The 261,303-nt window shown below is 44.0% G+C and overlaps 14 protein-coding genes across 25 annotated transcripts; 9 read left to right on the top strand and 5 right to left on the bottom strand.

Annotated features, from left to right (window-relative positions):
* Positions 1–8,258: 8,258 nt before the first annotated feature.
* On the top strand, positions 8,259–14,073 carry LOC120028878 (polynucleotide kinase 3'-phosphatase). Of its 3 annotated transcripts, none has more exons than XM_038974127.1 (18): positions 8,259–8,348; positions 8,661–8,784; positions 9,103–9,149; positions 9,270–9,557; positions 9,747–10,007; positions 10,273–10,352; positions 10,482–10,539; positions 10,675–10,782; positions 10,912–10,983; positions 11,407–11,455; positions 11,627–11,697; positions 12,021–12,113; positions 12,241–12,337; positions 12,418–12,479; positions 12,564–12,673; positions 12,857–12,944; positions 13,221–13,288; positions 13,584–14,073. In XM_038974127.1, the coding sequence occupies exons 2-18, from the start codon at positions 8,661–8,663 to the stop codon at positions 13,702–13,704; spliced, it is 1,797 nt and encodes a 598-aa protein (XP_038830055.1). In that variant the 5' UTR covers positions 8,259–8,348; the 3' UTR covers positions 13,705–14,073. The 3 variants fall into 3 exon arrangements, with proteins under 3 accessions (XP_038830055.1, XP_038830056.1, XP_038830057.1); XM_038974128.1 differs by lacking the exon at positions 13,584–14,073 and adding an exon at positions 13,482–13,534; XM_038974129.1 differs by lacking the exons at positions 11,407–11,455; positions 11,627–11,697.
* A 9,663-nt stretch (positions 14,074–23,736) lies between these two features.
* Positions 23,737–28,801, top strand: LOC120029170 (membrane frizzled-related protein-like). Its single transcript, XM_038974470.1, has 10 exons — positions 23,737–23,740; positions 23,845–24,043; positions 24,373–24,521; positions 24,623–24,748; positions 24,961–25,037; positions 25,179–25,327; positions 27,336–27,445; positions 27,748–27,882; positions 28,024–28,136; positions 28,577–28,801. The coding sequence occupies exons 1-10, from the start codon at positions 23,737–23,739 to the stop codon at positions 28,799–28,801; spliced, it is 1,287 nt and encodes a 428-aa protein (XP_038830398.1).
* A 269-nt stretch (positions 28,802–29,070) lies between these two features.
* Positions 29,071–32,418, bottom strand: LOC120028761. The gene is made up of 5 exons (XM_038973994.1): positions 32,294–32,418; positions 30,597–31,478; positions 30,269–30,401; positions 29,982–30,059; positions 29,071–29,888 (listed from the first exon to the last, which is right to left on the bottom strand). Exons 2-5 carry the CDS (start codon positions 31,475–31,477, stop codon positions 29,703–29,705), a joined length of 1,278 nt encoding a protein of 425 aa, XP_038829922.1. The 5' UTR covers position 31,478; positions 32,294–32,418; the 3' UTR covers positions 29,071–29,702.
* Positions 32,419–43,317: 10,899 nt separating this feature from the next.
* Positions 43,318–49,749, top strand: LOC120029169. Its single transcript, XM_038974469.1, has 7 exons — positions 43,318–43,326; positions 43,739–43,972; positions 45,295–45,414; positions 45,820–46,141; positions 48,797–48,892; positions 49,029–49,169; positions 49,322–49,749. Exons 1-7 carry the CDS (start codon positions 43,318–43,320, stop codon positions 49,747–49,749), a joined length of 1,350 nt encoding a protein of 449 aa, XP_038830397.1.
* An 8,677-nt stretch (positions 49,750–58,426) lies between these two features.
* LOC120029168 (complement C1q-like protein 4) lies at positions 58,427–59,582 on the top strand. Its single transcript, XM_038974468.1, has 4 exons — positions 58,427–58,529; positions 58,720–58,899; positions 59,007–59,138; positions 59,278–59,582. The coding sequence occupies exons 1-4, from the start codon at positions 58,427–58,429 to the stop codon at positions 59,580–59,582; spliced, it is 720 nt and encodes a 239-aa protein (XP_038830396.1).
* Positions 59,583–69,856: 10,274 nt separating this feature from the next.
* Positions 69,857–75,862, top strand: LOC120028921 (transgelin-like). Of its 2 annotated transcripts, XM_038974189.1 has the most exons (6): positions 69,857–70,003; positions 73,038–73,075; positions 74,175–74,369; positions 74,670–74,841; positions 75,009–75,111; positions 75,250–75,862. In XM_038974189.1, the coding sequence occupies exons 2-6, from the start codon at positions 73,064–73,066 to the stop codon at positions 75,386–75,388; spliced, it is 621 nt and encodes a 206-aa protein (XP_038830117.1). In that variant the 5' UTR covers positions 69,857–70,003; positions 73,038–73,063; the 3' UTR covers positions 75,389–75,862. The 2 variants fall into 2 exon arrangements, with proteins under 2 accessions (XP_038830117.1, XP_038830118.1); XM_038974190.1 differs by lacking the exon at positions 73,038–73,075 and having other exon boundaries at positions 69,858–70,003.
* A 4,520-nt stretch (positions 75,863–80,382) lies between these two features.
* LOC120028920 (proprotein convertase subtilisin/kexin type 7-like) lies at positions 80,383–106,546 on the bottom strand. Its single transcript, XM_038974188.1, has 16 exons — positions 106,441–106,546; positions 103,519–103,992; positions 99,732–99,866; positions 99,151–99,316; positions 92,425–92,515; positions 92,149–92,203; positions 90,256–90,394; positions 90,073–90,173; positions 87,005–87,172; positions 83,878–83,982; positions 83,595–83,697; positions 81,468–81,624; positions 81,160–81,260; positions 80,926–81,019; positions 80,645–80,762; positions 80,383–80,555 (listed from the first exon to the last, which is right to left on the bottom strand). Exons 2-16 carry the CDS (start codon positions 103,930–103,932, stop codon positions 80,412–80,414), a joined length of 2,091 nt encoding a protein of 696 aa, XP_038830116.1. The 5' UTR covers positions 103,933–103,992; positions 106,441–106,546; the 3' UTR covers positions 80,383–80,411.
* Positions 106,547–107,458: 912 nt separating this feature from the next.
* LOC120029050 (beta-secretase 1-like) lies at positions 107,459–123,745 on the bottom strand. The gene is made up of 9 exons (XM_038974341.1): positions 122,815–123,745; positions 113,313–113,401; positions 112,826–113,042; positions 112,357–112,494; positions 111,968–112,102; positions 111,545–111,646; positions 111,144–111,293; positions 110,754–110,925; positions 107,459–108,731 (listed from the first exon to the last, which is right to left on the bottom strand). Exons 1-9 carry the CDS (start codon positions 123,127–123,129, stop codon positions 108,487–108,489), a joined length of 1,563 nt encoding a protein of 520 aa, XP_038830269.1. The 5' UTR covers positions 123,130–123,745; the 3' UTR covers positions 107,459–108,486.
* Positions 123,746–132,476: 8,731 nt separating this feature from the next.
* Positions 132,477–133,871, bottom strand: LOC120028919 (apolipoprotein A-I). The gene is made up of 3 exons (XM_038974187.1): positions 133,820–133,871; positions 133,544–133,688; positions 132,477–133,432 (listed from the first exon to the last, which is right to left on the bottom strand). Exons 1-3 carry the CDS (start codon positions 133,860–133,862, stop codon positions 132,832–132,834), a joined length of 789 nt encoding a protein of 262 aa, XP_038830115.1. The 5' UTR covers positions 133,863–133,871; the 3' UTR covers positions 132,477–132,831.
* A 9,101-nt stretch (positions 133,872–142,972) lies between these two features.
* LOC120028333 (centrosomal protein of 164 kDa-like) lies at positions 142,973–159,165 on the top strand. The gene is made up of 28 exons (XM_038973546.1): positions 142,973–143,121; positions 143,741–143,830; positions 144,104–144,215; positions 144,737–144,968; positions 146,209–146,343; positions 146,488–146,604; positions 146,732–146,809; positions 147,008–147,112; positions 151,101–151,157; positions 151,297–151,374; positions 151,613–151,686; positions 152,001–152,426; positions 152,608–152,739; positions 153,047–153,242; positions 153,432–153,515; positions 153,686–153,808; positions 153,984–154,127; positions 154,209–154,292; positions 154,432–154,500; positions 154,574–154,833; positions 155,164–155,352; positions 155,474–155,672; positions 155,858–155,965; positions 157,053–157,167; positions 157,410–157,709; positions 157,875–157,947; positions 158,059–158,177; positions 158,258–159,165. Exons 2-28 carry the CDS (start codon positions 143,746–143,748, stop codon positions 158,332–158,334), a joined length of 3,771 nt encoding a protein of 1,256 aa, XP_038829474.1. The 5' UTR covers positions 142,973–143,121; positions 143,741–143,745; the 3' UTR covers positions 158,335–159,165.
* Positions 158,823–192,987, bottom strand: LOC120028334 (SID1 transmembrane family member 2-like). 6 transcript variants are annotated; one of them, XM_038973547.1, is made up of 27 exons: positions 192,271–192,987; positions 181,481–181,605; positions 176,977–177,141; positions 176,575–176,620; positions 176,026–176,127; positions 173,265–173,348; positions 172,933–173,098; positions 172,556–172,649; positions 172,389–172,447; positions 172,133–172,144; positions 171,389–171,436; positions 170,803–170,877; positions 170,542–170,604; positions 169,995–170,113; positions 169,579–169,652; positions 169,288–169,354; positions 168,910–168,983; positions 168,684–168,807; positions 167,253–167,370; positions 166,851–166,987; positions 165,323–165,431; positions 164,636–164,712; positions 164,007–164,053; positions 163,271–163,376; positions 162,259–162,369; positions 161,766–161,879; positions 158,824–160,156 (listed from the first exon to the last, which is right to left on the bottom strand). In XM_038973547.1, the coding sequence occupies exons 1-27, from the start codon at positions 192,490–192,492 to the stop codon at positions 160,094–160,096; spliced, it is 2,601 nt and encodes an 866-aa protein (XP_038829475.1). In that variant the 5' UTR covers positions 192,493–192,987; the 3' UTR covers positions 158,824–160,093. The 6 variants fall into 6 exon arrangements, with proteins under 6 accessions (XP_038829476.1, XP_038829477.1, XP_038829475.1 ...); XM_038973548.1 differs by lacking the exon at positions 172,133–172,144 and having other exon boundaries at positions 158,823–160,156; XM_038973550.1 differs by lacking the exon at positions 170,542–170,604 and having other exon boundaries at positions 158,826–160,156.
* Positions 192,988–201,618: 8,631 nt separating this feature from the next.
* LOC120029135 (serine/threonine-protein kinase SIK3 homolog) lies at positions 201,619–243,821 on the top strand. Of its 4 annotated transcripts, none has more exons than XM_038974442.1 (25): positions 201,619–201,920; positions 224,467–224,583; positions 224,807–224,870; positions 225,140–225,301; positions 225,480–225,604; positions 225,910–226,033; positions 226,150–226,268; positions 226,409–226,519; positions 226,642–226,776; positions 228,339–228,416; positions 229,083–229,192; positions 229,474–229,630; positions 229,745–229,894; positions 230,509–230,582; positions 231,050–231,184; positions 232,392–232,533; positions 235,929–236,048; positions 236,349–236,407; positions 236,664–236,767; positions 236,950–237,247; positions 238,821–239,521; positions 239,716–239,882; positions 240,146–240,275; positions 240,806–240,932; positions 241,723–243,821. In XM_038974442.1, the coding sequence occupies exons 1-24, from the start codon at positions 201,630–201,632 to the stop codon at positions 240,925–240,927; spliced, it is 3,795 nt and encodes a 1,264-aa protein (XP_038830370.1). In that variant the 5' UTR covers positions 201,619–201,629; the 3' UTR covers positions 240,928–240,932; positions 241,723–243,821. The 4 variants fall into 4 exon arrangements, with proteins under 4 accessions (XP_038830370.1, XP_038830369.1, XP_038830372.1 ...); XM_038974441.1 differs by having other exon boundaries at positions 235,920–236,048; XM_038974444.1 differs by lacking the exon at positions 231,050–231,184.
* Positions 243,822–245,042: 1,221 nt separating this feature from the next.
* LOC120029038 (transmembrane protein 25-like) lies at positions 245,043–251,706 on the top strand. The gene is made up of 9 exons (XM_038974330.1): positions 245,043–245,077; positions 246,304–246,414; positions 246,607–246,957; positions 247,245–247,544; positions 247,751–247,885; positions 247,992–248,025; positions 250,199–250,302; positions 250,502–250,576; positions 250,821–251,706. Exons 2-9 carry the CDS (start codon positions 246,333–246,335, stop codon positions 250,892–250,894), a joined length of 1,155 nt encoding a protein of 384 aa, XP_038830258.1. The 5' UTR covers positions 245,043–245,077; positions 246,304–246,332; the 3' UTR covers positions 250,895–251,706.
* Positions 251,707–252,786: 1,080 nt separating this feature from the next.
* Positions 252,787–257,796, top strand: LOC120028935 (T-cell surface glycoprotein CD3 delta chain-like). Its single transcript, XM_038974208.1, has 7 exons — positions 252,787–252,880; positions 253,223–253,299; positions 253,529–253,549; positions 256,419–256,625; positions 256,773–256,913; positions 257,151–257,218; positions 257,321–257,796. Exons 2-7 carry the CDS (start codon positions 253,248–253,250, stop codon positions 257,378–257,380), a joined length of 549 nt encoding a protein of 182 aa, XP_038830136.1. The 5' UTR covers positions 252,787–252,880; positions 253,223–253,247; the 3' UTR covers positions 257,381–257,796.
* Positions 257,797–261,303: the final 3,507 nt, after the last annotated feature.

The raw sequence follows: 261,303 nt of genomic DNA, 5'->3' as shown, positions 1-261,303 counted from the left end.
AAATCTAAATATTACAGAATTGACTTTTTTTTAAATGTTATTAGAAGAAAGAAAAAGGGACAGACTTGGGTATATGATTCTAGATAAACAATCAGTCTTGGACAAAATAATGCAACCCAAAATTGAGATATCACGTTGCAGCCACTGACTTAATGAAACTCTTATGGAATTAATCCTATTATCGTTGTTTAAAGATTCTCTATCTGAAACGTTTGGCATAGACATGGGCTAGTAACTTATAGCCAGTTGCCAACAACGTAATTGGTGTCCAGGTAAAGAGAGTCCTGCTTTGGTTTGGGAATAAGAACTATTAGTCCCTGTCTCAAAGAAGGTGGTAAGATAGCATTAGCAATACCCTCTTTGTATACCGAAAGCAATAACTCTAATATCAAGCCAGAAATGTCAATAGAATTCAGGAGTCAAGCCATCCGGTGCAGGAGATTTACCTATAGGATTTGTTTAATGGCTTGGTCCAACTCAGTCATATCTATATCAGAATCACAGAGTTTCTTAAACCTTGATTCTATAGGCTTAACAGAGTTATTAACTGAAACCATAAAAAGGAATCGAAGTCGCCTTCCGAAAGATGAGATTGATACAGCGTACTGTAGAAAGAGTGTATTTTCTTATTAATCACTTCAAGATCATCAGATAGTGTCATTTACATAAATGGATGAAATACTATTCCTAGCCTGCGTTTTCTTCACCTTTCTCAATCCATTTGCCCTTTGAGCGGATGAAGGCACCTTGTGCCTTATCGTTGTATATGTCGTACATAAATGGATGAAATACTATTCCTAGCCTGCGTTTTCTTCACCTTTCGCAATCCATTTGCCCTTTGAGCGGATGAAGGCACCTTGTGCCTTATCGTTGTATATGTCGTCCAGTTCACATTGGCATTTAGCAACCTTGGCATTTTCATTTAAATCAAGTTTATTGCTCAGCCTGTTAATATCAACAATAATAATATCTGCTTGGAGAATCTGACTGTATGTTATAACCATACATATTTACCAATATGTAACGTGACCCTTTATATTCGAAAACAATAGATATCCAGTGACCCTCATCATCACACCTGCTTTCTAAAACTGTACCTGGAAAACGTCTGAAAAGTATTGCCACACCAGCAGAATGAGATGAGCCATGGCTAAAAATGATCTTGTCACCACATTTTTTAAGTCAGCATCTGAGGAATGTGTCTCTAGAAATAAAAAAAACAATTGGCCTTTAATGAACTTTCCAAAAACTAAAAATAGCCTTGCGTTTTATATTGTTACGTAAACCCTTGGTGTTCAAGGATAAAAAGGAAAGATAAATATTGAAGAGTATCCTAGAAAAAAAGTTGTCTAAAATAAACAGGGGCCTGAATAATATAAAAGTAACATACGCCCATCAAAATTAACTTGACGAACAGTAACGACCATACACAGGAAAATAAATGGATAGATCGTGTAATAACACATCTTATATTAATAGTTTACATCTTCAATTGAACTCTCATACTTAAAATAAATACATCTCTGAAGGCTAATCAAGCCATATTGAAAATAAATGGAGATGTACTTACATAATATCGATCTTGAAACAAAATGACGAACAAAAACCACATTTAGTATTCTTACGTTCTTTAATGCTCACATCCAAAACTCGGCACTACAAACAAACATTACCGCCCTATGCAATATCACCTATATGCCGTGTTCAGATAAACGATTGCATGAATAAACTCACCAGTTGAAAAAGTATATGGCTTCAACTCGTAAAGCGTGAATCAGTCAGTCACGTGCCTCCACCCTGCGGCGGTCAATGACAGCAAACCCCTGGCGAAAGAATGCTTTGACCACCTGCGTCTTGCCACATCGACTTGTGGCCACAGCTTCGCACGGGCATCCCTGTCGCGCTTGCTCAATTCTTCTGCAAAGCGAATGCCTTTCTCCCTGCAGATCGGCGCCAGCTTCGCAGCTCTCCAAACCTCGTCTCTCACGTTCCTCAACCGCTCAACGCAAACATAATGATGACCTGTCTGTCTGTTCTTCTCCTTTCTCTTGTCTCCGAGACTGTGTACAACATATACCGCGATGTTCAGGGTAGCAGTGATATGGAACAAACTTCCCAATAATGACAAGCACAATCCCTCTGATATTCTCACCATCAGTTTCAGGCAACCCGTTCAGTCTCAGGCCCCATCGGCGCTTGTATCGGTCCTGTTCAGCACTGGCTTGTGCGCAGCTTTTCTTTTTTCAGGGCATCAATGTCATTTTTCAACAGTGGTGATACCCTTAATTAATGCCTGCTACATTCAAATCTGTCGTTTTGGAAGCGTCTGCAATCTAGAGGGTCTTTTTATGAATCCTCTCATTAAAGCCATTCAACCGAATAGCTTGTTCGTCAAATTTCCTGTTTAAACCCTGGATTGCCTTCATTGGTGATAGGCTGGGGTGGTTGAGTCTGCCCGGCGTCACTTTCTCGTAATCTCTTCAGGTTGGGGGGTTTCGAAGGGGATTTATTGGACACCTGTACCGAAAACGAATTTACTCCGACGTCGGTACCGTTACTTCTGGAGGAGTGTCAAAATCTTCCAAATAGTTGACAGTATCCACCTCGGTTACGACAGCTCCCTCCACATTTTGCTAGCTTCCAGCTAATGTTACTAGCTAGCTAACACTGATTTATTGTTAGCTAGTCTTCGCTGAACTTGCTTGAAGTATAACAAAGTGGAAAAGTGATGTTCGGTAAACCACCAAACTAATTGAAATAGGGGGAAAAATACAGTAAGAAACGTAACTTTAACTGTGACGGTCGTCAAACTCAAATTAGGGCTTGAATTCAATTTAAAGTTCAAGAGCTCAGTATATGGCTCACACATCAACACCATTATCCCAGAAAACCTAGACCCACTCCAATTTGCATACCTGCCCAACAGATCCACAGATGACGCAATCTCTATTGCACTCCACACTGCCCTTTCACACCTGGGCAAAAGGAACACCTATGTGAGAATGCTATTCATTGACTACAGCTCAGCATTCAACACCATAGTGCCCTCAAAGCTCATAACTAAGCTAAGAACCCTGGGACTAAACACCTCCCTCTGCAACTGGATCCTGGGCCACCCCAGGTGGTAAGGGTGGACTACGGGAAAAGGAGGACTGAGCATGCCCCCATTCTCATCGACGGGGCTGTAGTGGTGCAGGTTGAGAGCTTCAAGTTCTTTGGTGTCCACATCACCAACAAACTAACATGGTCCAAGCACACCAAGACAGTCGTGAAAAGGGCACGACAAAACCTATTCCCCCTCAGGAGACTAAAAAGATTTGGCATGGGTCCTCAGATCCTCAAAAGGTTCTATAGCTGCACCACCGAGAGCATCCTGACTGGCTGCATCACTGTCTGGTATGGCAACTGCTCGGCCTCTGACCGCAAGGCGCTACAGAGGGAAGTGCGTACAGCCCAGTACATCACTGGGGCCAAGCTTCCTGCCATCCAGGACCTCTATATCAGGCGGTGTCAGAGGAAGGACCTAAAAATTGTCAAAGACTCCAGCCACCCTAGTCATAGACTGTTCTCTCTGCTACCGCACGGCAAGCGGTCCCGGGACGCCAAGTCTAGGTCCAAGAGGCTTCTAAACAGCTTCTACCACCAAGACATAAGACTACTGAACATCTAATCAAATGGCTACCCAGACTATTTGCATTGTCCCCCCCTTTTACACAGATGCTACTCTATTATTACCTATGCATAAGTCCCTTTAATAACCCTACCTACATGTATATATTACCTCAATTACCTCGACTAACTGGTGCCCCCGCACATTGACTCGTTACCGGTACCCCCATTTATAGCCTCGCTATTGTTATTTTACTGCTGCTCTGTAATTATTTGTAACTTTTATTTTTTTAGGTATTTTTCTTAAAACTGCATTGTTGGTAAAGGGCTTGTAAGTAAGCCTTTCACTGCTGTTGTTGTATTCGGTGCATGTAACAAATAACATTTTATTTTAATGGGACCACTCACTCCGCCATTCTGTCCCACCCCCCAGAAGGGTTGCCTATGTAACAGTTTAACTTTACGTCCGTCCCCTCGCCCCGGGCGCGAACCAGGGACCCTCTGCACACATCAACGACTGACACCCACGAAGCATCTTTACCCATCGCTCCACAAAAGCCGCGTCCCTTGCAGAGCAAGGGGAACCACTACTTCAAGGTCTCAGAGCAAGTGACGTCACCGACTGAAAGGCTGCTAGCGCACACCACCGCTAACTAGCTAGCCATTTCACATCGGTTACACCTAATACATCAATCAAACTGGGCAATTCGGGTGGGTATAATTTGTGGAACATTCCAACAGGAATCTGTTCCAGAAGCTTCGTAAATAACAAGGTTACCAACAACAACGCAAACAAAGTTAGGGAGTGGGCTATTTCATTACGTTTGTCACTCACCACGTTTATTCCGAAAAATGTCTGTCTTCACTCTGGAGCCTATGGACAAACATTAAGAATAAGCTACGTGGTGGGTTGATGCCTATTCAGCAGCTAGTTAGCTAGGTGAATTGATCATGCTACTTTGTATGCGTTGTTTGTTAGCAACCTTGTACTTTACGACGTTTTTGGAACATATTCCTGTTGGAACGTTCCACAAATTATACCCACCCTTTCAAGACTAAATTTCATGAAAAAAAATACCTGATGTTTTAGGCTTAGTTATAGTCGAACACATCAATTCTGGTCTTTTTGACAGTTCTTGCAAAGGTGATATTTATTATAGTAGTAAATCTAGCACATCTTGCCCCTAGCTGTTCAACTCTACCATTGAAATCGTGATTCCCACCTCATCTCACAGATGGGCGCATAGACTAGACGTAACATAGTAAACGTGAATCCGGGATACTCAAATGAAGTAAGTTGCTTTAGGCAATAACAAAAGGAGGGTGGGCGAACAACTACATAGCATGTTAGCAAACCCTTCCCCTAAACTTTCGAACTACATAGCATGTTAACTAACCCTTCTCCTAAATGTAACCCTTTTAGCGAACTCTTCCCCTAAACCAACTCATTGTGCTGAGGGATTAACCTAAATGTTGCTTATTTTTACGTTTTTAAACAACTAATTGACTGACGTCAGTTAAATTATTTGAATTTAATGTCGTTCCTTTCTGTGAGCTCAATGCGCACATTGCGCTACAGTTTGTGCAAAAATAGATCAGATCATGCCCGAACTGTGCAATGTAATAGGGAGTTGTAGTTTCCAAAAGGCCAATGTTCTAAATAGTGCAGAAAACATGATTATTAACTACAATGACCATAATCGATTGCGTGGTTACTTGTCTGGTCTGATTCTTTTACGCCTGCTATGTAAGAGAGAATAATGCGAGATCAATAGGGGATACGTACTGTAGAGAGCAGTTGCTTTGCGAGGTATTGATATTCAGCAGTGGTGTAAAAATACTTGAAAGTACTACTTAAGTAGTTTTTGGGGGGTATCTGTACTTTACTCTTTATATTTTTGACAACTTTTACTTCACTACATTCCCAAAGAAAATTATGTACTTTTTTTTCATACATTTTCCCTGACAACCTAAAGTACTTATTACATTTTGAATGCTTAGCAGGACAATACATTTTTTTATTTCACACACTTATCAAAAGAACATCCCTGGTCATCCCTACAGCCTCTTATCTGGTGGACTCACGAAACATATGCTTTGTTTGTAAATTATGTCTGAGTGTTGGAGAGTGCCCCTGGCTATCCATAAATAAATAAAAATTAAACAATAAAATTATGCCGTCTGGGTTGCTTAATATAAGGACTTTGAACTGATTTTATATTTTTACTTTTGATACTTAAGTACATTTTATCAATTACATTTACTTTTAATACTTAAGTATATTTTAAGCCAAATAATTTTAGACTTTTACTCAAGTAGTATTTTACTGGGTGACTTTCACTTTTACATTTTCTATTAAGGTATTACTTTTACTCAAGTATGACAATTGGGTACTTTTTCCACCACTGGAATTCAGCAGTCATAAAAGTATGCCTTATTTACTTTGAATAACTACTAAAATAGTGATTGTAGTGATTTGCCTAAAATAGTGATTTGCCTCATGATGTGCCAACCCTTGCACAATTAATCTGTGCTTCAGCTGCAGGTAGCCTAGAGAAGCCTATGCACTCTGATCCCCTCTGGCCGGGTGAAACGAAGCAGTAAAGTCATGTATTTATAGCCTAAAATAGGCCTGTATTTGTTTTAAGAGAATGTGAATGTGATCAAACTTTGGGTGGCTAGGCTACCTAGACCTTATCAATCCAAAATTATTGACTGGAATTAATCAATCAACACAATAGTGATGACATACTGTGTGAGTAACTTTTTAATTACAGATGCAACGGCCTACACAATGCAACTCTGCATAAAGAAAACTCAGCCCTGTTAGTTCTATTGTCCAATCAGTTGTTGTCTATTTAAAAAAAAACATATGACCTGTTTAGAAAAAATATGGTCCCATCATAGCCTATATAAAACAGTTTTACAGCTGATGTATTACTATGTCATACCCTCCAACTAGTTTTACCTGGTTAGCCCAGTGGTTCTCCTCAGGGACCTCAGACATTTAATAATTTTGTTTTAGCCCTGAACTAGTTCACCTGATCCACCTAATCAAGGGTTAGTTGACAAATTTAATCAGGTGTGCTAGTTCTGTAATAGATCAAATACATGAACCGGCTGGGGGTCCACAACGAGAGGTTTGAGAACAACTGGGTTAGCCTATCCCCCATCACATCTTGGACCTGTGGTGCTACCACTGAAATCACACAATGTTACAAATGAAGAAACATATCCTTTAAATATGCTCTACTATGTCAAGGAGGATGAGGATTATACGTCTATAGTCGTTGCTACATCCATTTTAACAAGAAATAGTTGTATTTGTTTCCCAAATGCTATGACTGGTGGTGCAGTCTGCTAAAACAATTGTGAGTTCTAATCCCACATGGGGCAGATATCTTTTTATGTTCTTTTAAAAAATCCTTTATTTCTATATTAATCCCATGCCCACACACTTCTAATTCTAAAAAGTAAAAGCATACCTGTGAGAGGGTCGCCCTGGTTGTAGTTGTAGGTTTTTATACAGTAACCAAGTCCCAATCTGTGAGTTAATTTGACCATTGGAAAAAGAGCTACTGCGTAAATACTGCAATGCGGGTTGGATTGAATTGAGCCCTTAATCTTAAATTTCTATGTGATGCTTGCACTTTTCTTCCCAACACAATCGAGCTCGACACCTTTAGTCCTAAACCCGGAATAAATTACCTCAGGTTCGTTCAGCAAACCCCATGGGGAAATTGAATGGGGAAAGAATAGGGTTTTTGAATAAATGCTGAAAATAAGGTCTGAGGGTAACACAGGTTTAGGAGATCATATAAGTTTTGTCCTATGAGATAATAGCAGTCAATTAACATGACCTTAATGAATTATGAGCCTTTGTGCTTTTTTTTTTTTACAACATACATTCTTGAAAATTCACAAAAAGTGACATTAGCTGATGATTATCTCATAGAACAAAACGTATACAATCTAAGCCTGTGTTTCCCACAGAATGTATTTTAGGAGTTTATACAAAACCCCTAAATAAATGGCATTCATTTTCTCCAGACCATGGCAGAGTTAGTGCCTAGAGAAATAGTAATGATGTCTTTCTGTAACACAATACCTCAATTTTAAGTGGAAAATTTTAAAAGTATGAAACATGGAGATATGGCCTTGTGGGAACACTAACACTATTAAGGAGTGTAGTAATTTAACCTTTTGTTTTTTGGAAATAATTTATTGCTGATGTGAAAGATAACTTCCTTATGTTCCAAAACCGTACTGCAAGCGATGCATTTTAACATTCAGAACGAGCGTCGGGGATCTTAACAAAACACCCCCGACCAGAGGATAATATGTCAATATGTGCTAAAGCATTCCCGACCAGAAGATTATATGTCAATATGCAGTTAGCGTCTATGAATGAGGTAAACCTCGGCTAGTCAGATGTCTGTTTTGACAAACCGTTTTTTCGGCAGGCAGGGTATTCTAATAGCCCTTCTGAGACTGACTCCACCAGTGTGAACAGTCCTGTTGGGAAAACGAATAGTTCACTGTAGGGTAAGATGACAAAACATGGGGAAAGAGCAGCCCAGACTAGGGTCGGAATCAAATATGAGATGGATGTTTCTAAACGAAAGTGTTTTTGTGACGGACCAATGAAAGTTGGAACGTGCTACCTTTAAAGTGTTCCGCCTATTTCTCGGCAATATTCCATTCCTCCTCTTGTCTGGTTGTGATTGTGAACTGAAAACGTTGAGTACACTTTTGAATGACTGATGTGGATGTGTTCACCATGCAAAGCTTGGCTTTGGCTTTTAACCATGGATGATTTAGAAGAGAAGAATCCTCTTACTCATACATGGCTAGCCAGTAGCTAGCTTTTTAACTTATAAAGCTAGCTATAATCGTTCAACACTTCGTAAAGTTACGTTTAGAATTGCTGCTCGGCTCTTAAGAAACATTTGACATGCCTAATTAATGTTACACCCATTGTAAACCGATATGTTATGGACACCGTACGTTATTTGTTTTTCCCTACATCCTACTGTCTCTTGTCTTTGCAGATGCAGCAGTGCACATTACTCAGTGCATCCGGCGCTCGTGTCCCACTAGCCGATGGCCGAGCCGTGATCCTAGGTCGTGGTCCAGAGACTGGAGTTATTGACAAGAAGTGCTCCCGACACCAGGGTATGAGGACTAGCTAGCTAACGTTAGATACGTACCAATGGCCATGTTCTAATTATTTATCTTACCTCCCAAAGTGTGCACTTGTTCACTTTCCTTCATGGATTTAAAAATAAATTAATGGTATATGGAAACTCTATCTTGCCCATGCGTACACCAATTCAATGTGTTTAAATGTGTGAAAAGTAGTGAATGAGTGTAAACTTCAGGAGAAAGGAGAGATTATTGGGATGCTGCTTTTTAAATGCGGTGTCCGGTGGGATTACTCCAGCCAGCTATCTAAACTACACAACTATCTAAAATGTGTCATATTCCTTCTAGTGAAGCTGGTGGCCTGTTATGCAGACAAGGAGGTACTTGTAACACAGGTATGAAATTATTACATTGTGCCTGTTGTTGAGGCCAACGCTCTCTTATCTTAGTTTTACACTCAACACTACTGCTTAACCTGTCTGTAACTGCTGTCAAAGTATAGTTTTCCTCTTCAGCTTGGTCCCAACCCCTCATCCTTGGGCAGTGAGAGTCTTGGTAGAGGCCAGTCTGGCCGACTGACCCATGACAGCACCCTCTACCTGGTTAACCAGAGCCACCCCTTCAGAGTGCAGTTCTCTGCTTCCAACGAAACCTCCTCATCCTCTGCCCAGAAGGGGAAGGTTGTAGAAAGGTTGAAAGCATTGGATAAGACAAAAGGAGGAAAGAATGACAGAGAGAGGGAGGTTCAAAGCACAGGTCCCAAACGCAGCATCCAAGACTTTTTTGCTTCCTCTCCCAAGAAGGTATGAGAACACGTTCATCTTAACTGAGAAAATGGCATGCATTTTAATTTGTCTAGCAATATTTAGAGTAACCGAAAGGACCTAACGTATCACTTCAACTGTTCAAAATACACCATGTTTTCTCAATGCCAACCTCCAATTTATGTGAAGTTTAGTTTGACCATGGTTGCATTTTTCTTTTTCACGCAGGCATCCAAGAGGTCACACAGTTCTGAGGAGGACCCGCAGGAGAAGCGCAGGAGGACTACAGGCTCCGACAGTGGGGACGAGGCTGAGAAGCTTGCTGAGGAGAAGCTCCGACACCTCCAGGAAATGTCAGAGAGGGCTTCAGGGGCTAGCAGAGACTGTGTCCAGCAGCAGGCATCAGTCTCAGCCTGTTCTCGAAGCCACTGGCAGCAGATTGGAAACCTCATGCTCTACACTGCTGTTGGCGTCACTGGAAGCACCAAGGTAAGAGCTAACTAGGTAATTCTGTAAAACTCCACATTTGATTTAAGCCAATGAGTCTGTGTGTTGTTTGAATGAGATGCTGAATATGATTTGACTTTGTCCATCCAAGGATGAAAATGTTTTAGGCCTACATTTGAGCGCTTTGGACATATTGTTTCCACCAACAATCTAATTGTCTCGAAGTCCACTTTCAACCAAGCAGTACAAACACAATTACTTTTAGTAACATAATTTTAAAGCCGACCCATCTTTCTTTCTGGCCCAGATTGCTGGGTTCGACATTGATGGGTGTATCATCACCACCAATTCTGGAAAAGTGTTTCCCACCAGCCCAGATGACTGGAGGTCAGTCAGTCTGCTGTTCTGTCAAGTTGCGGCTTTGCGTATGGCCTCCTCTCACTTTGCTTGCTCTCTCCTCATCCCTTGACTTGAGTCATTTCCTTGCCTATATTTGTTCTCTTATCTCCTTTACAGGATTCTCTTTCCTGAGATCCAACCCAAACTGGCCAGCTTATTAAAGAAAGGCTACAAGGTAGAAGCAAACATAAATGTATTGTCAAGCATGGACACGGCAAAGCTGTTCTACGAGAAATATTTCTTATCCGTCCTTTTAATGGTAATATGTGGCTAGATGAATAGCTCATGATGTCTCTGTTGCCCCTCCCAGGTTGTGTTTTTCACCAATCAGATGGGTATATCTAGGGGGAAACTGAAGCCTGAGGATTTCAAGTCTAAAGTGGAGAACATTCTGAAGACATTACAGCTCCCCATACAGGTTAGTCAAGAAACATTTAAACACAAAGATGGCGCTTGAAAGCAGATTCACTATTGTATCTATGTGTTTGTCAGTGTTTTATTGTGTGTAATTCAGATGTGGACACCTTTAACTGTGTGTGTGTCTCAGGTCTTTGTGGCGTCTGGTCCTGGGATCTACAGGAAGCCAGTGATGGGGATGTGGGAGCACCTGTGTGAGAAGGTGAGACCATAAGGCACGCATCATATCAGACATTGTGAATAGGGATTACATGTAGACGATGATTGTGTCCTACAAACCACCTCAACACAGGTGTGTCGCAAAAGGTTCACAAAGCCAGCTCCATTTAGCATTGTCTAGTTGTTTGTCATCCACTCAGACCACATTACCCTGGTGAGTCATGACATAGACCAGTCACTGCTTCAACATTTACATTACATTTAAGTCATTTAGCAGACACTCTTATCCAGAGCAACTTACAGTAGTGAGTGTTTCCATTTTCATACTTCAACAAGGGCATGGTGTGGGAAATAAATAGAATGGGAATAGAAATTTGTCCATCTGCTTCCAGCTAGAAATGTATTTTTCCCTGCTCCCAACCCCCCCAAACTACAAACATGGTCCAACATGTTTTTCCTCTCTCAGGATAATGGCGGTGTGGCTGTAGACAAAAGCCAGAGTCTCTATGTGGGAGGTGAGTCAACAACAACAGAACAACCCATAGCAACATAACGTCTTCCTCTTACTTAGCCTATTCTTATCCTGACTCTTGTAAGTGATGTGCTGCTTATGGTCATGTTTGATGAACTTGTACTCGCCCTCCAGCAGCTGAGAGCCTGAGACCTTTCTCTCTCCTCTGTCACAGATGCAGCGGGACGGCCTGTTAACTGGGCTCCTGGCAAGAAGAAGAAGGACTTTTCCTGCAGTGACCGACTGGTGAGAGGACCTGTACTAACCTCTAGACCAGTCTGTTCACTTGTCGACAAGTCTGTCCTGACCTCTAGTTCCAGTGCATCTTCATACACACCAAACAGAAAAATGACCCAAATAGTGGGCTGAAATGAGGAATTTCAATATGCTAAAACTCAGTAGAGACAAATCAGCAGAGAATAATGTTCTGTGTCTACTGACTGTATGAAAGGTCATTCTTGCTATGGTGTAGATACAGTTTATGACCAGGTGTTGTACCATGCAGGCATTGCATATCTTAATAATGCCTGACACTGATTTTTCTCTCTCTCTCCCTCTCTCTCGACTAGTTTGCTCTGAACCTTGGACTACAGTTCCACACTCCAGAGGAGTTCTTCCTGGGCTGGAAGACCGCCCCCTTCAGTCTTCCTCCATTTGACCCTGTGAGTAACCGGGTGGATATCTGTGGTATTCTGTCTGCACAGAATACGTGTGTGAAGCTTTTGAAGCCTCTATGTATGTGTGTGCACTTGCACATCTGACTGTGTGTGTGTGTGTGTCTCTCTCCAGAGGAAATGTGACTCTAACGCCCGTCTATATGACCCGCCCAGTGCCTCCCTCACCTCCACCAAGCAGGAAGTAATCATTGCCGTGGGTTTCCCTGCTTGTAAGTGGACGTGCATTCCTTATTTTTCTGCCATCCTCCCTCTCTTTACTGACAACCCTCCCTTCTTTTTTTTTATCCAGCCGGGAAATCATCCTTTTTCCACACACACATCGTCCCCAAAGGTTACGTGTACGTGAACAGGGTGAGTGGATCAGTGTGCTGTTGGCTCTCTTAACATCCACACACACACGCATATACACACACTGACCTGACCTGTGTTTGTCAGGACACCCTGGGCTCGTGGCAGAGCTGTGTTTCGGCCTGTGAGCGGGCTCTGAAGGAGGGGCGCAGCGTGGCGGTGGATAACACCAACCCAGACCCTGAGTCTCGCAAACGGTACCCGTCTCTGTGCTCCTACTAGTGTGTGGAGCACTTTTGGTTTGCAGTTCATGAACAACCTAAACCACTTACATATCAGAGAGTGGTAAATCTGCTACATGCATGAACCAAACCAGAGATATTTGATTGAGTGTGTTTGTAGGGAATAGCATGTAACTTCTATACGTTGTCCCCCTCCAGGTATGTTGACGTCAGCCAGAGTTTGGGCGTGTCCTGTCGGTGCTTCAACTTCTCTGCCTCCCTGGAGCAGGCCAAGCACAACAACAGAGTAGGTCTCCTCTCTCCCGCTACTGAACTGTATATACCAGACTACACATGATTAATTATTCAGCAGTTCAGAGTAGAGGGTGACATGAACTTGCGACCTGATCGTACACACAGAATAGCCCAACCTGGGACTTAAACGACAACCATCTGGTTCAATGTACACTTCTTAAACCTTATAATGTACAGGCCATGGGATACACCCAGTTCAATATAGGCTCTGAGGTACTGCCCTGATGCATAGTGTTGTTCATTATTGGGCTCTTCCTGTGCTGTACAGTTCCGTGAGATGGCCCCCTCCACCACCAAGCACCTCAAAGTCAATGACATGATCTTCCACAGTTACAAGTAAGTGACATTCACAGCATCACATTCTCAACGTAGGGATTCACTGGCCTCTACAATGGGTTGAAAGGATCAGAGCACACTAATATAACAAATATGTCTTTATGGCTGTGTTTACAGAGCCAGCCTAATTCTGATCTTTTGGCAAAAGAGCTGATCTGATTGATCTTTTTCCACTAATTGGTCTTTTGGCCAGAATTGGGTTGCCTGTATAAACGCAGCATATACGTATGTCATATAAAATAAATGCATGTCTGAATATATTTGCCCACTCTGAACAGACTTTCTCTCCACACAGGAAGAAGTTTGTGGTGCCCAGTCTCTCGGAAGGCTTTTCAGAAATCCTGCAAATTCATTTTGTCCCAACCTTTACAGACAGCCAATCAGAGGCCCTCTTCAGGCAGTTCTCTGAAGGCTGATTGGGTGGCTGGTATTCTAACCTAAGATTCATCAGATTGTTATTGGTGGAAAATAATCTGGCAGTCGTACCAGTCCAACATTTTTCTATGCTGTGGCTGTATGTAGACAAACTATTTAGTTACCTGCTGCTAATCAACAAATCATTGCTATTACGCTACATACATTTTGAAGGTGCAGATGTTTTAACTAAATGTAACCACAGCAGACAGCACACATCAGTATTTTTGTTTGATTGGCTTGAGTTTCATATTTTCGTATCATGTTTTCTGGTCAGATATACAGTACTTGTTTCCAGAAAGCCTAAAAAGTAAAAAACCATGAGCAATGTTTTATTAATTGTATATTTTAATAAATTGTTATTAATTTCATTTGTTTTACAATGGATCTTATTCTGTAAAGTAGGGAAACTGAATGCATGTTTTTCTGCTAGTGTGCCACCGTAAAGCAATATTTGTAGCTTTGCATGACAATCCTAGTTGAAACTCAGCTGTCCACATATAGGTAGAAACTCCAACTCCTTCCCCAGGTGCTGTTTTACCCATGGCACTAATGTGGAAGTCCCTTGCATCAGGAGGGGCCTGTCACTTCTGTCTTGGGCTTCGCACACATTCTTGGTGTCCCAGCTCACTACTCCAGCCTGCAGGAAAGATCGAATAGAACTGCGGGTGTGGATTAATTCCAATAATGCCTGGTCATTGAATAGAGTCATACAAAAAGTAGACTTAGCTTTGCATAATGGAACCAAACACCAGATACCGGTAGATTGTTATTGTTCTGTATGCTTATGGAGAAGATTTAGTGGAAGGGGAGTTCCTCACTTGAAAATACCGCAGTCTGTTAAGAAGGAACAGAGCGCCTTCAGAGTCACCTGTTGGGAAAAGTTGGATCATATCATGCATGAGAATAATTATAAAGGTTTATCATATTATTTGTATATGAATGAATGTATGTATGTGTTCCGAGTTGTGTAATGTGACTTCCCATGCTGTGTATTCCTACAAACATACCTTTGCACGTTACAGCATCTATATGATTGGCAGATCCGCCCGAACAGAGAAACCTGTCTGGCACGTATTCATTCAGAGTTGCATCGTGAGGAATTAGAAGTGTGTTCTCAGCCTGTTTAACACAGTCAGGCCTCCTCTGCAAATAGGAACATCAAACAATGGGGCTGCTAATTAACACTCCACCCTTCACAAACATGCACATCAATTAGACATCATTTACAGGCATACCGTACATGAAGACAAACAAAACTTATTCACACTGAACATTTGTACCACTGTTCACTCTTCATATACAAATAGTGGTAAATGTAGAGCCAACGATAGAGATTACACTGTAGAAGGCCTGTTAGATTTGACCTATGACCTTTGTGAATGTGTGTTTGGTTGTTGAGCACCGCTAACCTTACTCCCTGTATGAATGTGTGTTTGCTTGCATTTTGCATCCCTGACTGTAGACCCATTGTTGATGAAGTAGGCTCCGGTCTCCTCCAGGCATAGCAGGGTTCTCTCTGCAGACACACACACATTAACCAGTTATCATACACTCGGCAGGTTATTTATTCAACCACTCACATCAACGAGCTGTTTCGCCCACAGGACTGCCGCTGACTGGATGTTTTTGGTTTGGTACTGGAAAGATCACCCCGCGCTCAAAGTCGCTTAGGTCACTTTGCCCATTCTAACGTTCAATCGAACAGTAACTGAATGCCTCGATGCCAGTCTGCCTGCTTTATATAGCAAGCAACGGCCATGTCACTCACTGAGCGATCCATTTTCATGAACGTGGTGGTGGGTGTATATACTAGACATAGAACTTAAGTCAAGCCTAGACATGATCTGATTCATGGGTGGATGACACCTGTCATGTCCAGCAGTACTCTGATTGTTTTCGCTCTATCAGGAACGAGTTCAGCTTGGATAACTAGTTGAGTTGGGCTTGTCAAGCTAAAAAAGTTATTGCACTCCGTCTACTTGTTGAGGAGGAGGAGCAATCATCTTACCGTGTTGTTCACAGAGTTGGAACTCATCTTCATGGCTCGGCTGGTGTGCTTGGTACACGTCAAGAAGATGGGCCTGTAGAGAACACATACCAGATTAACAACACAGGGAGGTACAGGAAGTCATGTAGTTACACAAGAATAGAGTGCAATAAAGTACTCATGTTAATATTGTAACAGTGCGTAACAATGTCATTGCTGGTGAATGATTTGGCCAAGTAGATGGAATTGTGGTGGTTTGGAATGAGAGTGATTCATAAGGGAATTATTTCATGAGCTAGTGTTGCTGCTCAACCCACCTTGCTGTCCATGACAGCTTGATTGTTTCAACCTTAACCAGAGCAATGTCGTAGTCATAGAAGTCTTTCACGTTTTTGTCGCTGAGTCCATCAATGTTGTACTGTGGGTGCAGGATTACAGACAACACCTTCGCTACCACCTTTCCTTCATAACCTGGGGGACATTGGCATGAGTTTGATACTTACTAGTAAGCATTACTTATGGATGAAAGGCAGAATAGACATCACCTTTTTAATAATCTGAATAATCAGTAGTCTTATCTAAATAATCAGTTGTCTGTTATCTATAATCTGTGTTCTAGATTGGTATTTCTAAATGGGCAGACACATTGCCAAATGACCCATAAACATTTTGAGGTCAATGCAGAGACCAATGTGCAATTAGGTAGGGTACTGACCATGCTTCACAGTCACTTTCTCTTGGTCCACGTTCTCCTAAATTCTGATGGCAGAAAAGCAGTGAGCTGTGGTCAGGATCCAGTTCTGGGTCACGATGGAGCCTTGGCAGGTCTACCTGAGAGTAGAGGGATGAATGGAGGATTTCATTTTACTGTAGATTCATCGGTACTGTATTTAGGTATGTCTATGATAGTGTTTATTGTGTACAGTCTTCCATGTTATGTTAAATAAGGCTTACAGTGATGACGTTCACATGCCACAGCCTGGTATAGCCTTTCTTGGTGGATCCAAACACGTGGTCACACTTTTATGTGTCATCACTACTACATTTTTGACTTCATTCTACCTGGTTCAGCCATTCTATTGCTAAATATACCACATACAAAGACTTTAAAACAGAATTTGTTTTAAAGAAAAATGATAAAAATGCACTTGTCACTGAAATACAGGAATCTCACTGAAATACAGTCACATATTACTGAAATACAGACACATTACTTAAATACAGTCACATTACTGAAATACAGTCACATATTACTGAAATACAGACACATTACTTAAATACAGTCACATTACTGAAATACAGTCACTTTGATATTTTTAGTAGAAATTGTGCACCGATATTGCATTGTAAAAGCCTGTTATATTAAATAAAGTGCCCTTTACTATAGACCACATCGGGAATTCAATAAATCCATTTTTTTAAATGAATAAAGACTTGCTAATGTGCCAAAATTCTGTCCCTCATGAATCATTTGCGTCTGTCCCTCATTTTAAGGTCAACCCTGTGACGTGAACTGAACTCTTGTTTTTATATGGTGAAAGCTTCCTTTAACAATGTTTTTTTCTAAAGAAACATTGAACATCTAATAGTCAAATCATGTAAAAGCAGGTGAGCTGGTTCTGCTCTTCTTGGCTATTTTCTGGTGTTTAGTGTCAGAAAACTGAGTGGATCGAGCATAACAGGTCTACCCTGTTATCCATAGATAGGCAGGCTAGAAATCGTTAAATTGCCACTCCCTGTTGCACACAACAAGCTCCCTTTCCCCCTGTCACAAGGGGATTCATGACTGATTTAAGATGAAATCATTCATCTTGTTACGGTCAACCCTGTTACGGTCAACCCTGTTACTTTATTTTGCACTTTTAACAGGTCCTTACTATTGTCATTTTTTTATTTAACATCTTCAGATGGGAAAACTTGTTTTTTATGAAGTTGAACATGTGCTCTTTATGACAAAATGTTATAATACTAGTCAAAAGTTTGGACACATCTACTCATTCAAGGGTTTTTCTTTATTTTTACTATTTTCTACATTGTAGCATAATAGTGAAGATATCAAAAATATGAAATAACACATATGGAATCATGTAGTAACCAAAAAAGTGTTAAACAAATCAAAATATATTTTATATTTTATATTCTTCAAAGTAGCCACCCTTTGCCTTGATGACAGCTTTGCACACTCTTGGAATTCTCTCAACCAACTTCATGAGGTAATCACCTGGAATGCATTTCAAATAACAGGTGTGCCTTGTTAAAAGTTAATTTGTGGAATTTCTTTCCTTCTTAATGCGTTTGAGCCAATCAGTTGCGTTGTGTCAATGTATTTTATTTTATTTAACCTTTATTTAACTAGGCAAGTCAGTTAAGAACAAATTCTTATTTACAATGATGGCCTACCAAAAGGCAAAAGACCTCCTGCGGGGACGGGGGATAAAAATAAATAAATATATATATACAGTTGAAGTCGGAAGTTTACATACACTTTAGCCAAATACATTTAAACTCAGTTTTTCACAATTCCTGACATTTAATCCTAGTAAAAATTCCCTGTCTTAGGTCAGTTAGGATCACCACTTTACTTTAATAATGTGAAATGTCAGAATAATAGTAGAGAGAATGATTTATTTCAGCTTTTATTTCTTTCATCACATTCCCAGTGGGTCAGAGTTTACATACACTCAATTAGTATTTGGTAGCATTGCCTTTAAATTGTTTAACTTGGGTCAAACGTTTTGGGTAGCCTTCCACAAGCTTCCCACAATAAGTAGGGTGAATTTTGGCCCATTCCTCCTGACAGAGCTGGTGTAACTGAGTCAGGTTTGTAGGCCTCCTTGCTCGCACACGCTTTTTCAGTTCTGCCCGCAAATTTTCTATAGGATTGAGGTCAGGGCTTTGTGATGGCCACTCCAATACCTTGACTTTGCTGTCCTTAAGCCATTTTGCCGCAACTTTGGAAGTGTGCTTGGGGTCATTGTCCATTTGGAAGACCCATTTGCGACCAAGCTTTAACTTCCTGACTGATGTCTTGAGATGTTGCTTCAATATATCCACATACTTTTCCTCCCTCATGATGCCATCTATTTTGTGAAGTTCACCAGTCCCGCCTGCAACAAAGCACCCCCACAACATGATGCTGCCACCCCCGTGCTTCACGGTTGGGATGGTGTTCTTCGGTTTGCAAGCCTCCCCCCTTTTCCGTCATTATGGTAAAACAGTTCTATTTCTGTTTCATCAGACCAGAGGACATTTCTCCAAAAAGTACAATCTTCCTTGCTGAGCGGCCATTCAGGTTATGTCAATATAGGACTCATTTTACTGTGGATATAGATACTTTTGTACCTGTTTCCTCCAGCATCTTCACAAGGTCCTTTGCTGTTGTTCTGGGATTGATATGCACTTTTTGCAGCAAAGTACGTTCATTTCTAGGAGACAAAATGCGTCTCCTTCCTGTGCGATATGACGGCTGTGTGGTCCCATGGTGTTTATATTTGCGGACTATTGTTTGTACAGATGAATGTGGTACCTTCAGGCGTTTGGAAATTGCTCCCAAGGATGAACCAGACTTTTGGAGGTCTACAATTCTTTTTCTGAGGTCTTGGCTGATTTCTTTTGATTTTCCCATGATGTCAAGCAAAAAGGCACTGAGTTTGAAGGGAGGCCTTGAAATACATCCACAGGTACAACTCCAATTGACTCAAATTATGTAAATGAGCCTATCAGAAGCTTCTAAAGCCATGGCATAATTTTCTGGAATTTTCCAAGCCGTTTAAAGGCACAGTCAACTTAGTGTATGTACACTTCTGACCCACTGGAATTGTGATACAGTGAATGATAAGTGAAATAATCTGTCTGTAAACAATTGTTGGAAAAATTACTTGTGTCATGCACAAAGCAGATGTCCTAACCGACTTGCCAAAACTATAGTTTGTTAACAAGAAATTTGTGGAGTGGTTGAAAAAACAGTTTTAATGACTCCAACCCAAGTGTATGTAAACTTCCGACTTCAACTGTATATATAAATATAGGACAAAACACACATCACGACAAGAGAGACAACAAAACTACATAAAGAGAGACCTAAGACAACAACATAGCAAGGCAGCAACACATGACAATCTAGAAGAAAAAACTTTAAAATAAAACTTTAAAATAAAGGAGAGCCGCACACACTAGGAGCTCAGATGCAAAAAATATTTAATTTACCAACGTTTCGACAGGCAAGCTGTCTTCATCAGGGTACAAAACACAGCATGGTAGCAACACAAAATGACAACAACATGGTAGCAACACAACATGGTAGCAGCACAAAACATTGTACTAACATTATTGGGCACAGACAACAGCACAAAGGGCAAGAAGGTAGAGACAACAATACATCACGCAAAGCAGTTACAAATGTCAGTAAGAGTGTTCACGACTGAGTCTTTGAATGAAGAGATTGAGATAAAACTGTCCAGTTTGAGTGTTTGTTGCAGCTCGTTCCAGTCGCTAGCTGCAGCGAACTGAAAAGAGGAGCAACCCAGGGATGTCTGTGCTTTATGGGACCTTTAACAGAATGTGACTGGCAGACTGGTAGTGGTGGTATACAGAAAATAGCCCTATTTGGTAAAAGACCAAGCCAATATTATGGCAAGAACAGCTCAAATAAGCAAAGAGAATCGACAGTCCTTCATTACTTTAAGACATGAAGGTCATTCAATACGTAAAATTTCAAGAACTTTGAACGTTTCTTAAAGTGCAGTCACAAAAACCATCAAGGAATATGATGAAACTGGCTCTCAATAAGGAACGCCACAGGAAAGGAAGACCCAGAGTTACCTCTGCTGCAGAGGATAAGTTCATTACAGTTACCAGCCTCAGAAATTGCAGCCCAAATAAATGCTTCACAGAGTTCAAGTAACAGACACATCTCAACATCAACTGTTCAGAGGAGACTGTGTGAACCAGGCCTTCATGGTCGAATTGCTGCAAAGAAACCACTACTAAAGGACACCATAAGAAGAGACTTGCTTGGGCCAAGAAGCATGAGCAATGGACATTAGACCGGTGGAAATCTGTCCTTTGGTCTGATGAGTCCAAATATGATATTTTTGGCTCCAACCGCCGTGTCTTTGTGAGATGCCGAGTTGGTGAACTGATGATCTCCGCATGTGTGGTTCCCACAGTGAAGCATAGAGGAGGAGGTGTGGGGGTGTTTTGCTGGTGCCATTGTCAGTGATTTATTTAGAATTCAAGGCACACTTAACCAGTATGGCTATCACAGCAATGCTCGTTGCTCGTGGCCCAAGCAAGTCTCTTCTTATTATTGGTGTCCTTTAGTAGTGGTTTCTTTGCAGCAATTCGACCATGAAGGCCTGATTCACACAGTCTCCACTGAACAGTTGATATTGAGATGTGTCTGTTACTTGAATTCTGTGAAGCATTTATTTATACTGCAATCTGAGGTACAGTTAACTCTAATGAACTTATCCTATGCAGCAGAGGTAACTCTGGGTCTTCCTTTCCTGTGGCTGTCCTCATGAGAGCCAGTTTCATGATATTGCTTGATGGTTTTTGCGACTGCAATTAAAGAAACTTTCAAAGTTCTTGAAATTTTCTGGATTGACTGACCTTCATCTCTTAAATTAATGATGGACTGCTGTTCCTCTTTGCTTATTTGAGCTGTTCTTGCCATAATATGGACTTGGTCTTTTACTATCTTCTGTATACCAACCCTACCTTGTCACAACACAACTGATTGGCTCAAACGAATTAAGAATTTTTTTTTTTTAACAAATACACTTTTTACAAGGCACACCTGTTAATTGAAATGCATTCCAGGTGACTACCTCATGAAGCTGGTTGAGAGAATGCCAAGAGTGTGCAAAGCTGTCATCAAGGCAAAGGGTGGCTACTTTGAAGAATCTAAAATCTAAAATATGTTTTGATTTGTTTAACACTTTTTTCCATATGTGTTATTTCATATTTTTGATGTCTTCACTATTATTCTACAATGTAGAAAATTGTAAAAATAAATAAAAATCCTGGAATGAGTAGGTGTGTCCAAATTTTTGACTGGTACTGTATATACAGTGCCTTCGGAAATTATTCAGACCTCTTGATTTTTTCCACATTTCTTAGGTCACAGCCTTATTCTAAAATTAATTTAATCGTTTTTTCCACTCATCAATGTAAACACAATACCCCATAATGACAAAGCAAAAAGCAGGTTTTTAGAAATGTTTGCTAATATATTAAAAATAAAAATCTGCAATATCACACAGTATTCAGACCCTTTACTCAGTACTTTGCTGAAGCACCTTTGGCAGCGATTACAGCCTTGAGTCTTCTTGGGTATGATGCTACAAGCTTGGCATACCTGTATTTGGGGAGTTTCTCCCATTCTTCTTTGCAGATCCTCTCAAGCTCTGTCAGGTTGGATGGGGAGCATTGCTTCACAGCTATTTTCAGGTCTCTCCAGAGATGTTCGATCGGGTTCAAGTCCGGGCTCTGGCTGGGTTCATTCAGAGACTTGTCCCGAAGCCACTCGTATGTTGTCTTGGCTGTGTGCTTAGGGTTATCCCCACAGCATGATGCTGCCACCACCATGCTTCACCGTAGGGATGGTGCTAGGCTTCCTCCAGACATGCCGCTTGGCATTCAGGCCAAAGAGTTCAATCTTGGTTTCATCAGACCAGAGAATTGTGTTTCTCATGGTCTGAGAGTCTTTAAGTGCCTTTTGACAAACACCAAGCGGGCTGCCATGTGCCTTTTACAAATGCCTGATTGGTGGAGTGCTGCAGAGATGGTTGTCCTTCTGGAAAGTTCTCCCATCTCCACAGAGGACTCTAAAGCTCTGTCAGAGTGACCATCAGGTTATTGGACACCTGCCTGACCAAGGCCCTTCTCCCACCATTGCTCAGTTTGGCCATTTAAGAATGATCCAATCTATATGGCACAGCTGTACATTTTTTGGTCCTTAAATGAAACTGGTATCTTTTTTTATTTATCACAATTTTCTTTAACCAATTTTGGTCTTTAATGCAGGGCCAACAGACAAGTTCCTTACTTTTTCCCCCTTCCACTTGCCTCTTCCATTTTTGCGGTACAACTTAGTTTCCTCAACCACCCATGTCTTTCCTCCCATCTTCCTCCCTGTGTGTGTGTGTGTGTGTGTGTGTGTGTGTGTGTGTGTGTGTGTGTGTGTGTGTGTGTGTGTGTGTGTGTGTGTGTGCACGTGTTGGTTTGAGTGTGTGTGTGTGTATGTGTGTGTGTGTGCACGTGTTGGTTTGAGTGTGTGTGTGTGCATGTGTACGTGTCCCAGTCCGAGGTGTGTTCAGTGTGTGTGTGATGCGTCTGCGGGGTCCGTGGTGTAGCTGGGGGAACGTGGTGGTCTCTGTTGCAGCTGTGCTCCTGGTAGCAGCCCTTGGCCTCATCTTCACACGTGAGTGAGTGACAGAGGGAGGGGGGGGGGGGGTGGTGGGGGGAGTGGGACCACACATATACTAACAATCCATGTAATTCTATGGGTGGAACAGTGGGGCCTCTGATCCTCAACAGGAAGTGTTCACTGAGCATGGTGTACATACATTTCACTCATCTCTCAAAAAAGCTGGAAGAACCCTAATGAAAAAAATCTCAATCTCATAGACACCTACATAATTATGGACACAATGTCCTTATTTAAACTAGCATTGCCAATTCATACACTATATGGTCCCTTGAGCATGGAATAGCAGTGCAGTACTTGTGCACATCACAAGCTTGTGTCATTCACTAATGTCCTCTTATTCTATCTCTCACTGGGTTCTTCACCCCACAGAGCTAAAGGGGCAGAGTGTGGATGGGGAAGTGGTGTCGACCAATCCCCTGGACTTGTTGACTGGAGATGGACTGCCTCGTGGTCTACCCACAACCCCCACCAACCACAGTCAGAGGGACAGTACAGTGGCCCCACAGCCAGCCAGATACCCTACCCCTGAAACTAGTGAGTATTTTTCTACTACAGTTGTATCCATAGAAATAGAATAAGTAGTTATATTCCAATGATTGTACCTTACAGATGTGTACTTACCAACAGATACATACAATACAATAATAATACAGTAATACACTACCCTGTACTTTTCTCACTGTTTGTCTGTCTCAGGATGTGGGGGCGTATTGACAGACTCAGAGGGCAGCTTTAGCTCCCCCAACCACCCTGGATCGTATCCCCCGGACTCGCTGTGTGTCTGGGTGATCCGGGCGCGCCCTCCATCCCTGGTCCAGATCCATGTGTCCTCTCTGACCATAGAAGGACCATCCCCTTGCCTCTTTGACTGGCTGGAGGTTCAGGAGGAGACGGAGCAACCTTCTGTTGTCACCAGGTGGGTCAAACGTACTGTATCTAAACTTGTTCGAGGTGGAAGATGCCTCTAATCACAGATCCAGGATCAGATTAACATAAGTGACTACGGGCATGTTTTACACACTTCTGAATCTAATGCATGACAGCCTCTTGAAAAATCATACTCTTCATGACACACTGTGGCAACTAGGTGGCATACAAGTTCTGTATAGATGGCAACTCTGCCTACTTTCTGGCCCTGAATTCTTTGCGGTTCTGCTGTTATGGGTTTTTAAGTGAAGAATAAAGATGAATTATGATTGCCTTTTGGGGCTGACATTTTAAAAGTTAACGTTATCTCCACCCTAGGTTCTGTGGCAACGTGGCACCCCCTACTGTGAACACCAACAGCAGCACTGTGTGGGTGACCTTCCGCTCTGACGGGAGCATCGGAGGCAATGGCTTCATCGCCCAGTACCACGCCATCACACTTGAACAGAGTGAGTACTGGGTCAGAGGTAGAATCAACAGACACACTGAACTGATCTTTGCTTCAGGAAACATGTATTTTCACAGTACATTAACATATACCATCAGAAATGTGTGTGTCTGTTCTCAGAGAGCTGCTCCAGGGAGGAGTTTATGTGTGACCGCGGGCGCTGCATCCTGCCTGTGTCAGTGTGTGACGGCCAGCCCAACTGTCATGACCACTCTGATGAGGCCAACTGCAGCCACAAGCACAAAGGTAAGAACAGGGTGTACAGCACAGTACACACTCAGCATCATAGTGACTTATCTGCATACATACAGCAGCTCCAAGTAAAATAATGCAAAATGGTAGTCTCCTAAGTCTCGCTCATCACAAAGAAGCCTGGTAATCAATTCTAGTAAAAGGGCAATCGTTTGCTTATCTATGCGAAACTAAACATCACCGTTTTTTTCTATGTTGTTGAACAGAGTGTGGGGGCCAAAAGACTGGACTCTACGGCTACCTGGCGAGTCCAAACCACCCAAAGCCTTACCCTCAACAACAGGTACCTACCTACACCTGATCTAGTAAACTATCACCAACATGCATCGTATCTAATAGACATACCCAGCCATATACCCAGAATAGACTTCATGAAATCCTACCATGGTAAAGTATGTTTAATCTACTCTTATTTCTCCGTCAGTTGTGCACATGGCAGATCTCTGTTGAGGAGGGTCATGTGATCAGGCTGAGTTTCCGTAACTTCAGTCTGGAGACTCAGGACGTGTGTGAGTTTGACTATGTAGAGGTGCATGACAGTGCAGATACCGGGGCCGGCAGAGTACTCGGACGGTAAGACCTATCATAATAGCTTCCCAATGTTTTTATTTCATACACTACCAACGAATTAGTTCAGAAGGGTTGAAAAAGGAATGCTCAAAGCAAGTACATCCAGTCAAATGAAATGTTCTAAAATCAAGCATAGGTGTTGTATGACAGTATATGACATTAATACATGTCACGCTCGTCGTCCTCTTCATCTGAGGAGGAGTAGTTGGAAGGATCGGAGGACAAATATGCAGCATGGTAAGTGTTCATCTTGATATTTATTTAAAAAGAGAACACTGAACGAACTATACAAAAATAACAAACAACGAACGTGAAGCTATCGAATAATAGTGCTGACACAAAACACTACACATAGACAATCACCCACAACCCAAAATGACAAAACAGGCTACCTAAATATGGTTCCCAATCAGAGACAACGACTAACACCTGCCTCTGATTGAGAACCATATCAGGCCAAACACAGAAACAGACAAACTAGACATACAACATAGAATGCCCACTCAGATCACACCCTGACCAAACAAAACATAGAAACATACCAGGCAAACTATGGTCAGGGCGTGACAATACAGAACCAGTCCAAAGTTTGGACACACCTAGTCATTCAAGGGGTCATCAAAACTATGAAATAACATGCAGGATCATATATTAACCAAAAAAGTATTAAACAAATCAAAATATATTTTATATTTGAGATTCTTCAAAGTAGCCACTCTTTGCCTTGATGACAGCTTTGCACACTCTTGGCATTCTCTCAACCAGCTTCATGAGGTAGTCTCCTGGAATGCATTTCAACTAACAGGTGTGCCTTGTTAAAAGTTAATTTGTGGAATGTATTTCCTTCTCAATGCGTTTGAGCCAATTAGTTGTGTTGTGACAAGGTAGGGGTGGTATACAGAAGATAGCCCTATTTGATAGCCCTATAAGACCAAGTCCATATTATGGCAAGAACAGCTCAAATAAGCAAAGAGAAACGACAGTCCATCATTAATTTAAGACATGAAGGTCAGTTAATAAGGAAAATTTCAAGAACTTTTAAAGTTTCTTCAAGTGCAGTCGCAAAAACCATCAAGCCTTATGATGAAACTTGCTCTCATGAGGACCGCCACAGAAAAGGAGGACGCAGAGTTACCTCTGCTGCAGAGGATAAGTTCATTCGAGTTACCAGCCTCAGAAATTACAGCCCAAATAAATTTTTCACAGAGTTCAAGTAACAGACACATCTCAACATCAACTGTTCAGAGGAGACTGAGTCAGGCCTTCATGGTCGAATTGCTGCAAAGAAACCATTCCTAAAGGACACCAAAAATAAGAAGAGAGTAATGGACGAGCAATGGACATTAGACCGGTGGAAATCTGTCCTTTGGTCTGAGTCCAAATTTGAGATTTATGGTTCCAACAACCGTGTATTTGTGAGATGCAGAGTAGGTGTACGGATGATCTCTGCATGTGTGGTTCCCACCATGAAGCATGGAGGAGGAGGTGTGATGGTGTGGGGGTGCTTTCCTGTTGACACTGTCAGTGATTTATTTAGAATTCAAGGCACACTTAACCAGCATGGCTACCACAGCATTCTGCAGCGATGCGCTTAGTGGGACTATCATTTGTTTTTCAACAGGACAATATATTTTGATTTGTTTAACACTTTGTTGGCTACTACATGTCATATGTGTTATTTCATAGTTTTGATGTCTTCATTATTATTCTATAATGCAGAAAATAGTAAAAATAAAGAAAAACCCTTGAATGTGTAGGTGTGGCTATCTTTTGACTGGTACTGTATGTGTACCATAAAACATTCACAACAGTAACAGCACTCTTCCTTGATAAGACAGTGCCTGTAGTAACCTAGCCTGTGGTGGGGATTCCTATGGTTGCAAAACAGAACATGGTCACAAACAGATCTGGGACCAGGCTAATTGTACCCTACTGTACAACAGCCTGTAACGCAGTACTACTGTTACTGTACCACAGCCAGCTCTAGTGTTCCTTCTCTATCCTGTCGCAGGTACTGTGGAACCAGCCTGCCTCCTGAGCTGACCTCCTCTGGGCCTCAGATAACCATGGTATTTGTGGCTGACGAGGGTGTGGCAGACAGTGGCTTCTCCCTCTCCGAGAGTGAGTCCCCCCCCCCCCACACACACATCGGTATTGTTCAGTAGGACAGACCGTAGCAAAACGTTTAGCAGCAATAAACAAAACTTGGACAATTTCAGGTAGGACCATCCTCGTTTCACTCTGTTTCAAAACGTTTCCTCCTTACTGAACATCACCCAAATCGGTCTCCCTGTATCTAGTCTGTTATGCTCTTGTAAATGTAGAAAATAAGCCAATTTATTAAAACATCTAAAAGTGGTTTAGTTAAAGGAATTACACTGGAAATATGAGGAGTGGATCACCTGTTTCCTTGTTTGTGACAGGAACATGCAGTCCTACTCAGTTTACCTGCAGCAGTGGGGAGTGCCTGCACCAGGAGTGGCTGTGTGATGGCTGGACTGACTGTGCAGACGGGACAGATGAGCACGACTGTGACAACTCGACCTATCCCACTTTCAGTGAGCCAACAATACACAACACACACATCATATTTGTTTGATTCCTACAGCAATAACACAACTGCTAACCTTTCAAGTAGAATGACTCCATTATGACAGATTAGTAACCTTTTCTGTATTTGTATCATACCTCTCCCCCAGGCTTGTCCTGTGAGCCCATCGAGGTGGAGATGTGTCAGGGCCTGAGCTACAACCACACCTCCTTCCCCAACATTTGGCTGTCCATCGCTGACCAGAGGCAGCCACGCTGCTCCGTCAGTACATGGTGAGAACGCACACCTGGCCTGTCAACACACAACCACACAGAACAATATAGATTTTTCTTTCATGTGTTTTTAGTTAACTTGAACATTGTTTGTAACATAATATACTGTAGGTGCATAGCAGTGGAGGCTGCTGAGGGGAGGACGACTCATAATAATGGCCAGAATGGAATCAAACACATGGTGTTCATGTGTTTCATACCATTCCATTCAAGCCATTCCACTCCATTCCAGACATTATTATGAGCCGCCCTCCCGTCAGCAGCCTCCACTGGTGCATAGCAATATGTTGTTTCATCCACGATAAACCAACTACACACTGAAAGACCATAAAAGGGATGTGCAGACCTTTAGGTGTTTGATTCTGATGGAGGTAGATACTGTACAGCCGCTCTATAACTCTCTCCCCTGTGGTTTGTGGTTATTACCAGGTGCTGATGGAGCTGGCGTGTTTCCAGCCCCTGCGCAGGCTGGTGTGTGGGATGTTCATGCCCCACTGCAGCCCTCAGGGAGGGGTGCTGCAGCCCTGCCGGTCAGTGTGCTCCTGGGCAGCGCAGCAGTGTAGTCAGGCCCTGAACGTCTTCACCTTCAGCTGGCCCTTCAACTGCCACCTGCTGCCTGACTCCCAAGACCCTATGGAGTGCTCCAGCCCTTGAAGTATAGCACCTGCCCCATTCATTTGCTACAGTACAACCATAGTTATGAGATGAATCCATCACAGGACTATAAGAACTCTTAAGAATACCATCAAAGCTCCAATCTTTTCAAGGAATCTTGGGAGTCTTGCAGTCTCGCTTGGACACTGAACATCATCATCAAAGGACCTTTACATACAAAAAGAATCACAATGTTGCATTTCTGCAGACTCTATATGGTTCTAGCCTTGTACAGCATAATACAGATGTATGGAACAGAACCGGTTGGAGTTAACGTGGGAATAGAAAATGAATGTACATATTAATTAAAACAATGCTGATTTTGACATACTGTAGCTTGATGTTTTACAAATGTGTGTGATTGAACCATACATTTTTTGTGTAATGAATTTGACAGAGACAATACCTGTATGTTCTACATCAAATGCTATTTTTTTGCACTATATTTATTTCTGTCTGCATGTCATATAAAATAATGATTGGTCCTGTCCAGAAACCTAAGGAAATAAAATTTCAAAAAAGGATAGAATCGTAAATGGTGGTGCCTTACCTTCATAAGGTTAGTGAATGAATGAACTGTAAAGATTTGACCTTTCCAGGGAGAACCTCAGATTTTTATGTCAGTATGACAAAATATAGTGACATTACAATCCAAAGTGGCTTTGACATGGAAGTTGATTGTTCCTTACATGACCCTACCTGATATCTCATTTATTCAATATATCACTTCTGACATGTATGCTTACAGTATATGGGATACACTGATTATAAGAAGTCCTCAATTGATACATAAGCCCCAATGATCAATTTCACATATGAAACAAATAATCAAATTATTCCGTAATCACACATACACTATACTTTACAAAAAAACAGTAGTGATGGCTGCAATGATTGGTTGTCATGGCGGCGCGATGAGTTTGAGCGTGTGTTCGAGGGCCACGGCAGTGAGGCCCCACACGCGGTGCTTCCCGTTGCGGAACACGGGCAGGGTGTATCCGTAGCGCTCACCGGTACGGAAGTGGGTGTATCCCTGATTCTGGGGACTGCATACGTGGGAGAGCGACAGGGTGAAAATCTCTTCTACCTGAGAGAGAATGAGGAATGTCATTTTAACTCCATGTTAGTTGGTATTCGTGTTAGTTCAGCCCAAAGGCAAACAAAGTTCTTGTAACTGTACCTCGGCAGGATTTGGCTTGAACGACAGCGCCTCCAGGGGGCCGAGGTTGGCCAGTACAGGGGCTATCATCATTCCCGACTGAGAGAAAATGTGCAATGATTAGGAAAAGCGGCAGATCAACAACTTACATAATGAAGACATACTCATATTAAGAAATGTTTCACTGAAAGAATACTACCCCATCTCAACTGATCTAGCACAGAGGGGAGCTACTAGCTGTCTGTCAGTGCGTCACATAGAGATGAATGGGGATCATGAAGCATTATGGGTAGGGTTAAGGTCCTCACCATATCCCGGATTGGTTTCAGCACGCCCCACACTTGGTTTGTTGCCACAGTGATGCCCAGTTCCTCACAAGCTTCTCTCAGGGCGGTGTCCACAACGTCCTTGTCCGAGGGGTCACGCTTGCCTCCTGCAAAACTGGACATTCACACAGCACTTTGTCAATTTCCAGCCTTCTATACAACTTCATACATTCATTTATATGACAATGTTTTTCTCAAAACACACGAACAAAGTTGTCATTTTCAGAGTTGTTAAGTTATGTCATGACATCATATGTCAAACATTAAATAGCCCAAAAGCAGTGGGAATGGTGCAGGAGTCTGTGGTTACCTGACGTCGCCCTTGTGTCTGCCCTTCAGTGCTGTGGATCTGAGGGTGAACAGGAAGGCGGGCTCTCCCTCCACAGAGCAAAGAGAGACCAGCACAGACGCCCACTTCCCCTGGGCCTCACTGGGCCCCCTTTCCCCCCGGACGTCTTTCTCATAGAGAGCCACATTAGGCTCCAGGCTCTGCCGGCAGCGCGCCTCGTTCACCAGCGAAAGGCACTCCCTCAGGGCACCCTCAGGGCCGGAGGCAGCAGACTGGTGTAGGCCGTGGCTCTGGAGTGAAAGGAGTCGCTGGGGATCCACAGTCCACTGTTTGGGTGTGGACACAAGCAGTCTGTGAAAAATGTCCTTGTGAATCTTGCCACTTTTAACACTGAATGTGATGTTGACCTTCACCTCAGCAGACAAACATTGGCTACCATTGCCAGTTTGCCTCCTTTGTAGAAGGCACTTACGGTCGCTAGAACATTCGATGGCTTTGGAATTGTCCAAATGTTCCAATGAAGTGGTTTTCCAAGGGTCACATGCTACTATCACCAGCAGTCGTGGTGTATGTTTCAAAGAGACAAAGCTAGAGTCCTGAGACAATTGAGGTCGGTTGGGAGGGGTGGCTTTTTGTAAGGGGTGTTGAGGTGCGGTGTTTAGGAGACAGCTTTCACAACCGGAGGTGCTTCTGCTAACAAGGTGTGAAGAGATGGCTGAAGAGAGGGGCACTGCCTCCTCCCCTCCACCATTCCCCTGACAGAGACTTCTCCCTGCTTTGGGTCCATTCCACCTATGACAGGCGTGTTCAGGTAGGGCAGGCACGCGGGGGTCTCTGACAGACAGCAGCAGCAGGGTTCTGACAGGGCATGTCAAGGCCATAATTTGTGGACTCCTGAACATTCTTGAAAATAGAGATGAGACAAAATAATAATTTCCTTTGCTCCACTAAACAAGGCTCAATGGTTAACTTATGTCAATAAAAAAAAGTAAGCCTATTTTGACATGAGTGCAGTACAAATAAATAGGTTGTCCTCACTCTTCCCTGCAGCAGTGATTCTCAAACCTCTCCTCTGGGACCTCCCGCAGTTCCATGCATTTCCAAAGCTAGTACACCTGATTAAACTTGCCAATTAATCAAGCCCTTAATTAACTTAAGTGAATCTGGTGTGCTAACGTTACTTCAGTACAACACAATTTTGACACGTCTAGTGGTCCCCGAGGTGAGGTTTGAGAACAGCTATTTTAGACTACTGCAAAAAAAAAAAAATATATATATATATATATATATATATATATATAAAATAAGTGTAACATGGGTCATTTTCCTGATTGCACAGTCTGTAATCTGTAGCTAACATTGTGCAACAACGCTGCAAATTCAAATTGCTGTCAGCAAGCAAGCTAACGTTAGCTGCCAGCCCAATGCATACTCAATCTGGCAAATGGCTAGCTAGTTTTACAACCAACACTATTCAACGTTACGTTTCTTAGAATTCAGATACTTAAAAAAAAATTTGAAGTTAACATGAGCTATTACCAAGTTGTCAAACAAATCCGATTCTCGTCATTGGTGGCTAGCTAGCTAGCTATAGCTAACCTTGTAGCTAGCTGGTTAGGCAATGTTCCCTAGCTGTCAAACACATTTTGCTAGCCGGTTAGCAAATGCTATCAAGTTTTTTTAGCATGCAACTAGTACGAAAAAATAAAGTTAATCACATCTCAAAAGGATCCCAATCTTATTCCAGGTCCAGTAAGAAACTGAGGTTAATGAAACCCCCGGTGCACCTCCCAACAACCTCTCTAAACAACAATATAAATATTGCATAGCGGTAGACGCCTCCCCTTGAACATCTATAGTAGCTAGCTACTGCGCCAGTACCAAATATGTCCCTGAAAACGCTTTCTGCCATCACTTGCCCTCACGAGGTGAAACGATATCAACCATTTACAGATGCCATACCACAAATAATATAAGGCCTGTCAAACCATTAATTAAATATGATACATTTATGTGAAGTTATTATTTACAAAAGAAAATAGCTAGGAGTTTACTCATTTCTTATTTGAAGCAGGGCAATTCCACGGTGACAGAATTTCTATGAGACTCATATTTTTCACAAAAAATGTATACCAAACAAAAACCATAGATTTGTATATGTTTAACAAACCACACAGCTCTAATCACAATGACATCTTTGAACAATTTACACTGAATATTTTACAAAACAACATTTACTGGAAGAACTGGGCAGATGCAAAGTTTGATAACAGACTTTCTGTAAACTCTCTCTCAGTTTTTTACATTTATGTGACCACGTTTTACAAAAACTCTTAACTCATTTGTTCCCAACTTTTCCCAGACTTGCCACTATGCAAATCTTATGCCACAAGTATGCCATAATCCTATCATGTAATTCATATTCTTTTTATATATGTGTGTGTATACACAAAAGTTAGTGGATTTGGCTATTTCAGTCACACCCTTTGCTGACATGTGTATACAATTGCGCATACAGCTATGCATTCTCCATAGACAAACATTGGCAGTAGAATGGCCTTACTGAAGAGCTCAGTGACTTTCAACGTCATATGATGACACTTTTCCAAGTCAGTTTGTCAGATCTTGCCCTGCTAGAGCTGCCCCGGTCAACTGTAACTGCTGTTATTGTGAAGTGGAAACCTCTAGGAGCATTAATGGCTCAGCAGCGAAGTGGTAGGCCACACAAGCTCACAGAACGGGACCGCCTGTCCTCTGTTTAAACACTCACTACAGAGTTACAAACTGCCTCTAGAAGCAACATAAGCACAATAACTGTTCGCCAGGAGAACCCTACCTGCCCAAATGCATAGTGCCAACTGTAAAGTTTGGTGGATGAGGAATAATGGTCTGGGGCTGTTTTTCATGGTTTGGTCTAGGCCCCTTAGTTCCTGTGAAGGGAAATCTTAACACTACAGCATACAATGACATTCATAATTTCTTTGATCATTCAGCAAGTTTCCTCTATCAGCCCAAAATCCTATCCAGCCCAAAATCATTGTGAATAGGCTTGGAAGTTCTTTCAAAAAGATGACCCGCTGAAATAAAATGGTGATTCAATCAAATGTATTTATAAAGCCATTTTTACATCAGAAGATGTCAAAGTGCTTATACAGTAACCCAGCCTAAAACCCCAAAGAGCAAGCAATGCAGATGTAGAAATACACTGGTTAGGGAAAAACTCCCTATAAATGCCAGAACCTAGGAAGAAACCTAGAGAGGAACCAGGCTCTGAGGTGGCCAGTACTCTTCTGGCAGTGCTGGGTGGAGATTATAGGATTACGTGGCCATTAAGGCATCTTTAAGATGTTCAAATGTTCATAGATGACCAGCAGGGTCAAATAATAACCACAGTGGTTGTAAAGGGGGCAACAGGTTAGCACCTCAGGAGTAAATGTCAATTGGCTTTTCAAAGCCAAGCATTCCGAGGTCAGGACAGCAGGTGCGAGAGAGATGGAAAGGGAGCAAGAGAGAGGGTTGAAAACAGCAGGTCCAGGACAGGATGGCACGTCTGGTGAACAGGTCAGGGTTCCATAGCCGCAGGGAGAACTGTTGAAACTGGAGTAGCAGCATGAACAGGTGGACTGGGGACAAGGACAGCCAGGCGTCGTCAGGCCAGGTGGTCCTAGGCATGATGGGTAGGAGCAAGTCCATGTAATGCTTTGTAGGTTAACAGCAAAACCTTGAAATCAGCCCTAGCCTTAACAGGAAGCCAATGTAAAGATTAGCACTGGAGTAATATTATCCATTTTTGGGTGTTCGTCAAGATTCATGCAGCCGTATTTAGCGTAAACTGAAGTTTTATTAAGTGTTTATCTGGGTAGCTGGAGAGTAGAACATTGTAGGAGTCTAATCTAGAAGTAACAAAAGCATGGATGAGCTTTTCTGCATAATTTTTGGACAAAAAGTTTGATTTTTGCAATGTTACAAAGATGGAAAAAAGCTGCCCTTTCTTGATATGTTTGTCAAAAGAGGGATCAGGGTCCAGAGTAATGCAGAGATCCTTCAGTTTTATTTGAGACAGCTGTACAACCATAAAATTTATTGTCAAATCAAACAGCAGATGTCTTTGTTCCTTGGGACCTAGAACTAGTATCTTTGTTTTGTCCGAGTTTAAAAGTAAAACATTTACCACCATCCACTTCCTTATGTCTGAAACACACAGGCTTCCAGGTTAGTCAATTTTGGGGTTTCATCGAAATGTACAGCTGTGTGTCGTCTGCATAGCAGTGAAAGTTGGAAATGTGTTTCCCAATGACATCACCAAGATGTAGAATATATAGGGAAAACAATAGTGCTCCTAAAACGGAACCTTGAGGAACACAAACATCCTTGCTTTGTCAGAGGACAAACCATCCACAGAGACAAACTATCTTTCCGACAGATAAGATCTAAACCAGGCAAGAACTTGTCCGTGTAGACCAGTTAGGGTTTCCAATCTCCACAAAAGGATGGGGTGACCGATGGTGTTAAAAGTGGCACTAAGGTCTAGGAGCACGAGGACAGATGCAGAGCCTTGGTCTGACGCCATTAAAAGGCAATTTACCACCTTCACAAGTGCGGTCTCAGTACTATGATGTGGTCTAAAACGAGACTAGCGCATTTCGCATACATTATTTCTCTTCAGGAAGATAGTGAGTTGCTGCTTTAAAAAAAATGGAATGGGAGGAAATTCGAAATAGGCATATTCAAAAAGGAGTCTGTAATTTGCTTTCTAATGATCTTTTTGTCAAAAAAGTTCATGAATTCATCACTGCTGAAGTGAAGGCCATCCTCACTTGGGGAATGCTGCTTTTTAGTTAGCTGTGCAACAGTATCAAAAATAAATTGGGGATTGTTTTTGGAAAAGTAGCTTGGAAAAGTAGGCTAATCGAGCACCAGTAAGGACGCTTTGATATTTCAAGGTACTGTGAAATATTTTTATAACTAAACCAAGATAGACCACAGCCCGTCGTTTCAAATGGGAACAAATTAGTCATAATGGGCAAAACAAGCATGGAGGTGGGCAGAGCTAAGCATGAGCTAGCAAGATCCTATTGGTGCGTTCTATCATGCATGCGCATTTTTCCATTAGGGAACACCTACTCTGTGAAGTGCACGTGTGCAATAACTAAATCTGCCTTTGCACTCCTTCTAAACAACGCAATTTTTGAAACTTTGGCAAAGAGTAAAGTTTACAAAACTTAGTCCACTCTGTTCGTAACATATTCTAATTTTGGGAACAGAAAATAGTATTGAGATCCCAAGTATAGTATTGAGAAAATGTGCAGAATGTCAGCCAAAATCCATCTCATTCCATCTTCTCCCACTGCCGCAACTGGGCTTCCTCTCAATACCATAAGTTTTGGTATTGAGTGGAAACGCCAAGCCGATGCTTCACATTTATACATCTGGTGAAATATCTGTCTCATTGTTCTGTCTGTGGTCTTTCCAAGCTAGTCGGAATACTTACAGTTTGTTGGCACGCCATTTCCGTTCCAATTTTCTGGAAGCTTGCTTCAGGGCTCGGGTATTTTCTGTATACCAGGGAGCTCATTTCTTGTGACAAATGTTTTTTTGTTTTTAGAGGTGCAACTGCATCTAGGGTATCACGCAAGGTCAAGTTTGTTGATAAGTCTATGTTGATAGATAAGATGCATCCTCCAGCTTGGATGGAGTCCGTCACTCCTCAGCAGGCCAGGCTTGGTCCTGTTTGTGTGGGGATCCAAGAGAGGGACAGTTATCTACAAATTCTATCTTTTGGCAGGGGCAGAAAACAGTTTTGTTTTCAACCAGCGATTGAGTTGTGCGAGTCTGCTGTAGAGCTCATCACCCCCCCCCCCCCCCTAACTGGGAGGGGGCCAGAGACAATTACTCGATGCCAACACATCTTTCTTATCTAAGTTACACTCTGAAGTTATGTTGCACTTGGTGGCATCTGACAGTTTCATTCTAACATCGTTGGTGCAGACGTGGATAACAATACCCCTACACTAGCTACACTTGCCAGTTTTAGCCTCAGCCAGCACCAATTTCAGATTAGCCTTTAAGTCGGTAGCCCTGCCCACTGGTAAATAATGTATGATAGCTGGATGATTATTTTTAATTATAAACTGGGTGGTTCGAGCTCGGAATGCTGATTGGCTGACAGCTGTGGTATATCACACACCACGAGTATGAAAAAACATTTATTTTTACTGCTCTAATTATGTTGGTAACCAGTTTATAATAGCAATAAGGCACCTCTGGGTTTGTGGTATATGGCCAATATACCACTCGATGCGTTGTGCCTAAGAACAGTTTCTTAGCCGTGGTATATTGACCATATACCACACTGCCTCGTGCCTAATTGCTTAAGTCTAATATTGCGGGTAATGGAGTCACCAATGACTAGGATTTTCAATTTGTCAGAGCTAATGGTGGGAGGCTTTGGCGGCTCAGACCCCATAACGGGTGGAGAGACCTGAGAAGGCTTGTGCTCTGACTCCGACTCGTTGCTTAGTGGGGAAAACCAGTTTAAAGAGCAACACCGGTTGAGCATGCCAACAGCATTCTTTCCAGAAGCAATGAGAAAATTGTACGGCTGAAGGGACTGTGCGGGGGGATTAACACAACCTGTATTTACACAGACGCTGTATCCTTTCCTCCACTTAAATTTCACTTGCCTAACGATTGCGCCTGAAGCCGAGCATGCAACTCGGCTATCCTCACCATAAGGCGATAGTTCTTCTGTAGAGCGACTGCAATGAGAAGGCATAATGTTATGTCCGGGGTAGCAAAAGTGAAAAAAAAAAAATTTGAGGACAAAACTAAGACGTTGGTAAACTTGTTAGATACAGAGTTCGATTAAATAGTTAAGAGTAAAAAACTAAAGGTTTGTCAGGTAGCCAAGTACGGAGACAATGCGGAAGTGCTTTGCGGCACCAGTCATGTGAACAATGCCACTTAATATAATGTTTACATACCCTACATTACTCATCTCATATGTATATACTGTACTCGATACCATCTACTGCATCTTGCCTATGCTGTTCTGTACCATCACTCATTCATATATCTTTATGTACATATTCTTCATCCCTTTACACTTGTGTGTATAAGGTAGCTGTTGTGAAATTGTTAGGTTAGATTACTCTTTGGTTATTACTGCATTGTCGGAACTAGAAGCACAAGCATTTCGCCACACTCGCATTAACATCTGCTAACCATGTGTATGTGACAAACAAAATTTTATTAAATGTATCAAATATGGATTTTTTTTCCCGTAATGAGGCCAGTGTCTGAATTAATTGGTTGTGGCCGAGAGGTGAAAGTAGAACCCTTCAGGGATTTGACAGTTTTTTGACAGTGTAATGGGTTCCCATTACAATCCGAAAGAGCGGTTACATAATAATCCACAAAAGTATTGAAGACATCTGCAAAAAGGCTCAAAGCTAAATCAGGTCCAGGGATAGCTGAAATGCAATTAAGGTCACTAAATTGTGTTAGTTTGTTTGCGTTTTGTGTAACTTATTTAACTTATTGTTTACATAATGTTGCTGCTACTGTCTCTTATGACCGAAAATAACTTCTGGACATCAGAACAGCGATTACTCATCACGGACTGGAAGAAACTTTTTCCTTTAACGAGTCCGACGAGAAGGATATACTGCTTTCACTGGAACAGGCCCAGATCCCCGCCTTTTGCGTAAAGAGCAGGGAAAGGGGCCGCAGATCGGGCAGCCTTCTGAGAATCCGTAGGCGAGCGAGTAAACTCCCACTGCCATCTGTTCTTCTTGCTAACGTGCAATCATTGTAAAATAAAATTGATGACCTACGATTAAGATTATCCTACCGACGGGACATTAAAAACTGTAATATCTTATGTTTCACCGAGACGTGGCTGAATGCCGATATGGACAATATAGAGTTAGCGGGATTTTCCATGCACCGTCTGGGAAAACAAGGGATAACTGCTGGTGCGCGATGTCTAATATTAAAGAAGTAAGATAAGCTGTAGACCACACTATCTAATGAGAGTTCTCATCTATATTATTCGTAGCTGTCTATTTACCACCACAGAACGAAGCTGGCACTAAGACCGCTCTCAACCAACTCTAAAAGGCCATAAGCAAAGAAGAAAATGCTCAACCTCAACCAGAAGCGGCGCTCCTAGTGGCCGGAGACTTTAATGCAGGCACACTTAAATCAGTTTTACCAAATTTTTACCAGCATGTAACATGAACAACCAGAGGAGAAAAAAATCCTAGACCACCTTTACTCCACTCACTGAGATGCATACAAAGCTCTCCCCCGCCCTCTATTTGGCAAATCTGACAATTTTCTATCCTCCTGATTCCTGCTTACAAGCAAAAACTAAAGCAGGAAGTGCCAGTGACTCACTCAATACGGAAGTGGTCAGACAACACGGATGCTACACTACAGGACTGTTTTGCTAGCACAGACTGGAATATGTTCCGGGATTCATCCAATGGCATTGAGGAGTACATCACCTCAGCCATCGGCTTCATCAATAAGTGCATTGACGACCTCGTCCCCACAGTGACTGTACGTACATATCCCAACCAGAAGTCATGGATTACAGGCAACATCCGCATCGAGCTAAAGGCTAGAGCTGCCGCTTTCAAGGAGCGGGAGACTAATCCGGATGCTTATAAGAAATCCCGCTATGCCCTCAGACGAGCCATCAAACAAGCAAAGCGTCAATCCCTGTACCTTTTGCAGAATATCAGTCTGTCCCTGATGTTTTTCCTTGAGAGAAGTGGCTTCTTTGCTGCCCTTCTTGACACCAGGCCATCCTCCAAAAGTCTTCACCTCACTGTGCGTGCAGATGCACTCACACCTGCCTGCTGCCATTCCAGAGCAAGCTCTGTACTGGTGGTGCCTCGATCCCGCAGCTGAATCAACTTTAGGAGACGGTCCTGGCGCTTGCTGGACTTTCTTGGGCGCCCTGAAGCCTTCTTCACAACAATTGAACCGCTCTCCTTGAAGTTCTTGATGATCCAATAAATGGTTGATTTAGGTGCAATCTTACTGGCAGCAATAGCCTTGCCTGTGAAGCCCTTTTTGTGCAAAGCAATGATGACGGCACATGTTTCCTTGCAGGTAACCATGGCTGACAGAGGAAGAACAATGATGCCAAGCACCACTATCCTTTTGAAGCTTCCAGTCTGTTATTCAAACTCAATCAGCATGACAGAGTGATCTCCAGCCTTGTCCTCGTCAACGCTCACACCTGTGTTAACAAGAGAATCACTGACATGATGTCAGCTGGTACTTTTGTGGCAGGGCTGAAATGCAGTGGAAATGTTTTGGGGGGATTCAGTTCATTTGCATGGCAAAGAGGGACTTTGCAATTAATCTGATCACTCTTCATAACATTCTGGAGTATATGCAAATTGCCATCATACAAACTGAGGCAGCAGACTTCGTGAAAATTAATATTTTTGTAATTCTCAAAACTTTTGGCCATGACTGTAGGCTTAGTCACCAGCGGGGTTAGGTTTAGATCATTTCACATGTCTGTTAGATTGTCTGAAGCGTGCATTTCCCATTCATAAATTAGGTCACCCAGGATAATAACTTCTGATTTTAATAAAAGACTACAAACTAGTTAACTCCTATAACAGTCATGTATACATTTTTCCCCAGACAAAGGCTTAAATATATTAGCAAAAAAAAAAGTCAACGGAAATGGATTTCAGTTAAGAGAGCGTTCCAGAGAACGCGTTTCCACTGCTCCAGAGTCCAATGGTGGCGAGCTTTACACCATTCCAGCCGATGCTTGGCTTTGCGCATGGTAATCTTAGGCTTGCCACCTAAGATGGTTTCCATGGTTTCTGCTTGGCCATGGAAACCCTTTTCATGAAGCTTCCGACAAACAGGTATTTTGCTGACGTTGCTTCGAGGCATTTTGGAACTTGGTAGTGAGTGTTGTAACCAAGGACAGATTAATTTTACGCTCTACGCGCTTCAGCACTTGGCGGTCTCATACTGTGAGCTTGTGTGGCCTACCACTTCGCGGCTGTTTCCACTTAACAGCACTTACAGTTGACCGGGGCAGCTCTAGCAGGCAGAAATATGATGAACTGACTTGGTGGCATCCTATGAAGGTGTTCCATTGAAAGTCGTTGAGCTCTTCAGTAAGGCCATTCTATTGCCAATGTTTGTCTATGGAAATTGCATGGCTGTGTGCTCGATTTTATAAACCTGTCAGCAACTAGTGTGTCTGAAATACCCAAATCCACTAATTTGAGGGGGTGTCCACATACTTTTGTGTGTATATACTGTAGGTTGGCGAGGAATCCACTAAAAGTCAATCCACACAGTGTGATGGTCAGTTAGATTTGAATCAGAGTTTGTAGGATCACCACAGTTATAGGCAGCAAACCAGAACCCAACCACAGACTAGAAAACAGCCAGCACTAGGACCCACAATAAACACAATCAAGGCACACAACTCGCCATCATAACAGCAAGGAGAGAGCGGTGACTCACTTAATGTGATTAAATGCTGTGGCCCATCAAAACAGCAATGCAGCGGAGGCCGTGTTGCCAGTATGATAGCCAGGAGAGAAGCACCTCGAAGGGGCTGTAGTTTCCGTTGGAAGCCGGGAGGGAGGCAAGCGCTACACGGTGGCCGCGGGACAGTCAAAAAAAGTAGGCTAAACCAAGTGGAGTTCAAGTTTCGCAGTAGTCCAGAAGCATCCAAGGCACAATGTCAAGTGGAAGGATAAAAGCAGCAGTAGGCAGGTGTCTGCTCAGATAATGCCCCAGTGCAGAGTAGGGTGCCCAGGTAGGCCTCAAATGTTTCAGCAGACCTGTTTTGTATGTCTCCTTAAAAACTCGATGCAATATTGCACTATTGTCCAATGTGTTCACAGCCAGATGAAAAGATTTTCAGCTACAAACACTGATCAGAAAAAAATACATGCTTGCAAACCATCTTGAAAAGTGGGTGTTTTAATTGTAAGTCAAGGGCAGAGGTCATCTCCTCACAAACAATCTCTTATATAGTAGTGGCAAGCTCTTTCTGTTGCCTGGTGACAGCCGCCATGTTCCCACAGTTGAATTGTGGATGGAGAAATTGTAGCTGCTGGAGTGTAATGTGTATAAATGCCTTAATTTCTCAAGAAGATGGACTCTTACCTTTCATTTGACACCAAATTTGACATTTGGTGCTCATGAGTCCTTTTTACATGGAAATGACCAGCAGCTTACACAGTATAGCCATTTCTGTATCCATTGTATTGTTTATCATTGTTGACACAACCACATTACTGTGGACAGTGTTTATTTCAACATTTGTACAATAACTATGCTTTTTATAGCCACAGAGAAGGTGAAAAATGTGGTTGTATCAACAATGATAAACAATACAATGGATACGGCAGAAATGGCTATACTGTGTAAGCTGCTGGTCATTTCCATGTAAAAGGACCCATGAGCACCAATGTGAAAATGGGGAGGGGGGGTTAAAAAGTGTACAGTGTATATATGCCTTAATTTCTCCAGAATATAGACTCTTAGTTTTCATTTGACACCAAATTTAGCATGCTCCTATTAACTTCACATGTTGGAGGTCATGTGTCCTTTTACATGGACGATCAGTTTACACAGTATAGCCATTGTATTGTTTAACATTGTGAGGTACAACCTTATTATTGTGGACACACAGTGTGTGTGTATTTTTAACAATAACTAGGCTATTTATATCCACAAAGAAGGTAAAAACGTGGTTCCTTCTTGGAGAAGGTGAAAAACCTGTCGGTCTACCACTTTGAGATTATTTAAAAATCTAGACCACTGACAACCTGCAGTGCTTCTGCCTCATCCATGTGACTGTGACATCAGTCAGAATGTTTTGGAAACTCCTCACTGGTCTTATCTGTTTTTCCTGCCTCGCCCAAGGCCAGCCCATTTAGGTTTTAACCAGCATGCTATGACATTTCGGAAGCATTGGCAGTCTTACTTACAAAGTTGACCACAATCTCCAGGACCTACATTTCCCAGCTCCATGGCCGCTGCCGCATGGCCTGAGGAGGAGTTTGTGTGCTCTGTCTGTCTGGAGACGCTACGTGACCCCACCACGCTGCCCTGTGGTCACACCTACTGCCTGTCCTGCATCCAGAGGCACTGGGACCAGAATGAGGCCAAGGGTCAGTTTAACTGCCCCCAAGGGGGGATGTTCCCCCAACTGCCCGTCGTCAGCCCCAGGCTTTGCCCTCAACACCAGCGGCCCCTAGAGCTCTACTGCCATGATGATAAGGAGTGTTTGTGTGACGAGTGTTGTCGTGATGGACACAAGGGCCACCGTGTGGTTAAGCCGCAAGAGGAGTGGAAGGAGAGATGGGTAAAGAACTGACTGTTGTTTTGTCTGTTGCCACAGCTATTTTATTTGAATATAGCAGCTTTATTTGAATTTTAGAAAATACTGGGTGCCTGAGAGAATCCTGTGTTTCTGTATACTGTGTCCCTTTGTGCAGAGGGAGCTAGTTCCAATGCAGGCCGAGACACAGAGGAGGATCCAAGAGATGGAGAAGGAGCTCAAGGAGTTCCCATAAACTGCCCAGCTCCACAAAGTAAGGAAACCCCTCATCAATGTAAAATATGTTGTGGTTACATAATTTGTTTTCAGTGTGTTGTGGAAATTCTTACACAGGGACACCCATAGTCAATCTTAAATGAATCATTGTTTATTGTCAGAGGGGTTCCAACAAACTCAATGCACCAAGTACACATGTCGATGAGGAGCTCTAACGGGGCAGTCCCGTTTAGTTCCCTTTTTATGCTGGTTACAGACATGTTACATAGGCATAGTTTATAGGAGACGGTGCCAGACACATGCCGGAACCAACCCTATCTTAACTTATAGAACAGATTCTTGGTGTTCTGCCAAATAGTCTAAAGGAGGAGGTCATGACGGCCCTCCCTCATATCTTTACCAGGCACAGGCAGGAACAAAGGATTGTTTGACACCAAAGACAAGATTCACAAAGTAAAATTTCCATCACAAGAGCCTAGTAGTTAGTCACTGTTTCATAACACTCTGCCCCCTCTTTCACTTCCTCCTTGTCTCTCCACCTCTATCCATCCCTCCATTTTTGCTTTGCTTCTCTCCATGTCTGTGTCCTCTCTCTTCTCAGAGCTCAGTCCAGGCCCTACAGAAGGAGGGTGTGGAGCTCTTCTCTGAGCTGGTGAAGAGTGTGGAGCTGATGGGTACCCAGGTCGGGGAGTTGCTTTGTGCCCATGAGGCCTCCATGGGCAGCCGGACCAAGGGCCACATCCACAAGCTGGAGCAGGAGCTGGCCCAGCTCAGCAGGAAAGACCAGGAACTCAGCCGACTGGCCAGCATGCAGGACCACATCTGCTTCTTAAAGGTACAAGGAAAAAAGATAATGGGATTGAGATGACCATCCTCACCACTAGGCGTTATTGTCTTCATCTATCATCCTCTACAGAATATCTTCACCCTGGAGCTCCTCACACATAATGGGGATAGGGCTGGGTGAGGAGGCCCTTGTGTCTGAGATTCAAACTGTGATGGAAGAGCTAAGAGATGGACTACAGGATCTCTGTAAATCCAGCATGGCCAAGATCTTCAGAACTGGTGAGTCCATGGGCATTTTCAATGGCCTAAAACGTATACAGGGAGATTAGGACCTGTTTTACTATTTTCCCTTTTTATTTTGCTGGTTCTGTTGAGAATGCTCAATGGTTGAGCAGTATATATGGTTATTAATATTACTGAGACTGTTTTCTTGCTTGTAGTGAATGATGCCAGTCTTGGTCCGTCTCAATTGTTCAATGGTCAAGCTGCAGGGAACGGAGCATCTACTGACAACAATCAGGTGGCTTCACAAAATGCAGGTAAGCATCTACAAGACATGTTAAATGAAAACTAAAAAACTAAGTTGCAGTTGCCATTTTCTATCAGAATGTTAATCTTTTTTTCTCATTACTCTCTGTAGCATCCGAAGTGCAATCAAACCCTCAACTGAACACAGGTACATGTTTAATTCAGTCTTTGTATGAGATGATCAAGATGCTTTCCCCTGTTGCATTTTAGTATGTGAAATAACATCAAACCCTTCACCTCTACCTAGCTGATTAAACTCAACTCCACGATTTACGATGGATTTGCGCAGTGACTAGCTGTAAAAACAGCTTTCTTATTTTCTCACCTCTATTGCTTTTCTTTCGTGAATGAGGTGACATCAACAAACATTCTACCTCAACCTCCATTACCTACAACTGTACCTCAAGGTAAATATATGAACAGCGGTCTGAGGATTCTTCAGTGTAGTTCCAAAGTTGGCATTATAATGCAAATAAAATGTTGTCAATAAGAATTGTTTATTTTCTCTCACAACTTTTAGTGAATCAGGTGACCACTGTTGGTTTGGAAAACCCAGAGCTGAAAACCAGAAAAGAAATGCTCAAATGTGAGTAGCCCTTTTACTGCTTTTCACCCTTTTAAAGAGTTATAGAAATGTAGTCATAAGCAGCATTGAAGCGTCTTCAGATCTTCAGACAATTGGACGCTTGAACAAAAAAGTGAGTGTGGACTACAAAGGATGACAATAGCATCACCAGTCTTTCCTGTCTTTCTCCATGTAGTTCGCTTTAATCTGACATTTGACCCCAACACTGCTTACCGCCACCTGAAACTGGCTGATGGGGACCGTAAGCCACTCTGAAGGCAGAGAAGCAGAACCAGCCGGAGCACCCCGACCGTTTCATCTACTGGAGACAGATACTGTGCAGGGAGCCCCTGACTGGGAGCCCCTATTACTGGGAGACAGAGTGGACGGGCCAGAAGGTGGGTTATTACTGCCATAGAAATAGAATTACTAGAAGGGACAAAGCTTCTCAGGCTACGACCACATTTGACTGGAACACTCATGGGTACACACCAGAGGAGGCTGCTGAGGTGAGGATGGCTCCTAATAATGGCTTGAATGGAGTTGATGGAATGGTATCAAACTTGTTTGATATCATTCCATTGGCTCCATTCCAGCCATTATTAGGAGCCGTCCTTCCCTCAGCAGCCTTCACTGGTACACACTTAATATAATTTATATGGTTGCTCCCTCATCATTAAGATTACGTCAACTTATGTTATGTACTTGAGAGATGCCCTTGATTTGAATCTGTCATCAATTGACTAGTATTCACTATTTTGGCTTTGAGTTATTTTACTTAGTTTTTATTATTTGTCACTCAGATCACTATCGGCGTGGCCTACAGAGACCTGGACAGAAAGGAGGCTGACGACAGCAGCAGGCTGGGCTACAACGAGCACTCTTGGAGCCTGAACTGGTCTGGGACGGGCTTCTCAATGTGGCACGCTGGGAAGGAGACCCAGCTAAGCTCAACCAAGGCTCGCAGGCTAGGGGTGTACCTGGACCAACATGAAGGAGTACTGGCCTTCTACAGGATCTCCAACAACCAGGCCCATCTCATCCATTCCCTCCAGACAGACTTTACTGGCCCTCTCTATCCTGGGTTCTGCTTCTGGTCAGGGGTTGGGGCATCTGTGACTCTAAGTCAACTGGACTAGTTTATACAACTGATAGGAAAGTTCCAGTATTAGATGCTGATTTGCTGATAGCTTGTTCCAGCCATATCTTAGCTGCTGTCCTATTGTCATGTGCCCTTTTGGTTTGTAAGAATTATATTCAAATGCACGATTGATAAAAAAATTTTTTTTAGCATAAACAAAGTTGCTTGAAGTGAATTTGAGTTGTTTTCAAAATACCAGTAGAAACGTATCTTCTGTTTGAAATTAGGCCATTTTCAGTTTAACACAAATGAGTTTCCTGAATAAGATGATATGTTATATAAATCCAGGGGCGCAACATTTGTTATAGAGGTGGGGGGGACATATATATACAGTACCAGTCAAAAGTTTGGACACACCTACTCATTCACAGGTTTTTATTTATTTGTACTATTTTTTCCATTGTAGAATAACAGTGAAGACATCAAAACTATGAAATAGCATATATGGAATCATGTAGTAACCAAAAAGGGTCAAACAAATCAAAATATATTTTAGGTTCTTCAAAGTAGCCACCCTTTGCCTTGACAGCTTTGCACACTCTTGGCATTCTCTCAACCAGCTTCATGAGGAATGCTTTTCCAACAGTCTTGAAGGAGTTATGCGCATCACCGCATAACACGGTGCCTGACCGGTCACACGCTCCCCACGGTAAGCCCGGGGAGTTGGCTCAGGTCTAAACCCTGACTCCGCCAATCACCCCGTGTGCCCCCCCAAAAAAATTGGGGAGCTGCCTCTCGGGCTTCCGTTGTCTCAACTCCTCATAGTGTCGCCGTTCCTCTCTCGCTACCTCCGCCTGCTTCCATGGCAGGGTCTTGTCCCCTGCCATTACCTCCTCCCAGGTCCAGGATGTCCTCCACTCCCTTTTCTCCCGGGCCCAGGATCCCTGCTCCTCCTGGCCACGCTGCTTGGTCCTTTAGTGGTGGGATGTTCTGTAACGGCTATCGTCGGAATGAGACCAAAGCGCAGCGTGGAAAGTGTCCATGATTTAATGTTCAAAGAACACTCAAACAAAATGACAAAAGGTGAAAACGAAAGCGCACAGTTCTCAGGAAAAAACACTAAACAGAAAACAACATCCCACAAAACCCAAACGGAAAATTACAACTTATATATGATCCCCAATCAGAGACAACGATAGACAGCTGCCTCTGATTGGGAACCACACTAACATAGAAATAGAATGCCCACCCTAGTCACACCCTGACCTAACCAAAATAGAGAATAAAAACCTCTCTATGGCCAGGGCGTGACCGCATGGTCCTAAAGCACAACGTTGCCTCGTTTTGTATCACATTCTAATGATAAAACTGGGGTTGACAAAAATGCTATTTCAAAATGTGGGGTAGACCTGTCCCCAGTGAAAGTTGCGCCCCTGTATAAATCTGTCCACTTAGCTTGCTTAAATAAGTTGCTGATATATCTAGATTTTTTTTAAATATATTTTTTAAATATATATTTTTAAATTTGTTTACTTCAGTTTATTTAGTAAATACTTTCTTAACACTGATTTTATCTTAACTGCATTGTTGGTTAAGGCCTTGTAAGTAAACATTTCACTATAAGGTTGTATTCGGTGCATATGACAAATAAAAATTGATTTGATTTGATTGGCACTTGCCTCCTTATATAATAAGATGAACAGTTTATGACAGGAAACTCCTTAATCTCCACATCATAATTGCTGACCTTGCTCCACTCGTTCTGCCTCAGTCTATTCTCTTTAACAGCGTCATCTGCATTATTCCCCATTGCTTTCCATATAGGAAGATCAACACTGTTCTTATACAGAAACACCCTGACAATCTACTCCCCTTGCCTTCTGCGCTCCCCTCCCAACATGCTATGCTGGGAATGAGTTCACTGTTTTTCACCTCTCGCCCATTGCATCAGGAAAGGGTCCCCTGCCGACTACCTGACACTCTCTCCATCGCCCATTAACATACACAATGAGCAGGTGGAAGCTGCCTGACACCTGAAAACACAGGTAAAGTGTCATTGCAGTTCAATGGGAACTCCATGGTCCGGGTGACAGACAATACCTGTCCCACATATGCAGGACACAAAGCCTGCCACTGCCCAGCCCACAGAGGACAGACAGTGGGAGGTGGCATTTACTCAGGGTTTATAGACCGAGTTCATCTCCTGGTGACAGTCTATCCATCCCATCCGACTGTCTGTGAACATCGACTGCCATCTCCAAGCTGCAAAATGAGAGGTGGGCATCTCTATGGTTTCCTATATGACAGGGAAGCATAACTGCAGATGTAGGCTCCAGAGTGGTTGAATGAGGACAGAGGAGTTAAGCTTTTGGTCTAGAGTAGCCAAGGGGGTGCACAACTCCTGTCCTGGAGGGCAGCAGTCCTGCTGCTTTTTGTACGGGGAAATGGGCTCCGCAAGGGTACAGTTATAAATATTACTGGAACATGCTGCTAGATCAGGTAGTCTAGGAAAGATTGAAGTTACATGTTTATACTTTCCCTATTCAAATACAGTCTGTTCGGTTATGAGTAGTGTTGATTCTCTCTGCATGCACCATTTGTCTAAGATGGTGTGTGACGCTGCAGGTGTGTGTACAGTATATGGAAGAGTGCATACTGTGGTGTAACTGTGTGCTTTATTCTGCTCTCTCCTCCTACAGCTATCGTACTGCTGTGCTTGCTGGGGGCCGCTCTGGCCAATGAATACAGCTGGAATAGCCCTGGAGAGACAACAAAGGACTCCAAAACAGAGAACTGTAAGGGATAGAGAGAGTAGGAAGGGGAGAAAGGGAGACACTAAACACACTGAGGATGGCAAACAGCGAGGAGTGTTGAGAACCACTGTCTAATCCTTTGTCCTGTCTGTCTGTCTGTGTGTCTGTGTCCACACAGTGTGTCTGGCGGACCAGGCCTCCTGCGGCTGCTGCCTGATGCAGAAGCAGATGTGGAGGATGGAGCAGTTTTTCAACATGAGTCTGAACGAGCTGCAGAAGGGCCTGGAGAAGGCAAAGGCCGTGGTCAACAACGTCCGCGGTGAGACCACCTGACCGCAACCACTATCTCCACTACCACATCAACACTGGCCAATGTGTTACATTTTGACTGGTAACCAAATGGCTTGCTGTTATTTTGTCTCATTGTATATTCATTTCACTATCTTTCCCTCTCTCTCTTTCCATCTACAGCTAGCCGAAGTGCCTTCTCCGTGGCCCTGACCAACACACGCCGTTGCGAGGGCCCCTTCCGTGAAGCTAAGACCATTGTCTACCAGCACATCTTCGTCAACCTGGGCGAGGGCTACAACAACCGCACCGGCATCTTCACTGTGCCCCGCTCCGGTGTCTACAGCCTGGCCCTGACCGTGTACAGCGACTCGGGCGCCCCCGGCGCCAACCTGGCCGCTTGCGCCAGCCTGATGGTGAACGGGCGCCAGGTGGCGGGCTGCAGCGAGCAGAACCAGCAGGACCAGGAGGACAGCACCACCACGGTGATGGCCGTCCAGCTGCAGGCCGGGGACAAGTTGTCCGTCACCCTGCCCATCGGATGCTTCCTGTGCGACGAACAGAGCCACTACAACACCTTTTCCGGCTTCCTGCTCTACGCCACCGACTAAGTCTAAGCTGAGGCTGCTGAGGTTACCACACCCCACCACCTTCGCCCTGTCTTTAACTCCTTTGCCCAGTCCTGCTTCTGGAAGGGAACTTGGAGCTGGTCTTGAGGCTCTGTGATGAGTGTTTGATCAGAGGCCAGCTCCTCCAGTGAATGTCAATCAGAACCCCATTCATCTTTCTAGGACCAGAACTAGCCCCCCCCCCCCCCCCCCCCCCCTCGTCTTGACCATCCCCCCAACAACTTTGGGTAACAACTTCTTACCCAATCAAGTTAACTGGTGATGTATACAGTGATGGGAAAAAAGCTGTTTGCATGTGTTAGATTTTTTTTGAAAATAAACCATGATTATACAACAAGTACTTGGTCTGTGTTCTTTTATCTCTCTCTGAATACAGTAGTGCAATAACACTTACTAATACTAACATTACTTAATGATCCTAAGGGTCCACAAATAGAGACAAACGTTTAATGTACTGGGATGAGTGAGGTAGAAGTACAGCCTCTGCGCAATGAAGATAAATGCCAAATGAGCATTTGAGATTTTTTTTTAAATGTTTCCATTTATTTTGGGGAGTCGACCGTAGAGGGTTATATTGACCCTATCTCGTTAACCTTTTCCTTGAATGAATCAAATGTGTCACAAAAGTGACAAACTCAACTCACCTCAACTCAACTCACCTTTGTATCTCTAAGAATTAACATCAAGACCAAATGTTCACACATTAAAAGAATACATTGTCCTCTTGAGTGAAATGGATTCATTTGACACCACTTTACGTAATCTGATAATATTTTTCAACTTGTTATCTGACCTCCGTACCATACATCTATGCTCAACACGTTGTCAGGGATGTACAGGCTAGGGGTGTACAGAGCAGTAAAGTTTAGCCATAAGCATTAATACTGTGGTCAGGTGCCACAAAGAGGGACTTAGGAAAATTACAAATGGCCCAGAACAGGGCAGCACAGCTGGCACTTAAATGTACACGGAGAGCTAATATTAATAATATGCATGTTAATATCTCCTGGCTTAAAGTAGAGGAGAGACTGACTTCATCACTACTTGTATTTGTGAGAAGTATTGACATGTTGAATGCACGGAGCTGTCTGTTTAAACTACTGGCACACAGCTCAGACACCCATGCATACCCCACAAGACATGCCACCAGAGGTCTCTTCACAGTCCCCAAGTCCAGAACAGACTATGGGAGGCACACGGTACTACAGTACATAGAGCCATGACTACATGGAACTCTATTCCAATTCAGGTAACTGATGCAAGCAGTAGAATCCGATAAAAAACAGATAAAAATACACCTTATGGGATTGTGGGGACTGTAAAGACACATACACACACACATGCTAACATACTAACAGTGGTGTAAAGTTCTTAAGTAAAAATACTTTAAACTAGTACTTAAGTCGTTTTTTGTGGTGTCTGTACTTTACTTTACTATCTATATTTTTTACAACTTTTACTTTTACATTCCTAACTAAAATAATGTACTTTTTACTCCATACATTTTCCCTGACAGCCAAGAGTACTCGTTACATTTTGAATGTTTAGCAGGATAGGAAAATGGTCAAATTCACGTACTTATCAAGAGAACATCCCTGGTCATCCTTACTGCCTCTGATCTGGAGGACTCACTTAAAACAAATGCTTCGTTTGTAAATTATGTTGTAGTCTGGCTAAACAAAATTTAAAGTGCTGTCTGGTGTGCTTAATATAAACAATTTGAAATGATTTATACTTGTACTTTTGATACTTAAGTATATTTAAAACGAATTACTTTTAGACTTTAAGTCAAGTAGTATTTTACTGGGTGACTTTCACATTTTCTATTAAGGTATCTTTACTTTTACTCAAGTATGACAATTGGGTACTTTTTCCACCACTACTTACTATACACACGTCCACATGGATTTTGTGTTGTAGATATGTGGTAGTAGAGTAGTGGTCTGAGGGGACGCACTTAATGTGTTGTGAAATGTATTGTAATGTTTTTAAAGTTATAAAAACGGGTTATAACGGCTTTAATTTTGCTGGACCCTAGAAAGAGAGGATCCATAACAAATACAAATGCTGTATCTATCTCTATTGCCATCAGACTCCACACTTTACAGATTTAACCTCAATGACCTCAGTGAATCAGAGATAATGTGACTGAAAATCCAATGAGGAGTCTGTTATGGACTAGAGTATAATTTGCATGAATCTGAACTATAGAGGTGAACAAGTACAATACAATGTGTATTTGGCTCAACAATATTGGTGTTCCTCTGACATATGAATATCTTCACAGCTTTCCTTATGTCACATTCAGCAGCACATTACTTAAATGCTATGAACTAGCTACATACAGTATGTAGCACAACCAGTTCTCGGGACTCCAACTATTATGTATATATCATATAGCATACACATTCAACGTACAGACAGGATGGGGAGTATGTAAGGGATAAGGATAAGAGCAGTGGAGTAGTCTACGGCGATACGGATATCACTTTTTTTTTTTTTCATTTTTAAATACATTTTTATTCATAATACAACAATCAACAACTTACATTGCTACATCAAACATGTCTAACAATACAAAACACAAGTATTAACAATAAAATACTAAAACATACAAAAATATAAATAAAATAATTTAAAAAAATAAACAATTCTAATGCAATTGTATTCACTCTGAAAAAATCTCATTATAATGATTCAGGAAGATGATATTCTTGTTGTTATTCACTAGGGATAATGTCTTATTAACAAGATAATTAAATTCAATCAAAAATATGTGTAACTTGGTATATAATTCTGGAATTCTATTTTGTGTATAAAGTATTTACAAACAAGAATTTAAAAAATCACAATAACTTCAATGGTCTTGTTATCATTGCAATAGTAACATATTATATCCTTCATGTCAAAAACATGGGTAGTGTTCATAATGGTAAATAAGTATTCTGCAAGGTTTTCCCCAAATTCTGACACAAATTTACATTCAAAGAACAAGTGAATCAGATTATCTTCTTTTTCACAGAAAACGCAGACATCATCAATAGCCACAAATTTGGACAATATAGAATTTAATGGATATATCTTATGTAGAATTTTAAAGTGCACTTCCTTAAATTAGTTTGGTATACAATATTTGTAAGGCTTTAACCAAGGTTTTTTAGAGACAATGTCAGGAATAGGGACGGCAGGTAACCTAGTGGTTAGAGCGTTGGACTAGTAACCGAAAGGTTACAAGATCGAATCGCCGAGCTGACAAGGTAAAAATCTGTCGTTCTGCCCCTGAACAGGCAGTTAACCCACTGTTCCTAGGCCGTCATTGTAAATAAGAATTTGTTCTTAACTGACTTGCCTAGTTAAATAAAGGTAAAAAATAAGCATGTTCCTCTAGGCGTAAATTGGTTCTGTGAATGAAAAATGTGTCTTATATATTTATTACAACAAGATTTCTCAAGTAAGTCCACGCCTTCCAAACTGATTTCTGGATAAACTTTGTGATCATCACCAAAGCTAAGATGACTTTTCATTAGTGTAGTTAGACCACTGGGAACGACTTTGATCACAGATATAAACTCTCTGAAAGGTATTGGAAACTCATTCAATGTTATAAATTGTTCATATGTAAGAATATTACCCCTGTTGTCAAAAACATCAAGAACAAAGTCAATATTCCTCTCATGCCAGCTGGGGTAGAACAATGACTTATTCCTTACAGTTATGTCTGAATTATTCCACAAAATAGCTTTATGTGGGGAAAAAATGTGCAGAAAACATTTTCCAGGACATTAAAACTTGTTGGTGAAACCTAGCCAATTTAGCGGGTAATCTTTCAGGAATATAATTACATTTCAGTAAAAATGTAAGACCCCCCAATTTATTAAACAAATTATTTGGAATGAAATACCATATTGCATCAGTATTGATCAAACATCTTTTCAACAAGTTGATCTTGAAAGTGTTATTTATGTCAACAAAATCCAACACTTCCAGACCTCCTTCAGCTCTTTTATTAGAAAGGACTGACTTTTTTAGTTTGTGAGACTTATTTTTCCAGATGAAGTCAAGAAAGGTCTTATTGATCTCTTTACAGGTAGAGGGATTTACAAATAAAGATAATGAGGGGTACACAAAGCGAGACAGTCCCTCTGCCTTGGACAGAAGTACTCTCCCAAGTATAGAAAGATCCCTTTGTAGCCAATTATTCAATATATTTTTGGTTTTCTTAATTTTAGGAGAGAAATTAATATGTTGTCTGTTTTTTTATGACAGATGTATTTCGAAATATTTAACACAGTCCTTTACAGGAATATTTTCTATTTCTTTATCATCGGATTCATATAAACAAAAGATTTCACATTTAGAAACATTTCGTTTTAATCCTGATGCAATAGAGAATACAGTGATAGTATTAAGGGCATGGGCGACCTGGTCTTTGTCTCTTAAAAAGAGATCGACGTGGTACATCGACTTGGGAAACAAAGATCTGATGTACCCCCTCGCAATGTCATCTTGCTCTTAAAAAATTGAAATACTCGTGGAAAATGGCCAAGGGGAACAAGTTTCTGAACGAGAGAAGCTCCGCATCAAAGATGCTCTGATACCGCAGGATCAGACTGCCAGGGAGAAACTGTGGCCGCTTATACAGAACGCACGACAAGAGGGAAAGAAGGCGGGGTTCAAGGGCACACACGCATTTATCGAAGGAAGAATGATTACTGGGTAACTCTGTTGACATGAACCATACTGGAACTGTGAGTACTACCATGAGTACATTTAATGTACTGCCACGAGTTAATGTACAGTGTGAACTACAATTTATGAACACTTGCCAACTCAAAAAAGGAGGAAAAAAAGAGATTTGTTATACTGTTAACCAACGCTACCTCAGCTGAGGGTAGTTTTCAGTCAGAGTAATCCTCTCAAGGTCCACTGTTTGTTTTATTGTTCACATTACTACTTCTGTTATCTAGTTTGTGTTCTATCTTTTTTTAAATTCAACTCACTCAATATCGTTAGTCTGAATGCTCGGGGTTTGGGAGATCTTACAGAAAGGAAAGCCTTATTTTTATATTGTAAACGCAGTAACGCAGATGTCCTTCTTCAGGATATCACTCATTATTGATATCTACATAGCGCATTGATGTGAATCACACTGCTGCTTTCTCATTTAGCTATTTGCGCCTCATAGATTGTGGTTGTTGTGGATGGCTGTTCACAAATCTAAATGTGTATCTGAACCCAATAATGGTTGCATTCAAGAAGTTTAAGCTGCCTATCAATCATTGTTTTTGAAATCAGTGAACAGCCTGTGAAAAATGCCTACTGGGGATTTTATTGCTCAATCTAATTCATGCTGATAAAAAAATAAATCCATAGGCCTAATGGACACACGCTCAAAGTTGCACACTTTTTAAATACTTAAAGGGACATTCTGTAGTTGCTACATCAATTTTTGGACTTGACAGCCAATTTTTCTTCTGAGGTCTTGGCTGATTTCTTTTGATTTTCCCATGATGTTAAGCAAAGAGGCACTGAGTTTGAAGGTAGGTCTTGAAATACATCCACAGGTACACCTCTGATTGACTCAAATTATGTAAATTAGCCTATCAGAAGCTTCTAAAGCCATGACATGATTTTCTGGAATTTTCCAAGCTGTTTAAAGGCACAGTCAACTTAGTGTATGTAAACTTCTGACCCACTGGAATTGTGATACAGTGAATGATAAGTGAAATAATCTGTCTGTAAACAATTGTTGGAAAAATTACTTGTGTCATGCACAAAGTAGATGTCCTGACCGACTTGCCAAAACTATAGTTTGTTAACAAGACATTTGTGGAGTGGTTGAAAAACGACTTTTAATGACTCCAACCTAAGTGTATATATACAGTTCCAACTTCAACTGTATATATATATATATATATATTCTTGAAGAATATTGAAGAATATTCTTGAAGAATATAAGTTATAAATCCTTCATGAGCTTAGTTCAACTGTCACACTCCATGAGAACCCAAAGTATTAGTTTGTTTTACTCCAATGTTTGTAAACATTGTAAATGTAAACAAACACTGTACAGCCTCATAACATGGTTCAAACAATAATTGTTATATCATGGATGGTCAGTCCTTGCATCCATAGCTCTGTCAGAGGCGGGGCATCCGTTTTGGTAATGTTTCATCTGTAGATTTGCCCTTTGAACAGCTGCATATTATCAAGATATCAAAGTGTCACCAACACAAAGGTAAACAATAGTTTTACAGCAAATGCAGCAGATGGCATTCATTTTTTCACATGTAAATAGCACTTTCAGTAGTGGTCAAAGCATCAAATTCTATGAGCGCAGCATTTGTTTTTCAACACAAATCAATTGCCGGCAGGTAGCCTAGTGGTTAGAGCATTGGGGCAGTAACCAAAATGGTTGCTAGATTGAATCCCCGAGCTGCCAAGGTAAAAAATCTGTTGTTCTGCCCCTGAACAAGGCAGTTAACCCACTGTTCCTAGGCCGTCATTGTAAATAAGAATTTGTTCTCAACTGACTTGCATGGTTAAATAAAAATTAGGGCTGGCTAATAAGTCTTCAGTTTTGGGGTTATGCTCAGATAAAACATTTTGTCTAATCTATACTTTATATTTCCAAGTCCTATTCTTGAAGATCAAGGGGTATAACATTTATTGGAATGACTGGAATTCTGATAGACTTTGGTTTTTAATGTAAAGACATAATTTAATCGTATTATTATATGTAGTAGAAAGCGATGGGTTAGAAGAAGCCTACATAACCAACCCATAAAGTAAAATGTAACATCTGTATATGGCCAGCTATGTAAACTTTAACATTGATTTATCCTGCAATAGATGTCGTTCAATTGGTAACATACATTTTTGTCTTCTATCTTCTAATGCCTCTTAAGGGGAAAGTAATCTAAAAGTAACGGAACGTAATCAGATTACGTTACTGAGTTTGGGTAATCCAAAAGTTACGTTACTGATTACAATTTTGGACAGGTAACTAGTAACTATAACGGATTACATTTAGAATGTAACCTACCCAATTCTGCATACAGACAGACATACAATGCAACATTTATATAAACCTATACTGTATGTATGTGCATTTAAAAAAAGTAATTGGTAATCATCAGCAGCAGCAGCACTACTGTAAAATAGACCCTATGACCTCCCTGTTATTCTCCGTCTAGGGTCGCAGTTGGATGATGTTATCGAATGACATAAACCAACCCAATACTTTGACCTCCATTCTCTGATTCGCCTCAAAGGAAATGGATAGCATCTGAAGAACCGGGTCGCTCAACAGGGGACATGTGACAGTCAGCAACGCTGACAAAACAACAATCAATACTGTATATGATGGTCAACAATAAGTGGAGAACAGGAACTCTCTCCACCACCTCCGCCCACACCCAGGTGTGAGAACCAGGTGACACTATATCTGGGTCTCCTGATCCACTGATAATGCCTCTCAATGAGACAGCAATAAACCCACGTATATTTGGGAAACGCCATTCAAAATCCTCCATAACAATCTATTCAATAGTAGCACGAAACACTGTGTCCACTGGGAGTTTTAGGGAAACCAGACACCGGTGTCCTTTTAAAAACCTACCATTTTCACACAACGGCAAAGATGAGCTGGCTTCTTACAGGACCTCTCATTCACACCCAAGGAAGAAACACTGACATGGCATTGTCTTTAACTTGTCACATGGGAGACTATTGAATGTGTTCTAGGTGTCCTCCGTTAGGAACCCTACTTCAGCCTGTGTTTTTGGGGTTGGGGTTTGTGTACATGGAATGGCCGTGGAGCTTTTCTCATCCATCTGCGGAAGGGTGGGTCCTCAGACAGGGAACCAATAGCACGGCAGCACCACCCCGCCTGCATTAAACTCCTACATAGTCTTAGAAGGATTCCCAAGTCTGCTCACCTACTGTAAGAACAAGGAAACAAGACGTGGGCTTCTTACAACGATACAGTAAGTACTGCCTTTCCTCCCTTCACCCTCAGACTGTCTGGAGGCTCTCAGGTCTGGTGAGATAGGAGCTATGCAATGCTTATGGAATATACATAAAGCAATACGCTAATGATACTGAAGTTCTATATTGTCCATTTTGATGAGTGACCGCTTTGGATAAGCAAAAAGGCACTGTGTTGATAATATTTTATTTGAAATGTAAAAACCAATCCGATGGGAAAAGAACTGTAGATGAAAAAAAGTTTTAGAATGGGTGTAGGCTGCTTTAGCAAAATGCTTTATACGCAGAAAATAACATCTGGGTACTGAGATCAACTATTGTTTACATGTTTTTATCAAAGATGGTGGAATGACCTATGAATATCAACCATTTTGCAGTTGACTAAACCAGTCAGGAAATGAAGGAGGTTGATGTAACTTTAGAGCACCATCTTGACGAGGCATTCTCAAAAAACTAACTAAAACTTCAGAGTCCTGAACGGGTTGAGTAGACTGTGAATGTTAGTCATCATGACCAGTGCGTGAACTACAAATATATTATGTTTCATGCAGCTGGTTCTCAGCAGAGAGCATAGCCATGCGATGCTTATAAACATTTTCAAAAGTCTCTTTTCATTGTAATTTGAAGGTATGCTGTAGGACCAACAGTAACTATCTATGTATTACAGATAATGAAGTTTGTTGCAGTGTCTGCTCTGTGCCTGTGGGGGGTGCTGTGCCTCTGTGCCAGTGTGAAGGCCATGGGGACTTTTGAGCTGATGCGAGATGCAGCAGGTAACAGAAAACCTCATGACGCCTCAGTTTTTTCTCTTTTCTTTTTGTATGTTATCCACCCCAAACATATCTTAACAATCAAATGTAATGTCAAACTATTGGTCCTGCTTTGACAACTTTTGACCCCTACTCTCTGCCTCCCTCTACCTCCCCTCCCACCTTCCTCCCCTATCCTCCCCACTGTCCCCAGTGGGCTGGACTGGTGCCCTGCCCTGTGGGACGTGGGACTGTGAGTGTGCTTTCAACAGCCAGCGGGGCTGCTGCTGTGTGGCCAATGAGATGAGTATGCTGGAGGACCACACCTTCATGCGCATGGTGGACATGTGGGAGCAGCTCACCCGATTGGACAACGACATCAAGGAAGTCACAGGTACTGGAAAATACATCTGTTTCCTAGTTTGATTAAGTCAAATCCCTAATGTTCAAGTCCCAGGCTTCTAACTTCTTCTGTTCTCCTTCCCTCGTTCTGTGACTCAGGCAACAATAAGATTGCGTTCACCGCGGCGATGAGATCTAGAAGCGACTGCTTCGGGCCCTTCACTAGCAACGTGCCAATCCGCTACTACGCCATCTCTCTCAACCAGGGCAATGGATACAATGACGCTCTGGGTAGGAAGCCACACTGCGTTGTCGCATCATTTCCCCACATACTTACTGGATAAATAACATAATACAAAATAAAACACACATACACACACTCACCCATTCACACTCCCTCTCCATCTCCCTGTGTGTGTCCTCTATCCAGGTACCTTCACCTCCCCCCGCGCTGGCCTCTACTCCTTCTCCTTCACGGCCTACTCCAACGTGGGCGTGGACGGCGAGCGTCTTTACCACAAGGTGCAGCTAATAAAGAACAACGAGGTGGTGGCCTCTGTGTGGGAGGACAACCGGGAGGACACGGAGGACAGCGCCACCCATTCGGTGCTGGTGTCTCTGCGCCAGGGCGACCAGGTGTACGTGGAGCTGCTCTCCGGCAGGAGTCTGTGTGGCAACACCAAGGAGTACAACAGGTTCAGCGGATACCTGGTCTACCCCTTCACACAGGAGTAGAGGACAGAGTTACACACACATGCCAAAACAAACATGAAAACACACATACATGCATGAATGCACACAAATATATACTGATATGGCACTCACACACACATAATGTTCCAGGTGTGTGTATTGTGTGTGTGTGTGTGTGTGTGTGTGTGTGTGTGTGTGTGTGTGTGTGTCTCTGCACCATTGTAACCAATGATATTCCATGTGCAGTTAAATTCAGACAGTCTGCCTGTGAAATAGTATTGCTTTGAACAAAATAAAAGCTGATTTGTTACATGAAGCAGGACATGTGTCATCTTGTGCTGTTTATAGTTTTTTTTAATGGTCCTCCACAGGTGTAGTCTCATAGAGTCTAAATTAATGAATCTCTAAATGAATGCTGAGTTAATGAATAATAATGGTACGTATCACCAAATAGGCATACAAGTGGATGATAATGATTCTTAGGCTAGCTAACCTACGTGTTATTAACATTGGCTTGTACTACAACATTTTGTTGTAGTTAGCATTATTATTTTGAATTTAATCAGGGTTCCCACAAGTCAGGGATTTTCTGTAATATCATGGCATGTTTAAATGTGCATTTCGGACTGGAAAAGTAATGCGATTTAATAGAATAATTGCAAAATAATTGGGAATTGTAGGTCTACATACGGATCACCGTTTGGAAATGAAATAAGCCTATCTTGTATTTGCTGTTGTTTTATCACACTGCAATGCCCATTGTACTTTTGGTCTTTGTCTTAAAAATTCTTATTTGTAAACGCAAGTCAATTATTTTTTTTATGTATGAATGGGAAACCTGTTTAATAAAGGACACCAGTCCGTTTATTTAATACAAAAAAGTGAGATCAAATTTAGATGAGACCGTAAGCGTTCAGCTGCTTGGGAATTTTGGTCAAAAACCACGCCCGCACATTTACTTTGACGATAGACGCATAACGCTTTGATTGGACAGCAAAATGATTGTGGCGCGCGAAAGTCAGATCAGAGCAGGCTTCCTCAGGCAAGGGCTGCAGTCGAAACACGTTATTTTTACCCCCTCAGTCCTTGCACTATCCACTTTCCCTCGGGGGAATCCCCGTCGAAACCAGATGCAGTTTGATTGCCATCTTAAGTGGAGGTCCAATTCACAAACGTTACCCCCTCTTTGGTCACTTGCGATGTTGATATGACCCACAATTCAATGCAAATTGTAGTCACATGTCAAACTCTGGTGGCTGTGAAGTGTCAAATGTAATCGACAAGGCTTCATTTTCAGCATGTCAGAAAAAAGTATGAAGCTAGCTTGCTATATATATATATATATACATAGATTTTAGCGCTGGCAAATTGGCTTAGTATCGTAGTGAGGAGCCTATAAAACTTTGCTAGATTCATAAACATTTTTTTTGCAATTCTGAAATGTATTGGAATAAATTACCAAACTATAAAACTAGCAAGCCAGCTATGGGTAACTGTAGCTAGCTACCTGACAGGAGTGCTGGCTAGATACGTTAGCTTACTAGGTACATTAATACTTGTGAAGGATGGTTTTGTTCTCTTTTTAACAAAAATATATGCCTTATAGAAATAGGACATGTTAATGTTGATAATTCGTTTTACTTGAGACAGGAGAACAAGAGGAGACATATGACAAGGTGTATAATTGTATAATAAGGCCGGTTTATTCAAGTGTAAAGATATTAGGCAAAGCGTGCGGCACGGCTCTTTCTGTCTGATTTGTATGAAATCGTCCGGAAAGAGGCCCTCTACACAGTACATACAGATTATATAGGCAACAAGCAAAGTAGGTTGATCTTGTCGTCTGGCCTTCCGATTTGTCGATCTGGGTCTTGGGTAGTCCTGATCAGGCCTGATGTCGACATTCCATTGGCTCTTCCCACAGTCCTTTGTCTTGTGCTCCAACCTTGAGTTGTGTGTGTCTATAATTGTCATGGGGGAGGGGAGTTGTGTGTGTCGGTGGTTGTCGTCTAATGAGATCAGCATATGTCCAAGAGAAAGAGGGGTTGTGTGCATGTTGTGTCAACTATAGCTAATGTTGAGAAGTTGTTAAAACAAGTTACCAATATCTAATACAATTTCTTACATTAATCACAAAACATAGTGTGTTGCTAACCCAGCTATTATAGTGTTGCACAAACATAGCGGGAATGCAGTAAAGCTGTTGTTAATCTAGGGTGTCGACTGTGCAAACCAGAAGGTAGAGACAAGATGGAAAATTACTGAATAACAAGAAAACAGGAACTGAGCAATGTAGCAACCGACAACTCAGCTCAATCTTCACAACAAACACTTCTGGATCCTGTGTGCTGTGAGGCTGGGACCAGCCTGGGCACCACCGATAGGCTAGCAAGTTTAAACCACGCTAAGCCTCTACTGTGACAGGCCAACTCTAAAGTTGGAACTACCTCTGTCACAGTATAAAAGAAGATGTCTGTACTATTTCAGTCAGTTCTCTGCTTTAACCTGCGTGGTGATACAGTGAACCCGTATATACGAAAATTGCATTTACCATTTATCGCTTGTGTTAAATAAAAATACTTAAAGTATATTCGGTGACTCTGAATCACATGTTATCCTGATACCAGATTTGATTGACGCAACCCTTTACATACTGTAGCTAGCTACCTGACAGGAGTGCTAGCTAGATACGTTAGCTTACTAGGTACATTAATAGCTTTAGATTGGTTGTTTTTAAGCTCAACTTCAAGATTTCCTCCAAGGATGTTGCCTCTCCGATCATCACTCTCCCTCACTTGGGCAAGGGACATTTAAGGTACACTCGGATGTGACTATGTAAAACGTCATTCAATGGCTGAGGGTTTAGGGCCGAGGGCTGTCTACTTTGAGTTTGAAACGCAGCCAAGGTGTCTTTGCTGCAAGTTTTGATCAAAACGGTAGGATAATGATTGTAGTCAATAACTTAAGTTTGCAAGTTAAGCATGTAACAAGACACGTGTTGTAGGCCGACATTTGAATTAGGTAAATAGGATTTACATGGGGGAAAGGTGGCAAAGCTCTTGGGAAAAGCGCAGGTCTCGCTCTAAAAAATACTTGTTGTACTCCTCCATCTTCGCCTTCATCAGAATGAGATCAAACAGAGAAATGGAAAATATATTTACGTTGGCTACAATAACAATGACATTGGTATCAACCAACTGTGTGAGTGTGTTACAGTTCGACATGTCAATTCATTGGTGAACAGTGCCATGGTGCTGCTGAAATGGTTTGAGCCCCTTTGAGATTGGCAGTAGCCTACTTCAGTAAAGAATATGTCTTTATCTGCCTAACCTCGTCCCCCAGGTTCTTGCGCGAGAGACAATTATATACAATTATATTCATAGAACTCACTCTCTGCTCAGATCAAAGCAAGTGGGACACATTGTGATGCTTCATAGTTGCCATTGTAGCATTGTTGCGTCATGCTTAGTACACTGTGGAAAGCAGATAAATTGTGAATTCTGATTTCAATTCTCACTGGGCACGCTAATATTGGGAGGACTTTTCAGTCTCTCTGGTGGATTATTACCTGAATGAATTATGTTCTTTCAATTTCAACATCATTGGACAGTTTGAGCCTGTGATCTTCACCATTGGCACAGGTAAGAGTGAAGGTGGGTATGATTGTTATGTTGTTGCTTCTCCCATTTCTCTGGAGGAGTTTTACAAATGTGTTTTTGATTCCACCACAGTGATTACAAACATCAAATCATGTAAACTAGTCTACATAACAACAACTTGATTGGAAGGCCTGTTATAATCCCCCCCAAAAGGGTTAAAACCTCTACAGGATCGGTGTGTCCCCCCCGCGGGACGGTTGAGCTAACGTAGGCTAATGTGATTAGCATGAGGTTGTAAGTAACAAGAACATTTCCCAGGACATAGACATATCTGATATGGGCAGAAAGCTTAAATTCCTGTTAATCTAACTGCACTGTCCAATTTACAGTAGCTATTACAGTGAAATAATACCATGCTATTGTTTGAGGAGAGTGCACAATTATGAACTTGAAAATGTATTAATAAACCAATTAGGCACATTTGGGCAGTCTTGATACAACATTTTGAATAGAAATGCAATGGGTCAAAGGATGTCAGACAGAAATCAGCTTTGATTGAATAGGCCCCACTGTAATTTTACCAGCCACCGCAGATACATAATACACTTACTGTGTACTGTTTAACTGTTGACTCGTTTTGACCACTAGAGGGCACATGAAACCCCAAATATGATTTTTCCTGAAATTGAAAAAGAGCAATGAGAGATGTTGAGCTAGAGAGATTATGGGGGATATTGGATGACATACTGTACATGTCCTCTGATGTCATTGTGTAACCCTGTTGTCTCTCACTGCTTATCCGAATGTATTATAAACCAGTGAGTGCCTGGATGTAAGCAAACTCCTCCACTCTTGTAAACTCCCTCTAACCCTACACACACGTATGCACGCACGCACGCATACACAAATGCCAAACTTCCACACACATGCTCGCTCCCCACACATGCACAGGCGCACGCACATACACACCATTTTAAAGTCTCAAGAGAGTGTGGGGGTTTAAACAGACATGGCAATTATTCCAGCGGACTGGGATTTAAAGTGAATGAGAGGATGCTGCTTTGGCATGATAATAATGATACGGTTACAGATCCGTCTTGTTTCAATAAATGTATTGATGATTATTGAATGGTAATAGATACAATACGTAGCAGTATGTCGAGTTTACCTGTATTCGCGCGGGGACATTGTGAGGCGGGAGCACTGGGACGAAGAAGTAAGCTTGTACAACAGCATTCGTGCTCAAATATATTCCGTTGCGGCACTGAGTAAGAGAGTGGAGAGGTCATGCGTCTCGTGCTTTTTTTGTGAAGGATCAGAGGTCAATGCCACATTTTAAGGTTCTATAGGACTTTTCACAATGCAATAACCAGGTATTTATATGTAACTATCAGTGGCCGTGTGGTTACTTACCACCCTGGAAGATTGGGGGTTCGATCCCTGGTCGAGTCATATCAAAGACTCTAAAAATGGGACCTGCTTGGCAATCAACATTAAGGAGATGTATTGGGGGTAAGGCCCTGATACAGACTAACATCCTTTCCAGGAGTTGTACTTGTACATTAAAACTGCCTCACACAGCAAACAGTAGGCTACTGCCCAATGGGCTATTCTTGCACGGACAAAGCTTACTTGTAGGAGGGGCGCGTCATGTCGTGCCAGGCTTTTTTCGCTATGCTCGACTTCAGCGGGTTGATCTTCCTGTCTGGTTTTGCGCCTCTTCTGGTTCGTGTGGTGGAGATCTTCATGGGCTATACTCAGCCTTGTAATCGGGTAGTAAGTTGGTGGTCTGTTGATATCCCTCTAGTGGTGTGGGGGCTGTGATTTGACCAAGGGGGTGGGGTTATATCCTGCCTGGATGGCCCTGTCCAGGGGTATCGTAGGATGTGGCCACAGTGTCCTCTGACCCCATCTCAGTCTCCAGTATCTATGCTGCAATAGTCTATGTGCCGGGGGCTAGGGTCAGTCTGTTATATCTGGGGAAATTCTCCTGTCTTATCTGGTGTCCTGTGTGATCTTAAGCATGCTCCCTCTAATTCTCCCATCTCTCTCTCTCTCTCTCTCTCTCTCTCTCTCTCTCTCTCTCTCTCAATTCAATTCAATTCAATTCAAGGGGCTTTATTGGCATGGGAAACATGTGTTAACATTGCCAAAGCAAGTGAGGTAGATATTATACAAAAGTGAAATAAACAATACAAATTAACAGTAAACATTACACATACAGAAGTTTCAAAACAATAAAGACATTACAAATGTTATATTATATATACACAGTGTTGTAACAATGTACAAATGGTTAAAGCACACAAGTTAAAATAAATAAGCATAAATATGGGTTGTATTTACAATGCTGTTTGTTCTTCACTGGTTGCCCTTTTCTTGTGGCAACAGGTCACAAATCTTGCTGCTGTGATGGCACACTGTGGAATTTCTCCCAGTAGATATGGGAGTTTATCAAAATTGGATTTGTTTTCAAATTCTTTGTGGATCTGTGTAATCTGAGGGAAATATGTCTCTCTAATATGGTCATACATTGGGCAGGAGGTTAGGAAGTGCAGCTCAGTTTCCACCTCATTTTGTGGGCAGTGTGCACATAGCCTGTCTTCTCTTGAGAGCCATGTCTGCCTACGGCGGCCTTTCTCAATAGCAAGGCTATGCTCACTGAGTCTGTACATAGTCAAAGCTTTCCTTAAGTTTGGGTCAGTCACAGTGGTCAGGTATTCTGCCACTGTGTACTCTCTGTTTAGGGCCAAATAGCATTCTAGTTTGCTCTGTTTTTTTGTTAATTCTTTCCAATGTGTCAAGTAATTATCTTTTTGTTTTCTCATGATTTGGTTGGGTCTAATTGTGCTGTTGTCCTGGGGCTCTGTGGTTTGTGTTTGTGAACAGAGCCCTAGGACCAGCTTGCTTAGGGGACTCTTCTCCAGGTTCATCTCTCTGTAGGTGATGGCTTTGTTATGGAAGGTTTGGGAATCGCTTCCTTTTAGGTGGTTGTAGAATTTAACGGCTCTTTTCTGGATTTTGATAATTAGTGGGTATCGGCCTAATTCTGCTCTGCATGCATTATTTGGTGTTCTACATTGTACACGGAGGATATTTTTGCAGAATTCTGCATGCAGAGTCTCAATTTGGTGTTTGTCCCATTTTGTGAAATCTTGGTTGGTGAGCGGACCCCAGACCTCACAACCATAAAGGGCAATGGGCTCTATGACTGATTCAAGTATTTTTAGCCAGATCCTAATTGGTATGTTGAAATTTATGTTCCTTTTGATGGCATAGAAGGCCCTTCTTGCCTTGTCTCTCAGATCGTTCACAGCTTTGTGGAAGTTACCTGTGGTGCTGATGTTGGTGCTGATCTCTCTCTCTCTCTCTCTCTCTCTCTCTCTCTCTCTCTCTCTCTCTCTCTCTCTCTCTCTCTCTCTCTCTCTCTCTCTCTCTCTCTCTCTCTCTCTCTCTCTCTCTCTCTCTCTCTCTCTCTCTCTCTCTCTCTCTCTCTCTCTCTCTCTCTCTCTCTCTCTCTCTCTCTCTCTCTCTCTCTCTCTCTCTATGTGTCCCCTCCCAGAGGACCTGAGCCCTAGGACCATGCCTACCTGGCCTGATGACTCCTGGCTGTCCCCAGTCCACCTGGTTGTGTTGCTGATCCAGTTTTCAACCGTTCTGCCTGGGGCTATGGATCCCTGACCTGTTCACCACACGTGCTACCTTGTCCCGGACCTCTTTTATACTCTCTCTCTCTCCTCTCTCTGGCAGGAGGTTAGGAAGTGCAGCTCAGATTCCACTTGCCTACGGCAACCTTTCTCAATAGCAAGGCTATGCTATTCTCTTTCTCCCTCTCCCTCTACTGCAACTGCTGTCTAGATCTCTGAATGCTTGGCTATGAAAAGCCAACTGACATTTACTCCTGAGGTGCTGACCTGTTGCACCCTCTACAACCACTCTGATTATTAACGTGACCCTGCTGGTCATCTATGAACGTTTGAACATTTTGATGAACGATCTGGCATTAATGGACATGTACTCCTATAATCTCTACCCGGCACAGCCAGAAGAGGACTGGCCACCACTCAGAGCCTGGTTCCTTTCTAGGTTTCTTCTTAGGTTCCTGCCTTTTTAGGGAGTTTTTCTTAGCCACAGTGCTTCTACACCTGCATTGCTTGCTGTTTGGGGTTTTAGGCTGGGTTTCTGTATAAGCACTTTGTGACATCTGCTGATGTAAAAGCGCTTTATATATAAATACAAAATGTGAATTTGTCCAAAGCTTACTTACATATCTGAAGGCCTTTGTGTTTTACTAAGTCTGGTTACTGAGGCTGCTGGTCTTTCTTGAACTATTCCACTGATCTTAAAAGATATAGCCTACACATGCCAGGTATGTGTTCCCTAGAAATTCAGGTGCACGGTATCTTTTCATATGAAAAAACACTTGGAGCGGAAAAAGCAACGAGGGAAAAGTCTAATTCCTAAATGTTTAATAATGACAAAGGATTCAATTATAATTTCAGTTTGAGTAGATGCAACAAAATAACTGATTATTCTATGGTAATAACTGTATAAGGAAGTGCTACGACCAATTAAGCCCTACTTCCACATGTCCTCAACATGGAATCCCCTGTCTGTGACATCAGCATGCCTGAGAGGGTCAGGGCAGCCCAATGACATCAGTGATACCTTGGTGACACATTGAGACAAAAGCCTTGTTTACACCTTGCGCTAACATGTGAGTTTCTCGATCTGATAAATATGATTCAATCACTATCTGATCAAGGTTTGTCACGTCTACACATTGCATTTTAAAATGTGTCTCTTATCTGTCTAGTGTGTCCACATTGTAACCAGATTAGCTGATGCTTCCGTGTATTCAAATCATTTGATAGATATTCTTTCAAAATAATATGGACTTATTTATTTTTAAGAGAATTACTGATGCCATAAGTCAATGGTGCTACCTGTCAATGATTTTATATGATGATGTATAATGATTATTTAAATGGTTTGACCATCCAGGTACGTTTAGGGTTGATTGATTTCCAGATTCCAGACACAATGCATGTCTGACTACCTCCCGAAGTAGTCCGGAAGATCCGATCACAATGTGTCGTTTAATCTTCTACACCACTCAAAAAATGTGGGCACATTCAGAATGTGGACAATATCAGAACAAAGGGCACATGTTAGCACCAGGTTTAAACGGGCTAGTGATACCTTGGTGAGATGGGAGGAGACACAGTGAGACAGAAACCCCAACAACTGACTTAATGTAGGAAACAATGGTTGGCATTGGGTGTGAGGCAAAGTGAGTTTACACTACTGGAGTCTGGCAAGAGAAGGAGTGATGGTAATAAGAAGGGAATGTGTTACTAACTATGACGTCCACACATCCTCTCTTCCCCACACCCATTTCTCTCTCACCACACACACACACACACACACACACACGTTTGCCCAAACACAACTCAGCAGGCCAGTTGAGGAGCATCCTGGACATAAAAGGTCTGCTGTGCTCTGATGGTGAGATGACTCTTGTCTTCACTCATTTATCTCTCTCAACCTCAGATTCCCATTCCTCCTCCCTTTCCTCCTCCTCTCGCACGGCCCTCCCATCTCTGTGGTCACACATTCCCCCTCCTCTCTCTCGCTCCCTCAGCAAATTTCTGAAGTCAATAACAGACTTTCTGAAATATGAAGGAGGAAAGAACAGATGTGGTGCTAACATGATGTATTAGGGCCAAATGGACAAAGTCTGTTGTAACAGTCTGTGCCACTATCCACGTGCCTGATATCCTGATGGGCCCTTAACGACACCACCTATTCATCACCTCCTCTAGCGCAAGCCTCTCTTTTTCTCAATCTCTCCATCCTTCTCTTTTTCTCTCTTCCCAGGCAGAGCCTCTCTCTCTCTTTCCTCTCTCTCCCTCTCTCTCTCCACTCTGCTGATGGAGTGATGTGGTGAAGTATTTGGAGTATTCCTGCTGACCAATCCAGAGCCTCCTGGCAGAGCTCCCCTCGCACTGAACAGGCCTTCCCAAATAAGGATGCACTTTTTTAACGGACAACAAAAAAGAGAAAAACAAGAAAGAGGGGAGGAGAGAGGGAAAGTAATAGACGAAAGGAGGGAGGGATGGAAGGAGAGTAGACAGAAAGCCCATGCCCTTTTAAGGAGGTGGTTTCCTTTTTACTCTCTCCCTCTCTCCTTCTTAGCTAAAGCCCTGTTTATAAATGGTGCTAACATGCGCCTTGAGTTCTGATCTAGTCCATATTCTGATTGTGCACGATTTTTAGATACGTGTAGAATAAAAGACACATTGTGATCTGATAGTGATCAGATCTTCCTGACCACCTCTGGAGGTAGTCAGACACGCATTGTGTCTGGATATCAATCATGTGTAAACAGATCTGGATGGTCAAACAATTTAAATAATCCTTATAACGTCCTTTAAAATCATCGACAGGTAGCACCATTGACATATGGCTTCCGTAAATACATACAAATAATTTTGAAAGAATATCTGTCAAATAATTTGCATATTGGGAGGCACCAGTTAATTTGGTCACAATGAGGACACAGTGGACGGATAGGAGACACATTTTAATACAATGTGTAGACGCAACAAACCTTGATCAAATAGTGGTTGGGTCATATTGATGAGATCATGAAACTCACATGTTAGCACAAGGTGTATACGAGGCTTAAGAGAAGTGAAGTCATTTCAGCTTGTCTGGTCCTTTTAAGCCTTCACTTTTCCGAGGGAGGACTTTGCTGGCGCTAGAAGTATACAAACAGTCAGTCACACACACACGGACACACACACCTCCTGACCCAGCGCTTGTACAGAGGAAAGACTCTTCGCTACATACTTTAACACAGTGAGTATATCTCTTTACTGTCGCTGCTTTTAGGTTCCAGTCAGAAGAACACTGTGCTGAGACGGTTGTCTGTCAGCCCTACGATGGAAGCCTTATCCTGAGTGTACAGAGCCAGAAGACGCATATGGCTGTCTGTCAGCTATGTCATCGATTTTGAGAAAAGTAACATTGTCAGAGCACTGTGTTCTCTAACCATGTTTTCATTGTTTCTCTAATACTCCATACTGTATGTCTGTGTGTCTCATACTCCATCCTGTGTGTGACTGTGTGACTGTGTGTGTGAATAGACACACATAGTTAAACTAATAATCTATGTGGGTTGATGTCTTGGTCAATGGGGTACCGGGTGCTAGAGCATACCTTTTGAGAGGGATGGGATATGTAGTTCTGAGAGGGATGGGATATGTAGTTCTGATATGAGATGGGGTGTTTCTACTGTAGAATAACCATCCGAATCAGTCACAAAGATGTAAAGGTACTAGAGAAACAGTTTGACCAGTTTGGTCCTGGGGAGAGATCTGGGATAGGCAGCACAGCAGCTCCTCTTGTAACAGACACAATTGCATAGCTCAGTTTTCACTTGCAAATGACTGACTGCCATACATGGGCTTCGGCTAGGAATTCAATAGCCAACAAAAGTTCACGGCAGACACACAAAAGACACGCACACACACAGACAGACAAAGATGCAAACAAATAACACAGAAACACAGCAGCTTTCATTGATTATATGCGATTAATCAATACGGTTTCTCAGCCTAATGTTTGCTGGGAGTGGACAGAAGTGTTTTTGTGAGCGACAGAGAGATAACACTGGAGAACTACAGCAGCAGCTTCAGTAGCTGTGGAGTTATCTACGGTACAGTAGGCCTAGCAGTAGCAGGAGTAAAGTCCCAGAGGCTGACCAGCAGCAGCTTCAGTAGCTGTGGAGTTATCTACGCTACAGTAGGTCTAGCAGTAGCAGGAGTAAAGTCCCAGAGGCTAGCTGACCAGCAGCAGCTTCAGTAGCTGTGGAGTTATCTACGGTACAGTAGGCCTAGCAGTAGCAGGAGTAAAGTCCCAGAGGCTAGCTGACCAGCAGCAGCTTCAGTAGCTGTGGAGTTATCTACGGTACAGTAGGCCTAGCAGTAGCAGGAGTAAAGTCCCAGAGGCTGACCAGCAGCAGTAGGAGATAAGATTACCTTGAGCTCCGTTTCAGTGGCACTGAGGCGCCGCTGGCATTACGTCATGGCTTTAGCCACAGTTCACAGACCACAGCTTTCAAACTGCTTCATGGCGAGACAGCCAGCTGTGTTACCATGGCGAGACAGAAACACAGAAGTAAAACAGACATGAAAGGAGCGACAGATGGTGATGTCATATTTTCATTAGGATAAGTGGACACGGTTTCATACTGTAGTACCAGTAGTTGAGAAGCAACATGTAGTTCAGAGGCTGAATGACAATACTCCAAACACATAGTCTACATGTCCTACCAAATGTAGAACTCACTATAATCAGGTCAACATAGAAACATAGCTACGTAATTAACACACACACACACACACACACACACACACACACACACACACACACACACACACACACACACACACACACACACACACACACACACACACACACACACACACACACACACACACACACACACACACACAGAGAGACAACCCACAAGCAAGCCTGACATACTGTTCTGGAGATATCAGAGACAGGGCCTGATGCCAAACCCAACAGTACAGTAGGTTCCTAAGCACACATACATACCATAATGGAACCAGGGTCCCGTCCCATGTGAACTGACATCTCAGACCATCCATATCCCCTCTGTGGAGGGCAGTGACGTGTACTGGCATCTTATCTCTGATGGTCAAAATGCTTGTTTATGAAGCATAGGTCTAGACCAACTGGAGGGAGAAGTAATGACATGGCTAGCAGCCCGACCTTCCTCACATTCCTCTGTAATGTTTCTATAATGATGCACTGTGCGAGGGTTTGACTGAGTGTGTGTTACGGTGAGGTTGGGAGCTTATCGTGGTCTGAGGAGGAGGAGGAGGATGTGGGGAATATTAGGCACTTTTATTGTCTTTATGGTTATGAGTTCATGGTTAAGGTACCATGAAACAACTGAGCAGCTTGAAACTCTAAAAAACCTGTCAAGTTTCTGTATTTTGAAGGCTTCATAATCATGTGACTGGATTGTTGGCAGATAGTGTCTAGAAGGACTGGGCCTTGGTCTACTTCTTTGGATGGTGGAGTAGCAGTAATGTGTGACTGGGCCCAGTGCCAGACAGTCCAGGGCTGTGTGTTGATGGCTCCCAATCAAAAACAATGCGGTGACACAGATACATGCTCTTAATGCCAATGTTCAACGCATGTCTGCTGGCTCAGAAAACTAGGTTAATGGCAGCTGATCGATACGTTTTCTCTTAAGTGTTGTCTGACTTAAACTGAAGAGTCAGTATGGGAATGAGGAAGTGGAGGCGCATAACGTGTGTTTTTTGAGCTTATCGTTCAAATACTATGCATGGAAGGGTCCACGCTGACCTTGTGGTGGAGTGTGAGTAGTTGGGTGGAGCGAGAGATCTGTTTCGGCATCATCTCCAACTGTGAAAATACACACTTAGAAAAAAAGGTGTTATCTGGAATCTAAAGGGGTTCTTCGGCTGTAACTATAGGAGAACCCTTTGAAAAACCCGTTCTGGTTGCAGGTTAAAAACCTTGCGGTTACAAGTAGAACCCTTTTGGGTTCAATGTAGAACGCTTTCCACAGAGCGTTCTACATGGAACCCAAAAAGGTTCTTCCTGTAATCAAAAAGTGTTCTCCTATGGGGACAGCCGAAGAACCCTAACTCTTTTGTGTAGATAAGGGAACTGTCTCCTTATGAGACATAGATGAAGTGACCAGATCTTACATTACTGTTGCCATTGGCTACCCCATCCAACAGCAATCTGGGGAAGGACCCCGCATGACGTCCAATCAGGATGAAGGTGAATTCCAGGTGGTAACATTTAACATTTGACCTTTAACCCCCAGGCACGTTGTGGTATCCTGACATCAAGATGGCAAACAAGGTGACAAGAGTGCACTGATATGGGCTTTGCACTTGGCAGCTTGGCCCAAAAGCAACAGTTTTGCAAGCAATGGTGTTGGTGACGCCTAGTGTGTTTAAGAGAGAGGCAGAGATACAAAAAGAGAGAGAGATTCTGCTGATTCTAGGGCTCCCATTGTACAGCAATTTGGCTCCTGATATTTAGTTCTGTAATTAATGCAGAGGGGCTGAACTGGTGTGCATTCGGAGACAATCATCTTTGGGAGGGAGCGGCTCAATTACACGCCTTTATAAATGCATGACATCTATATGTGTGTGTGTGTGTGTAAGTGTTCGCAGGCATATTTGTTTGTGAGTGAATCTGCCATTTGTCCAATGTCTTCATGTGTGCATGTGTCCGCATGCGAATCTGCCTATATATCCACAGAGCTGTTGGAAATGGCTTGACTTGCAACTAAGGTAATATCTGTTCCAGCCAAAGGCCAATGGAAAAAGGAGTCCCTTTGTATTAGTTATGATAGCAGATCATAGCACAAGTGACATGCAAATGAGTGTACATACAGGCACAACTGATATGGAAACTCATACATTAGACATAGTCAATGTGACAATGTCATCTGAACCAGGGAATACTTTCACGTCTAATACCAGATCAAGGTGATCTCAGACATCATAGAACAGGGATCATCAACTAGATTCTGCCGCAGGATGATTTTTTCTTCAGCGGATGGTCAGGGGACCGGAACATAATTACAAATAATTTGTAAACTGCAAATTGACCGCAAGAAGCCCAACTGGGTATAATATTTGACTAAAATATAATAATTTCAAACCTCGCTTACATTTGTTTACAATTACATACTGTATATCGCTCTATTATGCGTGGGAATACTTTGAAACAAATTTTCAAAATTCAAATCACTTGGCTGGTGTTTTTAGTATTTTATGTCCAACAATAAACACATTTTAAAAAAATCTCAGAAAATTTGGGGGGCCAAATAAAATCCACTAATTGGGGGAACCCTATCACAGAGCAACTCCCTTCACTCACATAAATATCAATATTTCCTCTATTTAATATCTGTACTACTCCACTCTGTCTCTCCCTCTCGGTGGGAAAGGGTCCCCAGGTAGGCATGGCCAACAAAGGTCCATCTTATGGCATGAGCCGTGTGGTGCAGGACAAGATTGACAAGAAGTACGACACTGAGGTGGAGGAGCTTTTGGTGCAGTGGATTGTGGCCCAGTGTGGATCTGGAGTTGGGAAGCCCGAATCTGGCAAACTGGGCTTCCAGGACTGGCTTAAGGATGGATGTGTGAGTACCAACCCAATGCCCCTCAGAATGAAACATACATTTCAACTTAATGGCATTCAGAATTCATATTAGCCATTTATTTGAACCACCTTTATTCAGTCTAAAGATTTGTGTCATCAGCAAAGAGAATGGAGAAACAAACCCTTTGGAAATCAGATTATGATCATGTACCTGTACATTTAAAAACAACAATGTGCCAAGTATCGAACCTTAGGGGACCCCACAAGAGTATATGACGGTACAGATGGTTATTTTCTGCCAACATACTCTTACTCTTGTCTTTATGTTCCTATTCCCCAGGTCCTGTGTGAGCTCATTAACAGCCTGCATAAGGACAACAAGCCCATCAAGAAGATAGCCAGCTCAAGCATGGCCTTCAAACAGATGGAGCAGATCTCACAGTTCCTAACTGCTGCCGAGAGCTACGGTGTCATCAAGACCGACATGTTCCAGACCGTGGACCTCTGGGAAGGTTCGCAAAGCATGCCCATCTCATCAAACAATCACAACAATGACAACACAGGGCATTACATATGCCACAGATAACAGCGGATGTGGTGTGGGGAACATACAACAGTGTGGTGTACTGTAGCTACGGTGTGTGGACTTAAAGACCCTGCTGTGATTTTGTGGTGACAGGGAAGGATTTGGCTGCAGTCCAGAGGACACTCATGTCCCTCGGCAGTGTGGCTGTCACCAAGGATGACGGCAATTACCGCGGCGACTCCAACTGGTTCTTCAAGTGAGTTTAGAAAAATGTGAAGAGTGATGGTGTTGCATTGCTGGTGTATTCAGTCAGTGCTGGGGCTGTTTAGAGCTGGGGTGTGTATTGTGCTGTGCCAGTGTGTGTTTTGAGTTCATTGTCCATGTACCCTTGCAGGAAAGCCCAGGAGAACCGGAGGGAGTTCACAGATGACCAGTTGAAGGCGGGGAAGGGTGTGATTGGCCTGCAGATGGGTTCCAACAAAGGGGCGAGCCAGACTGGCATGTCGTACGGGGCCACCCGACAGATCCAATAATAACAACCAAACCACTGACCCTTGTCCTTTCCCCTCCCTTTTCCACCACACCCTGCACTGCCCTCCTCCCCCCTTCGCCCTCTCACTTCAGCTACGACAGGCCCCATAGATGAAGTCTTAATGCCTCAAATCAACTTCATCCCAGTGTGGTAGGAACAGTCTCACTAGTATCACACAACACTATGACCAGCCCAATATTACAACCCAAATCTACACTGCAAATACCATATGTGAAATGTGAGTCTTAAGGTGAAAGGGGCAACATGCATATACAGCTGACAATCACTCATCGTCAATTGCAATTCTCATGTTTACATGAGACTGATATCTGATTCATAGAGAAGGCACTGAAGCGACCAAACTACGCCTTCTTAGTACAAGGACATTCTATCCAAATGTAGAAACATTGAGAGATTGCTCGAGAGGTCATTTGAAAAATGCCAAATAAAAGGAAGGAAATGAGGTTGAAGTTCATTGCGTCTCCAGTGTTATGGATGAGTTATTCAAGTTAACACTGTATGTACCAATCCCTGCCAACTGCTATGACCTCTAACAGCCACATATTTTTTGTAGTCTTATTAGCTCCATTTGTCCTAGGCCTCCCACAGTGAAAAAGCAGAAATTCATTACTTTCATTCATCTGCTTGCTCTGCACTCATATTTAGCCTCACATTGAAGTGTTTAACCCGTGTCTTTTCAGGACAACCAGGGCTACAAGTAGAAAAAAAAAACAATGACAAACAGTGGCATTCATGAGGTTTATTGACAAATGTCAATACACAAATAAGGTCTGCTAAGCAAAAACCAGATTTTTTCAAATAAGAATCCTGTAAGTACAGCAAATGTTTGCTCAGTGGGAAATGAATATCCAATTAGTCAGTGACAACTGTGTGGAGTTGAGTTTGACAGCAACTATGTGAGCTTATTACAGTATTATAGACACAGTCCTGGGATTTCCTATGATCTTCTATGTAGAAGAAGCGCGTACCTTCTCACGACTTATGTCAGCTTTTTACAGATGGTCATAATACCTTGTAGCTCAAACCGTTCTGACTTTACACACGTTTTTGTGAGAATAACCATTTTTGTGATCTGCCCTTGTCTCAAACACCGCTCTGGCTCTGCCCCCGTTAAAAAACAGACACAGTTTAAACAGGGGTTAGAAGTCCAAAATGCGCCGGCGATAGTGGGACTCAAGAATGATATTGAAACTTTTTTTGCGCTAAATTCCCATAGTTTGATTAAGGGAAATTATGGGAATGATCCAGCCTGAAACTCCATCAACAATCTTTATTCATTTTACTCAGTCAAGTGGTGACTTGCACAGCAAAACACAGGCTTCCAGTTCAGTAAATAAAAATAAAATCTTTAATATGTTTCAGTTCATAAAAATCATCAAACTCTGATATATAGATGTACAACACACACGTGTATATATTACAGTTGATTAAAAAAAACATTCAACCCCACACTCAGATCCCAAATCAAGTGTATATAAAAATGTATATAGTCTGCACAAAATAACATTCCAAACGGGAGGTCTGTTTACAAAATAATTAACTTAAAAGATGCACAGAAACCGCTCCATCATTTCCTGGTTGCTAAAATTAGAATAGTTTGTGTAATTTCAGTTTGTGACAAAACAAGCAGTCATTGTGTAGAGAACCACTGTACCATCTAAACCGCTTTGAAATATATTTTACATAATCAAAAAGATTGTATATTCAGCTGTTTGAAGTTTAGTGTACAAAACTGAAAGTAAAATAAGCAAAAACAAAACTTTAGAACGGGAAGCATAGATAGCACACATAGAACAAATCTACCGCTTCTTAGACTTGCTTTCAACAGGAATGAATGATCTCACATTTCTATATGAATTTGGTCCGGTCGCCCAAAGAGTTACATATTGTAGCTTTAAAGCTGCTACACATAGGATTTCTTTGAATATTTGCAATGTAATTTCAGAAAATGTCCATAATATATCTGCCGCTAATAGTGGAATGACAGTGTTTCACAGTGTTTCACTGTATCACTTAGCCGCTAGTGTTGGGATTGGCTGTGATATTCGCCTACTGATTTCTCCCACCGGAACGTAATCTGTTGTCAAAATGGGAAAACTGTTCTGACTTCGTGGCTGTGTTATCTAGTGGAAATGATTAATTTCCTAGTTGCAAAAATTCTACACTTCGCTCAATTTCAGTTTGCGAGAAAACAAGCACTGAATAGTGTCGGGAATCATTGTACCATCTAAAATCGTCGCAAAATATAGATATATATATATTTTTTACAGCTGTTTGAAGCTGGTGGACCAAAACCAAAAGCAACTTGGTCTACCATCCAAAGGTCATCCAGTCAAATAGAAAATTGTGGGAATCATTGGAGTCAACATGGAGCATTATCCCTGTGGAACACTTGACACCTTGTAGAGTCCATGCCCTGACAAATCGAGACTGTTCTGAGGGAAACTCAATATTAGGAAGGTGTTTCATGTTTTGTACACAGTGTATTAGACATTTTCTGAAATTACAATGCAAACATTTAAAAAAATCCTATTAATAAAATAAATAATTTAAAAAGCAGCCATAATCTCAAGAGCACTCCATCACTCACACACCGTCACACATCCTCAAAACCAAACACATTTACATTTTAAAACACATTCACACGCACAGCATTGTAATGCCTTCCCATGGTGCACACCTAATACACTTTGGAAGACTGACTTAAACTTCAAGGGCCGGTTACGGACACAGACTATAACCTAATCCTGGGCTAAAAAGCATTTCCAACGGATATTCGTAATTGATCTTGCTTTTTAGTCCAGGATAGTCATTGTCCAGGAAACCACCCCAGGAGTGCTGCTCTGTCTGGTTGTCCAGCATGCCATCTAATCCCACACTAAAAGACCCAGGTAAGGGACTGAACCAAACTAGTGATACATACTTCAACCCAAAGACCAGGCCAAACTACCACCTCTATAGCACTGCTAGGTGAGACCGGAGGGTCCTGAGAGATCCAGAGGGTTTAGGTTGCTCCCCCGCAGTACATTTACTCACATACGCTTGGGGCTCTGCAACGCTGATAAAAGGCCACAGGCTTGGGGCACTGCAACGCTGATAAAAGGCCACAGGCTTGGGGCACTGCAACGCTGATAAAAGGCCACAGGCTTGGGGCGCTGCAACGCTGATAAAAGGCCACAGGCTTGGGGCTCTGCAACGCTGATAAAAGGCCACAGGCTTGGGGCACTGCAACGCTGATAAAAGGCCACAGGCTTGGGGCACTGCAACGCTGATAAAAGGCCACAGGCTTGGGGCTCTGCAACGCTGATAAAAGGCCACAGGCTTGGGGCACTGCAACGCTGATAAAAGGCCACAGGCTTGGGGAACTGCAACGCTGATAAAAGGCCACAGGCTTGGGGTGCTGCAACGCTGATAAAAGGCCACAGGCTTGGGGCTCTGCAACGCTGATAAAAGGCCACAGGCTTGGGGCGCTGCAACGCTGATAAAAGGCCACAGGCTTGGGGCTCTGCAACGCTGATAAAAGGCCACAGGCTTGGGGAACTGCAACGCTGATAAAAGGCCACAGGCTTGGGGTGCTGCAACGCTGATAAAAGGCCACAGGCTTGGGGCTCTGCAACGCTGATAAAAGGCCACAGGCTTGGGGCGCTGCAACGCTGATAAAAGGCCACAGGCTTGGGGCTCTGCAACGCTGATAAAAGGCCACAGGCTTGGGGCTCTGCAACGCTGATAAAAGGCCACAGGCTTGGGGCACTGCAACGCTGATAAAAGGCCACAGGCTTGGGGCGCTGCAACGCTGATAAAAGGCCACAGGCTTGGGGCACTGCAACGCTGATAAAAGGCCACAGGCTTGGGGCACTGCAACGCTGATAAAAGGCCACAGGCTTGGGGCTCTGCAACGCTGATAAAAGGCCACAGGCTTGGGGTGCTGCAACGCTGATAAAAGGCCACAGGCTTGGGGCTCTGCAACGCTGATAAAAGGCCACAGGCTTGGGGCTCTGCAACGCTGATAAAAGGCCACAGGCTTGGGGCGCTGCAACGCTGATAAAAGGCCACAGGCTTGGGGTGCTGCAACGCTGATAAAAGGCCACAGGCTTGGGGCGCTGCAACGCTGATAAAAGGCCACAGGCTTGGGGCACTGCAACGCTGATAAAAGGCCACAGGCTTGGGGCACTGCAACGCTGATAAAAGGCCACAGGCTTGGGGCTCTGCAACGCTGATAAAAGGCCACAGGCTTGGGGCTCTGCAACGCTGATAAAAGGCCACAGGCTTGGGGCGCTGCAACGCTGATAAAAGGCCACAGGCTTGGGGCACTGCAACGCTGATAAAAGGCCACAGGCTTGGGGCGCTGCAACGCTGATAAAAGGCCACAGGCTTGGGGCTCTGCAACGCTGATAAAAGGCCACAGGCTTGGGGCACTGCAACGCTGATAAAAGGCCACAGGCTTGGGGCGCTGCAATGCTGATAAAAGGCCACAGGCTTGGGGTACTGCAACGCTGATAAAAGGCCACAGGCTTGGGGTACTGCAACGCTGATAAAAGGCCACAGGCTTGGGGCACTGCAACGCTGATAAAAGGCCACAGGCTTGGGGCGCTGCAATGCTGATAAAAGGCCACAGGCTTGGGGTACTGCAACGCTGATAAAAGGCCACAGGCTTGGGGCACTGCAATGCTGATAAAAGGCCACAGGCTTGGGGCTCTGCAACGCTGATAAAAGGCCACAGGCTTGGGGCACTGCAATGCTGATAAAAGGCCACAGGCTTGGGGCGCTGCAATGCTGATAAAAGGCCACAAACTTGGGGAGCAATGGGTGGGCCAGTGAGATCACAGTTCCAGCCCACATAGTTCAGTCTCCAGTCCAGTTCAGTTTGCCCCACAGGGTTCACAGCAGGCCTAGACTGATGAATGGCGGGTGGGAGGTCGTAGAGGGAAGAGGACAGAGGTTTTCTCCAGTGTTATGTGGCAGCGTCTCCAGTGATGAGTCCAACACACACTGTTTTCTCCAGCTCAGAGCATCTCTAGCCCCCTGTGGGAGCCCCGCGTCCCCCTGTCCCACCAACACAGCCCTCTAAAGTCCAGGTTGGCCAGGGTCACCTCCAGGGTGTAGTACAGGGACCAGAAGAGAGCAAAGCAGCCCAGCAGTAGCAGAGACTACACAGAGACATGGTGATGGGAGAGGAAGTTACAAAATGAGGCATATATATTGTGTGTGTGTGTGTGTGTGTGTGTGTGTAACATACCTTGAGGCTGCTGGATGTGAACGGGCTGACCGTCTCAGGGGGGATGTCCATGCCTGCAGGACAGGGCAGGGAGAAACTGCTGTCCAGATACTGCCCCCCCATAGCCTCCTCCACCACACTGTCAATCAAAACACACAACCAATCAATGCTCACATCCACTAAGGGAGCACCAATGACAAAACATCCCTTCCCTTTAAAAATACAGGATCCAGAAACAAATAATATATGTTCTATTTATATAACCCAGGCTGCTGTTTTAACAGTGTTGTGTGTCTCCTGACCTCTGTCTCTCCTTGACCTCTTCGAAGGACAGAGAGGAGCCGTACAGAGTGAGCTTCCAGTGCTTCAGAGAGCCCAGGGGCAACGCAGGCTCTTCTAAAAGAAAGAAAGAGACAAAAGGACAAAGAGAGAAGGACAGAAGCACAGAGAGGGATGAATGAGCAGGAGAGAGCTCAGTGTAGATATGGTCTTGTAGTGGTCAGTGGCAGGCAAGTGAATGACAGACAGAGACTTACCCTTACTGTGGTCAGAGACTTGCAGCCTGTACTGGCCCTCGGCTCCCTCTCCCCAGCAGCGCACAGTGGAGAACGTCCAGTCTGAGTAACCCGAGGTATCCCTGGAGTAACACGCAACAGGACAGAGGCAAGGATGCCAAAACAATGGCTGTTATATGTTATGCAAAGTTTAAGAGTAAAACTAAAACAAGCGTGTACATATCCGTGTGTGTACATCTGTTATTACTGCACTGTTGTAGCTAGAAACAAGCATTTTGACCAATACACTTTGATTTGATTTATGTGCGTGCGTGCGTGCGCAAACTCACGTGTCCAGAGCACGGCGCGCCCCGATGAGCGAGGTCATTCCACTGGGGCAGAGCAGCACGATCTCCACGCTGCCACGACGAGTATGGACCAGCGTCAAGGTGACAGACACGTGCTCCAAGGTCTGCATCCCTGACTGCCTGAGGTCAGCTGCAGTGACTGGGGTGAGAGGAGCACAGAGATCCTAATACATGACTATATGTCCTTCTATAGGAATGGCAGAGTGAAGGGGGGAGCAGATGAGCCAATGAAAACTATAATAGTGAAGGGTCTGATGTGGACACGCGTGATTGACCTTTACTCTGGTAGCCCATAGGTCCAATCTTGTTTTCGCCTCTGTTCAATCTTGTTCCCCCCCAAAGCCTTCAACAGTTTCACTACACCATCCAAAGTGCAATGGCTCTCTTGCCTGATATTCTACAGCTAATTATTGTGAGGACTTCTGGTACTCACAAGTACAGTAAAACGTCCACCCACCCACCCCAGAGGAACACAGTATGTCTCAGTCCTAGAATATGCACAAAGAGCAGACAGTTGTAGTCCCTCACAGTGGAGTCACCCTCTTCCCTTTCTCTCTGGATTCCTGACCTGCAGCAGCAGCGTACTGTAATTCACTGGCATTTCCTCAGCCCCTGTTTGCTAATGGGCCTTAATGATCCACTACCATGTAGGGAAAAACACTTCCCGGGGCCAAGGAAGGAGATGAAGAGGGAGGGATATACAAAGGTGTGGAGGGAGAGAGACTGGTGGTGAAGGGGGGTAGAGTGTATAGGGGTAGAGCAGGATGTTGGGAGGGGGAAAAGGACTTCTTGGATTCCAGCCATCTTCTTCCAAACATACAGGACTGGACTCGTAAGAGTTCCTCAGAAACCCTCCCACACAGACAGTGACCTGTCATGAGAATCTCACTCGTGATTTTGGCTGCATCCCATTGAGACACACGTTACCATACATATTTGCATGACTTTTGATCAGAGCGCTATGAGCCCAGTAGGGCACAATAAGAAAAGAGTGCCATTTGGGACACACAGTTTGAAATGGCAGAGGTTTTAATCAACGCTGGCCTGGCATGCACCCCATACATTCCTCTCCTGACATTTAGAGCAAACATCTCAGACATTTGAAACCTTTTTGAACTTTTAATGACTATTTTTCTTTTCAGTAACAACACGTCCCTATCTTTCGGGAATCTAACGTTTGGGACTGAACATTGGAACTCTAGTCTTCCGTTTTCTCATGGGAAGGAACGAGTGCTCATACTAACCGCTGGACCTTAAGCTAACGGACCGGCCAAAACACATAGCAACAAGGACAACAAATAGCCTAGCGATAGAGTAGTTTAACATAACAACCTGCTTCATGTATCTTTGGGAATAACCAAAACTAGCTTACTTTTCAATGAATGGAAAAATGATTTCCATGTATAAATGCAAAGTCGATTTGCATCTCGAATTTCATTAATTCAAAACAGATGTTTCACTTGGACTAAAACATTTAACCTTTGTCAGCAACTCTTCCTCTGCTTTGTCCTTAGAAACCCTAGTCACGTGAGACTGCACACACACACACACACACACACACACACACACACACACACACACACACACACACACACACACACACACACACACACACACACACACACACACACACACACACACACAGCTGTGCTGTAGCAGTGAAACACACTGCTCCTGACCTCAGATCAGGCAACACACAGGCTGCATACGCTGGGCCAGGAGGCCACAGGGAGGCTAGAAAAGAGGGAAGAAGAGAGAGGGAGGGAGGAGGAAGGAAGGAATACAGATATCTCTGCTGTGATGTCACTGTGTGTGTCAGAGAGGGAGAGGAAGAGAGAGAGATACAGAGAAAGAGAGGGAAGGGGTGTTCTCTCCTCCATAGTTTAGTCAGTGTGCCCAGTGACAGAGAGACTCTGAAGAACATTGCCTAATAAGGGCAGACTGCTGATTGCCTGTTGGGAGGGTCTCTCTGGAGAGCACTGACAGAGAGAAGAGAAACAGCAAATACTCAGACTTGCATTTTACGAGACTCGCTTGGTTGATCACTCTTTCTCTCTCACACACACACACACACACACACACACACACACACACACAAACTCTACCAACCGTTCCAGGTTAGGTTGAGTTGCTCCGGATAGGCTGGGACAAGAGCCTCCTCCTTCAGCACTGGGCTCTGATAGGACACTAGGAATGGCACCATCTCCCACACCTGATTAATAAACACACACAAAAAACACACTTTCCACATGTATACCTTCAGTCTTTTTTAAATGAGCAGAATATTGACTTAGCTGAAATAAAATCCCAACCAATACTGTATCAGTAGTGTAGTTGGTTAAGCTTGACATTAGTGTGCTGCTGAGACATCAGGAAGTGAGTGAGGTGGTACCTTGGCAGCGTTGACCAGCCGCCAGGCGTTGAGCAGGCCGAAGCCGTGCTGGTGACTGTGGTGGAAGCCCGCTCCATTGATTTTCCAGTCCCCTTGCACATCATACTACAGAAACACACACACTCTCAATTAGGAACTGTATGTGCCTGCGTAGCAGTGATTAATGATACAGTACAACAAGGTGAGTCATACAGTGAGGTCCAAAAGTAATGGGACAGTGACAGTTTTTTTTTTAAATTTCTCTTTGTACTCCAGCACCATGAGGTTAAAGTGCAGACTGTTCATTTTAACAGCACTTTTTGGTACATAGAGGACCATTTTAGAGGACCAAAAGTATTGGGACAAATATCATACCCCCCAAAATTTCTAACCTCCCGTTATTGTAATGGTGAGAGGTTAGCATGTCTTGGGGTTATGATATTTGTGCCTCTGTAGCTTTCGCACTCGTCATTATCCACGATTCATTCAGGATTATCCGTAATCATGGTAGCATCCATATTAATGTAGAAGTATTCTTATTTACAATAAAAGTGACTCCAAAATGACACAATACATTATTTACCATTCATTTCTATTGGGCACAAAATAAACTGAAACAACCAAAGCAAACAGCAAATGCATCCTACAAGTTTGTAGAGTCACAAGCTTCATTACGTGCTATGAATATGCGACCAAATACTAAACTTTTGACTACTTTAATAAACATATACACTGAGTATACCAAACATTAGGAACACCTTCCTAATATTGAGTTGCACCCCCCCTATTCCCTGAGAACAGCCTCAATTCGTCGGAGCATGGCCTCTACAAGGTGTCGAAAGCGTTCCACATGGATGCCGGCCCATGTTGACTCCACAGTTGTGTGAAGTTGGCTGGATGTCCTTTGGGTGGTGGACCATTCTTGAGATACACAGGAAACTGTTGTGTGTGAAAAACCCAGCAGCGTCGCAGTTCTTGACACAAACCGGTGCGCCTGGCACCTACTACCATACCCCGTTCAAAGGCACTTAAATCTTTAGTCTTGCCCATTCACCCTCTGAATGGCACTCACACACACAATCCATGTCTCAATAGTCTCAAGGCTTAAAAATCCTTCTTTAACCCGTCTCCTCCCCTTCATCTACACTGATTGAAGTGGACTTAACAGGTGATATCAATAAGTGATTATAGCTTTCACCTGGATTCACCTGGTCAGTCTGTCATGGAAAGAGCAGGTGTTCTTAATGTTTTATACACTCAGTGTAAATTAATTTGTCCCTATAAAATGGGGGGACTATGTTGGAAAAGTACAGCAATTTCTAAATGGTTCACCTGATTTGGACGAAAATACCCTCAAATTAAAGCACTTTAACACAGTCATTGTATCATTCCAAATCCAAAGTGCTGGCGTACAGAGCCAAAACAACAAAAGTTGTGTCACTGTCCCAATACTTTTGGACCTCACTGTATGTCTGAAGTGTGCTTCAGAGGGCATGTAGGTGACGATGTCACGTTGTAGTCATGTACAGTACCAGTCAAAAGTTTGGACACACCTACTCATTCCAGGGTTTTTCTTTATTCTACAATATAGAAAATAGTCAAACTAATAGTGATGACATAAAAACTATGAAATAACACATATGGAATCATGTAGTAACCAAAATATTGTTAAACAATTTTAAAATAATTATATTTGACATTCTTCAAAGTAGCCACCCTTTGCCTTGATGACAGCTTTGCACACTCCTGGCATTCTCTCAACCAGCTTCATGAGGCAGTCACTTGGAATGCCTTTCAATTAACAGGTGTGCCTTGTTAAAAGTTCATTTGAGGAATTTCTTTCCTTCTTAATGCGTTTGAGCCATTCAGTTGTGTTGTGACAAGGTAGGGGTGGTATACAGAAAATAGCCCTATTTGGTAAAAGACCAAGTCCATATTATGGCAAGAACAGCTCAAATAAGCAAAGATAAATAACAGTCCATCATTACTTCAAGACATGAATGTCAGTCAATTTAGAACATTTCAAGAACTTTCTTCAAGTGCAGTCGCAAAAACCATCAAGCGCTATGATAAAACTGGCTCTCATGAGGACCGCCACAGACCCAGAGTTACCTCTGCTGCAAAGGATAAGTTGATTAGAGTTACCAGCCTCAGAAATTGCAGCCCAAATAAATGCTTCAGAGTTCAAGTAGCAGACACATCTCAACATCAACTGTTCAGAGACTGTGTGAATCAGGCCTTGATGGTCGAATTGTTGCAAAGAAACCACTACTAAAGGACACCAATAATAAGAAGAGACATGCTTGGGCCAAGAAACATGAGCAATGGACATTAGAGCGGTGGAAATCTGTCCTTTGGTCTGATGAGCCCAAATTTCAGATTTCTGGTTCCAACTGCTGTGTCTTTGTGAGATGCAGAGTAGGTGAACAGATGATCTCCGCATGTGTAGTTCCCACCGTGAAGCATGGAGATGGTGTGGGGGGCTTTGCTGGTGACAATGTCAGTGATTTATTTAGAATTCAAGGCACAATTAACCATCATGGCTACCACAGCATTCTGCAGCGATACGCCATCCCATATGATTTGCGCTTAGTGGGACTATCATTTGTTTTTCCAACAGGACAATGACCCAACACACCTCCAGGCTGTGTAAGGGCTATTTGGCCAAGAAGGAGAGTGATGGAGTGCTGCATCAGATGATCTGGCCTCCACAATCACCCAACCTCAACCCAATTGAGATGATTTGGGATGTTGGACCACAGAGTGAAGGAAAAGCAGCCGACAAGTGCTCAGCATATCTGGGAACTCCTGCAAGACTGTTGGAAAAGCATTCCAGGTGAAGCTGGTTGAGAGAACGCCAAGAGTGTGCAAAGCTGTCATCAAATATAAAATATAACTTGATTGAGACTTTTTTGGTTACTACATGATTCCATATGTGTTTTGATGTCTTCACTATTATTCTACAATGTAGAAAATAGTAAAAATAAAGAAAAACCCTTGAATGAATAGATGTGTCCAAACTTTTGACTGGTACTGTACATTGTACCTTTGTGGCTGTGTAGGTATTGATGTCACTCTGTTGTCATGTATATTGTACCTGTGTGGCTGTGTAGGTGATGATGTCACTCTGTTGTCATGTATATTGTACCTGTGTGGCTGTGTAGGTGATGATGTGCTGCACGTCTCTCCAGGTGAGACACGGCCGGACCTGCAGCATCAGAGCCACCATGCCAGCCGCCAGGGGTGCCGCCGCCGAGGTGCCCGTGTGTCCGTCAGTACAGCCCGTGCCCTGCTGCAGTGACCAGTCTGACGTCACCTACACAGTACACACAGAGAAGAGTCATAAACATGTATACGAATCTCACACGCTATTACAAACAGTCAGTGGTAAGGAGCTATGCGACGACAAGGGAGGAAGAGGGAAAAGCCAGAAAAGATGGAGAGTTGGAGGGGCTGAACGAGGAGAAAAAGTAGAGAGAAGTGCTAAAACAGACAGGAAGTGGTGAAAGAGGGAGAAAGATTGATAGGAATACAGGGACAGAGAGAAAAGGGCTGCTGATGGATTCACTGGTAAACATGATCTCTGACATGCTTCATACCTGCATACCAACATAGATCCCACAGCCCTTCCCAATTGAGAGAAATTACTATGGTTTTGTCCCATTTGACAGCCTATTCCCTATAGGACTTCAGTGGAAAATACCCTGGATAGTCCATGGGTTCAATATTTGACGTAAACAAAGAGAGAATAACGTACAAGCTCTGTGATGCGTGTAGAGTTTTGGGTTAGCGTATAGCGTGGATTGTTGCATATGTAGTAGCTTATGAGCATAACATGCATGACAGTGGTATATACTGAAGTGTGCAGCATTCAAATATGGTCCCAAATGGCGCCCTATTCCCTATATAGGTTTATATATGAACGCAGCTTCCACTGTATTGAAGCCATCGGACGCTGTATATCATAGCGCCTTGTGCTTTATTACGGGTGATGGGTTCCGTACACATCATTGCATTTTGTTTCAGAATGTGGGCTGGCTCTCCTTGAAGTCTCGTAGATCGATGCATTGCGCTTTTTTTTGTCTATAAAGCCCTCTTGCATAAACTTCTGCCATACCTTACCTCATTGTGAACCTATAGATGTACGGGCTACCGGACCCGGTGCTCAGGTATGGCGGACTCTGGAGATCCCTTCCAGCTCCACTGTGTTGGGCAGATCTGCTTTTAGGTTTATTTGCACCTTACATGTGGAATGATCTACAATACACTTTCAAAATCGGAGGAATTGGTGCCTCTAGGGCATTTCAGACAGTTGTTAGGGGATCTTTGTACTGGAAAATGTCCGTTTTTTTATGATTGTGTTTTGCTTTTCGTGTATTGTTGTGCATGATAATCTGTATTTTAATGTGTGTATATGAATGTGTAGTTTGATGTGTATTGTGGTGCTATACAGGACTCATCTGGAAAAGAGACCGTGGTCTCAGCGTCGACTCCCTGTCAAAATAATGGTTAAATAATATGAAATATATAATGCACTATAAAAGGAAATGGGGAGCCATTTGTGACGCAACCATGCAGTACAGATCCAGACCATGCAGACAGTGCTGTCTAAACAGCTCGTCTCCTAGAGGAGTAAGGGACCTCTCTGGAGCACTGGTCCCAGACACATAGCTAGGGGGTGTTTGATCCTAGGTGACGACAGGCCTGGTCGGACACAGAGAGGAGAAACAGTCTGACAGGAACACTACAGGCTCTCTGCTGTGGCGGGAAAGGGACGGAGGAAGAATCCACAGACATATGTCAACTAGAATGCCTGCTCTCATTTAAAGCAGCTGTCAAAGCCATGAAAGCACAGAGCGGAGGAGAGAGCTCAGACTTCAGCACTGCTCAACATCAAATGGGACCCGTGTGTTGGGAATGTAATGAGGGAAATGGTGCATAGCAGTGGTGGCAGTGCAGCATAGCACATGGTAGCTAGAAGTGGTTGTGCTGGTGGGTGGATACAGTGGCGGTATCCCAAACGCCACCCTGTTCCGTGTATAGTGCACTACTGATCAAAAGCAGTGCTCTATATAGGGAATAGTGTGCCATGTGGGATACAAACAGTATGTGCAGAGCACTTGTGCGACAGGGTAGAAAAACCACTTGGCCTGTGTATTTGGCTTTTCAGGAAGTCCCGGATGCCGGTTGAGGGTTTTGGCACAGGGCTTACATCACCCGGCCAAACCATGTCACCCAGGAGATGGCAACAAACAGCAGCAAACAGAGAGCTTTGCCTTACAGCTCTCCTCTCTAGCTTCCCATCTCCTTTGCCCTCGCTCAAAACACACCATCATTGAACACAAAATGCATCATACCGGCTGTATTTCTGTATTTTGAAAGTTAAGCAATCTTGAAAACTTGATTGCGGACATGCAAAACATTCTGGGACTATATCAACAATGGACTAATGAAACAAACACCAAAATATATTTTTTGGGGTGGTTTTCCTTTAACTCGCTAGCCATCAATGTGTCCTCTCTACCTCACTCAAAGATGTCTGATTGGCACAGTACAGTATCATCTGTCATCATCCGACTGTCCAACTTTCTCAATCTATGTCTTAAGGGCCTAGGCACAACAAGTCTTTGTAAGGGGGATTCCATTGGTACCGTGGTGCAGTTCACTGCAGGTGAGAATGCAGGACCAAACACAGGAAAAGCACCAGAGGTGCGCAGTATTATTGTCTGTTTGACAGAGCATTTGATGAAATGCACGCAGTATAACTTGGTATCTCTGAGACATTCTGTAAGTAGCAGCACATTTATGAGCACATCCGATGCATGTTAGGGGAGAGGGGGGCTGGGATATAGGCTATGGAAAATTGCCTATTCACGTCAGAGTTAGAGTGGCTATTGCGCTGTTTACCCCTGCATGTTGTTGGAAAACCAAAGCGAAAGCAATATGAAGTTTGGTACACACAAGTTATGCTTCTTGATAATCATAGATAGAAAAATGCTTGCATTAAATCCCCGATAAACCATGGAATTGCATGAACACGTGGTAGTTTAGGCATTTTAGTTTGTTTGACATTTGGCAATGTGAACCCAAACGGACCAAATGGAGAAAAAAAATACAATGTAACAAATAACCGAACTTGGATTCAAACTATAGCTCAGAACCATGTGTGAAAACTCCCTCGAAATGGTGTGTGTGTTACTAGCAGTACAGACTCACAATACTACGCAGCGTTCTGCCCCCACTGCTGAAGGTGACAGCCAGCATGGAGGCACACTCCTCAGCATAGAAGGGCATCTTCCCTTCCTCATTTACTGCTCCTACAAGAGACACACACACACACGGTTAGAAACATTCAACACACAGACACAGAGACAGACAACATTGCTCCTATTCACTGACCAATGGTAACAGTGTAGATTGAGTTAGCATAGCCATCGTAGTTGCAGTTGTCCTCGTACTGGCCCCCGTTGCCACTGGCGACGACAAAGATACTGCCAAAGCCCCGTCTGCCAGCAATCACTCCGTGCTGCAGCGCCGCCTACAGGCCAAACAAGGAAACATTTGCTTCAGTTAGTCACGCCTAGTAACTTCTTGCAGACTAATACAGCCAACCAGAGTACATAGCAGCAATCACAGGCCTAGTCATACCTGAATATTCAATATTGAGTATACAAAACATTTTCCATGACATATACTGACCAGGTGAATCCAGGTGAAAGCTATGATCCCTTATTGAGGTCACCTGTTAAATCCACTTCAAATCAGTGTAGATAAAGGGGAGGAGACGGGTTAAAGAAGGATTTGAAAGCCGTGAGGCATGGATTGTGTATGTGTGCCATTCAGGGGTGAAGGGGAAAGACAAAAGATGTAAGTGCCTTTGAACGGGGTATGGTAGTAGGTGCCAGGCGCACCGTTTTGTGTCAAGAACTGCAACGCAGCTGGGTTTTTCATGCCCAACAAATTCCCATGTGTATCAAGAATGGTCCACCACCCAAAAGATATCCAGCCAACTTGACACAACTGTGGGAAGCATTGGAGTCAACGTGGGCCAGCATCCCTGTTGAACGCTTGACACATTGTAGGGTCCATGGAAGGTGTTTCTAATGTTTGGTATAGTCAGCGTATGTCATTATAATCCTATCCTGTGTGTATACCGCCATTCTTAGGCTTGTGAAAAGCTGGAAGCCGCAGCTAGCACAAATTTCTATTAGACCATGAGGACTGGCTGAGGGGATTTGGTGGTTCTGATTCATTTCCACAGTGCCTGCCAACGCCATTCAGGGAGTGAGGCACACCTAGGAAACGAACATGACCAGAAAAAGCCAGACACTTTGTCTCAAGTCAGAGTGTGTGTGTATATGTGCATGTACGTGTGTAAGGGATGTGTTTTCTTTTTTTTTTTGTCTCATAAGACACTCACACAAACCGTGCCCTTTAGAGAGCAACAGTATACTGCCCTCTGCTGGTACCGAAGAGTGGTGCAGAAATGCATTTCTATAAGGAGACTAGGGCTGCGTTTCAAACTCATCAAAGACACACCCTCCTCCACTTACCCTCGCCGTCACCATCTTGGACGTCAGTCCAAACAAGGGAAGTTCGCAAAGTAAGCCCCTCAGCCCTCATTTTTGATCGCGTTTGCGAGTGTACAATTATGTTCACTTCAGGGCCTGAAACGCCCCATAATTCAATTCGCGATGAATGTAAATCCACTAAGACTTAATAACTCAACGTCAATATGGAGAAGTCAACATACAAGTGTAAGTAAAAACAAATGTAAATAAGTTAGAAATTGTGCTACTAATGCACATGACGGCACAAACACGTCTCGCAAAAGTAATGTTTTTGTTTGGTTAGCTTTTGGAAATTGTAGAAATAAAACATTTTCCTTCTTCAGAAGTTCCAGCTAGGCAGGCTAACGTTAGTTAGGTCATTAATTTGCTAGCTATCATACAGTAGACATATATTAAGAATTATATAGTTAATATAAGTAGACATGCAATCATAATTGACTGTAGCGCATATAAACACCCACAAGCTACCGGTGGATGAAAAAAAACAATCATCGCGGGATGAACGAGTGACAAATTTCTGGGCAAGGGTGGTCCATTTAAAAATCATTCCTTCCTCCCTCGCACCTTGACCTGCAAGTGTAAACTCGTCAGATGTCATCAGAAGTGTCCACTTAATTTGAGGGCTGAGGGTGTGTCTTAAGTGTTTGGAATGCAGCCTAGGACTGGCAAAACGTGTTAGAAATGGGTTGTGTGTAGTAACGTATGTTGTATCCACGCTAACCTTGCCCAAGGGGTGTGGTCCATCGACAGTGCGGCCATCATCGTCAGGACCCCAACTGAGGAGGAAAGGGAAGAGAGCATAGTTGATTCAGACACATTTTTCCTACAGCCATTAAAGAGCAGCGGAGGAAAAATCTAGAGAGAGGCATTTTTTTTATAACCACGCTTAGAGCTGTGGTTGGCTGTATATTCCGGTTAATATTTTGCTTTATGCTGAGATTACAAGCAAACCAAGCATGTTCAGAGTCCTGTGAGGCTGAGCTGCTCGCTGTTGTACCTGCAGCTGTAGACGTCGTTGATCTGGTAGTGCTTGTTGAAAGCCACCGCCTCCATACTGTCTGTGAGCGGACCATCCAGGACTCTGATACCTGAACAGACAAAACATGACGTGAAGAAAGGACTTCAAAACATACGAATCTGATAGCAACAAACTACACCAAACTAGGGCCATGACAGTTTGCTCAGCACCTAACCAGACCAGGGTTGTATTCACTAGGGTTGATTTAAGCATTTCTCAGTATTTGGTATTCAGCCGTACCTTATGCAGGTGCGCAGCGAGCTCTTTGGGAGTGGCTCCTTTACACGCACTGAATACAATTAATTAAACTGATGAAAACCCTCCCACTTGCTGGCCAACAGATTTCCTCATGGAATTTTTATACTATGGGGTTTTCAGCACATTTATCTAAAGCCATCCCTTTAAATACGGTGTACCTTTAATTAGAATTTTTTTCGACAGACAATATAATATACCCGTATAGAGAACGGGTTCAGAATATTAGGGATCAATAAAATAAAGACATTTATATATATGCTTATTTGTCTCCGTTTCAGCAACAAATTTGTAGATTTTAAAACACTCTGATCTTGTAGATAATTTAGGGTTATGAAAGTATTTATGAATCATTAAAAATAGGTTTGGAGAGCCTTTACGCACAAAATATATTGAAAATATTGGAAGGTGAGAAAAGTGTACAATAGGGGTTGAACAATAGCTCTAGAAATCTACCCTACTAATAATGGAACTGTATGACAACGATCCAGTTGTCGTGAACCGTGCACCAGGCTCACACTGATAAGTGTGGTATGAGTTCCATAAATGATTCAAATAGGCCAGGATTTCCCAAACTCAGTCCTCGGGACCCCAAGGGGTGCAACGTTTTGATTTTTGCCCTAGCACTACACAGCTGATTCAAATAATCAAATAATCATCAAGCGTTGATCATTTGAGTCAGCTGTGTAGTGTTAAGGCAAAAAACTAAACGTGCACCCCTTGATGTCCGGTGAACCGAGTTTGGGAAACCCTGAAATAGACTACCATGTCCCAAACTATTGCACAGCGTTAGCCTAAAATGTTCCACTATTGCTAGCAATCCTCAGGAACAACTACACAGACATGACAGAGGAAAGAAAGGTAAGCAGAACGGAATGACGCAAAATGTAGACCACAAATTGAAGGAAACTAACACTAAAAAGTTAGTTATAAATGTATGTGGGAATTACTGACAGTGGCTACCGATAGTGGCTAATATTTAGAATGATACAAAAAAAAATGTAATGGAAAAAAGCCTGGACATATAATTAAAACATTCTAGAGGGCATAAATAAACTCAGTAGGTTTGATGCTACAGAGGGCAAATAGCTTGGGTGTATAGGACATCCGTTAATCAAAATGTATTGTCACAGCGATTTATAGCCTACATCACAGTGCAAAAGAGGCCGAAATACATGTCACGTTGATATTATTTTCAGTTTGCTTCCATGACTGGTTTCACATTCGTCTCTAGCGATCATAAGGAAAACTAAGCTAAAATCAAATACAATTTTATTGGTCACATACACATATTTAGCAGATGGTATTGCGGGTGTAGCGAAATGCTTGCTAAACAATTGCCATTTGTAATTAAAATCCCCTTTTCCAAACGAATACTCATTTAACTAAAGTTGATGTCGGAAGTTTACATATACCTTAGCCAAATACATTAAACTCAGTTTCACAATTCCTGACATTTAATCCTTGTAAAAATTCCCTGTCTTAGGTCAGTTAGGATCACCACTATTTTAAGAATGTGAAATGTCAGAATAATAGTTGAGAGAATGATTCATTTCAGCTTTCATTTCTTTCATCACATTCCCAGTGGGTCAGAAGTTTACATACACTCAATTAGTATTTGGTAGCATTGCCTTTAAAATTGTTTAACTTGGGTCAAACGTTTTGGGTAGCCTTCCACAAGCTTCCCACAATAAGTTGGGTGAATTTTGGCCCATTCCTCCTGACAGAGCTGGTGTAACTGAGTCAGGTTTGTAGGACTCCTTGCTCTCACACCCTTTTTCAGTTCTGCCCACAAATGTTCTATAGGATTGAGGTCAGGGCTTTGTGATGGCCACTCCAATACCTTGACTTTGTTGTCCTTAAGCCTTAAACTAATTTGCAACCAAGCTTTAACTTCCTGATGTCTTGAGGTGTTGCTTCAATATATCCACAATTTTCTTTCCTCATGATGCCATGCAAATTTCTTTTGAGCTTCTAGTCATGAAATCTATGCAGCCTACTCAATCACTTTTTATAGCTACTGTTTACAGGCCTCCTGGGCCATATACAGCGTTCCTCACTGAGTTCCCTGAATTCCTATCGGACCTTGTAGTCATAGCAGATAATATTCAAATTTTTGGTGATTTTAATATTCACATGGAAAAGTCCACAGACCCACTCCAAAAGGCTTTCGGAGCCATCATCGACTCAGTGGGTTTTGTCCAACATGTCTCTGGACCTACTCACTGCCACAGTCATACTCTGGACCTAGTTTTGTCACATGGAATAAATGTTGTAGATCTTAATGTTTTTCCTCATAATCCTGGACTATCGGACCACCATTTTATTACGTTTGCAATCGCAACAAATAATCTGCTCAGACCCCAACCAAGGAGCAGCAAAAGTCGTGCTCTAAATTCTCAGACAACACAAAGATTCCTTGATGCGCTTCCAGACTCCCTCTGCCTACGCAAGGACGTCAGAGGACAAAAATCAGTTACCCACCTAACTGAGGAACTCAATTTAACCTTGCGCAATACCCTAGATGCAGTTGCACCCCTAAAAACTAAAAACATTTGTCATAAGAAACTAGCTCCCTGGTATACAGAAAATACCCGAGCTCTGAAGCAAGCTTCCAGAAAATTGGAACGGAAATGGCGCCACACCAAACTGGAAGTCTTCCGACTAGCTTGGAAAGACAGTACCGTGCAGTATCGAAGAGCCCTCACTGCTGCTCGATCATCCTATTTTTCCAACTTAATTGAGGAAAATAAGAACAATCTGAAATTTGTTTTTGATACTGTCGCAAAGCTAACTAAAAAACAGCATTCCCCAAGTGAGGATGGCTTTCACTTCAGCAGTAATAAATTCATGAACTTCTTTGAGGAAAAGATCATGATCATTAGAAAGCAAATTACGGACTCCTCTTTAAATCTGCGTATTCCTCCAAAGCTCAGCTGTCCTGAGTCTGCACAACTCTGCCAGGACCTAGGATCAAGAGAGACACTCAAGTGTTTTAGTACTATATCTCTTGACACAATGATGAAAATAATCATGGCCTCTAAACCTTCAAGCTGCATACTGGACCCTATTCCAACTAAACTACTGAAAGAGCTGCTTCCTGTGCTTGGCCCTCCTATGTTGAACATAATAAACGGCTCTCTATCCACCGGATGTGTACCAAACTCACTAAAAGTGGCAGTAATAAAGCCTCTCTTGAAAAAGCCAAACCTTGACCCAGAAAATATAAAAAACTATCGGCCTATATTGAATCTTCCATTCCTCTCAACATTTTTAGAAATGTGAATGGTCTGTGAATGGTTTGTCCTCTGACAAATCAACTGTACATTTCGGTGTTCCTCAAGGTTCCGTTTTAGGACCACTATTGTTTTCACTATATATTTTACCTCTTGGGGATGTCATTCGAAAACATAATGTTAACTTTCACTGCTATGCGGATGACACACAGCTGTACATTTCAATGAAACATGGTGAAGCCCCAAAATTGCCCTCACTAGAAGCCTGTGTTTCAGACATAAGGAAGTGGATGGCTGAAAACGTTCTACTTTTAAACTCGGACAAAACAGAGATGCTTGTTCTAGGTCCCAAGAAACAAAGAGATCTTCTGTTGAATCTGACAATTAATCTTGATGGTTGTTAAGTCGTCTCAAATAAAACTGTGAAGGACCTCAGCGTTACTCTGGACCCTGATCTCTCTTTTGACGAACATATCAAGACTGTTTCAAGGACAGCTTTGTTTCATCTAAGTAACATTGCAAAAATCAGAAACTTTCAGTCCAAAAATGATGCAGAAACATTTCTCCATGATTTTATTACTTCTAGGTTAGACTACTGCAATGCTCTACTTTCCGGCTACCTGGATAAAGCACAAACTAAACTTCAGTTAGTGCTAAATACGGCTGCTAGAATCCTGACTAGAACCAAAAAAAAAAATCATATTACTCCAGTGCTAGCCTCCCTACACTGGCTTCCTGTTAAGGCAAGGGCTGATTTCAAGGTTTTACTGCTAACCTACAAAGCATTACATGGGCTTGCTCCTACCTATCTTTCCGATATGGTTCTGCCGTACATACCTACACGTACACTACGGTCTAAAGACGCAGGCCTCCTAATTGTCCCTAGAAGACTCATCTCTTCAGTGGGTCATATGATTGAGTGTAGTCTGGCCCAGGAGTGTGAAGGTGAACGGAAAGGCTCTGGAGCAACGAACCGCCCTTGCTGTCTCTGCCTGGCCGGTTCCCCTCTCTCCACTGGGATTCTCTGCCTCTAACCCTATTACAGGGGCTGAGTCACTGGCTTACTGGTGCTCTTTCATGCCGTCCCTAGGAGGGGTGCGTCACTTGAGTGGGTTGAGTCACTGACGTGATCTTCCTGTCTGGGTTGGCGCCCCCCCTTGGGTTGTGCCGTGGCGGAGATCTTTGTGGGCTATACTCGGCCTTGTCTCAGGATGGTAAGTTGGTGGTTGAAGATATCTCTCTAGTGGTGTGGGGGCTGTGCTTTGGCAAAGTGGGTGGGGTTATATCCTTCCTGTTTGGCCCTGTCCGGGAGTATCATCGGATGGGGCCACAGTGTCTCCTGACCCCCCCTGTCTCAGCCTCCAGTATTTATGCTGCAGTAGTTTATGTGTCGGGGGGCTAGGGTCAGTTTGTTATATCTGGAGTACTTCTCCTGTCTTATCCGGTGTCCTGTGTGAATTTAAGTATGCTCTCTCTAATTCTCTCCTTCTCTCTTTCTTTCTCTCTCTCGGAGGACCTGACACCTAGGACCATGCCTCAGGACTACCTGGCATGATGACTCCTTGCTGTCCCCAGTCCACCTGGCCGTGCTGCTGCTCCAGTTTCAACTGTTCTGCCTGCGGCTATGGAACCCTGACCTGTTCACCAGATGTGCTACCTGTCCCAGACCTGCTGTTTTCAACTCTCTAGAGACCGCAGGAGTGGTAGAGATACTCTTAATGATCGGCTATGAAAAGCCAACTGACATTTACTCCTGAGGTGCTGACTTGCTGCACCCTCGACAACTCCTGTGATTATTATTATTTGACCATGCTGGTCATTTATGAACATTTGAACATCTTGGCAATGTTCTGTTATAATCTCCACCCGGCACAGCCAGAAGAGGACTGGCCACCCCTCATAGCCTGGTTCCTCTCTAGGTTTCTTCCTAGGTTTTGGCCTTTCTAGGGAGTTTTTCCTAGCCACCGTGCTTCTACACCTGCATTGCTTGCTGTTTGGGGTTTTAGGCTGTGTTTCTGTACAGCACTTTGAGATATCAGCTGATGTACGAAGGGCTATATAAATACATTTGATTTGATTTGATCTAGTTTGTGAAGTGCACCAGTCCCTCCTGCAGCAAAGCACCCCCACAACATGATGCTGCCACCCCGCGCTTCACGGTTGGGATGGTGTTCTTCGGCTTGCAAGCCTCCCCCTTGTTCCTCCAAACATAACGATGGTCATTATGGCCAAACAGTTCTATTTTCGTTTCACCAGACCAGAGGACATTTCTTCTAAAGTACAACCTTTGTCCCCATGTGCAGTTGCAAACCGTAGTCTGGCTTTTTTATGGCGGTTTTGGGGCAGTGGCTTCTTCCTTGCTGAGCGGCCTTTCAGATTATGTCGATATAGGACTCGTTTTACTGTGGATACAGATACTTTTGTACCCGTTTCTTCCAGCATCTTCACAAGGTCCTTTGCTGTTGTTCTGGGATTGATTTGCACTTTTCGCACCAAAGTACGTTCATCTCTAGGAGAGAACGCGTCTCCTTCCTGAGCGGTATGACGGCTGCGTTGTCCCATGGTGTTTATACTTGCGTACTATTGTTTGTACAGATGAACGTGGTACCTTCAGGCGTTTGGAAATTGCTCCCAAGGATGAACCAGACTTGTGAAGGTCTACAAAAAAAAAATCTGAGGTCTTTGCTGATTTCTTTTGATTTTCCAATGATGTCAAGCAAAGAGGCACCGAGTTTGAAGGTAGGCCTTGAAATACATCCACAGGTACACCGTCAATTAGCCTATCAGAAGCCTCTAAAGCCATGACATTATTTTCTGGAAGTTTCCAAGCTGTTTAAAGGCATAGTCAACTTAGTGTATGTAAACTTCTGATCCACTGGAATTGTGATACAGTGAATGATAAGTGAAATAATCTGTCTGTAAACAATTGTTGGAAAAATTACTTGTGTCATGCACAAAGTAGATGTCCTAACCGACTTGCCAAAACTATAGTTTGTTAACAAGAAATTTGTGGAGTGGTTGAAAAACGAGTTTTAATGACTCCAACCTAAGTGTATGTAAACTTCCGACTTCAACTGTAGCCCTTATCAATTATACATTACCATGCATGGAGAATGGTGTCATTACTATTGGAAATAGATGTTTTTCTACTTGGAACCGACAGGTGCTCGACATTAGTCATGGTATAACCATGCTTTCCAAACACACAATGTACCTGCCACTTTACTGCCATAGGCCACGCCCACAGCGCAGAAGCTGTTGTTGGAGACAGCGGCGATCTCCCCGGCGCAGCGCGTGCCGTGATGGTTGTCACTGCGGGCGTCCGGGTGGGGCATGGGGTCCGGGTCATTGGAGTTCAAGTCATAACTGCCCTCTGGACTCTAAAGGGACAGAACAAAGCACGAGAACATTTGTATTTGTCAAGAATAAAGCATGTGAGAATATGAATTTGGAAAAGAACATACTACATGAAGACATCAGCAAAAAGATTTAAAAAGAAACAAAGTCACTAATTATGCTCCCAAAAATGTTATGGCACACTGTGCCTTCTTCGGTGCACTGAACCCTAACCCTGAAGAAGTGTGCCGGAACGTTGGTTGCGATACCCATAAAATATTTGGGAGCATAATTAGAGTCTGTGACCTACTTTCTTTTTATAGTTTACTCTCCGTAAATCAGAACCTCTACAAAAGACTTTGGGGTGTGCGTCAGCTTACCCATTTTAATGGGTAATGGGTAAATGGGTAAAAAGCTTCAAAAGGAAATAGGCCTAGATGTGGCCAGGATGAAACTCACATAGTTTGGCTGAATGTCCTGGAGGGTGTGCTGAACCCCATCGTCCACAACCACCACTGTCACCCCTGTCCCTGTGATGTTGTGCTCCCATACACCAGTCACATTGATGTCCATGCCCACCCTGACATCGTTGTGCTGCGGGTGGGTGGAGAGGAGGAGAAGAGCAGGGAAGTGACAAAGGTTACAGAGTTGAAGATATTGTTTGCAAATGAGGAATGAAAATAAACGTGTCATATAACCGACAGTTTAAAAAGTACTGTGCATTCTTACAGATCTGAATATTCTATAGGCTATAAGTGTGCAGTAAGTAGATCTGAATATTATATAGGCTATAAGTGTGCAGTAAGTAGATTTGAATATTCTATAAGTGTGTAGTAAGTAGATTTGAATATTCTATAGGCTATATGTGTGCAGTAAGTAGATTTGAATATTCTATAAGTGTGTAGTAAGTAGAGGTCGACCGATTAATCGGGGCCGATTTCAAGTTTTCATAACAATCGGAAATCGGTATTTTTGGGCGCCGTTTTTTAATTAAAAAAAATTAAAAAAATACCTTTATTTAATCTTTATTTAACTAGGCAAGTCAGTTAAGAACACATTCTTATTTTCAATGACGGCAGGAGGCAGAACGACAGATTTTTAACCTTGTCAGCTCGGGGGGTCCAATCTTGCAACCTTACAGTTAACTAGTCCAATGCTCTAACACCTGATTACATTGCACTCCACGAGGAGCCTGCCTGTTAGCGAATGCAGTAAGCTAAGGTAAGTTGCTAGCTAGCATTAAACTTATCTTATAAAAAACAATCAATCAATGACTGTCATTGCTCCAATGTGTACTTAACCATAAACATCAATGCCTTTCTTAAAATCAATACACAAGTATATATTTTTAAACCTGCATATTTAGCTAAAAGAAATCCAGGTTAGCAGGCAATATTAACCAGGTGAAATTGTGTCATTTCTCTTGCGTTCATTGCACGCAGTCAGGGTATACGCAACGGTTTGGGCCGCCTGGCTCTTTGCGAACTAATTTGCCAGAATTTTACGTAATTATGACAACATTGAAGGTTGTGCAATGTAACAGGAATATTTAGACTCATGGATGCCACCCGTTAGATAAAATACGGAACGGAATAAACGTTTTGTTTTCGAGGTGATAGTTTCCGGATTAGTCAAAGGTATATGGTTTAGAGAGAAATAGTCGACACATTATAATTCCTGTAATAACTTGCGGCTGAATTTGAAAGGGGTTCCTTCGTTATTTTACCGTTCATGTCTTCCATAGAGAATGTCTTGATCTACTTCAAATAAGGTCTGTGTTTGGTGCAGGCTTAAACCGCCTCGACGTTTTGATACCCGTGTAAATCTCACTAGGATAAGGTAACGTTTGTCAACATATTTTCATAAATCCACTCTACAATTTTTTTTATCTTCGCTTATATTTAGCCAATATTGATCAGAGTTACCTTGTCCTATGGATATCTACACAGTTATAAAATTGGCACGGTGATGTAAGCCTACACGAAACACAGACCTTATTTTAAGTGAATCTAAAAATATCCTATGGAATAAATGAAGGAACCGCTTTTCAGATTTTGCTAGAAGGTGTCATGGGAATTATGACTCGCACTTTGGTTGTCAATTCTTACCATGCCCATTATTAAAATAGGATTTCCTGCATATAGAAAGTTTTTGTTTTCAACATTCATCACAGGTAACTTAAACTCTATTTTTATTTAAACAGTTGAGAGTATTTGTCTCCTAAGTAGACTCTTCAGTATCATTGTCACTTCAGAGCTGTGAGCGTGTGTGTGTATGTATGTATTATATTAAGGTAAAATAAAAGTGTTCATTGTTTATTCAGTATTGTTGCAATTGTCATTTTTACAAAAATGTGTGTGTGTGTGAATGATATATACACTGCTCAAAAAAATAAAGGGAACACTAAAATAACACATCCTAGATCTGAATGAATGAAATATTCTTATTAAATACTTTTTTCTTTACATAGTTGAATGTGCTGACAACAAAATCACACAAAAATTATCAATGGAAATCAAATTTATCAACCCATTTGGAGTCACACTCAAAATTAAAGTGGAAAACCACACTACAGGCTGATCCAACTTTGATGTAATGTCCTTAAAACAAGTCAAAATGAGGCTCAGTAGTGTGTGTGGCCTCCACGTGCCTGTATGACCTCCCTACAACGCCTGGGCATGCTCCTGATGAGGTGGCGGATGGTCTCCTGAGGGATCTTCTCCCAGACCTGGACTAAAGCATCCGCCAACTCCTGGACAGTCTGTGGTGCAACGTGGCGTTGGTGGATGGAGCGAGACATGATGTCCCAGATGTGCTCAATTGGATTCAGGTCTGGGGAACGGGCGGGCTAGTCCATAGCATCAATGCCTTCCTCTTGCAGGAACTGCTGACACACTCCAGCCACATGAGGTCTAGCATTGTCTTGCATTAGGAGGAACCCAGGGCCAACCGCACCAGCATATGGTCTCACAAGGGGTCTGAGGATCTCATATCGGTACCTAATGGCAGTCAGGCTACCTCTGGCGAGCACATGGAGGGCTGTGCGGCCCCCCAAAGAAATACCACCCCACACCATGACTGACCCACCGCCAAACCGGTCATGCTGGAGGATGTTGCAGGCAGCAGAACGTTCTCCGCGGCGTCTCCAGACTCTGTCACATGTGCGTGTGAACCTGCTTTCATCTGTGAAGAGCACAGGGCGCCAGTGGCGAATTTGCCAATCTTGGTGTTCTCTGGCAAATGCCAAACGCCCTGCATGGTGTTGGGCTGTAAGCACAACCCCCCACCTGTGGACGTCGGGCCCTCATACCACCCTCATGGAGTCTGTTTCTGACCGTTTGAGCAGACACATGCACATTTGTGGCCTGCTGGAGGTCATTTTGCAGGGCTCTGGCAGTGCTCCTCCTTGCACAAAGGCGGAGGTAGCGGTCCTGCTGCTGGGTTGTTGCCCTCCTACGGCCTCCTCCACGTCTCCTGAATGTACTGGCCTGTCTCCTGGTAGCGCCTCCATGCTCTGGACACTACGCTGACAGACACAGCAAACCTTCTTGCCACAGCTCGCATTGATGTGCCATCCTGGATGAGCTGCACTACCTGAGCCACTTGTGTGGGTTGTAGACTCCGTCTCATGCTACCACTAGAGTGAAAGCACCGCCAGCATTCAAAAGTGACCAAAACCTCAGCCAGGAAGCATAGGAACTGAGAAGTGGTCTGTGGTCACCACCTGCAGAACCACTCCTTTATTGGGGGTGTCTTGCTAATTGCCTATAATTTCCACCTGTTGTCTATTCCATTTGCACAACAGCATGTGAAATTTATTGTCAATCAGTGTTGCTTCCTAAGTGGACAGTTTGATTTCACAGAAGTGTGATTGACTTGGAGTTACATTGTGTTGTTTAAGTGTTCCCTTTATTTTTTTGAGCAGTGTATATATTATTATTATTATATATTTTTTTTAATATAAAATCGGCCGATTAATCAGTATCGGCTTTTTTTGTCCTCCAATAATCGGTATCGGTATTGAAAAATCATAATCGGTCGACCTCTAGTAGTAAGAAGATTTTAATATTCAATAGGCTGTGTGCAGTAAGTAATTTTTAATATTCTATAGGCTATATGTGTGCAGTAAGTAGATTTGAATATTCTATAGACTATAGGTGTGCAGTAAGTAGATCTGAATATTGCTTAGCTATGAAACAGTTCTGAAGAAAAATAAAGAAGAAGACAGATTAGGCCTAATTCTCACCAGGTGCCACTGTAATGGGTATCTGGGGTCATTGAAGGCTATTGCCCTCTTGGAGCGGCTGAGGACCTGCTCCTGGGAGTGCCAGAGCACATGAGGGTGGGCTGCCAGCACGTCCCCCGGCCTGCCCTCCTCCTCAGGCCCGGCACAGAGCAGGTAGTGGCCCTCCAGCTGCCCTATCTGGCCCCTGTTCTCCAGGCCAGCCTGCTCAGCCACCCTGCTGGCCAGCTCGTGAAGGGTGGAGCCTTCAGCCTCCAGCAGCTCTGAGTCTGTGTGCAGCCGGACGGCCCAGGACTGGCCCGGCCCACAGGAGGGAGGAGGAGCCGGGGGAGGGGCAGACGTGTGGAAGGTATGAACAGTCAGGCGGAGCATAGGGGTCAGGCCCAGGAGGAGCAGGAACAAGGGGGGTGACCCCATGGCAACACAGGCACGTGCTCAACGCAAGTTCTGCTCCGCCTCCACATTAGGACCTGCAGCCTGAGGAGACAGGGTGGTGAGGAGGAGTAGAGAAAGTAGCTGGACACACAGAAGAGGGAGAGATGGCTCCACTGCAGTGTGGCATTCAAAAGGCAGTAGCGAGATTTCACAACAACAGACCAGTTCTCATATTCAACAGCCCTCAAAGTAATGCACTGGTACACACCCTCCATTGGCACACTGTTCATATCAGAACTCCAGCCAATCACGGCACCAGGCCTATATAACATTGTGCTGTTACTGACACTGGAGAAGCGGACGGTACGTGTTTTACCATATTCATGTGACACTATGATCCTGCTAATGATAGGCTAGTCTAACCACAGAATACAAGGACAACTCCATGTAGCATATGAATCAACTCAAGTTCTACAAAATGCCAAAGCCATTGTGACCAATGCATATTTTGCCGAGTATTGACATGCCCCTTTTCTCTGTTAGGAAAGAATAGGACTATAACCCGACTAAGAGAACCATGCGTGTTATTCATATTACAGCGCACACAGACTTGTCATGACACGAATTCACACAAATTGTGTTGTTTCTGACAGTGTGGACAGAGGCCACTTGAACCCACATTTTGTGAAGCTTGTAAATTAAGATAGGAGAATCTAGCGAAAAGCAGAATAAGCTAGACTACATCAACAAAGGGAAAGACTCAGATTGTCATTTATGGGTGGTTCGACCAGTTCAACATGTTATTCCGAGGACATCAACACTAGGGCAGGGATAGCCCATGCATAACTACCTTTGGTGCTTATTTGTTAAAGTGTTGTCACTGAAAAATACTGTGCTAAAACCGCTTAAAAACAGCGTAAAGTAAGTGTATATTTTGCATTTGTGAAATGATTGTGTTATTAAAGGGCTTTATGTTTCAAGAACCGTACCGCAATTGAGAATCGATTCACTTTTAGATGGGAGCATTTGGCAGTTTTGGCTGCCAGAGCCAATTTGCCTCCAAACAGAACACGTAAGGTCCTTGGACTATTAGGCTCTTTTAGTCCAGGGTTTCCCCAACCCTCGCTTCCTCCCCCCTATACGTTTTACATTTTTGTTTTAACCATAGATTATAGATGTACAGACAATATACATGTATCTCCACCCTAACAATGGGCGTTGTTGTCCACAAAGCAGCATAGCAGGGTGTCTAGCTCCCGCCTATCCTTTCTTTGGATTGAAGGATCACATTACTGTAGTCCTATTTTTTACCATTCGATGAGGGTTGTTGACATTAACCGCCTGAATTCAATGGAGAGTGGCTATGCTACTAGTCTCATTCCATGAATATGCATAGCCATTTTAAGACAACTTGCCGGGATGTCACATGTCCTACTTATCAGTACACGCTTAACTCCAGCATTACAAAACCTCTGATTAAAAATAAACCTCATGTAGCAAATAAGCCATACATTTTATTTGTTGACCATATTCAACACTCATTGACCTCCATACAAAAACACCACTTGCTGGTGGGAGACAGATTTTCCGTAGAGTTGTGCCTCTCTTTCGTCTTTGATTTAACTCTAAAGTGCCACACCTGATTCAATTAGTCAACTAATCATCACGGCTTTGACTAATTGAATCTGGTGTGCCAATGTAGGGTTAAAACTAAAATGTGAAACATCTGTGTGGGCCAAGGAGAGGGTTGGGAAACCCTGCTTTTGTCCATTATTGTGCTAGGACAGGCTTTCCCAAACTTTTCCCCTGGGTGCACATTTTGGTTTTTTCCCGAGCACTACACAGCTGATTCAAATAACCAACTCATCATCAAGCTTTGATTATTTGAATCAGCTGTGTAGTGTTAGGGCAAAAACCAAAACATGTATCCAGGGCGGGCCGAGTTTAATAACACTGTCCCTGCGCAGGGTTTCCCAATCAGTACAGTAGTCGGGGAAAACGTAGTATGGATATCAATGTTGATAGATTCAGAAATTAACAAAGACATGTTTGTTAGCTACGTTAACTATGTGAAGTTGTGTGTTAGGCCTACTTCTACTAAACTAACCCCCAACTTCAGATGTAATTAACTTGACATATCTAACGTTTGTTAGCTAACGTTAGATGCATTAATATAAAACCCCACTCTTGTTTCGGGCGTGTAAGTTGGCTCGCTGTACAGTAATGTAAGCTAGCTAACTACCAACGTTATAGGAGCTAGTTAGTTACAGCAGTTTGGAAGGTAATTTTATAACACGACTGCGACAAACGAAATAGCGAAACACATTGCTAACTATATATTTTTATTCGACAGCTAGATATGTAAATAGCCAGAACTTCTTAGTTCATCTGATAGCTTGCTAATTAGCTACGCTCGCTATAAACGGACAGTATGGCTGACAAACAGCAAGCCAGCTAACGACGTGAAATAGCCATTGTCAGCTAGTCCTCAACACGCAAGCAAATACTATAGTCACATGGCTAAATGTCATACTGATTTATGTATTTTACCTTTTCGTCGACGTCTTTATTCTGCCGTTTATTTGTGGACTACAATTTCATCTACGATAGTTGAGACTGTAGTTTCCGTAATGTCGTCACTTCCGTAACAACTTATTTTTAATTTTTATTATCCACTTGGATGAGTTAAACCGTCATTACACTCCTTGCCAAACATTTTTGGCATATGACAGGGAGTGGAATGTTTGTTAGCCTGAGTACCAGTCTGTTAATCTAAGGGAGACCCAGGTAGACTAACAGGTGAGGTGAAATATAATACAAGTTTACAGATCTCTCACAGCAATATTTTGACTTTTAAATGAATGATACACTGATTATACTAAACGTTAGGAACCACCTTCCTAATATTGAGTTGCACCCCCCCTCCCCTTTTGCCCTCAGAACAGGCTCATTTTGTCAGGGTATGGAATTAATTAAAAATATATAAATGGACTCTACAAGGTGTCAAAAGTGTTCTACGGGGATGCTGACCCATGTTGTCTCCAATGCTTCTCACAGTTGTGTCAAGTTGGCTGGATGTCCTTTGGGTGGTGGACCATTCTTGATAGACTCAGGAAACTTTTGAGGTTCCGTTCAAAAGCCCTTCAATATTTTGTCTTGCCCATTCACCCCCTGAATGGCGCACACACAATCCATGTCTCAAGGTTTACAAATCCTTCTTTAACCTGTCTTCTCCCCTTCATCTACACTGATTGAACTTTATTTAACAAATGACATCAATAAGTGATCACCTGGTCAGTCTATGTCATAGAAAGAGCAGGTGTTCATAATGTTTTGTTAACTCAGTGTATATTCCCATTGATTCTTGAAAAATACTACTTATTGGTCTTCTAATCATGATACTGCAGTATTTGGTCCATTACTTGGAGACCTTGACTATTTTCAACCTACATGAAATGCGGCAATACAAGATGCAGGATTCATTTAAACAACAGTGACACAAGTTCAGATGTCTGTGTCCCACTCATCAGGGAAGGGGAATTAAAGTCAGGACACAGATTCTGTTATATTTGTTACTTTATTTATTCGCAGTCTGTGGTCAGTGCATCTGACACATATACATTTCAGATTTATTTACAGCAGGTCGATGAAAGTAGAATCTGTCCCTCATTGGGACATTTTAATATTTTGTTAATTTATTTAAAATAACACAACTATTTATATTCAAGCGCACCATAGGGATAGTGCAGTTGACTGTGGTTACATGAATATGTGTGTTACTGTCTGTGTCGGTGAGTTTTTGTATAAAGCTGTTGAGGGGTTGACTGAGATGTTCAAGCTGTTTGGAGGTTTTGAAGACATCTGTATGTGTGGGAGAATCATTGCGTGTGTGTGTGTCCGTGCTTTTCTTTTTGTGTGAATTAGTGCATTCACTAGCAGTGAGGTAATGCACCAACTGAATCAACAAGAGCCATATAAAAGTGCCATATCTGATATTAACTGTATTAAATACATAATCTTAGCTTTTTAATGCACACCAAGTAACATGGCTTCACCATAAAAGTTCATTGCATCTGATATTTGAGTGCTAATTTCACTCTTGAAAAGTTCACCCAATTAGCACTTATGATTAGCGTTCCTTAGCTGGTACTGTTGATGTCAAATCAAACAAATCCAATATATTCAATGATCAGGTCCATCCTTAAATTCTAGATAATCTAATTTGTACATGTGATCCATAAACACACATACATACATATACACACACCTCATACAATCACAAACACTCACACACACCTATACGTACTGTATATTTATATCATGCCCTTATATCAATAAAGTTGTCCACTGAATCCAGGAAGCCATTTACCCCAGCTTGCTGGTATATCCACCTTTGATGAATCCAAAGTAAATGGCCATTGGCTTGTTTGGTCATTGTGCTACCCGCCCAAGCCACAACCAACACCATCCTACATATTAATCTGTTTCTGCATTACTCAATGAGGCTGATGCGCACTCAACAACAATAAGCAAAGCTGCCATCTCCATTTCTGGTAGGCTTGCCTCTCCTGTGTACAGTATGTCTATGTCTCTCTATCATTTGAGGAGTGAGATATCATCAGCAAAGTCCCCAAATCCAGGTGGGCGAAGGCAGCGGGAAAAGCGCCACTGGCACACCATAAGGCACAATGGCAGCATGAAGAGGGCACAGATGCCCGCCATGATGTAGGCAATGGTCATGAGGGTGGACTCGTCCGTCTGCGGGATGTTGTAGCCGCAGTCCTCCAGGTCCACGCCATGGTACGGCCCCTCAACGGAGGCTGTGCGGAACTCATCGTGCACTGTGGCATAGAAATACACATAGATCAGCAACATACATACATACATACAAGCGCACACACACAGTCTTGTACAACTAACCTTGTGGGGACACACAATTCAGTCCCATTCAAAATCCTGTTTTCCCTAACCTTAACCCTAACCCTAGCTCCAACCCTAATCCTAAAACTAACCCTAGCTCCTAACCCTAAACCTAATTCTAACCCTAACATTAATTCTAACCTTAACCCTAAACCCCCTAGAAATAGAATTTGACCTTTTGGGGACCAACAAAATGTCTCCACAAGTATAGTTAAACACGTCCACACACATACACACACACACACACAAATGAATTATTCTTTAAACTGTCTCCTCCCCTTCATCTACACTGATTGAAGTGGATTTAACAAGTGACATCAATAAGTGATCACCTGGTCAGTCTATGTCATAGAAAGAGCAGGTGTTCATAATGTTTTGTTTACATATTTGTTATGTTACAGCCCTATTCTAAAATGTTCCTCGTAAATCTACACACAATATCCCAAAATAACAAAGCAAAAACATGTTTTTTTTTCTTTGTGCAAGTTTTTAAAATAAAAACTGAAATATCACATTTACATAAGTATTCAGACCCTTTACTCAGTACTTTGTTGAAGCACCTTTGGTAGCGATTACAGCCTCGAGTCTTCTTGGGTATGACTTCTTGTGTATGACGCTACAAGCTTGGCACACCTGCATTTGGAGAGTTTCTCCCATTATTCTCTGCAGATCCTCTCAAGCGCTGTCAGGTTTAATGGGGAGCGTCGCTGCACAGCTATTTTCAGGTCTCTCCGGAGATGTCCGATCGGGTTCAAGTCTGGGCTCCAGCTGGGCCCCTCAAGGACATTCAGAGACTTGTCCCGATGCCACTCCTGGGTTGTCTTGGCTGTGTGCTTTGGGTCGTTGTCCTGTTGGAAGGTGAACCTTCGCCCCAGTCTGAGGTCCTGAGCAGGTTTTCATCAAGGATCTCTCTGTACTTTGCTCCGTTAATCTTTCCCTCGATCCTGAATAGTCTCCCAGTCCCTCCCGCTGAAAAACATCCCCACAGCATGATACTGCCACCACTATGCTTCACCATAGGGATGTTGCCAGGTTTCCTCCAGACGTGACGCTTGGCATTCGAGCCAAAGAGTTCAATCTTGGTTTCATCAGACCAGAGAATCTTATTTGTCATGGTCTGTGAGTCTTTAGGTGCCTTTTGGCAAACTCCAAGTGGGCTGTCATGTGCCTTTTACTGTGGAGTGACTTCCGTCTAGCCACTCTACCATAAAGCCCTGATTGGTGGTGCTGCAGAGATGGTTGTCCTTCTGGAAGGTTTTCCCATCTCTACAGAGGAATTCTAGAGCTTTGTCAGAGTGACCATTAGGTTCTCGGTCACCTCCCTGACCAAGGCCCTTCTCCACCATTTGCTCAGTTTGGCCAGCTCTAAGAAGAGTCTTGGTTGTTCCAAACGTCTTCCATTTAAGAATGATGGAGGCCACTGTGTCCTTGGGGACCTTCAATGCTGCAGAATGTTTTTGGTACCCTTCCCCAGATCTGTGCCTCGACACAATCCTGTCTCAGAGCTCTACAGACAATTCCTACGACCTCATGGCTTGTTTTTTTCTCTGACATGCACTGTCAACTGTGGGACGTCATATAGACTGGTGTGTGCCTTTCCAAATCATGTCCAATTAATTGAATTTACCACAGGTGGACTCCAATCAAGTTGTAGAAACATCTCAAGGATGATCAGTGGAAACAAGATGCACCTGAGCTCAATATCCAGTATAATAGCAAAAGCTAAATAAGTTATTTCTGTTTTTTATTTTTAATACATTTGAAAAAATGTCTAAAAACCAGTTTTTGCTTTGTCATTATTGGGTATTGTGTGTAGATTGATGAGAAAAAAAATATTGAATAGATTTTAGAATAAGGCTGTAACGTAACAAAATATGGAATAAGTAAAGGGGTCTGAATACTTTCCGAATGCACTTCTCATAGTCCCTCCGTCCCCCCCTCACCATGGCAGGTGCTGACGGCAAATCCAATGCGTTTCCTCTGGCGGTCGAACACCACATAGAAGCCCTCCATGATGACGGCGCCCATGACGGTGCCCGTGCTGGACTGGGACACGGCAAACTTATAGCAGTCCTCCTGGGCCGAGGCCACGTCTTCCACGGGTCGCAGGTACTGCTGCAGGGGGCACAAAGAAACAGCGGACATCAGTCAGCGGCGAACACCTACAATGGATGGTACATCAAATACTCTCTGTAGTTCTCAACACATCTAAATGGAATAAAAAGTTAAAAGGGTTTAAGAGAGGATCATCACTACCTCATTGAATTGATTCATTGAATAATGAAGACCTATTGTATTCAATGACAGGTAAGTACACAGACAGACACTGTTACCTGTGGGAGAATGGAGATGCGGAAGGACTGGTTGCGGTTCTCACTCATTAGGTAGAGCGAGATGACGGGGAAGATGTGCCACGGGGTGGTGCCAGCCTGCCAGCACACCAGCTGCTCCCCCAACCAGAACCCAGAGGGAAACTGCTCCGTCTGATATGGAGACATGGGGTTTGTGTATGTTTGTGCGCGTGTGTGTGAGTGTGTTTCAGAGAAGGGTAGAAAGAATATTTAGCAATTGCAGAAACTAGAGAAAGATTATAGCCATGAAACTATTACAGACATTAGACCTGACAAAAGGAATTTCACACGACACTAGCATAAACTGGCAGCTAGAAAGAAGAGAGAGAAAAAAACAACAGAGAGAGAGGGGGAGTGAGAGAGAGATGAGAAGAGGTACTCACAGACGAGGCTGCCTCGATGGCCTTCACGGCTGCCTTGAACACTTTGCGAGGGAGCCGGAGGTTAGTGGTGCCACTGTCCACAATGCTCTTATCATAGTTGTACTGATAGAGACACAAGCCAAGAGACAGGAAGCAAATTGTCATTATTTATTCACTGTCACTTACTGCACCATTATTAGTGATAAAAGGTAAACAACAGACAGATATTCAGGGTTAACTAAAGAGAATCCAGGAGCAAACAAAAGATAAAAAGAGAAGGGGCCACCCATACTTAATATGTAATCACACATGCCTGTAAGTCGCTTTGGATAAAAGTGTCTGCTAAAGAGCATATATTATATGAATATATTAAAGAGAAAGTGGAATGATATAGGGAGGAAAATGTTGATTAAAGGTTGATCAGAAAAACACACAGTATCTCACCTCCTTGCAGTCCATATTGAGATCCTGACCATTGACCTCAATGCGCACAATGATGACCTCATAATACCACTCCCGGCGGATCGGGGTGTACCACAGGTCCCCAACATAGAGAGAAGAATCCACTCCACCAATGATCTAAGAAAACAGCAATCAAACAGTATCATAGGCTGGGTCCAAACTCTCAACACACTTTTCATCTCATATTGCCTTTGTAATACCGATTATAGCTAAACAATACCGACCTGCCTGCTTGCCTGGCACATACTGTACAATCTCTATGTATAACCCTTTTGGTTACACTAACACAACACACTGCTTCTGTGTATTTCCCTCAAACAGAAAATCTGTCTGTGCCTTTTCCTATCTACAGTATGTCTATTCTCTCTCACCATGCTGCCACCCACGGTGGCACTGCCCAGGCTGTAGTTCTGGGTGAACCCTGCGCCACACATCTGCAGGGAGAACAGGTTGGGCACGGGGGTCTGCCGCACCAGCGAGTCAAAGAAAGGCTCCAGTGTCTCATCAGGCTAAACAGAGGGGGTGGGGTGGGGATTTAGAAAGGATTTAAAGATGGGAAAAGGATAGCTATATTAAAGTGATTATTTTAGCCATCTTGTTGACAGCAAGCCTAAATTGAAATTGTATCTTAACAAATCCATCACTGTGCATTTTCCACATTACTGTATAGTGCTGGCTCTCCACCCTCACCAGTGACCCTCTAGCTGATCCCTCCCTCCCTCCCAGGCAATCTCTTTCCCGCTCTCTCCCTCCCTCTCCATCTCCCTCAAGCCCATCTCACCCATATGTTTTCAACCCAGCCCATTTCCCTTTCCCTCCCTCTCTCTTCCCCCCTCTCACTCTGGCAATCTCGGCGTAGGCCAGGCCCAGGATGCCCTCCCAGTTGGATCCGTTGATGAAGAAGCGGTCCGACTGGGTAATGGCAGCGATGTTGGCACGGAGCGAGGCGTTGGGGCCATGCAGCACAGACACCAGGTCAGTGCCCAGCTCGCCCTCCCAGCGGCCCTGGGTGTAGGGTACATAGACACTGCGCCCAAGGTCGCGGTAGGATTTAGACCTATGAACAACAGAGGAGAAAAGGTGCTTACTGTATAAGTCCACCAAGGGAAGTGTGTGCAGGGCCATCTAAAAGGGAGAGATTCCACTGAGATTCACTGTTCAATGGGATTCATATTTAAAATCTTTTTTAAAGGGATAGTTTACTCAACAAAAATATGTTTGTATTTTGTCCATCAGTCCACTGTTGATATGCATTGTGCATGTCAGCAGTAAAGTTTTCAAGATGGAGCACTTTCAGTGTATCGTAATAAGATCCCATGGTACTCACAGTGAGCGATGGTAATATCTGCAGAGGAAAGGGTGAGCAGCTGCCCCAACTGCAAAGTTACTGCTGCCTGTGTCCACCAGAATATTCAACTGATTCCCAAACACACAAACACAACATAGTTGTCATTGTTATGAAACCCTATTACATATTCACTGGGCATTTTTCCAAAGCTAGGCCTATATATTGTAACAGGTATTCAGTAGGTATACAGCTGAAGTCGGAAGTTTACATACACTTAGGTTGGAGTCATTTAAACTCGTTTTTCAACCACTCCACAGATTTCTTGTTAACAAACTATAGTTTTGGCAAGTCGGTTAGGACATCTACTTTGTGCATGACACAAGTGATTGTTCCAACAATTATTTCCATACAGATTATTTCACTTATAATTCACTGTATCACAATTCCAGTGGGTCAGAAGTTTACATACACTAAGTTGACTGTGCCTTTAAACAGCTTGAAAAATTCCAGAAAATCATGTCATGGCTTTAGAAGCTTCTGATAGGCTAATTGACAACATTTGAGTCAATTGGAGGTGTACCTGTGGATGTATTTCAAGGCCCACCTTCAAACTCAGTGCCTTTTTGCTTGACATCATGGGAAAATCAAAAGAAATCCGCAAAGACCTCAATTGTAGACCTCCACAAGTCTGGTTCATCCTTGGGAGCAATTTCCAAACGCCTGAAGGTACCACGTTCATCTGTACAAACAATAGTACGCAAGTATAAACACCATGGGAACACGCAGCCGTCATACCGCTCACGAAGGAGACGCGTTCTGTGTCCTAGAGATGAACGTACTTTGGTGCGAAAAGTGCAAATCAATCCCAGAACAACAGCAAAGGACCTTGTGAAGATGCTGGAGGAAACAGGTACAAAAGTATCTATATCCACAGTAAAACGAGTCCTATATCGACATAACCTGAAAGGCCGCTCAGCAAGGAAGAAGCCACTGCTCCAAAATCTCCATAGAAAAGCCAGACTACGGTTTGCAACTGCACATAGGGACAAAGGTCGTACTTTTTAGAGAAATGTCCTCTGGTCTGATGAAACAAAAATAGAACTGTTTGGCCATAATGACCATCGTTATGTTTGGAGGAACAAGGGGGAGGCTTGCAAGCCGAAGAACACCATCCCAACCGTGAAGCGCGGGGTGGCAGCATCATGTTGTGGGGGTGCTTTGCTGAAGGAGGGACTGGTGCACTTCACAAACTAGATGGCATCATGAGGATAGAAAATGATGTGGATATATTGAAGCAACATCTCAAGACATCAGTCAGGAAGTTAAAGCTTGGTCGCAAATGGATCTTCCATATGGATGAATGACCCCAAGCATACTTCCAAAGTTGTGGCAAAATGGCTTAAGGACAACAAAGCCAAGGTATTGGAGTGGCCATCACAAAGCACTGACTTCAACCCTGTAGAAAATGTGTGGGCAGAACTGAAAAAGCGTTTGCGAGCAAGGAGGCCTACAAACCTGACTCAGTTACACCAGCTGTGGTGTAAGGAGGAATGGGCCAAAATTCACCCGACTTATTGTGGGAAGCTTGTGGAAGGCTACCTGACACGTTTGACCCAAGTTAAACAATTTAAAGGCAATGATACCAAATACTAATTGAGTGTATGCAAACCTCTGACCCACTGGGAATGTGAGGAAAGAAATATAAGCTGAAATAAATAATTCGCTCTATTATTATTCTGACATTTCACTAAAACAGGGAATTTTTACTAGGATTAAATGTCAGGAATTGTGAAAAACTGAGTTTAAATGTATATGGCTATGGTGTATGTAAACTTTCGACTTCAACTGTATGTGGTATATGTAGGTGTGTGTGTGTGTGCGTTCTTGCGTCTTCCAGGGTTAAAGGACAGAATACATTGAATACTGTAACGTTCGTCTTGTGGTGAATGAACGGACCGAGGCGCAGCGGGTGATGAATACATACTAATTTATTAAATGAAAGACGAAACACTGACAAACACTAGAACAAACTACAAAACAATAAACGAAGTCAACAGACCTGAAACAAACAAACTTACATATAGACGAAGAACGCACGAACAGGAACAGACTACCTAAAACGAACGAACAAACGAAACAGTCCCATGTGGTAAACACAGACACAGGAACACTCACCCACAAACAAACAGTGAGAACAACCTACCTTAATATGGTTCTCAATCAGAGGAAACGTCAAACACCTGCCTCTAATTGAGAACCATACCAGGCAACACAATAACCCAACATAGAAAACACATAACATAGACTACCCACCCCAACTCACGCCCTGACCAACTAAACACATACAAAACAACAGAAAACAGGTCAGGAACGTGACAGAACCCCCCCCCCTCAAGGTGCGAACTCCGGGCACACCCCTAAAACTCAAGGGGAGGGTCTGGGTGGGCATCTGTCCGCGGTGGCGGCTCCGGCGGTGGACGAGGACACCACTCCACCACTGTCTTTGTCCCCCTCCTTAGCGTCCCTTGAGTGGCGACCCTCGCCCCCGACCATGGTCCAGGAACCTTCACCAACGCCCCTCCTAAATAGAGGAGACAACTCAGGACAGAGAGGTAGCTCAGGACACAGAGGTAGCTCAGGACACAGAGGTAGCTCAGGACACAGAGGTAGCTCAGGACACAGAGGTAGCTCAGGACACAGAGGTAGCTCAGGACACAGAGGTAGCTCAGGACACAGAGGTAGCTCAGGACACAGAGGTAGCTCAGGACACAGAGGTAGCTCAGGACTAAGGGACAACTCTGGACTACTGGCAGCTCCGGACTGAATGGCAGCTCCGGACTGAGTGGCAGCTCCGGACTGAGTAGCAGCTCCGGACTGAGTGGCAGCTCCGGACTGAGTGGCAGCTCCGGACTGAGTGGCAGCTCCGGACTGTAGGGCAGCTCCGGACTGTAGGGCAGCTCATGACTGTAGGGCAGCTCATGACTGTAGGGCAGCTCATGACTGTAGGGCAGCTCATGACTGTAGGGCAGCTCATGACTGTAGGGCAGCTCATGACTGGAAGGCAGCTCATGACTGGAAGGCAGCTCATGACTGGAGGGCAGCTCATGACTGTAGGGCAGCTCATGACTGTAGGGCAGCTCCTGACTGTAGGGCAGCTCCTGACTGGCTGGCGGCTCTGGCAGCTCCTGACTGGCTGGCGGCTCTGGCAGCTCCTGACTGGCTGGCGGCTCTGGCAGCTCCTGACTGGCTGGCGGCTCTGGCAGCTCCTGACTGGCTGGCGGCTCTGGCAGCTCCTGACTGGCTGGCGGCTCTGGCAGCTCCTGACGGACGGCTCTAGCGGCTCCTGACTGACGGACGGCTCTAGCGGCTCCTGACTGACGGACGGCTCTAATGGCTCGGGACAGACGGGCGGCTCTAATGGCTCGTGGCAGACGGATGGCTCAGAAGGCGCTGGGCAGACTTATGGCTCAGACGGCGCTGGGCAGACGGATGGCTCAGACGGCGCTGGGCAGACGGATGGCTCAGACGGCGCTGGGCAGACGGATGGCTCAGACGGCGCTGGGCAGACGGATGGCTCAGACGGATGGCTCAGACGGCGCTGGACAGACGGATGGCTCAGACGGCGCTGGACAGACGGATGGCTCAGACGGCGCTGGACAGACGGCCGACTCTGACCTGCTGAGGCGCACAGTAGGCCTGGTGCGTGGTGCCGGAACAGGTGGTACCGGACTGGAGACATGCACCTCAAGGCTAGTGCGGGGAGCAGGAACAGGGCACACTGGACTCTCGATGCGCACTATAGGCCTGGTGCGTGGTACCGGCACTGGTGGTACCGGGCTGAGGGCACGCACCTTAGGGCGAGTGCGGGGAGAAGGAACAGTGCGTACAGGGCTCTGGAGACGCACAGGAGGCTTGATGCGTGGTGCCGGAACTGGTGGTACCGGGCTGGAGACACGCACCATAGGGAGAGTGCGTGGAGGAGGAACAGGGCTCTGGAGACGCACTAGAAGCCTGGTGCGTGGTGTAGGCACTGGTGGTACTGGGCTGGGGCGGGAAGGTGGCGCCGGATATACCGGACCGTGCAGGCGTACTGGCTCCCTTGAGCACTGAGCCTGCCCAACCTTACCTGGTTGAATGCTCCCCGTAGCCCGTCCAGTGCGGGGAGGCGGAATAACCCGCACTGGGCTGTGTTGGCGAACCGGGGACACCATGCGTAAGGCTGGTGCCATGTACACCGGCCCGAGGAGACGTACTGGAGGCCAGATATGTAGAGCCGGCTTCATGGCACTTGGCTCAATGCTCAATCTAGCCCGGCTAGTGCGGGGAGGTGGAATAACCCGCACCGGGCTATGAACACGTACAGGAGACATCATGCGCTCTACTGCGTAACACGGTGTCTGCCCGTACTCTCGCTCTCCACGGTAAGCCCGGGAAGTTGGCGCAGGTCTCCTACCTGACTTCGCCACACTCCCCTTTAGCCCCCCCCCCCCCCCCCCCCCCCAATACATTTTTTGGGCTTGACTCACAGGCTTCCGTGCTAGTCGCGTCCCCTCATAACGCCGGTTCCTCTCTCCGGTTGCCTCTGCTCTCCGAGCTGCCTCCAGCTGTTCCCATGGGAGGCGATCCTTTCCAGCCAGGATCTCCTCCCATGTGTAGCAACCCTTGCCGTCCAAAACATCCTCCCATGTCCATTCCTCCCTCGTGCGCTGTTGCTCTCTCCCGTTACACCGCTGCTTGATCCTTTGTTGGTGGGTGATTCTGTAACGTTCGTCTTGTGGTGAATGAACGGACCAAGGCGCAGCGGGTGATGAATACATACTAATTTATTAAATGAAAGACGAAACACTGACAAACACTAGAACAAACTACAAAACAATAAACGAAGTCAACAGACCTGAAACAAACAAACTTACATATAGACGAAGAACGCACGAACAGGAACAGACTACCTAAAACGAACGAACAAACGAAACAGTCCCATGTGGTAAACACAGACACAGGAACACTCACCCACAAACAAACAGTGAGAACAACCTACCTTAATATGGTTCTCAATCAGAGGAAACGTCAAACACCTGCCTCTAATTGAGAACCATACCAGGCAACACAATAACCCAACATAGAAAACACATAACATAGACTACCCACCCCAACTCACGCCCTGACCAACTAAACACATACAAAACAACAGAAAACAGGTCAGGAACGTGACAAATACACTGACTATAAGGACACTATCTCTGTTACCCTGGAGACAGCCATGCCTATTCATAAAATGATTCCCTGTAGCTGCTGCTAAAAACACTTCTTCTTTTCAGCCATTTAGTCCCTTTCTCTGTCTCTCACTCTCTCATCTCCTGGCATTATGTTACTGACAGTTGCTATGTATTGTTTTTATTATGCTCCAAATGTCCTTCTCTTTTCCTTTGCATCCAACCCCTAGGCTGTTCTCGGATTGCTCTCTGTCTCTGTTTCTCTCTCTGTCTCTCTCTGTCTACCTCCTTCCCTCTCCTTTCGGTGTGAGTATCAGATTTTGCGCAGTCAGTGAGTCAATCAGACTGGCAGCCATGTTTTGTCTCTCTGGTGACCAGAAGGACCCTGATCAATAATAGATCTGCTCTTGAAATATCCAGGGATGCATCCCCAATTCCCTATATAGTGCACCAGAGCCCATAGGGTGCCATTTGGGACACAGTCCAGGAACGTTCTTCTTCTCAGTGGCAGAGCCAAGAGCCTCGAGGACTGTGTGCCTGGAAGAACCCCCAGCCTGTTGCCTTAGTCTCTCACCTGGTTCCACACACACTCTCCCACCAACATAAACATGTCACTTGAAACACACTCATCACATGCACTCTGCTGTTCCATAACATATCCATGTCATCTTCTAACACTCTATCACAGGGGTGTCAACACAAACTATTTAAAATAGGCTACTAAAATAAAACCTTTAAAAAAAATCAAATGTAAGGTTAGGGATTTAAAAAAATCAAATGTAGTTTAGCAGAACTACAGGGCTGACTTCAGGACCATGCAGACACCTGGGAGCAGGAGGGAAGGCTTTTTGTTTGGCTGGCTGGCTTTATGCAGAGCGCATCACGCAGCTGCAGGGAACAGCACAACTTTTTCTCAAAACAGTGCAGAGGTACAGATGGCTGTAGTAGATGGTTTTGGCTAGGTAACTGCTGACTGGCTTGACATGAAACTAAACTAGAGGTTTAATCCTGGTGCTGAGCCAGTGCGTAGCAGCTAATTCTTGTATGACGTGTTTGTAGCACCTGAGGAGTGCTGGTGGCACCTTAATTGGGGAGAATGGACTTGTGGTAATGGCTGAAGCAGAATCAGTGGAATGGTATCAAATTCACATGGTTTCCATGTGTTTGATGTCATTCCATTTTCTCCGTTCCAGCCATTAAAATGAGACGTCCTCGCCTCAGCAGCCTCCACTGGTTTCTAGAACGTTCAGCCCCCTATTGACAGAGGTGAATGAAGCTACAGCAACAAGCTGATAATGTCTGGAGACATTTTAGCTTGTTTTTGCTGTGCTCCAAACAGCATTTTAGCATTTTTAAAAATCGTGTAGCAATGCAGTAGATGAGCTTTAATTTTCTAAACATTCCTTGGAGGAGAATGTCCCTCTGCCATCCATTCCCTGGGTTTAGCTGAAACTACACCCCTGCCCTACCACCACACCACATTCACCCCTTCCACACACATCAAAACACCAAGCCATGCATTGCAATGAATTGTTGGGGAAACACAAATCAAATTTAAATCAATTAGGGTTACTAGGGAGATTATGCATAACAGTTTGTGTGGACCCATTTGCATGTTATATGACATTGAAATAAATAAAGATAAACCGTAGCATTGCTGTAAAGAGTGATTTAACTTTAACCTGCATAAACTCTCCCTCGGGCAGCCTCTTGGCGTGCTCTCTTCCTTTCACTCTCTGATTGTATTGTAGAGGGTGTATTTTGGTGAGAAATACGCTGACGCCTCACAATTGATCTGTCCTGCCCGCATCCTGCTTCCCTTCACACAAACCACCCGAGACGCCTGTCCGGCTGCATCCTGACACACACACACCTCGGACCTGCTACACTTCCTGCTACACTTCCTGTTTCTGGCAGAAGTCTAGAATCCCTGTCGCAAACCTCATCTATTATTTTAGAAGATATTATATCAGGAGCCTTAGGTTTGTAACGTCTCAGAGTGCTGATTTAGGATCAGTGTAGCCTTTTAGATCACAATTAATAGGATTAGATGGACAGGGGGGACCTGATCCTAGATCAGCACTTCTACTCTGTGACAATTGATACATACAGTTTACATCTTGAAGTTACTGTAACAGTCACACATTTGAGTCTTATAGTAGTCTATTCAGTAGGCCTATGTGGCAAATGTTTGGTTTGTATTACTGTATCAAAGCAATATGGTAATAGAATTCCCTTCTATTACATGAGGGAAATATTTTGTTATGTTTCTTTTAGTGCGTCATATACATAGTTATTAATACTGGATCAATCTCTATGGTTGTATTTGTATCAATGTTTCTATACTTAACAAAAATATAAACGCAACATATAAAGTGTTGGTCCCATGTTTCATGAGCTGAAATAAAAGATCCCTGAAATTTTCCATACGCACAAAAAGCTTATTTTTCTCAAATTGTGTGCACACATTTGTTTACATCCCTGTTAGTAAGCATTTATGCTTTGCCAAGATAACCCATCCACCTGACAAGTGTGGCATATCAAGGAGCTGATTAAACAGCATGATCATTACACAGGTGCACCTTGTGCTGGGGACAATAAAAGGCCAAATGTGCAGTCACACAACACAATGCCACAGAGTATTTCTGTCTGTAATAAAGCCCTTTTGTGGGGAAAAAACGAATTCTGATTGGCTGGGACTGGCTCCCCAGTGGGTGGACCTGGCTCCCATGTGGCCTAATGAATTTATGTAAATTGACTGATTTCCTTATATGAACTGTAACTCAGTAAAATCGTTGAAATTGTTGCATGTTGCGTTTATATTTTTGTTCAGTATAAATGTTAGTGAGTGGATGGAAGCCAGTGATGGTTTATCCTCCTAGTGGCACAATGGGAGTGTCCTAGGCAGGGCATAACATTGGCTCTGTCACACAGTAATCCCTGTGGTGTGCCAGTCTGTACCCTGCAGCTGCTTAGCTGCACCACACTGGTAATTATCTCCCCCCCCTCTCTCTGCAGAATTAAAGGCTTCATTCTCTCCTTCTTTCTCCCTTCTCTCACATGCAAGAACAGAGACACACACATTTATTCTTGTTGTTCTTCTTCGTCACCATCTGTCATTTTAGAGGCCAGGTTACCAAGGTTTACCAAGGCCAGTGTTTCTTAATTCTGATCCTGGGGACCCAAAGGGGTGCACATTTTAGTTTTTGCCCTACAATTAAACACCTGCTTCCACTCATCAAAGGTTTGATAGGAGGGTAGGTTTGACGCGCCACAATGCAGAGGATATAGGGCACAGGTGAGCAAAATGTCATACAGGATCAACTGAATGGGCGTGTCAATGAGAGAGTGAGAGAGAGAGACAAAGTAAGACAAAAATAATGGTTTTCCAAAAAAGGTCCAGTTGTCAGGACCACTAATACAAATTCCATCTAGACACCGTTGCCCTAGAGCACACAAATAACTATACATACCTCAGCCTAAACATCAGCGCCACAGGTAGCTTCCACAAACCTGTGAACAATCTGAGAGACAAGGCAAGAAGGTCCTTCTACGCCATCAAAAGGAACATCAAATATGACATACCAATTAAGGATCTGGCTAAAAATACTTGAATCATTATAAAAACCCATTGCCCTTTATGGTTGTGAGGTCTGGGGTCCGCTCACCAACCAAGAATTCACAAAATGGGCCAAACACCAAATTGAGACTGCATGCAGAATTCTGCAAAAATATCCTCTGTGTACAACGGAAAACACAACAAAATGCATGCAGAGCAGAATTAGACCGATACCCGCTAATGATCAAAATCCAGAAGAGTCATTCAATTCTACAACCACTTAAAAGGAAGCGATTCCCAAACCCTCCATAACAAAAAGCCATCACCTACAGAGAGATAAACCTGGAGAAGAGCCCCCTAAGCATATTTCCCTCAGATTATACAGACCAACAAAAGATTTGAAAACAAATCAATTGGGTGAAATACCAGTGTACCATCACAGCAGCATGATTTGTGACCTGTTGCAGAAAAGGGAAACCAGAGAAGAACAATCCCCATTGTAAATACAACCTATATCTATGTTTATTTATTTTCCCTTTTGTACTTGAACTATTTGCACATAGTTACAACGCTGTATATAGATATAATATTACATTTGAAATGTCTCTATTCCTTTGGAACTTTTGTGAGTGTAATGTTTACTGTTCATTTTGTATTGTTTATTTCACTTTTGTTAATTATCTATTTCACTTGCTTTGGCAATGTAAACATATGTTTCCCCAATACAGCCATTTGAATTGAATTGAGAGAGGGGGAGAGAGTGTGTCACCTTCTGTGGCGGTGAACCCACTGCCATCTCCACGTAGTAGCCCTGTCCGGATTTTCCACGAAGGTTGTCGATCATGTCCACGAAATTGATGCCACCGACCCCTCTGCGCCTCCGCGCTGCCCTCGACGAGCGTGGCCGGGCCAAATGCGGGGGTTGGGGCTCGGAGAGAGGGCCCTGTCGCAGTGGGAAGTGAATAGCCAGTGGGCCTGAGGTGTTTGGTTCAATTTCAGCCTCGTTGGTGCCGAAGCTGACACCCACAAATAGGCAGACAATCGTCCATAAAAATACCATCCATCGAGGACAGAGTGCCTCCATTTTGAAATGTTATTTTAGGCTATATATTTTAGGACCCTTAATTTGCGCACTCGACCGTCTCCTTTCAGTTTGGTATCATTAGAAATGCTGCAGAACTGTTGTTTATTACACCAAGATCAAACGCTGATGCTACAAAAATTGCCATTTGCAGCCATAATGTAAAAGTGTTGACATCTTTATTAAAAGACAGCGGAGTCCACTTGATTTGAATATCTGTCCGTGTTTATAGATGGTGTGGTATCGAGCGCTTTGCTGCGGCGGCCATACACCTTGTCCTCAATGTATGGGAGAAAAAAATATATAATTTACAAAATCTTAGATAAACAACAGAAATATCCATGTGCCTATAGCTGTTGACAAAACAATCAAATTCAGTATATTGATATCAACAACTGCGCAAGTAGGCTGATAATAAAATAAATCATAAAACGCATGAATTAGAGGTTGTCCAAAAAGGCTGAGGTCCCAATATCAATAATCCAGAGGCCCGTTACCCGTACGATCATCGTTCTGTCACACCACCAAAAATCCCAGTCATATAGACCACCATAATCTGCATCTCTCCTCTGTGCATTCTCTCCGCTACCTTCCCGCATTCACCCGCCTCCTCCATCAATCCTGCATCATCTCGTAACTGAGCTAAGCATCTCCCTGCAAGCACAACCTCAGCACGGGGCATTGTGGGTATAGTAGTTTTTCTATTCACGGGTAATAAAAGATAAAAGAGCCTTTAATAAAAAATAGCCTATAATAAATGATAAAGCAAAAGAGCAAATTATTTTGAATGGGTCTTTATTGACATAATTTGAATACTAATATTTTTCACTTTAAACAATTCATTTCCCTATACGCCTTGTGTGCTTCGTTTAAAAAGTCATATCTAAAATCATCAGCCCAAGATGAAACGATCAATGATTGATCTCATGATAGAACTTTTTCACTTGGTTCCTTTGAGAAATAATGAGGAGAGACAGCCACATATTGAAGGAGAATGTGGGCTACTGTAGGAAGATCTGTAGTAATGGAACTATGGAAGAAATGTTATCGTATTATTTTATGTAGTAGAAAGCGATGAGTTAGAAGAAGCCTACATAACCAATCCATAAAGTAAAATTTAACATCCATATATGGCCAGCTATGTAAACTTTAACATTGATTTATCCTGCAATACATGTCTTTTAATTGGTAATATACATTTTTGTCTTCTTAAGTAATCTAAAAGTAACGGAATATAATCAGATTACTTTACTGAGTTTGGGTAATCCAAAAGTTACGTAACTGATTACAATTTTGGACAGGTAACTTGTAAATGTAACGGATTACATTTAGAAAGGAACCTACCCAACCCTGTGTATTAAGGGCTGTATATTGCCTAAAACATGCTCAGTATTTCACTGTGACACTGATGTTTTGAGGGAGGAGGACAGGGAGATTCCTGGGTCTCAGTCGCTCACTTGATAGACTCTAGGTTCTGTGCTCACTGCTCTCCTGACGTACTGCCAAACTCATGGCTGCCCTCCTGTGGCTGCCAGGTGGGCAGAGAGTGAGGCAGGGGCCTGGCGCTGACCACCTATAACACAAAACGACACACAGTCAAAGAACAGTCAGGCAGAATTACAACAGGTTAAAAACATTAGTCACCTTTTACCATATCATGTTACGCTTGGTCTTAATAACCAATGTCTTACTTTATCAAGCCTAATTTTTTAACCTATATTGAACTAGGCAAGTGAGTTGAGAACAAATTCTTATTTACAATGACGGCCTAGAAACAGTGCGTTCACTGCCTTGTTCAGGGGCAGAATGACAGATTTTTACCATGTCAGATCAGGGATTCGATCTTGCCAACTTTCGGTCACTAGTCCAACACTCTAACCACTAGGCTACCTGAGTGTCTGTTGTGTTGTCATATGTAGACGCCAGAGTCAAAGATCAGGAATCCTATTGAGATTGCTCCTTAACCTGAATCAGGTGATAAGAGCGAGAGCGATAAGGATGTACAATGGTGCAGTTATTATTTAATTGAGCGTTTCCATGGAACAATCTAGATTAGATATTAATTGTAGGAGGGAAGCCACCTGAATCTGACAAACAGTTCTCAATGTCTGAATTTGGTTGTTGTACTTTGACTTTTATGTTCAACGTATCACCAAAACGATTCTGAAATTCTAGACATTAACAAAAAAGAACATGTTTATTTGTTTTACCAGGCGTCAGGATCAGTAGTTCGGAAGCCCTTTGCAAATGGGTTACTGGCTATCTTCAGCTGGGTGATCTGAGAGAGTGAGTGAGAGAGAGAGAGAGAGAGAGAGAGAGTGAGAGTGAGAGTGAGAGAGAGAGAGAGAGAGAGGAGATAGGAGATTTTTGATTTTAACAGGATCCCTATTAGCTTACGCCAATGGCGACAGCTAATCTTACTGGGGTCCGACACATAACGAAAAATACATTACAAATACTTAACAATTTACATACATTTGAAAACATTGACATGTAGTGTGCGTGTGTGTGTGTGTATCTATCAGTTACACATACATGTCAGCATATACACACAAAAAAAACAAAAAAACAGGTTTGAAACCAGGTGTGCTGTTCTCTTGCTCTGTATGAGATGGAAGGGAGCTCCATGCACTCATGACTCTGTATAATACTGTATGTTTCCTTGAATTTGTTCTGGACCTGGGGACTGTGAAAAGACCCCTGGTGGCATGTCTGGTGGGGTAAGTGTGTGTGTCAGCGCTGTATATAAGTTGACAATGAAAAATGTTTGGAATTTCCAATACATTGTTTCTTATAAAAACTAGAAGTGATACGATCAGTCTTTCCTTAACTCTTACTATGCATGGCATGCATAGTATTGATATTAGCCCTCTGATTACAATGAAGAGCAAAACGTGCTTCTCTGTTCAAGGCCAGCTGCAGCTCAACTAGGTCCTTCTTTGCGGCACTTGACCATATGACTAGACAATAATCAAGATAAGATAAAACTAGAGCCTGCAGGATTTTCTTTGTGAGAAAAGCAGAGCATCTCTTTATCACGGACAAACCTCTCCCCATCTTTACAACCATTGAATCAATATGTTTTGACCATGACAGTTTACAATCTAAGGTAAAACCAAATAATTTAGTCTACTCAACTTGCTCAACAGCCACACCATTCAGATTCATCTAGGTCTAGAACTTAGGGAATCATTTGTACCAAATACAATGCTCTTAGTTTCGCCCCGTTGCACTCACTTCTGTCATCATGAAGTGCTTTGAGAGAATAGTCAAGGATCATATCACCTCCACCCTCCCTGATACCCTAGACCCACTCCAATTTGCTTGCCGCCCCAATAGGTCCACTGACGATGCAATCACCATCACACTGCACACGGCCCTATCCCATCTGGACAAGAGGAATACCTATGTAAGAATGCTGTTCATTGACTACAGCTCAGCATTTAACACCATAGTACCCTCCAAACTCATCATTAAGCTCAAGACCCTGGGTCTCGACCCCGCCCTGTGCAACTGGGTCCTGGACTTTCTGACAGGCCGCCCCCAGGTGGTGACGGTAGGAAACAACATCTCCACCCCGCTGATCCTCAACACTGGGGCCCCACAAGGGTGCATTCTCAGTCCTCTCCTGTACTCTCTGTTCACCCATGACTGCGTGGCCATACACGCTTCCAACTCAATCATCAAGTTTGCAGACGACACTACAGTGGTAGGCTTGATTACCAACAACGACGAGACGGCCTACAGGGAGGGGGTGAGGGCCCTCGGAGTGTGGTGTCAGGAAAATAACCTCTCACTCAATGTCAACAAAACAAAGAAGATGATCGTGGACTTCAGGAAACAGCAGAGGGAGCACGCACCCATCCACATCAACGGGACATTAGTGGAGAAGGTGGAAAGTTTTAAGTTCCTCTGCGTACACATCATGGACAAACTGAAATGGTCCACCCACACAGCCACTGTGGTGAAGAAGGCGCAACAGCGCCTCTTCAACCTCAGGAGGCTGAAGAAATTTGGCTTGTCACCTAAAACACTCACAAACTTTTACAGATGCACAATCGAGAGTATCCTGTCGGGCTGTATCACCGCCTGGTACGGCAACTGCACCGCCCTCAACCGCAAGGCTCTCCAGAGGGTAGTGCGGTCTCACCCGATGTCACAGGAAGGCCTAAAAGCTCATCAAGGACAACAACCACACAAGCCACTGCCTGTTCACCCTGCTATCATCCAGAAGGCGAGGTCAGTACAGGTGCATCAAAGCTGGGACCGAGAGACTGAAAAACAGCTTCTATCTCAAGGCCATCAGACTGTTAAACAGCCATCACTAAATCTCTGGCCATTTTAATAAATGGACTTAATAACGATATCACTAGTCAATTTAAATAACGCCACTTTAATAATGTTTACATATCCTACATTACTCATCTCATATGTATATACTGTTCTATACCATCTACTGCATCTTGCCTATGCCGCACAGCCATCGCTCATCCATATATTTATATGTACTTATTCTTATTCATCCCTTTACATTTGTGTGTATAAGGTAGTTGTTGTGAATGTGTTAGATTACTTGTTAGATATTACTGCATTGTCAGAACTAGAAGAACAAGAATTTTGCTACACTCGCATGACCATCAGCTAACCATGTGCATGTGACCAATAAAATTTGATTCGATTTGATTTGATTGATTTGATTTTAGAGATGTTCAGGACCAGTTTATTACTGGCCACCCATTCTTAAACTGACTGCAACTCTTTGTTTAGGGTTGCAGTGAATTCACTCGATGTGGTTGCTGACACGTATAGGGTTGAATCATCAGCGTACATGGTCACACAGGCTTTGTTTAATGCCAGCGGAAAGTCATTGGTAAAAATGTTAAACACTTTACATGTTTCACATTAGAGAAGCTTCCATGAAAGAAAACCTCTTCGTGTTCTATTTGGTAAATAGCTCTGAATCCACGGTATGGCAGAGGTTGCAAAGCCATACCACAAACGTTATGGTCAATCATTTCAAAGGCTGCACTGAAATCTAACAGTACAGCTCCGACAATCTTCTTATTATCAATTTCTTTCAACCAGCAACCAGTCATTTGTGAGCGCCCTTCTATATAAGCATGCTGAAAGTCTGTTGTTAATTTGTTTACAGAGAAATAACATTGGATTTGGTCAAACACAGTATTTCCTACAGTTTGCTAAGAGCTGGCAGCAAGCTGATAGGTCGGCTGTTAGAACCAGTAAAGACCACTTTACCATTCTTTGGTTGCGGAATGACTTTGGTTTCCCTCCAGGCCTGAGGACAAACACTTTCCTCTAGGCTCAGATTAAATATATGACAGATAGGAGGTTTGTCATTATTGCTTGATAGAAATAATTTTTCCACCTATCCCACATTTTTTCTCCCCATTCTTGTGGTATCCAATTGGTAGTTCCTCTGAAACACAACCCAACCAGGCTGCACTGCATCTTGACACAATGCCCACTTAACCTGGAAGCCAGCCAATGTGTCGGAGGAAACACTGTACACCTGGCAACCTTGTCAGCGTGCACTGCCCCCGGCCTGCCACAGGAGTCTCTAGTGCACGATGAGACAAGGACACCTCTGCCGGCCAAACCCTCCCCTAACCCGGACGACGCTGGGCCAATTGTACGCCGCCCCATGGGTCTCCCGATCGCGGCCAGCTGCGACAGAGCCTGGACTCATCCACAGGGATGAAGTCCATGAGCAGCACATACTCCACTGCAGGTTCCATCCCTGAGATACTCACCTGGAAGGTAGGGAACATCCTCCTACAAGGACCATGCAGGACACAGCAGCAACGCAGTGATTAGTTCAACCATAGTGAGTGTGTGTGTGTGTTTATGTGTGTGTGTGTGTCTGTGTCCATATGCGTCAACATGTTCCTACCTCCCAAGCCTTGGTGACGATCATCTCTGTGCCCAGCTGGTCAAACTGTTGACACAGCGTGTGCATCTCCAGCTGAACTGTGACACCCGTAACCTGGGGGACTTTGGCACAGGTGACCCCAAAAAACTTCTGCACAGCAGGGCAGCGTGAGGGCACACCTGTGAGACAACTGAGGAACTGGGGAGAAGAGGAGGAGAAAACACATGAAAAACAGGATTTCACAAGAAAAGAGGTAGGAACCATGAATTCAAACTAATGCAATGACGCTCCAGTACCATCCATACTGTTCGTGTTACAGTCAGATTCTCCAGTGGTGGGCAACGTTTCAGATTTGTCCACTTTCAACTTCCCCCAGTTGGTTGTACTGCTCTGCTGTTCCACTGTTTACTGACCAGTCTGCTGTCCAATTTAGAGTAGCTTTGACCACAGCAAAGCTCCCTGATTTAGTCTCAGACCATTAGCTGTCCTTGGAGAAGCAGAGTGTCGGTGTGGTTGAGGGTACCACTGACTGGGTCTGGGACAGAGGACTGGAACACCAAGCAGGCTTTCTACAGGCTTGGACACTCAAGGGACCCTGGATCCCACTTCATACATCACACTGTAATGAAGCCACTGACATGTAATAATCACACACACACACACACACACACACACACACACACACACACACACACACACACACACACACACACACACACGCGCGCACACACACACACACACACACACACACACACACACACACACACACACACACACACACACACACACACACACACACACACACACACACACACACACACACACACACACGCGCACACACACACACACACACACACACACACACACACACACACACACACACACACACACACACACACACACAAACATACACACACACACATAAACTCAGCATAAAAATAAACGTCCTCTTACTGTCAACTGCGTTTATTTTCAGCAAACTTAACATGTGTAAATACTTGTATGAACATAACAAGATTCAACAACTGAGACATAAACTGAACAAGTTCCACAGACGTGTGACTAACATAAATGGAATAATGTGTCCCTGAACAAAGGGGGGGTCAAAATCAAAAGTAACAGTCAGTATCTGGTGTGGCCACCAGCTGCATTAAGTACTGCAGTGCATCTCCTTCTCATGGACTGCACCAGATTTGCCAGTTCTTGCTGTGAGATGTTACCCCACTCTTCTACCAAGGCACCTGCAAGTTCCCAGACATTTCCGGGGGGAATGGCCCTAACCCTCACCCTCCGATCCAACAGGTCCCAGACGTGCTAAATTGGATTGAGATCCGGGCTCTTCGCTGGCCATGGCAGAACACTGACATTCCTGTCTTGCAGGAAATCACGCACAGATCGAGCAGTATGGCTGGTGGCATTGTCATGCTGGAGGGTCATGTCAGGATGAGCCTGCAGGGAGGGTACCACATGAGGGAGGAGGATGTCTTCCCTGTAATGCACAGCATTGAGATTGCCTGCAATGACAACAAGCTCAGTCCGGTGATGCTGTGACACACCGCCTCAGACCATAACGGACCCTCCACCTTCAAATCCATCCCACTCCAGAGTACAGGCCTCGGTGTAACGCTCATTCCTTTGACGATAAACGTGAATCCGACCATCACCCCTGGTGAGACAAAACCGCGACTCGTCAGTGAAGAGCACTTTTTGCCAGTCCTGTCTGGTCCAGCGACGGTGGGTTTGTGCCGATAGGCAACGCTGTTGCCGGTGATGTCTGGTGAGGACCTACCTTACGACAGGCCTACAAGCCCTCAGTCCAGCCTCTCTCAGCCTATTGCGGACAGTCTAAGCACTGATGGAGGGATTGTGCGTTCCTGGTGTAACTCGGGTAGTTGTTGTTGCCATCCTGTACCTGTCCCGCAGGTGTGATTGATGTTCGGATGTACCGATCATGTGCAGGTGTTGTTACACGTGGTCTGCCACTGCGAGGACGATTAGCTGTCTGTCCTGTCTCCCTGTAGCTCTGTCTTAGGCGTCTCACAGTACGGACATTGCGATTTATTGCCCTGGCCACATCTGCAGTCCTCATGCCTACTTGCAGCATGCCAAAGGCACATTCACACAGATGAGCAGGGACCCTGGGCATCTTTCTTTTGGTGTTTTTCAGAGTCAGTACAAAGGCCTCTTTAGTGTCTTAAGTTTTCATAACTGTGACCTTAATTGCCTACCGTCTGTAAGCTATTAGTATCTTAACGACCGTTCCACAGGTGCATGTTCATTAATTGTTTATGGTTCATTGAACAAGCATGGGAAACAGTGTTTAAACACTTTACAATGAAGATCTGTGAAGTTATTTGGATTTTTAAGAATTATCTTTGAAAGACAGGGCCCTGAAAAATATATGCCATTTAGAAGACACTTTTCTCCCAAGCAACTCACATAATTAAAGACAAACCAAAAAACAATAAGAGGATCATGTTTCAAAACACATTACAAACAAACCACAACCAAATAGCAGCAGATACAAGTTTATAGTACAGTTAGTACAGGTTTATTATCAAAACTATTGCAATTTAGCAGTAGATAGCAGCAGATATGATTTCATAACACTGTTAGTGCAGATAACAGTACCCACAATCCTGACGTTGCAAACATCATGCTCTACCAACTGAGCCGTTGAAGGCCTCACCCATCACTACCCTCTTGCTTAATATCTAGTAATGTTACATGTGAAGGGACAGAAGTTGGTATTGGTGGAAGTCTACTCTACAAAGAACCAACTTATGTCTAGACGGCATGATTGTTAAACAACCTTATAACTCAAGAAGCATAAACTCATAATGTACAGTTTTTTTTTACCAACAGTCATACCCCCTCCTAGTGCTCCAGTGTGTGTGTGTGTGTGTGTGTGTGTATGTGTGTGTGTGTGTGTGTGTGTGTGTGTGTATGTGTGTGTGTGTGTGTGTGTGTGTGTGTGTGTGTGTGTGTGTGTGTGTGTGTGTGTGTGTGTGTGTGTGTGTGTGTGTGTGTGTGTGTGCACATACTCGGTGATGGGACGGTGTTAGCTCCCCATCAGCACCATCTCTAACGAAATAATTAAAAAAAGTTCATTTGTTTTTGTTTTGATCAGTTATCATTTTTAGATGAACCATTCTTTTAAACGAATGCGAAGAAACACTGTTACGGTGACATGATATCCGTGGAAGAGACATGTGTTTGTTTCATTGTCATAAGTCTATATTGCTTATGAAGTTACATTTTGATCATGTTGAGAGAGGAGACTTTAAAGAAGAACGACATTATTTTGTGGTTTGAAATCCTGTCATCGGACACATATTGGTAGAACACATAAACCCAACATGGCTATTTTGTCACAGAGCGCCATGTTAGTTGTGAGAGCCACATGTAAAAGCTTGTTCTAAACAATCCAATACAAAGAAGTCAAACTCAGAGAATGAAATAGTATGAAACAGTATGGTGTTTATTGAGCTGTTTCGAAGCACACAGCTATCTTGAACAAGCAGCAACACAAGAATATTCACACTTGATGTTCATAGTACAGTCGAGATTGTGCAGGCCTAGGATTGTGCACACAGGCCCTGAACACAGTTCAAAACTGAATGTATGCAATAGTGTGTTAGTGTCTGCGCTTGCAGGTGCTTGAGCGCAAGTGGTGGTGGTTAGAGAGAGTAAGAGTCCTGCCATGTCGCTGCAGAGGAAGTGCATCAGTTTGGCATTCGCTTGGTACGTATGGTGCGTGAGTCAGTGTGAGTGAGAAGGGAGGGAGAGAGGGAGGGGTCCGGTTGAGGGCGCGTTTATGCCTTCATGGCCTGGCTGATGGTCTCGTAGAAAGCCATGAGCTTTTCCTTGGCCTGCTCGGCGGCGGGGCCCACCTGGCCCTTGAAGTCGTTGGTCAGGGGCATCACCTTCTCGCGCACCTCTCCAACAGCCTTGAACATCTGCTCCTTGTACTCCTCAGCGTAGGGGGCGGCCAGGGTCCTCAGCTCTTCCAGACGATCGGTCAGCTTGGCACGGATGGTCTCCACGATGGGCATGAGCTTGGCCTTGGTCTCTTCCACGTTGGTGGACACCTTGACGCGCATCTCCTCCACAACAGGCTCCATCTTAACCCTGAAGGCCTCCAGCTCGGTGCGTCGCTGCTCGACGATGTCCTTGATCAGGGGCTCCAGCTTCTTGCGGTACTCGTCTATGTGCTTGTCCAGGACTTCCTTGAGCTCGGCGCGCTTGGGCTCCAGCTGGGAGCGCAGCTCCTCCACGTCCTTCATGACCTCAGCGCGCACGGCGGCGGTGGCGTCAGTCAACTGAACGCCAATGGCCTCGCTGTAGGGGGCCAGGGACTGGGAGGCGGTCTGGGCATACTGCTGGAGGTTGTCAAGGCTCTGGGACAGCTGCACCCTGAGAGGAACACCAAGAAGAGGAGGGAGAGAGAGAGAGAGATTGTTTTAGTTATCTGTGGAGTTTGGGCACCATTGAAGATAGAGAAGATGAAATGCAACATGTTCTTACTTGTAATCTTTGTACTCTGTGTCATCCAGAAGGTCGATGGACCTCTGTGCGGTCTCCTTCACCTGAGCCATGTACTCCATCATGGCTACCTTCACATGCTCCAGCTGAGAGGGAGCATCAGCCTGCATGGGAACAGCCTGGGTAGCTGGGAGAGGAGAGAGAGGGGAGAGGGTCAGACATTGGTTGGGCAACAGTGGTGAATGGCCCGGCACTTTAATGGAATTTGGTAAGATTTAATTTGGAATTTTTCAATATACCAGAGCATGGGATACTAACCTGCGGCCAGCAGGATGGTGAGTGCAAGAGCCAGGAATTTCATGATGGTGGTCTGAGGGGGGAAAAGAGAACAGGTGATGAACAATGAGCAAGACAAGAATTCAAATAGTCACAATTGAAACTGTAAACCATGGGAAGTCAACATTGAATGGTTAAAAATAGATTTAGAGTTGAACAATACTTGAACAGTGTAACAAATCACTAATTGCAAAACACTCTAAATCAAACTTTAAATGTCACCAAAAGCAAACTAGACAATGATTCACTTGGAGAAGCACAAGGAGCAAACCCCCAAAGACACGCAACTCCAGGCTGCCCTCAATCAGTTTACGCTTTGCCATATGTCAGCCTATTGAAAGGACCTCTAATCTGGTCAGATTACACAGAGCTGGATAGAGTTATACTGTTCCTTCAACGAGATTAACCCTCAACTCCTACCACCTAATCCCCAATCCCTGCACTAAAACAGACACATCGCTGGAATACTGTGGCCCTAGACAGAGGTTACACTTAAGCAGTTGTTCAGAGTAATAAAGATGCACTGAAAGTTATTGGCATAGGAAGAAAATTAGCTTATATTTTTTTCTAGGACATTTAATACAATTATTTCTCCATTGTTCCCTCGCATCTCTTTAGTAAATTATCGCAAACTGTCTGGAAGACGTATTGCTAAAGTGATAACTGCTGCCCAATGTATTTGTAACAGTTCATATCAAAGTGGTAATAAGCGTTCAAAGTAAGAGGCAAACAAAGTTCGCAGGAAAGTTCTAGTCTGCCTTTCTCTCTGCTAGTTCCTCAGTCGTCCTCTGCGTATCCTTGGCCTCTAGCCCCAGCCCTTAGCTCTCCCAGTCGTTCTCTTACCTGGTGGGTGATTGGTCGTTATGAGACTGGGGAACAGGAGGGCCAGCTCTGTTTTTTTATAGGGCTGGAGCAGCAGGAGGGGGGAGAGGTGTGAGAGGTTGTGTGCCTCCGTGGAGGTGGACCTCACCCCCACACCATCTCACAGGGAGGAGCCGGGTACAATGGTCACCTGCAGAGTGCATTCAGGGGGAGTCAGCAAAGTGAAACGCTGTGGACACACACTAGTGTATGCGCACACACACACTCGCATGCACACACACTTGTATGTGTGTGTATTATCATGGATAATCAAATGTTCTCGATCCTATTTTGTGTCTTTCTAAATGGCTATCTATTCTAATTGTGATATGATTTCATTTTCAGGTGAATAATTACAATCTCCACTCTGACTGTGCTCCCAATGCCACAATCAACTCAATCACCTTGCGATGGTAAAACATTCACACACAATACAACCACCATGTGCTCCATGGTTGCCCGGGACATTTGGCCTCCAGGACAATGGCCATTCTTGCCTGGCCTTGCTGGACTATCTGAGCTGCTATCTCCTGTGGCATTACCATGAGACATGAAAGGGCCGGAACAAGGGAGATGGGCCAGACAGCAGGGGAGAGAGAGGTGACAGAAGCACCCTGAGGATGCATTAGCATCTTGATGCTACCAAAGACCTTTCACCAAGGAGGAACATCTGCTAGCCTGAAGTTATGTTGTTCATTTATTCACAACATTGTTCACTAAGAAGAGAATGGATTATACATTGTTGGAGGGATTAGGGTTACCAAATGAGGGACACATGAGATTTGTCCCCGATTCAGCAATGAGATTAAGCAAAAAGAAACATCCTCGTATATAACAAGATTCTAAAGAGGTCAAAAGTGACAGTTAAATACTGGGTTATCACTATTGTTTGGCTCCATTGTTTGATTTGTGGAGACCTACAGCATGTCAGAGTGTATATGTATCTCTTTCTTCATTTTTTATGTACAACTTATATACATCTGGTGGAACTTTGGGAACACAGTCAAAGAGAAGACAATTAGACCGGTGCGCCACTCGGGAGCCCCGAGTTGTGTGAGTGGGTGAGTGAGTGAGTGAGTGAGTGAGTGAGAGAGAGAGAGAGAGAGAGAGAGAGAGAGAGAGAGAGAGAGAGAGAGAGAGAGAGAAAGAGGGAGAGGGAGAGAGTGTGTGTGTGTGTGTTTGTATGTGCGTGCCGCATGCTCCATGGTGATTAATAGGTTAAAGGGTCAGTGTTGAGCTGTAACTTGTTCCGTCATCGACGGACTTTGTCAATGTGGCTCCATGTCAATCGGCGGAATTGGAATTTCCTTGGGATAGAGGATTGAGTGTCTGTCATCATAGTGTTTGTGTGTCATTAGAAATCCATTGACATATTGTAAGCGAACTTGTATATAGTTTGACTATATATGGCTTCATTATTGTTTTTATTGTGTAACTATTTCCTTTCTATTTAGCAAACATTTGTCTCACTTTTTTAAGTCTACATTGTTGGAAATGGGCTCGTAAGTAAGCAATTCACTGTAAAGTCTACACCTGTCGTATTCTGTGCATGTGACCAATACATTTGACTTGATTTGAACTTCTAGTTTTCCTCACTGGATTAGTGAGCTCCGTAGAACTTGTTCATTTATTAATGGGACATCCCTGCAGACCCATGGGCTTGAGTTCTAGCTGAAATTTGAGCATTCTGTTGTATGAAAACTGTTAATGTAGAACATGAATTCTAAATAAATTTGACTGGCATTGTACAGCGCATTCGGAAAGTATTCAGACCCCTTGACTTTGTCCACATTTTGTTACCTTACAGCCTTGTTCTAAAATTGATGAAATTGTGTTTTTCCCTCATCAATCTACACACACTACCCCATAATGACAAAGCAAAAACAGGTTTGTAGACATTTTTGCTACAAGCTTGGCACATGACGCTACAAGCTTGGCACATCTGTATTTGGGCAGTTTCTCCCATTCCTCTCAGCAGATCCTCTCAAGCTGTCAGGTTGGATGGGGAGTGTCGCTGCACAGCCCTTTTCAGGTCTCTCCCGAGATGTTTGAACGGGTTCAAGTCCGGGCTCTGGCTGGGCCACTCAAGGACATTCAGAGACTTGTCCCAAAGCCACTTCTGCGTTGTCTTGGCTTTGTGCTTAGAGTCATTGTTCTGTTGGAAGGTTTTTATCAAGGATCTCTCTGTGCTTTGCTCCGTTCATCTTTCCCTCGATCCTGACTAGTCTCCCAGTCCCTGCTGCTGAAAAACATCCCCACAGCATAGTAAAATTGTTCAAATCAAATCTAATGTTATTTGTGACATGTGCCGAATACAACAGGTGTAGCCCTTACAGTGAAATGCTTACTTATAAGCCAATGTAAATAGTCCGGTGGCCATTTGATTACTTGAGTTGTTCAGCAGTCTTATGGGTTGGGGGTAGAAGCTGTTAAGGAGCCTTTAGGTCCTAAACTTGGCGCTCCGGTACCGCTTGCCATTCAGTAGCAGAGAGAACAGTCTATGACTTGGGTGACTGGAGTCTTTGACAATTTTTGGGGCCTTCCTCTGACACCGCCTAGTATGGATATAGTATAGGTCCTGAATGTCACGAAGCTTGGCCCCAGTGATGTACTGTGTCGTACGCACTGCCCTCTGTAGCGTCTTACAGTCAGATGCCGAGCAGTAGCCTTACCAGGCGGTAATGCAACCGGTCAGGATGCTCTCGATGGTGCACCTGTAGAACTTTTTGAGGATCTGAGGACCCATGCCAAATCTATTCAGTCTCCTGAGGGGAAAAAGGTGTTGTCGTGCCCTCTTCACAACTGTCTTGGTGTGTTGGACCCGCTACACTTCAGTACCGTCGATGTTAATGGGGGCCTGTTTGGCCCTCCTTTTCCTGTAGTCCACGCTCAGCTCCTTTGTCTTGTTCACATTGAGAGAGAGGTTGTTGTCCTGGCACCAATCTGCCAGGTCTCTGACCTCCTCCCTATAGGCTGTCTCAGCGTTGTCGGCGATCAGGCCTATCACTGTTGAGTCGTCAGAAAACTTAATGATGGTGTTGGAATCGTGCTTGCCCACGCAGTTGTAGGTGAACAGGGAGTACGGGAGGGGACTAAGCACGCATCCCTGAGGGGCCCCAGTGTTGAGGATCAACGTGGCAGATGTGTTGTTGCCTACCCTTACCACCTGAGGGCGGCCCTTCAGGAAGTCCAGGATCCAGTTGCAGAGGGAGGTGTTGAGTCCCAGCATCCTTAGCTTAGTGATGAGCTTTGGGGGCACTATGGTGTTGAAGTAGTCAATGAACAGCATTCTCATATAGTTTTGTCCAGGTGGGAAAGGGCAGTGTGGATTGCGATTGAGATTGTGTCATCTGTGGATCTGTTGGGGCAGTATGGAGTGGGTCTAGGGTTTCTGGCATGATGATGTTGATGTGAGCCATGACCAGCTTTTCAAAGCACTTCATGGCTACCGACGTGAGTGCTACGGGGCGGTAATCATTTAGGCAGGTTACCTTCACTTCCTTGGGCACAGGGACTATGGTAGTCTGTTTGAAACATGTAGGTATTACAGACTTGGCCAGGGAGAGGTTGAAAATGTCAGTGAGGTCTTGCTCACATCGGCTACGGAGAACGTGATCACACAGTTGTCCGGAACAGCTGGTGCTCTCATGCATGCTTCAGTGTTGCTTGCCTAAAAGCGAGCATAAAAGGCATTTAGCTTGTCTGGTAGGCTCATGTCACTGGACAGCTCATGACTGGGCTGGGTTTTCCTTTGTAGTCCGTAATAGTTTTTAAGCCATGCCACATCCGACGAGCGTCAGAGCCGGTGTAGTTAGGATTCAATCTTAGCGCTCCTACTTATGAATCTGATAGAGCACTTTCATGAAAATTAAGTATAATTAATAATACAATCCCCCCCCTGGGGAAAAAACGGTTGAATGAACATTATTTCCATGTCATTTCAACACAAATAATCAATGTGATTTTATTCAATCAATGTGGAAAACTTATTGGATTTACCAAAAGTCATCAACGTAAGAGCATTTTGTCCTTTCACCTAACTTTTAACCTAAATCCAATGACATGGTGATTTTTTGTTGTTGATTTCACATTGAATTCACGTTAGTTGACAAGTGAATCAAATGTAAATCAAACTAGACATTGAACTGACTAGACATTGGATGTCATCCCACTATTTCCCTCAAAACAACTCATAAGTATATAGAGAGATAGCTACTGCAGCACAACTCCCCATGCAACATGCAATGTATTTCAACAGGGGCTGTGAAACGCAATTTTTTAAAAATTGAGTTAATCGCAGGATTTGCTGTGATTAATCAAGATTAATCGCAAATTCAGAAATTGCTCAAATTGAGCTATAATTGTTTTTTTAATTATACAAAAAGCGTTACAAGAATATTGATGTCTTGATTTTGTGCAAAAGTAACGGTTATCAAAGTTACGTAAATTGATAAAGCACACTTTCTTTAACATCAATGTCAACTTGTTTTGACATCACATTGTTGTGATTGTTTTAGCTGTATAGATGTACTTTGAATGTTTTCAGTGTATTTTGAATGCTTTCAGACAATGCGATTAAGTCACAATAAAAAAAAATGTGTGCAAAAATTACAAAAAGTTAACTTGAGTTATCTGACTAACTCTGACAGCCCTAATTTCAACACATTGTCATTGTTGAGTTGCATGGATTTACACTGCCTTGGACAATCATTACTCTCAGTACCTACTGTGCCATACAAAATCAGTGAGATTACTTTCATCTGCATGTAACGGTATATTTGAATGTGTTTCCTTCCCAACTTCTGTATTGTTAATTATTGTTATTTTATTTTATCTAGGCAAGTCAGTTAATTAAGAACAAATTCTTATTTACAATGACAGCCTACCGGGGAACAGTGGTTTAACTGCCTTGTTCAGGGGTAGAACGACATATTTTTACAATGTCAGCTCGGGGATTCGCTCTAACCACTATGTTTACCTGCCAACCCCTGCCTAGGCATCTATTCTTTCTCAGCATATTCAAATGCCCTATTTCCTGTTCTCTTTTCTTCTTTTTTCTGCATATTTTCACACTCATTCCCCCGTGTCTTCTTCTACCCCCAACTCTCCCTCGTCCAATCTATTCTTCCTGGATCCCTCCCCCCTGTTGGTGCACTGAAACCCAATTGAGCTTTATGAGCGGCTGAAGACAGAGTGGCTGATGGGGCCTGTCTCCTGTCCTGTCACCTGACCCAGCCTGCATGACTCCACCCAGGAAACTTGCCATTTGTTACCTGATATGAGATTAAATAAAAGAGGAAATAACAATATTAGTATCAAAACCTTCCCACGGGGCAAAAACTGGTTGAATTAACGTTGTTTCCACGTCATTTCAACAAAAAATAATCAATGTGATGACGTTGAATCAATGTGGGACACTGATTGGATTTGCAAAAAAAGTAATCACTGTAAGGGAATTTTTTTATTTTTTTTCACACAATGTTTAACCTAAATCCAATGTCATGGTGACAGTTTTTGTTGATTTCACATTGAATTCACATTAGTTGACAACTTAACCAAATTTATATAATAAATGTATTAAACTAGTCTAAAGAAGGCCAGTTCTATTGCTTCTTTAATCATCACAACAGTTTTCAGCTGTGCTAACATAATTGCAAAAGGATTTTCTAATGATCAATTAGCCTTTTACAATGATAAACTTGGATTAGATAACACAACGTGTCATTGGATGATTGCTGATAATGGGCCTCTGTACGTCTATGTAGATATTCCATTAAAAATCTGCAGTTTCCAGCTACAACAGCCATTTACAACATTAACAATGTCTACACTGTATTGGGCTCGTAAGTAAGCATTTCACGGAAAAGTCTACACCTGTTGTATTCGGGAACAAGTGACCCATACATTTTATTTTAATTTACACAGATTTTTTAAAGTAATCTGTGACTTTTTCAATTCCTTGAAGTCTGAGTACTCAAGATAAAAGAACACAAATGTATAAGCAAGAGATGTTGTGTGTTTAGCTGTGTAGATGTTGTTATTTAAGTTCCAAGGCCTATGTTTGTGTACTAGTGCCTATCACTGCCGGGAATTAATGGGTCATTCACCTAGAACCTCGGCCAAACCACCTACACATTATGTAAAAGAAAAGAAAGATAAAGCAGTGCCCAAAAAGGTGCTATCTAGAACCTTGAAGGGTTCTTCAGCTGTCTCCATAGGAGAACCCTATAAAGACCCTATACAGAGGGTTCTACATGGAACCCAAAAGGGTTCTGCCTGGAAATAAAAATGGTTCTACCTGGAACCAAAAATGGTTCTCCTATGGGGACAGCTGAAGAACCCTTTTGGGAACCCTTTTTTCTAAGAATGTAGATGCCATCTATCCATTTTGGAAAGAATTCTGCAAACTTTGCCACAGATCTTACACAACTGTGACAATGACCATCAGTCAATTACCTTCAGATTTGGCGGCCACTAGATCAAGGATTTGCTGAAAATACTAGTGCCGGGATAGCGGAGGGTTAACATGAACAGAAACATATATGTTTTTTTTTTTACAGCCATTTAAACAAATAAACATCTACACACAAACTGAACCAGCCATGCCAACTGGGTGTGAGGCTTTCATTCCATCAGAGTGATCTAGACTATTTCTAGATTTCAAGATCTTTATCTATTTCTCACAGCAGAGGACTGCAAAGCCAAGTATTGAATTACTGTGTAGATTGGACTACTGTGTAGAAATCTCATGTTCAAGTTCATGGAGGTCATGTTCAAAGACAGCGACAATAAGCATAATATTTCACGAAATTTGATTTGCTGTCTTGCACAAGCCCTATAAACAATTAGTTCCTTGATTTGTCTTCTGCAGTTTTAGGAGGATCCCACAGTAGAAACGGCTGGTGGGTGTTTTTTTTGCAGAGAAACTGGGCGATGATGCAGTGATGATGAGACACAGGAGTATCTTTCAGATTTTTATTAGGAGCAAAGCCAATGAACAAAGTCACTGCTCAGTGGCGAAAGCAGAGGATTTCTCTGACTGATTTGCTGCCACCCTATGGTAGATGTGTGTGTGGATTTACGGGCCAAACAAACTGCTTACACTGTAGCAATACCCTGCTTAAAAAAGCAGCATAGACCAGCATTAATTTCAATCTGGTCCATGCTGGTCAAATTGGTTATGATGCTGGTCAAGTTGGTCGGACCAGCATGGTCTAGCTGGTCAAGCTGGTCTTGGTTGGTCAAGCATATGCTGGTCTATGCTGTTTTTTTTTACAGCAGGTATTGTGACAATGTTTTTGAAATCAGATAGATACTTTAAAACTATATTATTGTTAGGCTTGAGCCTACTGAAAAGGAAGCCTCAATTAATGGATTCAGAAAAGACAAACCAATCTATAGTGTTGCAATGCAGGATATAATTACAGTAAAAAAGCCATAATTTTGGTGAATAATTAATGGTGGCTAAAACCGAACTGAGTACATATATACCTTTTGGTTGCTGTCAATAACATCACTTTGCCCACAATAAAGCAGGATACATTCGTCAAGGAACCAGTTCATTGAGAAGACGTTTTATGACAACCGTTTGACACCTCCTCATACTGGAAGGCTCCTAATTTTGTTGATGTCATGTGGAAGTGGCTCTGCAATACTTTATTAATTGCATGCAAATTGGAGTCTTCAATTTGACCTAATTTGACCTGTGTTTAAGGGAGAAACACTGCCGCTACCTCACTCTCCAACCAAGGTGCATGAATTGAGGAGCAAACTGAAGTGAAGCAGAACTAACTCTTGGAAGACAGTGGAAGTGGATAAAGGTAGGGCTTTACAGAAAGAGAAAATACATTTTAGAGTTGCCTCCTATGGGCTCAGGGACCAATTACAGAGGAAAAAACAAAACAAAACCTGATGTGATTGGTTCAATTGCAGAAACCCGACCAATCATTTTTGACAGACTGACCGTGGTTACATGTATTTTGCTAAATTTATTCATGTAAATTGTCTGCGAAATGCATTCACGTTTCCAATGAGAATGTGGACATATGAAAGCACTACCATATTGAACTATGTGATTACCTGCTAAAGGGATTATACTGTACTAGCTGTGAATTACAGTACTGTAAATAATTTGTTGGGCAGTGATTAGGTCCAATGAGAGGTGTCCTCTGCATCACTTTTGTCCAATCTACCGCGATATGTCTGAGTGGTAGGTGGGTGCTACATGGTTGCTAGGGGTGTTGGAACCGGAAACGGACAAAAGCGTCTCTGGACGCTCCATCAGCGGATTCTGTTTTGATATGTTGTTGTTTAGCTAGCAGACCCAGTGAAACCATTCTACTCTTTTGTAATGGAAAATGTCGATAATAATCGCGCTTGACTGATCTTTCCCTTGCTGGGATAGGAGAATAACTTGTAGTTAGGTAGGTAAATCGTACGTTTTTTGTACAAATTGAAGTTTCTATCTAATATGCCAATGTTAGCGAATTAACTAGTTACTGTAACGTTTTCCTCTGAGATGTGGCGCCACCCCGCATTGGTCTGTCACTGGAAACCTACGGTTAACCAGCTAACGTTACTGTAGCTAGCTATGAAACCATGTTAACAACATTATGGGAGTTATTATTCTAATTTAATGGCCAACTAATGTAGCTAGCTCGTTAGCTAACTGACGTAGCTAAAGCCGCGAAGATAGTTTTAACTACAGTAGCTACGTTAGTTAACTAGTTCGTTTTTGAAAAGGTTTCCTCTTTTAACTGTGGTAAAGGATTGATCATTGTGGCTAGTTACACTTAGCTAGCTAGCCAACTAGAGCCAACTAGCTACGCGGATAGAGTTTGCATGACCTAATAGCATAGATGTATATGACTGTACACAGAGGTTAAATCGTACGTTTTTTGTACAAATTGAAGTTTCTATCTAATGTGCCAGATGTCCCATATGGGGTTTGTTTTGTAGTGATGCATGCGCTACTTAAAATACAATAGAACATAGTTACAATTTTGAAATGGCATCTACGACATTACTATTTTCCCCTCTAAGTAACCATGACAGCAGCTGCTGCTCTGCAGATTGGAGACCAGCTGATCCTGGAAGAGGACTACGATGAGAACTATATCCCCTCTCAACAAGGTAGAGCAGAAGGATACAGAAGGGGCAGTATGGCTCCCTTTCTAGTTGACAGATCAGTAGACTGTAAGCTACATTGCTGAAACAACTACACGAGCATGGTGCAAAGTGTTGTAGTGGGCATCAAACACATAGGCACATCTCAAAACCAAGCAATGCTTTGTTTTACATAGATAAGCCACATATGACACATTCACTAACTTATTTTGGTTGTGTGAGAAGTCATGTAATGTTATCTGGAGATTTTCTTCACTGCTTCTTCCCCTCCCCTGTCAGAGATCCATGAGTACGCACGAGAGATTGGCATTGATCCCAATCGGGAGCCCGAGCTCCTATGGCTGGCCAGAGAGGGCATTGTTGCCCCACTGCCTCCCGAATGGAAACCCTGGTAAGCAGGCAGGCAGGCATCTGCCACTGTGCCAGAGATGGAGTCCGAACCTGGTGGCGTTGGTCAGTAACATCCAATCAAGTGAATTTGAAACCGAACACAAATATTCTCACCTGTGTATGGATGGTCAACACATTTGTAGATGGGGGATGCTTTTTGTGCTACCCCAAAATTGACTTCCATAAATGCATGTTTTTTTAATTGCCGTAAAACAGTACTTTAAATGTAATTTTTAACAGTACTTTTTTGATAGTGATTCATTAACCACAAATGACTACTGACTGGTCACAATGTCACCCTTCTCTTGCATGGATCAGTTTTGTCTCGGTCGTGGTCTCGATACACAGTCTTTTTTACTGTGATCTGAGTTTGAAGACGCCTGACATTGACTCCATCTCTGGCCCCTAGTAGTGTGTCAACACTGGTAGACTTCCCAGTATTCCCAGACACCATATGTTCACTGGTCTCTTCTCCCTTCTCTGAGTTCTGAGGTGCTGAAGTGACTCTCCCCCCTCTCGCAGTCAAGATGTGACGGGGGACGTGTACTACTTCAACTTCTCCTCGGGCCAGTCCACCTGGGACCACCCGTGTGACGAGCAATACCGCAGCCTGGTAAATCAGGAGCGAGAACGAGCCGGCACCCAGCCTCACGGGCCCCCCACCACCGCTGCTAAAAAGGAGAAGAAAAATAAAAAAGACAAGAAGGAGAAAAAGAAGAAGGCAAAAGACCAAGAGCTCCTGAAGCCACCACGAGTGAGTGGGCGTTGTTATGTTCTGAAATACACCAAGCGCATGAAGTGACTCACAGATGTTTCAGAACACTGCAGTGCTGTTGTGTGTAGATGTATTGGTCTGGAAATAACTTCAACTCTAAATAATGTCAAAGAAGCACGGCTATTCCGCTTAGTCACTGAGGCGTAGCAGAAAATAGAAAGGAAACAAAGTACAAAGATGAGGCGTTTAGAGTGGCTTGGCTGAACCAATACATTCTTATTTTATATTGTCTTGGTCATCAACACAATAGTCACATACTTATGCTTGGTTGCTTCATGCCCCCCAGTTGCTAAGTGATACAGTTATACCGATATAGTGATTATCGTAGTGATTATAGAGTTATAAGTCATTGTCCTAAGTCATTCTCCATTTCCTATGTGTATCCTTTCTTAGCAGTCTGTAAACAAAGGGGAAAGGCCTGCATTGAAGGAGAGCCAGACAGAAACACCCCTGGGAACAGTGAAAGGTTCCCTGGTAGGGGGTTCAAACTGACATGGGGGGTTAGCACCATACAATGAGGAATGAGACAGGGCAGTGGGGTTTGGCCTAGGGCCCACTGATGAAACACAGAGTCAAGCTGATGCAGTTAGTCATGGTAGTCTCGAGAGGGGAGCAGAGGGCTTTGTCACTGAGGAGGTGGTGGAATGGAGGGAGGCAGCAGAAGAGGGCAGGGAGAGCAGTAGTGATTTCAGCGACAAGGTGGTCTGTTTAGAAGTGGAAGTAGAGGAAGGAAAGGCTATTGAACCCCAAATGCCTTCATATGGTCATTCTACACCTGGGGCAGTGATGACAGAAACATATGAGGGAAGAGAAGGCCAAGCAGAAGGGAAAGATCATCCTAGGAGTTCACTTACTTGATGCTAGGGACTGTGAGCAGGGCCTCGTCCCCTACCTGGCCCCTCTCTGTCTCTCCCCTGGCCCCATGTCCCCCTACCTACCTCTCAGCCGAGAGACGGGATGGGAGAGAGCATGGCTGATCCAGCAGGGCAGTGCAGGGATTCTGCAGGTAGGACCACAGATTACAGACAGGAAATGGTAAGACAGCCTCAGAGCGTAAAGGAACTGTTGTAATTATAGGAGAAGGATTGGTAGAAGCAGGTGAATGATAGGAGCAGTATACCAGTTTCGATAAGATCCTTGAATATCATGATGATTACTATTAACCTGAACCCTCTCTACACAACATATTTGTTCACGTGTGTCTCTCTCTGTCTCTCAGCCATTAAGCTTGACCTTTGGGCCCCTGCAGGCCCCGTTGGGGAGCCTTGCTCCTCTACGGGGTCTTGATGGCCCGGCCTTGAGGGGGTCCCTGAGCAGCTCTGGAGGGCTGGAGCCCCTGAAGACTCCCCTTGGGGTAAGAGTTTTCACCTTGATGAAAAATGATGATAGTTCATTACCTTATGTACTGTATTACCCTTATTCTTATGGTGTGCTGTTGAAAGTCTCTAACCTTTTATCTCTCGCTCTCTGTCTCTCCTCCTTCCTTCCCTCCCCTAAGGGTCCTCTCTCAAGCCTCGGGTCCAGTCTACTGGGAGGGCGACAGGAGGAGCGTGTGGCTTTCTCTCCGCCTGGGTTCGAGGATGAAGAGGATAACATCTCAGAGGATGAGCAGCCGGTATGACTTTCAACTGGCAAAGTGCATACCTATCCTTTCTGGGCACTGTGAAACAGAATATTTGGAGAATAGAAGTGTCTAATTTGTGGAGTATAAGTTAGATGTATGACTGTGATGCTGTTTGCAGAGTCGTCGTGGCTCGACCAGACTGTTACAGAACCTGCACCTGGACTTGGATGCGTTGGGAGGAGGGCTGCAGTATGAGGTACACTTCCTTTTTCACAATGCACAACAACACCATGTCTATTTTATGGCATAGCCCCTTTAGGACTTTTCACCTACTTTCAACTCTGTCAGTGTATGATACCAATGCAGATAAGCACAGTCCCATGTCATTATTACATTAGAAAACCTCTCTGTATAATGGATTTAGGCTCTGCCGTGTGTGTTGTGTGGCTAATAGGACAGCGAGGCCAGTGGACTGGCCCCACCAGAGGAAAAGACAGAAGCAGAGCTACAGGACCTGGCCCTGTCTGGAGAGCACAGCCCTGAGTCCCCCTCTCAGCAGGTAACTCACACACTACTGATGTGGCTCAATCTATTACTTCTCTCACTGTCTCTTTCTCTCTTTTCATCCCACTGTCAATCCTGTGGTGTATGTTAGTTTTAGGACTTTCTAGTAGTTTAAACCCTACAGTGCATTCGGAAAGTGTTCAGACCCCTTGACTTTTCCCACATTTTGTTACGTTACATCCTTATTTAAAAATGTATGAAACATTTTTTTCCCTCATCAATCTATACACAATACCCCATAATGACAAAGTTAAAAGACTTTTTTTTTTTAACTAAATTTTTGCAAATGTATACATTTTATAAATGTATACAAAACACCTTATTTACATAAGTATTCAGACACTTTGCTATGAGACTCAAAATTGAGCTCAGGGGCATCCTGTTTCCATTGATCATCCTTGAGATGTTTCTACAACTTGATTGGAGTCCACCTGTGGTAAATTCAATTGATTGGACATGATTTGGAAAGGCACCTGTCTATATAAGATTTCCATTTTTTTTATTTTATATAAATTTGCTAACATTTCTAAAAACCTGATTTTGCTTTGTCATTATGGGGTATTGTGTGTAGATTGATGAGATGATAAAAAAACGATTTAATCAATTTTAGAACAAGGCTGTAACGTAACAAAATGTGGAAAAGTCAAGGGGTCTGAATACTTTCCGAATGCACTGTTACTTAGATATATTGAACAAACCCATGACTATGTTATCGGATCTATCTGAAGAGAGATCACAAGATGCAGACCTAGATAGAACTGCTCTTGTTTACTAGATTGCCTTTAACCAAAATCAACACTTTGAGGGATAGAAAGTATAAGCTATCGTTGGGAAAATGTGTAGGCCTATTCATTCATTCAGACATAACATCTTTGTCATTTATCAACTCTCATAAGTGTGTGGTGTGTGTGACTTTAAACATGTGTTTCGGGTCCTTGTGTGTCTATCTCTTCCTGGTTGTCTAGCTGCTGTGTCAGTGGGAGCTGTGTTATGGTCACGGCTGCCACTGTTTCTTTCTGTTAGTCCTCTTGTCCTCATACTGTCACTGTTATTGCTTTGCCATCTGAGTCTTTCATTTGATCACTCTTTACGTTGGTGTTATAGGTCTTTCTGTGTGTGTGTGTGTGTGTTTAACTGTGCACTTCCTGTGATTTTGTCACACTTCTCTGTGTTGTTTGTTGTTGACATGACTGTTCTCTTTCGATGAGCTCTACCTACGGAATGCGTGAGTGGTTTGCATGCTGCTCAGGTCCCTGTGTCTTCTCCTTGTCACATTATCCCCAACCCCTCCCCCTACTTTCTTTATTTTTGTGTTTGTGTCTATGCACGTCTTCCCTCTCTTTCTCTCTGGTGGCCACCATCCTCCCCTTCCAACCAAGGACTCCCTTCGTGGACGCCACCTCCTCTCCTCCCCACCACGCGGAGGCAGCAGGGACTGCAGTAGTGCTGCTGGGGTCTGCCCCCCTACCCCAGACCCCCAGCCTGGTAAAACTAGAGACAGTGGAGAGGAGGAAGAAGATTATGAGGAGGGGTGGGGAGAGGACAGAGAGAGTGTGGCTGAGGAGGGAGGAGGTGAAGAGGAGAACCAGAGAGAAGTAGGGCAAGCGAGTGAGAAGAAGAAAGAAGAGGAGGGGGAGGGCAAGGACGTTGAGGCCGAGGTCAGTGAGGAGGTAGAGTGTGAAGCAAAGTTGGAGGAGGGAGAGGAGGAAAGTGATGAGGTCATAAAGAGGTGTGTAAAAAGTGAGGATGGGGAGGAAGACGAGACTGGTGACGTAGTTGAGGAAAATGTCAACAAAAATGAGGAAGAAGGAGGAAGTGATGAAATGATGGAGAGATATCTTGGAGAGCAAGAAGAGAGTGATGAGGTAGTAGAGCGGTGTGTTACAAATGAAGAACTAGAGGTAGGTCATGACAAACAGGTGGAGGACTGCAATGAGCTAGTTGAGAGCAGTGTTAAAAGTGAAGAAGAACCAAAAGCAGATGAGAGAGACACTAAAAGTGAGGAAGCAGGAGAGGAAAAAGAGTGGGAACAGGAGGAAGAGAGTGATGAGGTAGTAGAGAGATATATGAAAGAGATGGAGGGAGGAGATGTAGAGGAAAGTGAGATAGTGGGCGAGAGATATTTCAAAAGGAAGCTTGTGGAAAGGAAGGAAGAGACTGTTAGAGACAGTATAGAGGAGGAAGATGAGGCAAAGGGAGATGAGGATAGTGATGAAGTGGTTGAGAGGTGGTTGAAAGAGGAGGCTGAGGAGGGTGAGAGGGAGGTGGTGGAGAGGTGTGTGAAAAGTGAGGAAGAGGTGGAAGATGAGGGTAAAGAGGAGGCTGAGGAGGGAGAGAGTGAAGTGTTGGAGAGGTCTGTGAAAAGTGAGGAAGTGGAAGAGGTCGGCAAAGAGGAGGCTGATGAGGGAGAGAGTGAAGTGGTGGAGAGGTGTGTGAAAAGTGAGGAAGGGGAGGAAAGTGATAAAGTCTCCGAGAGATGCTCGCTGAGTGAAAAACAGGCTAGGGAAGGAGAGGAGAGCAGTGAGGAGGAGGTGGAGGGGTGCGTCAAAAGCGAACGAAAAGAAAAGGAAGGAGACAGACTTGAAGAAGACCGTGATGAGGTGGTGGAAAACTGCATTCAGATCGTGCAAGCCTCACCGAAACCCAAAACATCCACAAGCTCAGAGGAAGTAATCGAGAGACTCGAGCAACAAAAGGTCCAAGCTAAGTCATTGGGGAAGAAGAAGTTAGCAGACCTTAAACGAAGTGACAAAATGGAGGTGTATGTGGGGAAGAAGAAGAATGTGCCAAAACAAAGCCCTCTACCAGCAGAGGTAGGGGTTTGGTGTGCTTTGACCATGTCGTGGCCCCTGCCCTGTGTGCTCCCCCTCTGCATGCACCTCCGCCCCTCTCTCAGCCAAAGGAGACACCATTCCTCTCCCTGAGGGGCTGTGTTGGCTCAAGTCCTAACCCTGGTGAATCCAGCCCCCCATGGTCTCCCTCACATCACATTGGTGTCTTTGGTAATATGTGTATATGCAGTCAGCTCTGAGGACTGGATCGGAACATTCTGGTCCCCTTGTTGCCAGTTTTGCCTCCATCCCTCCTCTAGAGCTGAGCACTGCAGCCCCATCCTATCAACCAGCCCCCTAGGCGGCCCCATCCTCTCAGACAACCCCATCTTCTCAGGCAGCCCCATTCCCCCAAGGCAGCCCCATCCACTCAGACAACCCCCAAGGCAGCCCCATCCGCTCAGACAGCCCCCAAGGCAGCCCCATCCGCTCAGACAGCCCCCAAGGCAGCCCCATCCGCTCAGACAGCCCCCAAGGCAGCCCCATCCGCTCAGCCAGCCCCCAAGGCAGCCCCATCCGCTCAGCCAGCCCCCAAGGCAGCCCCATCCGCTCAGCCAGCCCCCGAGGCAGCCCCATCCGCTCAGCCAGCCCCCGAGGCAGCCCCATCCTCTCAGCCAGCCCTCGAGGCGGCCCCATCCTCTCACCAGCCCCCAAGGCAGCCCCATCCTCTTATACAGCCCCCAAGGCAGCCGGTCCTCTCAGTCCAAACTTGCAGTGCTGTAGCCTGTGTTTCTCTGTCTCTACTGCCTGCTTGACCAGCCCTGTGCTTGTGTGGTAGAGTCTCACTATTTGCCTCGTCTGCCCAAGCTTTGCTGATCAAACCAATGGGATGGCTGCTCTGTGCTGTTGACTAGTGTATTGTCCCTTTTCTGCTGTACTTGCTTTGTCCTGCTACGAGAGCCTTCATAATCGTTGTGTGTCGCTGAGAATGGCAGTATGCATCCATGTTTTCTATCTATCTGTGTGTGAGTGCATGTGAGTGCATGTGAGTGCATGTGAGTGCATGTGAGTGCATGTGAGTGCATGTGAGTGCATGTGAGTGCATGTGAGTGCATGTGAGTGCCTGTGTGTGTCTGTGTGTGTCTGTGTACGGTGTTGAGGTGATACGGTGGCACTATGCTTCATGTCAGTGACTGAGTGTGTTTACATCAGCAGTCGGAGGCCAGCGAGCACATGGAGGTGGCATCCTCCTCCACTGAGGACCTCAAGGTACTTTATTATGGATTAAGATCATGTCCCAGTAGATAGGCCTGTAGAATAGAGGCTTTATAATGTGACATTTAAACAGATTTTATCAAGGGGTGTGTTGAGTAAAGGCAAACAGTGTTGTGTTCCATTTTCCCTTTAGTCTGGTTTTGGCTCCAAGTTGTCAGAGAAAGTCCTGGCCCTGAAGGATCTCTCCCCTGCTGTTAGTCCACTCCTGCAGGTACCACGCTCTCTCCATCTCTTCCTCACCTTTCTTTTTCTCCCTCGCTCGCCCCTCTTCACCTCCTTCCTCCTCAGCTACACTCTCTCTCCTCAGTCACAGTGGTTCTCTGGCTGTAGAGTCTGTAGGCACTGTTTGTACCGTTGTTTTATTTTGAGAGTGAACACTCACATCATGCCATGTAGAGTTATGTTAGCCTTTGCTATTCACCTTTTTAAAAAGTCTGTATTTTCCCCAGGACAAAGTGGGGATAGTGAAAGTCAGTGCGGAGGAGGAGAAGGAACGGAGGAAGAGGGCAGAAGCTGCAGAGAGGTTGGCAGACAAGCCTTTCTGATAAATGCCCATATTTCAGTGAAATGTCCTCTCTGAACTCACACACGTTGTGATACAAGCATATTGTCAGTCATTGGTGCAGTGGTCTGTTTCTCACCTTGATCTGCCAGTCTAGAGCTGAGCCAAATAATTTATCTGACTCCTCTTACTCTTCCTCTCTCTCTCTCCTCTCCTTCCCTCTCTCTCTCTCTTCCTCTCTCTCTCTCTCTCTCTCTCTCTCTCTCTCTCTCTCACCTCTCTCTCTCTCAACCCTCTCTCTCTCTCCCCTCATTCCCTCCTCCCAAACTCTGCAGGCGTCTCCATGGTGCAGGCAGGGAGGATCCAGTGATGGAGGACAGGCCCCCCAGCCAGCCCAGTGAATCCCAGCAGACCACAGGGTCCTCCCACTGTGAGCCGGAACCCCGGCCGCGGGCCGAGGTGGTCAGCGCCAGCACCAGCCTAGGGGTGCCGGGGGTCCAGCGGCCTGACACCTCCAGAGGCCGCCTAGTTAGGAGCCCCCACACCCAGTACAAAGAGGAAGCCCCCAGACAGGGGGAGGACAGCAGAAGGGCCCAGGAGGAGGAGAGGGAGAAGGAGAGGAGGGAGACTGAGAGGGAGATAGAGAAGGAGCGTGCGCTGCGCGAGAGGCAGGAGAAGGTGCGCCTCCTTCAGGAGGAGCTGAGGCGGGAGGAGGAGGAGGAGGAACGGAGGCTGAAGGAGGAGAGCGAGGAGAGGGTCAGGTAGGCAGCAGGCCACAGAGAGTGGTCAACCTCCCTCTCCACTTATGTCCACTGTTATAGTAGAATTTGTGAGCTGTGACGTGTGAGTATGTGACTCAGTGTTGATGCTTAGGGCTGTGTGACAGTGCTGGTTATCTCACCCGCTGCTGTGTGTGTGTTCTGGTCCTGACCGGTCTTCCAGGAGCCTGAGGGAGAGGCTCCAGAGTAAGGGGAGGGAAGAGGAGAGCAGGCCGAGTGTGGAGTCTGAAAGCAGGCTACTGGAGCTGAGGGAGATGGCCCGGAGGGAGAGAGAGAACCAGCAACGCAACATCAGGTGACTCATCTCTCTACTATTCATCCATCTGCATAAGCACACACACACACACACACACATTCATATGACAGCAATCTCCCTGGAGTGCTCCACTGACCATTAGATCACATGCTCAGCGACCCTAGCTGTATTAATATGACACTGCTTCACATAACTGTTCTGTGCTTAGGCGATACTGTTCTTTCTACACATACAGTAGGTATAGAAATACCGCTCGGTCACTGGGAAAAAAACAAGACAAAAAAAGATTTGCGCTAGAAATGATTGTGTGTGCTTGCTATGTTCGTGTGTGTGTTGTTTTCATCAGGGAGGAGGGCGAGGCGATGCTGAGAGAGCTGCGTGCCACCCTGGAGGCGGAGACAGAGGCGGAGCGAGAGAGGATAGAGGCCCAGGGGAGGCGGGACCTGGAGCGACTGAGGGAGGAGTCAGAGGAGAAGCTCCATGCGGAGAAGCGGAGACTGCTTGGGGAGCGGGGGGAGCAACTCAGCTCCCTCAAACAGGAGGTGAGAGAGAGGGAGGTAGGAGAGGAGCTGGGAGAGTGGGAGGGGGGAGATATAGGAGAGGGGCCTTCCAATACACACGTGTACTCGAAATAACTGAAATAGTTTTTGTGAGGGAAATACATGGAGTCTAGGATAGGGTGTGTGTCACACAGGTGATGGTTGAAGACAGTGTGTTGTTGTGTTCCTTAGGGGAGAAGCAGTGCCAGTGAGAGGTGGAGGGAGTTGAAGAGCCCTCGTAGCCCAGAGCAGCATCTAGCAGAGTACCAAAGAGAGGTGATAGAACACACACATACACACACACACACTACTTCCCACCTTTGATACACAAAACCATAGCCCTCATCTCCCTGACTGCAGATACACATATTACCAGTATGTCAGTCTAAACCCTATAGAGCGTTGTGACATTATGAATCCCTCCCACTGACTGTGACTTGGTCCAGTTGGGAGACGTGCTCCAGGAAGTGAGGGAGGAAGTGCAGCGTGACCACGCCAGGAAGCTGGGGCAGCTCAAAGACGACCACCACAGAGAACTCAGCTCTATCAGAGAGAGTCATCTGGACCAGGTGAGACACAGTTCAAAGGTCACAGCTTCTCGTAACCTGCCTGCTGCTACTGTCATTGTTGCTTTGGCTGTTGCCTCTGCACTGTTGTCCCTACATGTAATGCTGCAGTTAAATATTGTGGAAATTAACTCCTGATCTATTTGTGTGTCTGTCTGTGTGTGCTTTTGTCCTCCAGGAGGCTGTCCAAAAGGAACAGTTGCTGTGTGTCCTGCAGGAGGAGAGGGATCGCCTGCTGGCCGCACACAGCGCCCAGCTGGAAAGACTCCGTACACAGCTAGACTCCCAGCTCTGCAAGACCCGCCAGACACACACACGCAAGGTGAGGACAGAGAGGCACACACACACACACACACACACGAACACACACATGTATCATCTCTAAACATCTGTCATCCCTCAGGAGGCAGAGATTCAGGAGCTGGGGGACAGGCTGGAGCTGAGGGCCAGGGAACTGAAGAGCCAGGAGACAATACTGAAGACCCAGGTAATCAGTCACTGTTGCACTGATATGTGTCTGCATCACTATCTGGAACACTTAGGGATGGCTTTGGAAAGGAATGAACTGTGTATGTGTGTGGTTGGCCGCTGTTGATTAAAGGACATATCCACTTGCCAATGTTCAGGCAGCGAATTTGAAGAAGAGGAGGCAGCAGCTTGGGGATGAAGAGGATGAGATAGACAGAGGAATTGAGGTGAGGATTCATCGTCATCACCACCACCACCACCACCACCGTGCTGTAGATGTTAAGCCTGTGATGTTTTCAGGCTCTGCCTGGAGTCATGCAGGAGAGAGATGGACTGAGAGGGGATCTGGAGCGGGTGGAAGGACAGAGGGACAGGGCGAGGCAGGAGGCGGAGAGAGGGCGGGAGGACAGGACCAAAGCGAGAGAGGAGTTGGAGAGAATGAGGGAGGAGAGGGACAAAGCGAGAGAGGAGAGCAGGAGGATGAAGGAGGAGCGGGACCGGCTGGAGAGCAAGGTGGAGCTGCTGCAGGAGCGCTGTGATCGGCTGGGCCGCAGAGTCAGGTACACAGACACACCAGTTGAGGCTGCTGCTGGGAGGAGTACGGTTCATAATAGTGGCCGGAATCGAGTGAATGCAATGGTATCAAACACATGGTTTTCAGCCATTATTATGAGCCGTCCTCCCCTCAGCAGCCTCCACTGAAACACACACACACACACACCTGGCCCGTTAATTGGGGTCAACCTCCGTTCACACTTTCATTGACACCTTGCAGCTGACAGCAGCATGTCTTCCAGACTTAGTGGGAGACTTCAATTGTAGCTTGCCAGACTATTGAGCTCTTTCTCAAGCGGTACTTTCTCAGGGACAAACACATGATTCTATTGCAGTGATCTGGAGCAGAGTGAGATCAAGAGGCCTTCTACTAGACTGGACAGAACAGAGGAGGAGGAGAGGAAGAAGGAGAAGGATAGCGAGGCAGCGCCCTCTGCTGGACGGGAGAAAGTGCTGCATGTGGAACACCTGAAAGAACCTCCTCTCTCCCCCATCTCCAGAGACAGCGAGAGCAGCTTGGACGAGTATGTGTGTGTGTGTGTGTGTGAGAGAGAGAACATGCATGCATGTTGCACCTTTCTATCCTGACTAACTTCTATGTGGTGTGTGTGTGTGTGTGTTTCTCTCTTCCTGTCCTTCTCCCAGCTTGCATCAGTATATCTCCTCTGAGGGCCTGTCCCTGCAGAAGGCCCGGCGCTTCCTGGAGAGGGAGAGTGGTCGTCTGAGTGAGAGACAGGCAGCGCTGCAGGCAGCGCAGGCCCTGTCCAGCTCCTCTCAGTACCCCAACACCACCACGCACACCCAGGCCACACAGGAGATGTACAGGAACCTGCAGCAGGTACGTGTAAGTGTGACTCCCTTCCTTATCCCTTATAGACTCCTACACCCTGCCCTAGCGCCCTTGTGTTGAACATTCATGAAGTGAGAGAGTATGCTTGACCTTCGTGTGTAACTGTCCCTGGATCGTCTCTCGCTCTCTTTCCCTCCCTCTCTCTGTCGCTCTCTTTCGTTTCCGCTTGTCTTCCTCAGGAGGCCAGTGACGTGGAGGAGTTGAGGGTGACTGTGCAGAGGGGGAACTCGCTGCTACGCAGGAAAGAGGAGAGGCTGCAACAGCTAGAGAGCTCCGTAGCTGAAGAGGTGCCTCAGTACTACACCATAACACGTTTATATACCACGTATCCTGCCCCCTGTACGCCACCTGTACTACATACCATGCCCATAACGTTATACATACTTCAGTAGATTGCTAATAAACAACACACTATACAATGAGGGGACAAAACATTAAGAACACCTGCTCTTTCCACGACAGACTGGTCAGGTGAATCCAGGTGAAAGCTATGATCCCTTGTTGATGTCACCTGTTAAGTCCACTTTAATGAAGGGGAGGAGACGGGTTAAAGAAGGATTTTTAAGCCTTGAGACATGGATTGTGTATGTGTGCCATTCAGAGGGTGAATGGGCAAGACTAAAGATTTAAGTTCCTTTGAATGGGGTATGGTGGTAGGTGCCAGGCGCACCAGTTTGAGTGTGTCAAGAATCGGGCTCCCGATTGGCGCAGCGGTCTAAGGCATGGTATCTCGGTACAAGAGGCGTCACTACAGTCTCTGGTTCGAATCCAGGCTGTATCACATCTGGCCGTGATTGGGAGTCCCATTGGCACAGCGTCGTCCAGGTTTGGCCGGGGTAGGCCGTCATTGTAAATAAGAATTTGTTCTTAACTGACTTGCCTCGTTAAATAAAAAGAACTGTAACGCTGCTGGGTTTTTCACGCTCAACAGTTTTCTTTGTGTACTAAGAATGGTCCACCACCCAAAGGACATCCAGCCAACTTGACAACTGTGAGAATCATTGGAGTCAACATGGGTCAGCATCCTTGTGGAACGCTTTCGACACTTTGTGGAGTCCATGCCCCGACGAACTGAGGCTGTTTTCAAGTAAAAGGGGGGTGCGACTCAATATTAGGAAGGTGTTCCTAATGTTTTGTACACATACATATTTTGTATGCATTGCATGGCGTTTTGGTCATTTAGCAGACAGTCCTATCCAGAGCGACTTACAGTCAGTGTGTTCAACTTAAGGTAGCTAGCTAAGCCAATCGTTGTAAGTAAAACGTTCCTCAATAAAGCAGTTATCAGCTAAATCATTGTAAATCAAGTGTTCGTGTTAGAAAGTACAAAAGTATGGAGTTTTTTTTTCTTTTCTCTTGCTTTCCCTTGCCCAGGTCTCCCATCATCACTACTATGATGACCAGGGCAGACTGGCTGCTGATAGGAAGGTGACCTTTGATGTGACTGAATCGGATATGAGCAGCGTCAGCAACAGCCATGATGGCCCAGGTGAGAGAGACACACATACGTGAATATCCATTCCTTACACACTCATAACAGGCCTGTACTCCTCCGCTGCCATGTTATTTATACTCTCTCTCCCCCTTCATCGTTTCTCCTTTTTTCCCCTTTCACCCTCCTTCCTTCCTTCCCTCTCTTTCACACCTCGTCCCTTGCTTTTCTACCTATGTCTTCTTCTTTTCTGACATTCGCTTTCTCTCTTCCTCTCTCTTCCCCTCTCTCCTCTCCAGGTGGGGAGCCCGCAGTGCCAGCTAAGGTGCAGCACTTAGCCGAGTCGCTCCAGCACATCTCTGGCCAGCTCAACACAGTCCTGGGGGCTCTGGGCTCTCTGACTCAACGCCAGACCCCTTACCAGCCTCTCCCACTACCTCTGCCCCTCTCCCAGCCCCGAACCCCCACCTCAATGCCTCTTTCACAGCTCTCCATGCCTCTGTCTGGGCCCTCCTGGGCGTGGGCCCCTCACAGCACCTCCACCCAACCACGGGATTCTGAGGACCTGCTCAACAGCCGCTGGGCCAAGCTCTTCCCTGGTACATTTCAACCAAAGAGATCCAATATCATATATGTTATATTAAATATGTGTTCTATTTAGTTCTGTGGACTGAAGAACTCTCCGTTCAGGGTTGTCTGTGTACTTTCAGGTAGGGGAAGTTGTTGGTTTAACGAGACTACACTTCTCTTTGTCCCTTCTATAGGGGCTTCTATTGAGTCCATAGCCACCAGTTCCTTGAGGACCAATGCACTTTATTCAGGGTACAGTCCTGCAAGGTAAATATGAAAATGTAAAAAAAAAAAAAATAGACTGTCACTCATCCCTTTCACAGTAGTCTTATCTTGTAGAAGGAAGGTACTACAGAAATGTGTGTTTGTGTGTGTTAGTGAGCAGGCTCGTAGTCTGTCCTCCATGCAGCCTAAGGCAGTGGAGATGGATGGCCAGAGGCTTCAGGGTCTGATCGACGGCAACAAGAGATGGCTGGAGACACGCAGGAAAGACCCCAGTGTGTATCCTTCTGTTAACATGCTCACACACCACCACTTATAATGGAGCTTGGTTCAATCTTGTACATTTCCTTAACAGGCTTTCATCAGACCTCTGTTCACACGTTATCGGACCCCCCCAACTATGAGTGGACTGGTCCAGCTGAGCCTGGATGACAACAACCAGATTAAAGTGTACCATTACTAAAGGGGGGTGGGGAAGGGAGAAGTTACATACGGAGCAAGGATCAACACAAGCAGATAAAGCTGTATTGTTACTGAAAAAGGGCTAAGGACAGGGGTGCGTTTTTAAAATGCACTTTTAATGCAGGGATCCCTCTAGCTCTGGTCCAGGGCATTACTAGAGGAACCGCCCTCGGCTGTGTGTGGACCAAAGGAACGCCCTGGACCAGAGCTAGGATTCCCCAACAACCAAATTTCCATATCAGATTACTGTAAGAAACATTTTTAAGACATCTGACCTCCAGTGAACTCTTCGTCCTCAGGTTTAGCTGTGATTGTGTGACAGAAGAGAGGACACTAGGGCTGTTTCAGTGGTCTCTGTAATTTCATTCCATTGGCATGCAAGGTTGAATAGCTTGGGAGTATGGAGACAATAGCCCCATAGTCAACAAATCACTTTGTTTCCCAATTTCTTTGCCTCTAGCTATTTAAATGTTTCTAAAGCAGAATGCATAGCTGTTACATATTCAATAGGTGCTTCACTTTATTGGGAGAGACATCTCAAGGTTTATGAGAGCGATACCGTTGATATCTTAAATTTATAAGCGACTAAAGATCATGGTATCAGGTTGTATAAGAGATGTTGTAATTCTGCTGTATGAGAAGTTCAAGCCATACCATAATAACCACTACAAGGGCAGGACAACTTGTGAAGCATTCAGTCTGTATGAAATTCTGGTAAGAGAGACCCTCTTCCAGTGTGTTTACTGTGCAGATAGATGTGTGGAATTTTTACAGTATTTTTATAAATAAAGTGGTGTATATTGTCCATGTCAAGCTTTCATTCTTTTTCATGCAACAGCTTTTCAATATTTCATTTGTCTGCATTAAAGTAATCACCAGGGTTGTATTCATTGGGACACCCAACGGAAAGTGTTAACTTTTGCAACGAAAATGTGAATTTCTTGGACAAGTTCAGGTAGTCTTTCCCTGATTGTCAATTATCTTCCATTTGGTGCCTAATGAACACAACCCAAGTTTGGATTTCCTTTTCCTCCTGCGTGTCAGTAACTTAAAATACAAAACCTAGAGACAGATTATACTACTGAATACTAAAGATTACACCTTTGTGGACAAACTTTATTCAGTAACTGTTCCATCACATAGTCCCAAGTTTTCTTATCCTACAGTGCAAAATATATTTTCCTCACCAGCTAAGGACATAGTTAGTAATTAGTACACAATCATTGATCTCTCAGGAACATCTGGGACAGATCCATCTGGCATACAGTATCCGACTGAGCCATAGAAATAAATACAGACCACATGATTAGAACATTAAAGGCCACCGACAGACTGGACATGAGGTGTGTTCTCACAGGCACACAGACTATACATGTTTAAATGCATTGATGGAGTTGCAAGTCAGTAATGATGCAATATAAAATAAATTACATTCGAACTGTTAACATCTTTATCCGCAATAAGAAAACACGACGACCACAGTAATATCGGATGGCAGTAAGGAGAAATGTCAGCATGTCTTGGTGAACCAGACTCATTGATTGGCACGCCAAGTGTCCATACAGATTCCAACTTGGGGGAGGGCGCACCATCCTTCCCCAACTCTTTGATTGGCTGAGAGATGCCCAGCGCCTGCAGTCAGGGAGACAAAGCCATTGGGTGTGTCAGTTGCCACCGTGTCACTATTGGCCAGCGAGAAACATTAAGGCGGAGCCAGTGAGTTGCTTTCTCAGAAGACGAAAATCTTGTCTCTCTGGACGTTGTCCAAGTCATCGTCCATGGTGAGGAGAACCTAGCAGAAAGCAGAGGAGTCAGTCACTATCTGAGATGTTACTATCTGGGTATGTATGGGTCAGTAATGGGAGGTCTTCATCAATGCTCAGCCACTAATGATTTCCTATTGCTGAATGACGTGCGCAATAACCATGTCCATGGTGTGAAATCTGTGTATTCCCCTCCATTTTATAACACAGTCGTGGCAAAAAGTTGAGAATGACACAAATATTAATTTTCACAAAGTCTGCTGCCTCAGTGTCTTTAGATATTTTTGTCAGATGTTACTATGGAATACTGAAGTATAATTACAAGCATTTCATAAGTGTCAAAGGCTTTTATTGACAATTACATGAAGTTGATGCAAAGAGTCAATATTTGCAGTGCTGACCCTTCTTTTTCAAAACCTCTGCAATCCGCCCTGGCATGCTGTCAATTAACTTCTGGGCCACATCCTGACTGGTGGCAGCCCATTCTTGCATAATCAATGCTTGGAGTTTGTCAGAATTTGTGGGTTTTTGTTTGTCCACCTGCCTCTTGAGGATTGACTACAAGATTAAGGCCTGAGGAGTTTCCTAGCCATGGACCCAAAATATCAATGTTTTGTTCCCCGACCCACTTAGTTATCACTTCTGCCTTATGGCAAGGTGCTCCATCATGCTGGAAAAGGCATTGTTCGTCACCAAACTGTTCCTGGATGGTGGGGAGAAGTTGCTCTCAGAGGATGTGTTGGTACCATTCTTTATTCATGGCTGTGTTCTTAGGCAAAATTGGGAGTGAGCACACTCCCTTGGCTGAGAAGCAACCCCACACATGAATAGTCTCAGGATGCTTTACTGTTGGCATGACACAGGACTGATGGTAGCGCTCACCTTGTCTTCTCCGATGCCCCAAACAATCGGAAAGGGGATTCATCAGAGAAAATGACTTTACCCCAGTCTTCAGCAGTCCAATCCCTGTACCTTTTGCAGAATATCAGTCTGTCCCTGATGTTTTTCCTGGAGAGAAGTGGCTTCTTTGCTGCCCTTCTTGACACCAGGCCATCCTCCAAAAGTCTTCACCTCACTGTGCTCTCCTTGAAGTTCTTGATGATCCGATAGATTTAGGTGCAATCTTACTGTCAGCAATATCCTTGCTTGTGAAGCCCTTTTTGTGCAAAGCAATGATGACGGCACGTGTTTCCTTGCAGGTAACCATGGTTGACAGAGGAAGAACAATGATTCCAAGCACCACCCTCCTTTTGAAGCTTCCAGTCTGTTATTCAAACTCAATCAGCATGACAGAGTGATCTCCAGCCTTGTCCTCGTCAACACTCACACCTGTGTTAACCAGAGAATCACTAACATAATGTCAGCTGGTCCTTTTGTGGCAGGGCTGAAAGGCAGTGGAAATGTTTTTGGGGGATTCAGTTCATTTGCATGGCAAAGAGGGACTTTGCAATTAATCTGATCACTCTTCATAACATTCTGGAGTATATGCAAATTGCCATCATACAAACTGATGCAGCAGACTTTGTGAAAATTAATATTTGTGTCATTCTCAAAACTTTTGGCCACGACTGTACTATGAAATGAGTGTCGCATGGCCCTCCCCAGAGGCGTGCACACACACACCAAACACACACTCACCAGGAAGGAACCGAACATGGCAATGGAAGACAGGAAGTGCCATATGTCGTGGTCGTCGAAGAAGGAGAGCACGATGCAATCACGGTTGTGTTCCCGGGACTCGGCGGGGGTTTTCTATGGCAGGAGAGAGGGGACAAAGCCGTCAGTTCCACAGTGACCGGTGACTGTTGGGGTTATGTGACCAAGACATGTGATGTGTAAATATGTAGTGTGCGAGCGTGTGATGTTTTCAAGTGTGGTACTACAGATACCATGAGCCCCATAAGACAGGGGTTCCCAAACCTCTCCTCAGGGACCCCCAGAACATTCACAATTGTGTTGTACACCTGAACTAGCATACCTGATTCAACTTACCTACACAGACAAGTGTTTGATTAATCAGGTGTGCTAGCTCTGGAACCGTTTGAATACATGGAACGGCCGGGGGCCCCCGAAGAGGGGCGTGTAAGGCTGACGTGTGGTGGAAGCCACTGATCTGTAAGGCTGTGCTGACCTGCCAGGTACTGAGGCCCTGGAAGAAGAAGAAGAGAGCGAAGCCCCACACCACGGCTGTGAAGAGGATACACACCATGGCCATGCACTGGATCCTCTCACCGCTACGGAGCTACACACACATTCACAGAAACACAACATCTGTGATTGTACACCCGGAACATGTTCTACGTTGTTTCATGTGTCAGATGTGCACTTTCTATATATACACAATACTGTTAGAATATGGCAACAGTCAAACAAAGCACATTTAAGTAGAATGTCTGTTGCTAAGAGCCAGAGTCATTGATGATTTAAAATCATTCTTTCATTCCCATGGTGAGTCTAAAACCATACAAATACATTGACATTTTATCATAATTGAATAGAGCATGTTTCGAACTGAGAATGTTTGGTTGTTAGGTGCCAATGTTGATTTGGAACTCAGTTTGTGGCAACAACCTCAAGACTAGAAGTGTGACTGCTTTCGAAGATTGATCCATTTCTCAATAATGAGCGACTACATCCAGCGATTTGTCCAGGCTGTACCATGGATGGCATCATGGACAGCACAGCTGGAGGTGGGCGGCCTGGGTCTGTGTGAGTACGAGCAGTACTGGACAAACCAGCTCAGCCACATGGCCATGCTCGTTGAGCACAGCCAGCAACTGCCTGAGCAGGGGCAGAGCCGTCTGGTCGACTTGTACAGTGAGGTGAGGCGCTGTTTTCTCTTTTACAGAGTGACAGTGAGAGACACCCTGAACATCATACACCATGAGAGGACTAAGGCGTTGGCATGGTGAGGAGTGACGAGCAGTGGCTCTTTGATGATGAGGAGATGGAGGAAACTGGAAGCTATTCTAAGGGTGTTAGGAGCTGCAGAGATGAACTTATTGTCTGCCTCAATCACACTGACAGATCTTTATTTTGTAGTAGCAGAAGTTAAGATTTATTATCCATTTTTTTAAAACCCTTAGCCTACAATTTCTTAAAACAATTCCATATGCTAGCTTAGACCCCCCACACACACACACCTTCATGATGATGTAGAAGGCAAAGTAGAGTAGCAAGTTGCAGATGGCGATGGCCAGCAGGTAAGAGGCAAAGTCATTGGGCGTCTTTAGTAGCCCATAGGCAGCCCTGGACAGACAGAACACAACAACACAATGTATGTCAGTGATGAGTTGTCTACTCAAGTCTCCACCCATGATGGTTGTGGGTGTGTAATGACTGTTCTACAGAGTAAATGGATACCTTGCCTCATCAGGCGGAGTGAGTCGCAATAAATCACATTGACAGAAAGGGACATACATGAATCACTTAAAGTAGGTGTGAAAGACCTTTGATAAAGAACACTGCATGATGATGTCAAACAATGTACAGACCTGCCATCTTAATCTGACCCCGTTTCTCACAGCAGGAAAACAAATCATTCAGCAACAGGAAATGTGAATTATTACATCGATTATAATTAATGGACATTTTTGTAGGGGTTGATACATTTCTTGCTAGGGCAAATCAAGTCTGGCATTTTAAATCAGAAATTACAAACTTTAGAAGCCTTTTTAATCCCTAATACACTAGAATTAGCATTTCAAGCTGCGCAGGAAAATTCTCTGCGACAACAGAGTGATCAAATGAAGATACCAGATCTGTACCTTGCAAACCTGACAGAAAAATAAATAATAATAAAATGTGTCACAAATAAAGAACACTGCAGTAAAGGCAGTCCAGTCAGAATAAGATAGAGTAAATGAAGAAAATACTCACAGAGACCAGTTCACTATGTTTCCCATCACCAGCAGAACCATTCGGTCCTAACACAGCGTGAGAGAGAGAGAAACGTTTACTTGTGGATTTGTGAATCTTTCGTAACATTAGTCTCCATACAGTGTGTGTATGTACAGTATACCAATGACTGTATATATGAATGGGACAAAGCCATCGATCACGCGACACCATTCATTCCTATGTAAATACTCAATAGTGTATTGAAGCCAAATGAAGTCGGTTAAGATGGCGTCTCATGGAGACATAAGATACGCAGTTTGAGCTACTCCAGGAAGTGATGTTGCAGCCTAGCTCAGTGCTGCCCCCCCCCCCCCCCCCCCTCTCATTGAGTAACTCAAGTTGAAGGCCAACCAGGCGACAGAAGGCTGCAATTAGAAACTAAATTAAACTTATTCTGTGTGGGATTGAAAAATAATCGGTTCAAGGACATACATCTGGTTGTTAGAAGCAATTATTGGTAGATTGACCACGATGATTGCCATTTTTCCATTCACGATAATGGGGGGTTCCAGTTTTATGCAAACAATGCCTGCAGTATCGCGGTCGGCCTTGAACTTCCGTGTCTTCAATGAGAGGGGGCAGTAGTTCCCCCCCTGATGTATACTCACAATATACATGGGGCCACTGCACTGGCGGATACAGTCGGTGTAGATCACATACACAATCCTGCGCAGGATGCCAGAATCTGAAACACAAACAAATAGAATAGACTGACACCTGTCCTTAGCCCTGTAACTTTCCTAGCCCCTACTCCTAGGTTCCTGTCTGTCTTCGGGGTCATTTTTCCTAGCCCCTACTCCTAGGTTCCTGTTTGTCTTCGGGGTCATTTTTCCTAGCCCCTACTCCTAGGTTCCTGTCTGTCTTCGGGGTCATTTTCTTAGCCCCTACTCCTAGGTTCCTGTCTGTCTTCGGGGTCATTTTTACTAGCCCCTACTCCTAGGTTCCTGTCTGTCTTCGGGGTCATTTTTCCTAGCCCCTACTCCTAGGTTCCTGTCTGTCTTCGGGGTCATTTTCTTAGCCCCTACTCCTAGGTTCCTGTCTGTCTTCGGGGTCATTTTCTTAGCCCCTACTCCTAGGTTCCTGTTTGTCTTCGTGGTCATTTTTCCTAGCCCCTACTCCTAGGTTCCTGTCTTCGTGGTCATTTTTCCTAGCCACTGTGCTTCTGCCTCTGCATTGCTTGCTCTATGTGGTTTTGGGCTGGGTAAAGTAAGTAAAGCACTTTGTGACAATTGCTAATGTAAAAAAAGGGCTTTTAAAAATAACAAATAAATACATGTGATTGATTGATTCCTTACTCAGTCTCCAGCGACCCATGTAGTAGAGCTGGGTGCTGAGCAGCATGGTGGCCAGGATGTGGAGGACAGAGAAGACGATCCAGAACACCATGTTGCCCTTCCCGAACACCTGAACACAACACACACAGGTAGACACACCATCATCAGGATGCATCAGGAACTTGACACTTGCTGAATGATGATTCTATAGGTTGTGTATGTCAGAGTCTACAGTTCAAATCAAATCAAAGTTTATTTGTCACGTGCGCCGAATACAACAGGTGTAGTAGACCTTACAGTGAAATGCTTACTAAGCAACAGTGCAATTTTTAAGTAAAAAAAAAAAAAGGTATTAGGTGAACAATAGATAAGTAAAGAAATAATAACAGTGAAAAAGAACAGTAGCGAGGCTATATACAGTAGCGAGGCTATATACATATATACAGTAGCGAGGCTATATACATATATACAGTAGCGAGGCTATATACATATATACAGTAGCGAGGCTATATACATATATACAGTAGCGAGGCTATATACAGTAGCGAGGCTATATACATATATACAGTAGCGAGGCTATATACAGTAGCGAGGCTATATACATATATACAGTAGCGAGGCTATATACATATATACAGTAGCGAGGCTATATACAGTAGCGAGGCTATATACAGTAGCGAGGCTATATACATATATACAGTAGCGAGGCTATATACAGTAGCGAGGCTATATACAGTAGCGAGGCTATATACATATATACAGTAGCGAGGCTATATACATATATACAGTAGCGAGGCTATATACATATATACAGTAGCGAGGCTATATACATATATACAGTAGCGAGGCTATATACAGTAGCGAGGCTATATACATATATACAGTAGCGAGGCTATATACAGTAGCGAGGCTATATACATATATACAGTAGCGAGGCTATATACAGTAGCGAGGCTATATACATATATACAGTAGCGAGGCTATATACAGTAGCGAGGCTATATACATATATACAGTAGCGAGGCTATATACAGTAGCAAGGCTATATACAGTAGCGAGGCTATATACATATATACAGTAGCGAGGCTATATACAGTAGCGAGGCTATATACATATATACAGTAGCGAGGCTATATACATATATACAGTAGCGAGGCTATATACAGTAGCGAGGCTATATACATATATACAGTAGCGAGGCTATATACAGTAGCGAGGCTATATACATATATACAGTAGCGAGGCTATATACAGTAGCGAGGCTATATACAGGCACCAGTTAGTCGGGCTGATTGAGGCAGTATGTACATGTAGGTATGGCTAAAGTGCCTATGCATATATGATGAACAGAGAGTAGCAGTAGCGTAAAAGAGGGGTTGGCGGGTGGTGGAAGGCGGGACACAATGCAGATAGCCCGGGTAGTCAATGTGCGGGGGCACCGGTTAGTCGGGCTAATTGAGGTAGTATGTACATGAATGTATAGTTGGGTGTTTGTAGTGTTTTGTCTGTCAGTCTGCCTGTCTGCGTGTCTGCGCTCCTAGTCACTCACCACTCCTAGCACAGAGAAGAAGATGACAGCAGCCAGACAGGCGTAGGCAGTGTAAGCGCTGGCATTGATATCTGGGTGTCTCTTCTGGTACAGCTTTAACACACACAGCCCAGCGATCATATACATGAAGGAGGTGTCTGACAGACAGGAGACAGAGGAGGAAAGGGAGACATTAATGACGTTTCTTACAGTACAGAATACCTTACAGTACAGTTATTGTGAAGTAGCCCGAGTCCCAGATCTGTTTGTGTTGTCTTGGAGTCACAGCAATCTAGTTGGGCAAGACAGAATGAACCGATCTGAGACTTAGCTGATTGAGAAAGCCATCTATTAAGGATTTGTGTTGCAGTATCTTCCGGATCTCCCAATAATCCAACCGTGACATTAGTCTCTTAGTCTCACCGAACTGGAAGTTGGTGTAGTTGGGGCAGACGTGGTAGCAGGCACTCAGCAGCCCCTCCATCATCAGAGCTGTGCCCATGGCGTAGAACAGCCCAAAGTGCTTAGGGATGCCACACTCCTGCATACAGGGAGGGAGGGAGAGACAGAGGCTCAGAATTACAGTATATCATTGTCACTAGCTTGGTTTCCATCCAATTGGTGACAGATTTTCATGCAAACATACAAAAATGTGCATAAAAAAACAAACAAACAATATGCACATTTTGCCACCAGAGATCTGTTTCCATCAAATGGACTTGTGGATAGAAAGGCTGTGTGATGTTGTAGAGAAAAGAGAAACATATGACCAGCCAACGTTCATTTCTCTAGAGGTTATTTAAGTAGCTGTGTTTCACAGCGGTGTATGACCTGACAAAGATCCAACTCAGATGGAAACGTTGTCTTTATTGTGCTTCTGATTAAATCACCCTGGGAGTATGCGTTTAAATTCCAATGTACAGAATAAAAAATACAAGTTAAATGGGTTTCCATCACATTTTCAACTCTACTGATGGTTTTGTCACTAAATAAAATACGTTATATAGGGAATTATGCCCATTATGGTCTTGGCACGAGCACTCTAGCCAACAGTGCGGGTATAGCCTACATGAGATTTTATGGACAAAAGAGCGAGAATTTTTACTTGTCAAACGGCAGTCAAGCATCGATCGTCATTTCACCAGAATAAGACATATATTGGAAAGGAGCCTCAAGCTAAATCACCACCCGGTGAAATTCATAACTTCTTTAATCTGTAGCCTAATAAACCCCATGCTTTCCCTAATCATAGTGGGAGGAACACACAACATATCACTGCATGACTCGATATGATGGTTATTTTATCAATATTTGCGCAGAAAGGCGTTTCCCCGCAATTTCTCGCATAATTAATTTTACCTACACAAAACCCACCTTGTCTAGCGTATTTAGTTTAGTCGCCATTTGGAAAGTTTACTGACAAATTTGCTGTTTCCATCAGGCATGTCGTCAAATGTTCTATACGACCTGTACTTTACGCACATAAAAAGTTGGGATGGAAACCTGGTTACTGATATGGAACGTTCCATAGTGTGTAGGAAATCTAATCTGGACAAAACCCTCATGTCAACATCATGGGTGTTCATTTCATGTTCTAATTGTTTATCACACTGCTATAATACCCTACCTGTACCAGGGGTTGGTTTAGAGGTTTGTGTTGCCACCCTTGGAACACATACTGTCCCTAAAGGCAGCGGTTCGATCCCCCAGGTCCACCACTCTCACACTCTGTACTGTATCCCCGTCAGATTTCTACCCGTCACATACTCTAATCTACACCTGTCAATAAAACAATTACAAATACAAAATACCCCCCAAAATATACAAAAGCACCGTCTCAGTTTGATCTCTCACCAGTGCGTTGAGGTCGTTGCGGTCCAGCGCTCTGCTGTGGATGATGTCTCTCTGCAGCACGATGAGCAAGAAGAGGAGGCCCAGCATCACGTAACCAAGGTTACTCAGTATGTTGTTGAAGGCACTGCACACCAGAGGGTAGAGAATGGATGTCATGAATGATACAAGTCATACATTACATGCACAGCCATATGCGTTTTTTCCCTTATGACACACACACACACACCTCAGATTCCCCAGGGGGTGTGCACACAGGAAGTTGTAGTAGCAGATGTCCTGATTTCCTGTCACGTTGACAACCTGGAGGAGACAGGAACATGTCAACATCAACACACTAGCCACCCACCACGTGTGGATTCTACAGTCATATCTACTCACTCGAAGGCAATTCCTTGACAAATGCACACGTTATAACTCTGTAATAATGTAGCTATAACTCTGTAATAATGTAGCTATAACTCTGTAATAATGTAGCTATAACTCTGTAATAATGTAGCTATAACTCTGTAATAATGTAGCTATAACTCTGTAATAATGTAGCTATAACTCTGTAATAATGTAGTAAATCTGCAGTTGGAGTGTGAGTGAGGGTAGCACACAGTACCGTTTGATAAGTGATGACCAGCTGGATGACAGGGAGGGCGTAGAACACACCTATGGTGACAATATTCCTGAGGAGAGCAACACTGACATTAACTGCCATGACACTGACAGTTGTACAATTGCTAATCCCACTGATACAAAACAAAGCTACTCTCCTATCCAAAGAGGCAACTGATCACTAGCTAATTGTTATCATGCATTTGACTAGAGTACTGATAGACTGGAGGATGCCATAGGGTCATAAACCCAGCATTGATGTACAGATTTTGAGCAAACTCTCCATCCCACTCACCAGAAGTAGATCTGGTACTTTTTACTCAGAACCCTCTTGTCTTTGCGAGCGAGGTCCGACACACACAGGTACTTCTGCAAAAGGACAAGCGACCACAAGAGTTTCATTGGGAGGGAAAAAGTAAACAAAAACAACAGAAGATGAGTATAATATTGAGTGATGCACAGGGGAGGAGAGGTAGAGGAGGGAGGGAGGGAGGAGGGTGTGGAGGAGGGGTAGAATAGAGGAGAGGTAGAGGGGGGGTGGAGGAGAGGTAGAGGAGGGAGAGAGGGAGGAGGGAGAGAGGGAGGAGAGGTAGAGGAGGGAGGGAGGAGAGGTAGAGGAGGGAGGGATGAGGGATGGAGGAGAGGTAGAGGGGGAATGGAGGAGGGATGAAGGAGAGGTAGAGGGGGGAATGGAGGAGGGATGGGTCAGACCTTGGTGCGGACGATGTTCTTGTCCGAGTCGATGTCGGCCAACGTGTCATAGTCATCCTCCTCTATAGAGCTCAGAGACTCCTGTCGACTACGACCCGCTACGCTCTCCAATGAACGCTCTGAGAGAGAGAGATGGAGAGAAAGTGAGAGAGAGCAAGAGAGAGAGGAAACAGTAAGTTTGTCAGTGACTCAGGGTTATATTTCTCAATTTGATAGTTTATTGGTTTTACAGCTTAAGATAATTTTTTTATGATTTGGGACGTATTCAATAGATTGGTGATTCTGGCCAATGACGCATTCGTTATAATTACAAAATGTATAATTTAAAGTCATCCTCAACATTCCATCATTATCTCTGCATACAGTCAAACATGATCGTTGACCATATGTGATCGTTTTGGTTGAGGTCTCCATCTGTGGTCATCAGAGCATTAAATTACATCAAAAGGTATATAGATCTTGAACATATTCTGAAGTGATTGACATGTGGCTGATTTATACAGTGAAGGGATGCAATTGGCTGGCTGGCTAAGGCAGTGAGGGTCACCAATGCGGATGGCTACGTGGTGGATGGCAGTTAGGAATGGTCTGCGTTTCAAAGTCTCCTGTCCTGATAAACAAACACAGATAAACCAATAAGAAACAAGAGCACTCCGCAGCCCTCCAATCAAGGGCCAGTTTGGTGGTGAAATGCTGTGCAACATAAATTGAAGACGGATTTTGTGCCATGTTGACCCATTGTGTGTATTTGCACATCGGAGTGTGTGTGTGTGTGTATACATCTGTATTTAGTCATCCTGCTCCATACCCATGTATCTGTAGTTGGCATCTGATGCTATGCTGTCTGTGATGGCCTCTGAGCTCAACGTGCTGGCGTTGTCCACTGTAGAAACAATAGCAGAGAGAAACAACATTAAAGAGTGCTTGAAGTGGTGTAAGTATTCACTTTGGCTGTGTCCCAATTATCTTTCCTTCCTCCCAAAGTGTGCGCTTGTTCACTTCCCTTCACTGATTTGAAAGGAAATGACTGGTAAAAGAAATATGGAGAAAAGTGCAGCTAGTCCGTGACTCCCCCAATCCAATGCTTTTAGATTCGTGGGAAGTAGTGAAGGAGTGCACATTAACGAGGAGACTCATGTGAAACAAAGCAATGAGACACACAACAGACCTAGAACAGTGAAAGCCCGGTCATCCTCAGTTAGCTACATTGATTGACAATATTTTCACTCAAAACGTTTCAAATATCGTCACACTTGTAAAGTAAATGAGCACACACACACACACACACACACACACACACACACACACACACACACACACACACACACACACACACACACACACACACACACACACACACACACACACACACACACACACACACACACACTCACCAAAGGAGCCGTATTCATAGGGGGAGACTGGAGTCACACCTGGCTTTCCTGTGGTAACAGGTAGAGATAATGTCACATAAACACACACCAAACACATGCCACCATAGAAGTTAGTAGTCTACACTCTACCACAGCATCTAGATGAATGGTTAGTTAGAGAGGACACACCATGCCCTGTGGGTTCAGAGGTTGAAAAGTGAGGCAAGGGTTAATGCAAGGGTGCCCTAGGGTGTGAGTCCAATGGGAGATGAAGAGTGACTATTGAAAACAGAAGTCCTTTTCAGTCAGACTCCCATTGGAACCAAACCACCATAACCATCATTTCATCCAAAGCATGACCATGGACAAGTGTTCGTGACTGCACTGGACAGTGCTGTGTCAGGCAACTCAGGAAGTAAACTGAAATTCCAATTCAATAATTGAAAAAAGGGGCTTCTATTTTCAATGACTTCTCAATAAACTGAGGAGTATATATTTATTTCAAATGTTTTTCCATATTTTAAATTGAAATCACTTCCAGAATGGACCCCGACAGGTAATCCAATTAGCCATGCATGAGGATGATGATTCCTCATCCACCCAGATGATAAGCCGTCATCCCTCCACTGGATGACATCATACTGGTGATAATGACTGTGAGGTGGGTGTAATAATTTATACAGCATGCACGAAGGGTAATAAGTAGTGTGAAACTGTGGGAGAAGCTCAGTCACAGGCAATATATCACTACTCCAACATTCTTACCCAGTAGAGAGGCTGAGCCAAAGTTTAGCATGGGGAGAAAGAAAAACAGACAAATTCAAAAATACAACTTAAAGAGAAATAGACCAGTAATCCTTCGTCTGATGGGGCAACTATTAAATGGTACGCATTCCTTCTACAACTCATTTTTCAACCTTAAATACAGAGTTACAGAGTTGGTTCTCTCCCCTCTTCCCTGTACACCCCTCTGAAAAAGAAATAGAACGGAGTGTGCCATTGTAGTGGGTTGCTGGGATACCTGTCTCCACGGGCGACATGTCCGCTGGGTTCAGAAGCCCCTCCCTCCTCCTGTGCATCCTGACCAGAGAAAAGACCCAGAGAGAGACACTTGAGTTCCAAAGCCTCTATATGACCGTGTATGAAATGATGTACTTACTGTATACGACAGTGGGGCGATCGACAGACCTCTTGTTCTCCACACAGGCCACCAGGAAGGTGAGCAGGTAGAAGGAGAGGAAGATGCCCAGGCAGAATAGCATGCCCATCACGTACACATCCGCTGAGACGGAGAGAGAGAGAGATAGATAGAGATATAGAGAGAGATATATATAGAGAGAGATATAGATATAGAGATAGATAGATAGATATAGAGATATAGAGAGAGAGAGATAGAGAGAGAGCGTGGAAGGAGAGAGGAAGAGAGAAAGATAGAGAGAAGATGTTAGAGAGAAACAGAGACGAATAGAAAGAGAGAGAGTCAGACAGTAACATTTCTCTCTGCTACATTGATGTACTGTTTGATGGAGCTGAAGTCCTTTGGTCTGCCTGGCTGAGTGACTCACAGCTGATAGCGGGCGAGACGACCACGTCCAGCGTTTTACTGCGGTTGCCGGCATCGATGAGCTCATCTGGACGGAGGGGGTAGAAGCGCAGGGGACCCCCACATGCCTCGTCCTCCGTCTTCACCACCACCACCACATAGAAACTGTTACTAGGGAAGTCCTTCCTCTGGGAGCCACGAGATAAGAAAAGGGGAGAGGGGGAACAAGAGAGAGAGAGAGAGACAGAGAGAGACAGAGAGTTGATGAAATGGTTGTCCATTGTGGCAAGTGAGCTGTAAAAATGTATTTATTGATCAATTACCTGATATCTCCAGTGTGTGTGTGTATTTTACCTGGACAGTGATGGCAGCTGTCTTGGTCATGGTTTGATACATTCCAATGAAGGCCACGTTGTTATCCAAGTCATACACTGGGCACTGATGAACACAGAATTTAGCAATCAGAGAGGAACAAGTGTGTCTGTATGTGTGTGTGTGTGTGTGTGTGTGTGTGTGTGTGTGTGTCTGCCTGAGCGAAGAACAGGTGCAGCCAGGGCTAATGTGGTTGCCACGGCAACATGCGTCTCTTCACTCCCCATCAAGTGTGTGGAATGCAGATTTCTATATTGGCCTACATTTCAGCGACCCCCCCCCCCCCCCCCCCCCCAGTGTGAGCTGATAACACACCTGACAGAGCTTTACATTGCGTTTTAGTAACGCCTCTCTTTCACAGCTTTAAACTGCTTTCGGGTAAAACCAGTGCATTTCACAAGTTCATTCACAGCTGTCTAGGGGTTGCTGGGTTGCTCAGAATGAACTCAACACTGCCCTTGTGTGGTATATCGGAGGCTAGCCATTGGAGACAATATGCTGAGGGACCACAGTCATGTCCGTATTCATTAGGGTACACCATAGCAAAACGTTTTGCACAGAAAACTAAAATAAGTGTTTATTTGAGCGTTTCTCAACAGTCCATCCCTGTTTCAGTTCAGTTACTTCCGAGTTGTGGACTCGAGTCACATGATGACTCGATATAAAATAAAACAACTTGAGACTTGACTTGGAGCCTCAAGACTCAGGACTCAACTTTGACTTGAGACTGATTACTTGAATTTATATGGCCAGATTTTGTAATGTTTTGTCCGTCACTCATTTTGTGGCACAGAGTCTACGTGGATTATTCCACACGCAGCCAAAGGCATTACCCGCAGCACCGCCCTTGCAAAAAAACCTGCAACAGATTGGCTAGTGAAACACACACTCAGCACTCTGATTGGACCAGCAAACTGTCAATCAACACAGGTCGGGTGAGCTAGCAAACAGATTGCTGATTTGCTGTACAAGCTATAGGATCGGGTGCAGCGCAAACCTTAAAATGTAGGAAGAGGATTGCCATAATAAATATGCAGCTCCAAAAATAGTTTGGTTATCAAGAATATTAACTGTTTACTTTGCAAGCTCATCAGCAATGGGCTAACAATGACTAGCATAGGCCTACTGGTCTTTTGGTATGTAACAATTGCTTGAAATTGATCATTTACTCAAGCTTGCATTTGGAATTTGGAGTTAAAATGTATTATTACTGTGGTGAAGATGCACCATTGGCGTGGCTCTTCACTTGCACTCTTCAAACTCCCGCCGGCGGAGAGTGCTTTTTCCTCTTGTTGACATGTTTGCTGTTGCTTTCACACATGCATTGGCCCTGTTGTAAATCTATTTTCCATCTAATACTACAATAATTTCTAGCATTTCATCATTTCATCCCCGTACCGTTTATTGCAACAAGTAGACATTTCTGTTTCATGTTTGATAGGACTACAATACACTGTCATTTAGCCAACCATTTCTTACCCTCTGAGTGGCGTGATGTTTATGGTGCACATGAACATTCAGAAGACTCATGTGGTAGAAGTTCTGTTTATTTAATTAAATGTATGGTTCCCTTTCTTCATATTTCCCTGGTTATGTCAGAGTTCTGTGTCTTCCTATTGCCGCGTTCAAAACAACTGGGAACTCGGAACTGGAAACTCTGAAAACTCAGACTTCCGACTTCAGTGCGTTCAAGACAACTGGGAACTCGGAGAAAAAACGAGCCCCGACTCAGGATTCCATCTCGGGAACTCGGGCCTCTTTCTAGAGCTCCGACTTCCAGACCTGAAGATCACTGATGTCATGATTTGACCTCGTATTTTTCCTGAGTTCCCAGTTGTCTTGAAAGCACCATTAGTCTCTGTCATTCTGGTTGTGCGTAATAGCGGTGCGTGCGCCTCAGTGCATATAGAAATAGGCTACGTGGCCTGCGCTCCATGCTTTGGAGAACGTAGAATAAGGTAAAAGGATTGTTCCATGTATACATGGTGTTGAAATATCATTAATAATCATTAAGTCTGATTAAGAGGAATGTACCAATGGATGTGAAAATGGCCTTTTACATTGTAGAATCCGTTTATTGGATGCAATTGCCAATTTGGTAATTGTATGATGGTCCTGGGGTCCAAGTTTATATTATTTATGCAGGCCTACCTGTTGGAGCTCCTGTTAGACAGATTCCATTTGGTTTCTCAAGGGGAGGCTGTACAGTCTTGCCCTCTACCTGTGTCCATTCAGATTGTATCAGGCTTAACCTGTCCAGAGGCTATTTCTTTTGGGCTATTGCAGGTGTATATTTGGTCAATCTACTTGTATATGTTGTATGATATGGCGCTTTCACCATTGGATCACCAAGACCTGTAAATAAATCTACACTCCGAGCATGTCAACCTGCCTTGGCTTCTGCTGATGTCATGCCCTTACGACTGCCACAAGGTCCCTATTTTACAATGACATAAAGGTATGTTGTAGACAACATAATGAAAAGGGCTGTCCTGGAGCCTCGATAAATAGACAAAGATTCCTCGTTGAAAAAGTCGTTGCATGTACAGATTGTTTTTTATTTTTACTTGAAAACTTATAACTCGACACGTTCTTAGAATGCACGACTTGGACTTGACCCGTTCTACTTTGGACTCGATTTGTAACTCAGACCTTGTGACTTAAGACTTGCTTGTGACTGGAATAATAGTGACTTGGTCCCACCTCCGATGCCTAATGAACAGGTTTGGTCAAGTTAGTTTACCTGGATGTCCTGGATGGACATGACAGAGCACGGGAAGGTCATCTCAGAGTTGACCTTGACGATGACCGTGTCCACTCCGTCAGGGAACACATATTTGAAGTACTAAGAGAGAAAAATTGGGAGTTATAATTATACAAAAAGGATCACATATTTATCAGAACAAGTCATAATTCAGATTATTATTATTATTATTTTTTTTTAAATGTAACGCATACTTCCTAACAATACTATTCTATTATGTTGATAGATCTACAGTTTTGAAAGGCAAATCTATAGAATACAAAACGCACAACATGTGTGATGTAACAATATGTAACAGTATATATTTCCTCCCGTCTCCGTCTCGACATCTGTTACGCAACACCTCAACAAATCACACACACACATTCCTTCTTTAATCTCAATCACCTTCTTGGCCCTGGCCTTTAGACTTAGACAACCGTCTCCACCCACACACCTCTCATGGCCACAGTATAAGGGTTTTACGAGAAATATCCTGTGCGCGTATGTCTCCCCGTGTGTATGAGTGTGAGTGGCTATGTTTCTCACCTGGGGTTGGGATGGTGAAGCAGTGAAGCTGAACTTCTTGTCTGTACTGTAATGAAGAAGACAAGAGGACAAGAAACACTCAACAATAACATTAGCCAGTCAGGTCACACATACTGTACAGTACGCCATCTCTACTCTATGAGTGATGCTGTTGTGTCTTGGCTTGCTGTAGAAATAGGCAGTCACGATCGTGTGTAGGCAAGAAGGCAGTGTTCAATGCAAATTAGACCAGCTCTGCACAGTAGCATAATAGTGATATAAACTATGATGACTCAGAGTATTGACTATGTACTGTTGTGGGAGGCTGTGTAAGGCATGTAGTTCTACAACCAGATATCAGGTATCATGTATTCGCTCGGCTAGCTAGCAGGAAGGTAATGATCCCGGATGAAAATGACTCACTGCAGGGTGAAGCTGTCAACGCGGCTAATCCTCAGCTGGTAGTGGGTGCCCAAGCTGGACAGGGTGGACACGTCCACAAAGAAGTACTGGGTCTCGGTGAGGGAGCGGGTGGGGGGCTGGCACAGCGTTCGGCCCACATGGGCATAGGGGTACTTCCTCTGGTACCTGTGGCAGGGAGGGGAGCAAAGATATAGCACTTCTCCACTAATTTCTATTCATCCAGGAAGTCCCATTGAGGCCAGAAGACCATTTTCTCTATATACACTGCTCAAAAAAATAAAGGGAACACTAAAATAACACATCCTAGATCTGAATGAATGAAATATTCTTATTAAATATTTTTTTCTTTACATAGTTGAATGTGCTGACAACAAAATCACACAAAAATGTGATTTCCATTGATAATTTATCAACCCATGGAGGTCTGGATTTGGAGTCACACTCAAAATTAAAGTGGAAAACCACACTACAGGCTGATCCAACTTTGATGTAATGTCCTTAAAACAAGTCAAAATGAGGCTCAGTAGTGTGTGTGGCCTCCACGTGCCTGTATGACCTCCCTACAACGCCTGGGCATGCTCCTGATGAGGTGGCGGATGGTCTCCTGAGGGATCTTCTCCCAGACCTGGACTAAAGCATCCGCCAACTCCTGGACAGTCTGTGGTGCAAAGTGGCGTTGGTGGATGGAGCGAGACATGATGTCCCAGATGTGCTCAATTGGATTCAGGTCTGGGGAACGGGCGGGCCAGTCCATAGCATCAATGCCTTCCTCTTGCAGGAACTGCTGACACACTCCAGCCACATGAGGTCTAGCATTGTCTTGCATTAGGAGGAACCCAGGGCCAACCGCACCAGCATATGGTCTCACAAGGGGTCTGAGGATCTCATCTCGGTACCTAATGGCAGTCAGGCTACCTCTGGCGAGCACATGGAGGGCTGTGCGGCCCCCCAAAGAAATGCCACCCCACACCATGACTGACCCACCGCCAAACCGGTCATGCTGGAGGATGTTGCAGGCAGCAGAACGTTCTCCACGGCGTCTCCAGACTCTGTCACGTCTGTCACATGTGCTCAGTGTGAACCTGCTTTCATCTGTGAAGAGCACAGGGCGCCAGTGGCGAATTTGCCAATCTTGGTGTTCTCTGGCAAATGCCAAACGTCCTGCACGGTGTTGGGCTGTAAGCACAACCCCCACCTGTGGACGTCGGGCCCTCATACCACCCTCATGGAGTCTGTTTCTGACCGTTTGAGCAGACACATGCACATTTGTGGCCTGCTGGAGGTCATTTTGCAGGGCTCTGGCAGTGCTCCTCCTTGCACAAAGGCGGAGGTAGCGGTCCTGCTGCTGGGTTGTTGCCCTCCTACGGCCTCCTCCACGTCTCCTGAATGTACTCCTGGTAGTCTCCTGGTAGCGCCTCCATGCTCTGGACACTACGCTGACAGACACAGCAAACCTTCTTGCCACAGCTCGCATTGATGTGCCATCCTGGATGAGCTGCACTACCTGAGCCACTTGTGTGGGTTGTAGACTCCGTCTCATGCTACCACTAGAGTGAAAGCACCGCCAGCATTCAAAAGTGACCAAAACATCAGCCAGGAAGCATAGGAACTGAGAAGTGGTCTGTGGTCACCACCTGCAGAACCACTCCTTTATTGGGGGTGTCTTGCTAATTGCCTATAATTTCCACCTTTTGTCTATTCCATTTGCACAACAGCATGTGAAATTTATTGTCAATCAGTGTTGCTTCCTAAGTGGACAGTTTGATTTCACAGAAGTGTGATTGACTTGGAGTTACATTGTGTTGTTTAAGTGTTCCCTTTATTTTTTTGAGCAGTGTATATACATATTTTATGTCATACTTTTCCCCCCTTTTTTCATGGTACCCAATTGATAGTTACTGTCTTGTCTCAACGCTGCAACTCCCGTAGGGACTCGGGGGAGGCAAATGTCGAGAGCCGTGCGTCCTCCGAAACATGACCCTGCCAAGCCGCACTGCTTCTTGACACACTGCTCGCTTAACCCGGAAGCCAGCCGCACCAATGTGTCAGAGGAAACACCGTACAGCTGGCGACCGAAGTCAGCGTGCATGCACCTGGCCCGCCACAAGGATTTGCTAGAGCGCAATGGGACAAGGACATTCCGGCCGGCCAAACCCTCCCCTAACCCGGACGGCGCTGGGTCGATTGTGCGCCGCCTCATGGGTTTCCCGGTTGCGACACAGCGTGGGATCGAACGTGGGTCTGTAGTGACGCCACTAGCACTGTGATGCAGAGCCTTAGACCGCTGCAGCACCTGGGAGGCCCCAGATGACCTCTTTTATAAGGGAGACCTGGCCAAGAGGGTAGCTCAATATACAAATCATGATAACAGACTTGAGCTCATAGAACATAAAAGGCCTTTATTAGACTAGGTCACGTCCAAAATTGCACCCTAATCCCTATGCAGTGCCATAATTGCACTACTTTTGAGCAGGGTCCATAGAGAAAATAGGATGCCAATTCATATTACACAGCCTAAGCTATTTTAAGGTTGAACTTAACCATGACCATTGCAGACAGCTCATAACAGTGCCTATGGTGGGAAAATGATGATACGGTCAGGATGATAAGAACAACCCCTGCTGAGAAAGGAACTGAGAATTGGCCTGTCAAATTGTGTCAACAAAAAACTGTGTGTAAATGACAGAAAAACGCACAAGCTGCAACTTCCCAAAATCCAACAACCTAGCAAGTACTGTAATTATGGCTAGTGTCTATGGGGAAATGAGGCCTATGCTTTATGTTTATGTGGAAGTGAAAGTTCAATGTTCAACGATGACTCGCTCTCAACTAAATTGCTTTACCACATGACACGGGTGTTCTGGTATTGCGCAAGTCCATGTATTATGTTAAGCCATGAAAGACAGGCTACTGTAGCGTCTCCCAAACTCGGTCCTCGGGACGTTTTGGTTTTTACCCTAACACTACACAGCTAATTCAAATGACCAAAGCATGCTGATGAGTTGGTTATTGGAATCAGCTGTGTAGTGCTCGGGAAAAAAACGAAACGTGCACCACTTCGAGTCCCGAGGACAGAGTTCGGGAGACCCTGGCCTACTGTATAATAAAAAAACAAGTAGGCTCTGCTTGCAGGCTAAACACTTAGACCTATATCATATAATAATTAGGGGGTGCTTATATAGTCCTGTTTCACTGTATGTACAGGTGTGAAATGGAAATGTGATTTTTGCATATGCCACTCCCCCCGAGACACCCTCGGAGAGTGGGGTCACAGCCAGGGATCAGCCATTATTGACGGCAACTCTGGAGCAATTAGAGTTAATTGCCTCGCTCAAGGGCAGAATGACAGATTTTACTTTGTCGGCTCGGGGATTCAAACAATAACCTTTCTGTTACTGGCCCAACACTCCTAACTGCCAGACACAGGGTTTTCTTTTTCTTTGTATGTCTTCTTGCCCTGCCACCACTCCCTTCAGTTGACCCATTCAGTACTTCTCCTGCACATCTCTGTGTAATGTTTATAATACAGTGAGCTCCAAAAGTATTGGGACAGTGACATTTTGTTGTTGTTTTGGCTCTATACTCCAGCACTCTGAAATGATACAATGACTATGAGCTTAAAGTGCAGACTGTCAGCTTTAATTTGAGGGTAATTCCATCCATATCGGGTAAACCGTTTAGAAATTACGGCACTTCTTGTACATAGTTCCTCCATTTTAGGGGACCAACGTATTGGGACAAATTCACTTATATGTGTATTAAAGTAGTCAAAAGTTTAGTATTTGGTCCCATATTCCTAGCACACAATGATGACATCAAACTTGTGACTCACAAGCTTGATGTCATCATTGCGTGCTAGGAATATGGGACCAAATACTAAACTTTTGACTACTTTAAAAATTAAAGTTGACAGTCTGCACTTAATGTATTGTTTCAAATCCAAAGTGCTGGAGAACAGAGCCAAAAAAACAAAAAATGTGTCACTGTTCCAATACTTTTGGAGCTCATTGTATCTTCAACCATGAATAAGTCAATATATCTAGCCTACATAATGAAGAGAGACGCAGCAAAAATACACTCAAGGAGAAACAAAACCTCTACAACATCTAGGACTAGGCTACACAACTGTATGGCCTGTTGGTTTAGGTTGTTTTCTTTGACAGAACTGAACAATTTAATACCAAAGTATAACCACTTATCGTGCTTCCCCTCCACTCTAGTTGAAAATGCCCAGGTGCATCTCAAATGGATATTGACATAATAAAATGGTTTGGTGATATAACAGAGGGACAGAACCAGGATGTGCCAGGGCTGCAGCCAGTAGGGCACAACGTTGCGGAACGTTGCCGATAGAAATGTCTTGATTAGAGCCAACTTGAGTCCTTATTCTACGTGTCAGAGATGCATGTTTGTTTAAAATAACATAATGCTTCTGTCTGAACGTTCCACAACATTGTGCCCTGCTGAACGCACCTCAGGTGTGCCAGCAGGTTAGGCTACTCACAGTCCACGCAGTATGAGGGGGACCTGGAAGGACAGCACAGCCTGCTTCTGTCTGACCACAAACAGGATGGGACTGCTCTCTGCCCCCTCCGACAGTACGTCCACAGTCACACGGACCCCCTCCGTCTGCCAGGGCAGGGAGAGAGAGAGGGGGAGAGGGTTAGAGAAACGCAATGTATCTAAGTAAAACGACATACAGTACATACAGTACCAGTCAAAAGTTTGGACACACCTACTCATTCCAGGGGTTTTCTGTATTTGTACAATTTTCTACATTGTAGAATAATAGTGAAGACATCAAACCTATGAAATAACACTTATGGAATCACGTAGTTACCAAAAATGGAGTTAACCTCTAACGAGCCTCAACCCCGGATCCGGGATCACCCCCCACCCCCCTCCACACTGATTAGCATCGCTAGCATAGCGTCACAATTAAATAGTAGCATCTAAATATCATTAAATCACAAGTCCAAGACACCTAATGAAAGATACAGATCTTGTGAATAAAGCCACCATTTCAGATTTTTAAAATGTTTTACAGGGAAGACACAATATGTAAATCTATTAGCTAAACACGTTAGCAAAAGACACCATTTTTCTTTGTCCACCATTTTTTCTCTCCACCAGTAGCTATCACCAATTCGGCTAAACTAAGATATTGATAGCCACTAACCAAGAAAAAACCTCATCAGATGACAGTCTGATAACATATTTATGGTATAGGATAGGTTTTGTTAGAAAAATGTGCATATTTCAGGTATAAATCATAGTTTGCCATTGCAGCCACCATCACAAATCTCACCAAAGCGACTAGAATTACTACAGAGAGCAACTTGTATTACCAATTTACTCATCATAAAACATTTCTTAAAAATACACAGCACATAGCAATGGAAAGACACAGATCTTGTGAATTCAGACAACATTTCAGATTTTCTAAGTGTTTTACGGCGAAAACACAATAAATCGTTATATTAGCATACCACATATGCAAACGTTACCCCAGCATGAATTCAAGCCAAAGAGAGCGATATCGTTATCATCGCCAAAATATATTAATTTTTTCACTAACCTTCTCAGAATTCTTCCGATGACACTCCTGTAACATCATATTACAACATACATATAGAGTTTGTTCGAAAATGTGCATATTTAGCCATAAAAAAACGTGGTTATACAATGAAAATAGTAGCAAAACAAGCCTGGAAATGTCGGTCGCCATCTTTGAGTGATCTAGTTTAATCAAAAGCTAATCATATACTTGACTAAAAAATACAGGGTTGACAGGAATCGAAAGACAAATTAGTTCTTAATGCAATCGCTGATTTACATTTTTTAAATTATCCTTACTTTTCAATACAGATTGCGCCAAGCGAAGCTATACAAAACAAAATGGCGGCATAAGCGTTTAACATTTTTCGACAGAAACACGATTTATCATCATAAATTGTTCTTACTGTGAGCTGTTCTTCCATCAGAATCTTGGGCAAAGAATCCTTTCTTGGGTCTAATCGTCTTTTGGTCGAAAGCTGTCCTCTTGCCATGTGGAAATGCCCACTAACGTTCGGCATGAACTGGAAACGTGCCCAGCGGTTCAAAGTGTCTCAGAAATAAATGCCTCAAAATCGCACTAAACGGATATAAATTGCTATAAAACGGTTTAAATTAACTACCTTATGATGTTTTTAACACCTCTAACGAGTAAAAACATGACCAGAGAAATATTACTGGCTAAACAAAAGCTTGGAAGGAGGCGAGTCCGACATCCTTCGTGCGCCAGGCGCAGGCAGCAAAGGGAAGCTACTTCCGGTATTTGCTGTTTTATACAGCCCCTGATTGCGCAATCGACTCCATTCAAAGCGTCATCACGTACTGACATCCAGGGGAAGACGTAAGAAGTGTCTGTTTCTCCATAGCATTTACACGGACCTTTAAACTGACTCCAGATCAGGGGCCAAGATGTCTGAAATCTGACTCCCTATCATGAAAAGTGCTGTAGATTGAGTTCTGTTTCACTCAGAGACAAAATTCCAACGGCTATAGAAACTAGAGAGTGTTTTCTATCCAATAATAATAATAATATGCATATTGTACGAGCAAGAATTGAGTAGGAAGCCGTTTAATCTGTAGAGGAAATTATGCTAATGCGAAACAGCACCCCCTATAGTGGCAAGTAAAAACAAATCAAAATATATTTTATATTTGAGATTCTTCAAAGTAGCCACCCTTTGCCTTGCTGACAGCTTTGACACTCTTGGCATTCTCTCAACCAACTTCATGAGGTAGTCACCTGGAATGCATTTCAATTAACAGGTCTGCCTTGTTAAAAGTTCATTTGTGGAATTTATTTCCTTCTTATGAGTTTGAGCCAATCAGTTGTGTTGTGACAAGGTAGGGGTGGTATACAGAAGATAGCCCTATTTGTTAAAAGACCAAGTCCATATTATGTCCAGAACAGCTCAAATAAGCAAAGAGAAAAGACAAGTGAAAAGTGCATCATTACTTTAAGACATGAAGGTCAGTCAATGCGGAAAATGTCAAGAACTTTGAAAGTTTCAAGTGCAGTCACAAAAACCATCAAGCACTATGATGAAACTGGCTCTCATGAGGAACGCCACAGGAAAGTAAGACCCAGAGTTACCTCTGCTGCAGAGGACAAATTAATTAGAATTAACTGCACCTCAGATTGCAGCCCAAATAAATGCTTCACAGTTCACGTAACAGAAACATCTCAACATCAACTGTTCAGAGTAGACTGCATGAATCAGGCCTTCATGGTCAAATTTCTGCAAAGACACCACTACAAAAGGACACCAATAAGAAGAAGACACTTGCTTGGGCCAAGAAACACGAGCAATGTACATTAGACCGGTGGAAATATGTCCAAATTTGAGATTTTTTGTTGCAACCGCTGTGTCTTTGTGAGACGCAGAGTAGGTGAACGGATGATCCCCGCATGTGTGGTTCCCACCGTGAAGCATGGAGGAGGTGGTGTGATGGTGCTTTGCTGGTGACACGGTCTGTGATTTATTTAGAGTTCAAGGCAGCATGGCTACCACACCATTCTCCAGTGATACGCCATCCCATCTGGTTTGCACTTAGTGGGACTATCATTTGTTTTTCAACAGAACAATGACCCAACACACCTCCAGGCTATGGAAGGGCTATTTGACCAAGAAGGAGAGTGATGGAATGCTACATCAGATGACCTGGCCGCCACAATCACCTGACCTCAACCCAATTGAGATGGTTTGGGATGAATTGGACTGCAGAGTGAAGGAAAAGCAGTCAACAAGTGCTAAGAATGTGGGAACTCCTTCAAGACTGTTAGAAAAGCATTCCAGGTGATACTGGTTGAGAGAATGCCAAGAGTGTGTAAAGAATGATGATGGCGCTGACAGATAGGGCAGCCGTGCTTCTAGCTCCTAAGCAACTTGGCATATTTCGTTTTTCATTATTAGCCCAGAAAATGTTTTGTGTTATTACATACAGCCGGAAATAACTTTTGGATATCAGAGTGGCTGTAACTCATCAGCATTACGAACAGGAATACGACTTTCCCGAATTTGATCCTTTGTTCGTACCCCCCAGGGCAATTGAAATGATTCCAGAGGCTGATCCAAAACACCGCCGGCCGAGAAGAGGTATTCGGAGTGGACTTCTAGTCCGACTCAGGAGGCGCGCACACCACCCATCGCTTCCGAATATATATTGCTCGCTAATGTTCAGTCTCTGCATAATAAAGTTGACGAGCTCAGGGCGAGGATCTCCTTCCAGAGAGACATCAGCGATTGTAACATACTCTGTTTCACAGAAACATGGCTCTCTCAGGACATACTGTGAGTCCATACCGCCAGTTGGGTTCTCAGTTCATCACGCAGACAGGAATAAAGATCTCTCCCGGAAGAAGAAGGGCGGGGGTGTATGTTTCATGATGAACTACTCATGGTGTGATTGTGATAACATACAGAAACTCAAGTCCTTTTTCTTCACCCGACCTAGAATACCTCACAATCAAATGCCGACCATATTACCTCCCAAGAGAATTCTCTTCGGTTATAGTCACAGCTTATTTCCCCTCAAGCTGATTCCACGACGGCCCTCAAAGAACTACACTGGACTCTATGCAAACTGGAAACCACATATCCGGAGGCCGCATTTATTGTAGCCGGGGATTTTAAGAAAGCTAATCTGAGGGAAACACTACCGAAGTTCTACGAACACATTGACTGTTGCACTTGCTCTGAGAAAACATTGGACCACTACTACTTAGCTTTTCAAAATGTCTTCAAGGCCCTCCCCCACACTTCCCTCGGCAAATCGGATCACGATTCCATTTTGCTCCTCCCTTCCTATAGGCATTAACTCAAACAGGAGGTACCCAAACTACGGACTACTCAACGCTGGCCTGACCAATCGGAATCCATGCTTCATGTTTGTTTTGATCCCGCGGACTGGGATATGTTCCGGGTAGCCTCTGAGAATAACGTTGATGAATACACGGATACGGTGACTGAGTTTATCAGGAAATGTATAGGAGACTATTAAAACCTACCCAAACCAGAAACCGTGGATAGATGGCAGCATTCACGCAAAACTGAAAGCGCAAACCACCGCATGTAACCATGGCAAGGTGACTTGGAATATGGCCGAATACAAACAGTGTAGTTAATCGGCAGTTAAGGGTGCTCTCGAGTGGCTAGATGTACTTTACCATTCGGCCATCAGATTTGCCACCAATGCTCCTGATAGGACACTCTATACTAGAGGTTGACCGATTATGATTTTTCAATGCCGATACCGATTATTGGAGGACTAATGAAGGATTATTTATTTATTTATTTATTTATGTATTTGTAATAATGACAATTACAACAATACTGAATGAACACTTTTATTTTAACTTAATATAATACATCAATCAAATCAATTTAGCCTCAAATAAATTATGAAACATGTTCAATTTGGTTAAATAATGCAAAAATAAAGTGTTGGAGAAGAAAGTAAAAGTGCAATATGTGCCATGTAAAAAAGCTAACGTTTAAGTTCCTTGCTCAGAACATGAGAACATATGAAAGCTGGTGGTTCCTTTTAACATGAGTCGTCAATATTCCCAGTTAAGAAGGTTTTAGGTTGTAGTTATTATAGGACTATTTCTCTCTCTACCATTTTGTATTTCATATACCTTTGACTGTTGGATGTTCTTATAGGCACTATAGTATTGCCAGTGTAACAGTATAGCTTCCATCCCTCTCCTCGCCCCTACCTGGGCTCGAACCAGGAACACATCGACAACAGCCACCCTCGAAGCATCGTTACCCATCGCTCCACAAAAGCCGCGGCCCTTGCAGAGCAAAGGGAACAACTACTCCAAGTCTCAGAGCGAGTGACGTCACCGATTGAAACGCTATTAGCGCGCACTCCGCTAACTAGCTAGCCATTTCACATCGGTTACACCAGCCTAATCTCGGGAGTTGATAGGCTTGAAGTCATAAACAGCTCAATGCTTGAAGCATTGCGAAGAGCTGCTGGCAAAACGCACGAAATGAATGAATGCGTACGAGCCTGCTGCTGCCTACCACCGCTCAGTCAGACTGCTCTATCAAATCATAGACTTAATTATAACATAATAACACACAGACATGCGAGCCTTTGGTCATTAATATGGTCAAATCCAGAAACTATCATTTAGAAAACAAAACGTTATTCTTTCAGTGAAATACGGAACCGTTCCGTATTTTATCTAACGGGTGGCATCCATAAGTCTAAATATTCCTGTTACATTGCACAACCTTCAATGTTATGTCATAATTACGTAAAATTCTGGCAAATTAGTTCGCAACGAGCCAGTAGGCCCAAACTGTTGCATATACCCTGACTCTGCGTGCAATGAACGCAAGAGAAGTGACACAATTTCACCTGGTTAATATTGCCTGCTAACCTGGATTTCTTTTAGCTAAATATGCAGGTTTAAAAATATATACTTCTGTGTATTGATTTTAAGAAAGGCATTGATGTTTATGGTTAGGTACCTTTTTCACGAATGCGCACCACATCGATTATATGCAACGCAGGACACGCTAGATAAACTAGTAATATCATCAACCATGTGTAGTTAACTAGTGATTATGATTAATTGATTGTTTTTTATAAGATAAGTTTAATGCTAGCTAGCAACTTACCTTGGCTTCTTACTGCATTCGCGTAACAGGCAGGCTCCACGTGGAGTGCAATGTAAGGCAGGTGGTTAGAGCGTTGGACTAGTTAACCTTAAGGTTGCAAGATTGAATCCCCGAGCTGACAAGGTAAAAATCTGTCGTTCTGCCCCTGAACAAGGCAGTTAACCCACCGTTCCTAGGCCGTCATTGAAAATAAGAATGTGTTCTAATTAACTGACTTGCCTAGTTAAATAAAGGTGTAAAAAAAATATTTTATATATATTTTTTTAAATTGGGCCAAATCGGTGTCCAAAAATACCGATTTCCAATTGTTATGAAAACTTGAAATCGGCCATTCTGATTAATCGGTCGACCTCTACTCTATACTCCTCTGTAAACTGGTCAAGTCTGTATACCCATAGCAAGACCCACTGGTTGATGCTTATTTATAAAACCCTCTTAGGCCTCACTCCCCCCATCTGAGATACCTACTGCGGCCCTCATCCTCCATATACAACACCCGTTCTGCCAGTCACATTCTGTTAAAGGTCCCCAAGGCACACACATCCCTGGGTCGCTCCTCTTTTCAGTTCGCTGCAGCTAGCGACTGGAACGAGCTGCAAAAAACACTCAAACTGGACTGTTTTATCTCCATCTCTTCATTCAAAGACTCAATCATGGACACTCTTACTGACAGTTGTGGCTGCTTCGCCTGATGTATTGTTGTCTCTACCTTCTTGCCCTTTGTGCTGTTATCTCTGCCCAATAATGTTTGTACCATGTTTTGTGCTGCTACCATGTTGTGCTGCTGCCATGTTGTGTTGCAACCATGTTGTTGTCATGTTGTGTTACTTGCTACCATGCTGTGTTTTCATGTGTTGCCGCCACGCTATGTTGTTGTCTTAGGTCTCTAATTATGTAGTGTCGTGGTGTCTCTCTTGTCGTGATGTTTTGTCCTATATATATATATATATATATATATATATTATTTTTTTTTCAATCCCAGCCCCCGTCCCCGCAGAAGACATTTTGCCTTCTGGTAGGCCGTCATTGTAAAAAAGAATTTGTTCTTAACTGACTTGCCTAGTTAAATAAAGGTTAAATAAAAAATTTATAAAACTACAATTCCCTCTGTAAGGCAATCAAACAGGCAAAACGTCAGTACAGAGACAAAGTGGAGTCGCAATTCAACAGCTCAGACATGAGAAGTATGTGGCAGGGTCGACAGACAATCACGGACTACAAAGGGAATACCAGCCACGTCGTGGACACAGACGTCTTGCTTCCGGATAAGCTAAACACCTTTTTCGCCCGCTTTGAGAATAACACAGTGCCACCGATGTGGCCAGCTACCGAGGACTGTGGGCTCTCCTTCTCCGTGGCAGAAGTGAGTAAGACATTTAAGTGCGTTAACTAGAGGTCGACCGATTATGATTTTTCAACGCCGATAGCGATTATTGGAGTGCCAAAAAAAGCCGATACTGATTAAATCGGCCGATTTTTATATATATATATTTTTTAATAATGACAATTACAACAATACTGAATGAACAATGAACACTTATTTTAACTTAATATAATACATAAATAAAATCAATTTAGTCTCAAATAAATAATGAAGTTCAATTTGGTTTAAATAATGCAAAAACAAAGTGTTGGAGAAGAAAGTAAGAGTGCAATACGTGCCATGTAAAAAAGCTAACGTTTAAGTTCCTTGCTCAGAACATGAGAACATATGAAAACTGGTGGTTCCTTTTAACATGAGTCAACAACATTTAACAATATTCCCAGGTAAGAAGTTTTAGGTTGTAGTTATTACAAGTGCAACGATTGTGCTTTTTTCACAAATGCGCTTTTGTTAAATCATCCCCCGTTTGGCAAAGTTGGCTGTCTTTGTTAGGAAGAAATAGTCTTCACACAGTTCGTAACGAGCCAGGCGGCCCAAACGGCTGCATATACCTTGACTCTGTTGCACAGAACGCAAGATAAGTGACACAATTTCCCTAGTTAAAATAAATTCATGTTAGCAGACAATATTAACTAAATATGCAGGTTTAAAAATATATACTTGTGTATTGATTTTAAAGAAAGGCATTGATGTTTATGGTTAGGTACACATTGGTGCAACGAGTGCTTTTTTCGCGAATGCGCTTGTTAATCACCAGTTTGGCGAAGTAGGCTGTGATTCAATGATAAATTAACAGGCACCGCATCGATTATATGCAACGCAGGACAAGCTAGATAAACTAGTAATATCAACCATGTGTAGTTAACTAGTGATTATGTTAAGATTGATTGTTTTTTATAAGATACGTTTAATGCTAGCTAGCACCTTACCTTGGATACTTGCTGCACTCGCAGTCTCCTCGTGGAGTGCAATGTAATCGGCCATGATCAGTGTCCAAAAATGCTGATTACCGATTGTTATAAAAACTTGAAATCGGCCCTAATTAATCGGCCATTCCGATAAATCGGTCGACCTCTAGTATTAACCCTCGCTGCCGCCCCAGACGGCATCCCTATCTGCGTCCTCAGAGCATGCGCAGACCAGCTGGCTGGAGTGTTTCCCAACATATTCAATCTCTCCCTATACCAGTCTGCTGTCCCCACATGCTTCAAGATGTCCACCATTGTTCCTGTACCCAAGAAAGCAAAGGTAACTGAAGTAAATGACTATCGCCCCGTAGTCCTCACTTCTGTCATCATGAAATGCTTTGAGAGACTAGTCAAGGATCATATCACCTCTACCTTATCTGACATCCTAGACCCACTTCAATTTGCTTACCACCCCAATAGATCCACAGACGATGCAATCGACATCACACTGCCTTATACCATCTGGACGAGATAAATACCTATGTATGAATGCTGTTAATTGACTACAGCTCAGCATTCAACACCATAGTACCCTCCAAGCTCATCATTAAGCTCGGGCCCTGGGTCTGAACCCCGCCCATTGCAACTGGGTCCTGGACTTCCTGACGGGCCACCCCCAGGTGGTGATGGTAGGAAACAACACCTCCACTTCGCCGATCCTCAACACAGGGGCCCCACAAGGGTGCGTGCTCAGCCCCCTCCTGTAATCCCTGTTCACCCATGACCTCGTGGCCAGGCACACCTCCAACTCAATCATCAATTTTGCAGACGACACAACAGTAGTAGGCCTGATTACCAACAACAATGAGACAGCCTACGGGGAGGAGTTGAGGGCCCTGGGAGTGTGGTGCCAGGAAAATAACCTCTCACTCAATGTCAACAAAACAAAGGAGCTGATCGTGGACTTCAGGAAACAGCAGAGGGTGCACCCCCCCCCCCCCATCCACATCGACGGGACCACAGTGGAGAAGGTGGAAAGCTTCAAGTTCCTCGGCGTACACATCACTGATAAACTGAAATTGTCCACCCACACAGACAGCGTGGTGAAGAAGGCGCAACAGGAGGTTGAAGAAATTTGTCTTGGCACCTAAAGCCCTCAAACTTTTACAGATGCACAGTTGAGAGCACCCTGTCGGGCTGTATCACCACCTGGTACGGCAACTGCACCGCTCACAACCGCAAGGCTCTCCAAAGAGTGCTGCGGTCTGCCCAAAGCATCACCGGGGGCAAACTACCTGCCCTCCAGGACACCTACAGCACCCGATGTCACAGGAAGGCCAAAAAGATCATCAACGACAACAACCACCTGAGCCACTGCCTGTTCACCACGCTATCATCCAGAAGGCGAGGTCAGTATAGGTGCATCAAAAGCTGAGACCGAGAGATTGAAAAACAGCTTCTATCTCAAGGCCATCAGACTGGTAAATAGCCATCACTAGCACCTTAGAGGCTGATGCCCTATATACATAGACTTGAAATCACTGGGCACCTTAAAAATGGAACACTAGTCACTTTAATAATGTTTACATATTTTGCATTACTCATCTCATATGTATATAATGTATTCTACTCTATTGCATTTTAGTCTATGCCGCTCCAACATTGCTCGTCCAATATTTATATATTTTTAATTCCATTCCTTTAGATGTGTGTGTATTGTTGTGACATTGTTAGATATTACTGCACTGTTGGAGCTAGAAACACTAGCATTTCGCTACACCCGCAATAACATCTGCTAAACATGTGTATGTGACCAATAAAATTTGATTTGAAGCAGTCATCAAGGCAAAGGGTGGCTACTTTGAAGAATCTAAAATATATTTTGATTTGTTTAATACTTTTTTGGTTACTACATGATTCTATTTGTGTTTTCATAGTGTTGATGTCTTTACTATTATTCTACAATTTAGAAAACAGTAAAAAATAAAGAAAATCCTTGAATGAGTAGGTGTCCAAACTTTCGACTGGTACTGTACATACGCACACACCCATCAAACATACACCTGCACACTCAAGTTTTGTATTTTTCACTTTTTGCAATCCTATCTTATTATAAAACCAAATGAGGCTACTCATAACAAGACAGTAGGTCTGTGTTCTTCAACCCTAGTACTTTGGGACCGGATGGGCAGGTTTAATTCCAGCCTAGTACTAACATAATTAGTTGAAACAGGTGTGTTAGCACTAGGCAGCCTGTGTAAAAGCAGGATCTAAGATACCAAAGTGGTATTTGTGACCTGAACTATGTACTCACCTTGTTTCGGGAGACGGTGTGATTGAAGGCATAGATGGTTTGGTTGTCACTGGTAACCGTATCGTTGTAGGTAACGTCAAACTCGGCATCTTTTTGGACCACCGTTTTAGTTTCTGCCCGTGCGCACCGCAAGTGGGTCACACATAACCACAACAGGACCACATAACCAAGCCGGAACCAGACTAAAACTGGGCCAAATTTACAACCGCTCCTCAAAACCATTTCCTTGCGATTTGTCAATAATAGCTGTGCTAGCTGAGCAACAGTTTGTCGACCAAAATGCACTTGACACGTCGGATGACAATAATAGCAATGAATGGCAAATTTACCTAACTAGGCAGCTCAGTTGTAATTTATCATTCACAACAGAACAGTTGATAGCGAACGACTACCTACAGTAGTGTGATAATCTAGCCAGCTAGCTACATTTGCTAGCTAATGATCAATGTATTACATCCACATCGCTCCTCCTGTTTCACCATCGCCAGCTAGCCACTCCTCGGTACTGCGACTTAAACTAACGTTAGCTAGGCGATAACAACACAACTACTACTGTACTAGCTAGCGAGCTAGATCCCGAAAGATTTACTATCCGAGGTTTTTACAGCTAATATCATCCACATTTTATCATTTAGGTTGACATATCAGGTACCGTAAAGTGAACGTTGTTTTTGCATCTGTTGAATCGACTGGTCACGGCGATTGAATCTGTGTCACTCACACCCTCCCAACGCACGCAGTAAACAAACCAAGCACGGCGTAATGACGTCATTCTTTTCAGCACAAACATAGAAATAGAATGCATATGACCAAATGTATTGCAGTAAACTCTGACATAAGGAATAGATACAATATTCATTTGAAATAAAACACGTATTAGATCTATTATTGTTTTGATGGAAAGAGAAACACATTTTACTACATTTTTCCTACTGGACTAAGTGAGGGTATTTCAAGAAAGTGAGGTACGACTCTGGTTGTACATTTAAGGGCTTGTAAGTAAGCATTTCACTGTAAGGTCTACTACACCTGTTGTATTCGGCTCATCTGACAAATACAATTTGATTTGATTTGACTTTGCAGCTGGCCCATCTAGCAGAAATAGATCAGTTCTGCCTCCTGTTCATGATTCATGACAATAAACGTAAACCTGCCCATGTCTCTCACCTCAACTGCAAAGGCAAGGCGTACCAGTGCACCAAGTCTGGAACCAACAGGACCCTAAACAGCTTCTACCCCCAAGCCATAATACTGCTAAACAAGACTGCTAAATAGCTAATCAAATGTCTACCCAGACTACCTGCGTTTACTCCTTTTTGCACTAACTCTCTTGCACTGATCTATGTACACACACACTGGACTCGGTACTGGTAGTCCCTGTATACACACACACACTCACACATACTTACACTGACACCCCAACACACACACACACGCACGCACGCACGCGCATGCTCGCACGCACGCACACACACACAAATTACACACGCTCACATGTATACTGACAACACAAACACTAACACTAACACACACACACTTTCACACTCACCGCATACGCTGCTGCTACTGTCTATTATCCTGTTGCTCACTTTACCCTTACCTATGTACATAGCTACCTGAATTACCTCGTACCCCTGTACATCAACTCGGTACTGGTACTCCATGTATATAGCCATGTTATTTTTACTCGTTATTGTCATACGTGATTCACTGTCTTTTTATTCCTCATATCACTATTTCTATTTTTCATTTGTATTTTTAAATCTTTATCTTTAACTATGCATTTTTGGAAAAGGACCCATAAGTAAGCGTTTCACAGTTTCACCAATTCTTTACGAAGCATGTGACAAATAACAATTGATTTGATTTTGATTTGAACATGACAAGGCAGTTCAGTTGGAAACAGTACCTCTGCTGGTGTAAGACCCATCCTGCATGCAGGAAAGGCTTCATTTCTTTCAGGAAAGGCCTGTGTACACAGGCTTCATGTGCTGCATGAACAGAGCTCCAATAATTATAGGATTAGTTCCAGGATTCTGTGAATAATATGAAGGACCTGTAACTTTTCTTGTTCCTGTGATAGTGTGAATGAGTTAGGTAAAATTATTTATCCTGGTCACAGAATATTAAGTCTATAAATCTAAATGGAATGAATCGGAGTTGCATTACGGTTTAGATAATAGTTTCTACAGTCCCCCTGCGATGGTTAGCGGAAAGGTAAACAAGACAGTCTCTGTGAATGACTGAATGTATTAGCACACCGTCTTGTGTGGCTTTCCTGCAGACTAGACGCTGTGTTGTATATTGCTGCCTTTCGCAGGTCGTAGTGCAGATTGCACATTTTGGTCAGCCCCTCCCCAAAAAGGGAAAAGGGGAATAGAAATAACTTAAATTGCACCAACATTTAACCCTGCACCTATCCACTATCCAGAAACCCCCACATCCCCCTACATGTCTCTAAACAATCCTACACCAGGCCATCTGCCTGGGAGGATGGAGCCCCTTCTCTCAAACCTTCCTGTAGATCTTCTGCACTAAAACCTCGCACACTCAAATATTTCTCTGCTGCTGCAACTACCACATCTAGCTTCTGTGATTTCCGCTCCGTCAGTGCAGTGCATACGCAATCCAACCTTACTAAAACTCATCCTCTCTGGCTCTTTCTCTCCAGGCCTACTCACTGGGGGAATCCCAGTCGACTCACTCACCCTTGGATTATCCTCTACTCTCTTCAATACCTCAGCATAGGAAACTTTTTGCCCCACTCGAACTCAGTCAACATCAACCTGTCTCTCTCTCACAGGGCACTTCCGATCCCCAGCTGCATAGGCACCCCCACAGTTGACACACAGTGCTTTCTCTATCCCGACTGTACACTCTCTCTGACTATGCCCTCCTGCACATTTCTCACATTGTGGGATCTCCCTTCTACACACTGCTGTATCATGTCCGAGTCTTTAAAACCTAAAGCAAAGAAGCGGGTTCAGAACATAGGCCCTCACAGAATAGCAAATATATCCTGACCTGACCTTATCAGGTAGAAACTCTGTGTCAAAGCTCAACAAGACAGACAGGGTATTCTCAGTCTCACCATTGCCACCGTGTCTACGTCACAAACACTAGGAATATTCCTTTTAATTTGATCCACCTCTTCACTCAACGCTACCTCACTGACCACCGCTTTCAGTGGCGCCCTGCTACGGGAAAAGCAAAGCACACCACAGGTTGAGTCCCGAGCTGCATGACTTAAAGTGCCCACTTCATCTGGGAGGCAGATACACACATTTTTTGTGAATAATTCCACTTCTCAAAGCTTTCACAAATGTAATCATTCCCAGTTTGTCCTTTACCCAGCTTGTCACAGCATATGGACTGGCCAAAAAGAAGGAATCAACTCTTTCCAAAATCTCACTCCCACCAGTCCAAAATCATCTCTGGTAGGACTCTCATGGCAAACGTTGGAAGACTCTACCACACCTCTCGTCGCAGGTAGGTCCACAATATCCTTGACTGGCTCAACTTTAGAGTGCTCACCACTGCCGACTGACTCCATTTCGAGATTAGCAAGGTCCTCAAGAGAGCAGGAAGACCTATATGTAAGATTACTTGGTTTGCAATCAGGTGATGTAGGTATGTACACATCTAATGAAGGTGTACTGCATACTCAGGAGACTAATCTCTGATCTTAACATCGCAGTTCTTACGCTTTCACGTCATCGCATTTCCCTGAATGTATTCTCTACCCCTCCCATTGAAAAAGTTCTAGTAACCTGAGCCGCGGTACACCTGTCTATGGCCTGTGACGTGAATGGGTAAAAAAGGGTAAGGGAGCACCCTTCTCAAATTGAACAGTAATCTGCGCCACTCGGTCATGTTGTCATTAATAATAATAATAATAGATTTATTTTATATAGCGCTTTTCATTACAAGTAGAATCTCAAAGTCGTTTTAAAAACAAAATAAACAAAAAACTATTTAATAAAACAAATGTAGGAATAGGACAGTTCTTGGGCAACGGTCAGTTCAGAAGGGTAGTATCTTGACTTTGGACTACAGCCCTCTGGGGGCAGGTATAGGGCACCCCTCGGCAGAAAAAACAGAACTAGACAATCATTTGTGCCAGGTGTGATGTCCCTCCTATATAGCTCTGGTTAATGATCCTATCAACCCAGTAAGGCCAGCAGGCTTGTCTCTTTTTATTGGTGTGTAACTGTTATGAAAGTTGTATTGTCAATTTGTTTTGTATTTAAACGCCACTTTAAACGTGTACATGACACTGCAACAAAATGTCCCCATGGGCACAATAAAGTCAGTAAAGAGGGGTTAGCATAGATGGTACAGTAAGGCAGGGAGGTAGAGACATCTGACAGACAGGTCAAGGAGCTCTTCATCGGGCACCTTGTCGTCTTCGATAGTCACAGCTCCTCCTCCGTAGGTAGGCTGGATCATCCACTACAGAAATGTAGCACCCAACTTGGTGATGCTTCGGAGTCTGTAAAAGTGCCAATATAAGACCACCACACCTCATCAGTGGTTCAGAAAAGCCCTATATGAGCCTCTGAATACCATCACACAACAGTCCACTTCCCTCTAGGAACTGGGGCAGGGGGCCAAAAAGCCGATGCTGTTGGTCTGGTGTTTCGGCATCATTCAAATCATAGCAAGCTAGCTAGCCAAGGCAAATATAAACTGATTTGCTTGCCATAATCAGTCCTGCAATTCCGTGGGTCACCACCAATTATTTATGTATACAGTTGAAGTCAGAAGTTTACATACACTTAGGTTGGAGCCATTAAAACTAGTTTCTCAACCACTCCACAAATTTCCTGTTAACAAACTATAGTTTTGGCAAGTTGGTTAGGACATCTACTTTGTGCATGACACAAGTAATTGTTCCAACAATTGTTTAAAGACAGATTATTTCACTTACAATTCACTGTATCACAATTCCAGTGTGTCAGAAGTGTACATACGCTAAGTTGACTGTGCCTTTAAACAGCTTGGAACATTCCAAAAAATGATGTCATGGCTTTAGAAGCTTCTGATAGGCTAATTGACATCATTTGAGTCAGTTGGAGGTGTACCTGTGGATGTATTTCAAGGCCTACCTTCAAACTCAGTGCCTCATTGCTTGACATCATGGGAAAATCAAAAGAAATCAGCCAAGACCTCAGAAGAAAAATTGTAGACCTCCACAAGTCTGGTTCATCCTTGGGAGCAATTTCCAAACGCCTGAAGGTACCACGTTCATCTGTACAAACAATAGTACGCAAGTATAAACACCATGGGACCACGCAGCCGTCATACCGCTCAGGAATTAGATGCTACGGAGAGCGTGATCACACAGTCATCCCGAACAGCTGATGCTCTCATGCATGCTTATGTATTGCTTGCCTCAACGCTAGCATAAAAGGCATTTAGCTCGTCTGGTAGGCTCGTGTCACTGGGCAGCTCATGGCTGTGCTTCCCTTTATAGTCCGTAATAGTTTGCAAGCCCTGCCACATCCGACAAGTGTCGGAGCCGGTGTAGTATGATTAAATTTTAGTCCTGTATTGACGCTTTGGCTGTTCGTCTGAGGGCATAGTTTCTTATAAGCGCCCGGGTTAGAGTCCCGCTCCTTGAATGCGGCAGCTCTAGCCTTTAGCTCAGTGTGGATGTTGCCTGTAATCCATGGCTTCTGGTTGGGGTATGTATGTACGGTCACTGTGGAGACGACGTCATCGATGTACTTATTGATGAAGCCAGTGACTAATGTGATGTACTCCTCAATGCCATCGGAAGAATACCAGAAAATATTCCAGTCTGTGCTAGAAAAACAGTCCTGTAGCTTCGCATCTGCGTCATCTGAGCACTTCTTTATTGACCGAGTCACTGGTGCTTCCTGCTGTAGTTTTTGCTTGTAAGCAGGAATCAGGAGGATATAACTATGGTCAGATTTGCCAAATGGAGGGCGAGGGAGAGCTTTGTACGTGTCTCTGTGTGTGGAGTAAATGTGGGCTGGAGTTTTTTTCCCCTCTGGTTGCCCATTTAACATGCTGGTAGAAATGAGGTAAAACGGATTTAAGTTTCCCTGCATTAAAGTCCCCGGCCACTAGGAGCGCTGCCTTTGGATGAGCGTTTTCCTGTTTACTTATGGCGTTATACAGCTCATTGAGTGCGGACTTAGTGCCAGCATCAGTTTGTGGTGGTAAATAGACAGCTATGAAAAATCTAGAAGAAAATTTTCTTGGTAAATAGTGTGGTCTGCAGTGTTTCATGATATACTCTACCTCAGGCGAGAAAATCCTCGAGACTTCCTTAATATTAGATTTAATATATTAAATTGGCTATATAATAGATTTTTTAAAATTGGTTTTTAAGGTTAGGGCTTGGCATTAGGGATGGCAGTGTGGTTAAGGTTACAGTTAGGTTTAAAATCAGATTTATGTGACTTTGTGTCTGTGCCAGCTAGCAACCACTCTCCAGAGCTGCCTCCAGAACAAGATTCATGACAATAAATGCCAACCTGCGAGATATGGGTCTACTACAGACTTGACTGATCAGCATCCCATGGACAGCACGACTAGGTCAACACTTGAAACTGGCGCTAACCAAAACCTTAACCCTAAACAGAATTAAATAGTTTAATTATTAGATAATAACAGTGAAATAGTGCTGTGTCTCTTTTGCAAGGTTTCTCATCAGTTATAATTCATCAGAAAAAATATGTTTGCATTCTTTCTTCGTCTCTCAACTCTTATATTTGCTCCCTCTGCAGTTTTACCATCAAAGTAGGAAGTAGACTAGGTCTCCAATTGTCATCAAATTCTTAGTCTTATTATACTAATTCATTTAGTGGTGGGCAAGGAAAAATGTTATAATATTGATAAAGGAAATAGATCAATTTAGATTCAGAAAAGTGAATGGCCCTTTTGTGATCTAGATGTCACATCTGCTCCTGTAACACCCTCTACTGCTCATCCTGTTTCTACTTGACCTGCCGCCACTCCCCCAGTACTCTCTCCCTCTCCCTCTCTCTCTCTGTGTGTGTGTGATTGTGTGGGCGGAGACAGGTGTGCTGGAGTCAGAGCAGATCCCCACCAGTTGCAACCTGTTCCATAATCAAGACCTCTACAAATACTCAGCCCTTCCACTTCCATGCTGCCAGATTGTAATCTCTGCTCAGTCAGTCTACGGTTCTAGCTGTTTGTTACTATTCAGATCCTGTTATGCTGTTGTGCCTGTTTTCCTTGCCTGATGCTGTTTTTCTCTCCGCTACAGTTGTGCCCGCTCTGACACTGGTCCCTGTCTCCAGTCCAACATCTCGTCATCCTGCTACTCTGTCCTGGATTCCTCACTCTACTACTCCCTTGGATTCCCTTCCGGACATGCTTACTCTGTCTCAACTCCTCTCGCTCCAGCCTCAGCACCTGGTTTCCAGCAACCCGCCTGAGCTTCCCCTGACCTGCACTCCATCTCCCCCTGTGTTTCAATAAATACCTTGGTTACTTAATCCCAGTCTCCTCGTCTGAGTCTGCTCTTGGGTTCCCCTCTTCCACTCCGCGTAACACTAGATTCTAGCTGATTCTCTGATATTGAATCTTACAGGCCTGTAAGTCATGTAATCAACATATCCAGTAAAATAAAACCATTACTTTAGCCTACATCTCTTTAATGTACATTTTGATCAATGTGGTGCTCCAAGAATACAATTGTATACCCTTACACCAACTCATAATACCGGGCATATTATGCATAAGTAAGAGATTGAGGCCTATTATATCCTTTCTCGTTCACCATAAAGAGCTGTCCTTTCAGGGCCCTAATTTGTCTTCATCATGCCTAACCTATTGCACCCTCCCGATGAAAACAAATTTGATGCATGAGCCTGTATAGAAGACCCAACTGTTTTTCTCCCAAAAGTCTAAATATAAAGCCAATCATCCAAGATGTGCTTTAGAACATGCCCCCAGTTATGCACTTTACGTTTGCTTCACCCTAAATATAAAATGTGAACATGTTCAGATATTCTTAAGGCCTTGTTTGATGATTTCTTTCTGTGCTGACTGATATATGTCTGCGGGGGGGGGGGGGGGGGGGGGGGGGGGTGCATTCGGTCTTCAACGAGGTCCGGAGGGCCGCACTGAAAATGTGTTATATTTCCTTGCCGTCAAAATATGTGTGTAATTTGTATTACTCCACTTATGCAGGATTAATAGGCCTAGTGCAGTATTTTTTTTCTTCTTTCATCATTGCCTCCATCCATTGTTTTTAAAATGTTTGATCATCCCTGACTGTCTAGTGATTATTTGCCAGCTGGACAGTAAGAAACTGGATGAATATACAGTACCAGTCAAAGGTTTGGACACACCTACTGAGTGTTTTTCTGTAGTTTTTTTAATACAATTTTCTACATTGTAGAATAATAGTGAAGACATCAAAGCTGTCATCAAGGCAAAGGGTGGCTACTTTGAAGAATCTCAAATATAAAATATATTTTGATTTGTTTAACACTGTTTTTGGTTACTACATGATTCCATGTGTTATTTCATAGTTTGATGTCTTCACTGTTATTATACAATGTAGAAAATAGTGAAAATTAAGAAAAACCCTTGAATGAGTAGGTGTGTCCAAACTTTGGTCTGGTACTGTTGGTGAATCATTTCTATACATTTTCAATTGGATTTTGATCATTTTAAAGTAAATTGAATGAATTCCCCTTGTTTATTTTACTCAAGCGGGATTGGACACCTCACAATATATTTGATAACGCTGCTGTAGATGATGGATGAGACATGACATGACATCAAATCAAATTGTATTTGTCACATGGGCCGAATACAAAGGTGTAGAATTTATAGTGAAATGTTTGCGTTACAAGCCCTTCCCAACAATGCAGATTAAAAAATTACTTCCAATGGGATGTGTGTGGTGTGTTTGTAGGTATATGCCGCCAGATGTAAAATAATAGAATAGAATGGAATAGAACAGAATATAATAACTGTATTTTTTTCAGATGGAACGTCTGAACGAGGTGATCCGTGACATTTTGCAGGCAATAAAGTATTTAGAATGAGTTGAACCAGAGATGTCGAATCGATCCAACCATGTGATGTACACTCGACAGACATGTGAAACTGCATGGCGGTCTTCCCGGTTAAGAAACACACAGACTTGCGCCAGCGCGATAATGCGCAGTTCTGTCGCCAAGGCAACCGTTTCTGTGGATGAAGTCATTGTTACGCTGATAGTTGCTATAGTTACAACCTAGAGAGGGCGCTGCGAAGGGGCTGTCTACGTAATATGACGCAGGGCGGGAGGCGTGCCCGCGATGCGCGCTGCGCAAGGCTGGTTGTTGTTCCCGCAGAGAGGCGAGAAGATGGCGGCCGTGTCAAGCGGAGATGCAGCTGGGTCCGCTGCGGCCGGGATTACGCACTCTACCCGACCGGCCCACGCAGGCATGGGCGCCCAGAACCGAGCACAGCCATCCTCTGGGATCAGCCACTCCAATCGACCTACCCCGGCTGCGGGGTGCATCACCAACCCCGGCCATCCCTTGGCCAGCAGGCCCCCCCCAGCCCGAGTGGGCTACTACGAAATCGAGCGGACCATCGGCAAGGGGAATTTCGCTGTTGTTAAATTGGCAACACACATCATCACCAAAGCAAAGGTACGATGATTAATAAAGGGTTTTTGAACTGGATCAATTACAGGTTGTCAACGATTTGTACTCATTTGACTGTGTTATCGCTGTCACTCTCATCTAGGCTGAAGATTGGGCCTTCGGGCTTGGGAGCGAGTAACGTTACAACGGCTAGTCCGCTTTTGGTCGCAGTGCTCAGTGCGGGGGTGTAAACATGGGGCATCATAAGCAACCATTCGCCTTGTAGTTTTTCCGATTAGTTTTTCACATGATAAAATCTGTTGTAATGTAACAAGGACAGCGGGGGTCACTTGTCGACGGAGAGAAGGGTACCGCTGGGATGAAAGAGGAGAGGGGGACTTCGAGCATAACGTTTGCTATTTGGCTGCGGTAGTTAACTAACGTTACATTTGTTCTATTTGGGGTTTCCAATCAGCTAGCTATCTGACCAGCTATTTTTGGCATTATGTATTAGCTAGGTAGGATCACAAGAATCGTGTAATCTATGTCATCAGTAGTTTATACGTATCATTAGCAAGCAAGTATATATATTTGTTAGATTTAAGTGAATGTTCCTTTGGCAATCGTTGACTAGGTAACTAACTGAAAAAACAAGCTGGTTTGACAGGCTGTTAACGTATTGCTGGCTGGCCAGAACTCATCCCTAAAAATGTGTTGACTAACAATGTATTTTGTCACTGAAAAAGTTTGAATGTTTAACATTTTCTCATGGTGTATTCATTTAATATAATGGGGGTGTATTCAAGAACTGGTATTTTAGTTTGTGCCAGGTTATGTGGCATTTTCATTTGGGTATAGGCAGGGGCTATTGGCTGCCTCAGATATGTCATAGCTTATTGATATCCCTTTGAGTGTGCGTATGCTGTTGCATAGTGTGGGCGTCTGTAGGCAGATGCATTGCTGGCAGATAGGCACTGGAGACTACAGATCTTTTTTTTCAATATTGAAACAAAAAAACAATCATAGTAGTCCCAATTTTTACCTACATATCATTCATCCTTATTGATGAGAGACCTTAGCATGAACAGTAGGCTACTTTAAAAAAAATCCACGTTTTGCCTTATTTTCCCAGGTATCTTATTGTGAAGCGGTTTTATTTTTTACTCTCAATAATGACCTAGGTGACCAAGGAGTAGAACAGGGCAAATGATAGCCTACCCACTCTGGCCATGCTTTTAAACTTGTGCCAGTGCCACTAAACCTGTGGCAACTCCTACTAATAAGACTGTGGATCTGCAACACGTTCATGGGATCGAACTGAGGCCAGAGTCATTAGAGAGGGATACACAGAAGGCTACCTGTAAGGGAATCACGATTGTAAAGTGTGTATAAGACAGAAAACTTCACTACTTCTATGTGTGTTGTGTGAGGGAGGCTGACTGTTCTGATAGATTAACTCACATGGTGACATGGAACATGTTAAAAAATATATTAGGCTATAGCCTAAGCAGCTTAAACTAATCTACAGAACTTGTGAAAATGTATTTGTAGGGAACCACATATTAGTGCCTTAAAGTTACATAACGATTCATTGATAAAACACTGACCACTAAAAACTACAATCTCTCGATTGTTAGGCCAAGTTTTTTGTTGAGTGATACTTTTGCACAGGGGGACTCCACACAGGCCATGACATTTTACATTCTGCTGGATTGGTAGAATGCATTGCATTAGTGCAATTTGTAAATTACCCTTTCTAGGCAAAGGGCATTGTAATTGCGAGATTGACATTTGAATTCTTTCATTTAATAAATGTGTAATTAAATATGCCACACTGAATCACAGGGGGCAGGTCGAAACACACATGAAACATTCGTGGAGATTTAGCTAGCTAGCTAGTTTTTCCTGGGTGATGAACATTGGGTTGTTATTTTACCTGACATGCATATGGTCTTCTTTTTAGCTGGTTCTTTGTAGAATTTTGACCCGGAGTCATACAAAATCTGGTGTTTTCTACTACAACGATTAATCCACAGATTTAAAGGGAAACCTTGTTATCTTTAATTCATCTCTCATTGTTTGTCTTTCAAGCATCCACGTGGGTGTATTTTCCTCATACCCGATAAGGAGAGGACTTGCAGCTTGTGGAGTATCTCAAAAATAACCAAGTTCTATTTTAGCAGTTGGCATCGCAGATGCGCAAGAATGGTGTGGGTGAAATGATTGAGTAACAAGTATGTGTACATTTATTTTGCGACGCTCGTGCATGCAACATGGCCAGTGTGGTTTGCATGTAATGTTTGGAGGAAGTAGCTGGTCCAAATATTATTGTTTTAGGTTTGTCATTAAATGTACCACCACCCAAAACATGTTTTGGTCCCCTGTTTTTTACCCCTCCCATTGCATCTTATGAAGGATGATATATTTTTGACATTTGACAGCCAACATGCTTCAGGTTCACCTGGTTTCTTTGTACAATTTAAATGGCACTAGCTAATGTTTTTGAAAATAGATGCGCAAGCACATGAAACCAGTGCATTGGTGCTGCCTTCTCACCAACTCAAGGTTACAAATGCTGATATTTCTGGTCATGTTTATGAAATTCAAAGTCCTAACAGGGGCATGTTATGCAACCAAATAGCTGCTGACTGTCCTGATTCAAGAGCAATTGCATGATAATGGAATAATAAACATAAAAAGTTGCCTCTTCTAGCTACATCAACTAATTTCTACTGAATTCAAACAGTAGCCTATCTATTAATATTGCTCATATACATTGACATGACACCCTCCCTAGCAGTCAGTTAGCCTACGTAGAAGTGAGCCATTTCAGCATATTTGGACTAGTCTTCTCCGCCAGTATTAGTCATGCCTAATCAGTGGTGTGAAAGACCGGAGCTATAGCTCAGTGCTTCTGTCTGCAACATCAGCCAGGGAGAAGGGGATTGTGGAGCCGGGGTGTTAGACTAAGCCAGGCGTCACAGCTCTGGAAGAGGGACACTCCAAGAGCCGCTAGGCCAGACCTGACACGCTCAGGACGAGGTCAACAACAAAACACACACACACACCCCTGAATAAAAAAAAGTGTTTATAAACCTAAATATGTCTGCCAACTGCCTAGCTCCCCCCCCCCCTTATCAGAAGACTTGGCACCTCCTTTTGGCTCCACTACAGTCAGACAGGTATGGTTAAAGATGACAGCCGGCGTGCTATGGCTTGTCCGGTGCATCGCACTGTCTCCTCACATTACACTGTCTCTATCCAGACTTCCTCCCCTACTGCCTCCTCCTCAGTTTAGATTTGCATTGAGGAGGAGGAGCAGTAGCCGCGATGTCCAGGCAACGTTAGATAACGGGCCTAACGCACGTGTCACGCTGTGATTTAATTTGTATGAATAATGGTGTTGCTGCTTGACCAATTGTGGTGTTGCTGCTTGACCTACCTTCATGCCCCATAGTTATTGGGTTATGCACAGAGAGAATCTGTACGTCAATCCTCTCATGTTCTTGTTGGTGTGCGTTCAGTACTAACCCTAGTAGAATCTGTCCTAGGTCTAATTCGTCATTTTCAAAATTCAAAACCAGTAGTTTCTGACAGGCAATTTCATACTACTTATTTATAGTTTGTAGCTATATGACTTCATATCTGAGTAGGCTCTTTGGTAGTAGGCTAGCTAGATTATAGTGAAAAAACCTTATCACACATATACAGTAGACCAGCCATACTCAACTGGCAACCCGGACCCAGAACAGGGTCAAAGTAAATAGAAATAGGTCGGCCTTCGACCCCTGGTATCATATAAACACACATAAGACATAGGAAAATGTGTGGAATTGCAGGAAATTAGCTTAAATCAGCAAAAATCCCCGACCCACGCAAAATGTGTAGAATTGCAGGAAATTGGCTTTAAAACTGCACAATTTTCTTTCTGCCATCAAATGGGCTGTGAACAGTTTGGGGTTGCAAGGTGTGGGTTTGTTATTACGCCGATAATTGACAATAATCATCCCGATCTTTGCCACCTAGGAAATTTGTATGACCGGACGTTCTCAAATAGTCCTTGAGTACCCCTGCAGTAGACTATTCCTTCAGCTATTTAATTAAAGATTAGGTTTTTCATTTTTGATAGTCACAGAGTTCATACCATTGTCCAAACTTACCCCCTTTTTACCAAAGAATGGTTCCTAGTAGGAGTCCCCTTAATGGTGACTTTCACCTACATTCAGGTCTTACTGAATGTATGGTCTGGGTCCATGCGGTATAACACCGTCTCATCAGCTATATTTAGCCTCTTGACTAATAGGCCCACGGCATCGCCTGTCCGCATGTGCCAGTCCGGTCAGCCCCCCCGCACCCCCTCGAGTCAGTTGGCAACGTTGACGTACACGTCAGAGTCACTTAACGTTAGTGTGCTATCAACGTCACGCTCCCCGGGAAAGGTAATTCCATTGGAATCTTGTTGGTATCCATAGAGATGGAGGACAACAGAGACTTGATGCTCGTCATGACCCCTCTCCATGTATGGAGCTCAGCTGCCACGAGGGTACCACACTCATTGGCTGATCGCAAGATCCAATGCAAACACTGTCTACAGAAAAACTCTTCTCATTTTTAAATGGAGGTGCCACGTATTATGTGATGGAGGTTTTAGTTTAAGTGGGTGGTTTAATCAGATGAAGGTTTTGGCCTATGTGACCGTGGACATTGAAGCAATAAGGAACTAGAGACTGTGCTATATCGTGAATAGGCTATTATGATTATACCCACAACTGGGACGCGGACTCAGCCAATCAGCATCCAGAACTGGAACTACCCATTTTTATGATCCAGATTGTCCTCTGGGTTGTGTCTGTTAGTGTTTTACGCCTCTTTACTTATCGGTTTTGCTCGTTTGCTTTGATTTTTAGAAAGACTGAGTTGTGTTCTTGATTTTCCCCATTGTCCATTTAGGGTATTGGCTGCCTCGTTGATGAATGAGAACTATTCATGGTTAAAATAGCACATGCACTCCTGATGCGCATGCACATGAGTAGGCTGTTACTTTGGAACACATACATTGTGGCAGATGTTTGTGTGCATATAGCACATTTATTGTTTAGGTTTACAATATATCACAAAATTTTACGGCATATTTCAGACGCATGCAGGAATATCTGAACTTGGACCTTATGAGCTGAGTCACCCACATGCGTGACACCCACGCACACACAGAACAGTCTTTCTCTCCCTGGAGGAGTGTGCAAAGCCTTCGGCTCCGCTGTGTGGTTGAAGGGCGGGGTGACCGTTTGTTGGTAGCTAGCACGTGTTGATACGACGAGGCCACAGCCGCCACCATACTGGTTTTCCCCCCAGGTTAAAGTCTGAGTCTCTTGTTACTGGTAACCTTGCACCGAGTCTGGAGATGAATTGAACTTTCACCCTGTGTGGTGACCCAGTCTCCATGATGATGACAGAACGTTGAGCAGCAGGGGTGAGGACCTCCTGCATGCAGCGCTGCGTAGTGTTGCCGCCGAAAGGATCAAGCAAAGGAAACTAACAACATGGGTTGAATAAATGATGCAGGCTTATTTGTGTGATCATGTGATGCTTATGGCACACCTGAATAGAAGGGCAACCCTCTACAACAGGGAACCCAGCGGGAAAAGCTGATCGAAATAATAAAGTTATTATAAACGGTTTATAGCTTAACCAGTTCTTGTTAAGTGGTTGTGATAACGCCATTTCAACTGACCTTTAGCCGGAAATGTGAATGTTTTTGATGTCAGTATTGGCAAAGATTATACTTTTTCCCCCCATACTAGAACAATGTCAAACTGATCATCTCTTGCTCTCAAACAGCAGAATACAAGGACGCGCATGCAACACGGTCACTCGCATGCACACGCTTGGTAGCACTCTGTGTACCCAAACCAACCCTGTCCACAATCCCACTCATCCTGACTGTCATATGTTAAGATGCACAGTGTGTTTCTGTGTGTGTGTGTGTGTGTAGGCTATGTTTGTATGAGTGTGTGTTTTGAGTGTCTCTGTGTGTTTCTGTGTATATATCCAGGCTGTGTCACAACCGGCCGTGATTGGGAGTTCCATAGGCCGGCGCACAATTGGCCCAGCGTCGTCCGGGTTTAGCCGGTGTAGGCCGTCATTGTAAATAAGAATTTGTTCTTAACTGACTTGCCTAGTTAAATAAAGGTTAAATAAATAAATAAATGTTTGTGTGTAGGGGGAGGGGGAGTCTTGGTCTCCTCTCAGATGAGGACACAGCGCTGGTCTCTGTCGGTTAGCATTGCTCCTGAGTCATGCGGCTTTGGGCCTCACTGACTGACTGACTGCAGTAAAGATGAAATAACTTTGACTATTCTCATTGCAGACAGCTGAGATGGTATCTTCATGGCTGTCTTTTAAAACGCTCTCACCTGTTAGCCAATGTTCCTTCAAATTTCTTTCAGCACTGAGACAATTTCTAGTCTGCTGAGCGCAAACTTGAACATTGAAAATTCCGTGCAACTTCCTGCGTGCATTTTCTGTGAACACTGAGGCTGTACTTGCTTTAAGTTAGTTTTAACAGTGGCCATGTTGGTGACTGTGGCTATTTGATCATAACGTAGGCCTACCATCAAAAACAATGGAGAAAATTAATCCCATAACTTTTTAACATGGAAATAGAACAGCTATCATTCAGCCTACAGTTGCAGCCAATGTGTGGTGTTCAATATAGGCCTACATTCCATGGGACTTTGGTTAAAAAAACATGCAGGGCTTAACATTAACCTGTTTATCCGCTTGTCCTTCAGACAAGGAGGTGACTGAAAATGTTGCTGTTTGATGCAAGAATCCACTTTACAAAATAAAAGGCATTATTATTCCCATACCATTATTAAAGAGAAACTAGCAAAGGATTTAAACAAAATGTGCACACGTGGCTACATGCAAAGCTCTCGCTTTCATCTCAAAACAAGCGCATCTACTCAACCGCTCATGCTGTAAGCACAGTCCAGTTCAAAGTAAATGGCACAGATCCATATATGGCAAGGGTCTATTTGCATATAGGCCTACTGCAGCTCTGATTGTTTATGCCGCACAGATCTGTGTACAGTACGGGCTGAGTAGTCCGTGTCAATGCAATAGAATTGTATTTATTCAGACCCTTTGACCTTTTCCACATTTTGTTACGTTCCAGCCTTAATCTAAAATGTATTAAAACACAAAATAACTATAACAAGGCTATGTACAGGGGGTACCGGTACCGAGTCAATGTGCAAGGGGACAGGTTAGTCGAGGTAATTTGTACACATTGGGGGTTGAAGTGACTATGCATAGATAATAAACAGCGGGGGTGGGGGTCAGTCAATGTAAATAGTCCGGTGGCCATTTTATTAATTGTTCAGCAGTCTTATGGCTTGGTGGTAGAAGCTGTTAAGGAGCCTTTTGGATCTAGACTTAGCTCTCCGGTACCGCTTGCCGTGCGGTAGCAGAGAGAACAGTCTATGATTGGAGTCTTTGACATTTTTGGGGCTTTCCTCTGACACCGCCTCTTATATAGGTCCTTGATGGCAGGAAGCTTGGCCCCAGTGATGTACTGGGCCGTACGCACTACCCTCTGTAGCGCCTTATGGTCAGATGCAGAGCAGTTGCCATACCAGGCGGTGATGCAACCGGTCAGGATGCTCTCTGGTGCAGCTGTAGAACTTTTTGAGGATCTGGGGACCAATGCCAAATCTTTTCAGTCTTCTGAGGGGTAAAATGGGTTGTTGTGCCCTCTTCACGACTGTCTTGGTGTGTTTGGACCATGATAGTTTGTTGGTGATGTGGACACCAAGGAACTTAACTCTCGACCCGCTCCACTACAGCCACTTCGATGTTAATGGGGGCCTGTTCGGCCCTCCTTTTCCTGTAGTCCACGATCAGCTCCTTTGTCTTGCTCACATTGAGGGAGAGGTTGGCACCATACTGCCAGGTCTCTGACCTCCTCCCTATAAGCTGTCTCATTGTTGTCGGTGATGAGGCCCAACACTGTTGTGTAGTCAGCAAACTTAATGATGGTGTTGGAGTCGTGTTTGCCCACGCAGTCGTGGGTGAACAAGGAGTACAGGAGTGGACTAAACACACACCCCTGAGGGGCCCCAGTGTTGAGGATCAGCATGGCAGACATGTTATTGCCTATCCTTACCACCTGGGGGCGGCCCGTCAGGAAGTCCAGGATCCAGTTGCAGAGGGAGGTGTTGAGTCCCAGCGTCCTTAGCTTAGTTATGAGCTTTGTGGGCACTATGGTGTTGAACGCTGAGCTGTAGTCAATGAACAGCATTCTCACGTAGGTGTTCCTTTTGCAATTGAGATTTCGTCATCTGTGGATCTGTTGGGGCAATATGCGAATTGGAGTGGGTCTAGGGTATCCGGTAGGATGCTGTTAATGTGAACCATGACCAGCCTCAATGCTTTGAGAAAACATCCTGGTAATCCGTCTGGCCCCGCGGCTTTGTGAATGTTGACCTGTTTAAAGGTCGTGCTCACATCGGCGACCGAGACTGTTAGCACACAGTCGCCCGGAACAGCTGGTGCTCTCATGCATGCTTCAGTGTTCCTTGCCTCAAAGCAAACATTAAAAGCGTTTAGCTCGTCTGGTAGGCTCGCGTCACTGGGCAGCTCTTGTCTGGGTTTCCCTTTGTAGTCCGTAATAGTTTAAGCCCTGCCACATCTGACGACCGTCAGAGCCGGTGTAGTAGGATTCAATTCAATCCTGTTTTGATGCTTTGCTTGTGGATTTCTTGTAGGATTAGTGTCCCGCTCCTTGAAAGCGGTAGCTCTAGCCTTTATCTCGATGCGGATGTTGCCTGTAATTCATGGCTTCTGGTTGGGATATGTACGTACGGTCACTGTGGTGACGATTTTGTCATTGCACTTAACTTCTCTAGGATATGTGGGACGCTAACGTCCCACTTGGCCAAAAGCCAGTAAAAATGCAGAGCGCCAAATTCAAATATATTACTATAAAAATCAAACTGTCATGAAATCACACATGAAAGACACCAAATTAAAGCTACACTTTTTGTGAATCCAGCCAACATGATTTCAAAAAGGATTTACGGCGAAAGCACACCAAACGATTATGTTAGGTCAGTACATAGCCACAGAAAAACACAGCCATTTTTCCAGCCAAAGAGAGGAGTAACAAAAAGCAGAAATAGAGATAAAATGAATCACTAACCTTTGATAATCTTCATCAGATGACACTCATAGGACTTCATGTTACACAATACATGTATGTTTTGTTCGGTAAAGTTCATATTTATATCCAAAAATCTGAGTTTAGGCGGGACGCTACTCTCACTTGGCAAAAAGCCAGAGAAAATGCAGAGCGCCAAATTCAAATGAATTACTATAAAAATCAAACTTTCATTAAATCACACATGAAATATACCAAATTAAAGCTACACTGGTTGTGAATCCAGCCAACATGTCAGAATTCAAATAGGGTTTTCGGCAAAAGCAAACGATGCTCTTATCTGAGTTAGCACCATTGTAAACAAAGAGAGATAAGCATATTTCAACTCTGCAGGCGTGACACAAAACGCAGAAATAAAAATATAATTCATGCCTTACCTTTGACGAGCTTCTGTTGTTGGCACTCCAATATGTCCCATAAACATCACAAATGGTCCTTTTGTTCAATTAATTCCATCGATATATATCCAAAATGTCCATTTATTTGGCGCCTTTGATCCAGAAAAACACTGCTTCCAACTTGCTCAAACGTGACTACAAAATATCTCAAAGGTTACCTGTAAACTTTGCCAAAAAATGTCTAACTACTTTTGTAATACAACTTTAGGTATTTTTTTACGTTAATAATCGATAAAATTGAAGACGGGATGATCTGTGTTCAATACAGGATTAAAACAATCTGTAGCATGCTTTCTGGTTATGCGTTTCTATCTAACAGGACACTTCAAGTGACTTTGATTCAAAATGGCCGTACTTCTTCATTACACAAAGGAAAAACCCTCAACTAATTTCTGAAGACTGTTGACATCCAGTGGAAGCGGTAGGAACTGCAAGAAGGTCAATTAGTCAAAGAAGGTCAAAATCTGTATTCCCAATGAAAATCCATTGAAAAGAGAGTGACCTCCAAAAAAAAAAAAAATCTGGTTTGTCCTCGGGGTTTCGCCTGCTAAATAAGTTCTGTTATACTCACAGACACGATTCAAACAGTTTTAGAAACTTCAGAGTGTTTTCTATCCAAATCTACTAACAATATGCATTCAACTCAGGCAGTTGAATTTGGGTATGCTTTCCATCCAAACGTGAAAATGCTGCCCCCTATCCTAGAGAAGTTAATGATGAAGCCGGTGACTGAGGTGGTATAATCCTCAATGCCATAGGATGAATCCCGGAACATATTCCAGTCTGTGCTAGCAAAACAGCCCTGTAGCTTAGCATCAGCGTCATCTGACCACTTCCTTGTTGAGTGAGTCACTGGTACTTCCTGCTTTAGCTTTTGCTTGTAAGCAGGAATCAGGAGGATAGAATTATGGTCAGATTTGCCAAATGGAGTGTGGGGGGGGGGGGGGAAGCTTTGTACGTGTCTCTGTGTGTGGAGTAAAGGTGGTCTCGAGTTTTTTTTCTTTCTCCCCCTGGTTGCACTTGTGACATGCTGGTAGAAATGAGGTAAAACGGTTTTTAGTTTCCCTGCATTAAAGTCCCCGGCCACTAGGAGCGCCGCTTCTGGATGAGCATTTTCTTGTTTGCTTATGGCCTTATACAGCTGGTTGAGTGCGGTCTTAGTGCCATCATTGGTTTGTGGTGGTAAATAGACGGCTACGAGTAATATAGATAGTGTGGTCTACAGCTTATCATAAGGTACTCTACCTCAGGTGAGCAATACCTCGAGACTTCTTTAATATTAAGCTGTTTTTGACAAATAGACACACACCCCCGCCCCTCGTCTTACCAAACGTGCTTCTCTGTCCTGCCGGTTCTATATTATCCGTGTCGTCGTTCAGCCACGACTCGGTGAAACATAAGATATTACCGTTTTTAATTTTCCGTTGGTAGGATAATCTTGATGGTAGGTCATCCATTTTATTTGGCAGTGGGGGTTTACTCACTCGCCTACAAATTCTCAGAAGGCAGCCCGACCTCCATCCCCTTTTTCTCCGTCTTTTCTTTACGTAAATGACAGGGATTTGGGCCAGTTTCTGAGAAAGCAGTATATCCTTTGCGTCGGACTTGTTAAAGAAAAAACCTTCTTCCAGTACGAGGTGAGTAATTGCTGTTATTTTCGGTCATAAGAGACAGTAGCAGCAAATTTATGTGCAAAATAAGTTAAAATATAAGTTAAACAACGCGAAAAAAAACGAACAAAATAACACAGTTGGTTAGAGCACGTAAAACGTCAGCCATCCCCTCCGGCGCCATTCTACCCACTGTAGCAATGAGGTTTGTGCAGTAAGCTATAGGCCCAATACATTATCACCTCATATTGGCTTTGCTTGAATTGCCCTGCCAATGCATTGTTGTTCTGGACATTTTTTTTTACAATTCTGTTTCAAAATTTGAGGTAGGCTATATGATCACACCGGTTATAGCTCCGTTGTTGTATTACTTGTGAAGCACAGCTGAGTGAGCATACATTTAAATAATTTACTGTTTATTTTATTGGGCTGATGGCGCCTGCATCTGATGGTCAGTCTCAGCTGATGGGGTGAGCAGCAGACTGAGGGTCCGCCTCAACATCCCTCCGCTCTCCCTGTCCTCCACTGACACTGACCAAAAAGGGACACAGTCTTCCATATGATGGCGAAACTCGGGTTGCACTGCATTATTTCTGCCTCATGCACAAGTTCATGTCGTTACTCCTATGAACAGAGAAAGTGAAATATTCCTTGATATTAAAAAAGACCCAAGATAATAATAATAACATCAACACAAGCCTATAGATACACTACTTATTCATTACTGCTGCAGTGTTTGCTTGTAGCGCTGAGTGGAAATGGGAAGAATGCTCATTTTATGGCTTATAAAAGTGTTGAATATAAAGTGTTGACAGTGCTGAGTAAGTACTTAAACATTAAGTCACTCATAAAAACAGCATCTCGTTGCTGTAGTCGTTGACAGTCTCTCTCTCTTCACGGTTTTAAACGTTTTGAAATCTGTCTTAACTTTGCTGTAGCTTTCTTTTATATCTGCCACATCACTGCAGACAGTCATCTGAGCCACCCGATTGGCCAGCGGTAGGCCTATAGTGCACATGATTTGTGTCACTTCTCTTGCGTTCCGTGCAAGCAGTCAGGGTATATGCAGCAGTTTGGGTCGCCTTGGCGAACTGTGTGAAGACCATTTATTCCTAACAAAGACCGTAATTAATTTGCCAGAATTGTACATAATTATGACAACATTGAAGGTTGTACAATGTAACAGCAATATTTAGACTTAGGGTTGCCACCCGTTAGATAAAATACGGAACGGTTCCGTATTTCACTGAAAGAATAAATGTTTTGTTTTCAAAATGATAGTTTCCGGATTTGACCATATTAATGACCTAAGGCTCGTATTTCTGTGTGTTATTATGTTATAACTAAGTCTATGATTTGATAGAGCAGTCTGACTGAGCGGTGGTAGGCAGCAGCAGGCTCGTAAGCATTCATTCAAACAGCACTTTCGTGTGCTTCAAGCATTGAGCTGTTTATGACTTCAAGCCTATCAACTCCCGAGATTAGGCTGGTGTAACCGATGTGAAATGGCTAGCTAGTTAGCGGGGTGCGCGCTAATAGCGTTTCAATCGGTGACGGCACTCGCTCTGAGACCTTGAAGTAGTTGTTCCCCTTGCTATGCAAGGGCCGCGGAATTTGTGGAGCAATGGATAACGATGCTTCGAGGGTGGCTGTTTTCGATGTGTTCCTAGTTCGAGCGAGGAGAGGGGCGAAAGCTAAACTGTTACACTGGCAATACTAAAGTGCCTATAAGAACATCCAATAGTCAAAGGTATATGAAATACAAATGGTATAGAGATAAATAGTCCTATAATTCCTATAATAACTACAACCTAAAACTTCTTACCTGGGAATATTGAAGACTCATGTTAAAAGGAACCAGCCTCCCGGTTGGCGCAGTGGTCTAAGGCACTGCATCGCAGTGCTAGCTGTGCCACCACAGACTCTCGCTCGAGCCCAGGCTCTGTCGCAGCTGGCCGCAACCGGGAGGTCCATGGGGCGACGCACAATTCGTCCAGCGTCGTCCGGGTTAGGGAGGGTTTGGCCGGTAGGGATATCCTTGTCTCATCGCGCACTAGCGACTCCTGTGGCGGGCCGGGCGCAGTGCGCGCTGACCAGGTCGCTAGGTGTACGGTGTTTCCTCTGACAGATTGGTGCGGCTGGCTTCGGGTTGGATGCGCGCTGTGTTAAGAAGCAGTGCGGCTTGGTTGGGTTGTGTTTCGGAGGACGCATGGCTCTCGACCTTTGTCTCTCCCGAGCCCGTACGGGAGTTGTAGCGATGAGACAAGACAGTAACTACTAACAATTGGATACCACGAAATTGGGGAGAAAAAGGGGGTAAAAAAATATATATAAAAAAATAAAATAAAGGAACCACCAGCTTTCATATGTTCTCATGTTCTGAGCAAGGAACTTAAACGTTAGCTTTTTTACATGGCACATATTGCACTTTTACTTTCTTCTCCAACACTTCGTTTTTGCATTATTTATTTATTGATGTATTATAATAAGTTAAAATAAAAGTGTTCATTCAGTATTGTTGTAATTGTCATTATTACAAAAAAATAAAAAAATAAAAAGAATCGGCCTTTTTTGGTCCTCCAATAATTGGTATCGGCGTTGAAAAATCATAATCGGTCGACCTCTACCACTACTATCAGTAGCACTGTATCCATTGAATAGCAGGCTAATGTTAGTGGTTTCTTTGCAACACTTGCAGATTCCTTCCAAACGACTCATTGTTTAACTTGCGATTTCCAACTTGTTGGGTAATCTTTATGGCCGATGAGCACCGATATGTTTTATCTATATAATTTCTCCTCGTTACTTCTCTTAATTTGACAAGGATTAAAAAGGATTTGCCAGTAGATTGTCGACTTGATGACTGCTAGCTAAGACTTTGAAAGTTAGATGTTGACATGATCAGTCCAATCAAAGCTACTGTAGATATAATGTGATTTGATGTCATTTTATCTGTGGCCAATGACCTTGAGCCTTCTTGGATGGGCACTAATAATCTAAGTCTATAGCAGAACCCAAAGGGCTCAAATTCTTGATGTCTACCCTTACTAAAGGCGGGTGACGTAGTGTCCACATGAGTGACAGAACACTGAGCCAATCACGGTGCAATGTTGAGCCAATCACGGTGCAATGCTCCTATTTTCAGCTGGCCTGCCCCACCACCACAGAAAGCACTGAGCTAGGCTGAAACGCCTGCATTTTGGAGCTGCCTGTTTGCATGCGGCTTTATTAACTCAATTATATATACACAACCGTTCAAAAGTTTGGGCTCACTTAGAAATGTCCTTGTTTTTGTCCATTAAAATAACATCAAATTGATCAGAAATACAGTGTAGACATTGTTAGTGTTGTAAATGACTATTGTAGCTGGAAACCGCTGATTTTTAATGGAATATCTACGTAGGCGTACAGAGGCCCATTATCAGCAACCATCACTCCTGTGTTCCAATGGCATGTTGTGTTAGCTAATCCAAGTTTATCATTTTAAAAGGCTAATTGATCATTAGAAAACCCTTTTGCAATTGTTAGCACAGCTGAAAACTGTTGTGCTAATTAAAGATGCAATAAAACTTGCCTTCTTCAGACTAGTTGAGTATCTGGAGCATCCAGCATTTGTGGGTTCGATTACAGGCTCAAAATGGCCAGAAACAAAGACTTTTCTTCTGAAACTCGTCAGTCTATTCTTGTTCAGAGAAATGAAGGCTATTCCATGCGAGAAAATGCCAAGAAACTGAAGATCTCATACAACGCTGTGTACTACTCCCTTCACAGAACAGCGCAAACTGGCTCTAACCAGAATAGAATGAGGAGTGGGAGGCCCCGGTGCACAACTGAGCAAGAGGACAAGTACATTAGTGTGTCTAGTTTGAGAAACAGACGCTTCACAAGTCCTCAACTGGCAGCTTTATTAAATAGTACCCGAAAAACAGCAGTCTCAACGCCAACAGTGAAGAGGCGACTCCAGGATGCTGGCCTTCTAGGCAGAGTTGCAAAGAAAAAGCCATATCTCAGACTGGCCAATATAAAAAGAAAAGATTAAGATGGGCAAAAGAACACAGACACTGGACAGAGGAAGATTGGAAAAAACTTATGGACAGACAAATCTAAGTTTGAGGGGTTCGGATTACAAAGAAGAACATTCGTGAGACTCAGAAAAAATGAAAAGATGCTGGAAGAGTGCTTGACGCCATCTGTCAAGCATGTTGGAGGCAATGTGATGGTCTGGGGATGCTTTGGTGGTGGTAAAGTTGGATATTTGTACAGGGTAAAAGGGATCTTGAAGAAGGAAGGCTATCACTCCATTTTGCAACGCCATGCCATACCCTGTGGATGGCACTTAATTGGAGCCAATTTCCTCCTACAACAGGACAATGACCCAAAGCACAGCTCCAAACTATGCAATAACTATTTAGGGAAGAAGCAGTCAGCTGGTATTCTGTCTATAATGGAGTGGCCAGCACAGTCACCAGATCTCAACCCTATTGAGCTGTTGTGGGAGCAGCTTGACCGTATGGACCGTAAGAAGTGCCCATCAAGCCAATCCAACTGGTGGGAGGTGCTTCAGGAAGCATGGGGTGACATCTCTTCAGATTACCTCAACAAATTGACAACTAGAATGCCAAAGGTCTGCAAGGTTGTAATTGCTGCAAATGGAGGATTCTTTGACGAAAGCAAAGTTTGAAAAACACAATTATTATTTCAATTAAAAATAAATATTTATAACCTTGTCAACGTCTTCACAATATTTCCTATTCATTTTGCAACTAATTTCATGTATGTTTTCCTGGAAAAACCCAGAACTTTTGAACGGTAGTGTATATTTCTTTACATTGTTTGCAAACTGATATGTGACGTGTATCCCACATGATATTATTATAGGCAAGGCTAAATCCACAAAACCAGTCTGTTTCATTTAGTTTGTGTTAACCTCCTTGTTCTATTGTAACTTTTTATACATCATTTGTATTCCGTCTTCGATATCCAGATTTACGTTTTTGTTTTTCATATTCGACTCGCTGAGCTCTCCATGGTCATCCGCTGTTATATAAAGCATGAAAGGAATTTCATGATGACAGTCGTCATTTGTATATGAAACTTGAAAATTCCTCTTGTCCGCATTCCGTTGGTGTAATTGTCAGCAGCACAGTCGTGTTGTTTAGAGTGCCTTGCCCCAAATAATCTGGCTGTGTTGTAGGCCTATTTCTCTCTCCTGTTCATTTTGTTCCTGGTTGCTAAGTCTCAGCAGTGGCGCGGTGCTATGGTTAGGTCAACAGTGTTGTGATCGCGGGGGCTATGTGACACTTCAGCTTAACTGGCTCTCTTCTATATCCATATCTTTCAATGGAAAATTCCAAAGTAATGCAGGCCAGACACGTCACCCCTCCAAGTAGATTACTGTAACTATAACTGTACATGTCAAGACCCAGCCAGTAGTTCCAACTACAACTGGCTGTTGAATTAAGTGTGTGAGGAAATGAGTTGTGCTAGTCATTATGATAGTGTGTCCAAACTCCTCTATTTGTGCTCAGTTTATCAGGCTTGCCAAATGATGTTCTCTCAAACATCCTGCAGGCGCCAGCTTTTATAGGCCAGCATAGCTCTCTCTTCCAGTTTTGATTTCGGACCGATTTCCTTATTTTGAGTCCATTTGCATGGAGAGGGACTTGATGTTCCCAAAGCATTTGGGTTTGTGGCGTGAGACCGGGAGTGTGAACTCAATGCCTCATGACCTTTCTCCCTCATTTGGGCCTTTCTGTTTTTACTGTGTAATACCAGTTTGTGTGTGTGGTGTTCATTCTGTGTGTGTGGTGTTCATTCTTTGTGTGTGTGTGTGGTGTTCATTCTGTGTGTGTGTGGTGTTCATTCTGTGTGTGTGTGTGTGTGTGTGGTCATTCTGTATGTGTGTGTGGTCATTCTGTGTGTAGTGTGTGGTGGTCATTCTGTGTGTGGTGTTCACTGTGTGTGTAGTGTGGTGGTTATTCTGTGTGTGTGTGTAGTGTGGTGGTCATTCTCTGTGTGTGTGTGGTGTTCGTTTGTGTGTGTGTGTGTGTGTGTGTGTGTGGTCATTCTGTGTGTAGTGTGTGGTGTTCATTCTGTGTGTATTGTGTGTGTTTTTCAAGTGTGTCCCTGCTCCAGATGCTGGGCCTCGTACCCACAGTGGGGTGGAGGGGTGCTAGAACACCGTGTGCCTGGCTCTTCCTTTTCCTGTCCGCTAGCCGGAAATGGGCCCGCAGCTTGCTCTCAGATGGCCACCTTTCTATTATCTCGGCCAAGAACAGAGAGGGGGAAGAGTAGCTTCAGATATTACCACTATTCCCAGAATGTGAAGCCAGCTCACAAGGATGTTTAAGCATGCAGCCACCACTATGCTTGAAAATATGGAGAGTGGTACTCAGTAATGTGTTGTGTTGGATTTGCCCCAAACATCATGCTGTGTATTCAGGCCAAAAATGTAATTGCTGTGAAATGTTTTTTTTGCAGTGTTACTTTGTGTGTGTGTTTTTTAAAACTTTTTAACAATACTAAACATACAAACGACAACATACAGATGCACACAAACATCCACAACATCAACCCTGCCCAGAACCACCTGATAACAGCACCATCTCCAGTACCAGTAACACTCTCCCCCACATGGCCTCAAACTGCACCATGTTGTTCCTCTCTGTCGCCCACACGCACTTTCAACATTTAGATAATAATGCATTTGACCTTTCCATTGTGTTAACGATGGGGAATTGGTTGATTTCCAGTTAGGTATACATTTTTTTCAAGATTATTGATGAGAAACGAATCGCCCTAATGCACCCTCATATGCCAGGGCTTGAAATATGCGGACAGATGGATTGTAGTGCCAGAATATTTGTTATTCTGTACAGGCTTCCTTCTGTTCACTCTGTCAATTAGGTTAGTATTGTGGACTAACTACAATGTTGTTGATCCATCCTCAGTTTTCTCCTATCACAGCCATTAAACTCAAACTGTTTGAAAGTCACCATTGACCTCATGGTGAAATCCCTGAAATCCTCTCCGGCAACTGAGTTGGGAAGGATTCCTGTATCTTTGTGGTAACTGGGTGTATTTTTTTTTATATATTTTTTAAAATTTTATCCCATTTTCTCCCCAATTTTCGTGGTATCCAATCGCTAGTAATTACTACCTTGTCTCATCGCTACAACTCCCGTACGGGCTCGGGAGAGACGAAGGTCGAAAGCCATGCGTCCTCCGAAGCACAACCCAACCAGCCGTACTGCTTCTTAACACAGCGCGCCTCCAACCCGGAAGCCAGCCGCACCAATGTGTCGGAGGAAACACCGTGTACCTGGCCCCCTTGGTTGGCGCGCACTGCGCCCGGCCCGCCACAGGAGTCGCTGGAGCGCGATGAGACAAGGATATCCCTACCGGCCAAACCCTCCCTAACCCGGACGACGCTATGCCAATTGTGCGTCGCCCCACGGACCTCCCGGTCGCGGCCGGCTGCGACAGAGCCTGGGCGCGAACCCAGAGACTCTGGTGGCGCAGTTAGCACTGCGATGCAGTGCCCTAGACCACTGCGCCACCCGGGAGGCCCGTAACTGGGTGTATTGGTACAACATCGAAAGTGTAATTAATAACTTCACCATGCTTAAAGGGATATTCAATATCTGCTTAAAAAATGCTATTTTTTTTTTACCCATCTACCAATTAGGTGCCTAATTGGCATTGGAAAACCTCTCTGGTCTTTGTGGTTGAATCTGTGTTTGAAATTCACTGCTCGACTGAGGGACCTTACAATTATCTGTATGTGTGGGGTACAGAGATGAGGTAGTCATTAAAAAATCATGTTGCACAAAGAGTGAGTCCATGCAACTTATTATGTGCATTGATAAGGACCTTATTATTCCTGAACTTATTCAGGCTTGCCAGAACAAAGTGGTGGAATACTTATTGACTCAAGACATTTCATTTTTTTATTAATTTTGAAAACCATAATTCCACATTGTGGGGTATTTAATTACATTTAAATTCAGGCTGTAACAAAACAAAATGTGGAAAAGGTCAAGGGGTGTGAATACTTTCTGAAGGCACTGTAGCCCTCAAGGAATTGAGTTTGACACCCCGGGCACCCTCATAGATATCATCCTAACCAACTTGCCCTCTAAATACACCTCTGCTGTTTTCAACCAAGATCTCAGCGATCACTGCCTCATTGCCTGCATCCGTAATGGGTCAGCGGTCAAACGAACTCCACTCATCACTGTCAAACGCTCCCTGAAACACTTCAGCGAGCAGGCCTTTCTAATCGACCTGGCCGGGGTATCCTGGAAGGATATTGATCTCATCCCGTCAGTAGAGGATGCCTGGTTATTTTTTTTTAATGCCTTCCTCACCATCTTAAATAAGCATGTCCCATTCAAGAAATGTAGAACCAGGAACAGATATAGCCCTTGGTTCTCTCCAGACCTGACTGCCCTTAACCAACACAAAAACATCCTATGGCGTTCTGCATTAGCATCGAACAGACCCTGTGATATGCAACTTTTCAGGGAAGCTGGAAACCAATATACACAGGCAGTTAGAAAAGCCAAGGCTAGCTTTTTCAAGCAGAAATTTGCTTCCTGCAACACAAACTCAAAAAAGTTCTGGGACACTGTAAAGTCCATGGAGAATAAGAACACCTCCTCCCAGCTGCCCACTGCACTGAGGACAGGAAACACTGTCACCACCGATAAATCCACTATAATTGAGAATTTCAATAAGCATTTTTCTACGGCTTGCCATGCTTTCCACCTGGCTACCCCTACCCCGGTCAACAGCACTGCACCCCCCACAGCAACTCGCCCAAGCCTTCCCCATTTCTCCTTCTCCCAAATCCAGTCAGCTGATATTCTGAAAGAGCTGCAAAATCTGGACCCCTACAAATCAGCCGGGCTAGACAATCCGGACCCTTTCTTTCTAAAATGATCTGCCGAAATTGTTGCAACCCCTATTACTAGCCTGTTCAACCTCTCTTTCGTGTCGTCTGAGATTCCCAAAGATTGGAAAGCAGCTGCAGTCATCCCCCTCTTCAAAGGGGGGGACACTCTTGACCCGAACTGCTACAGACCTATATCTATCCTACCCTGTCTTTCTAAGGTTTTCGAAAGCCAAGTCAATAAACAGATTACCGACCATTTCGAATCCCACCATACCTTCTGCGCTATGCAATCTGGTTTCAGAGCTGGTCATGGGTGCACCTCAGCCACGCTCAAGGTCCTAAACGATAACCTAACCGCCATCGATAAGAAACAATACTGTGCAGCCGTATTCATTGACCTGGCCAAGGCTTTCGACTCTGTCAATCACCACATCCTCATCGGCATACTCGATAGCCTTGGTTTTTCAAATGATTGGCTCGCCTGGTCACCAACTACTTCTCTGATAGAGTTCAGTGTGTCAAATCGGAGGGCCTGTTGTCCGGGCAGTCTCTATGGGGGTGCTATGGGGGTTCCACAGGGTTCAATTCTTGGACCGACTCTCTTCTCTGTATACATCAATGATGTCGCTCTTGCTGCTGGTGAGTCTCTGATCCACCTCTATGCAGACGACACCATTCTGTATACTTCTGGCCCTTCTTTGGACACTGTGTTAACAACCCTCCAGACGAGCTTCAATGCCATAACTCTCCTTCCGTGGCCTCCAATTGCTCTTAAATACAAGTAAAACTAAATGCATGCTCTTCAACCGATCGCTGCCTGAACCTGCCTGCCCGTCCAGAGTAGTGATGTTGGACTTAGCATATGTGGACAACTACAAATACCTAGGTGTCTGGTTAACTGTAAACTCTCCTTCCAGACTCACATAAAACATCTCCAATCCAAAGTTAAATCTAGAATTGGCTTCCTATTTCGCAACAAAGCATCCTTCACTCATGCTGCCAAACATACCCTTGTAAAACTGACCATCCTACCGATCCTCGACTTCGGCGATGTCATTTACAAAATAGCCTCCAATACCCTACTCAATAAATTGGATGCAGCCTATCACAGTGCCATCTGTTTTGTCACCAAAGCCCCATATACTACCCACCACTGCAACCTGTACGCTCTCGTTGGCTGGCCCTCGCTTCATACTCGTCGCCAAACCCACTGGCTCCAGGTCATCTACAAGACCCTGCTAGGTAAAGTCCCCCCTTATCTCAGCTCGCTGGTCACCATAGCAGCACCCATCTGTAGCACGCGCTCCAGGAGGTATATCTCTCTGGTCACCCCAAAACCAATTCCTCCTTTGGCTGCCTCTCCTTCCAGTTCTCTGCTGCCAATGACTGGAATGAACTACAAAAATCTCTGAAACTGGAAACACTTATCTCCCTCACTAGCTTTAAGCACCAGCTGTCAGAGCAGCTCACAGATTACTGCACCTGTACATAGCCCATCTATAATTTAGCCCAAACAACTACCTCTCCCCCTACTGTATTTATTTATTTATTTTGTTCCTTTGCACCCCATTATTTATATTTCTACTTTGCACATTCTTCCACTGCAAATCTACCATTCCAGTGTTTTACTTGCTATATTGTATTTACTTGGCCACCATGGCCTTTTTTTGCCTTTACCTCCCTTATCTCACCTCATTTGCTCACATTGTATATAGACTTATTTTTCTACTGTATTATTGACTGTATGTTTGTTTTACTCCATGTCTAACTCTGTGTTGTTGTATGTGTCGAACTGCTTTGCTTTATCTTGGTCAGGTCGCAGTTGTAAATGAGAACTTGTTCTCAACTTGCCTACCTGGTTAAATAAAGGTGAAATAAATGTTTAAAAAATACGCTGACCTGTTATTTCAGTGCCATTATGTTAGTTAACCCTCCCCTAAGGTCTTTGACACCTGAAGCGTTGTCTCTGTCAATGTCAGGTCAGCAGGAGGGCTCAGCTTAGTTGTAGGCGGGTGCCCCTCGTTGGGTCTTTGACAGGCGCTAGGCTATTTATAAAATCCATGTCTTATTTATTATATGATGAACATGTTAGGCTAATTCCTAGAACCTAGAAGGCAAATTCCCTGGCTTTTGTGGATGGTGTGAGATGAGAGAGGTGGGAATATTTGCTTTCTTTGTCTCAGTGTTGGTGTTTCTGTGGTTCTTTATCTAAGCCAAAGGAAGTATCTGATTATCTGATATGAATACTCAGGCTGAGTTCCAAATGGCACCCTACTACCTATACAGTGCACTACCTTTAGTGCAGTAAATAGGGAATAGGGTGCCACTGTGTCCCTGATCAGTGCTCTGACTTTGACCTCCTGTTGATGAGTCGAGTATGGTCACTCATTGATGAGTCATTTTGCTCAAATGGTTTTGGTTCGCTTGAAATGGTTCAATAGATATCTTGTACTAACTCCCACTCCATTGTCTTTCTGTCTCTGTTCAGGTGGCCATCAAAATAGTGGACAAGACCCAGCTGGACGATGAGAACCTGAAGAAGATCTTCAGGGAGGTGCAGATCATGAAGATGCTGAGGCACCCTCACATCATTCGTCTCTACCAGGTCAGTAGATCACAGCTCCGGGGTGGAGTTTGCCCTAAGTACAGATCTAGGATCCCCTCCCACAACCATAACCTTAACCGTTTGTATGGAGATTGCAAATCTGACCCAAGATCAGTGTCTACAGGCAACTTCACCCTAAACCGGATCCACACTGCTGATGCCGTGTGTTTAGTGATGTTGACTGCAGCGGTTATATTGTCAATGCAAATGTCTGTCTCATCAGGTAATGGAGACCGAGAGGATGATCTACCTGGTAACAGAGTATGCCAGTGGCGGGGAGATTTTTGGTAAGTCTGTCTTTTGTAGCAAGCCATTGTCTTTTTGTATGCTCACATAGTCACATTTGACCTCTCCACTTGTGCACAATTGTATGGTTTACTACCTATGTCAATGGCTCTGACTAGTGACTATCTGTTTGTCTGTGATCCTGGGTTTGACGTCGTCATTGTTTCAATGTGATGTGAAGTGGTGGATCTCGGGGAGATGCAGAGTAAAACCCCTGTAAAAGGCAAATGAACTGAATTTGAACTTTGGCCTCTCACCTGTCTGTGTTCAGACCACCTGGTGGCCCACGGCAGGATGGCGGAGAAGGACGCGCGGCGGAAGTTCAAGCAGATCGTGGCGGCCGTCCACTTCTGCCACTGCCGCAACATCGTCCACCGAGACCTGAAGGCCGAAAACCTGCTCCTGGATCACAACCTCAACATCAAGATTGCAGGTATAGTTTTTCACTTGATTTCTAGGAGTGTGTTGGGGTAGATCACGGGAAGAGAAGGTTGATTTCTAGGAGTGTGTTGGGGTAGATCACGGGAAGAGAAGGTTGACCCCCCCCCCCCTCGCTTATCTCCTTTTTTCCCCCTCTCTTTTTTTGAACTTCCCTCCTCTGCCCATGGTAGACTTTGGCTTCAGTAACCTGTTCTCCAGAGGCCAGCTACTAAAGACCTGGTGTGGGAGTCCTCCCTATGCTGCCCCAGAGCTCTTCGAAGGGAAGGAGTACGACGGACCCAAAGTGGACATCTGGGTCAGTGTCCTAGTCTTAGTAATGCTAGTTCCTATAAGAAACGACCACAGCTACTCCTCATAGCCTACACTGGACCATGGCTACGTCCAAATTCACACTTCCCGGCATAGATTTAACAACGGTGGACATTCCTTCCAGCCCATACTTACACCCCAATCCAGTGCTTTCAAATCCAAGATAGGGAGTGTGTCTATGCCCACTTTTGGAAAAGGGTTGAGAATCTCACCTATGAGGGATTACTCCTCCTCATCCTTTTCCTCTTTCTCTCTCTCTTTCTCTCTCGCTCTCTCTCTTTCTCTGTGTAGAGTTTGGGCGTGGTGCTGTATGTTCTGGTGTGCGGTGCCTTGCCGTTTGACGGCAGCACCCTCCAGAACCTGAGGGCCCGGGTGCTGAGCGGGAAGTTCCGCATCCCCTTCTTCATGTCCACAGGTGAGACCCGATGCCAGCACTAGTACCTTGCAAGTTGAAACAATGGTGTCTTCTACGGGGTCTGACTGGCTGCTGTGAGGTGTGTTGCTCTTCTGACGCCGTGTTCTGTCTGACAGACTGTGAGTACCTGATCCGACACATGCTGGTGCTGGAGCCCAGTAGACGCCTCTCCATGGAGCAGATCTGTAAGAACAAGTGGATGAAGCAGGGAGACCCCGACCCAGAGTTTGAGAGGGTGAGTTCCCGAACTCTGGGTCCATCGAGCTGCTTTTGGATGATCTGGCAAGACTGCTCTGATTCATTGTCTTTGATTTCAATGGACTCAATGAAGAATGGACCCAACGTTGTAATGGATTTTCTGTCTCTCTCTCTCAGTTGATCGTGGAATGTGAGCAGGTGAAGTCTGAGCGGGAGACAGAGCTCATCAACGAGCAGGTGCTGATGGCCATGTCTGAGATGGGACTGGACCGCGAGCGCACACTCCAAGTGGGACCAACACACACACTAGACACAAGATTGTTGCAGCAGATACAAACGCTGTTGTGCATATGAAATGCCATTGGCTGACGGTTGTCTTGTTTCACCTCTCTTTCGCCCGTTCTCTCCAGTCTCTGCACACTGATGCGTATGATCACTACAGCGCCATCTACAGCCTGCTCTCTGACCGCCTGAAGAAACACAAGACCCTGCGCGTGGCCCCGCCCACGCCCCGCCCCATTGGCTACCCTCTCAACGCTGTACAGGTAACCTTTGCCCCTCGGATCTATAGATTCTAAGGAATTTGATTTGATTGGTTACTAAGATTATATGGAACGGATACCATATCATGGTTTAGTTATACAATTAGGTGTCTTTTTGGGGGTTAGAGGTATATAATGTGTGGAGCAAACTGGCCTAATGTAGTTCACTTTATAAAAAGATAAATAGTCTTTTTTTTTCTTTTTCTCCCCACCCCCTTCCGTCGGTTCACTCTCGCGCCTTTCTCCGGTAGTCAATACTTTACCTCAGATGCCTTTGTACTTCAGTGAATGATGAAGCCTACAAAAGAGGAATGGAAACGTCTCGTTGCAGCCAAGGACACATCACTAACATCAGAGCCATTCAAAGGAAAGAGCGATGTTTTAGCGAAATTTGATAGTTGTCTTTGACAACGAAGGAACTGAGTAGAAGGCTTGGGCTCCCAAATTGGTGCAGCGGTCTAAGGCACTGCATCTCAGTGCTTTAAGCGTCACTGCAGACACCCTGGTTCGATTCCAGGCTGTATCACAACCGGCCGTGATTGGGAGTCCCATAGGGCAGCGCACAATTCGCCAAGTGTCGTCCGGGTTTGGCTGGTGTAGGCCGTCATTGTAAATAATTTCTTAACTGACTTGCCTAGTTAAAGGTTAAAAACAATATTAAAAATACTGCGGTTTAATCAAATGCCAACCGGAGAGCGGAACAAGCGGCATTAGCTGCTTTACTACCTGCTTTACTACCGACAACGTTACCGGTCAAGCCCAATTGTTTGCCTATTTAACTAAACCTGTGCCATCTGAGGTGAAGAGTGGGATGTGTTTTAGGTTATTATCCTGCTGAAAGGTGAATTTGTAGTGTCTGGTGGAAAGCAGACTGAACCAGGTTTTACTCTAGGATTTTGTCTGTGCTTAGCTCCATTCTTTTTTTTACATTTTCTTTTTTTTATCCCCAGTCCTTTACGAATACAAGCATGCCCATAACATAATGCAGCCAACACTATGCATGAAAAAATGCAGAGTGATACTTAGTAATGTGTTGTATTGGTTTTGCCCTTAACATATCACTTTGTATTCAGGACAAAAGGTGAATTGCTTTGCCACATGTTTTGCAGTATTACTTTAGTGCCTTGTTGCAAATACGATACATGTTTTGGAATATTTTATTCTGCACAGGCTACCTTCCTTTCACTCTGTCAGTTAGGTTAGTATTTTGGAATAACTACAATGTTGTTGATCCATCCTTCTCCTATCACAGCCATTAAACTCTGTAACTGTTTTAAAGTCACCATTGGCATCATGGTGAAATCCCTGAGAGGTTTCCTTCCTCTCCGACAACTGAGTTAGGAAGGATGCCTGTATCTTTGTAGTGACTAGGTGTATTGATACACCATCCAAAGTGTAATTAACTTCACCATGCTCAAACCATCCGTTACGTTGAGGTGAACGGAGTGACCCACATCCCCCTATCAGCAGGCCAGAGCAGATTGCTAGCCAATCAGGTCGATCATTGAGTGACCTTAGCTGTGTGTGTGTACGTGTTTGTGTGTACGCATGTCTTTTTCCTGCAGACGGATCAGCAGGGTAATCCCGTTAGCATGAATGTCCCTCACGTCCAGCTGATCAACCCAGAGAACCAGATCGTTGAGGTTAGTGAGTCCACCCACATCCATTTCACAATCCTGCAATGCAGCTGCTCTAGTGACACTGACATGGTGGCCTGTTTGCTATGATCGCTTTAAGCTTAGCCTCCTGGCACACTTCTTTAGAGTCCAAGACAGACGTTTTTTATCTCGATACAAAATCATTTTTGGGTCACAATTTAAGTACCGTACTGCGATTTGTTTTCAATTAAATGGTCAAATAGAAACACAATTAGCTTTTTTAGCAAAGAGCAATTTCTCAAGCAAGAATTTTGCTTGGACTGTGGTCTAAACTACCTGTTGTTGGTAGTGACGTTTGGGAATCTCTATCTTATTGGTCTATTAGGTAATTTACCAGGCAGGCCAGAACTCCATCCCACCTAAACAGGCAGAAATTATCATAATTTTCACAATTTCACAGTATTATTCCAACCTCATAATGTGGAAATATATAAAACTGCACTGGGCCTTTTTATGTAGGAATTTAATAACTTTTTTATCTAGACTGCACAGCAATTGTGTTGTTTTGTGGGATCCTACACTAATATAACCCTGTGATTCACAAATATCCAACTCTGAATTACACAGATACACAATGGCATACCACATACACAAATGCAGAATCGAATGTATTGTTACACATACAGATATTGTTTGTCCTTTGCTGTGTAGCCGGACGGAAACATGGCCCTGGACAGTGATGACGCAGAGGAGCCGTCTCCAGAGGCCATGGCTCGCTACCTGTCCATGAGGCGTCACACTGTGGGCGTCCCAGACCCCAGGTACTCTATTCACCTTGTCTCTCCTGTCTGTCCGTCCGTCGGTCTGTCTCTCTATCTTGCCGTCTGGCTGGCTGTTTGTCTGGCCGTCTTTTATCAGTGTGTGTACCCTTGTGTGTGTGTGTGTACGTACGTGTGTCTGTGTACGTACGTGTGTGTGTGTACGTACGTGTGTGTGTGTGTGTACGTGTGTGTGCATGCGTGTGTGTGCATGCGTGTGTGTGCGTGCGTGCGTGTGTGTACGTGTGTGCTTGCATCTCCTTGCTGACTGTGTTCTCTATCAGGACGGAGATGCAGGAGGATCTGCAGAAGCTGCCCCCTGGGTTCCCCCGTGTGGCCCCCCAGCCCCCCTTCCCTATGCCCCCCACCATGGGCCACATGCACACACTGATGCCCACCCAGAACCCACACCTGCAGCCCACACAGCAGCTGGAATACAAGGTGAGGGATCAGAAAGTGTGTGTGTGTGGTATGACAGAGTATAGTTACATAGTCCATCTATATTTATATATGTGTGGGCTAAACTGATGTCCCTCCCGCTCTCTGTCCCTCCAGGAGCAGTCCCTGCTGCAGCCCCCCACCCTGCAGCTGCTGAATGGCATGGGACCCCTGGGCCGCAGGGCCTCGGATGGTGGGGCCAACATCCAGCTGCACGCCCAGCTACTGAAGAGGCCACGGGGACAGTCCCCTCTGGTCGCCAACCCTGTGAGTCCCTGCCCTCCCAATGTTAGTGTGTGTGTGTGTGTGTGTGTGTGTGTTTAAGAGCCAGAACTGGATTCAAATGCATGTGTATTTGTTATTTAAATACTTATTTTCTGTGTATAATGTAAATAAATAATGTAGTCCGGATCAACAATTTTCAAATAATTTCATATTAAATGACAACTATTTGAAAATATTTTCAAATACTTATGTACAAATCCATTATTTTAAATACTGGGTTCAAATGCATGGGAGTATTTATTTGTATTTGAAAATACACTGTATATTTGAGTATTTTCAAATGCATGCCATTACTTTCCCAGTGTATTTCCAAATACATCCCAGTATTCAACTACTAAATGTACTTCCAAATGCCTTTGAAAGTTATTGAGATATCCTAAATAGTATTTAAACCCAGGTCACTTAAGAGTATAGTTTTTGTCTAGTTCAGTCTACTATGCCATGTGCTCTGTCAGTGCCTATGTACCTGCTCTGTCTACTGAGGTGACAGTGGTTTTATACATCCCCCACCTGTTTTCAGTGTCACTGTCCAACATTGTTTTTCCTCATCATGTTCTCTCTCCTTCTCCCGTTCTCCCTCTCCCTCCCTCTTGCAGCACCCCATCCCGGCTGTGGCTCCGGTGGATGAGGAGGGTTCTGACGGGGAGCCCGACCAGGAGGCGGTGCAGAGGTAAGCCTGGGAGGGTGACGGGGACAGGGGGGCTTTGGAGCGTGACCGTAGAAGCGCTGGTGTTCCTGGGTTACTGGGAGTCGAGATGCAAGTAGGCTGCAGCACTGCTTTCTGCCACCGGGGGACCTGGCCACTGTTGTTCCGGTGCCCCCTTCTCATCACGCAACTGGCTTTCATAAGGCGATCAAGCAACTCCTCTCCAACTTCTACCAAATCTACCTCTCTAAATCTCCTCTTAAAATATCTCTCATTTCAAATTATGCCGCCAAATTATCCCGCCACTGCTTCGCTTACACTAAGCTTGCTCAAACAATCCAATCCTCAAATTGGAACGGGGGGTTGTGGGCGTTATCTGATGTGTGATTCGTCCTGCCTGAAGGAAGGGGGAGGGTGTTTTTTTCCCCCCTCCCCCAATGAGGACAGAGAGCTGACCAGTGCTGCTTCCTGTCTCCCTCCCCGCGGCCCAGGTACTTGGCGAACCGCTCCAAGCGGCACACGACGCACGCGCTCATGAGCACGGCGCACGGCGGTGAGCCGCTGGCAGACTCGCAGAGGCCCCAGGGCTCCCGACAGAGGGGGTGGGCCCCGGAGCAGCACTGCCGGTGAGGGGCCCCACACTGAGGCTGACAGACAGACACCCCACCCCAGGCCAGGGGGGGCATGCATGGGCCCCGACCCACAGCAACGAGGGAGCAGGGACAGTATCTAGAGATAGGGACACAAGCACTAAAGATGCACAGACACACATACACCCCCTTCACTGAGCCAAAAGTCCTCACTGGGGGTGGGTGCATGGGCCCCAGCATTCAGCGAGGCAGGGAAAGGGGCACAGGAACTTAGGAGACATTCACAGAGACACATATTCTCACGCTATAATGAGCTGAAAGTCCACACCAGGGGGGGCATGAATGGGCTCCAGCCAGCACACAGGAGCAGGGACCTGGACACCATTGCACCATGCAGGTTACACTATCATAGTCACCAGCTTGAAGCATACGACATGAGGACTTCTAGTGATCCAGGGGTAGGTTAGGTAACAGAACCAGTTACCAGAGCCTTGCGCCGGGCTCCGAGTTCTCCTGAGCTGCAGGTCAGCCGTTGGACAGTCTGGGTTCTGGAGAAGTTGCCATCTCATTGGCTGAGGACAGATATTATCGAGCGTCTCAGAGTAGGAGTGCTGACCTAGGATCAGCTCCCCATCTAATCTCGTTCATTGGGACCTTATCCGGCAAAACCGATCCTAAATCAGCACTCTGAGACGTTTGATACATGCGGCTGGTCTTCTGATACTGTTTGAACACGTTCAGCTCTGTTTAGGAGAAGCATCTTTATTATAATTATTCCAAGCTGTTCATTCTACAGCCAGTTTGAGTCAGCCTAGCTATTATCTGATTTCTCTAGCTAGCTATTATCTGATTTCTCTAGCTAGCTATTATCTGATTTCTCTAGCTAGCTATTCTCGGTATAGATTTTTTTCTTTTCTTGTTTGACTGCAACTGAAGGACGCTTCAGGTATTGGATTCTCCAAATGATCTTGCCGATCAGGTCTTGGTTTGGACTGGGTATGACGACACAGTGACGCAGTCCTGCTGTGTGTTGCTGTGGATCCTCTGTTCACGGTTCTAGGATCAGCTGTTTGTTTACAGTGACATTATGATCATGCAGAGAGACCAGAGGAGCTCATGTAAATGTGATTTTTCATTCTTTCATTTTTCTGTCTGTATGCGACTTCACCTCTGTATCCATTTCTATGTATGTCTGGCTCCTGTCTATGTGTCTGTTTGTTTGCGGCTCTGCGCTTTTCCCCAGGTCCATCTATAAGGACTGTAACACCCTGCACTTGCCCATGGAGCGTTTCTCCCCTGTGAGGCGCTTCTCCGATGGGGCCACCACCATCCAGGCCTTTAAGACCCACCTGGAGAACAGCAGCCTCATCAGGCAGCTCAAACAGGTACTGTACACCCCCACCTGGTTCTGTGCACCCCCACCTGGTGACTTTTTCCACATTTTATGTTACAGCCTTATTCTAAAATGGATTAAATAAACACAAATCCTCGTTAATCTACACACTATACCTCATAATGACGAAGCGAAAACGGGTTTTCACATATCTTTACAAATTTATGAAAAATAAAAAACGGATACCTTATTTACGTAAGTATTCAGTCCCTTTGCTATAAGACTTGAAATTGAGCTCAGGTGCATCCTGTTTACTTGATCATCCTTGAGATGTTTTTACAACTTGATTTGAGTCCACCTGTGGTAAATTCAATTGATCGGACATGATTTGGAAAGGCACACACCTGTCTATTTTAAGGTCCAAAGTTGACAGTGCATGTCAGAGCAAAAACCAATCCATGAGGTCGAAGGAATTGTCCGTAGAGCTCAGAGACAGGACTGTGTCGAGGCACAGATCTGGGGAAGGGTCACAAAAAATGTCTGCACCATTGAAGGTCCCCAAGAACACAGTGGCCTCCATCATTCTTAAATGGAAGAAGTTTGGAACCACCAAGACTCTTCCTAGAGCTGGCCGCCCAGCTAAACTGAGCAATCGGGGGAGAATTGCCTTGGTCAGGGAGGTGACCAAGAACCTGATGGTCATTCTGACAAAGATCCAGTGTTTCTCTGTGGAGATGGGAGAACCTTCCACAATGACAACCATCTCTGCAGCACTCCACCAATCAGGCCTTTATGGTAGAGTGGCCAGATGGAAGCCACTCCTCAGTAAAAGGCACATGACAGCCTGCTTGGAGTTTGCCAAAAGGCACCTAAAGGACTCAGACCATGAGAAACAAGATTCTCTGGTCTGATGAAATCAAGTTCAAAGTATTTCGGGACAAGTCTCTGAATGTCCTTGAGTGACCTAGCCAGAGCCCGGACTTGAACCCAATCGAACATCTCTGGAGAGACCTGAAAATAGCTGTGCAGCAACGCTCCCCATCCAACCTGAAAGAGCTTGAGAGGATCTGCAGAGAAGAATGGGAGAAACTCCCCAAATACAGGTGTGCCATGCTTGTAGCGTCATACCCAAGAAGACTCGAGGCTGTAATCATTTCCAAAGGTTCTTCAACAAAGTACTAAATAAAGGTTCTGAATACTTATGTAAATGTGATATTTCCGTTTTTTTTAAATATATTTGCAAACATTTCTAAAAACCTGTTTTTGCTTTGTCATTATGGGGTATTGTGTGTAGATTGATGAGTGAAAAAAAACAATTAAATCTCTTTTAGAAACAGTCAAGGGTTCTGAATACTTTCTCAAAGCACTGTATCTCACAGCCTCCCGAAAGACATAGCATTTTTATGAGACTAGTCCTGATTTACCACTTCCTGCAGCTCCTAAGCATAGTCCTGCCTTACCCCGTACCTGCTCCAATGTATCTACCTGCTGCTCCTACATAGGTGCCCGGACTGCCCACACCCCCTGGTGCGCAAGTGTGAATGCCACACAAGCCTCCCTTGACGTCATCCACTTACTTTCCACCTGCTTTGTTTTCCTACACAGTGAAAGGACAGATTTAGATACTGAGCCTCTTTAGAGGAGATTCAGTGTAGAGTCAGTGTGTACATCTCCACTTTGTACTGTTCTGGTGTTTTAATGACTGACTCCCTGACGTCGTCTATCGTCATACTAAACTGTCTGGCCTCAGTGGAAAGTATTTTGTTAATGCATCCGGGGAAAAGAGCGGGTCTTACCGTGATTCAATTAATGCCTTTGTCACAATAGAATCACTTGCATACGCACATAGCTAGATAGCTTGTCAAGTGCTCTACTTTTGCCTCTGGAAGTTCCAGGTGGTATGAAACACAGGAACTGGCTCTCCATTGAGATCCCATCAGTTGAAAGGCCTCTTGTAATTCTCTTTCTCTCAAATCCGCTGGTCCTTATTTCCCCTACCCACCTGCTCCTGCTGGTCCTGCCTTAACCCGTACCTACCTGCTCCATTGTATCGACCCGTGTAGAGACACCAAAACACAGGTTTCTTCTTGTTTAGTCTGTATACTTAAAGACCCCTCCCTCCCATCCATCTTTTTTTCCAGAAACCATACCATTCTACCATTCTCCGAAACCAAGGACATTTTTAATTTTTTGCTTTTCATTCAATATGTTTCCATGTAAAGAACAAGTCATCGATGTACTTTTTTTCATCTTTTTTTATCCAGCTTTTTTCGACATTCTGTCACCTGCACCTCTACACAACGCCGAGGCTGGCGTTCAACTATATTGAAATATGTAAAGACTTACCAAAAACAAACTTGTGTTTTTTGTTTTTTGCATTGCTCTGCAGTCTACAATACTTCTTTGGGTAAGCACTGCAGCTCCTAAGCATTGTCCTGCCTTACCCCGTACGCTTCTGTTTCATTCTATCTTCCTTCTGCACCGAAGTGTGCAGGCACTTGATGTAATCCACTTACTCCCACTTAACCTTCAATTAGTTTGATTCCATACACAAGGACAGATTGTGCAGTGTTGGATTGAAACACTGAACTGCTTTAGCAATAGAGTCAGTATGTAATAGACAGATCCAAGGTGGAGGCATCAAGAGGTTCAGCAGGTTTGAGGATATTGGGATTGGCCTAAGGGTGCCGATGTCACTGGGGTGGTAATTAGGGGTAATCCCACAGACTCAAATTTGGGATGGTGTTATGGTGAGAGTAAACACTTGGCTGTTGGGTCACGGGGGTGAGCGTCAATACAAAACAAGCTGCCATTGATGTCGCCAGCACTTCTGCCCTCGGTCAAAGCTAAAGTCATTACGGCACCCAGAACCAAATCCGCTAGCCTTGTCCCAGATCTGTTGTGCTATCATGTCAACTCTTTGTCATGCCAAAATGATAGCACAAACAGGTCTGGGACCAGGCTAGATATTAGCTAATCGATTTAACAGTTTAATGTTGAGCCTGTGATGAGAGACTAGCGCTAGAGAGGTGGCGGAGGGATCTCCAAGGTCATTGTAGCAGTGCACAACAAGGCAATAGGGAAAATTCTATATTGATGATTTCAGAACCAGTCTGTATTATGGAGTTAACAGCCATTTTAGAAGTGTAAGGAAGGACAACATGCCTTGCATACAAACCTCATAGACTCTGAAATGGATTCAATTTAATTCAAAAAGCTTTATTGCTCATCCAATATACATAAGAAGGAAATGGCCTTTTTGACATGCGACAAAGAATTGATTTTAATCTCTTTTATTGTTGCATTCTATTATCGTCGGATGGGGTATTCTGCGTGAAAGTGACCGCAAGTAATGCTATTCATTATATTTCAGGTTCCACTGTCTTTCTTTGTGTGGTCTCTAACAACAATATGTTTGTTGTGTGTTTGTGCGCGTATGTGTACCAGGAGTGTGAGCAGCTGCAGAAGATGTACGCTAACCCCCAGGACGAGAGGCTGCTTGAGCATACACAACAACAGCATTTCCTGTACCAGCAGGAGCAGCAGATTCTACACCAGCAGATACAGGTCACTGTGACACACACCGACACAGGCGCACATACACACGCACGCGGCGACAGACACACGCACAGAGACACACAGAGAAAGACACAGACACACACACTGCATGGTTTGTATCAGCTGGAGCAGTGTCTTCTACACCAGCAGATGCAAGTCACTTTGAGCCTGGGATATTTCTGTCCCCATCTCTGAAAGACACACACACTGGGAAATGCAGGTCGATGTGACACAAACACCGTAAACACATGCCATTATGCGTTCCTAAATTGTTTTTCCATTAGCTAAATCTTTCCCTCCGTTCTGCAGGCCCTGTCTTTGGGACACGGAGACTGCCAGCCCAGTCACCTTACCCACCAACTCCAGAGGTGAAAACACCACACACACACCCTGAGTTGTCAACACCCGCACACTCTGAGCAAGAGACTGATGATACTCATTAGTGACTAATAACAAGCATTTATTTTTATGCACACAGGTTCAAAGGAACACACTCTATGGCAATAGTCTGCTAAACACATGTAGTGCAGCTCAGAGAAGCTCCACCAACAAGCCAGGCTTTTGTGGCGCTCTATTGATTTGAAGTGTTATTTACATCCCTGTCTGTTCTCTCCCTTCCCTCAGGTTGCATATCCAGCCCTCCAGCCCACCGCCTACACATGCCAGCAACCACCTTTTCAGACAGCCCAATCAGAGTCCCCCTCCAACAGCGATGATGCAGGGGCATGGTGAGTTCTAACTCCACCCCTTATTCTTACTTGTCTTTTTATTGGACTAAAGGACTGAATGATCAGTCAATATGACAGCATTGTTAATGATCCCTTATTAAGACTAAGTGAGGGTTGAAATAACCCGTTTGTAGGTATATTAGCTCTCTCCTGACTGACTGATCTCTCCCTCCTCCCCCCAGGTGTACCATCAGCGGTGCAGTACCAGCACGCCCCCGCCCTCTACCAGCCCACCAGCGGGAGTCCCCCCCCTTGCGGCCTTTGCCCCGTCACACTGCCCCCCCAGCAGCAGCAGCCCTGCTCCTCTTCCCGTGGGGGGGGCGTCCCCATGCCCCAGCAGCAGGTGACTATCCAGGTGCAGGAGGTGGAGCTGGGAGGGGGCGGGGCCCTGCAGCGCCAGCAGCAGGCTTTCCTTTCCACGCCGTGCTCTCACCGGGTCCTGGGGAAGCAGCTGAGCGCAGACAATGCCGAGACCCACAGGTGACCCTCACGCAGCCTGTATGGCTGACCCGTCATGGCTGTTCCCCTTTGCACTTTTTGATTTTAGTTTTTATTTTCCCTCCATCACTTTTCTTAAACTTTCATGTTCTTCAACTCTGTGTTTTGGGCTTTCTCGCATGTCCTCACACTGTAAATACCTCCATTTTATCTATTTTTCCACCCCCCCCCAAAAAAATATTTTGGTTTTCGTCATCTTCAGTTATTGTAGATTTCAGTCTCTCATACCTCCGTCAACCCTAGGAAGCCATGTTCCTGAAACCCAAAACTCACTCATAATACAGTTTTATAAACCGTGTTGCCCGTGGTGTAAATCTTTTTGGGCTTGTATTATTGGGAGGTGGGATTTAGAGGCAGCATGGGATGCATCCTAAATGACAGCCTATTCCCTATATCCTGAACTCCTTTAGACCATGTGCCCTGGTCAAAAGTACTCTATATAGCAGGGGTGTCAAACAAATGGACCCGTGAGCCCATTCAATCGGGCCCTTTCGAAAACGAAAGCTAGACAGTCAGGGAGCATAAAACATCCAAAATGCAATGGACAGAGGTTATGTTATCTTTTGCACTTTTTGACTGCGAGGAAATATAATCAATATTAAGTGCGGCCCTCGAGACCTCTGTGAAGACTGAATGCAACCTGCGGGGCCAAATTCGTTTTTTTACGCCCCTGCTATTCAGGTACAACAGGGTCTTACACCTGATCGGTTAGTGGATTTCAGACAAATATTTGTGGGTTTTTACATTGAGAAATACCACTGTTACCAAAGTGTTTTGATAAACCAAAAAACCTACTTGGCTGAAAAAGAAGACGTCCCGTCACCTCTGATTCCTCCACTGAGATTGGCTGACTAAATGGACTTTGGTGGTGGGATGACTGCTAGTGGTAGGAGTGTCCCTTCCAGCTGGTAGCAACACTGTAGGAACTAGGAATTCCTATACCCAACAGTCTGTGTGTTGTATTTCTCCTCCACCCCAGCTGGTAGTAACACTGTAGGAACTAAACACATATTCACCCAACAGTCTGTGTTGTATTTCTATGTTTAGCCTAGACCACGTTCATTGAGAGGGGGTGACAAGCTTGGTGGTTACCTCATCATTTGATTTTCCTGTCATTTCCTCTGGCAAAGCAACAGAATTTGTGTGTATTTGAGGTTGTCACTCAATACCATGACTGCTTGCACACCCTTCAGTGGACTTGTGACCTTTAATCCGGAAGGCTTCTGTGCTAATTATCACCCATAATAGTGGGTCATACTGTTGTATTTAAGATGTAGAATTGTATTGTCATGTCAGAATCACGTAGACATATTTGTGTTTTGTCATACTTCTCTCACCACTCATACTGTTCATAATAACTCATTTCATTTTTGTACTACTACTAATAATAACTGGCATTTATTTATTGTATACTTCCTTAATCCAAAATACTTCATCTCAATGGTGTATTTGTTTTTTCCCCTCTCAGAAGTATTTGCATTGGATGATACATTTTGTTGCAAGTAGCATATAAGCTGACTATTCCCCCACTCTTCCCTGGTCCCTCCCTCCCCAGTCGCAGCCTCGGACGGTTCAACACATACGACCAGGCCGCCTTCAACCCCCATCTGTTCGGCGAGGGGTCTCGGCCATCGGGGGTGGTGGGGGGCTACAACCCCTACCTCCAGGGGACCTCCCTCAAGGTTCCAGGGATGGAGGGCTACCAGGGTGGGGTGGTTGGTGGCGCTGGAGGCGGGGGCTACGGGAGCCCCTCTGCCCTGCAGCAGGCTCTCCTCTCCCCCACCCCCCTGGAGTACCGGCCCCAGCAGCACGTCACCCCCACCCTACAGGGTCTCCTCTCCCCCCGCCACTCACTGACGGGCCACGCCGACCCCCGCCTGCCCCCCCAGGACCTGGCCTCCCTGCTGAAGAGGCAGAGCCCTCGTCCGGCACCCCCCACTTCCCCCAACGTGCCCCAGGACTACACGGAAATGCTGCTGCTGCGCCAGCTCGGCCAAGGGGAGTCTCTGGAGCCGGGAAGCCCCTACCACCACCTCCTCCAGATCAGGCCCCCAGACGTCCAGCCCCCCAGCCTGCCCCACTCAGAGAGCATGGAGGAGGATGACCTGCCACCCGGCTACCATGAGGGCCTCCTGGCCAAGGCCCAAGGCTGTGGGGACGGCCATGACCTGCTGGGCCCCCCCCAGGGAGGGACGCCCCCCTACAACTCCCCCACACACAGACACGGCTACATCAGGAGCACCACCACAACCAGAGGTAAGGGTCAAGCAGGCTCAATCGTAGAAATAGAAGGACAATTTCGATTCTGTACATTCTATTTCTATGGTGTCAAACAGCTTTCACATCCCACATGCTTTTTACACATTCCTGCTTCGGTCACACAAGCTACATTCTACATTGTTAACTTAGCAACTTCAGTAATCCCTCCCTCCCTCTCTTCCCCCTTCCAGACAATGAGCATGTTGACTGCAGGACCCAGGGGCAGCAGGTTATGGAGCAGGGCGTGCCTGACCGTAACGGAGTGGGCTACTCTACCAGGGGCCCCCAGGGGGACGGCTATCGGCCCCGGGGCCAGCTACAGCGCCACCACACCATCCAGACCTGCGACGACGCCTATGTGAGTCTCTCACGGTGCTCCGTTTGGGACCACAGAAATAGAATCTACAGAATCTCTCAGCCTCTTGTGTAGCTCTCAAAGGATTGGATAGTTTCAATGGATAGGTCTTAGGCTAGGTAAACTATGAGGGCACGATGGACCGTGTTGCTCTTACCTATCTTTTCAGATCTGTATGGCATGCCTAGGGGTTGATTTGGAATTGAACATTGTGTGTCTGTGTGCGTGCGTTTATGTACTTAACATGTCTTTCTGCACCGCCTCAGGACCAGGCCGAGCCCATGTCTGGGATGAGCCTATTGGCTGGCAAGGCTCTGAGCTCCGCCCGCATGTCTGACATCCTCAGCCAATCATCTCTGACAGGAAGCCAGCAGCTCCACCAGCGGGAAGAGTCAGGTCAGTGTCACGTACACGTACACGTACTCGCATACTAAACGGGGTAAAGTGAGTGAAACGTGGCAGACTCAGTTTGGTCTAAGTAAAATGTGAACTCTAAAATAATCTCTATCACAGGACAGAGTATAACAATATATGCCTTTTTAGCAGACACTTGCATGCATTTTCTATTGGTGGTCCCAAAGGGAATTGAACCCATAATCCTGCCGTTATAAATAGATATATTATTGTGAAATACACCAGATAGGTGCAGTGACATGTTGTTTTACAGGGTCAGCCATAGTAGTAAGGCGCCCCTGGAACAAATTAGGATTAAGTGCCTTGCTTAATAGCACATCGGCATATTTTCACCGTGACGACTCGGGTATTCGAACCAGCGACCTTTCGGTTACTAGCCCAACGCTCTAACCGCTAGGCTAGCTGCCGCCCAACGGAGACACATGCACATGCGCTCACAATAGCCACCAAATACCTGCCTTGAACATGGAGGAATTCTTCATTCTGTGTGTCTGTGTGTTTTCTCCTGGCAGTATGTGACGTGGAGGGAGAGCTCCACGCTGGAGCCTGCTACCCGTCGTCCTGCACCAGCAACATCCTTCATAGCTACAAACCCCCAGACCTGCAGTACAGCATGGAGCAGGCCGGGGTCTAACACAGGTACGCACATGCACTTAGCCTGCGTCTCAAATGGCACCCTATTCCCTATATAGGGCTCTACTTTTGACCAGTAGTGCACTATATTTGGGGAATCGGGAGCCATTTTGGACCAACCTTACAGTATGACTCCGTTGCCCGAACTCAGTCTACACAGTCAGTGAATGTCCTTTACCAGACTCATGTCAATGGTTGTCCATACTGTTGCCACTGTTTGTTTATTTAAAAAAATGTTTTTACCTTTCTTTAACTAGGCAAGTCAGTTAAGAACAAATTCTTATTTACACTGACACGCTACCAGGGAACAGTGGGTTAACTGCCTTGTTCAGGGGCAGAGCAACAGATTTTTACCTTGTCAGCTCTTGGATTCGATCCAGCAGCCTTTCGGCTACTAGTCCAACGCTCTAACCACTAGGCTACCTGCCGCCCCAAAATGGTAATGCTGTTCTTAGATCAGTTGTCATTTAATTAAACGTTCATTTAGCCAGGCAGGTCATTTAGGATACGATTCTCATTCACAGTACTGACTTGGTTGGTCAAGAGGTGAACAGGACTAGAAGTGTTAGTGCTCCTAGCTAGGGGAAATCCAGAGTGAATCTCAATGGTATTACCTTGATTCCTCACCTCTCTCCTCACTTCCTTCTCTAAGCTCATTGGAAGAGAAGTACTGGGGGGATCCTCAGATATGCTTTTTGAGATGGAGGCAAGGAGAGAGGGCACAAGGAACTAAGGAAAGACAATTGAAATTCACCCCTAGTGTTAACTCTGTCCCTCTGTGTTCTCTCTCTCCTAGGAGCGTCTTCTGTGTATAAAGGTCCACATCAGCCACCTGTGTTGAGCAGCATCACGCCAAACCGCCATTGTCTGTCTGGAGGGGGCGCTGTCCGTCAGTCATGGGGCTTGGGGGAGGGCAGGCAGCCTGCAGGCTGCAGCCCGGGGTGGGTGGGGGGGGATTGGCTGGGCGAGGGGAGTGGGTTCAATGGCAGCATTCTGTTCTGCATAGCCATCTAGCAAGCATTGCCATCATTGGCTCTCTCCATTTCTGCTCTTCCGTCTGATTGGATAGATTGAGCTCTGCTTCCCCCATTCACTTCTTCCTTCCTACCCCCTTGCGGTCCCGCTCTCCTGCCACCCTTACCCCCCCTCCTCCTCCTAACTGTTGCCATAGCAACACACTCATGCGCCTCAATGTCCCAGACATTCATACAGGCAAAACGTAGAGATAACATAAACTTACACATGCACACACTCAGCCACAAACCCAAAGTATTCACACCAAGTCTGTGCGCAGGGATTCCTGTGAGGTTCTGTCCGCTCCTCCCTCTCCCCTCCACTGTATTCCAGTGGACCATTCCGGAGCGGGCTGTGATCTCAGAGCCTATGAGGCTCTCTCTCTCTCTGAGTGACCCATTCCATTGGGCTTGCAGGGGTGGGATTGGGTCAGGCTCAGAGGCGCTAAAAAACATAACAAAGGAGCTCAGTGACATCGAGGATCGCACAGCACAACCAGCTCTCATTTTTTATTTTGTTTTCCTGTTCTGTTCTTTTTATTCATTGTTTTTAAAATTCATTTTTACGGGCTAATGTTCATCTAGAAATTATGATCATTATTGTTATTACTGTTTTCTGTAAAATAATTATTGTTATTATGATTATAATGAGAATTATTATTAAAGGAGAAAAAAAACTGTTCTGTGTTGCAAGGAAGACAACATTTAAGTTTTGATTACTTAAGTAATTCTGCACTTTCGGTTCAAGCTATCTTTAATTCTTCTCCCTGTTTACCCTCCCATACTGCCTTCTCCTTTTCTCACTCCCTTGTTCTCTCTTGTTTTATGCCCTTCTCTGCCCCCCCCCCCCTCCCGTTCTTCATTCCATCCTTCTCTATCCCTCTTTTTCCACTCCCCATCACTCCCCTGCCACCTTTTGTGACAGTGTGGCATTGTGTGTAGTTTTAACAGACATGCTTCCCCTTCCTCCCCTGTACAGCGACACCATGTATAGACCACAATTGCTGTATCCCATTTTTTCGGTGGGGGTGTTGGGGAGGCATTTTTTATATTATTATTATTTGTATTTTTTGGATGTCTTCAGATATCTTCTTTTTTTTCTCTTCTGAATATTGAGATTTTTAGCCAAAAGAGTACAGGGAGAAAATTCTCCTTCGTTGTCATAAAAAAAGATTGTTCTTATTGTTTTATTATCGAGACACTTGAAGAGGAGAGTGGTTATTTGTTACTTTTTATCATTTCAATCATTGATCTCGTCGTTGTTGTTATTGTTCTCTGTTTTTTTGGGGTAGATTTGGCAGGCAATGAGTTGTGGGGTGGTTCGGTGCTGGGAATGCAGTCATTGAAACGGAGGGGAACTGTAATATAGCTGACCTATCATCACCATCATCGTAAAACATTTTAGAGGCGGAGATGGACAGACCCCTTTTCCACTCGTTCCCCCGATCTGCAGTGGTACCCTCCGTCTCGGACCTCATCGCCCCCTTATTGGCCAACACACACTGGACATTGCCTCTTCTCCCGACTCTGGCCCAGCTACGGCCACATCCAAGGAGGAGACTACTACTCTGCACATGTGCTGCCTCCCTTTTCTATCTCTTTCTCACTCTCTCGTTCCCTCCCTTCGTCACATGATCATCAAGTGAGACCTACTCCAGCCCCAATACTGAATTCAGTCCTTCATCTCTTCAGAGGGAGAGAAATGAGGAACTGACCAGAGACAGACCGGTTGCTTCAGTTTGACCCCAGCGCAGTATGTACAGTTCAGATAGTGAGCAGAGGGGGTGGGAGAATGATCCGCCTCCCTATCCCCACCTTGTCTGCAGGACTCCCAGTGCATCATGGTCCAGCGAGGGACTGTGAGTGTGTTGCTGATGAGTGACCACCTCGTTGTCTTCTTCCTGGTCTGTTTCTGTCTGACTTCCCTCTCATCATCTGTAAACCGGCTCTTTGCTCGGCACCTGTATCCTATGTTCTCTTTTTCTATTGTTTATTTTGTTTTTGGGAGTACAAAAATACTAAAGTGCAACAACGATGATTAAATAGAATACCAACCAAACTGAGATGAATTAAATACATATATATAAATAAATAATTTAAAAAGACAATGTGTTTGGGTGATCAATAGATTTAAGGAATCTGTATACCACCTGTGAATTGATGCTTGTTTTTTGTCAGTCTGAATGCCATGCTGATTGTAGTTGAGGAGCAGAGTTAATGAAGGTCAAACATGTCCAAACATCTTCATGCACTATAGCAGGGTTGTGTTCCATTCCAATTTAGTCATTTCAGGAAGGCAACTGAAATTCCCACTAGAATTGGAATGTCAGTTTCCTTCCTCAGTTGACTGAATTTAAAAATGATCAACCCTGCCATATACTCCAGATTTCACAGTCTGTGATAGATGAGGCACAAACCTGAAATCCTCCTGGGTAAGAAGAAGAATTCCTCTAGTTTTATTTGTGAGAGTTAAGGAAAGGAACTCTTTGTCCCTGACACGGGAGCACTGTCGGGATGAATGGGGATCATTGGGTAAGCTATTGATCTACATCCCTCTACCTCAGGGCTGCAGTGCTCGGTGATCAGCTTCTTTGGTCTGTCTGTATAGCTGCACTGCAGTGGCTTTTCAGGCAACGGTAGCTGAGCACAGATCTAAGGGAGCCCTATAGGATTTAATGGAGGAGGGGCAGGCAGGGATGCTGTGGGGCTGCGATTGGAAGATGGGCAAGATAAGTGGATAACAGCTATTCCCCCTGTGTCTTAGTAGAATGACCCCCTCAATCACTCTCCTTCCAGCCATCCCTTAATTTTTCTCTCTCACACCTTGTAATACGTGGCTACTGTCTCACTGAATGACGGATGCATTGCGTAGCTTGTCCCGTTTTCCTCTCGCTCCCCCTCTCCTCTCCCCTTCTCGTTGTCTGTGTGGCGACAGCATGACTGCCTGCGTCAGCCACTAAATGCTGCTTGCTGCAGTCAGAGGATCCTGTGTGTCTGTGTGTGTGTGTGTGTGTGTGTGTGTGTGTGTGTAGTTGAGTGAGCCAGGGGGTGCTGCCTCTCTTCTCTGCTACCCTACCCAGCATGTATGGAGGACCGACAGGCTGAATCATCCCACCACCATCTGCAGACTGTGCCAAGGTAACACACTAACATGGATTTGTGTGTGTGTGTGAGAGAGAAAAATAAAGAATGGGGAAGAAAGGTTAGAACTGGTGTGTGTTGGTATATCTGAGTTTGAAAGACAGTGCTGTGTGCATTGCTCTGTATATTTGTGTATGTGTGCGTTTTGAGGACACTGCATGCATCCCTGCACAGCAGATTTTAGTGTGTTGCGCAGAGTCTAGCCCTCTAGCTCTCACTCCTCTTGTCCATTACTCCCTTCAATCCATCGTGCCTGTGCTTGTTATGACAACACGCTTCCAGCCCTCTCTTTACTGGACTGATTGCGCCATTGTTTATTTGGGGAACACTATGGAATACTATTCTCATGTTGTCAGCTTTATGTGTTGATGTCGTGCTTGCATGCCTGCTTTACTGGAAGGCGCTGACACATTGATCATGTGACCATGATAAACCGGGATTGATAGTATCAGGCGTTGGTCATTTCTGGTGCTTTTTCACACATTTGATTTGCACGTATGTGGTGTGAAATGACTGACTTCTCCTTTAAACAGGCCTGTGTTTTTTAATCTACTGGTAGAGATTTACTCAGATGGCGTCTATATCAGCGTATTGCACTGCAGCTCCTTACAAATCAAAGTTAGACAGCCAGCAAATTATTCAATACTCTGGAGTCAGGGTCTATTTGTAAAGAGCACAATCAACTCTTACTCTACCTCTCGTCATCACTGTTCGTTGTGTCTCTATATCCCGTCGCAGTTTGGCTATTTCTTTGTCTTTCATACTGTTGTATCCTTTCGGATTGGCTATTCCTGTGTCTTTTCATGGATTGTCCAGGAAGCTACTGCTCTTCTGTTGACATTGTCTGTTCACACTAGTTGTTTATCTGTGTTCACCTCATTCTCTTTGTCTCTCTTAGGGATCGATCCTCTTTATTCCTATGTGTTGTTACGGTCTTTGTCCCTGTCTTTCTTTCTGTCAGTTTTCTTGTTTTTCTTTCTAGAGCTAATGCTATTCTTATATGTCCATGTTCTCTCTCTCTTTCTCTCTCTTTCTCTCCATATCTGACACACTGTCCTATTTCCCTGTCTTGTTTCTGTCTGTTTGTTTGTCCACCTCTGTTTTGCTTTTCATTCTCTTGTCTGTGTAAACCCTCTATTCAGTCACTGGAGAGCAATCACTTACTGCCAGTCTCTCTATCCCTGTGTGTGTGTGTGTGTGCTTGCGAGTGCACATCATGGCAGATAGCAGGTGTGTGTTGGTGGTCCTGTGGATGAGCATGGAGTGTGTGTGTCTGAGGCAGGTGCTGGGCACCACTGTCCTGCTGCTAAACACCTTGGCCTGGGCATGGACAGGTCAGTAACAAGACTGGATCACAAAAACTAAGAGATGGAAAATATACCACCTCACAGAGTATACTACTCAGTTCTTTATGAGTTACAGTATATTGATAAAGATTCTCATGAGATACCAATGAAAAGTACATTTAAATAGACACTGAGTTTCAAGGGCACATCTTTTTTTTTTACATCAACTTCTCTGTCCAGGTGCCATCGAACATGCGCCCAAAATTGATGGACGGCATCGAGCTGCACTAACACTGAAAGAGAATGTCACCCACAAGTTCAACTGCCAATCAGAGGGTTGGAATCCTCATGCCCCGCCCCTGCTGACGTGGTACCTCAACGGGGAGCGACAGAGACCGCAGTCGGACAAACGGACACCTGGGCGCCTGGTGGTGACATCACGGGAGGAGTCTGGGCTGCTGACACAGGACTCCAAGCACAACAGCACCTTCTCTCTGAGAGCCAGGAAGTGGGATAGAGAGCTAGTATGTGCCGCCTCCAGCCCCCACAGTGGAGAGAGCTACAACGCCACCGTCACCCTCAATGTGCAGTGTGAGGAGGCTTGTTGAATGATCTACTGATGTGGTGTGGGGAATGTGTTAATATGATTATCTGTTGTGGCTGTTAACGTTTCACTTACTTGTTGAATTAAGGTTACATATCCAAAGGCAGTATTAACCACAGTTCTTCTGCTTACTCAGATATTATCATTGGCTGCAGTGCTAATATCAATATCCAAAATGATCCCACCACTGTAGATTATTAAAACCCAGGAGTACATTGAACTGATGTGATGCTCAGTTTCCCTCTCTTTGTTCTGTTCCCCTTTTCTATCACAGTCCAGCCAGAGATTCTGCGTGTGAACGCTCACTACACTGAGACCTCAGACCCTGGCCTCTCCCTGGTCCTCTTTGCCTTGGTACGGTCAAACCCCCCTGCCCACATCACCTGGTTGGACCAGTCCGGTCAGCTGGTGGCCAACACTTCGGACTTCCTCATCCTGGACTCGCGGAGCTACCCCTGGCTGACCAATCACACGCTGCAGGTCGCCCCGAGCAGCCTATCAGGGAACGTCTCCGTAAACGCCAGCAACAGTGTCGGTGCAGCTCAGAGCAACCTAGCTCTGGCAGGTCTGACAGGTCAATATCACTCTGACCCTTTTCTTACTATCATGCCGACACGAACCAACTGTCTTGCATATTTACTTTTCAGCGAGGGGTGGATGCATAACCAGGCCAGCTGAGCATAGCTTGGTTTGGCCCAGCTCGGTTCGGCTCAATAGTGTGAAAAGCCCTTTTTTCCACTACAGCCCAGATCATAGGCCCCCTGTTTCTGTATTCTCCAGAGTTCCTCCAGTCCAGGGTGGAGGTGCCGGTGCTGGGCATCCTGACAGGGGGCGCTGTGGGCTTCGTTACCTTCCTCATCCTCAGCCTTCTGGTGCTCTGCCTTCTGCACAAGAACAAGGGCAAGGCCATCATCGGTGAGACAAGGGAGCAAGGAGGGTGGGAGGAACTGTTGTATTTTGATGATACAGTGAATTAAGTGCTTTAAGTCTCTGAATAATGTCTGTGCCTGTTCTTTTTCAGATGAGCCAGTCGAGATTATAATGGCGAAAAAATGGTAACGTATATTATTTAGTTAGTCCGTCTGTTGTTTGTGTCAGTTGTCAGCATAGGTATGTGTCTAAATGTGCCTTTCTTTAAATACGAAAAAAAGGGAATAGTTTGAAAATGTATGAACTCACTGCTACGCTAAGTCGCTCTGGAAAAGAGTGTCTGCTAAAACGTAATACCTATCAGTGGCGATATTAACATGTACTAAGTCTTGGTGGGGGAAAAAATCAATAAAAGTGTGATGCATGCCAGCAAAGCCACTACACAGCACAACACTAAACAATACATTAATTGCACTGTAATGGTGACATACGGTGCCCACAAACTGTTAGGGCCTACGTAAAGCTATCCGAACAGGAGTCCCAACAGCTTACCACTGATACACCTGGCTATCAGCGGAGCCTTGTCTGGCAGCGAAACAGTTCATTCAGCCTCATTTTAAAAAAAACATAGCTGATATGGCTGACTTGCTTAAATAAATGTGGTTTCTACTAACAATTGAGACGAAAAGCGGATAAAAGGAAATCCTTAACTTCGATTAAGACATTAATGAGCGAGCTAGGACGGACATAACGTTAGTCAATATAATTATTTGTTTAGCACTTTTGAAATGTACAGCAACAGACTTCAGAATATGGGCCGTTCTTACAGTGTTCTCTCTGTACACCAAGATAGAACCGTAGGTTAAATAAAGGGGGCATATAAGCAGACAATGAAAGCTTTTACAATATTCAATGATTACATTTCTCTAGAACAGGTTATAGGCTACAGTAGAGCAGTCAGAACAATTGGCAAAATTAAGAAGGGTAAATAGACCAAATGATTAGGGTGAGGCACATGGGCTACTAACATCATACTACACAACATACACTTAGTATTACTTTCTTAGCTACTGTATACATATCTCCCTTGCATATTACATAATTTATGCCGCAGCATACAATACATTTTTGGACTCACCTTGTTGTTTTGTGCTCACTTGAACAGGAAAGTGGAGTGGCGCTCCTTCGTGGGCAAATTTTGTCATCAAATTCTGGATTTATGGTGCTTTCAAAACAAGTTGGATGACCGTTCAAAACGTGTTTTCCCAGTCGGAGCTCATTTATTCCCGACTTCCCAGTTGTCTTGAACTCACTAAAGTCAAGTTTTCGCAATTCCGAGTTAACAGTTGTTTTGAGCATGACCCAAATCATGCTTCATTGACGGCATGGCCAATGTTGAATGTTTATCATTTTAAACTTGGAAAAGATCCCCTTAATCCCATATTTGGGACCACACAGCCACTGTCACCGATTCCTTCCAAACCACTTTTGTGATTTCCAACTTGTGTAATATTTATGTGCATTGGCCGATGAGCACCAATACGTTTTACCTTTAATTTCTCCTCATTATTTCTCTTCATATGACAAGGATTAAAAAGTTTTTGTCAGTAGATTGTCGACTTTATTCATGATGATGACTGCTAGCTCAGATTGTGAAAGTAAGATGTTGACATGATCAGTCCAGTCAAAGCTACTGTACATGTAACGTGATTTGACGTCATTTTATCAGTGGCCAATGACCTTGAGCCTTCTTGGATGGACACTCATAATGTGACTATATGGCAGCACCCAAAGTGCTAGAATTTTCAAGGTCTCCTCTTACACTTGGCAGTGACGTAGTGTCCCCACAAGTGACAGAACACTGAGCAACGCTCCGTATTTTCCGTTGGATTGCCCCACCACCACAGAAAGCACTGAGCTAGGCTGAAACACCTGCATTTTGGAGCTGTCTTACTCAAGAAAACAAAAAAAGAGACCATGTTTGAATGCAGCTTTATTAACGCAATGATATACATAATTTTTTACATTGTTTGAAAACTGATATCTGACATGTATTAATGCCAAAATAACATGCAAAACAGGCAAGCCCCCCTCCCCCTCTGCCCCACCTGTCCAGAATTACGGGTTGCCACTGTTTCCTATGTATTGTATTCATGCTCCTCTAAGTATTTACAGGATTTACAGTACAGTACACAAGGCAAGTGTCTGTATAATAATATACTTTACATGGGTGTATTCATTAGGAAACAAACAGAAGCAAACAGGCCAAAACGGGGATGGGTATACCTGAACTTATCCAATAAGAAACGTTTTGCTACGGTGTGCACTAATAAATACACGCCATGACTCTTGTTTCAGTATGGAATCACCTAGTGTGAAGGTAGACAAGATATCCCTACCCAGAGAGAACATGTCTCTACCTTCCAACATGCAACTCAACGACCTCAGCACCCTGCTTAAAGGTAAGACACTACTGCTGAGAGACAGATACCTCATTAGAACCGAGGCAGAAGTCTCATCAATGGTGCAAAGCAATTACAGAACAGGAAACAGAGTGGCCATTTTGGTGCCCTGGGCACTGGCATCTGTCCCTGTGGTCTTCTCCATGACTGTGTCCCATCTGTTACTCTACTTCCTCATTCCCATGCTGTCTCTCTGTAGCACGAGAGACCGCCAAACACCACCTTGGGGAGAAGATGGAAGAGGAGGATCTGTCTGCTGCCTACGCTGCCAGGGGTAAGACAGGGTTCAGATGTTAAAGGTTAGCTTGCCTGTTGAATGGGAATGAGTTGGCCCAGTCTACACTTTCCACACGAATGTAATGTGTAACATATTTTCAGGCGTGTTACGGAGGGTGTGGATGTGTTTATATAGACTATTGGATGTGTGTGAGCCTATAATTCTAGTTTGTGTGTCTGTATACTGTGCACCACATATGTCCGTACATTGTCCTAAAGGTTGTTGTTGACACCCCCTCCAGGCTTCGCCCTGTACCCCATGGTGGGCTACATCTATAAGGTGAACAGCAAGAGCAGTGATGAGATCTGGCTCTGACTACTACGCCCCAGTTCCACCACTGGGTGGTCAAACCACAGTGCAACCGGCCAAAAGGAACCTGTGAACGACTGCCAGTCAGCCAATCAGCCGATCCCATCTTCAAAAAGGACCAATAGAGATGCTGAGAGGATTACAGGCGCAGAGCAGCTAGAGGAGCCTGTTAGGAAGATACTGTAGTTAGCGATCTCACTCTGAGGTTGGCCAGATGAACCTATTACAGCAGGTAATCACATTCCAACTTGATTCAGTGAAAATCAGAAACTCAGAATATCAGGTCCTATGTTGATTGGTTCGTGTCTTTCAAGCTGACAGGTATAAATCTGTAGCCTGGTCCTATATCTGTTTGTGCTGTCTGTCTGTTTGGTGTGACAATATGTCACAAACATATCTGGGACCAGGCTAATAACTCTGACTGCCATGGACTGAGTTATCAAAGGGTGCAGTTGTGGTATCAAGTTAATACATTTAGATGGCTCTAAACACCTAAACCGATACTCAGTGTGGGAAGTATACTGTACCTGTGTTTTACATGGTTTACACTGATTGACACCTACCACTCCTCCATATACTACAGTCTGTTGATCACATACCATAACCATGAACTCTTGTTGGATTACGGAATGCTTCATGTTCTTTGTATATCATAAGAATGTCCAAGACAATGTATGTGAACTGACATACTTCTATGGCTATATACATAAACAAAAGATATTCATCTACAAGTATAAAATATGTGTATATGTATATTTGTATTCATATGTATATGTGTATAAAATAAATCTAATAAAGATTAATATGACTGGATTTGACTATGGACGGTAAATTCTGCTTTTTGTTTTTATTCAACCAGCAGGGGGCACTAATCTTACCCTGTCAATTACCGTAGTTAAGATGGAGACTAAGGGATCCAACCGTCTATTGATTTACACATAATGGTCTGTCTGGCTTGTCATATTAATGTTGTCGCCAGAGGTCATTGGGGCTTTGCAGGGCATCATCGGGGGACAGTGCAGGGCTGGTTCTGCTGTAATGGAGCCCGGACTAGTGTTGGCCCATTTTAGTGTGCTGAGCCAGTGGGAGGAAATGCAGCCTTTAGTCTGATGGAAATTGTAATGACATTTACATATGACAATTATATCTCAGATTGTATTCATTGGACACTGCTGAGAGGGGTGATACTGTCCTATATTTTATGGTTCTGACACTGCTGACTTGGTAGATGTGATTGTGTGTAGATTTGAACAGAAAGATGATGTTATGACCCCCAAAATCAACATTTTGTGTACTGGAATTCTTCCAAGAAAAGTGTTTTCTGTCTTACCTTTTGGTTAGTGCGTTGTTGTTTTTGTTGACGTAGGGGTGGTAGTGTTTGAGGCATTGTGTCTTCGTGACTGGGTGAGAGTGTGACTGGGTGAGAGTGTGATTGTGTTCCAGGTGCCAGTTGTAGGTTACAGGGTGTTGTGGTCTACCGTAGCCAAGCAGGAAGCTGCGTTGTGGGATCATCTCTTTGTCTTCCTCACATGGCTCCTTTGCAGAGCAGTAGGGATTGTAGGTTTTCTACAGAATCATTGGGACGAAACTTTCTTAAAGAAATTTGAGTATGATCATAATCATGTTTTACTACTTGCTAAAATCATATTCCATACTAAAACCATTAGACTCATTTAAATAATGTTTTGTAATTTACTGTAGGCCCATATGTAATATGGTATTACACATTGGGACATTGTTGTATCAAAAGTGACAATACTTGCTAAGCAGCATGTTGAAGATATTTTGAGCTGTGTCCTCACCCATAACCCAACCCAGACTAATTTCAGAGAAATTACAGAGGTACCAGATAGAGACAGCCCCCGGTGTAACGGAAGATAAACCAATCATACACACTTCCTCCTCATAGACATAGAGACAGACAGACCTACTGAGAAGGTGACATTTTGAAGACTTTTTGGAAACATACAGGGGGAAGGATTCAATATTAAGGTATGTTTTTATTGTTGAACTCCTATTCTAAAGAGATGATAGAGACGCTTAAAGAGTTGGCATCACTGGCATTAGAAAGGTTTACAATTTAAAACGTTTGTTGGAGCCTAAGGATGTGTAAAATTACACAAGAGACACAAAACAACAATAAATCAATATATTTGTGTAAAGGTGTTTTTTTGTAATATGTCATGTCTCAATTCAGTAAATAAAGATGTATGTATCTTTCTATTATGATACAAAATAGAAGTTTGAGTAAAACTAAAATGGCTGACTAGGGACAGAAATGGTGTCTCTTACAATGGCAGTGTATGAAATGATACACCAGTTTAATTTCCTCAGGAGAATCAAGAGAAGAGTAAGTAGAATGAAGTGGACCATACTCTTGGCTCATCTTTTGGTGATTTGGACCATGACTGGTACGTTTTGGGATATCTACAAAAAAAAAATACATTGACAGACTGCATAAAAAAATTATGTCAGAAATTATTCAACACCAGATTTTTCTGATCACTTTTTTTATTATTCCTGACTAGATTAATCAGCTGGATGACATTTAAAAAGTACAAGATCACTGATGTCAAGGTCACATGCTTTCTGATCTATTTACTGTGACCCTAACTGTTGCTTCCCCCATTCTTTTTACAGTAGCTGAAGATACAGTCCCAAGTAAGTGACCAGATTAATCCAGGTCCTGTTTCGATCTAACTATGAATCTTAGAGCATTATCTGGGCATAGATCAGGTTTTCTCCTAATTTAATTTAGTATTCAAAACTATCTAACTGAACTGACTAAAACCCACCATAAGTATTGGCATCCTTGATAGAGATGAGCAAAAAATACTGTATAAAATAAATAATACAAAAACTGATCTATATTATATGCAACAAAAAAAGGGAAAGTTACGTTAATTTATACTAATGCAATTGCTCAGAAAAAAATATGATTTTGTCATCTGACCATAGCATCGCCTGGAATTTGATACATGACGTTGGCACTTGGATTGGAAACCGGTGCTATGGTCAGATTACACGGAAATTGAGCTCTTCGGCCATGGACATCAGTGGTGGGTTTGGTGTTGAAAAACAGAAGCATATGCAGAAAAGTATCTCATACCTACTGTAAAATATGGCGGTGGATCTTTTTGATGTTATGGGGCTATTTTGCTTCTACTGGTCAAGTATCAGGACATTGTAGACAAAAACCTGGTTGCTTCTGCCAGGATCTCCTAGCAAGACCATAAAACCAAGCACTAATCAAAATCCACAAAGAATCAGCATTTTGCAATGGCCCTCTTCGGCTCTGGACTTGAACTCCATTGAAAACCTGTAGTTTGAATTGAAGAGGGCAGTCCATAAGCGCTGACGAAGGATATCAAGGATCTGGAAAGATTCTGTATGGAGGAATGGTCTAAGATCAAATCAAATAGTATTTGTCACATGCTTCGTAAACAACAGGTGTAGACTAACAGTGAAATGCTTACTTACGGGCCGTTCCCAACAATGCAGAGAGAAAGAAAGAGAAATAATAACACAAGGAGTAAATACACCATGAGTAACGATAACTTGGCTATATATACGGGGTATTAGTACCGAGTCCATGCGCAGGGGTACGAGGTAATTGAGGAAGATAAGTACATATAGGTAGGGATAAAGAGACTAGGCAACAGGATAGATAATAAACAGTAACAGCAGCGCATGTGATGAGTCAAAAGTGTGGATCGACGTGTCGTACACGTGTCGTACACAGCATCCCAAATATCTTCAATGGGTGACATGTCTGGTGAATATGAAGGTCATGGAAGCTTCCAGGAATTGTTGAAGATCCTTGCGACATGGGGCCATGCATTATCATGCTGAAACATGAGGTGATGGCGGCAGATGAATGCCAAGACAATGGGCCTCAGGATCTAGTCATGGTATCTCTGTACATTCAAATTGTCATTGATAAAATGCAATTGTGTTCGTTGTCCGAAGCTTATGTCTGCCCATACCATAACCCCACCACCACCATGGGGCACTCTGTTCACAATGTTGACATCAGCAAACTGCTCGCCCACACGACACCATAGACGTGGTCTGCGGTTGTGAGGCTGGTTCAAAATACTTACAAATTCTCTAAAACGTTGTTGGAGGTGGCTTATGGTAGAGAAATAAACATTAAATTCTCTGACAACAGCTCTGGTGGTCAGCATGCCAATTGCTCGCTCCCTCAAAACTTGAGACATCTGTGGCATTATGTTGTGTGACAAAACTTCACATTTTAGAGTGGCCTTTTACTGTCCCCAACAAAAGGTGCACCTGTGTTATGATCATGCTGTTGAATCGGCTTCATGATATGCCACACCTGTCAGGTGGATGGATTATCTTGGCAAATGAGAAATGCTCACTAACAGGGATGTGCACAACATTTGAGATAAATAAGCTTGTGTGTATGGAACATTTCTGGGATCTTTTATTACAGCCCATTAAACATGGGACCAACACTTTAAATGTTGCGTTTATATTTTTGTTCAGTGTTTTTAGCTGTCTTATGCCTTAGGGGTAAAGCTGTTCAGGGTCCTGTTGGTTCCAGACTTGGTCCATTGGTACCGCTTGCCGTGCGGTAGCAGAGAGAATTAGCTATGACTAGGGTGACGAGTCTTTGAGAATTTTTAGGGCCTTCCTCTGACACCACCTGATACAGAGGTCCTGGATGGCAGGAAGCTCGGCCCCAGTGATGTACTGGGCCGTACGCACTACCCTCTGTAGCGCTTTGTGGTCAGATGCAAACAGTTGCCATACCAAGCCGTGATGCAGCCCGTCAAAATGCTCTCAATTATCAAACTTTTTTAGGATCTGAGGGCCCATGCCGAATCTTTTCAGAGGGGGAAGAGACGTTGTTGTGCCCTCTTCACGACTCTGTTGGTGTGTGTGGACCATGATAATTCCTTAGTGATGTGGACACCAAGGAATTTGAAGCTCTCGACCTGCTCCACTATACCCCCATCTATTTGGATGGGGGCTTGCTCGGCCCTCCGTTTCCTATAGTTCAGAATCAGCACCTTTTTTCTTGCTGATGTTAAGGGAGAAATTGTTGTCCTGGCACCACGCTGCCAGGTCTCTATTCTGCCAACGTGCTCTCCAATCACATAAAACATTGTACAAAAAGGGTGTGTAATTATCCTCGGAAGGGGATGGTGCTAGATTATTGAAAAAGGGAGAGCCAATCATTTTGACCCTTCTCTTTTTTATCTTTTTTTGTATTACTTTTTAAATAAAATCTCTTTCTCTGAGCAATTGTATTAGTATTAAATAATCATAAATATTTGAGCCTACAGTATAGCTCAGTATTTGTATTCTTTTTTTCATACAGCCTTTTTTGTTTATCTTTATCAAGGGTGGCAATAATTATAGACCTGACTGTATGTCTGCCTATATGCATTTGCTTAAATAACAGAAACAGAGCATGAGGAAAAAGTAGATGGAGAGAAACATGAATATCCTGAAAGGGCTTATCAATCTATCTTATCTAATGCTGTTGTGTTTATTTCTTTAGAACTTAAAATAAAAGTGGAAGAATCCTCGGACAAGATCATAGTAACATGTCTTGATGGTTATCAATTTCAATCTACTAATATAACTGCTCAAACATTGGAATACAAGGATGAGAACACAAATGAGTATGTATGCGAGAAAGACAAAGCTCCGGTCTCAGACGAAGACCAGGGCAAAGACCAGGTCAAAATCTATGTGAAATTTCGGAGTAAGTACAGTACTGCCGTTTCCCTCAATGTATAATTATACCTCACAATAATATAAGTCAATGTTTGTTTGTGTGTATGCCATTATAACACACATCATTATAACGTATGTGTATATGTGGCGTGCTTGTGTGTGTGTGTGTTCCCAGCCTGTGATAACTGCATCGAGCTGGATACAACTGCGGCTGTAGGGATGGTTGTGGGAGACCTGGTGGCCACTGTCCTGATTGGAGTAGCTGTCTACAGCATCGCCTCACAGCCCAAAGCAAAACTGATCACCGGCAAGAAAAGTGAGTGACCACACAAAGGAGAAAAACATAAGATATGTGAACTTGAAATTTGAATGATACCTGACGAGCCCCTACTTTGTATGTTGTGCATAAAATTTAGAAAACTCAGAAGTGAACACTTCTGATTGAGATATTCTTAAAAATGAAATGTTTTACAGTAAACATTCAAAAATAATACACATGAAGACCATAATCAATAATGTAATGCAATATTTCATTTCTGTCTTTCACGCCTAGCATCTAGCAAAATGGGGCTCATCAACAATGAGGCGAGTGCAAACGAAGACCCCATTGGCAACTATCAGGTAGGTGTTTCCTGGCTTTTTTGAGCCACGATCTTGACATGAACAAAATAACTAGTCCAACTCATTTGTGTCTGTCTGACTTTCTTTCTTTCTTTCTCACAGCCCCTGAATAAAAGGCGCATGGACAAATCTGAGTACAGCACTCTGCCAGAAAGGAGATAAAGAGAAAAATAAAATGTAAAGCAAACTCTTTAAGCTCCGTTCGAAGATCCGTTTCGGATTGAAACATAGTCAATAAAGAGGTGAATTGTGAGCTTCAATGTTGTGCGGGCCATCTTGTTCTTTACTAGTATTCTTTATCAGCCCAGCACCTATGTTTTTTTAAGGTTGTGCGTATGACCACACATTGTTCTACAAATAAAATGTGCTCAGTGCTACATTACTTTTACAAACCACAAAATAATTGTTGTAATGCATTGAGTGAAGGCAGAAATCAGGTCCACAATAAGTCCCTCAACTGTCCATTTGATGTACAGAGTCATTGACTGTTTGCTCTGTTGCTTTGTTTAGTTTGATCTACTGCTTTGCACGAACTAAGATTTCCTTTTGGTACCATAAACTGTATTTGTCCAACTTCACACATGTTTGTTGATTTCCCCAATTTTTTTTATTGAGAATTTGTTTGGCATGATGCCTCATAAGGTTAATATTGCTGTATATAGACATATTGTCACGACTTCAACCGAGGCAGGCTCTCCTTCCCGTTCGGGTGGCGCTCGGCGGTCGTCGTCACCGGCCTACTAGCTGCCACTGACTCTTTTTCCTCCCCCTCCTTATGTGTTTATTTGTATCACCTGTGTTCAGTTAGTTGTTAATTAGTGTGGCTTTATTAGTCAGCCAGCCCGTACGCTTCTTTGTGCGGGATTGTTATATTGTAGCTTTTGGATTTCGGGAGTGGATATTGTTATTGTGGACTGGGTTTGTTTCTCGTGTCGTTGGACCGTTGTGTATGACACCCAGTACGTCCGTGTTGGACATTTTGTTTGCCAGTTGGGTATTAAAGACTCAACATATTGAAGCTCTGCTGTTCCTGCGTCTGACTTCGCACCCCCCGACACCCAGGTCGTTACACATATATACATTTTCCTTGTATTTATATTTGTTTTCATTTAGGCTGTTTTGTCATACCATGACGTAACATAATTTGTTATTTGCTTTTATAGTCGTAGCTGATATCTTTTTTCAACCTGTGTACAGAAAATGTTTGACGAATTCAGGTGTACCATGGGGAGCGGAGGTTTGTTGTGAATTCAGGTGTACCATGGGGAGTGGAGGTTTGTTATGAATTCAGGTGTACCATGGGGAGCGGAGGTTTGTTATGAATTCAGGTGTACCATGGGGAGCGGAGGTTTGTTGTGAATTCAGGTGTACCATGGGGAGCGGAAGTTTGTTATGAATTCAGGTGTACCATGGGGAGCGGAGGTTTGTTGTGAATTCAGGTGTACCATGGGGAGCGGAAGTTTGTTATGAATTCAGGTGTACCATGGGGAGCGGAGGTTTGTTGTGAATTCAGGTGTACCATGGGGAGCGGAGGTTAGTTATGAATTCCGGTGTACCATGGGGAGCGGAGGTTTGTTGTGAATTCAGGTGTACCATGGGGAGCGGAGGTTTGTTATGAATTCAGGTGTACCATGGGGAGCGGAAGTTTGTTATGAATTCAGGTGTACCATGGGGAGCGGAGGTTTGTTGTGAATTCAGGTGTACCATGGGGAGCGGAAGTTTGTTATAAATTCAGGTGTACCATGGGGAGCGGAGGTTTGTTGTGAATTCAGGTGTACCATGGGGAGTGGAGGTTTGTTATGAATTCAGGTGTACCATGTGGAGCGGAGGTTTGTTGTGAATTCAGGTGTACCATGGGGAGCGGAAGTTTGTTATGAATTCAGGTGTACCATGGGGAGCGGAAGTTTGTTATGAATTCAGGTGTACAATGGGGAGCGGAGGTTTGTTGTGAATTCAGGTGTACCATGGGGAGCGGAGGTTTGTTATGAATTCAGGTGTACCATGGGGAGCGGAAGTTTGTTATGAATTCAGGTGTACAATGGGGAGCGGAGGTTTGTTGTGAATTCAGGTGTACCATGGGGAGCGGAGGTTTGTTATGAATTCAGGTGTACCATGGGGAGCGGAGGTTTGTTGTGAATTCAGGTGTACCATGGGGAGCGGAAGTTTGTTATGAATTCAGGTGTACCATGGGGAGTGGAGGTTTGTTGTGAATTCAGGTGTACCATGGGGAGCGGAGGTTTGTTGTGAATTCAGGTGTACCATGGGGAGCGGAGGTTTGTTGTGAATTCAGGTGTACCATGGGGAGCGGAGGTTTGTTGTGAATTCAGGTGTACCATGGGGAGCGGAGGTTTGTTGTGAATTCAGGTGTACCATGGGGAGCGGAGGTTTGTTGTGAATTCAGGTGTACCATGGGGAGCGGAGGTTTGTTGTGAATTCAGGTGTACCATGGGGAGCGGAGGTTTGTTGTGAATTCAGGTGTACCATGGGGAGCGGAGGTTTGTTGTGAATTCAGGTGTACCATGGGGAGCGGAGGTTTGTTATGAATTCAGGTGTACCATGGGGAGTGGAGGTTTGTTATGAATTCAGGTGTACCATGGGGAGCGGAGGTTTGTTGTGAATTCAGGTGTACCATGGGGAGCGGAGGTTTGTTATGAATTCAGGTGTACCATGGGGAGCGGAGGTTTGTTGTGAATTCAGGTGTACCATGGGGAGCGGAAGTTTGTTATGAATTCAGGTGTACCATGGGGAGCGGAGGTTTGTTGTGAATTCAGGTGTACCATGGGGAGCGGAGGTTTGTTATGAATTCAGGTGTACCATGGGGAGCGGAAGTTTGTTGTGAATTCAGGTGTACCATGGGGAGCGGAGGTTTGTTGTGAATTCAGGTGTACCATGGGGAGCGGAGGTTTGTTGTGAATTCAGGTGTACCATGGGGAGCGGAGGTTTGTTGTGAATTCAGGTGTACCATGGGGAGCGGAGGTTTGTTGTGAATTCAGGTGTACCATGGGGAGTGGAGGTTTGTTGTGAATTCAGGTGTACCATGGGGAGCGGAGGTTTGTTGTGAATTCAGGTGTACCATGGGGAGCGGAGGTTTGTTGTGAATTCAGGTGTACCATGGGGAGCGGAGGTTTGTTGTGAATTCAGGTGTACCATGGGGAGCGGAGGTTTGTTATGAATTCAGGTGTACCATGGGGAGCGGAGGTTTGTTATGAATTCAGGTGTACCATGGGGAGCGGAGGTTTGTTGTGAATTCAGGTGTACCATGGGGAGCGGAAGTTTGTTATGAATTCAGGTGTACCATGGGGAGCGGAGGTTTGTTGTGAATTCAGGTGTACCATGGGGAGCGGAGGTTTGTTATGAATTCAGGTGTACCATGGGGAGCGGAGGTTTGTTGTGAATTCAGGTGTACCATGGGGAGCGGAAGTTTGTTATGAATTCAGGTGTACCATGGGGAGCGGAGGTTTGTTGTGAATTCAGGTGTACCATGGGGAGCGGAGGTTTGTTGTGAATTCAGGTGTACCATGGGGAGCGGAGGTTTGTTGTGAATTCAGGTGTACCATGGGGAGCGGAAGTTTGTTATGAATTCAGGTGTACCATGGGGAGCGGAGGTTTGTTGTGAATTCAGGTGTACCATGGGGAGCGGAGGTTTGTTGTGAATTCAGGTGTACCATGGGGAGCGGAAGTTTGTTATGAATTCAGGTGTACCATGGGGAGCGGAGGTTTGTTGTGAATTCAGGTGTACCATGGGGAGTGGAGGTTTGTTATGAATTCAGGTGTACCATGGGGAGCGGAGGTTTGTTGTGAATTCAGGTGTACCATGGGGAGCGGAGGTTTGTTATGAATTCAGGTGTACCATGGGGAGCGGAAGTTTGTTGTGAATTCAGGTGTACCATGGGGAGCGGAGGTTTGTTGTGAATTCAGGTGTACCATGGGGAGCGGAGGTTTGTTGTGAATTCAGGTGTACCATGGGGAGCGGAAGTTTGTTATGAATTCAGGTGTACCATGGGGAGCGGAGGTTTGTTGTGAATTCAGGTGTACCATGGGGAGTGGAGGTTTGTTATGAATTCAGGTGTACCATGTGGAGCGGA

Source organism: Salvelinus namaycush, chromosome 34, assembly GCF_016432855.1.
Source record: "Salvelinus namaycush isolate Seneca chromosome 34, SaNama_1.0, whole genome shotgun sequence".
Lineage (NCBI taxonomy): Eukaryota > Metazoa > Chordata > Actinopteri > Salmoniformes > Salmonidae > Salvelinus > Salvelinus namaycush.
This window is presented reverse-complemented; position numbering and strand designations above follow the sequence as displayed.

Coding starts and splice junctions, on each gene's coding strand:
- LOC120028878 (XM_038974127.1), top strand. CDS start 8,661: ATGCAGCAGTGCACATTACTCAGTGCATCCGGCGCTCGTGTCCCACTA. Junction 9,150..9,269: donor AGGAGGTACTTGTAACACAG/GTATGAAATTAT, acceptor TTTCCTCTTCAG/CTTGGTCCCAACCCCTCATC. Junction 12,480..12,563: donor GTTACGTGTACGTGAACAGG/GTGAGTGGATCA, acceptor TGTGTTTGTCAG/GACACCCTGGGCTCGTGGCA.
- LOC120029170 (XM_038974470.1), top strand. Junction 24,522..24,622: donor GAGTGAGTACTGGGTCAGAG/GTAGAATCAACA, acceptor GTCTGTTCTCAG/AGAGCTGCTCCAGGGAGGAG. Junction 27,883..28,023: donor CTCGACCTATCCCACTTTCA/GTGAGCCAACAA, acceptor CCTCTCCCCCAG/GCTTGTCCTGTGAGCCCATC.
- LOC120028761 (XM_038973994.1), bottom strand. CDS start 31,477: ATGTTCAGGAGTCCACAAATTATGGCCTTGACATGCCCTGTCAGAACC. Junction 30,402..30,596: donor AGACACAAGGGCGACGTCAG/GTAACCACAGAC, acceptor GTGAATGTCCAG/TTTTGCAGGAGGCAAGCGTG. Junction 30,060..30,268: donor TGAAACCAATCCGGGATATG/GTGAGGACCTTA, acceptor ATTTTCTCTCAG/TCGGGAATGATGATAGCCCC.
- LOC120029169 (XM_038974469.1), top strand. Junction 43,973..45,294: donor ACCACATCTGCTTCTTAAAG/GTACAAGGAAAA, acceptor GCCACTCTGAAG/GCAGAGAAGCAGAACCAGCC. Junction 45,415..45,819: donor CAGAGTGGACGGGCCAGAAG/GTGGGTTATTAC, acceptor TTTGTCACTCAG/ATCACTATCGGCGTGGCCTA.
- LOC120029168 (XM_038974468.1), top strand. CDS start 58,427: ATGAAGTTTGTTGCAGTGTCTGCTCTGTGCCTGTGGGGGGTGCTGTGC. Junction 58,530..58,719: donor GCTGATGCGAGATGCAGCAG/GTAACAGAAAAC, acceptor CACTGTCCCCAG/TGGGCTGGACTGGTGCCCTG. Junction 58,900..59,006: donor CGACATCAAGGAAGTCACAG/GTACTGGAAAAT, acceptor TCTGTGACTCAG/GCAACAATAAGATTGCGTTC.
- LOC120028921 (XM_038974189.1), top strand. Junction 74,842..75,008: donor GACCGTGGACCTCTGGGAAG/GTTCGCAAAGCA, acceptor TTGTGGTGACAG/GGAAGGATTTGGCTGCAGTC. Junction 75,112..75,249: donor GACTCCAACTGGTTCTTCAA/GTGAGTTTAGAA, acceptor GTACCCTTGCAG/GAAAGCCCAGGAGAACCGGA.
- LOC120028920 (XM_038974188.1), bottom strand. CDS start 103,932: ATGGGGTCACCCCCCTTGTTCCTGCTCCTCCTGGGCCTGACCCCTATG. Junction 81,625..83,594: donor ACTCAACCTAACCTGGAACG/GTTGGTAGAGTT, acceptor CTCTCACCCCAG/TCACTGCAGCTGACCTCAGG. Junction 80,556..80,644: donor TCACATCCAGCAGCCTCAAG/GTATGTTACACA, acceptor GTCTCTGTGTAG/TCTCTGCTACTGCTGGGCTG.
- LOC120029050 (XM_038974341.1), bottom strand. CDS start 123,129: ATGGAGGCACTCTGTCCTCGATGGATGGTATTTTTATGGACGATTGTC. Junction 110,926..111,143: donor GCATCTCCATTCTCCCACAG/GTAACAGTGTCT, acceptor TGCCCCCTGCAG/CAGTACCTGCGACCCGTGGA. Junction 108,732..110,753: donor TGCCGTCAGCACCTGCCATG/GTGAGGGGGGGA, acceptor TCTATGCCACAG/TGCACGATGAGTTCCGCACA.
- LOC120028919 (XM_038974187.1), bottom strand. CDS start 133,862: ATGAAATTCCTGGCTCTTGCACTCACCATCCTGCTGGCCGCAG. Junction 133,689..133,819: donor CACCATCCTGCTGGCCGCAG/GTTAGTATCCCA, acceptor CTCCTCTCCCAG/CTACCCAGGCTGTTCCCATG. Junction 133,433..133,543: donor ACAGAGTACAAAGATTACAA/GTAAGAACATGT, acceptor TGTTCCTCTCAG/GGTGCAGCTGTCCCAGAGCC.
- LOC120028333 (XM_038973546.1), top strand. CDS start 143,746: ATGACAGCAGCTGCTGCTCTGCAGATTGGAGACCAGCTGATCCTGGAA. Junction 146,605..146,731: donor TCTCAGAGGATGAGCAGCCG/GTATGACTTTCA, acceptor TGCTGTTTGCAG/AGTCGTCGTGGCTCGACCAG. Junction 153,243..153,431: donor TCAGCTCCCTCAAACAGGAG/GTGAGAGAGAGG, acceptor TGTGTTCCTTAG/GGGAGAAGCAGTGCCAGTGA.
- LOC120028334 (XM_038973547.1), bottom strand. CDS start 192,492: ATGGTTTTGAGGAGCGGTTGTAAATTTGGCCCAGTTTTAGTCTGGTTC. Junction 170,605..170,802: donor TGCCAACTACAGATACATGG/GTATGGAGCAGG, acceptor TTTGTTTATCAG/GACAGGAGACTTTGAAACGC. Junction 164,054..164,635: donor GCAGTGGCCCCATGTATATT/GTGAGTATACAT, acceptor ACGCTGTGTTAG/GACCGAATGGTTCTGCTGGT.
- LOC120029135 (XM_038974441.1), top strand. CDS start 201,630: ATGGCGGCCGTGTCAAGCGGAGATGCAGCTGGGTCCGCTGCGGCCGGG. Junction 228,417..229,082: donor CAGAGAACCAGATCGTTGAG/GTTAGTGAGTCC, acceptor TTTGCTGTGTAG/CCGGACGGAAACATGGCCCT. Junction 236,408..236,663: donor CTTACCCACCAACTCCAGAG/GTGAAAACACCA, acceptor CCCTTCCCTCAG/GTTGCATATCCAGCCCTCCA.
- LOC120029038 (XM_038974330.1), top strand. CDS start 246,333: ATGAGCATGGAGTGTGTGTGTCTGAGGCAGGTGCTGGGCACCACTGTC. Junction 246,958..247,244: donor CGTCACCCTCAATGTGCAGT/GTGAGGAGGCTT, acceptor TTTCTATCACAG/TCCAGCCAGAGATTCTGCGT. Junction 250,303..250,501: donor CCTCAGCACCCTGCTTAAAG/GTAAGACACTAC, acceptor GTCTCTCTGTAG/CACGAGAGACCGCCAAACAC.
- LOC120028935 (XM_038974208.1), top strand. CDS start 253,248: ATGAAGTGGACCATACTCTTGGCTCATCTTTTGGTGATTTGGACCATG. Junction 253,550..256,418: donor AGCTGAAGATACAGTCCCAA/GTAAGTGACCAG, acceptor TTATTTCTTTAG/AACTTAAAATAAAAGTGGAA. Junction 256,626..256,772: donor AATCTATGTGAAATTTCGGA/GTAAGTACAGTA, acceptor GTGTGTTCCCAG/CCTGTGATAACTGCATCGAG.